This window comes from Betta splendens, chromosome 12 (assembly GCF_900634795.4).
Source record: "Betta splendens chromosome 12, fBetSpl5.4, whole genome shotgun sequence".
NCBI lineage: Eukaryota > Metazoa > Chordata > Actinopteri > Anabantiformes > Osphronemidae > Betta > Betta splendens.
The window spans coordinates 12,448,947-12,688,308 of record NC_040892.2 but is presented as its reverse complement, the minus strand read 5'-3'; the positions used below and the strand labels follow the sequence as shown (position 1 = coordinate 12,688,308).

The window sequence follows — 239,362 nt, the reverse complement described above, 5'->3', positions numbered from 1 at the left end:
TGTTTGAATTAAAACATTGTTTCTAAGTTGTTTAGAAGCTTTTTATTTTGAATCAAAGCAGACAGTTGTTAGAAAGACACAGATTCTTCATTTAGCCACAACCCTCTGCTTTTCCTCATCTGCTGTTAGTGGCTGGAAAAACAAGACGGTTGTCCCTTTTTTTAGTGTGTGAGTGACGATACGTGACCGGCCGATATTATCTATCAAAGGATTAAATTATTTATTGAATTAGTATTAGAGTTGCTGCCACTCAAGCTAATGCACAGCCCATTAGTAATAGAAGCTAGCGCTATACCTAACGGTCCAAAACTTGACAAGCAGTAGCTCATAACTTTACTTTACTTTAAAATCGCAAGTTAAAACAATAAAAGGTCGGATATATTACTTACTTAGTGCATCCTGAAGCTAGTTTCCAGCTCCTCTGAATATATGTAACCCAAAAGTGATCACAACAAATACACACAGTCAGCAGTAGAATCCGCATCTTCATCCAAGAGAAACCGCTAGCAGTAGATTCATTGCAGCACTGGGATATTCAGTTGTGCTCCTATCGGCGCAGAGACGCAATGCCGATCTGGCGCTCGGCTGTATGTGTTGCCGGATGCCGACTCTGGGCTCTCTACTGCGGGTGCCGGTTCCTCACGAGCAGCCTCGTCCTCCTCCAAACGGAGGAGGTCTGATTGATTAACAACAAAAACACAACAGTTGAACAATTTCCAATAAACTTAGATAAAACTAATGTTTTGTGTTTCTCTTCAGGAAACTGAGAGAATGTTCCAGATCAGGTTTAGTGGAACAAGCCTGTACACGAACAGGCGACTCCACGAGAATGACATACAGCTTTGAGGCAGCGTTGCTTTGCTCTGATCAATTTATTATTTCACATACATACATATACATCCAGTATTTAAGGATTCCAACGTGACAAAGAGAGGAAATCCTCATGGTCACTTACAATTAAGTCTGTTTGATTAAAAATCAAATCCAGTAAAATTACTCTAGTTAAGTGTCTTCAGTTTATTATATTAAAAGCTATAATAATTAGTCTTAGATTTTTTTGTCTTAGATATTTCTGTTTAACTGAAATTAATAAAGAGACATGCTTTAAACAGGTTCTTTGCTGTTTAAGGGATGATTTAAATTGTGTTTTTGTATAGTGTTTCTCAGTCCTGGCTGAAAGTCTGGTGGTAGTGATGTATTGTTGTGACCTTTGTGATAACTAATCGGAGCAGCTCAGTCATGTGTAGATTGTCTCCTCGGGTCTGTCTGTTCAGTCCGGTTTCAGCTCTTTGTTTATACTCTGATTGTTGTTTCTATTTTCTCCTCCTCGTCTCCAGATATTGTCTGTTTAGTTTGCATGTTTTATCTATTTGGGTTATTGTTCCTGTGGTTTTCTGTACTGATAACTTTCTGTACTGTCTGGTAATTTGTTCTGTGGGTGCACAGAACTAATCATTTACATCCATTTAATTAGTTTCTGGAACAAGTTACAGAAGGATTATGTGAACATGTTAAAGACTGGTAAAGCCACTACAGCATTAGGTGGTAGAGAGGTGGTGATATGCACTCTGATGTTATCAGATGTAGACTAAATAAGTGAAGGTCAATATTAAAGGCACAGTATGAGCAGTTCCTGTATAATATGATCACAGTTCACATGCTGACTGTGTAAAATGAGGGTGTATCTTTACTAGCACTCCTGGACTTTTCTGCTTCTAACTTACACAACTAGTTGGGTCGAAAGACTCTGTTTGCTCTGGCTAACATCCGAAATCATCTGTGAACAGTTACACAAACAGGGCCATCACTTGCTCACCACAGGAGGGAGGCACGCTGAACCTGTGCCTCACTATGCCATCTTATGGAGACACATTTCTTTTAATAAAACATTTTTCTTCATAAAAAAACTATCCAAACAACATTTTACACATATGCAAAGAATAAAAGGGATGTGACAGTTTCTTCAGGCTTCCTTGATTTCTTATATATATCAAATGAAACACTTTCAGATCCTCCTTTCTCTCACAGACTGCATGCTCTCACTTGTGAGTTGTGGTTTTATTTTTAAAAAATTATAGTATTTGTTACTGGGAAATACAAAATGAAATATATAACTCATTTTATTGTTATTTTTTCACTAGCTCATATTATATTATGACCACTGGCACACACCAAGTTTTTCACTACATAAAGTCAGAACTCTATTTTTTTCACTACATAAATTCAGAAGTCAATTTTTTTACTACATAAAATCAGAACTCAAAAATGCCCCGTTTTGAAGGAAGGTGGTATCTGTATCCATAACAACGGTATCCATAACAGAATGGGCTGGGGCACTGCCACATGTGATTTATGGTGTTACTGTATGTGTAAAACGTCTCTAAAACAATTGTTGAAATACAATCGAAAGTAACAAATTTTCTGTGTGTGTCATGGATCAAAGGAATGAGTTGTGACGCATTTCTAGAATGAGGGATGCGGCTTTTCCCCACGGGCCTAGGTGTGTAAGTTAAAAAGAGTCAAAAGACACCTTGTAGGTGTGCTAGTGTTAACACCTGGTGGCAGAAACAATTACAACTACAGCTTCCCTATCCTCCGACCATCTCTTTATTCTTACATCATCCATGTAATGTACGGGTTGGGCACCGCACCTTCAGTCGAATTATGAGTTTGTGCAGGACTAAACATGATGCAATGCTGGTAAATGCCAACCTCCAGAGCAGCACATTAATATTCAGCTCGCAGTCAGTCCATCACCAATAAATGTTTGCAGAAAAAGCCTGTATGAAGAATTCCACTCGCTTAAGTTTAAATTAGATTTTATTTTGCACATTTCCCACATCAAGTTGATTTTAAGTCACATCTTAATTAATATTTCTTGCTAACTCATTGCAGCTAAAGAAAGGAGGACCACATACTGTAACGATGATAAAACGTCCTGCTGCTACATGTACGTGTTGATTACAGGCTGCCCAGTGTCAGCTTCCATGCCGTTGGGGTCCCTGACACCAGCTGATGGCCACGCCAATGTCATCTGTCACAAACTTTGAAGACGGGGACAAACACTTAAATTAGGGCATAAATAATCAATAAGAACAGACTATAAAATAGAGAATATTGCTTTGAAATTACTTTGATATTCATATCAAATCCCTTCAGGGTCCATCCTTCACCTCTTGCCATAAAATCTATGTACATGCATTTCTATGTACAGTACATACATATACACAGATACAGGTAGACCCTTACAGAGAGAGAATGAGTTGTACAGGCTGATGGCACCAGTAGGAAGGATCTCCTGTGTCGTTGTGTGGAGCACCTAATACTGATGAGCCTCTGGCTGAAGGTGCTCCTCTGTCCAGCCACTCACAGTGTAGGGGGTTGAGGTGTCGTCTATAGAGAGGAGTTGGACCAGCATCCTCCTCTCAGCTACAACATGTAGGGGGTCCAGCTCCACCCCCAGAACAGAACCAGCCCTCCTGATCACTTTGTCCAGTCTGTTACTGTCTGCTCCATTCATGCTGCTAGCCCACAGACCACAGCCTAAAACATTGGCCACCACAGACTCATAGAACATCCTCAGCACGGAGCTGTAGATGTTAAAGGACCTGAGCCTCCTCAGGAAGTACATCCTGCTCTGAGCCTTCCTGTTCACAGCTGAGGAGTTCTTTTTCCAGTCCAGTTTATTGTCCAAGTCCACTCCCAGGTATTTGTACTCGGTCACCACCTCCACCTCTTCATTTTTAATAGTGAGAGGGGTGACAGCACTCCCAGATTTCCTGTAATCTATCACCAGCTGCTTTTACTCGTTTTGCTGATGTTCAGTTGGAGGTGGTTCTGTCCACAAAGTCTAGAAACCTGTCCACCACTCCCTGATACTCTGTGACATCACCACCCTGGATACGTCCTACAACTGCAGAGTCATCAGAGAACATCTGGAGATGACAGGACTCTGAGTTGTACCTGAACTCTGAGGTGCACAGGGTGAAGAGGAAGGAGACAGGACTGGCCCTGTGGAGCTCCTGTGCAGCCGCCCTGATCTGTATCAGGGCGGCTCAACCTGCATTTCTACCAGTTTCTCTCCCAGCAGCGCAGGCCAGATGGTGTTGAAGGCACTGGAGAAATCAAAGAACCTGATCGTCACTAAGTGGTTGTACAGTAGGTGCGATCCACTCCCAGATGGGGTCGATTTGCAAACTGGAGGGAGTTTAGGGTTTGACCACAGAACAGAGAGAATTATATATAACCAAGTTTCCTTATAGAATGACCTCGGAGGTGAAACCAGTGGCCAGAGGGAAATGTTTCTTATTGTCCCCTTCCACATTTAATAAGGGATTTTAATTTGATTTACCAGACAGTCTCATGTGTTATCTGTAGTAAAACTCTGTGGCCTTCACTGACCACCGCATGAGATGCCGCAATCATTTGAAGTGGGTGAGCCATCAGTGCACCACCAGTGGCTGTTGATCAGAAAGACGCCATAGTCGGCGGAGCCGTCAGTGTTGTAGTTGATGGCTTTAGTGTTGAAGCTCAGATAAAACCCTAGTACTCTAAATGTAAGACGACTAATCTAATCATAGTTGCTCACAGTTGGCCAGGCTGTAACCATAGTAACCATCCATCCCATGCTCCCTCAGAATCTGAGCCCACTCACAGCGCTCGACCACTTTGGCGCTGGCCACAGCCACCAGCAGCAGAAGCGCCAGACACCTCATGATGGACCCTGCTTGATCAAATGTGGCCTCTGCTGCTCAAACGTGTCTTTTTATAGACTCAACTCGTTTTCATGTCATGTTTTATTTGAATCTGTTCCACTTTCAACAAAGCTTTAATTAGCAGGATGTGGGTCCGATTTCACACCAAAGTTAATTTGTTTGATTGGCTGTTATCAGACTGAGTGTGTTTTTAGGTTGGTGATACAGAGTGGACGTGGAGCTCTGGCATTAACTCTACAGTGAATTAAAAAGACACAGATATAAAATTAAACATGTTTGACGCCAACTGTTTGGTCTAAGATCCAACCTGCCTGACTCAGTGTGTCCCTCTGGAGGTTCCACTCATCACATCACCTATGAATGCACGGTTTGCATGATGACTTAAAAATCTATAATAAATTGTGATCTGCTACTGTATGTGGCCTAATGTATATAGTTTCATGTTCACACTAGTTTGAATTATGTAGAAAATGTCTAAGCAGCACTAGGCAACAGTTGCCCTCCTTTAACATGATGAAGCTGAAGCAGAAACGGGCTCAGAAAGGAGAACATCTCCAATTCATTGTTATGTACTGTAACAGAAACAAGGTCGAGGTTACAGCACGTTAATACACTTAATACACTCAGCTGTTGTAAGTTTAAACTAAACCACAGTCTTCCTGAAGCTTTAACCAACATGGTTTTACTCAACCTCACATTCTGGAGTCGACCTCGTAATAATATGTCTTAAGTCATGGACGGCGCCTCAACTTCTGGTTTCAGCCTGCTGCTGTAAAAGGCTCATTTCCTGTTGCTCCCTGTTCCATCGACTCTGGTTGGACTCACTTCCCTTTGGTTGTTTTCACCTCTTGTTTCTTCTCTTTGCATCTACACCCACTCACATCTCGCCTGCTGACGTTCGCCACACATCAGCCACTGCCCAGGATTACAGATTAAGCCATGTTCCAGGTGTCTTTGAACCTACGGTAGACATAGGTTTTGACATATTGTGTTGATTTGAACCACAAATCTTTGAGATTCATGATACCAGGAACCATAAAAAGGACTTTTATTAGTTTTAGACCAAAGAAATAACAGAAGGATGTTCTGTTTAAAATACACTGTATTGATCTGCTGCCGTGAACACATTAAGGTTTATACTGCACCTCAGTGACCACAGACCATGATAACCACAGTTTGGTTGTTGTTTTGTGTTATTAAAAGAGCACATGGAGGATGTGTTCGTTCTCATGATGCTGCTCACTTCCTGATGTAATGAGTCAAGTTGTTCCCTCCAGCTTTTCTGTTTGTGTTCAGACCCTTGTCTGCTGGAGATTCTGTTTCCATGAGTTTTCTCTTCATGAGGAAATGGATTTGGACTAAACCACCTGTAGAGTTTCGTTACCACTTCATAAATGTTCTGGAACCTGCGACTCTCCACTGACCATGGGAGTCAGACTGTGCTCTGCTCTGTGTGGTACCGTGTGCACAATGGAGGGAACCATTGGTCAGGGTCCATCCTTCACCTCCTGCCATAAAAACGCATCTCTCCTCTGGTCCATGCTCATGCTAGGCTGGTCGCTAACACCTGGTCCTGATTAACACTTTGTTGTTGTCTGCCTAGATCATACCTCCGGCAGCAGCCACATCTGCAGGTTAATTTAACATGCAGTTCACTGTTATGTGAGACTCTTTGCCGCCATTGAGAGAGACGCCTTAGTGTATACATACATATAACATAATAGGTTATAATTATTAAATGTGCAGAGTTTGGTGTTGTGGCAGCAGGTGCACAGCAGCTGTATTTGCCCCCCCCTCTGAGAATGGACATGTGTAAGATACTGAGAGTGGAAAGTAGATAAGTACAGAACCTTTAGCAGAAACATCAGTCCTAAACGCTGCAGCTGCTTTGTGTTTGTTCAAGGCGTCCACGTGAGTGCTGCGCTGCACTGCATTGACAATGCGGGTCACACTGTGCCTGTGTGGTGGTGAAAGAAACAGGAGAGTAGAGAAAGTGAAAGCAAAGCAGATGGTGACAGATTTAATATTTTACCTGCACCTTAAAAAGTTAACGTTTTCTTGTTTAAATGCGATATTTAAAAATGATCTGATGAACAATGAAAGCAGCTTCTGTTTAACTTGCTGAACACCATATGTTGGTTTTATTGTTCCACTCTTGCTGTTGTTATCAATAACAATAACAGGGTGAAACACCTTCAAGCATTAAAATAATAATGATTCCTCATACGTAGAGACCTACCACAACCAGATGAGTCACACCTTAAGCAATGCAAAGTAGGGATGAATGCATATATTTGCACTAACAAACAGGCAGAGAAGAACCATTGAGTCTATTTGTGGGTTAATAATGTAGTTGACATTTATTAACAGCATTAATGTAATGACAGGAGGAGGTTTCTACACTTAAAATGTGATTTTGTAGATTTTGGGCTTTGGTCTAAACAGAAAAAAAACTTGTTATTTTGGGTTTTTGCTTGACATAAAGCAACTAAATAAGATTAAATAGGACAGAAATACAATAAATCAGCATTAGCTGGAGAGGAGTGATGAAGTCTTGGCAGAGTCATGGAGGCTTTTAGAAATTCTCTGCTGTGTTTAGCACCTGTTTCCTGCTCCATCATTGTTTCTGTCGCTCCTCTGACGCTGATGGATCTTCTCTCGTCTTTTCTCTCTATGTGCAGATTAATTGATTCGCCTGCCTTCACTCGGGACGGCTGATTAATTGCGTTCTCTCGCTGTGTTTCGGCTTCGAGACGAGACAGCGCGAGAGGAGAGTGAATGAGGGCATTTTGATGAAGAAGAGTCTAAAAAACAGAACAGCAAGAGGGTGACGAACACTGGTGCAGTAAATGGAGTTCAGGAACTCCATTATGGCTGTGATTACAGCTCTGCATGATTAAATGTCCTGAATGGACCCAGTCTGACGGGCAGCTCCTCTCTCTTCAGCTGAACTTTGTAACATGTTGATTAGCATTAGCTGCTGAAAGCAGCAAATGTACAGTATGAATTCTTAAGCTCTGAAACCGTGCCTTTGTTTTGTTCTTCCTTTCTTTCTTTCTCATTTACTGTAGAGGCAGGTTGAAGTCGAGCCATAGGGGGAGAAGCTTGTCTTGAAGGATGAGTTGAGATCAAGCATGGGCAAACTACGGCCCGCGGGGGAGAGCAGCGAGGTTTGGACTTAACGGGAAACCAGGCGCATTTTCTGAGCCGAACTAAAAAAATCCAACCGACTTTATTCTCCAAACGTCAAAAGTGTCTTTTGCTCCTTTTCCCAAATTATGTGCCTCGAAATGCACACAAATGGAAGGTTTTCACAGAGAATCTGCCGTCGGTTCTCTGATTTAGTTCGCCATCAGTCTCTTGAACTGAATGATTCAACCCTGGTGCTGACGTCGTTGGGCTCGACCTACATACTGTATGTGAGCAAACATTCAGCGTCATGAACATCGACAAATCTGATTCATCCTGAGAGCTGCCACAACAAAAGTGACTCCAGACTTATGCAAAAAACTGAACGGGTTCTTTACTGCGTTATGAATTTAACCCTTTCACTGCAGAGGTGATTATATTGAAGTAGTAAATTCTTTTGATGGCTTCATCTGCTGTAAGATTTTGGTGCAAATACATGGATTTGTTAATAGAAGCCTCGGCTCTTTGCCCCAGTGGTTGTCTCGGTTGTGGGTTCAATCCCCTCAGAGAGGGGTTGTGTCAGGAAGGGCAACAGGCAAGTAAAAATTAGCAAAATCATTTACTGTGGCGACCTTGATGGGATGAAGCTGAAAGGAGTTGCCTTTTTACATGGATTTGTTATTAGAACACATAGTGTTTTCTGTATATGATAGAATAGATTATAAGGCTCCTACTTTAGGAGCTTTATGGGGGGACCGGTCCCAGCGGGGGCTGATCCTGGGTCCTCATGTCCTCCTTCCACCCACTAGATCTCTTCATAGAACTGCTACAGCATAAGAGACTGTGACTACAAACATATTTGACGAAAGCTATAAGAATATTGAGCCTTGTTTTGATATGATTTTAATTAAACCTGCACTTGCGTTGCTTTGTCTTGTATGTAGAGTTAACTTATCTTTCAGGCACTGAAATGTCTCTGGATGAAACAGCTGCACAGGTTCCACAACGTCCCCCAGGTGTTATGGACAGAAATAAGCATTCAGATGGTTGATACACTTGATATGCACACAATATACAGCTGTTAGTAAAAATCATCATGTAACAAAGAAAAGAAAGAGAAAAAAGAGAGACATCGTCCAACAGAAAGTCATTCATGGATACAGGGTCGCACACAAAGGAGAAGGAATGGAAAAAGAAAATCACTGTATAAGTTTATTTGTTGCATCATATTTGAGTCTAGTTAGAATGTTTGCATCAAAATATGCACACGAAGACCTTGATTTGCAGGTCCCCTCAGTGACATCAGTACTTATTATAAGGGGAATCTGAGGGGAAGCTAAGAAACATGCAGAAGCAGCACACAGGTGGAGGTGAACACAGGCAGCTCAGCAGCTGCTCATGGAAACAAACAGATCCAAGTCAGACGATAGAAAGGTCCAGAGAAACAGTTAATCACATTCAACACAATGAGGCGTGTTGGTGGATTGAAGGAGAGAAGGTGAAGAAAGAGGAGTTCAGTCCATGAACTTCAACATTCAGGGTTTAACCATTAACACAAGAGTAACCATTACGTTATTAAAGGTCAAGAGCTGCGATTATTTTCCGTGTTTTAGGTTTTAGATTAAGCATGTTCAAACAGTAAATACTGGTTCAGGGTAGAAAACAAAGAAACTAAAATGCTGTCTTTTTATTTGTTTTCTCAGGAATCTGCATTTTTTTTTTGCCTGTTTCTTATAGAAACCCAGTAAGGGATCAGGATGGAGGATGAGGTGGAGGGGTGGAGGACGGCTGCTCATTTCAGGCCTGGTATCTGGGAGCCAGCATTTTATTCTGAAATATTGCTGCTTCTGACTTTGAGGCTGCATCTCGATTCATAATCTGATTATGTCTGTAACAACAAAGTATAAGGGATAAAACATATTCACACAGTGTGAAATATAATGTACCTGAAAATACCATTAATCGTTAGTATAACAGAAAAACTAACACCGTAACATTAACAAGTTGTTTCTATTGGAAAAAAAATATGAAGACCATAAGCAGGTTTACTAAACCTTAGCATTTTTAAACTGCAATAGCTTGTTAAATGTAGATAAACACATGGTTGCAGCTTCAGTTAAGTTAGGAAAAAAATCACACGTCATTTTGAAAGTGAGGTTTAAGTGCTTGAGGCAGGTTTTTAATCCATCCATACTGATTATCTTCTGGGGTCATATCCAATCTCATACTGGTGATCCATGGTTTGAGGGTCCCATTGTTGTCATCATTGTAACTTTCACTAACAGGAACCTGCTATGACGTCACACAGCACAATGTCTTCCAACACTCAGGAGAGTTATTTAACAGGTAGAAAATACATTTATTAGCTCTCCTGCAGAGAATTATATCAGTTAAATGTTTTAAGGTACCACTTAGAGTCAGGATTTTAAGCAGCCCTGCAGGTCCTGATGAGTTGGGAGGCTGTGGAGACCGTCAGTGCAACACAGGTCAACACCACAGAAAACCACAGGCTCTAAAATGATCCTAAAGCTGATTGACACCTGTCAAAACATGTCACACACTTTCTGTCCCCAGACGCACGAAGAAGAGTAAACCGCACCAAAATACTCCACTGTGCAACACAGCGGGGCCTCTGGCCTAAAGCGCACCATGCAGCGTGTGGACCTGCTGGACACGCGGAGGAGTAGAAGTAGAAGAAGAGCATCAACATTCGTCTTAATGGAAGGCTTAATCAAAAATGTAAAAAACGCTTTTAAAGAAGTTTGTATCCAAGACAGTACCAATATTCCATCCATCCATCCATTTTCATCCGCTTATCCGGGGCCGGGTCGCGGGGGCAGCAGTCTAAGCAGAGAGTTCCAGACTTCCCTCTCCCCGGACACTTCCTCCAGCTCTTCCGGTGGGACCCCAAGACGTTCCCAGGCCAGCCGAGAGACGTAGTCTCTCCAGCGAGTCCTAGGTCTTCCTCGGGGCCTCCTACCGGTGGGACATGCCCGGAACACCTCCCCAGGGAGGCGTCCAGGAGGCATCCGAACTAGATGCCCGAGCCACCTCAGCTGGCTCCTCTCGATGTGGAGGAGCAGCGACTCTACTCCGAGCTCCTCCCGGGTGACAGAGCTCCTCACCTTATCTCTAAGGGAGCGCCCAGCCACCCTGCGGAGGAAGCTCATTTCAGCCGCTTGTATCCGTGACCTTGCCCTTTCGGTCATGACCCAAAGCTCATGACCATAGGTGAGGGTAGGAACGTAGATTGACCGGTAAATTGAGAGCTTTGCCTTTCGGCTCAGCTCCCTCTTCACCACGACGGACCGATACACCGACCGCATTACTGCAGCCGCCGCACCAATCCGTCTGTCAAACTCACGCTCCCTCCTTCCCTCACTCGTGAACAAGACCCCAAGATACTTAAACTCCTCCACTTGAGGCAGGAACTCTTCTCCAACCTGGAGAGAGCAAACCACCTTTTTCCGGTCGAGAACCATGGCCTCAGATTTGGAGGAACTGATTCTCATCCCAGCCGCTTCACACTCAGCTGCAAACCGCACCAGCGCACGCTGGAGGTCCTGGCCTGATGAAGCCAACAGGACAACATCATCTGCAAAAAGCAGAGATGCAATCCTGTGGTCCCCAAACCAGACCCCCTCCGGCCCCTGGCTGCGCCTAGAAATTCTGTCCATAAAAATAATGAACAGAACCGGTGACAAAGGGCAGCCCTGCCGAAGTCCAACATGCACCGGGAACAGGTCTGACTTATTGCTGGCAATGCGAACCAAGCTCCTGCTCCGGTTGTACAGAGACCGAACAGCCCTTAGCAAAGGGCCCTGGACTCCATACTCCCGGAGCACCCCCACAGGATGTCACGAGGGACACGGTCGAATGCCTTCTCCAGATCCACAAAGCACATGTAGACTGGTTGGGCAAACTCCCACAAACCCTCAAGCACCCTGCTGAGGGTATAAAGCTGGTCCAGCGTTCCACGACCAGGCCGAAAACCACATTGTTCCTCCTGTATCCGAGGTTCGACTATCGGCCGAATTCTCCTCTCCAGTACCCTGGCATAGACTTTCCCAGGGAGGCTGAGAAGTGTGATCCCCCTATAGTTGGAACACACTCTCCTGTCCCCCTTTTTGTAAAGAGGGACAACCACCCGGTTGTCCAGTCCAGAGGAACTGTCCCCCTCCTCCACGCGATGTTGCAGAGGCGTGTCACCCAAGACAGCCCCACAACATCCAGAGACTTGAGGTACTCAGGACGGATCTCATCCACCCCCGCTGCTCTGCCACCGAGGAGCTTTATAACTACCTCGGTGACCTCAGCCTGGGTGATGGGCGAGTCCGCCTCTGAGTCCCCTGCCTCTGCTTCCTCAGCAGAAGGCATGTCGGAGGGGTTGAGGAGATCCTCAAAGTACTCCTTCCACCGTCCGATAACATCCCCAGTTGAGGTCAACAGCTCCCCACCTCCACTGAAAACAGAGTTGGTAAAGAACTGCTTCCCCCTCCTGAGGCGCCGGACGGTTTGCCAGAATCTCTTTGAGGCCGAGCGATAGTCCTCCTCCATGGCCTCCCCGAACTCCTCCCAAGCCCGAGTTTTTGCCTCCGCAACGGCACGGGCTGCAGCACGCTTGGCCTGCCGGTACCCATCAGCTGCCTCAGGAGTCCTACAGGTCAACCATACCTGGTAGGACTCCTTCTTCAGCTTGATGGCGTCCCTTACCTCCGGCGTCCACCACCGGGTTCGGGGATTACCACCACGACAGGCACCGGAGACCCTGCGTCCACAGCTCCGAACGGCCGCGTTGACAATGGAGACGGAGAACATGGTCCACTCGGACTCTATGTCTCCCACCTCCCTCGGAATCTGGTCGAAGCTCTCCCGGAGGTGTGAGTTAAAGGTCCGTCTGACAGAGGGTTCAGCCAGGCGTTCCCAACAGACCCTCACAATACGTTTGGGCCTGCCAAGTCGTCCTCCCTGAACCGCCGCCTTACCGTGGTGGAGGAGTTTGTGTGCCCGAATGACCCCGGGAGCTATGTTGTCGGGGGCTAAATGCCCCTGGTAGGGTCTCCCAAGGCAAACAGGTCCTGGGCGACGGGCCAGACTAAGAGCGGTTCACAACCCCCCTATGAAAGATAAACCACCAAGGCCAGAGACGTCGCCCGGTATGGCGCAGCCGGGGCCCCACCCTGGAGCCAGGCCCGGGGTTGGGGCTCGTATGCGAGCGCCTGGTGGCCGGGCCTATTCCCACGGGGCCCGGCCGGGCACAGCCCGAAAGAGCGACGTGGGGCCGTCCTCAAGTGGACCCACCATCCGCGGGAGGAACCGTAGGGGGCCGGTGCAGAGTGGATTGGGCGGCAGTCGAAGGCGGGAGCCTGGGCGCCCCAATCCCTGGATAACCAATCTGGTTATTGGGACATGGAATGTCACGTCACTGGGGGGAAAGGAGCCTGAGCTTGTGCAGGAGGTCGAGCGGTACCGGCTAGAAATAGTCGGGCTCACCTCCACACACAGCCTGGGCTCTGGAACCCAACTCCTTGAGAGGGGCTGGACCCTTTTCTACTCTGGAGTTGCCTGCGGTGAGAGGCGGCGGGCTGGTGTGGGCTTGCTCATAGCTCCCCAGCTTAGTCGCCATGTGTTGGAGTTTTCCCCGGTGGACGAGAGGGTCGCTTCCCTGCGCCTTCGGGTGGGGGATAGGTCACTCACCGTCATTTGTGCTTACGGGCCGAATGGCAGTGTGGAGTACCCGGCCTTCTTGGGGTCCCTGGAGGGAGTGTTGGAAAGCGCTCCAACTGGGGACCCCATCGTTCTTCTGGGAGATTTCAATGCCCACGTAGGTAACGACAGTGATACCTGGAGAGGCGTGATTGGGAGGAACGGCCTCCCTGATCTGAACCCGAATGGTGTTATGTTATTGGACTTCTGTGCTAGGCACAGTTTGGCCATAACTAACACCATGTTCGAACATAAGGGTGTCCATCGGTGCACGTGGCACCAGGACACCCTAGGCCGGAGGTCGATGATAGACTTTGTAGTCGTTTCACCTGACCTTCGGCCATATGTTTTGGACACTCGGGTGAAGAGAGGGGCTGAGCTGTCAACTGATCACCACCTGGTGGTGAGTAGGATCCGCTGGCAGAGAAGGAGGCTGGAAGTACCAATATTTTAAAACTTAAAAAAATTGAAAATTTTTAAATTTCATTAAATTTAGATTGACTCAGATTAACCAGGTGAGCCCTGTTTCAGCGCTTTCAGGCTGTTCTTTCTGAGATGCTGCCTCCTCGCTGACCTGCAGCTCCTGAGCAGACACGAGGAGGTGCTCCTCGCTGCAGGTCTCGTCTGGTGCATTCACGCTGAAGGCGCTTTGATATCTTTTTATAGCCTCCTCCTGCTCTGTCTGCATCAATTACCTTCACTCTCATCCCTGTCAGTAGCGCTTCCCTCGGTCCTGGAGTCAAAACGCAGGGTTTGAAGTGTCAGAGAATGTGTCGAGCGCTTGACCTGCTGCTCTGCAGTGGTTTCTAATGACGCTCCTAATGTGCAGAGCAGCGAGCTGATGGCAGCCATCAAACAGAACCAAATATATAAAAAGAAATAAAAAAACACATCTGTTATTTATTAATATAATTTCTTCAGCCTCCATTTGGTTTTTAATTTTGGTTTTAATAAAAGTGTTGCTTTTTATAATAGAAGCACTCAAAGTGTATTTGCAAAGAGCAAGACCATTAGAAACGATATCAAGCTATCACTAATCTCAGTACTTTAACGTGGACCTGTCCGTGCTGTCATTGTGTTCATTTAGCATTCAGACAGTGATACTCATCTAAATAACTAGAAAAATAAATGTTTGGTTTCAAGGATTCAAGGATTTTGTTACTCACTCAGCAGCTGATGATGCTTCATCATCTGCTGTTCTGTTCCCAAGGTCTGAAGAGGATGGAACAGATGACAAAAATTGTCTTATAATATACACAGGAGTAAAGTAAATTGTGAACTTGTTGGGTCAGATTAATTGTGGAGTAGGTTCAGAGTTACAGTCAGTTCTAGAAAGTGAATGTGATCGTAGTTCAGTGTATTCTGTCTCAGCTGCAGGTCCAGCAACCATGTTCAACACATCCTTGTACTTCCATTGAAGTGAGGGCCTCCATTGACATAATGCCTTCCCTAGCCCCTAACCCTAACCATCACAGCTAAAGGCAGACGTGTAACCTTGGCTGTAATCTGAACCAAACCTCAATTCTAACCTCAGCCCTAAAATCACATCTTAACCCTCAAACAGGCCTTCAAGGAAGTGAGGACCAACCAAAATGTCCTCACTTTGTCAAAGTGTCCTCACACACACACACACGCACGCACCCACGCACGCACGCACACACACACACACACACACACACACACACACACTAATAAAACTCTTCATCTCGGTGGAACCTCGCTCTCTGTCAGAACAGTCAGTCGTGCGTTTGACTGACAGACTTAAGCAGAGGCAGTGTCCGGGTCTTGCAGGTGAAGGCAGTCAGAACAGGCGTAGACCGGCCCGGTCCAGACCCGTGCGAAGGCTGGGGTCGTGACGGCAGCTGTGCGAGGGGCCTGGTTGCTAAACCTCAGGTTCGAGGCAGAGAGCATGACAGCGTCTGCTTCACTCGCTGATGCGTTTGTGGACGAGCTCTTATTCCAGCAAAGGTGTGGAGTATAAATAACGACCACCAAAGCTCAGCTGTAATTATTTCATCCTATTCTACGGTGACCCCCTCCCCCAGCTGCTGTGAGGCTGTGGATCTGTGGCTCTTTGGCGCCAGCACTGTCGGCACACAGTCAAAGTCGTTCTTCTGCTTTTTACAAAGAGCCGTCTGCTTGTTAAGTTAATTAAAACATCAATTAGACGTCTGACCTTCATTTCCTGCTCTTCATCCTGCAGCTGAATGCGAGTCACTGTCACTCGGGGGAAACAATGGCTGAGGAGTCTATTTAAACCTTATTCAGACTAAGCAGTCATGTGGCTTCTGAAGAGAGGAAATCAAAGCTTCCAGGACCTTCAGGCTGCTGAACATCTCAGTTCGAATCCTTCTGTCTAAAGGTCTGCACACACACGTACATAAAAGCTGACATGTTTAAACATCTGCATTAAGTCAGTAGTGGTGAAGCCTTATTTAAATAGCTTGTTCTAACAAATTGCACCTTTACAGTGAATCCATCTGACTCTTTACCATGAAGAACTGGAGAAAAGCCAGACTACACAAAATTACACGGACCACAGAAACTGTAGAACGATGACAAAGGAGGTTAATCAAGGTCTAGCAGCTTGTCAGAAGTGACTGGTGTGGAGTTGGGCTCAGTGGTGTGAGAATTCCACCAGAAGGGGCCAGATCACACATTTCTCCTCACTGAGTTATGACCAATCTCGAAGTCTCCTTCCAGCTTCACCCCTCCCTGCTCCTGGTGCCTCCCCTCCTTTTATAAAAGTCAATAGGGACATTGGAGTCTTTTTTAAGTTTATTTTACCTTGGCCAATTTACAGGCAGGACAAGTGACCCCAGAGGTTTATATGTCTTCAACATCCGGGATAATAAGGAGAAGAGGAAAGGACAAGAACTGAGAGTCTGCACAATGTTCACATTTCAATCGTTTTTATACTTTATGTGAGTAAATGAATGCATTTCTCATATATGCTTGCCTTTAAATTATATCCTGGATGCTCCAGCACACTGTGCGTGATGCCAACGTTAGGGCTCTGCCAAAGGATGAATGAGCTCCCCGTGTTCACCTGTAAGAAACATTCAAGGATGTTTGCTGTCTGACCACTTTCTACATTCACATTCAAACAGCCCGAAATATCCAACCATCATATTGTACCAGGGAGTTCATGCTTCTGGGCCATTTAGTTGTTAGTGTTAGCATTATTATCACATCTAGGAAGAAGTGATTTGATTTATTTACCGGATGTGGATGATTAATGTATGTGTTTTGAAGCCTGGGGGACGATGCTGTTGAGAGTCCTGGTTCTGATGCCAGAAGGCAGCAGGGAGTCCAGGCCACAGTGAGTGGGTGGAGTCTCTGATGATAAGAGCTCCAGACAGACAGAAGGATGGCGGAGAGGCCCCAGTCATTCTCTGTGTCGTCAGACAGGTCATCGTTGTCCTAGATGAAGGTAATTCTGCTATGATGACGTGATCAGGAGGATATATTGTAAGATGCAGTTCAGTAGTTGCACAGGCGTGCTCTTATTCCCAGGGAGCTCAGTTTGCCCACCAGGTTCCACAGGGAGGATGAAAGCGGAGCTGAAGATCAACAAACAGCTTTTGAACGCGGTTGTTCTGATCTTCCAGATGTGCCGAGGTGGAAGAACGACATCCTCTGTGGAGCAGGGGGGCGTAGAGAGATGATGCGGTCTGTTACCAGCCCCGCAATGTGCTTCATCATTATGGGAGTTAAAGCAACTGGTCAGTAGCCACTGAAGCATGTGACGGTGAAAACAAACAGAAAAACACAAAAAAAAAAAACGCTCATGTGACGGCAGCAGATTCACTTCTGCTTGGGTTTCATATTATTTTGAAAAGGGTTGTTTCTGGTTTAGTTTCTCCCTCTTTTCTGTACAGTATGTGTGCTTATGATTTTTGTTCATGGTTTCTCATCCCCGTGAGCATTAGTACCAGGGCAGGCAGGAAGTAGGGCCCAAGAGCACAGATGACAATTAAACAGTAGTGCTCTCTTAGTAGTCAGACAGGTGGGGTTTGGTACACAGGTACACAGAACGTGACAGTACAGGCAGAGGTCGAGAGCACGGCAAACATGGTCCAGGTATCAGACAAGGCAGGGCCAAGAAACTGGATCAAGGTACGGTCCACAGGCAACACTCAATCAGAAGGCTGGAGAGTTGGCACGAGGCCTAACAATCTGGCAAGAGACTAGAGTGAATGCTGGTGCCTAATTAATTGATTGATTGATTGATGAATAACAGCTGGTAGATCACATGACGGGGTGTGAAGATGAACAGAACTAAAGCAACCAGGACCAGAACAGGAAATAACAGAATAAAACAGGAACTAAACAACACCAGGATCTGTGACATTAATACTCTCAGTTTTCAGGTGGTCATTTCCAGTTCTCACCGTTTTACTTACAATGTTTTCTTTGTGCTGACTAACTTTCTGAACAGTGTTACAGTATGTGAGGTTTGTTCCAAAGTCCATGTTTGAGCTAATATGGAGAGTTTGATGTCATCCATTGGGCCCCAAGTCAGAGCCGCAGAAAGTACAGTATGGATCAATAATTAAAGTCATTTTAATAAACAAAACCAGAAAATTACACAAACTAAAAACACCCCAGGAAAAATAAACAAAATAAACTCAAGAGGACAAAAAATCCTGAAAAGGCTGAACAAGGCTAGGCGTGGCATTGTTATGAGCCGCATCAGCATTTTCTGTCCTAAGTGTGTAAAAAAAGCTTTCAGCATTTATGCTTTTGTTTGACGTTTTTGTTTAGCTTCATTCTTTTTGCTACTGTAGCTCCAGAGTTTTGCGTGACTTGAATCAGAAATTCACAAGTACTTACTGCACAGTTTGCATGTTCCTTAGTTATTCATTGTTTTTGTGGTACAGTGTCCAAGGATCGCTGATTTGGAGGCTTCTTAGTGGAAGCCGGTTTTGAGAATCTTATGCATTCGGGGTTGGGGTTGTTTTTTCTCTGCACTTAACTCATTCAACCAGCTGGAGGCCACGTCAGTTACAGTGCTTCTGACTGGCGATTACTCTTGGATCGTAACGCCGCTGGGCCTCTATGGAGTCAAATTAGGGTCAGATTAGAGTAGTGCGTGCGTTAACCGTTAGCCACCTGTTAGCGACGGAGTAATCTGTGGATGAAGCGCCTAATGTTACCTACCTACCTGTTAGGGGGTTAGGTTTATGTAATGAAAGTGCACGCTAACAGGTAAGTAACGTAAACTGGTGTTTGATATGAAATAGTGACCATGTTAGTGGTTTGTCAGTTAGTCAGTCTGTAGAGTCACCAGTCAGTGGACTAGCTTGTTGCTGCTTGTGGACCGTTCAGGATCTGCTGTGTCACATCAAAGGACTGCGACGACCTCCTTGTTCATTAGCCAATCAGAGTGTGGAGGCAAATTAAGGTCACGTTATTTTACTTGTAGATTTAGCCAAGATTTGTGGGTAATTTTAACGCCCCAAATTATAAGTGTAAGCATGGTATAGCCCCACTAAGTCAAGTCAAGTACAAATCTGGTTACGCACGCACAGATCTGCCTACACATGCACAGATCTAATCTGACCCTAATTTGACTCCATAGCCTTCGCTTAAACCATTCACCGCAAACCAACTACATGACTGTCACCTGTTTCCATAACCTCGCTGACTCTGCTAACAATTAAACTCTGCTTCATTTCCCCATGCCAGCTACCTTGCGGAAATTAGAAAGTTCATTTTCTTATTATTCTTTACTTGTTGACTTATGCTATTCTCTTTGTGCTCGATTTATGAATAAAAGCTTGTTAAATTTTCCCGTCGGAAAGTCGGTTCTGCTGTCCATTCTTTGGACGTCCACTTACAGTATCAGCATGATACATAAATCGTAAAGGCATGAGCAAACATGGCTGATGAAGACAATGACCCAGCACACACTGATGGGCTGGGCAGGTACAAGTGGGGAAACAGGGAAAGGCACAGATGTGGGAAATTGACATGATTGCTGCTTGAACTCAGAGGGAAATAGAGGGAGTGTGGGTTCACCATATACTGTTCAGGCTGTTACTCTGCTGCTGCAACCACCTCTCCTGTCTCATCACCTGGACCAGACTCGCACCCAAACTCCCAACTTCATCTCATCCAGGTTAAACCTCAACCTGAGCTACTTCTCTATACTGTATGTGACTTCTGTATAATCATAACTCATCTTAACTAATGTTTCAAGGTGTTTCAAAATAAATCTTCACCAGCTGTAATTGCTCTGGACACTTTTCAGGTGATGTGTGACAAAAAGAACTTTTACTAAAGCTGTTTGTAACGTTACAATCTGTCAGTGTGGCTTAATCTGAGTATTGACACTCAACTGCTGAACTGATGCTCCAGGTTATGGGATGTAATCAGTTTAGAGGAATGAAGCTGAATTATTCCCTTTAACTTGCACACAGTCATCCGTCATCTCTCCAACTTATCGACAGCGTCCTTGTGACTGATGACTGAGTACAGCACATGAATAAACAATGACACAGGTCAGTCACCTCCAACTGAATAACGACTACATAGTTAAAATCTTAAAACTGGTGCGTTAGCATTTTGAGAATTACTAAAATTATACACAAAAGCAAAGGCTAATATAATATTAGTAATATAAATAATTACTGTAATGACATATTTCTAATCGAACTTTAAAATACCATTCATAAGTTCTTGCTCATCTTGAGGAGACAGACGCCTAAAACAGCGTTTTCCACCTGGGGGCTGGAAATACACACTTTGAGATGGGCAGTTTGGTTGAACAAGTCCAATATTCTTGAGCATGAAAAGCACTATAAGCAGTCACCTTTAACCAGGCCTACATCTATCAGTAAGTGTTGTAGGTGTAGGTTGTAGAGTGTTAGTATGTGCGTCCCAACGTGTGTGTCTAACATCTGTCCCTGTGCTGTAATTTGTCACATCATCTGTTCGTTAACCCGTAAGGCCTCGAGCTGCGAGGGCAACAACCTGAGACAAGACACTGCAATGAGTCACCTTCTGTCTGCTCTGCAGCAGCTGCACACAGCGGAATACCAAGTACCAAGGCTGCTGCTTCAAAGGGATGTAGGTCAAATCAGATTCATTAATAACCATTATTAATGCTGAGGGAAATATAGTCGGTTTCTAATTGATCAGCTAACTCACCCAAACTAATCAGCTGTATCACGTTAAGAGGGTGGATGATCATTGTCAGGAGAAGGTAATGAGAAGACAAATACATCCAGAAGGCCCCAGAAGGAGCCACTTAGGACACACAGCCTGGTGTTTGTGGAGCGGAGGGGAATTAGATTTGTCTCCATTAAAGTAAAGGAGGATGTGGAGACAGTCAGCATCTCAGAGCAGCAGGTCCACATTCTGGGGGTGTTTGTGTGTGTGTGTGGGTCACATGATGGTCTGTTGGGAAAAATCAATGGAGTACACACAGCAGTGACACTACAGTGATCCGCTTCTCTCCGTCTGTCTTCCCTCCTCCCTCTTTCTCTCTCTGTCTAATGCTCGGACGCCCTGACAGCACCCTATTAGTGTGACTGACACTGACAGAGCGGCAGTTTGCGTGTGTGTGTGTAGTGTAGATCTTGTTCTTGCTGTCAAACCCACCATCTGTGAGCCTCTGAATTTCACAAAGGGACCCCTCAAGTATGAGTTACACTCTGGAAAATGTTTGTTTTTAAAAAGCTGCCGCGTCTCATCCTGTTATTAACCTTTAATCTTCTAGACATCTTGAGGGAACGTACACATCGACACCGGAATATTACAGGAGGAACCCAACCACACACATCTAGGTGTATTTTTACTTGTGAAATGATGTTTTGTTCATGTCAGTAGAGTCTTTTTTCCTAATTCTAACTCTAATAAACAATTATAATGTGAATAAATAATGGTTAAAATATTTGTCTACCCAACTATAATTCTATATCACTACTACAGCAGTTAGCCACGATGTTTTCTTATACATTTTAGTCAAGCAGGAGATAATGTGCGTAAATAAGCACACGGTTTGTGTGTAATCAATCTGTAAGTTACTCTTAATGTAGCTGCTGGAAGCCGTCATGTTTAATTGATGGTTGGCAAACCAGCGGTTTAGCTCAGACACTGAACAAAGACAATAAGAGAAAGAAGCTGTGCGTGATTATAATGACATAATGTTATGAGCTGTGGCCTTAACAAATATTTATGTGCAAGTTGTTCCTGCACGAAGCCCAGTGTGAAGCTGTTTATTGGGATCCATAACCTTGATATAATCAATCTAAATAGAAAGTGGATGTTCACCTTCCAGATCGGGTGAAGCCAGAGCTCATTCATAGCGTCCGTCACCATGGAGCCTTTTTGAAAGCAGCTCTTACCTTTTTTCATTTCACTGCGTGTCCGTCGACTCCTCCTCCTCCTCTTCTCATTCCGCTTGTTGCTTATTATCTTCTCACTCTCTCTCCTCCCACCTCCTCCTCCTCGTCTCAGTAGGAGGTGAACCAGTGTTAACTACCTCTAAATTAATCATCTTCCCTCTATCATAATTGCCATTCTTATGATGATTAAAAGTAACTTAGCAGCTTCAAGGGAGGCGGCGCTCTTCCCTGGGGCGTACAGCCCGAGCGTGTGCTAATCTGTTAGAAGTTAGAAATGTAATTACAGGCTGGGAGTGTGAGGCTCCAGCTACCAGAGGTCAGAGCAGCTGCTGCCGAAACATTAAAGCAGCACTCAGCGATCTGACTGCTCACACGCTGACAGACACAGCGTTCATGCTGGGGTCACTTCATCTAAATTACAAATAATTATGAAAGAAACAAACAGAATTCTCTTTCCTTGTTATGAAGTTTCATTTTCATTGTGTGTGTGTGTGTGTGTGTGTGTGTGTGTGTGTGTTTAGTTGAACTGACCGTTTACGACCTCCAACTAAATCAACCCCCTGCTGAATTACTAATATACTCAAGAAATATACACAAAAGTCAGTCTGTCTGCTCAAAATGCATCTTCAGTGCCAAAAAGATGCTAATGATAAAAAACAGGATTTATTCATTTGAAAAGATTTAAAAATAAAATATCCTAAACACAAAACTTACTTCTTGTGTTTTCAGTTTTCCTCCAGATGCTTGTGCATTTTTATACTAAACATGTTACACTTCATGTGTCACCGCCTTAAAGTCCATACAGTCTTGTTGTAATTTACTGTATAACTTTACTATTTGTAGCTATGATGTAAACACAGTCTGACGTTAACAGCAGCCATGGATGAAGTTTTATTTTAGTGTAATTTAATGACTGTTTTGCGGCTGGTTGGACTGAGCTCATGTTCTCCAGCTCTGATTTAACAAACAGGTGAAGAACAAAACAGACACGTTTCTAATGACCTCATCATTTCTGATGTGTCTGAGTTGGTTGTTGTGGAGCCTACAGTCCTGTGCTACAGTCTGCTTTATATACTCTCATCTCTCATCTGCAAATCTGCAAAAACTCATTTCTTCAAGTGAAACCTAAGTGACACTTAAACACAATCCGGCAGATAAACAGCTGAGTGTTTCTCCGATACTGCTTTCATTGCGGTGTATTGATGCTTTTTACAAGACGCAGCCCTCACGTATTCAAGTCTGTACTCTCCAATCATTGGACAAGTGCCCTTGAAAGGGATCCTCTGCGTAATTTACTAATGTTTTCATCAGACTCTCAGTGCCTCTAAAAGGCTTATTTAGAGAAATATACACAGAGATAAAAAGACAAGCAGTTGAATTTATCTGCTCCTTGACAGAACAGGATAGATGTGATTAAAGCAGAGTTTTGAAACCCATATCTGTGATTAGTTCTTGAACAGTCTCATTTAAAAAAAGAGTCGATCATTCCACTATATATTAAAACTCAAACGTTTCAGACACAGCATTAATACAGTTTTTGATTCAGTGATTGAAAAACTAATGCAAGATCTACAAAGTGTTCTAGAAACAGAAATATTATTATTGGTAGAAACATTATTGTTGCTACTTTTCAGCATCACAAACCAATTACTGATTTTAGATTTGTATCAATTGTATGTTTTAGCAACAATTTTTAATGCTGAATTTCCCTCAGTGTGTGTGTGTGTGTGTGCACCTGCCCGTGTGCATGTGTGCAGATTGATCGCTCCTGTCATAGCAGAGTGGCTGCAGCCTGCTGAACACAGGCTGCTAATTGATAGAGCTCCTCTGGGCCTCGTTCGCTGCAACAACAGCGGAGAACGGAAGCTCTCCAGATTGAAGGAAAGATAGTAACAAGGGCCGTTTGAAAACCAATCTGCATGGACAGATGACGTGTCATTACTGTGGAAACCATCATTGTCATCATCATAAATGTCACTTCAGGTAAATGTTCTTCTGCCGAAGGAGGAGAAACATTTTCAGTGGAAATATTCTGTCAACACAAACATTGTTTCAGAGTCAGTGTTGAGCTTAAAGGCTTGAAAACCAGGAAAAACAAATGAAACAATGTACAACACAAATTAGCCTCATCCGGTTATAATATGTGAACATTTAATGACAACATTTAGAGCCACGTTCCATCTGTCACAGTTGTGTGGCATCTTTCTTTACAGGCCCTTCACGCCTCCAGGGGGCGCTCGTGTCATGTTTGGTTTTCTCTGGTGCCCTCTTTGTTTTGTTCTCGTTGTTCCCCGTTTGTGACATCACTTCCTGTTTGTACTGCCTTGTAATTAGTTAATTAGGTGCACCTGTTGGGCCCAGTATTTAAGTTCCCGTTTGTTAGAGTTCTGCCTTGGTTTGTTGAGTTATGTCAAGTCTTGAGCTGTGCTCCATGGTACTCGATCATTGTGTTACATGTTTAGCTTTTGTACTTGTTTGTTATTATTTATTTGTGGTATTTTGTGTTTACCTGTGCAGTGCTCACTACTTGTATTTTCTTACCAGCTTGTGTCTTTGAATTAAACCTTTCTATTATACTTTCTATCCTGTGGGTCGTGGCATTTTGTGACCTTACCTCCTTGTTATTGTTGGGCTTCGCTAATGGCTGGACACCAAACGCACGCCTCAGACAAGCACGAGTGAAAGAGGTGCTTAAATAACAGCTCCAACACGACGGACAGAATGATGGCTGGACAGACGAGGGTCAAAAACAGGTAATCCACAGTACAAGCAAGAGGCAGTGCAAACCAACAAGGCTCACTAGGAACACTGCTGGAACAGAGTGCAGGCAATCTGGCAACTGGGAGCAGCGTTAAATACAAGCGAGGGTTGCTAACGAGTTACAGCTGAGACGACTCGAAGCAGGAAGTAAAGGGCAATCGACAGACAGGAAATGAACCCTTCAAAATAAGTACTGGAGTGAGTGAGAACAGTCTCATAAATTTCAGATTCCTGATAGTTACAGTATGTTTGTGTGTCCTGTAGAATTTTTCCTATAGGAGGATCTGGTTAGTTGGTTGGTAACCGTGGACTGTAGTTTGATATTTGTTATTGTTTTAACATTCTGGAAATTCCTTGCAAATAAAAGTGTTGCTAACGACCCCTTGACTTTCCTGAAAGTCCAGCTCAGCTGTGAGACTTGAATGCAATAATAGAAATTAGTGATGTTCTCTTTCTGTTGGGAAAACGCTGAGGTCCATACAGTAAATGTCAAAGCTTCTCTCTGTATTGAGTGAATGAGGTAATGAGCCTCTGACCTTCGCATCGATCAGCTCCTTAGCAGGTTTGATGGTCCACGCGTCCAGCAGCATCACTTCACAGCGTGCTGTCCAAGTCCTCGGAGACTCCGCCTCCTGTTTGCCCCTCACTTTGTTAGATCACTCCATCCACACACACACACACACTGTCTTCTATGTCCTGACCTTTGCCGAAGTCTTAATGAGGCCTTTCTTTCTGCCTCTGCCTCTCTTGTATGTCTCCACTTATTCTCTACTTTGTTCCACCCACTAAGACAGAGGTGAATTCATGATCTCCAGAGGACAAATTGTGATCTTGGCAACTTTAGTTGAGTCAGCGTCCATATTGTAATAGTGTGTGTGCAAGTGCATAATGGAACATTTAATGTGTGATTTATAACGTGCATTATAATATGAAACGTGCCACAACTAATTCACTGCCTCCGCTGGTGCAGTAGCATAGTACAGGCTGCCAGAACAATCCAGTTTACCATTTCATCCCATCAGCAACATTGTATCGGCCGCATGCAGCCATGCTGTCTTTGAGGTGACAGGGCCCTGAGGTCCCAGAGTGTGTTTGGACATTATCAGGCTTAAAGTCCATCCATTTGCTACTGGCCTGTGTGAAAATGTTCCCTCTCAGACAGGTCTGTCTGACCACAGCGTTTACTTCAAGGCTGCTTTTTGTTCTAATCAACAGACTAGAACCATGTTGTTCTGAAACAGATGCTGATATATAACAGAACAGAGCGCACAGAACAAACAGATCCTTTCTGATGCAGCTACAGCATGTGTCCCAGATGTTTCGCCATCTGTCATAGATTAGATGATTTACACGGTTAAATTCAAAGATGGTTCTATCACAATTAATACAGATAATTAGATTGATGTCTGTACATATATAAAGTCAGGGAACAGTCACACACGGTGTATTGGTATAAGCTACTAGGCATCGGTAGAACTTTATGTACTGTAGCTTCTGATCCAACCCACTGTGGTTTAAGATTAACATCATACTGGTTTGGTCCCAGTATCATTCTCTCATGGGTCCCCTTTTAGTTTTACTCTGATTTCTAAAGACATTCTTCCAGTTTTTGATCATATTCACTGGCCCTAAGATTTTAAGCATTTTGTTTGTTTGGTTGTTTTTACACAAGGACACTAAATCAATGTTTTCTATGCTGATCCCAGATTCCATTTTGCATGTTGCTTTTTTACTTGTTGTCACTTCTAAAACCTCTATTAACAAATTAAATGAATAACTGAGTAAAGTCCGACCTTGTTTGCAGGTCAAGGTGTCCTGTTAACATTTTTACAGACGTGCTTTTATTCTGAACTACTGGCAAATTGTTTCTCATCCCTCTAGTGATTTTTCAATTGCTTAATGGTCAATGGTTCCTGTAATAACCAGACCCTGATCTGTGTTCCACTGGCAGAGACTGGCTGCTAGCATCCTGTTCATCCCAGTGAACATTGAAGACAAAAAACATCAGCAAGGCTTTTAAATAAATCAGAAATACAATAAATACATAAACGGTTAACAATGACTTTCTGGGCAAAAACCTTTAAAGCATTTAAACTTCGTACTACTTGAGTAGGTTGCAATAGATCTGTATGTGATACTAAACAAACTTTTCTTCACACTTAATTTGATTTTCAGTAGTTAGGCTGTAATTGCTCCCTAAATGAAGGAGCCTGTAAACATAAATCTTCATTCTCATCATGTTGGTTTTTTGCATTTTAAGCTCCTCAGCTCAAACGTCCTCTCCTCCCTTCAAGGTTCGATAAAAACAATGTTAATAAGTAAAACGAGCTTAGCTGAGACACTGAAGATGCACCAGTTCCATCATCAGCCTGTACTGCTTCTCTGCTGCTGGGGTTTCTTCTTACAAAATGTGTTTTTCCTGTTTTTTCTCACATTGTCTAACGTGTGTTCAGTCTGTCTTTTTCGGCCTTTTAAATGTTTACTTCAGCACTTGTCACATTAAACTCTTCTTTGATCTAATTGAGCCAAATTCTGCGTGGCTTTGCATTCATCCAACCTCATAATATAACATCACTCAGATCCTAATTGCTTCTCCTTCCATCTAATCACCCTGCCTGTGTTTCCAGGTGATCATTGCCCACGTAGTGTGTTTAGAAATGTGTGTGTGTTCCTGTGAGGTGAATCAGTGGCACCTGCAGGTTCTCTGTGCCATTAATAACACAAATGAAGGAGCCTCGTCTCCACGGAGACAGAAGAACACAAAGACATGATGACAGAGGAGTTATGTAAGCTGACACACACACACACACACACACACACACACACACACACACACACACACACACACACACACACACACACACACACACACACACACACACACACAGTTTTGTTTCACATCAACATGGGGACTCACCACTCACATACAGTAATGCCTTCCCTAGCCCCTTACCCTGACCCTAACCATCACCATGCTCTAATCTGATCCAAAACTCGTTTCTAACCTCAGCCCTAAAATTGTCTTAACCATCAAACAGCCCTTTAAAGGAGTGAGGACTGGACAAAATGTCCTCACTTTGGTAGAAAAATATCACCATGAAGGTGGACATGAAGTGAAGCATTTGGGCATCACAGATTGTTTGTACATTGATGAAATAAAAATATTCTAAGTTGACTAGTTGACTTATGTTTCATCCTGTGATGGTACTTTTATAGCGATGTGCCCAGTCGATGGGTCCGATTACATCAGACAGACCGGCTCTGGCTGCAAACTGTGCTTAAATGTTGCTCTGATCAACCGCTCCAAACAACTTTTATGATACACTGTATTTGGATGAGCAGCAAAAAAGTTCCAACCTACTGTAAAGGTCCGTGTGCGATGACTCCACATCCACAACGTACAGGTATGTGAGCCTGTGTCGGCCTTTATTTGGTATCTGACCTGACTGAACTACCGCTGTAGCCGTGTTGGTATGACCCAGGACGTTTAGCAGTGATGCAGCTGCTGAAAGGCTGGAATCTGTGTGTATGTATCTGTGTATGTTGCCATCTGGGACAAAACATCTATGTGGTTAGCACGGCTTCCCACACAGGTGTTCAAAGACTTTAAGTAATTTAAATTTGATTGTGGTCATATGACCCTTCCACTGATGGAGCCTTTGCATTTACAGCTGCATAAACACAAGGGAATGAGGAGAAACACACAGGAACCAAATGATCTAATTATCATTGTTTAAAATCATGAATCATGATTATTTGAACAGAAACGCACCAAACAATAACTGAGCACATACATGTAAACAACACATGTTGATTAACTGCAGTAAGTTTGTCAAAAACAAGATGAATAGAAAAGAATTGTCATGTGTCCATAATGCATACAGTATTATTTATTAATGTGCATATTCAACTGAATTAAATTGAATTGAATTTAACTGAATTGACGTTACACATGTACAAGTACTGTACTGTACATGGTAACAAGATTTGCCTCTGAATTTAAGGTAAGTTACTACTTCTCCAAAGCAGCAATGCTGCCTAAATTTCATTGTTTACTTGAAAAACTTCCTGTGGACAGTTGAGACTTAAGTAAATGTGTTTCAACTACAAGCAAAAGACAGATGTTTGGCCTTGTCACAGAACCACGTCATGTTTGGGTTTGGAAGATTTCATGTTATGCAAAGCTGGCAATGCCGAACAAATGAACTGTAAGTGCAGCAAAGAGACGTGAAACCACAGGACACATGCTGTTGTGTGGTACAGAACCTGCTGATGTGCTAGCAGGCAGGATTCCTTTTCGCTCTTCCACAGCGTCGCTACTGACATCATGTTAAGTGTTTTTCACCCTAGACACCATGTATTTCTTCGTGTGTGGCAGAAAACACTGATAACGTGAGATGTAACGTACCAGACACAGAGAGGACGTTGCTGCCGCCAGCAAAGCCTCGAACTGTTAAAAGACAGCTGGTGCAAACTATTCATTTTTACTGTAAATAATTCCGACTGTTAATTTTTGGGGATGTCAATATTAATATGTAAAACTTCTTTATAACAAAGTGATTTTAAGGAAATTGTAAATGAAAAGCATTTCAAAAAGGAGGTTCAGCTTATTAGAGAATTCAAACTACATTTACTCTGAAAAACTGATTTTCTGTTTGTACCTGACAGACAGCTGTAATTGTGTTTTCCTGTTTCCTGTTTTATTTTGTAGCCATTTCCGGTTTTCTGTTTCACCATGTTTAGATTGTTGTGAGTTCTCTCCTCTTTCCAGTGTTTTGTTGTTGTTTACCTAGTATCCGGCCACCGCCTGTTCTTTTACGTATGATTGCCTTGTACCTACACCGACTGCCTTCTCGTGTACTCTGCCTGTCTTTGGGAAATTGATTCTGAGCATTACCTACCTCCTGGCCTCTGAAGCTTTGCATGTGGGTCCACATGTGGGTCTACGTTAATCCGCCTGACAGAACAATCTGGCCAGTAATGGACCCAGCCAGCCCCAGAACTGCCCAGAGAATTGGACGCGCTAATCGCGCTCACCATTCAGACTGACCGTTGTTTGTGGAGCAGCACGAGGAGAGTTGTTGCGGGATCTGTCGGCGCGTGGGGAGGGAGCTTCAGCAGTGGCGCCCCACCTCGAATGGAGCCCCGAGCGAGTAGCACGGAGCCACCACCCACACTCGTTTCCGCCCCCAGGCTCCTGGCAAAACCGATGCAGTTGGGCCGCACACGGGGACCCTGGGGCTCTGCCTGTACTGTGACCAAACTGGCCACTTTGGCCGACCTTTCCCTTCCCACTGTCACCTTGCAGATCGGTTCCAACGCAATGCAACAAGCCGTGCTCATTAATTTGGGAGCAGACGCCAGTCTCATGGACGCTACGATAGTGGAAAGGCTGAGGGTTGCCATCTTGCTTCTGCCTTCGCCAAGGGAGACTACGGCGTTGGACGGCCGGCATCTCTGGAGGTTCACACACCACACCGATCCGATTTTTCTGATTCCCATATTGAGACTATTACCTTTCTTGTTGTTACAGCCTGTTACTACTTAGTGGTATTAGAACATACCTGGCTCCGACTGCATAATCTGCGGCTCAATTGGTAGAGCGATGAGATCGTGGAATGGGGACCAGGCTGTGCCAGCTCATGTTTTAAGTCGGACCACTCCCACAATCTGGCCTCGGTGGCGGCCCCGACAGGCGCGGGACCGGACCCAACACACTTGGACAGAGCTCCGCCAAATTACAGGGACCTGAAGCTAAGTATTTTACCAAGGTGGCCCTTCGTAATGCGAACCACCTGGTGCCGGTCAGAGAGGGGGATGAGTGGAAGAACGCCTTTAACACTGCCAATGGCCACTTGGGATACTTGGTCGTGCCGTTCTGGGTAACAACTGCTCTGGTTGTTCTTCAGGCCTTGGTTAATGATGTTCTCAGCGGTTTTTAGGATTTGCCAATTTCTCTCGAAGTTCATCTGCCCTTTTAGTTCCATTGCCTCTCCTCTACATGCTCTCACTTCTTCTAGTTCTAGAAGTTCTAGACATTGGCTGGAGGGCGCCGAGCAACCGTTTTTGGTGTATACTGACCATAAGAACCTCGACTATCTTACTGTAGGACAGCTGCTGACAACGGCTGAAATCTTGCCAGGTCCGTTGGTCTTTTTTGCCCGCTTTAACTTATACCTCTCTTATTGTCCTGGCTCTAGAAACACCAAATTTCGCCTGATCCCCTGTCCCGGCGTAGTGAGACAGAGCAAGATCCTGAGGAGCCAGCGCTCATTCTTCCAGCTGGTTGTGTGGTGGGAACAGTGACCTGGCCCATTGAGTCTCGGGTTAAGGACGCCGTCCAGGGCTTGCCGTTACCTCCCGCTTGCCCGCCTAACCACCTGTTTGTTCCCCCAGAGCGTCATAGGGTCTCGGCCACGGACATGTTGGACCCCAGTTTCATCGCGGACTTCCACCGTGCCCACTCGGACCTCCCAGGACCATTGGGATCATGAATTGGACTCCTGACTGTGACCACTGCCTGTATTTTGGAAATTGATTCTGAGCATTACTGATGCCTACCTCCTGGCCTCTGAAGCTGTGCATGTGGGTCCACTATGTTAATCCGCCTGAAAAATTGTCCTGAAAAATGAAGCGTTTTTATGTTTTTTGTTCTCTATGAGGCTTCATTTCTTCCCTACACAATAAATTTTAATTAGTTTACCAACAGTATTTCTGGCCAGTTAGTTATGATCATATTTTAAAATGCATATGTGATCCATTGCAACAGAGATGGTTGAAGTAGACATACAGGTTATGCCATTTTATTCGTATTATAGAGGGTGTGTGTACTTATTTTTATGTACAGGTCAAGTGTGTGTTTCCACTTTCTTTATTTGTATGAATGCTGCACACCTACACCTGCTGAACGCTGCGCTGGTCTAGATGAGAAGGATCCAGTTACATTTTGAGATGAAGGTCAATTTATCATTGAATCAGACCAGTTATTTTATTCTCTCTATGAGCAAAAAGAGCCTTTTTAACACGTCCGTGAACAACATGTGTGATTGCTAGGATTTCATTTGTCAGTGAGTCTGAGCTATTCAGGATATTTCTCCTCTTAGGGACTCATTGAAATTCAATGGGCACATTAGTTATCTGACTGAGAGCCTGTAGCAGCTCAGTGTGAAACTGCTGCTGCTTCCATTTCTTTTATCTGACTGGAAACAAGTTTGGTTTTTATTAAATTCTTTATCAACTGTTTACAGCATTGGACGTCGCAACGGTTGCGCTCAGATATGTGAGAACAGCAAAACGACGACGACTAATAATCTAATAATGTAAATGTGAACACATACAAACATATGCAGCCACTGTAGCCGTTGCATATAAACACCAGTAATTCAAGCCACTGTCAGATTAGTTTCAGGCAATATTACCGTTTACAGAATGAACCACTGAGATCCTAAACCTGAGTGGATACAATGGTTTCTACTCAGGTTCAATAATCAGAAAATCACTGAAAGTCATAATTACAGGGTTTAATCCCTTCAAATAATGATCAGAGGTCACCTGTGATTTACTGTGACATTCAGGTCACGAAACACAATGGAATATTAACCAGACTGACATGTAGAGAAGACAGATAGCATCAGGTGGACGTCAAAGCCGTTATAACAGAACCCAAACACGCTGAATGTGTTTACCTGCTGTTTGAATGCTGCTGTTGCCACCCAGGACGTCAACGGAACCAGAACAGATCAGATTTCCCCAATTAGCACAGGTTGGAATCGTTCCATCCCTCGTTTACACGAATAAAGTCAGGCGCTTGCTAACGATTCAGTTACATACGCTTTTATTTCTTATGCAGAGCAGTTGAACCAAGTGGAAGGTTAATGCTGCCGTACCTCATGTGTTGATGGGATCGAGAAGTATTTCTTCTACCCTTCGATAACAGTTGACAACAGATCCCGCTTACTGTAAACAACACTGGTGAAGAGCTGCTTTTACGTTCTCGGGCTGAAGCTCTGTGAGCCTGACTGACTCCAGGTGTCCATGGCTCCAACATCTGCCCATTCAGCCCAGCACCAGCCACCAGTATGACGATGGGTCCATCATGCTTTGGGGCTGTGCTGTACATCCAAGGCCGCCTGGCTCCAGCGTGGGGTCCCGGCCCTGTCAGGCTGGGTGGCGTCACTACCGCATACACAGAATGATTGAGACCCTCTCTCAAACCCAAACAATAAGCTGAAAGACGCTGCCTTCAGAGCCGACATCGAGGACTACGTCTCTCTGACACAGAATAGCTTCTTGGCTATTTCAGTATCTTTTAGATTTCCTCTCTGTCCTGCTTCCCTGAGTCACTCCATCAATGTCTCCCTCTCTTTCCCTCATTTCCCTCTATCCTCTCTCTACCCCTAGACCACGTAGCCTCAGGCTGTCCATTAAATCTTCATATTAGTGAGACGTCTCGCTGCCGTTGCTGTAATGACTGCAGGAATGCGACGTATCTCTTCATTTGCTTTCAGGTCGATTCTCCACGCTTTACGGCTCTCATTTTCCCCTCCATATGTTCCTAGCAGGATTTATTAGCTGTACTGTATCTCCGATGCAGCCAGGGGCTCATTTGAAGTGTTGGAGCTGCATGCTGTGGGAGCTAATCTGCCCACATGTAAAGACTTAATCCACGCTGATCTGCAGATGAACCCAGATCAAACGAGATTAGATAAGGCTTGTTCTCCAAACACAGCGCGCCACCCGGCTCCTCGCTTCGCATCTGGAAGATAAAAGCAAAGTATTGTCTCGCTGCTCCAACAGCACATGGACTTAAGAGTTGTGGAAAATGAATGAAACAAGCCAGTGATTAGTTTGCATTAGTCCAGGGGAGGTGGTCTGGGCTCAGAGGCAGCAGCATTAACTGTGCTTAAAGAACTAATGAGACAGAACAATCGGCCTGTGAGCCACTTCCTGTTTGATCTCAGCAGGAACCAAAGCACTTCTGGATCGCTCATATCTCGGTGTGTTGTTGGTTCGGTTAGGCGGGTTGTGGTTTGTGTGTGTAAAGATGAAAGACGAGAAGAAAATCAAAGAAAAGGCAGTTTCGCTTTTCAAACCGCCGCGATTCTGTTTCAGCTTTTCTATCCAGACCGATTTGATCAATAATGAATTGTTTCCTCTTTGTGAATAAACCAGTTCGCAGCCGGCTGTTCCCCACTCAATAATGAAACACGCAGTTGTTCTCTATGAACAGAAGCTCGTGGACAGAACGTAACGTAGCAACGAACTTTCTATCAACAATAAATGAACTCATTTGAAATATTTGCCTGATTCGATGACATGAGGTCGTCGCTGGGGGGAGGTTCACGGCTCCTGACTGTGTTCAAATATATTGCGGTGATAATTTGCTGTGATTCTCGGCGACCTCCTGTGAGTGGACAGTGAAGAGGCCGCAGCCCTGAGATCAAGCAGAGGATTTTCCATTATGGAACTGACCTGGAGGGTCGCGCACACAAACACTCATCGACTACAACTGTCTGACTCTGATTTATCGGCTCTCGCTACCTGTCTCTCTGTCGGGACGCAGTCGTTTACTTCCCGGTGACGCTGCCTTCTGTTGCAGTCGGAGTCTTTTACTGGTGGTTGAGCTGATTAATGGCGACGTTACAGGAGAGAGCATCCTAGTGCTTGTGTGCCACGTTTAGCTGAAGCTGAGACTGAATCATAAACTAAAATAAAACAATGTTAAATATATTGTTCCATCCTTTGTTTATCCAACTAATACACTATTACATATAAAAGCGTTCAGTCCCTGTTCTGCCCCAGACCTTGTTGTGGAGTCTGGGTCCGTCTGCATCTCCAGTGCAGACGACGGAGGATGCTTTTGGGTGTTTTGTCATAGGAAGCGCTGCCTGTTCACCTTCCATCGAGCTGAGATGTGGTGACCGTGAAGGTCCACATCATCCTGACGCTCATCAAGCCATTCAGTGACCCCTCCAGCCTCGCGGAGGGTCAGGACGCTTAGGAGCTCAGCTCTTCATGACAGGATAAAAGGCATTCTTCAGAGCCGCTCCGAATCGACAGGAGTGACCTCTTCGTCAGAGGGACAAGTGGAACCTGCCTGTACCGGCGAGATGCTGCACCGCAGGGTCACACATCGGAGGCGGCGCTTCGTCCTGTCGGTCGTCTCTGTAAGTCTGTGTTAGAGGAGCGTGAGCTGACGTCTAATTCTTCCCACCTCATATTAATATGGTAATGTTTAACCCTGATGAGGTGCACTGTAGGACATACTCAGCTCCATCCCGATCCTGAGGTCACGTGGAGCAGGAAGTGAACTAATCATCTGGGATGTGAGTCACCACTAGTTGTGATGTCTTCCATTTATGCATTGTGTCTCGCTAAAGCGGTGTGTTCGCTGTTGTTCCGGTCAAGCTGCCTGATTTCTTGACCTTTGCTCACGTCTGATGCTCGGCCTCCACTTCAATGCTTGTGACTGACTTCAGAGGGAAGACAGTCACAGCTTTAGGCTTCTTTAGCAGGTTCACGTGAAACGTCTCACAGCGTGCGTGTTCTGTGTTGGAGGATGTGTCCTACTGTATTCTAATAATTCATGCAAAAACAGGCTGTGACAAAAATCACTGCTGCTAAACAGCATCACAGAGTAACAAGCGCTGCCCAAGATCTGACAGAATCTCTTCATTCCATTTAACTTTAATCAGCGTCCAATCCGTGTTTCTGATTATTACTTATTACTGTAGTTACATGTTTAATACTGATAAGTGCTCTCACTTTCTTCTTGCCTTTATGCATGAGCCCATTTATCTTCACACTCGTGTGTGTGTGTGTGTGTGTGTGTGTGTGTGTGTGTGTGTGTGTGTGTGTGTGTGTGTGTGTGTGTGTGTGTGTGTGTGTGTGTGTGTGTGTGTGTGTGTCTGTTTCCCAGTCTTTCCATGTGCATCTCGTCTGCCAGCTGTTCGATGAGAACATTCAACTAAATGTCTGATCAATAGGTGCTGGCAGCGCTCCTGCTGCTGCTGCCGCCAGCATACTGAGCAGCAGCAGCAGCAGCAGCAGCAGGACGGGCCTGTGAACGCACCGCGCACACGTCCAGCATATGCACAGTCATATACAGCTCTGTTTGGGCGGCTTCTGTGGGCAGCGGCGCCGTGCGGCTGGCGATAAACGAGCCTGCGTTCCACTCGACTACAGTGGACTGTCTGCGGGTGTGAGGACGCGTTCGTCTGGAGGCTCCGCTTTGGTGCTGCTCTTCCACTGTTTGTTCTCAGAATCAACGTGTTGATGCACACGTTGTACCAGCACAAAGTGTTCAAGGCGCTCGGGCAGGAACCACCTGCAGAGTTTGCCTGATGCCACCGATGGTCTCCCCTCTGTGGAACCAGGAGGTTTGGTTTGTACATGTTCTTGTTTCGATTCATTATTTTAAGCATCAGAAAACAAAAGCACCAAAAATGAAAAAAAAAAAAAAAAAGTGTTTTAATATATATAGATCAATTTTAACTAGTACATGAAATTCTAGCTCTAACTGTTAACCTGCTAAAAGTGTAAATGCTGCATATTCACTAAAAGATTATATAAAGTACTGCAGTATTATATAACCTGTAATAAAATATTTTTCTGCTAAACCACAGTCTTACTTTTTATGCAGCGCTTCTTCTAATGACTCTGTTTCACTTTCCTGCTCTGACTTGTGATGCATTTGGTATTTAATTATACATGTATGTAAACATAGTTCACATTTTAATTATATTAGGAGGATTACTAATAACAGGGCGGCACGGTGGTGCGGTGGGTAGCACTGTCGCCTCACAGCAAGAAGGTTCTGGGTTCGATTCCCGGAGGCGGCCCTGGTGCCTTTCTGTGTGGAGTTTGCACGTTCTCCCCGTGTCTGCGTGGGTTCTCTCCGGGTTCTCCGGCTTCCTCCCACAGTCCAAAGACGTGCATTAGGTTAATTGGCTTCTCTCCATTGCCCGTAGGTGTGAGTGTGTGAGTGAATGGTTGTTTGTCTATGTGTTGCCCTGTGATGGACTGGCGACCCATCCAGGGTGTACCCTGCCTCTCGCCCGTAGCCAGCTGGGATAGGCTCCAGCACCACCCGTGACCCCGGGTGGTCACCACCCGTGACCACCCCCGTGGATCTTGTTACTAATAACAATACCCAAGACCAAATGACTGCAACGTGCAGGGAAGAACCAGACGTGAACTGACAAACCCAGAATAAAAACAAACTCCCAGGATTCACAGGAGGCAGAGAGGAAAAAGGGAAACAAGACGACCAGAATGAACTAACAGCGTGTGGAGAAACAAGCCACCGACTCACAAAGGTGGAAGTTGTGAGGAGTCATTCTAAATGTGTGTCAGTGTAAATAATGAGGGAGCGGGATCTGATGGTAAACAGTGAACAGGAGGAGATGAGGCCGTAACAGGCACCCGGGTCCTTGAAGGCTGCTGCCTTGCTCATCGTCACATTCATCCCCTTTACGCTCGTCTGCGGTTTGAATTGGATGAATACGCCCGATGCCGATGATCGGCGGGGCAGCGGAGCGCCCGTGGGACCCTGGGTTGCCTCCACTTTACAGTCAGCATTTTTAAAATCAATATCGCTCCCGAACGCGTTGATAAATTCCAAAGCAGCGGCAGCTTTATGCTTCCCGCAGCCGTGCTGTGGGAAGCCGGGACTCAGAGGCGGTGCTGTGATCAGACGTCTCCCTCCACTCCACACTCACACTGTGACTGTGGAGCCCGGCGTCTGCCGTCCGGCCTCCGTCTGTGTGTCTGTGCAGCGCCGCTCGCTCCAGCCCCGTCGCCGGCCGACGCGCATTGATTAAAGCCTCATATCCTCGCTCTCTGCTGCTCTTCGTTTTGCAGATATGATCCGACTGCCAGCCGACGGAAACAAACAGCACCTTGTTCAGTCCATTTAGCTGCTCTTTGGACTGAAGCGACATTAAACCTTATCAGGGCGCCCGCGCTGCTAATAAACTGATAACACCTGCGTACAGTACGCGTATTGATTCTAGCCTCAAACTGACCCATTTTACCCCCAACTCTGGCCAACACGATAACAATAATTGGTAGCGGTGACTGCTCTGAGCATTCAGAAGGATTTTGCATGTATGAACTCATGAACTACAAGGAACACACTGATGCCTTTGGCCAAACAGATCATTTAGAACCTGCAGTATCATCTCTGGTTCATCCGGCCTTTTCATCCTGACCTTTGTGATGAAACCTCATCTAAGATCTCCTTTTAAAATCTGTGTCAGTTGGATCCCACATGAAGGTTTTGCCTTTTCTCTGACCTGCCTTAAAGCAGTTCACATCTAATATTAAATGAGTTGTTGTTTGTTCTTGTTTCTAGTTTGGAGTCAATGCAAACACACCTTTAGACAGTCCATTATTTTAAAAGAAACTCATTACTTGTTTGCTGTATGAATATTTATTCGTCTTCATATATTGACAAATTGTGTATTTACGTATATGCATTATCCCAGGGGCAGCTAAACTTTTGCATACAACTGTAACACTTGTGAAATCATATTTGGATCAAAAAGACAAACTCAAAATGTAAGAAGAAGGCATGAAACAACATAAAAGTTTGAACGAATGACTGAAGTGCCACTGGTTTGTATTTTGTACACAGTGTATTAGATGACACTTCCTGTTGGGAGCTTCTGTATCCTGACATGAAAGTAACTGTCCAGTAATGATGATGAAGGACCTCAGTGCTTCGGTGAATCCGTGGAGCCAGCGAAGGTTTTCCAGTCTGCTCTTTGTGTGGAGGTGTTTCCAGTATGACAGCTTGACTGAGCAATATTTTCCAGCAAATGAGTTTAAATTCCCAAATGAGACGTCATTAAATGCATATATCTAAAGAATCATCCACATCCGATACGATGAGAAGCAATTGAGAGTCATCGGAAGCACTAAACTGACTAAAATAATCATGTACCGCCTGAAATGTAATTTAATGAGTAACATTTAATTAAACCAAAAGCTTCGGCTTTAAAATTAAAACTTAATAAATCCATCAATTACATAATGATTAGAAAAGTTTGAGGAGAACGCTCTTAGTTTTTACTCCTCCCTCCCTGCAACAGATTAAAAAAAGTTAATTAAAATAATTTTTTTTTTGCTAACACTAAAAGAAATTAACTTGATTTTGTGCAGTGTGAGCTCAAAGACTTAACTTATCCAATGAATTATCCTCACGACTTTCAGCTCTTTCTGTTTGTCAAACTGTGGTGATGAGGACACACACAGTTACATTTAGATTGTGAATGAGACGGGAAACCACTTGCACTGCTGGTACCGACCCAGTCTACGTGTCATCAAGGTTTGATTGCTGGGGTTTGATTGTACCCATCATTTATAGCCCATGTAATAAATTAATACGAACAAAGTTTCAGCCTAAAAAACAAAGGCAGTGGGATAAAAGAATCCATGTGACTGGTTCTGTCTTCACTGACTCTACAATCATCAGGAGGGCAATTTCTGTGCAATTCCCTCTAGCAAATCCTTATTGGATGCCAGCAGTTCTATTAGAGACGAGTCTGAGATTTGGCTGCACATTCACTGGTCTCTGATTCCAGAAATGAAACAAGAGACAGGTCTGCGGCTCCTGTGACAAAGAGGTCTTCAGGGAGCAAGTAGTTAAATGGCGGTTTCTGGATGTGCTGTTCTCAGTCAGAGCAGATAACAAGGAGACGACGCGCTGTTTGACGGAGGGACCAGTGTTTCCATCTCCAGGGAAACGCTGGGAGCCAGTGGGCTGAGCTGCCGTCGTGTTATCTGTAGTGGATGTAAGTGGTGGAGCTGGTGTCTGGGTGATGACCTCGTCGCGGCCGTATGAACTTTGAATCCCAGGGGCCTTTTGCGAACAGGAGCAAACCTGCTGCTGGTAATGAATGCGGAGGAGAGGGAGCGGGTAGAGGGAGGGGAGGGTGTGGCTCTGTTCCATCACCTGAGCCGGTTGAGACTGATGCTCACCTGACATTCTGGAACCTCAAAGACAAATAAAATGCTCTTAAATAAGTGGAGAGTTTAAACTAGACACTTGTAAAAGTTAATTACTACTAATCTACTAACTTCTTCATGTACTACAGTCAGTGTTAAGTGTTCATGTGCTGTTGTGGGGTCAGAAGGATCCAGGCTGTGACCTTTGGGAGTCATTAACTGTGACCCAACACTAACTGGGCTCAACAACAGACACTTTGTTGTGAATATAATAATTAGTATATACAATCTGGTGATTTGGTTATTTTCAATCTAAATATCAATTTCAATAGTCATAAGTAAAAGAAAGTAAATAAAATATATGTATTTGCTAAATTCCCAGTAAGTTGTTATGTGAGTGATGTATGTGAGCTCACACCAGCGTTTCTACTGTTTCTACCATAGAACCAAGAGCTCCAGTCGCTCATGCAGAGGCAGGCGCACAATCTTCAACATCTGGCTTTTCATTTCCTCTTTGATATTAATATCCGCTAGCTGATGAACACACACACACACACACACACACACACACACACACACACACACACACACACACACACACACACACACACACACACACACACACACACACACACACACACACACACACACACACACACACTCTGTGGGGTTTCATTGTCTTTCACTGATGCTGGTACAGTAGATCTGTGCAGCTAATCTTGATGATGAAGATGCAGAAAGAGAAGGTAAAGAAAGGCTCAGAGGAGAGACCGGAACCGTTTGATTCCAACAAATGGAAATGTTCCCAGCGCCTGGAAAACTGCACGTTTGTATTGTTGATACAGGACAGATCTACTGCTTTTGTTGCATGAAGCTAATACATGAACATCTGACATTGAGCCACATTCATGTCACAGAACATGCTGATGATTAACACCAGATCGCTGGGGAGGGGGTGACTTCACGCTCCTGGCTGTAGCTCTAGTTAAATGCTGTGTGTGAGCTCAGTTTATGCATCATTGCTTCTTTTGGACCAATCCTCCACTACCACCTACACTAGGACTCACTGAGTAAATACTGGTGTTCGTTACATTTTGTATTCTTCTCTTTGCTTCAGTTAAACTATTGTCTGGTCTATGCAGAGGATTCTAGGTTTTTAGTTACAGTAGTCTATCTGAGCGGTAAATTAAAGCATATTCCAAAGTTTAAGTGTGACAGTTGTCTTCAGTGTTTGAACAGGGGTCAAAATATTTCATTTTTTGCTCAAAGTCACTGAGATTCCTCAAAACCCATATTTGAGTGAAATCTAGAACTGTTACTCTCCAAAATGAATGTTATTCAGAAGCACTTACCATGACTGGCTGAGAATGTAGCCTCTATTCAGAGCTGCTGTACCTAAATGCATATTATATATATAAAATACATAACATTTCTTTTTAACAGTCATCTCTACTGTAGATCTAAACTCTAAAATCATCTGTAAACTGTTCCCACTTGAGATGGTGGAAAATGTAGTGAATAGAACCAGTAGAATACGAGCCTTATAGAACAAAAGTATTCAACACCAATCATATCCAAAATAACCCAAGTGCTAGTGTGACAGAACAGAGACATCTATGAAGCCAGTAAATGTCTCTGTTGGGTCTGAAAAAGCAAGAATGTTTATATTTAAGGACAGTGCTCATCTGCACTTACACTCACAGTATAAACACATGCTGGAGAATACGTCAGATGAATACTGGGACCTAAAACAGCCCCGGCTCCACACCACAGTGTCTGCAGCCCTTGCTGTCTAGTTATGCAGCTGAATGCAATGTCTCTGCTGGTGTTTACATTTTTTTCGGTTGAGAACGTATCTCACAGGGTCCACACCTTCAGCCACAGCAGTCCTTCATTTTCAATGCACAGTCCTGCATCTTACAAAGCAGGACCATCAACTCCCCAGGTGTTGGGGGCGCTCGCCAACTTTGATGGAGGAGAGGAAGAAGCGGGTCCAGGCACTGATGGGTGACGCAGTGTTTAGCAGAGGCTCAGGTTTGTGGTGAGAACAGATCTGGCTTCTGGCAAACGCTGCTGTTGTGGAGTGATACACTTCAGTCAATCTCCAGCAACACAATGACGGGTCGCACACGGCGTTTATCTGAGCTAAGGTTTGATGTCTCAGGTGTGTGACCAACAACATGTGGCGTATTTGGTTCCACCGGTTTCAAAGAGGATCTGGGACCAGCTGCTGTTTGGCAGTGGAGGATGAAGAGTCTGTGATTAGTGTATTGAACTTCTGCTTCTGTTTGCTGAGTCATTTTGCATCTGCTGGAGAAAAGGAGGAAAGTGCTCGTGCACAAATCAACAAAATCCATCAGGTTGGAGCATTTCTCATTGGAGGCTCCTGTTTAAGTGGAAATAAAACTTATCATTTCTGATACAATAAGTTGGTGGGACATTCAAATACACTAAATTCTCAACGTGTACGTGTACGTGTACGTGTACGTGTACGTGTACGTGTACGTGTACGTGTACGTGTGTGTTTGTGTGTGTACTTGTATTTGCTTTGAAGTGAGAACCAAAAATTGTATTTTCCTACCAAAGTAAGGACATTTTGACAACGTGAGGACATTTTGGTCGGTCCTCACTTCTTTGAAGGCCTGTTTGAGGCTTAAGATGTGATTTTAGGAATAAGGTTAGAGTTGAGTTTTGGTTCTGATTAGAGCAAAGCTTAGACGTCTGCCTTTAGTTGTGATAGTTAAGATTAGGGTTAGGGGTGTGTGCGTGTGCGTGTGTGTGTGTGTGTGTGTGTGTGTGTGTGTGTGTGTGTGTGTGTGTGTGTGTGTGTGTGTGTGTGTGTGTGTGTGTGTGTGTGTGTGCGTGTGTGTGTGTGTGTGTGTAGAGGCTGCAGGTCTTCCTGCCAACACCCACTGTGAATAAACCAGCAGATTGTCACTGACCACTACTCCCAATTTCACCAGTTCCCCTGATTTCTACCACCTGATAGACTGCCCCTCTGTGAAATACATATGGAGGTGACCCGACAACACTCAAAGTTTAGTAAGGTAATGACTGGTGATCTCTGCATGTGGAGGAAACACTCATGTGGGTTGAAAGGGTCAGAGAAGTTCCTAATCTGCCAAAATAAGAACTGGAGACGATTACTCAGTATGTGGCATACAGTAAATAAAATGATTAAATTTCTATGCAGACAGTATGCATCATTGGTGTAAATTAATATTATTTTTAACACATTTAAACCAGACTGGGACAAGTCACTGGCAAAGTTCATTTACTCATTATGTATTTTTCACACTTTGCATAAAAGCTGGCATTAAAATGTAATGATAGGACATATTATAATTGTAACTCAAATGTTTTATTATTCCTCCTTTTCCCATAGAATCCCAGAATTATTTTACCATCTTTAACCTTTTGCCTTCTTTTCATGTTGTAAAAACGAGTTTGCATGAATCCGATTATACAGAAGGCCAGCATTGAGCCTATGGAGCTCCATCCATAACACATGCACAGCATGCGACGATCAATAGAATCTCCAGATGTAGCTCAAGTGTCTCCTGGTGATGAGAACTTCCCGCTGTGACCAGAGGGGGCAGCAGAGCTCAGCTAATCTCAGCTGCTCCGTCTCCGGAGCGGACTCCAGCTGCGGCTCCAGCTCCGGGCTTTACCTCCAGCCTCTTTAGATCAATGGCTCCGTATCCCACCAGTGTCTCTCTACCTCAGCCCCCTCTCTCTCTCTCTCTCCAGATGTACAGACCGAGCTCGAGAAGAGAGGGAGCGCACACTCGTCTCCCCCTCCTCTTACAACCCTCTCCATCCGTCCTCTCCGACAGTCGGAGCCGACCTCCGCGAAGCCACTGTGGATTTTACCCCTACTTACATCTGTGTGAATGGGAATGAGCCGCACGGCGCAGAAGTGATGGAGACTCTGCCTTCATAGTTACTGGAACTTATTCCACAAGGAGGAAACTAATCGCGCGTGTCCGTCCGGATTTTGCCTTTCTGTTTTTTTTTCTGGCCGCCGAACCCGCCCGGGCATCGGGGTGATATCTGGCGTCCGTTCATTCTCCCACACCCCACGGCTCCGCTCCTTCATGTGTCCGTGCCTTTATTGACAGTTGGATTTTCCGCTGTTCAAGAACAAGAATCCACGCGAAGCAGGATTGCGGGTGTCTCCCGACTGGTTTCCTCGAGCTCACCGGGACCGGAGCGCGGCAGCATGGAGCTGCTGTCGGGCGGATGTACCGGTGCCGGGCAGGTGCTGGTGCCGATGAGGATAAGAGGACTCTACCTGCTGCTGCTCTGCTGGCTGCTGACTGCTCGCTCCACAGCGCACGGTGAGTCTCGGTGTGTGTGTGGGGGGCGGGCGTTGGTGTGCGTGCACGCGCGTGCGTGCGTGTCATTACCGGTTGCTCAGGTCGCCGCGGAACCGAACGGGAGGCGACGCCGTTGCTGTCCCGACGCGTGGGTTTCACTGGGCCTCCTGCGGGAGGCTGCTGGTGTAAACGGGTCCCACTGGGCTCGGCTGCTGGGTCCAGTCATAAGTCCAGCGGTGCTGACCCAGGTTTGACCGTCTTTCTTCTGCTGCTACAGTGTCACGGTCTTAACGGGCTTCAACAGATTCCAGGGGCTTCATCCGTCGGGTCAGACGCTGAACGGGTTGAGTTGAACACGACACATCGTGATCTGCTTCTGATGCTGTTTGGGTGGAACCTGCTCAGCTTCCTGCTCGTCAGCAGGTTCTGCTGGGTCTGATCCCGTGGAGGCTTTGGTCAAACAGGATTGTGTTTGCGGTTTCTCCCAGGACGACTGGGCCTGTGGCTCTGATCGGTCTGGACTGCTGGGTTCGTGGTTGTGGATCCTCCCTGGGCTTCAGCAGGGTTCTGTAACCGGGCCCTCGTCCTCGTGTGCCCGGCTGCAGGCATTAGCAAACCCGTCAGGGTTTCCTGCTGCCTTTAATTGGTCCCACGGTGTTGCATTTTTCATTTCTGACTGACTTGTGCTTTACAGGATGTAGAAGGATTGATCACGTGTTTCATAGTATCCACCACCAGGCTCCATTAAATGCTTTGACCAGAGTGGAATGAATCGTAATGCATCAGAGCTGTTGTTGAACCTCTCGGTCCGGTCCGGCTTCAATAATGTGCATTATTATATTTTTACTGAGCAAATAGCTGCACTGACTCTCCCTCTCTGTTGATGTGTCTCACGCTGAACTAATTAAACTATTTCAGCCTCTGCTGAATATTTAACTCAAAGACAAGCTCCAAAACATGGCTAACGCTTGTGTCTTCTGCTTTTCCTGAAGCCCACACAGACACACACACACACACACACACACACACACACACACACACACACACACACACACACACACACACACACACACACACACACACACGTGATACAGACGCTAACCTCTCCTTTCTCAGATACCTGAGCCTGCGAGGCCACAGTCTGTGGTCCTGCCGCCATCTCAGCAGGTTATTTCACAGATGAGTTCCTCTAACCCCACCTGAAGGGGAGCTGATCACCAGCTTCAGTGTTTGTGCCCTTTAGAGGAGGCCTCGCATTTTTTCAATTTATTGTCCCAAATAATCAGAAATTCCAGACGTCCTTCATGCATGTGCACTTATGCCGCACAGCTGTATGGATGTTTATTAAAGGAGAGGTTCATGGGTAATGCTTCTGTAGGTGGTCCTTTGTGTGTGTGCATTCTAGTAATTACAACAAAGTTCACCAAAGTCTTGACCTGCACATTTGCAGCATTGATCAGTGCCACAGTAAAGTCTTTTGGCAGCGCTGACCTTTGACCTTTCAGAATACGGACCATCCTAAAAGGAGCATTCAGAGGTTGCCAGTTTTGCTCCCACTCCCGTCTGTCAGGGCTCAGCATTAGCTGCTTCTGAGGCTGGTTTATGATCAGGTTTGACTCAAACGCAGAAAAGCAGAGTGGTGCCGTTAATACAGTGCACGCAACGAGCTCTGAAACCATCAAACAGGTTTGCATTCAAACAATCAGGTGTTTCCCGTGTTATTGGCTGTCGTACAATCCCAGTTGGAACAGTTGGAAAGTGCTGTTATTTTCTCCCAGAACGTACCGTTGGAGGCCAAATAGCTCAATTTAGTCTGTTTACAGGACACATTTCATGGGGGAACGGTTCCTGCTCGTCTTGTTCTAGTTCTTAGACTGTTGTGATGAAGTGATGAAGTGTGACGTACCCACAGCTTGGACCTTCCTGCAGGTCCTTCCAGCTCAGGAGACACAGTTCACAGTAGGACTACTACTTCTTAATGACATTTTGAACAGGTGAAGGTGCAGCAGATGCTATTTTCTTGGCTGAATACTGAAGGACTTTTCAATGAACAAGAGCAAGTCATGACTGGGTGTAAAAAATGTCCTTTGCACTGAATGTGATATGAATGGAAAAGCTCTTAAAAGACCTGGAAGAGCTAATAGTTCAAATGGGCTCAATCAATCATCTTTGCCTAAGTTTTATTAAATTATTCCCAATGAGGTGGAACCTCCATGATTCGTTATTAACACTGTCATGAGTCCAGTGAACCCCACAACGCAGACGAGAGCAGAAAACTACCCACCTCCCTTTTTCTTTGATTTCATCCAGAGGGCGATGGAACCAACAACCATAATATGATCAGCTGATGGGCAGGGAGGGTTAGTCGTCCGTGATTACCTGTAATATTCAATACAAATGTCCTGGTGCAAAGCCTCCACAGGACCGCGCACGCTGCTGCTACATGCATATGGTCGTGCACCACAATGATCCCCCGGGATTAACCAGCCTAAGTGGGGTTTATCCTCTGAGACTATGAATATCTGCACGTAATAATAATCCAATTTCCAACAGTTGTTTGCTCAGTTTGGACTAAAGTGTTGTAGTGGGAGGTTTTAGCGGCTGTAAAGCGGCGCCGTGTTCTCCCCAGGCTGCTGCTCATTCTTTACAGCACGTTATTGTGAGGGTGGTTGATGGCGCACTTTCATGGAGCCTCAGGTGCTCAGAGGTCTCATTGTACCTTCACCAAACCAGCAGCTGGAATAAAAAGCCGTATTTAAAGGTGCAAAGTGAGTCCGCGCCGCGTTCCCAGTCCTCGACCACTTTTCCCGTTGTTTTCTGCCCTTGGCACACGTCTTCTCACCCCCTCCCCCCCCCTCCACCGCTGGATCTGAGGATTACCAGACCCAGTTTACAGAGTTTTATTCTCTCTGTCATAAGCTCCTCAACAAGACTGTGTGTGTGTGTGTGTGTGGTCATTCATTCAAACAATGCTCCACGAGTCGGAACTGTGTTAGTATTAAGACAGGGCAGATTTATTTTTCAAGCTTTGTCTTTATCCAGAGGAGGATTTGCTTGCACTGACCACGTAACACAAGTTGCTGCTCACTTGTGTTCCACAGTCGTGCAGCTCTTCACTGTTTGGAGTTGAGTTACTGTTTCAGCTGATATTTCAAATATTCACGCATCGCATTCCTACCTGATTTGTGCTGCATAATTCCCAACCCCTCTGCATTAATGATTTGTCTTTGCTTCAAATGAAATAAATGAAAAGTCCTGTTTGATCAATACGTCCACAAGAGCCTAATAAATTACAAATCAGCTGATGACAAGTCCGATAATCATAAAAGGACACTGCTGCTTGAATAATTCCCATCTGCTGATATCAGGGTATTGATTATGAGTTGGGCTGCTCAGACAGCATCTTCCCTTCATCAGTCTACCGGCACAATAAATTATAAAAGCCTATCTTCAGTTCCATTCCACTTCCTGTTTTGGGCTTTTGCCTTTTTTTCTGTGTCCTCAGGCAAAGCTTGGGGGCCGGATGGGCAGGAATGAAGCACTGTGGGTCTGGGCAATACAGCCCTACATTTATAACAACAATAGCACCCTTTTCTTTCATAGATGAACAATTTTAATGCTTATAACAGAATTTCAAGGATTCTTTGCTATTTAAAGCTACAGTTTGCATCTATTGCTTGTCCTGTCAGTTTGTATATTCCTCCCTCTGATGCTCCACCTGCTTCAACCAGCACCTCAGTGGTCAAGATATTACAGTGCAATAACTACGAAGTATTGGTTTTATACCTAAAGGCTCACACATCCCAGTTTGCAGCAGCTCCCAGTTCCACAAATGGCCTTAAAATGAACAGGGCGCTTTTTCTTTCTTGTTGGGAAGGTTCATGTGTAGAGTGTGTGTGTGGGGAATACAACACAAATATACAGTGGGTTAGATTCAAGGTGAAAGGCCAGATGTTATTTCTTCCTCATTCTCAGGGTTTTCAACAACTAGAGTCCTAAAGCTACTGAAAAAAGCAGAAACAATGAGAGGAGGTAAATTTAAGTGTAATCAAGAATCACATTAAAGCCAAACACTCAAAGCTGTAAAACCTTTTCTTTAATAAGCAAAGCTGAACAATGATGATCCATTAGAGCCACAGCAGGCTTTTAACACCAAGGAGATATTCATTTACACCACCATCCATTTATATATTAATAATGTACTAAGGACAAAACACTATCATATGTAATGAGAGCTTGAGTTTTGATGGGACTCATGTATGTTTCCTCTACAGCACTAAAACAATTCTCCTGTTACTAGATTAAAAACAACTCGCACACTGTGAAATGAGGCCAATCAATTTAAAAACCACATCTGGTGACTGAACTTGGACCTGGGGGACACAAAGGGTCAAAGGTCAGATAGTAATGCAGGTGCTTCATTGGTGCAAACTCACACATGGAGCCAGCTGAGCATGTCCTGACTGAGCTCAGCTTCTGGCTTTAACTGTCAGGTGACACTTCTTCCTGTTTCTACTGATGGTTGTACCTGTTGATCCGCTGGCCGTCGAGGATGAATTGGTCCGTTTCAGTTTGGGACCAGCTGACTGACTTTGAGACGTGCCGAGTTCCATTTCAAACGGGCTGGATTTTGACGCGCTCGTGGACACTTCCGCCGTCTTGTGTCGCATGTTAATCTGCAGCTTTGGACTTGGCAGCGCTGCTGTAACAGATGAAGTGTGGTCGCTGAGGCCTGGGAGGTTGATTGCGCTGCCAAAACAAAGAGACTCTCTGCGTGTAATCACAGCCAGGAGCAGCAGATTTATAAAGGGGAGGAGTGAAAGCCCAGCTCAGTTTAATTTGCTCTTTCACTCCTGCAGTGGACAGAAAGTCATTTACTAATCTGAGATTGCAATTCATAAAGTAGCATGTGGAGCTTTGAACAGCAGAACTACATCATTCTCTGACCTGAAGCGAAACACAACTGGGTGAGAAACAATTACACTTATGGCTAGTTTGATATTTCTTACAGTTGAATGAAGGACCTGTAGACATATTGCACATACTTATATTGTATTTGTTGTCCCTTTATCAAATATAATCTAAATATAACTACATAAAACATTATGAATATATCACAGCAATATTGATTATATTCTAACGTCAAATACTACATTTGAAAAGCTGGAAAAGTGTGTTTCCACCGTAAAACACGCAGTGCTTTGTTCTGATAACGAAGCGTTTTGCTGCCATCGGCCCCAAGTTTACACCACAACATCCCTCACGTCCAATAATCCAACACAGTATCAGGAAATACGCGGCTTCTCGCTGTAGGGGTCAGAGCAGTTGCCTTTGTGTGCAGCAGTGTAAGTAACGTGTAGCATGAGCTGTCGATCAGCTGCTGCTCTGTTTGGAGGCCGGCGTCGCTGGAGCTCATCCATATTGATGAGCCACACAGGGGACAGCAGAATAGGTCAGCTATCAAAAAACCTCAAGGTCTGAGCAGCACCAGGGATTTGGATCCTGGCGGCACCTCATCAACTATCCTCCACACACTACACTGTATGTTGCATCATTTAGATGCATGTGTTCTCAGGAATAGCGAATACTATCAAAAAATTTTCCACACAGCTTATCAGTAACAACTTTAGCATTCATTTATTTCATAATTGTTCAGAAAAATATCTGATAGTGCTGGGTTCAACTTTGATGCACTAGAGTTTTATGGCTTCATCTCTCACATGTTGTTCCTAGTGATGTGAATTCCTGTGGTTTCCTGGATGATGCGGCCTGTTTGTTTCCATAAACTTAACATCCAAGAGAAGAAGCTGTGAAGCTGAAAATCTAATTAAAGCTTTTCAGCGCTGAACCTGACGGAGGCTTCGCCAAACTGCGTTTGTAGCCTGAAAAGCCACGTGTGTGTGTTTAATTAAGTCTGAGGATGTATTTTCTGTCTTTGCATAATGCAGGAGGTTGGATATAAAAAAAACAACAAAAAAACACATGCCTGTGAGTAATTTACAGGAAGATAATTTGCCTCGGCTCTGAAAATTAGCGCTTCATTTATGTCTTGAGCTCTTAGCTGTCTATATTTAACATCAGCTGCTCTGCTCTGACATTCATGCATTATTCATGTAGGAGCCCTGCATTACCTGCCTGAGAGGCTCTAGAGCTCCCTCACCTTTAAATCCTCCTCATTAATACCTCTGCAGGGTGTTTGTAAAATATTTCTTCTTTGCTGCTGTTGTTTTTTCTCCTCGTCTCTTAGAAACAAGTGCTTCCAGGTCTGCTTTCTCTAAATTCCTTTCACTCTTCTAGTGCATCATTTGAAAACACAAGCACGGATCTTGGTAGATGTGGACACTTTGTTTTCCAAATCTGCAAGTTGTTGGGATTTCAGCTACAGTTCGATCAGTTTTTGTGGGATCATCCAGTGGGGGTCAGTTGTTGGACGTTATATGCGATTGGAAGGTGATGGCATTAATATGTTTAGGAGCCTGTAGCAGGAGAAGTCGTGTATCTGCAGTGGTCTGGGTGCAACAGAGCAGCTCAAAACGGTGAAACATCCAGCTACAAAAAGCACCAAAATACAAATACACAACTCAGCACGCATGTGACCCGTCAGCTGTCCAGTTGCAGCCGAGCTCAGAACCCAGAACAGCAGCTTCATCAAAGCCCAGCTGGTACCAGCTGTAATGAAACCTAAAGCTAATTCTTACATCTCCAGCCTGCTGTTTCCTCCACCGGAGCATCTTTTCTAAATTGAGCCGCTGTGTCTCTCCAGTGTTTGGCATCAGTGTGTTGACTACAGGGGTCCTGCACATCCACTACCCACTGGTTGTGTGTGTGTAAAACCCTGAGCTGCAGAAAGAGCTGAGAAATCACACCGAACGGATTCCCAGCAGCGATAGTGTCTGAGCGCAAGTGCATGTGTCTGCGGGTGGAGCCCGTGTCCAGGACGGAGGCGGTCCGTTTGTGCTGTGGTGGGTTTTTAATTCACTCCTTCCCGCTGTAAACAAAGCTGCTGAGGTCGGCAGGTGCCGAACGGACTCGGCCGCGTTTGGCCGCGCTCCAGAAACATCCAGAAGCGCGTGAGACACGGTGGCTTCCTGTGCAGCTCTCACCAGATGAGATGAATGGCTCCAACTGCAGCAGTTTGATCTTCTAAATATTCATAGGCCGAGGCGTGGTGTCATGCGAAGGAGAAAGTGTGTGGCCCACACACACACACACACACACACACACACACACACACACACACACACACACACACACACACACACACACGCGCGCTGGCCAGCGCTGCAGTGCAGTGCGGCCGGCTGGATTTATAGCCACTTATAAAGATTAGCGATGCGTCCTGCATGCAGCACCAAACCTGCCACTGTTATCAGGCAAAGTACTTGTTTTGAATTCTCCGAAACTGTAGAATTTACCATGAAATGAGAATCTAAGTGAGGCATTTGACTTGACGGCTTTCACGCCGTCACCTCCATTTTATACTTCTGTTATGCTAATGTTCTAAAAGCAATCGCTTCCATCTGCTACCACCGTCCTTTGGCTTTCAGATAAAGATGCAGAATGAAAGTCAGCCAAAGACCTGCTGCACATCTGAATACAATGAGAGCTACAGTACCATAAAAGTAATTACTCCAGAAAGTCGCTTTGACTTGCAGATCCATAGTAAACACAAAGAGTAACACGCTCATTTCACAACTACAGGCAATTACACGTTGCATCTAAATGCGTGTGTTGAAACTGTGGCAGAGAACCAGAGGAAGCTCCAACATGGGGCCAACAAGGAGACGGGAGACAGGAACCTCCTGAACCCGGGACCTTGAGCAAGCGGTTCTGACCCGCCACACATCCAGCCATTCGCTCGTAAACGTTCACCTGGGGGCAACTTGGGGTTCAGTGTGTTGCCCAAGGACACTTCAGCCAGGAGTTGAACCTCTGCTCCTATGATTAGAGGGCGACGGCTGCTTTTAGTTCACGGGTAATAGTTGATATAAATGGACGTGACCCACACTGGGGCTCTGAACCTGCCCTGAAAATGACAGCTTCCCCGTCCCCGCGGTGTCACTTACCTCCGACTCTGCCGGCCTCCATCACCACGCGCCACAAAGGTCACGACCTTCACAGGAGCCCGTGTTTAAACTCTGAGCATCTTCACCGACCCAGAAAACTTTCCCTCATCGCAGTTTGCTCCAGCACAGGCGGACTTCAGAGACGTGTCACATCCGCTTAAGCAGCCGCGCTCACACGCGGGGGACGCGCGGCGCAGGCGGCGCTGGCGCCCGCGGCCGCAACCATGATTCTCCAACCCGCGGCCGCGACGTCAAACCGCATCTGCGGCAGGAAGCGACATCGCGGCTGCGGGACGACGACCTGCTGCTGACATCACACCGCCCTCCGTTAATATCACTGATGGTGTGATTCCCATGACCGCTGGAGTTGAGAAAGCGCTTTCCATCGGGTTCTGTTGATCCCACTGAGTCGCAGACAGCAGGAAGCAGAAATGTCACCAACGCTTCTCATCACTGTCCTCAGCCTAAAATATAGAGCAGCCTTATTTCAGAGGCTGCAATAACAAACGACCTTAGGAGTTAATGATCCTGTCACAAACATAGTAACAATTAAAATATATGGATGTACTACTCCATTTTACAGGTTACTTGGCTCCACAGTGGAGCTTTTTACTGCATTGGAAGAATGAGAAGACAAACGCTTTAGTCGGTAAACACCAGCTATTTGATCAAAATGCAGGCTGGACAATGAGGCGTGATTTGCTGTGGGCAGGTTGTTTAAGCAGCCATTAATGCAGCGTGTGCTCTGTCTGTGTCTGGACGTGATGCAGATCCTGTTCCAGTCGCTGCTGGTCCTTTTAGGCTCCAGACCCGTTCTTCTGCATTGACCTGCACATCCACAGTGATTATGCAGCTTTGAGCACTGTCAAAACATGGACGTAATGAGACCGTATAGTGCTGTATTCGTATTGTTGCCATGGTTACTATACAAGATAACAGATGTGACATTTTGTTGAAGGGCTTTAGCTTTAGAGTCTGGATGTGGCCGGTGATTGTTCACAATGTGTTTTAATTCAGCAAAGTGATGTGAAGTATGGGGTTGATGACTCCAGGCTTTAGAAGCTTTTACAGCTGGACACATGTATTGTCTTTGGACACGACACTCCAGTGGTACAGTAATGTCAAAGGCAGCCATCCCCGTGGGATCAGTCAGTTCCATCCTTTATTATTCTTCTTACTGTAGGTGTGGAGCTTCTCCGACTGCTTCTGGTCGTCGCTCCTTAATTTTTGGGGATTAAACAGACGTTTTTCACGTCTGACTTGGTTCTAAGTGTAGCTGAGCTGAAAGCCTTCCGCTTTATTCATATTTAACACACCTTCGTCCGTGCGACTCGTTTGATTTTCCACCCAGACTTTAAATGCAGAATCACGTTCAAGTTTTTTTCGCCCCCTAAAGTACAGAAACCGGCTGGTGAAGGTGACAGAAGGCGTCTCAGAGACCAGTCAGTGGTAGAAAGAAGGAAATGATCCAAAATCAAAGCTCAGCACGTTGGTTTGTTTACGTTCAAATTTATTCTCTAAATTCAAGGTAATTAGAGGTCCGCGTTGCTCGCTGCTCCGTCTCCCGGTCTCCGGGTTCTTCTGACAGATTGGACCGTCTAACGAGGTTTTCGATGCAGACTTGGCGTCTGAGCTCACTATGACAGCTGATTGGCCACAGTCCAGCCTCTGTCTCATCCAGCCGCTCCTTTCATGGTTCTGCTTGAGAGACACTCGCAGCAGGTGACAGAGGCGCTGCCAGAGCTGATTTGTGCCATCAAGTATTAAATATTAAGTGGGAGCTGCCAATCACAAGTCAGAAAGTCAGCGAGCGTTGGTCAAACGGTTAAACCTTTGATTCCTTCCACAGATTTATATCCAAACCAATAATTATCAGGTGATGTAGCTCAGAAAGTCTGTCAATAATAGCTTCTAGATTTCATATTTAGAAATGTGAAATTCATTTTTAGCTATTCAAACTGTCTGAATAGAGTTAACGTGGTGCCCATCAAGTAAAGAACAACTCCGGTCAGTGAAATAAACTTACAGTACAAAAGTGAAAATGTACTAATGACAAAGAGACATTGGATTTGAATTATGGTTTATGACCAAAAGTGTTTTTTTACGTCTACTGTTCAAAACTTCCTTCACCTGGAAGTCGTGTATTTCCTACCTGTAGCTACAGCCTGAGGGTGGAGGGAGGACAGTGTGTGTTTGGGGGCGGGTGGAGCCATGATGGTGACTGATGGTCGCTGCTGTCGTACTGTAGATAACCTGCAGAGAGAACAATGGAGTCCTGCCTCAGACGTGGCGCACGGTGATGGAGCTGCTCAGGATCCAGTCACCAGTGAATCTGTAGACGAGGATCTTTGGTGACAGTTTGGTTCAATATGAACTAATGTTATTGCCAAGTTATTCCCATGTCTGTATGAATTTCTGTTAAAGAACCAAATGTTCCTTGGAGCTGTTTGAATTAAACATGTCAGATAAAACTCACTGTAGAGACGTTCCTCTGTGGGCATTTTGCACCCGTATACATCTGTTAAATCTTTGTCTTCGGAGTGTGTCCCTGATGAGTCGCAGCTCATTCTGTATGTAGAGTCTGTGACGGTTCCCACTGATGAGTGAGACCCCTCTGATTAGCTGCTCAGCTCAGCAAATCACAGCCAACAGACCAGGGAGTGATGGTGCCAGAAGCCGTTCAATCAGTTTGGACTGGATGGAGCTCCAGACAGTTTATGGACCACACACACACACACACACACACACACACACACACACACACACACACACACACACACACACACACACACACACACACACACACACACACACACTGTGGGTGCACTATGTGTAACTTCACAACTACACAACCATTTGTTTTCCAGACAGACTCACATTGGATAAAATCTTGGCAGCATCATCCATTTGTAGAAACAGGAAAAGAAAGAACAGAAAGTATTATAATACAAACATTGTAAACTTTGGCTGAGGTTAAAAAGTTAGTGAGGTTACTGTCATCTACCACATTTAGACAATAAAGAGTAACAGCTGTATATTTAGTAACTGTTCACCCACCGTAGTCTTTGTTTTTGTGACCCACCTCCATCATCATTTTACTCAAACAAAGACCACAGCATGCGCATCTATCAGTAGAAACGGTTCCTTCACTTCTACTTTGTGTCTTATATTGTGTAGAGAAAAGGTGAAAGTGTGTGTAGAGATTAAATCAGGAAGGATTACATCGACAGGCTGAATAAAGACCTGTGTGTGTGTGTGTGTGTGTGTGTGTGTGTGTGTGTGTGTGTGTGTGTGTGTGTGTGTGTGTGTGTGTGTGTGTGTGTGTGTGTGTGTGTGTGTGTGTGTGTGTGTGTGGACCTAAGGGTGGATGAGGGCAGCCTCATCTCCATGACAATCAACACTCATCGCCCCATCTGTCCGACACACACAGACACTTAGGGACTTCATACAGTGCTGTTAGTCACACACAGTCGGGGGGTCACGACAGATGCTTTGGGATAAAGAAAGAAGTGGAGGAGGTCACTGGCTTTTTGACTCATACAACACACACACACACACACACACACACACACACACTGGGAGCAGATGGGCAACTTAAAACAAAGGCGCCGCTGCTGCATGGATTCAGCACATTACTGCTGCTCCTAGAAGGCAGTCAGTTTATTTGGACGAATAAAGATGCTAATGTGTGAATAGACGTGTGATGATGTTACTGTGCACACAACTAAATGCACATGCATTAATTTAATATAGGAGCAAAATAACCTGCTCCGTGCATTTATGAGTTTAGTAATGAAGGCAGATTTTTGTTAAGGTGTTAATCCGGCATTAGAACAGCAACCACACAGTGTTTGACTGGATGCAGCTGAATGCCTGTAATTTCATGCGATTTGAAAGCATCATTACCTCCCTTTGGCTACTTTCAGCCGGGATCCTTTGATTCCACACTTTCAAGTGTGTGTGTGTGTGTGTGTGTGTGTGTGTGTGTGTGTGTGTGTGTGTGTGTGTGTGTGTGTGTGTGTGTGTGTGTGTGTGTGTGTGTGTGTTGTTTAATGCACAGCTCTTTTTCAGTGTAAGTATTGCACATCATTGTGTTTGGTGGTTGAATCACATACTGTACTGTACGACATATAATTAATATGCAAATATTGAGCAGATTCTGGCAACGACCAGACCCACATGCAACAATCAGAAGATCCCTCTGGGTAGAAATATGTTTAACAGACCAGCGCGCCGCTGGATCCAAAAACATTCATCCTGAGACACTACTCAGTTTAGAGACAGCAAAATGACTTAAAGTACATTTACCTTAAGGAATAAATCTCATTTTTCCACACTTTTCTCTGAACTTTGAGTATCCGGCAGTGGGTCTCTGTTCCCATGGAAACGGTTAAGTTGAACTTTTAGGACAATTTAGTTCTGCTTCATTATAACTGGAAACAGAGGAAACGGTTCTACACGGCCTCTGAATAAACTCACCGGATCTAACACCTTGTGTGCAGCAGAGCCGTGGAGACGTGACCTCATACAAACCCTGGCCATGACCCACATTTACCCCCACAATCGATCTGCCCATTCTCACCTCCTTCTACTTCAAATGGGGAGTAACAGACAACACGTCGTCAAATTGACCCTCACAAAGACACAACGCACCAAAAACGGACAGCTGGACACTTGACATCTGTTCAATTTATTGCATATGTCTCTCTCTTCAGTGTGTGTGTGTGTGTGTGTGTGTGTGTGTGTGTGTGTGTGTGTGTGTGTGTGTGTGTGTGTGTGTGTGTGTGTAAAGGATTAAATGTTCACTTTGTTGTCTGTGTGCTCGCTAGCGTGTGCGGAAGGATTAGTTTCCTACAGCATGTGTGTATGGGTTACCGTGTGTGTGTGTGTGTGTGTGTGTGTGTGTGTGTGTGTGTGTGTGTGTGTGTGTGTGTGTGTGTGTGTGTGCTGGACAGATTGTGTATGTGTGTGTGTGTGTGTGTGTGTGTGTGTGTGTGGGTCGATGGCTGTTACAATAATAGGAGCCTGGGTGGCAGCTCTCAAAAATGTCCTTAAATCCTGTTGAATGTTCATAAGACTTTAATCTCATGTAAATTATAATTTAATTAGCGAATTTAAATAAGGAAGCGCCTGAAATACAGTGTGTGTGTGTGTGTGTGTGTGTGTATGTGTGTGTGTGTGTGTGTGTGTGTGTGTGTGTGTGTGTGTGTGTGTGTGTGTGTGTGTGTGTGTGTGTGTGTGTGTGTGTGTGTGTGTGTCTCCAGGGACAGCGGCGAGGATTGGTGATTTACAAAGCCCAGCAGAGCAGCAGGTTCCTGGGCACTGAGCAGAGCCTTCCCATGAAGCCTCTGGAGGTTCTCGAACCATCTGCACACTTTATTCCAGCTCCGTGTTACTGACGAGTAACACGGAGCTCTCTGTCCAATAAATCAAAGCTAGAATTTGGCTCTAACAAACTGCTTCAGGTGAAAGTCCGTCGTGTCCACAGGATAAACTACAGCTACTGAGCTTGTGGGGCTCATTTTATGCTATAACAAGCAAACTATATACTTCATATAGAAAATGATCAAGCTGAGCCTCATCTTCATGACTATATATATTTATTGGGTGTTGACTGTTTGCACGTTATTGTTCGTTTGTTTGAAGTTTTGACGATTATCAGATCTCATAATTTTATTATTGTGGAAAACCGGGGACCAAATCTTCCTGCCACTGTTTGTTTTCCCCATCCAGTGTGTGTGTGTGTGTGTGTGTGTGTGTGTTGGTGGCGCTCCAGACACAGCGGGGGGTCTGTCTGTGCTCTAACGCCCAGCAGGGCTGCAGGTTCCTGGGCGCGCTCACCATGCAGATCCCTCTTAACCCGCTGGACGCTCTCCAACCCTGAAGCTCCACCCTCACAGACAATTCATCACGTTCTGCGTTAAATTATATCGTCCCACTAAAAGCAAATATGCTTCACACTCATCTGTAAATAAGGACAATTATTATCAGGCTCTCAAACTTTTAGTGGCTAGTGTTCAGAGTCAGTGGTTTCTTTGGGCTGGTGATTAATAAATAAAGGGAGCTGCTTCACTAAGCGTTCTCTCCTCCTGCTCAGGACAGCGGTGAGGAGAACGACCAGGCTGCGTTTGTGTGGGAGCAGCAGGAGCCCCGGGCTACAGCAGACTGTTTGTTTCATTCATTCTGTTGATTTAATAGTCGATCCTGTAGCGAGACAGAACAAGAGATGGGAGAAAGGCGAGCAGGGAAGAGGAATGATCCTCGCTTTTAGATTTATTTTCCGCCTCTTACGCAGAATCGAAGGAGTTTCCAGTTTCTGTGGATGCTCTAATACGCTTTCCCACTGAAAACTATTTAAGCCTCTATTGAACTGTATGTAACTAATATAAATGATTTTTATCTGAAAGTCGTCTTTATTAAAACTGGCCTTAACGCACCATCTGGAGGAGGTGATTGAGGCTGAGGCTCTGTGGGTGCGTGTATCAGGTGCTCACCCAGCTTTTCCTTTGTTCTCTAGATCTTTTCACTCTCTTTCCAACAAAGGCTTTTAATGAACTGTGGTTCGGTGCTTGTGCAGGATCAGCCTCGGGGAAAGATTACAGCGAGCCCTTGTTTCATACACACACCACGCTCATGCACTGGAAAGCTCTAAAATAAATACTGATTCCAACCTCTGATGTGTATTTGAATAAGTTAGTCAGTAAAAGTTGAGAAAAAGAAGAGAAAACTGTTTCCACTGGAACAAGGCTGCTGTTGGTAACTTTAAATCTAAAAGTCAGCAGTTCCACCACTGCTTCCTAGAAACTGCACAAGGAAAGGTCACGGGGCCATTTCGTGCCAGAGTCTCACTTCAGACTCGTCTGTGCTCCCTCAGCGCTGGAATGAATTACCGAACTCCATTCAGTCAGCAGAATCCTCATCTTTCTTCACATGCTCGACTCAAGTGTTCCTGCAGTACGTCCCCACTCATTATGATCTTCGACTCTGTCTCTCGATACTGTGGCTTCTTCATTATTATCGTTCATACGCTCTCATTCGTGCTGCTGCAGACTTGTTGAAGGATGACATGTCGAACTATCTAGCAACACTGGTGGTGAGAACCTGATCCCAGGGAATCTAAATGGGGACCCACAGACTGGATTTAACGTCTGAGACTTTGATAGTTAGTTTTGACTAAAGGTCAGACTGGGATGTGCGTTTAGTTTGTCACATGGGACGGCCCACAGTGCTGCTGAAAGACTGAGCATCAGTCGATACAGCTGCATCCAGGAAAAAGTCCCAGAAGAGTAAAAGCAAAAAAACAGTAAAGCAGAGCATGAAGTTTCTGTTCTACCAGGAGATTTGTGTGGTTTGTTCCCTAAAGAACAGCAAAAAATCTGCTTCTACCGTCTGCACACGTACAGTGCAGTCTTAGAGCTTTAGTGAGTGTTTGCTAGTGGTGGGTTAATAATCACAGTGACTCTGCCGTTCCACTAAGCCAACAACCACCAAGCTACCTACAACTAACCCACAAACCCACCAACCATTAACCCAACCACTAACCCACCAACCACTAACCCACCAACCACTAACCCACCAACCACTAACCCACCAACCATTAACCCACCAACCATTAACCCACACACCATTAACCCAACAACTAACCCACCAACCACTAACCCAGCTTAGCTCAGGGACAGTTAACCCACATCCTGGACCCTCTGCAGCTCCTTCTGAAGCTGAAGTATTGCTATGATTGGGGCAGTTTGCAATATGGAGACTGCAACACAACAGTTGTTTCATCATTTGCTCTGTGAACAGTTTCAAATGAGATAGTTTTGCTATTTGAATGTGGCCTCAGAGATACTTGACAGTCAGACACAGAGGATGAGAGCCTGAAAGGTAAAAAGCTGCTGTTGAGAGTTTAATCACAGGGAAATTTGACTAATGATCATTTTAAAATGGAGAGAAATATGCTGTTAGCCTCCTGACAATGTGGCCACTTCACATGTAGTCCTGCTGCAGTGTAGCAGGCCTTTTTTAGTCGTGACAGACAGAAACACTGTACACTAGGTGTTTGAATGAGTTGTTGACTCAGACTTCACAATAAAACTGTGTGGGTCCAGTTGCATGTGTTTCTGTAGCATTTGGCTGTTGGTGTTTATTATGAGGAACAGAAGATCCAAGCGTTGGCACAATTAAACGAAAAAGACCAGTCAAGCAGAGTGAACATTGAAATTCAGAACACACACACACACACACACACACACACACACACACACACACACACACACACACACACACACACACACACTCGTCCTGTAGCTCATTCGCTTTCTCCACACATCAGTGGCAGCAACCAATGAAGATTGAATATACAGAGAGGGAGTGTGAGAGAGAGTAAGATTAAATGGAGATATGTGTCTGTGTGTGTGTGTGTGTGTGTGTGTGTGTGTGTGTGTGTGTGTGTGTGTGTGTGTGTGTGTGTGTGTGTGTGTGTCTTCTGATTAGAGGGAGTTGTAAATAAATAAATAACCGTACAGTGCAATCAGAACTGCTGATTCGTCTGCTGCTCTGCTTAATTATGCATGTTTATGTCTCAGTACGAGTGTTGATGAGATGGTAATGGATATCACAGATTGAGCTTAATGGATTCCAGAGAGACTAAGAATTAAACCAGCCTGTCTATTAAAGGGCTCAGAGGTGAAGGAACCTCGTCGATAACCCCGCCTCCTCTTTTCTGGCAGCCATTTTGGAAGCTAATGTCTTTGTGTCGTCGGGAGCAGTCAACAGTCAGGACTGATCTGTGATTCTGATCCTTTCATTACGGATGCAATTGTCCTGTAAAAATTAACGTTTTATTATTGTTTGTTTTTTGAACATTTTGAAATATTTCAGATTTGTTTTGTTTTTGATGTGAATTTTAAATATTTCTGAAGAGTTCAAATATGTGTGTTTCAGGGTTTAAAGGCCGTTCAGCAGCATGTGATGCTGCTTTGTTTGGTTTTTGGTGGCTAAAGATACTTTAAGTACTCTAACAGAAATTTTAAACGTGTCTGGGTGTTTTAGGACTTCCAGGTAAATTCTGTGAACCTTTTTAGGGCTCTTTCATGCTATGCTAGCTCAGGATGAGTGTCCTATAATAAAGAATCTGATGACACATCAAGTAGATTTTAAGGAGATTTTAGGGTTTTTGGAGAAGTTTCAAATGAGTTTCAAGTAAAGATTTCAGAGATATGAACCAGGAATATTTCCAGAACACTTTTCCATTTGAGGAATAGTTTATTGGTGTCAGAAACTTACTTGAGGTTCTTTTGGTGGGTGTGTTTGTGCACATTCATCTTTTTGTATTTACGTTTGGTCTTCCTCTCGATTTGATCAATACACCTTGTCAAGCAGTGGTTGATAGATTATTGATTGTAATCAGCCTGCCTCCTGTGTGCACACAGCCTCTAATGCTTCTGTCAATCAACCCAATCACACACACACACACACACACACACACACACACACACACACTGCCTGCTGAGATGCTGAACGGCAAATTCGGTTTCAGCAAATTCACCAATTCTCTTGAAGGCAACTTGTTCAACATTCAGACTGCAGCTTCTAATTACTGTCACTAAACCCAAACATGTTCGTAACCGCTGCTGCAAATAGGGCTCTGCTGCATTAGATAGTGTCAGATCAATAATGCAGAAAAAATGAGATCTGCTATCATATTAGCATTCTATTAGCGAGCTGAGCGAGAGCAGCAAACATGTGGATTTTAGAGCTGAAAAGCTCAGAACGAGCGTCTGATGGACGTGTGACCTTGACTCAGGGACAGTGAGTGATTCCATTCAGGAGAAGTCCAGCGTTAGTCAGTGTTATTGTTTTATTGATTTACGTACCTCTACTTTTTGCTGCTGTTATTTCGTCACCACAGCTGAATACATCAATAGTCAAGTCCACAGTTCATAGTCTGTTTAGCTTTTGAGACATAGATGATCCAGTTGAACACGCTGTTGGTCCCTGAATGCAGCAGCAGACAGCTCATGCTGTGTGTTTGTCCTGACACGCTGTTCATAAATCACATTTCTGGGATTTTTTAAAGACACATGGAACTAATAATATCAGTAATATACCAGGAATTCACAAAACTACATTAGCGTTAATTGATTTCCTCTCACACGCTCCACTCAGGCTCAGACAATAGTTTTTGCTGGAAAACACACATTCGGTAATCACACACAAAAGCATATGGTTGGTGTGTGGCTGCGTGTGAAGGTCATTAGTTCCTGTCTCGTCTCTGCAGGCTCTGAGCCTCATTGGCACAACTTCTGCCAGATCTGACCAAATTACCCTCAACGTCGCAGCCGCAGCCAACACGCAAAGCACACACTCATTCACCATATGTTGTGTGTGCAGACTCACACAGGACAAATAATAAGACATTGTTTTATTCTCCAATGATGTGTAACTGACATTTAGAAAACTGTGGAAAATGGACAAGACAGAAACAAAACATGAATAAGTCATTAAATACAGAATCCCAGGAAGACTGAGGATATATTATTATTATTATTATGTAGACAAGAAACAATAATGAAAACAGATTCAAAAGTCAAAAAACACTCATTTGAAGCTGCAGAAGAAGACAAAGTATCCCAACGTTTTATTTTGGCGGGCTTCTCCCTCTGGAGCAACTCCAGCTCTTCCTGCTGTGTTTCCGTCCTCGTCCCTGACTCACAAGCAGCCCCTCCATATGCTGACAGGACACGGTGAGCCTGCTGGTTGAGCCGCCGCGCCAGAAGCAACAGCTCCAAGGTCAGGGGGGTGTGACGGCGTCGAAGACTGTGGAAGGGAGAGCGGCGAGGGCCAGGAAAGAGCTGGAGTCAAACGCCACAGTTCAAACAGAGGAGCTAAAGGTAAAAATCAGCAGGAAAAATGAATCAATTAATCATCCAAAACTAAAAATAAGAGCTAAAATCCAAAGCCTGCTCCAAGAAAAGAGTGTGAACACTCTAATCCAGAGGTAGCTGAGATCAGAGACATGCAGAACACAAGGACCCGACTCAGAGCCGAGTGGAGAGGTCAGAGGTCACACGCTGAACAGGCTCCTGGGATGTAAGCAGATAAGCAGCAGTGAGGAAACGACAGGAGGAACCACCATTTGCTCTTCCTCTCTTTTTGGACGTTTGTGCTTTGCATTTTTACCCAGAACCAGGTTTTAAACCCGCTTCACGATCATATACCTCACTACCTGCACCGCGTATCCTTCACACTCTCTCTTCCACTCGCCTTCCACACAGCAGAACATCCTTCCTCCCCCTCTCTCCTCCGCCCAGTCTCGCTTTTCCTTTTTCTTTCTTCTCATTATTAATTCCTTCTCACCCGTTTCCTTCTCCTCCTTCCTCACTCCCACCCAGCTTCTCCTCCTCATCCTCACCCTCATCCGGAGACAGTAGCGTCCTCCTCCTCCTCCTCCACTTCCTCCTCTCTCTCTTCTATTTTCCCTCTCCTCCTCAGCCTTGCAGTGAAATAAAAGATTACAGGCAGACGAGTCATTATTTTCGGTGATGGCAGCCATACATCACTGAGGCTGCACCGGAGAGGGGGAGAGAGGCTACCAGACAGTGGGAAGGAGAGAAAGGGGCTGGTGGCTCTGGACTAGAGCGGAATGAAGCCCAGGATAAACTGAAAACCTCCAACTCTCATTTTGTCCCTTTCCCGTTCTCTGAGCTGTCTGAGCCACGCTGTGTGAAATTAATGGCTGCTACACTGACCACAGATCACAGTCACCGCACGGAAAGGAGCCAGACACGAGGTCTGTGGAGACCTAATGTGATTTATTAATGATTTACAGTAGCTAACTGACAGATTTATGATGTGGAGGAATCAACAAAAACATATTAACTGTTGGCTGCATCTCTAAGTCTTGGATTAGATTAAGTGGTGTCCAACTGTAATGACTTTCAGAAACCTTGAATTGTAGACTTTTGTTTAAGGTTTGAGATGAACTTAGTGTCCATGAACCCGTCACATTAGTGATGACCAGGCACTTACTGCACCCAGAGAACCTGTTGACAGCTCCCACAGCTCCCAGCACATATTTAAAATATCACACAAGTACCAGATTTAGGGACATTATTATTTTTTATTCATTTCCAGGTTATAGGAATGATACTGTGTCGCTCTCAGCTCGGCTTTTACATATATAAAGAGCCTCAGCATGCTCCTGTTGCTCCATCTCTGTGAATGTAGGTTTACTCATATTTCACATTTTCATAGCAGTCGGGGAAGAAAAGGCGACGGTGGAATCGTCGTCCCACTAAAGCAAGTAGAGAAAATAGTTTCAGGCAGAGCCACCAGGAGTTTTACAATCAGTGCTTTGTGCACCTTCATGTTCTTTCTTTGACGTTACCCACTGAGATAAATTTGTTTGATTGTTTGATGCTGTGTAAAACTGCACTTTTTCCTTGGGGCGAACACAAGAGAATCGGTATGAAGCTAGAAATGCGTTCCGCAGGGATGTGTGTTCAAGGATTTACTGAAGTCCCACTGAGGCTCTGCAAACACGAAGTATAAGGAAAGCAGCCGAGGAGACGACATATGTTTGGACTCGTAATATTTACTTGAAAGCATTTTCATTGGGAAGCGGAAGAGAAATAGCTGAACAATGGCTTGTTTCCCTCTGATCTGACATCGTGCTGCTCTGACGTCTGTCATCACCAGCTTCCTCTTCTGTGCTTTTAAACTCAAATTATCTTAAGATCCGACAGAATCCAACAATGGCTGCCCAGCACTTTGCTTTTACTTTGTTTGTTTCGGTTTCTCCAGCAGCAGAGGCCTGTTAATTGGTTTGAGGCTCCACGTCAACGACAGGGAAGAAACTGTGAAAAGGAACAAAGCCTCATTGTTGAAAACCTGGGTTTCAGCCTGACGACATCGGCTTCATTATAAAACATAATTCAAGGTAAAATTATCCTGGAACTGATCCAGAAGCAGCGACTGTCAAGCGCAACCTTCACCTCTGAGATGAAGTTTCGTGGAACCAGTGGGACGTTAACCTCCAGCTCCTGCAGGAAAAACCAACCTGGCAACCAGTGATGTTTAAGCTCATCCAGTCTCACATGCCGTCCTGCAGCCTGAAGCTCAGTTGGTGCTTTGATTATTATTACGCACTGTTAAACTGTGCTGTTGATTTGAGGACTGCGAGTTATTGCTCCCTGATAATGAGTCTGCGCAGAAGGCGCGGAAACGACCTTGAGGTCTTTCACCACCAACAGATGACTTTGAGCTGAGGACTGTAATTACCTGGGATTCAGCGCGCTCACAGCGGCCTCCTCCTCTGAGGAACACAACAAACAGCATCGCGGCGTTGTTTACATGTTCGCCTCCTCCTCCTCCGCGTCCTTGTCACGCACTTCCTCCTGTTGTTAGAAATTAATAGTGCATGCGTGTGCAATTCATGGACAAGGAGCCGGTGAGGCTTCTGCTGCAGCTGGGTTCGGTTTGAGTCTCTGCTGCACTGGACGCTTTCCGTTTCCCCCCATTTACCTTCTGGTCTGACCCACTTTCCATCCAAGGCAGTGTTTTACTTTAGTAAGCACCACTTCACTTCTGGTTAGATCACGAATTAGCAGTGCCACCATATTTCTGTGGCACGGTTTGGATGTCTAACATGGGGGGAACCACCAGCAGTAGGTGGTCTGTGGTCTGCGGTCTGTGGTCTGGGGTCTGTGGTCTGGGGTCTGTGGTCTGGGGTCTGCGGTCTGTGGTCTTTGGTCTGGGTTCTGGGCTCTGGGCTCTGTGGTCTGTGGTCTTTGGTCTTTGGTCTTTGGTCTGTGGTCTTTGGTCTTTGGTCTGTGGTCTTTGGTCTTTGGTCTTTGGTCTTTGGTCTTTGGTCTTTGGTCTGGGCTTTGGGCTCTGGGCTCTGGCTCTGAGTCTGTGGTCTTGGTCTGGGTCTTTGGTCTGGGCTCCGGGGTCTGGGAGCTGACTCAGAGTCAGGCCAAGGGAGAGGAGCTGAGCTACAGTCGTGTTCACATCAGCATGAGTTGCACCAGTGTCGTGTTCCATGTCACCATGTTAGAGGGACGCCATCGCCGGCTGGGGCTCAGAGGGTTCAGAGGTCACGGGGTCACGTGCTGCCTGCAGCATCGGGGCTCTGCTGGGTCTCACGTCCTCACGTCGCAGCAGTGGTTCCGCAGACAGGCTCCCTGTTAGTCAGCTGTTCCGTGTTCAGACAGGGGTTACCTTGATGTGAGCGCGCAGCGGTAGCAGCTAGCCTCGGCCCCGTGTCTCTGTCATGTCACATCATTTTCCCCGTCCTGTTCCTTCTCCAGCTCCCGTTTTCCCGTGCTGAACTGTTGACTCCGTGACTGTGGGCTCAGCGCTGACAGGTTGCTCGTGTTACCGTCCCATCTGTTTGGCCCCGGGGCCCCTCAGCTGCACAGGTCAGCCCTGCATTAATCGGACTAATTAGCCTAATGAGCCTGTTTCTTGGTGGAGCCGACAAACGAGCAGACGGCTTCGCTCGGCACAAACGCTGTTTCCTCTGACCTACATACGCCTCAAACGCGTGAGCAGACACACACGCATGGAACCAACGTGATGACACACACTTTACTACTGCAGGTAACAATATATGATCAGGTCTAAATGCACTGACTGAGAATCTGGGTTCTGTCAGGTCCAAAACTCTGAATGAAGCACTTTTTGTTTTGACCAAATGAAGAATCATTTATCCACTTACTGTAACCTGGAGAAAAAAGTTTAAAGCAATGATGGATCAGTTACAAACGCTCTGAGTCACATTAATGTGACGACACCTCATCCTGCACTCAACTGTCATTCAAACACACAAGACATGACCCTGAGATCTGCTCCCAGTGCTCCCTGTGCTGCCAGTGCTCCCATTGGTCCCACTGCTCCCAGTGCTCCCAGTACTCCCTGTGCTGCCAGTGCTCCCAGTGCTCCCAGTGCTCCCATCGCTCCCATCGCTCCCTGTGCTCCCAGTGCTCCCTGTGCTCCCAGTGCTCCCTGTGCTCCCTGTGCTCTCTGTACTCCCAGTGCTCCCAGCACTCCCTGTACACTATGTACTCCCAGTGCTCCCAGTGCTCCTAGTGCTCCCTGTGCTCCCAGTGCTCCCATTGCTCCCATCGCTCCCAGTGCTCCCTGTGCTCCCTGTGCTCCCAGTGCTCCCAGTGCTCCTAGTGCTCTCAGTGCTCTTAGTGCTCCCTGTGCTCCCAGTGCTCCCATCGCTCCCATCGCTCCCAGTGCTCCCAGTGCTCCCAGTGCTTCCTGTTGTTCTGTGTGTGATGGAGGCTCAGGAGCCTCTGGTGCTCCACTCCACCTGCCACCATGTGCTGTAATCGCTGGTTGGTCATGACTCACTCATGGTCCACTGATCCATTTCTAGAAGCAAACGTCTGAGACGCCGTCTTTTTATGAGAATGACCAGGTTAGCAGAGCGTCGGTGGGCCGATCATTCGACCTTTGGTCTGATTCTGTGGACGTACCCGGCACTTTGTCTCCTCCTGATCCTGATTGGCCGCACCGACGCAGCGGTTCTGATTCGCATCAGCGTAATCGCTCTCCCCTCCCACTCCTGATGAACTCGCCCACTAATTCACTGTCATTGAAGTGAATTTCCATTTTGGCTGAACACAGAGTCCTTGTTCCCGAGGTCACGCCGCTTCATTATTATTATCATCAGGAGCGTTATCATCGGTAGTTACACCCAGACATCATCAGTACGTTATTATCGGCGCCGTCTCCAGAGACCTTTTACATCCTGCAGACGCAAGTGGTTTTACAGCAATGCTCGCATGAGCACAGCTCAGTCTCAGCTGAGCCCAGTGTTGGAAAACTGTTTGTAATGTCTAACCACGGCAGGGTTTTATGCTTCCTGTGCGGCCTGATGCTGGATGCCGCGGTGCCGCCTCACAGAGGAGAGCGAGGCACGGCCGGTAAATGGGCCGGAGCGCGTTAACGGCACCCTTCAGGGCCGCTGAGCTCCTCGCTCCCCAACAGTGACTTTACTGTTCTGTCTTCATCACGCGCCACAGCTCCTTCCTCACCGCTGCCGTGAGCTCATGCTGTTACGCTTTACTTTAAAAGTTATCATGAAACAGTTAGTGTAAACAGGTCAAAGATCATTTGAAGCATCTGGAACGGGGATAAAAAACGTTTGTTTGATGTTATTAGGTCAAAAAACAGCGACTTTACTCGGAAAGTTCCTGTCTCTCGTTCATACATGCAAATGTAATAGAGTAAAGTGGGACATAAATCCCACGCTGACGTTTCTTCTCTGAGTGCTGTTAATTCCCTTTCTGTTTCTCCTGTGCTGCCCGTTATCTGACTGCACCTCATGACCTCATCGTGGCTTCACTGTGTGTGCAGTCAATGAGAGTTGCTCCATGCAGGTTCTGCTTGTCTCACCACTGAACCTGAGCCGGACCCGCGGTCCAAACGCCTCCGGCCAAAAACGCACATCTGGAGGAGGAGGTCTGAGCCCGAACCGCTGCCGCCTGGCGCCAGCGCAGCCTCTGTCTGTCCCGGGTTCGGACCTCCGGCAAACACAAGCCTGAAATCAGAGTGTGCTGCAGTTTGCCTGATGGAGCTCAAGCTTGATAACAAATCTGATTAACTTACTGTACTGTATCTCCTCTTGTTGTCAAAGACCTGATTAGTTGCTGAAGAGTTTTCAGATGACAGAGGAAGCTCCTTTCTTTCACAGCCAGATTCCTCTTAGACCTTTTTTAACGATCTTTGACAGCTGGGTTCCAGGTCACTCTGAGCCGAGGACGAGCAGTTCAGGTGAGGGAATGTTTGGATGGAGGGAACTTTGGCTCCATCGTGGTTGTGTGAAACGGGTAACGCATCATCATGCATCTCTTGGTGGAGGACTTGTGTTACAGACTGTACGTTATATGGGGCATCCAACACATGGTGGCGTTTCATGTTTCTTTCCTGAGTTCATGGTGAGCAGCTTCTGGTGCATTAACAAACCACTTACTTGAATCCTAAATGAAGCAGTTTTTGTTCCCTATGACACGGTCACAGTGTGAAATGGATTTATTTCTGGTTTGGAAGTCGCACAAAAATTATATTATGAAATGCCTTGTCTTAGAAGCCAAACAAGTCATTTGTCATGGAATTTTTAACAAAAGGTTGTGATACTTGCTGAATATAAATTTGAATTTGTACAAAGTGATGGTTTTAATTGAATTCCTCAGAGCAACATGGGTCAAGGTTCTGCCTAAGTATGAACATGAGTTTCAGTGTGGTTGGTTCCAAACTGACACTGACTTCGCTTTAAAACTTTCTTAACTTTTACAGTGACCTGAACTACTATTGTGTGTCCTTTGGGATACAGTAGGAATACAAATATTCAGTTTGCTCCACATTCACATTCACATCACAATCTGACTGAACATAACAAAAAATATGTAAAAACATTTTTATGACATATATTCATTACGTGGACGTCCGTTCGCTTTGTTGCATCATATTTTCTGCTGAAAATCTGAGACAGAGGTGGATGGTCTCTCTCTCTCACACACACACACACATACACACACACACACACACACACACACACACACACACACACACACACACACACACACACACACACACACACACACACACACACACACAGAGACTCTCTCTCTCTCTCTCTCTCTCCCTCTCTCTCTCTAGGGACATGATAAGGCTTGAAGGACAACCTCACACGTATAAAACTCCAGAGAGGTTTTGTGTTTGTGTGAAAGACAGAGAGACTGACAGTGAGGCCCTCACCCCCTTCGCCACTTTGCTGACAGCTACTGCTCATCTTACCCATAATCCCCTGCAGGACTGTGACCGGCGTTGGCGTGCTGACCCCTGAACATGGGCTGTGGGGTACATGTGTTAGTATGAGTGTATTAATATTCAGTTTGCTGGGAGGAAGAGACAGGATGGAGTAACATTAGCGTCTAAGTTTATAGAAGTGTAAGTTTAGTGAGGTCAAACAAACACAGTCTGTCTGGTTCAACAAGGTGACGGCACAAGTACATGTTGAAAACATCAACAACTCAATTATTTTCTGTTTTGTCTTTTTGAATGAATGAAATGGCCCGATACATTTTAAGCCTACAGTATATGTATATTTTGTTTTATTTTTACAAATCAAGTATTTAAAAGTAAGTCATAAAAACATCTAACAAAACTGTAAATAAAGAGACGAAAGAGGGAACATCCTTCAACCCCACGGCAACGCCCCTCCTCCATCTTCATGGTCCACGCGCTGAGTCTGACTGACAGCCACCAACCCCCATCCTGACACACACACACACACACACACACACACACACACACACACACACACACACACACACACACACACACACACACACACACACACACTATGACTAAACATAAACCACAATCCTCTGGGTGTTTGTTGAAGGGTTTCATGGGGGATGTTTTCTGTACTGGGAATAAAATTAGATTTAATTCTGACACTTAATTATATTGAAAAGAAAAAAATGAAATATCATTTATGATGATATCTGCTATCATCTACGTCTGAGGATTTGGATGTTTCCAGACAAATACTTGCCTGAGCGCTGCTGCCAAAGTTTCACATAATTCATTTCCAATATTTGTAACAAATTGCTCCAAAGCGCGTTGGATGAAATCACATCCACTGAGCTGAGGCAGGCGGCTTCAATTCACGGTTTGATCGATAATAGCAACCTGTCAAGTCAAAGACCACAGTGTAAGGAGCTACAGCAGCTACGAGTCTGACAGAGCCTCCAGTTATTTTTACTCAGCGCTGGGCTGTTCAGTTCATTCATTCACATTAAGCTGCTAATCTGCACCTCCTGTGATCAACTACCGGGAGCACAGTATGATGCAGCATCAGAGTGTCTATGAGGAAAGAGGAGATAGAAGCTTTTTAACAACTCTGATAAAAGCTTTTTAACAACTCTGAAACTCATTTCAGGCGGTTTTCTGAGAATCAGAACAATCAGCCCCAGTTGTGTTATTTGGAATTAGAATCTTCTCCTCAGTCTACAGTAAATCTTTCATTGGTTCTAAAGGTGGTGGACAAGCTGATGTACAAACATGAGTTCAACTAACGAAAGAGACGCTGATTCAGGAGCAGCTAATGGTTTAGAGTAAAACATCATGTCTCGAAGTGCTGATTAGTTTTTTGCTGCTGTTAAATATTGAGGATCTCCTGTATCTGTATCGGTTTCTAGATGAACCTGGTGATGTGCTGTGATATGATGTGATGTAACGTGTGTGTTCATCATGAACCCTGAGCCATTATTTAACCAACGTGGCCTAATGCTGGGATGCATTATGTACTAGTCCTACAGGCTTCACACCTACCGACACACTTTTAGATAATGTCTACAGCAAAATGGCTCCGGACTCGTTCTGCATAATTTAATTTAGATTTACTGTTTCTATTAACTGCTTAACAAGTGCTGGACCCCGTGCTAGAGGTGTTCACAGCTCATACGCTGTACATGTATGTCTGCATACAGACTTAGGCAGTGTTTTAAAAAAAAACAACAGAAGCGTTTCTCAGCTGTTTACCTCTCACAAAGGGCTGAGCCATGATTAGTATGTCTGAACGTCAGTGTTCTGCTTTGAACCCATTAGGGAACACGCTCAATCGGACGCGATAACAGACCAAGATCTGATTTCGGGCCATTAACATGTTCCCTTCCTTGTTAGAAGCGTCTGGTCTCTCCAGACACTGTGCCACGTTTGATTTCGGGCTCTTTCAGGTGCTGACCTCCTTCTTCACCACGAGTCAACACGCCGTTGACCTTTGACCTTGAATCGCACCGCTTTCATTTCCTTTTTACTCACACTCAGACATTCAGGCTTTGTTTTGGGGTCACGCTATTGACCTGCATCTGCCAGTGGCTCCCTGTTTGTTTCCTGCTTTAATACACAACTACCCACACACAGACGCCCGGGTGTTGTAAGGAGGGGTCTGATGGCAATGACTGATGATGGTGGAGAAAGAGGCTCCCTCTGTCTGTTAACACCCATAAAGTACCAATCTGTCAGCTTTACACCTAGTGTGTGTGTGTGTGTGTGTGTGTGTGTGTGTGTGTGTGTGTGTGTGTGTGTGTGTGTGTGTGTGTGAGATATATTGTCCGGCCACTGCTCTGTCTCAGGGGACAGCAGTTGGAAAGCCTGTGGCTTGTGTCTTGATTGGTCATGGATGTCTCTCTCACGTGAGTCTCATGTGAGTCTTCAGCGTTTGTCAGAAGCAATAAAAGTCCTGATCTCCAGCCAAATAAACAATAAACAGTGAACACACGTCATCTGACTCTCGCTTTACTCTCAAACGCTCCACACTGCTTAAAGGCACTGGTCACGACTGAAGCCGCGTTGTCAAAAGCGTGACGCTTTACACAGTGAGTAAAGCAGAGATACATGTGGAGAAACCTGAGTCACCTTCGATTTCACTCTAAACGCATCCTTTCTCCGTCAGAGACGTCCTCCAACCACAGATTTCACATCTGAACACTATTGTTGAATTATTTCCATCAGTGAATCAGTGAAGTTGTATACATTCATGTGTGTCCAGATTTATGTTTCTGCCAAATGTGTGTGAGAGACATACATTAGGTCACAGTGGCTTTGACATTTCACCAGCAAAATCAAACCAGTTCCTTCTTTAACCCACAAATTTTTTTCCAGCTTTAAAGCAGTCTCTGTTTCCGGGTTGTTTGCTTCATACTGTACAAACAGGACGGGCGCGACCTGGACGCTGCAGGATGAACACGGGCCTACGAGAGCACAGAGGCACAGATGAGTGGGAGACAGTCTGGAAGTCAGGTCACAGTGACCTTGACCTTTAACCCCCCAAGTCTGTTCATTGTGTCCAGGCGTCGTGTCAGTCTGCAGTAAAGCTACTGCTGTTTGAGTGGATCCGAACCTTCGATGAATTACGCTTGCTTCCTCTAAACGCCTCCCAGGGCTCCCATACACACAGAACCAGCTGCTCGTGCTTCTGCAGTGTGTAGTTATGCTGTTATTAATGTAATATAAAATAAATAACAGGCCCTAAGTGAGCGACTAGAAGATGGGAGAAGGATCTGTTGATGTTTGACACATGGTTTAGAGCCGTCAGGGAGCTGCAGTTCAGGGGGTGTCTGAGGTGACAGGAGGCAGCATATCTGTCTTTGGTCTTATTTCATCATCAGCAGCTGCTTCTCAGGCTCGTCCACATGCAGAAACCACATGTGCGGCCATCTCCACGGAAACAGCAACAGCCTCCGTGGCGGTCGCAGCTGCTGTGACTGTAGCGTTGGTTCAGCAGAGAAACGCTCTGAGCTCCGTTCAGCAGTTCAACCGCTTCACACCTGAAAATCATAAATGAATCAAATCACAGCAATTCTCTGTTCGTGTGGATGCTTTAGACCAAAGCATCCACACGAACAGAGAATTGTTGAGAATTGTCATTCAAAATCCAAATTTCCCATAATCTGTGGTTTTATTAGAAACCTCTGCCACTTAAACACTTTCCGTTCTGTACGTGATTCAAAGACGATTTTAATCGGTGGCCTTTTATTAAACTCATACTTAAATTTCATGCGTGCTACAGGATGTTAATCAGCTCCAAGATCGGCCGAACGTGCCCACAGGTAGTAAATGCACGGGCAGACATCATTAATGGTAGTTCGTGTGTAATGGCCCTTGGCTGAAGTTGAGCCACGTTGTCATTTTATTTACCTCCAATTTACAGCTTTAAAATTTAATACACGTAATCGCAGAGGCACCGTGTCAAGATCTCACAGACAGTGTAATAAGGTGTCAGTCGATAGATATCCTCATCTGTCTGCACATCCCCCACCCTGTCACACACACACGCACACTATCACAGTATTATACTTTCAGATCAGGGGGATGAAAAGAGATGTTTCCCCCGAGACAGGGAGTGAAAAATTGTGAAGGAAGGATTGATGCAGGGAAAGCTGGCGTTCAGGGAGGGGCGGGCTCAGCGGCGCCCCCTGTAGGTGGGCCCGTTTTCTGCGTTACGGCTGAAGCGTCACACAGGGCTCTGGGATGAATCTGCGCTGTCACCTGAACAGCTTTTACAGCTGCTCTGTAAATAGCAAAGACGTCGAGTGTGTGACCTGCATCACGCTTTGAAGCTCTTAAACGCCAGCTACGTGTAGTGAGGGGAAAACTCAGCACGGTTAACAAACAGATTTAGTGGTGAGGAAACAGTGAAACACAGACTTAGTGGAAGAATGGAAGGAGAATTAAACAGGTTGACTGGATGATCAGAGGTGCTTTAACGTGTTTAATAAGCCTCGGCGCTCAGCTTAAGAACTTTTAATTCTGCCTAAATCCCCCCAAGGACTATATCTAATCACCATGTTTGTGTTTCTTGTTCTAGTGTAATTACAGACTAAAGTTCCTGGTCAGTGCATTTAAACGTAATAAGATGAAAAACCCAGAGGCTGCTTTTCCTTTCTCATAGGGGTCATGAGTCGCTGGAGCATGAAAAAAAAAACACGGGGCCGACTCAGAAAGGAGCGGAGCAGCTTTCCTCCATCGCCACCAGCGGCGACGGCAAGAACCCACTTCACAGAATAGACTGAGAATGAATAAGTATTTTAACTTCCATTAAAATGCCTGTTGGCTGATTCACAGCTGGGTCTGCTTGTATGTTAATACAGTAATATGGAAACATCGATGGAGGATGGAAGAGTTTTGTTTGATTATATCAATTTCTGGTTAAACTGTTTACTTATTGTACGTAATAATGAGGCAGTCAAAGCCTCCAGATGATCAACATTTGATTGATTCTGGCCAAAAGCACTTTTCCTGTAGTTCAGCCCGAGACCCAGAACTTAAACCAAAGTCCAAAGCCCTCATTCTGAGCTCGGCTCCACGGAGCCCACGTCCCCAGTGACGGATAGCAGCGCTACACTGACACCTAATGTAACTAATGCAGCAATTATTTTGTCCACGACGCATTCGGTGAAACAAATGAGGCTCTAAATGTATTTATAGGCGTCGGGGTGAGGATTTTCATGTCCTGGTGTTGAAATGATGATGCTATCTGTGGAGCAGGACGCCTGGAAGCCCATGTGGCGCTAACATGTTATAACTCACTGCTCTGATTAAACAAGCAGCTGACTGGCAGCCTGCGTTAATGCGCTGAGTGCTGAGTGATTTATTTGCCTCCATTAAGAGTCTAAAAACACTCACAGGTGTGAGCTGGGCGCCGCTCTCCCAGCAGCCAGACGAGTGTGTGCGTGATGAGCGTTGTCCTCAGAAACTAACAGCAGTTGTGCCATAAGAGCGAGAGAGAGAGATTTACATAAATCATTTATGCAGGAACCACAGACAACACACACTCATTTACATTTCATTTTGCTGTGTGTGTGTGTGTGTGTGTGTGTGTGTGTGTGTGTGTGTGTGTGTGTGTGTGTGTGTGTGTGTGTGTGTGTGTGTGTGTGTGTTTGTTATGGTAATAAGGTCAAACTTTACCATTTTACATTTATTCTCGTTATATTCAAACAGGTCAATGCAAACACTGAACTAGATTAAATCAATATGCAAACAAACATTTACAGCATTTACACATGTGTTAATACACACACACACGCACACACACACGCACACAAACACGGCGCTACTTAGACTGAGACCTAGATTCCTGATCAATAGTATAGATCTGCGCTGGCCTTGAAATGCTGAATGCCGACGTCGCGAGGTAATCAGGGACGTAGCCACACGAAGAAATGGGGAGAAAGACACAAAGAAATGGAAGCAAGAAAGAAGAAGGAGGAGAAGGAGAAGATCAGACGATGGAGCAGGAAAGAAGGAAGGACAGAAGCAGGTCCTGGTTGGAGTCTCAGCACATTACTGTAGTTACTGTATCCTTGAGTCTTTTACAGCAGATCCACGTCTGGGACTCAAAGGACACTGCTTTTATTGCTTTTCATGCTTAAGAATATTGGATTCAGTGTCTCAATAAGTCTGTGGGTTCTCATTCCGTGAAGCCCTGTAGATGCAGGCAGTCGGTCTCTACTGTATGTGTGCATTTCCAGCCCCCTGGTGGAGAACGCTGTTTTATGAGTCTGATGATCGCCACACCTCTTTGTGGAACTACGCCAGAAATCCTGCTTAGACGGAGCGGCTGAAGGGGCAGAAGGTGAAATAGGTAGAGTGCTCGTCTGACACACGCAGAGTGTGTTAACATGAACCACAGGGTCATGGGAATGTACCAGGATGCCCAAAGATTAAGGTCAGTTTAGTCTAATTTTAGGCCTGATGCTTCGTCTTGGTCCAATCTACACACGCCTATGTGTGTATTCATATAGTATAGTGACAAAGCATAGCAGAGACAGTCTATAGACTGTCTAGTACTTGCAGTTTAGCTTTAGGTCTTTTAGTTTTTATTTTTCTATTTTAAATCCTTATTCGTTCACTCCTTCAGATTTCCATCTTCAGCTTCTGCTACTGGATCTTCTTTTAGCTCTTTTCAGATTCTGGCCTACAAGCGACTGTACAGTAAGTTGAGGTCTGTTGAAACAGTGGGTCAGAACTAACTGGAAACGGAGCTTGGAGCAGAAGGCTTCATGATCTCGCTGTATTAACCTTTTTCCCCGGACTCCGGAGGTTTGTGGCAGCGTTCAGCTGGACACAGATTGGTAGACGATCACGCTGGGCTGCAGCGGTGACCCTCGACCTCTGGAAATGGTTTCCAGCTGAAGGACGTTTTCTCAACAACATGGAATCAATTTCAGTTTTTTCCTGCTCAATTTGACCGTCTGCACGTCTGCAGACATGCAGCTAGCAAAGAAAATAAAAAAGCCAGAAAATGCACAAAACAAGAACATTTTTCAATTCTTAGTATTTAGTTCTAGTTCTACTGTGAGTGGGAAACAGAAGCCATGATACTAAATATAAAATATCTAAACAGTAAATATTTTAAGAAACAAAAGCTGAGAAAAGAAGATGTAAAGAGAAAATGATTCTAAGATTAAAGGAAACGTGAACCCTGAGAAAAGAGGAATTAATGCTTTAAATAAAGAGCCCAGAACGTGGTCCTCCTCCTCCCTCACATTTCTTTTCATCCTGATCTTCCCTTTCATCCAGCAGCTTTTAGCTGCACTGTTTTATTTCTCGACTCTCGGGGTTTTCAGGAAGTGAATTTGTGATCAAAGACCAATAGAATTGCTCTGACTCGTTTTCACTTCTCACTGCAGATTTTATCTGTGATATTATCCTGCAGTGAAAAACCGGAGACTCTGCTTCAATATCATGATCTTGTTCGACTTTCTTTAATCAGGCAGCTTGTATCGATAACGTGTGATCATCAGCCCTGTTGCTGTTGTCCTGCAACATTCAGGTCACTTAGTTTTAATTAGATGCGTTGGCAGAAACAACTAATTCAAGATATCAAAATGGTTTAACATTGTTATTATTATATAATTACAGCAATAAAATGCATTTTTGACATTTTTTAAACTATCAAACTAGTCAAGTACAAAAGCTTACTTGTCTTAAAGTATGACTTAGAAGTAGGAGCTGTGAGTTCTACAGTTCTACTGGCACAAGCTTCAATCGTGAGTTGATTTTATATACGTGGCCATAAAATTAATGTATTGTAGTAAAAGTACTGTACAATTAACTGTACTAAGCACTAAGTACTGTACACATTCACTGCACAAATTACTTTCCTACTACAAATATGTTATATAAATCATAGAAGGTTAACTTATTTCAGTGGAAGTGTTTTGAAAACAGTTAACTGTAACATTTAATGAATTATAGATTTGGTGCTGATTTTTGCTTTTGCTGCAAGTCAAATTAAATATATAAATTTATATTGAAGATGTACTGTATATTAATGTTATGGCAGCTGTCTTTATTTGTGTGTGTGTGTGTGTGTGTGTGTGTGTGTGTGTGTGTGTGTGTGTGTGTGTGTGTGTGTGTGTGTGTGTGTGTGTGTGTGTGTGTGTTATAGTCTTCCTTTGACCACTTGGTAATTGAGTCAGACAGGAGTAAAGGTCTCTGCTAAGTACGTGAGGACCCAACGCTTATTGGGATTTTATTCTTTTCTCACACACACACACACACACGCATGCACACACACACACGCACACAAATTCATGCTTTCTATTTTCTCCTTGTCAAATGGTGACATTATTCCCCTTGAGACAACATGATCCTGTGTGTGTGTGTGTGTGTGTGTGTGTGTGTGTGTGTGTGTGTGTGTGTGCGTGCGTGTGTGTGTGTGTGTGTGTGTGTGTGTGTGTGTGTGTGTGTGTGTGTGTGTGTGTGTGTGTGTGTGTGTGTGTGTGTGTGTGATTTACATCCGTGTCACGGTAGCTTTGCAGTCCTAAACACAAAGATCTAAATACATATTTAGATCACAAAATGGGTAAAATACCAACATTTGTATGAATATGAGTAAATATATTTACTGTAGTAATTTGATGGGCTTCAATAGGATCAGCTTGGTGTAAGTGAGCCCTACATGGAGCCACATACAAAGCAAATGCAATCAAACATCTGCTGCTGTTAATTTAATTTAGAAAACACAAACAAACATGCTGGGATTGATGCTGGTCACACACACACACACACACACACACACACACACACACACACACACACACACACACACACACACACACACACACACACACACACACACACACACAGAGTAATTAACAAGGAACACAGAGGTTCAGTGAGACTCAGCTAATTAAGAGCAATTGGTGTTAATATCAGTGGGAGCAATACAGTATGTGTGTGTGTGTGTGTGTGTGTGTGTGTGTGTGTGTGTGTGTGTGTGTGTGTGTGTGTGTGTGTGTGTGTGTGTGTGTGTGTGTGTTACGTTAACGGGAGACAAGAAGCCAAGTGGAGAGGTGTGAAGCCACCAAGTACAGAAAGACTCATTTTCATTTTAAACTCATTACGCACAGTTAAATAAATTAACAGAATGAGTAAGTGAAACAAACGTGTCCGTGACATTAGTGGAGAGAAGTATATAAAGATGTAAAAATACTTCTAGTTAGTTAGTTACTATTCACTTTTTGATCAATAATACAGACACAATATTATAATGAGAATTCAGAACAAATAACACCTAAAGAACCTTTTTTACATTGATTTTTACATTGGTAATTAGTAAATTATATTCAAGTTTTCAACTTTTATTATACGTTGTGAAAGAGAAATGATGAATTTGATGACTTGACGTGGATAAGTACAGTAGCATCTACCAGCTGATCCTTAGTCTGGACCTGTCAGACATCTCTGTGCACACGCATGGAGCTCAGCTGTGAGACGCTGAGAGGGATTATGGGAGTTATAGTTCAGTGAGACTCGTTAATGAGGCCTTAATTCTAGACACACAGAGACAAACACACTGGTGTCGTCCAGCTGGGAGTCAGAGCTCACCGCAGATGGGACCTTTACCCTGTGTGTGTGTGTGTGTGTGTGTGTGTGTGTGTGTGTGTGTGTGTGTGTGTGTGTGTGTGTGTGTGTGTGTTCCAGCTACAGATTATGTTCACCATACAGTAGACTCAGATCTAAATAAATCCAATGTACTTTTTGTTTTAACTGTAACAGTAAAGCTCTTCCTCAATCGCATCAATCGCTCGTATCGGTCATCAGTAACAACATGGTTACAATAAATACAAAAACACTCATCAATGGCCTGAAATTAAAGTTGTGATTCAATGTGATGTTCAGCTGATCAACGACTGCGTAGTGACCTTTTCCAACTTGTTCCTCTTCCCGCTCACTTAGCACTTCATCCTCTTTTTATTCCCTTTCAACACTTCCTTCCTCCGGCCGTTCTGACTTTTAAAGCCCATGAAGCAGAAATGTTTCGCTATGGGCAAACACGCAGGGCCAAAATACTTTCTAGTTCACCTTTCCTGCTTTTTCTTTTTCATTCTTCTTCCTTTTCATCATCTAATTATTTTCTTTTTCCTCTACTGTATTTCTTATTTTCATTGTTGAATTCATTCATGAACCAACTTGTGCAGGTACTAAGCGTAGTAGATGCACAGTATGAGTCCAGGATTCCTCAGTGATGTCAGCGTGTTGCTGAAGTGATGATTCTTGCAGCATTTGAAAAAAAATGATTCCTATCTTTTATATAATAGTTTCTTATGGCTTCTTTTCCTTCCTGCTTCTCTCTTCTCTCAAGATGGTTCTCTGCTGGCAGGCAGCAGCTGGCACAGGGCTTAAGCACACACACACACACACACACACACACACACACACACACACACACACACACACACACACACACACAGAGCCTAATTTCTGTGTGTGTGTGTGTGTGTGTGTGTGTGTGTGTGTGTGTGTGTGTGTGTGTGTGTGTGTGTGTGTGTGTGTGTGTGTGTGTGTGTGTGTGTGCTGGCTCTTGTCCACCCCGCTGTCACCAGCTCTCATCTGCTTGTTAAACTGCTGGATGGCTCTATATCCTCCTCCTTAGTGGGACCCAGAGTTCTTCGGTTCTTACCTGTGACCGACTCACCTGACGGTGCAGAAAGTGCCTCGCTGTTGAATCTCCTCAGGCCTCAGTTCTGACCTTGAGTCCAAGTTGGACCAGTTCCAAGTGATCTGCTGTTTAATCAGGTCTTGTAGGGCCCATTGTTCTTCTCCACTAATTGGTGGAGCATAATGCAGCAGCCTGCAGTGGTCTCCTTCTGCGTGAGTCTGCTTGGGTCAGCGCAGTGTGAATCATGTGTTTTCATCTGTTTCTATGCTTGTGTCCCTTTGTTTTAAGCTGTAAATATACAGTAGATCTAAACAAACAGGAAGTTGCTGGATAAGCAACTGGACAATGCAGCACTCGATAAGACACAAGTTCTAGACAGATGCTAGACAAACTAGACAGGATGTGGGTTGTGGTACTAGACTGTAGGCAAGTCTGACATAACACAACCCAGCTGTTTGTGACCTAATTTAACACTGAGGTTCTGAATTAGACTATTTAGCACTGATTGTTGATATATTGCAAAGAAAATCATCACCTGGAAGAATGGCTGTTGAATCTGACATGATGGAACCTTTAGAATGAAGGTCAGATAATGCTCATCAGCTCAACACAAACAAGAATCACCATCAAAATACTCAAGTCTGAAATTTCTCTGATTTCATCTCATGTGAAATCGCGGGCCAATAAAAAAAGAGATGACGGTGGACACGGGCTGAGCGATAGCATCAGACTGCAGGACAATGAAGACAAGGACACACTGATGAACTGACTGTGTGTGAGTGTGGAAGCAGTGGGAGTGAGTACAGATAGAGCTGTCAAGATAGTGATTTACTGATAGAGAGACACAAAGAGAGGGGGTGCCATGACTGCTGAAGGAGAATCAATAGGACCTGGTAGGAGAGGGAGAGAGGGGGAACCAGGAAGGAAGCGTAGAGGGATATTGGTACAGAGAGGGATGAAATATGAGGCTACGGCAGGAAGACGTCAGTGTCATCGCACCACGGACTTTAAGTGGCGAGAAATCATACAAACGAGCTTATAGAACAAACCATGAATGGGAAATGATTCATTCAGTTTAACGGCGTCGTCTACGCGAACCACCTGCTACTGTAACGGAGCTGGACCTGTTACAGCAGCAACAAAGGCCGAGCGATGGCGGCGGGTGTTGAAAGGCAGCGTCAGTTCAACCCTCCGCGCCTCCGTCGGAGCGTTCCAGGAAACGCGCGCGGCCGCCGAGCACCAGCTCTGACCGTCAAACTGCTTCTGTGATCTGGGTGATAGCTTTCTATTTCAGCGGCGCCGGCATCAAAGGCGGGAGGAGACGCCGCCGCTCGCTGAACGTCAGAGTCTGTTGCAAGATTAAACGAGCTCTAAAATGATAAAAGCGAAGACGAGCGCCGGTAGATGTGGCTTTGATAAGCTCAGCTACAGGCTGCAGATGAAAGACGGCGATGGAGACTAATACAAACAGCGCATTAAGAAAGTCTAGAGCAGGTAAACATGAGCACTGGGCTGTTTAGTTAATCACAGTGAACAGGGTGTAAACGTCAGGTCTGACATCATCCTCCTATTAAACACATCAGTTTTCATCTTCAGTGAGTGTTGGAGGAAACAACACGAATGCCTCTTAAGCTGCTTCGTTTCTCAGATCGTTCTTTTAGACCTTGAAGCAGCAGCAGGACAATGATGGGACGATGCGTTGATGGGTCATGAACACACGTTTACAGTATGTGGTTGCGGGCGGGATCACAGTCAGATGGGTCTGATGTGATTGGATAACTCTGAGGAACTGACTGAAAATTCTTCAAATTAGTTATTACTCAGTGAAGCAGGGAGTTTGAGGCCTTGGTTCAGGAAAAACACAGGGCCGTGAAGCTTGTGCATGCATGTTTTGTCCCAGCTTTGTTACATTGTATGTTAACGGTCCCTCCTCTCTCTTCTCCCTCAGCCTCCGAGGCCTTCTCCTCCTCCTCTTCCTCCTCCTCCTCCTCCTCGTACAGCCCCGGAGGGTTCGTGGACTTCACCTTCACCCGGGAGCCCGAGGACACGGTGACGGTGCGCGGGGGCACGCTCCAGCTGGACTGCCAGGCGCAGGCCGACGCCGCGGGGGCGGCTCTCAGCATCACGTGGCGCAAGGACGGCGTGCTGCTGAGCACGGTGGTGGACGAGCGGCGCCGGCAGCTGGCCAACGGATCGCTGCTGGTGCAGAACGTCATGCACTCCCGGCACCACCGGCCCGACGAGGGCGAGTACCAGTGCCTGGCCACCCTGGAAGGACTGGGGAGCATCGTGAGCAGGACGGCCCGGGTCACGGTGGCTGGTGAGAGAGTTTGTCCTTCCCAGTTCTGCAGGCGCTGGTCTTTAGCTTGTTAACAGCAATGTGTGGAAGTGGCCACATTTTAACTGATGTATTGGAAACGTCCTATGATCAGGGTTCAGGCGTAGTGTTATTGAATATCTATGTGTGGACGTGGGTTCAGGTATTTTACTTTAACGGCTTCATTTTCACACAGGATGCTCTAAAGATCAGGAAAACAGCAGGTCTGCCTAAAAGGCTTCAGGCTGTTTTATCTTCAAAAATCATCCATAAAAATATACACAAGAACACAAAAATGGGAAATAGATGATAATTCTGTGTCTGACTTTCCCAGACACTGTGATGACATCTCTGTCTTCATGGGTTATAATCAAGTTCACATATTTTAATTGCTATGTCAAATAAATGTTCAGTTCAGCTTTAATGGTACTTACAGTATGTTGTGAATGAAATATTTACTGTATGTAGAGACATAAAGCACTTTGAGAGAGTTTTCATATTAATTACATCCAACTCCTGGAATATTAATAAATATAAATAAGCTGGAAATGATCTGTGAAGTTATATCGTCCCTGACTAAGTGATCAAATAACAGCACAAGTCATGTTTATTTACAGATAATGTGTGCTCTAATAAGTTTAACAATATTTACACATTTATGGACTCACTCCAGAATATAGGCCTGTCTTTGCTTCCACACTTCTACAGATTTCAGATCCCCCAAATCTGTTTATATGTTGGTAAAGAAGCAATAAACAACATTAGGTGGTGCTAACAGTTACACAAAGTATAAAACACCAGTTAGGAGCTTTAGGCAGTGCAGCATGAGGCAGATGTGGGCTCGTGGAGCAGCTGGTCAGTTCTAGGTTCTAGTTCTAGTTAGAACCACTTTAGTGACTTTATGATTCCACAAAGCTCTGGAGCTGAAATGCACCAAACTGTGTGAAGCACTGAAGGTGCTCAGACTCGTCTCCTGTGCCCTGCTGCCTTGATCAGCTTGGGTGTAACCCACAGAGTGAAAGAAACAGACAGACACAGCTAATTTCAGTAAATACAGATAAACTACATTATGCATGTTGTTTTGTGTTGACGTACAGGACATCACCAGTGTTTCCTCATCCAGGCCCCGGCTCCAAACATCACTCAGATTTGTCATAGAAAACATTGTTTCATATAAAATTCTTTCACCTTGACTTGCCTTTGGCAGTTTTGCTGGACACACACACACACACACACACACACACACACACACACACACACACACACACACACACACACACACACACACACACACACACACACACACACACTCCGTTCATTTTACTGTCCGCTGTCCACAGTGATTTAATAGAAGCAACATAATTCACCTATAATGTAATTTAGTAAGTGGTGTGTGGTTTAGGATCAATACAGTAATGAAAGACATTAACAGACGCAGCGGCACAGAGGCTTTAAGTGCGTCATCACCACCAGAACTGAACTGCACCGTGACGTTCTACAGTACACTGCTACAGCTGATGTACGGTGACATCAGGTCAGACGAGCTGGAAAAACTAGATTCATTTGAAAGGAGAAACTGGGAATGCTGGGTTTCCTCTTTCTTACTGTTACTGTAGTTTACACAATTCTGAACACAAACACAGTTACAGACAAATCAGCAAAATCCATCAGGTTGGAGCATTTGTCATTGGAGGCTCCTCACAGCCCGCTCATCATTTCTGATACAATAAGTTGGTGGGACATTCAAACACACTAAACTCTCAGCGTGTACGTGTGTGTGAACAACAAAGGCTTAAAAATTCAATTAGCATCGTGTGTGTGTGTGTGTGTGTGTGTGTGTGTGTGTGTGTGTGTGTGTGTGTGTGTGTGTGTGTGTGTGTGTGTGTGTGTGTGTGTGTGTGTGTGTCAGCTGGTCACTGCTTTAGCTCAGTCAGCGCTTTATGTTTAAGTGTTTTGGTTCAATCCAATCAATTAAAGCCATTAGAGAGACAGGACACAAACAGCTGCACTTCACAGCCAGGTGTGTGTGTGTGTGTGTGTGTGTGTGTGTGTGTGTGTGTGTGTGTGTGTGTGTGTGTGATTACAGTTTTTGTTTCATGTATAACTAATGAAATTCTACCTCTACTATTAATATTATTATTATTACTATTATTATTTCAGGGTTTATACAACTAAACATTCAAGCATTCAAATCCTGAAAGAGGCTATATTTATTCAGGGGATCAATACAGTGCTTTTGAAACAGTACTAGGATTAGGAATCGTTTAGCATCCCACCATCATGTACCGAACAGCTCAGGCAGTAACTTCAGCTGCTGCTTCATCATCCTTTCTCTTAACTTGACCTGAGGCAGAAGCAAAAACATATATGAACCAGCACTGCACACACACACACACACACACACACACACACACACACACACACACACACACACACACACACACACACACACACACACACACACACACACACACACACACACACAGGTGGCACACTGCACATTAAAAGGCCAAATGCTAATGAACAACAAAGGCTTAAAAATTCAATTAGCATTGTGTGTGTGTGTGTGTGTGTGTGTGTGTGTGTGTGTGTGTGTGTGTGTGTGTGTGTGTGTGTGTGTGTGTGTGTGTGTGTGTGTGTGTCTTTAGAGATGAGTGTAAACTGGGAATTAATTAGAAACGCGTTGTCCCAGATAGAGGGAGAGTGAATGAAGACTGAGACACGAGGGAGACGACAGGAATAAAGACAGAAGGTGAGCAGTCTGAGTGAAAACCAAAGTCTGTTAAAAATGAGGGGAGAAAATGATTAACAACACAAAGACTGTAGTGAAAGGACGAGAAAGAGAGAGAGAGAGAGAGAGAGAGAGAGAGAGAGAGGGAGATGATTAGGAAACAGAATACTGCACAAGATGAACACACAGTACTACAAAGTGGAAAAAAGAAGTGCAGCAGATGTGTAGAGGCAGTTCCACAATAAATAAGAGACACAATGTTGGGGCGAGAACCAGGTTCAACCAACCAGCTGTGTTTGGTTGGGTCGGTCCATGGACCCCGACTCAAAATACGGTATCCTTGTGTCTTCTCCTGTTCCCTCCTCAGATGGTCTAGTTCCTGTTCTTGTTCTTGTTTTTGTTCTACATCATGTTCTTGTGTTACATCATGTTTTCTCCAATATGCCCCAATTTAGAACATGGACTTTCAGATGAAGGAGGAATTAATTCTAAGTCTGTCTTGTATACGACTGAAAAAAGACATGAAGATTTCTGATTTTCATTTTTAAACATATCTAGAGAATATAATACATTCAGCAGATGGCGAATTTAAGCAGCCACAAGGACTAAACAATCCCCCTCCAGTCAAGCAGGAGTTGAGGATGGAGTCTGACCTTTAGTTAAGGACGTGCCTCAACTCCTGAGATCATTCACAAGGAACCAGTGATGACACATTTCTTTGGTGCATGGTCAGGGTCTGCTGTAGTATTGCACACATAGGTTTGTAGTTTGTCCCATAAGTCAGAATATGTTATAATTGTGTTGATTTATTTTTCTAGTACAGTTTCAGGTTGAACTATTTGGTTTGTGGAAGGTCAAAATGTTGAGCCTGCTTGAAGGTTGAAACGAGCCACACAAGGAGCTTCTGTTAGATAAAAGTATTAAAGGACATTTAGTGTTTAGAAGAATGAGACGTGTGCTGGTATCATCTACTGCTAATGGTATCCATCGCTGCTCATCTCAAGCTTAGAGAGCTCATACATCCCAGCCCTCAGTCCACTGTCCCCAATTAGCCACGGACTCTCTGAGGAGTTGGGCAAATACCAATTAGATGACGGCGAAGAGGAACCGGGTTCGACCCATAGAAGCAGATAATAATCGTTCCCAAGGTGAGGATTTAGAGCAGGAGCGTCCCCAGATCCCTCCGCTGAGCCTGATGTTGGTCTAATGAGCATGAACACAAGGAGGAAACAACAGTTGCTTTTACCGCCAAGTAAACAATGTTTGTTTGTCTCCAGCAGAGAATATAGAGGTTGCTGGTTTGATTTCCTGGTAGCATTTGAAGCACCCAGGGTTAAATGCGTTGTCTACTGCTATCTCCTTAGCTCCTTTCCTTGCCTTCTTTGCTTTCCTTCCATCCTCTCTCCTGGTTTGTTGAACCTTTATCTTGTTGTTTCTCTTTTTCAATCAATACATTATCAAAAGATTTGCAGCTGAATCTTGCTACAAAGATAAGATTAAAATCATGAGATCCCTGGTCTTCAGCTGTTCTTTGCATCTTTAAGACTGTTATTGTTGGACTTTATGAGACATGCATTTGTTCACCTTATCAGGACTTACAACATGTAAACCAATGTATGTATAGGATGCAGACAAAGCTTTAATTTGTTTGCCCCCAGAACAGTGGTTTTGTGGTTTGTAATCAGGCAGGTTGCCGTTATAATTAGGTGGTTGACCTAAGCCTGCAGAGATGTAATTTAATTTAACACGGTGTCCGTGCAGATGATGTGTGTGCAGCGTGTCTCTGCTGCTGCAGGCAGCTGTGTGACCAGCACAGGAACAGACAGCGGCAGAGGTTATATAAGAAACACATCCAGATTCACATCAGCATTCCTGTCACCGCCGATCTGTGTTTAGTCACACCCGCTCACGTCCTGCCACCGTAAACATCCTGCATCCCAGACTGAAGCTTTAGAATATTACAGCAACACAAAATTTGTTGGTTTCAGAGCTGGAGTTTCTGCACTGTTTACTTTAATGTAAAGAGGAAAGAGAATGAGATCTGTTCATGACTTCTCTCTGTGCTGAGGCTGAGAATTCGCTTGGGATTTGGAAACTTGTTCAAAATGATATTTTAAATTTTACCAGATGTGTAACAATGAGAACGTAAGCATTATTTGTCTTTTAAAAAGTTTGCTGTGCTTCCGCAAACATGTGACAGCACAAAACCAAAACACCAGAACTACTACTGTCCTGAGAACTGTTTCTATTCTATTTGACCCTGATTTTACAGGTCAGATACTGAATTTTGGTGATCAAAACTCCACCTTCTGGTTGGACCCTGGAGTTGCATCGTTGGTGTTCAAAATGGGAGGGTCCACATTTGGATTTCTCACACCTGTCCCCACAGCACAATTGGGGGGGGGGGGTCTCATAATGACTGATGCAGAATGAAATGAGGTGAATAATATGCGACTGATCAGCGCCTGAAGGTCGACTGGCAGTTGACTGAAATCAGCAAAAATGAGCTGCTACATCTGTAGAGTTGAACAGCTAAATCAAAACTTATGTAAAGGTCAGTGAGTTTTTATACAGGAGCAGTTTGATTAAGCGTGACTGAACTAGAAATGACCACATGAATGACAACACACAGAAAACAAGGAGCGTAATCTAAATACTGAGTAGTGAGAGTAGAGTGACGACTGGTCTGTCCTGTACATAAGCAATTTGGCATTAGCTTTAGCTTCGCAGGGTTATTTAGAAAAAATATTTGAATTACAAGAGCAGTTTTGTAAAATGGGATCATCCTCCCTGTGAAAGTGAGATGAGAAGATCAATATCAATCTCATGCCTCTGTGCTAAAGGTGCCCCGCGGAGTCTTCTAGTAAACAAACAAAAGTTTTGTCTACATTCATTTTATTTTCAAGGCTCATCAACCCTGAACATCTTTGGGATTTAAGATATTTATATTTGTATTTTGAAAACAAATGAAAAAAACAAACAAACCAACTAAAACAGTAATAGCTCCTTTAAGCGAGGTTGTCAGTTACCCAGAGGTTTGCCTCTATTGTGTGGAAGAACACTACTATAGTACAACCACAGATTAATAGTCTGTGTGTGTGTGTGTGTGTGTGTGTGTGTGTGTGTGTGTGTGTGTGTGTGTGTGTGTGTGTGTGTGTGTGTGTGTGTGGCTGTTTGTCTATTACTGTTATAATCTGAAGAAAAGGAGAATGAGGCTGGACGTGATCTATCTCACGTGTTTTCAGTAAGGGTCAGGCAGCGGGGACCTGGTGTGCTGTTAAATCCGATCAGACTGCAGCCGCATGGTTCCTTGCTCACAGCAGGCTGGACGCTGCCGTCCACCCTGTCCCCGTCTCTGCCTGTGTGACTTTCATGTGTCGTCCTGCTGTCCAGAGGCAACTCTGCCTCTCACACATCCACACCTGCTGGGTCTCACTCCTCTTCCTGCTCCGTTGTTGCTAGTCGCTCCCTCGTCTTGCTGACCTGAAAACCCTTTACTGTCAGCTCAGCTCTTCTCATCTGCTGCTACTGCTGCTGTGACTTTGTCTCTACTGCAGAAGCAGCATCAGTAGTAGCAGCGGCACTGCTGGTGCCGTAGCAGTGCTACTGTAGCTGACTGTATCAGTAACTCTTGGCAGAACAGTAGTTTTCTCACCACATTTTTATGTGGCAACAGCTGAAAACACTGGACAACAACTTCATGGATGTTATGTTGTTGTAGCCCAATAAGTCTAGTTATAACTCGTTTTATATTATTAGGATAGTTCCCTGGTAGGTGTTGTAGTAACAGGGAGGCTTTGATTAATGAGACACAGTAAAAAAAAGTGGTACTACAGTAAATTAGCTTTTAACTTGAGCATCTATTAAATAATATATTCATATAATATTTTCTTTTGTCTTTTATTTGTTTACATATTTTGCATATTAAACACTGTGCATCCTTCCTGTTTGTCTCGGTGCTGGCTCCTTCCAGGTCCACTGAAGGTGGTGGTTCCTACCGAGTCGGTCTCCTCGTACCTCGGCGACACAGCGCTGCTGCGCTGCGAGGTGTCCGGTGAGCCCACCCCTGTCATCCGCTGGCAGAAGAACCGCGAGGACGTCCCGATGACCTTTGACCCCGACTCTCGCCTGGCCGTGCTGCCGTCTGGGTCCCTGCAGGTCAGCCGCGTGCAGCCGCCAGACTCGGCCACGTACCGCTGCCTGGCCGACAACCCCGGCAGCACGAGGACGGGGACAGACGCTGAGCTCCGGGTGCTCCCAGGTAACGTGATGGAAACACGAAGCACGCGGCGCCCGCACCCACGTAATCCAATCAGCTCATCTCAGTCCCTGTCTGACACACAGTACATCACTGGGAAGGTTTGATGTGTGCTTGCTTGTTTTACCAACCTTCAAGAGGCAGATGACTTCAGGTTGCATTCTTGCTATAGTGAAGTGCTAAACCAGCGTTTTATTCAATAGTGACTTCTACTTTTCCCACAGTCATCACTTTGTCAGGTAGTAATTTTTGTTCATTTCCTCCCAGAACCACATGTCTCATTCTGAAATGAAATGTGATGTAATGAATATATAGAGTGTATGATGTTATTTTAATAATGTGTCTGAGAGGAAGCGGCTTCTTCTCAGTCTGCAGGGAGTCTGTCAGCAGCTGATTTCCAATACGCTCCACACTGTCCAATTATGTGGGTCCATACAGAATCCACTTCATCACTGAGATTACAGCTCAGGTCGGCTCCCTCTCTTCCTGGCTAAACACTGCTCTGAGCTGGAATCACCAAGTGTTCGGAGCTCATTCTCAGCAGGGCGTTGTTTCAAATGAGGCATCGACCTTCAGCAGAATAATCACATGTATTTAGAATTTCATACACCTCTTCAGTTTTCATCACGGACACCCAATATTCACAGAACAACCAGCTAAATATTACCAGAAACAAGGTGATTAATGGTGATCTGGCCATGAGGCTCAGGGCGAAATATAGAAAAAGAAAGAGAAAAAAAAAATTCAAAACCTAATAATTTATTTTATGTTGTCTGTTTAAACATTTATAGTATACAACATTATATTATGCATAATTCTCCAGCCATTCAATAATAGAAACAAATGTAAACATTAGATAAAATCTTTTAAAACACAACCATATATCAAACATCTGATAGAAAGTTGTACATGTAACTTTACTTGTGCATAATTGTTACAGTTTGCAGGCAGTGGTCTGACTCACTGATATGCAGTAGCAGGGTCACTCACAACAATGTGGCAACCAGTGCAAGAACTGATGATAGGCTCTCTCTGTTTTTTCAAAATCTAATTGTCATATACATCATACATATAGAAGCATTGTTTGCACTGATACTTGCTTTGCACTGATACCAGAAATGAAGGTACATGTCACAGTGCAGAATTGGCAGCATGCAGTATTTCAGGTTGAGGGTGTGTGTAAGTGCCACGGGGCGAGTTGATGTAACACACTGTCTGTTGGAGGAAATCACCTCTTCCTTCTTTAAGGGACGTCCAGGCCTCAGGTGAAACCTCTGGGCAAAAACAACGTGACCAACTGCACAGGGCGTGAACGTACGTGCGAGATCGGTGGGAATCTTAGACTTTGAAATAATAAAGGCTCACCTGGTGTCAGCTTTCTCAAAAATCTTAAATGTTTTCCCTCAGTTGCTTGTGTCAGTAGATTACTGTTATTCCACAGCAGTTTTGTCATTTCCGTGCTCCCAAAAGAAAACGTCGCTTTGATTGACGCGAAGACCCAAACGTCACAACAGCCTGCTCCTACCAGAACAGCTCTGCCCTGATTGGCTGGTGCTCGCTGTCAATCATATCGGTACGGCGTGCAGCTATGCCGCTACAGAATGACTAGGAGGGAACCACTATTAAAAGCACCACTATTAAAATGAATGTCGACGTTCAGTCCATCCTGTTGCCATATTTCAACTTGTTTTAGCGCATTTGATTGTTTGGGTCCAAATACGGTGATTGCAAAGCGACAGTGTGATATTTATTGATTTACCATCTGGTGTAAACACACTCAACAGCAGGTCTGGCCGTAAGCCCCGCCTGCTCCCCGGAGGTTATAAATAGAGCCGAACGCGCGCGGGCTACGGTTGGTTGTAGTTGGATGGCGGTGAGCGTAGAGACGACGTTATGGGCTTTTTAATGTAGAGACCACTAAAAACAGCAAGATTTTAAAATGTTTTTGTCGCCGTTGGTTTCAGGTGACAGACGGGCCCCACATTCTTCAATCAAATTAACGTCAGTTACTGAACGGTGAATATGTGTGCGACATCTCAACTAGCTTACTAACAATAATGCTAGTTAGCCACCGCCCTCTCTTCTAGATAGAAACGTACACAAGTCAACTGTAACGAGTGACCTGTGGCTATAAACTACATTAGACAACTGTATGAATCAAAACTTAACAAGACGTAAGCTTTGGAAGTGTGTGTGTATTTTTTAAATATCCAGGCTCCTCAGTCGAGCTTTGTTTGCTGCGTTGGGTGTCAGATAATCTCTGTTCTCTCGCTGTCCTACAGCCACACACTGAGACTCATGCTCCATTCTGTGGATATCGTCCAATATTTCTGTGTATTTGTTGTGAGGAGTGTTCACAGTGGACCATCTGGTATCAAAAGCAGAGTCTGGTCGTGTTGAATCTGTACCATGGTGTAAAAAAACCCTCCAGTCTTACAGAGAAACCTACTTGTTTTGTTGCTACTGTCGCAGCCAATCAAGGCCAGTTACAACAAGGTACCTTCAGCCTTCATTAACCTGCTGCTTCTCTTTGTGTTTGTATATTTATATTTACACGTAAATGTACTGATTAGCTTTTCACCTCTGTCTTCAGAACCATGGACAGCGACTACATTGAACATCTTCACCAGACTCACATGAATACGCCTCAACATTATCTATCTACAAAACGCATGGTTATCAGTAGCCCCGTGCCAATTAAAGTTGTGTGTGTATTGACTGACCTCCCTCTGTTGCTGTACATGTCCATATTGTAGATAGTAAAACTTTAATTTGAATGACGTACAGTAGCGATCGCTTGAGGTTATTGGACTGGAGACTGGAATCTGGCTCATGCATTTTGTTCCAACATGACTGACCTGAATAGCACAAGGTCAAGTTCACTGGCGTCTAACTAGCCCTGACCATGTTGGGTCAGTCAGGTTTTATAGTCTATTATTAGCATTTGAGCTCAACAATTCTTTAGTGATTGTATAGAAGCAGATTTTTGCAATCAGTTTCAACAGTCAAAAAGGCAATATTCATCATTTACAGCAACAGAATTATGGTTTATGATTTTAAAATCATGTCTATCCAAACATAGACATGATTGCAATTATCAGATGTAATTTTTATATATTTTGGGATATCAACCACGATTCAGCTTTTCACTCCCTCCCACTTGTCTCTGTCTCTTTTTCAGAACCTGGCGTTAGCAGGACCCTTCAGTTCCTCCAACGTCCAACCAGAGTAACTGCTCTACTGGGAACTGATGCTGTGCTGGAATGTTCAGCCTCTGGATACCCAACACCAAGCATCCAGTGGAGGAGAGGAGAGGAACTCATCCAGAGCTGGTGGGTCACTTTGGCTTCTCATACAGACTGGATTTATATCATACAGTATCTTGATGTAGGAGCCATACATGTTCCACCATGATCCAGTCATATAAATCTGCTCATTTTTTGTATCTGAATAGATACACATACTGTATAGGCTAGCAATCAGTGTATTCAACTATTGCATTATTTTTCCATTGATTTAAAAAGCACAGGAGTGAGGCCAGGGACGACCGGTGGCATTGGCAGTATAGCCAAATTATCATTTTTATACGATAATTTTGGTCTCTGTACGATCTCCGATATTGCAGAGCCAATATATGATAGTTTTGACACTGCTGTTCATAATGTTTTCGTGTTGTTTTGATTGACGTGCACATGATTGGTTCAATTGTCCAATACAAAGCTATTACGGTTCTTATGAGTATACACTAGCAGTAAAATTTACTACGATATAACAGGGTGCCACCTGAAATCTTGCCTAGGTTGCCAAATTGGTGAGAGGTAGCGTACACCCTGAGGAGGTCGCTACTCTATCACAGATTTGATATATAGTGGAAAAATATTCAGAAAATGAATATCAGTCACTTATTTGTATACCAAACGTAATCCAAACATCTAACTCTTTTTTTCTGTAGGAATAAGAAGTACTCTTTGCTGGCGGGCAGTAATCTGATCATCAGGAGTGTCACTGACGATGACTCAGGCAGTTACAGCTGTACAGCTGCCAATAAGAACCACAACATCACTGCACACACAGAGCTGGGTGTACTGGGTGAGTAAAACAGCTTTTTAGTTTAAGCATTTTTGCTATTGTTCCAGTGAATGTTGTGAAAAGATGATAATGGGGGAAGCTCCCACATATACTGCACTCTACATACTACAAAGGTAAATCCTAAAACACTACCAACCTACAGTACCGCTAACAAATCTCACACAGGTCCTCACACGGGTGACGCCGGAACACCTGCACACACACCTTCAGTTCTTAGTGTGCAGGAAATAAAAGAATGTGTCAGTCCTTAAACCTCCCAAGGGATGGAATAAAAAAAATGTTTCTGACTGAAAGCTGTTAACAGTCTGACAGCCCCAGAACAATAAAAATAAATAAAATGGAATAAAAAATGGTCCACATGCTTCCGTCGACAGCAAGCCTGTCTGCAGACACTCCCAGGGACAGGACATCACATGCAGAATCAAATGCAGGCATGAAATATAAAATCACAGCGGTCTGCTTTCTTGGGGAGGTTTAGATAAATAAAATATGTTTGTATTTATTGTCTGGCGGCTCCTCAGCTGCTGGTGGAACCACACTGAAGCGGCTCATGTATTCAAGTGAATTCCAACACCTGCACAACAGCTGATTGCTGCTGTGGGTCAAAGCAAACACCGTGAAATATATTTTTGCTGTGCTCTTATTGCATTTAGATAACAACAAACAGGATATGGTAAGTGTAAAATGTAGAGTATGTTACCTTAACTGTAGAGGTGTATAAGTGAGATCACCTGGGTTAGGTTTCTTGTCCCTGATGCTGCCCTAATATTGTTTTACATTCTTATTTTCATGCCATGCTTTTCAACCCATGTGTGAAAGGAGTTTGTAGAAATATCTGTTGGTGGGCTATGGCAGTAGAATGATAATTTAGCAGGACTGTAAAGCAAAGATAATAAACGCCTCCCCTCAGCTCCTCTTTTGACATTTTACTATAGTGTGCTGTATGCTCATGACCTCGACTGGAGCTAATTCGGTAAGAGCAAATGGTTTTTGGACAAGGCTGATTAGATGTTCGTTCTAACAACGGCAAAGCTCTGATGCTCGTATAGTGTTGGGTGTAGTTGTTTTTACAGCAGTGGACTAGATTTTTGTTTGAGTTGGATCTCATTGGTAAGGAGTCAGGTGTCCGCTATCACTTTCCCAACATCACTTTGTTATTCCTTAGCATCTAAAGGTTTGACATACGGGACTGTATGAATGTGCAGTGTTGCCACAGTAACATATTTTCTGTAGCAGTGGCATTCATGCTACAATATGGCAGTGTGGTATGTGATGGAAGGTATGTGTACCTTCTGAGGTTTATATGGGTTCACAGTGGGTGGGGTGGTCGACTGGCCTCATTTAAAAAAGAAACAGAAAAACGTCTGGATCTCACTGTATGGGCTCAACCATAAACCAGTAAGACTTTTCTAAGGATCATTAAGCCTATTCAGGTCTTTAGTAATACACTTGCAGGATGAGCATTGGTTTGTATTGCTGGCTGAAACAAAAATCCTGTGGAAAGGGATTTTGTTTTGTTACATTATCACGAAGAAAATCTGTTTCAGACTTTTGGCTTCACACATTGATTTGGTTCTGATTAATATATGCATTTCTATGAAAATTATAGGACGTTTTTTATTAATCTCTTTAGTTTATGGACTGTAGATGATTTTGAATGAATAGACTTTCATCAGCAAACTGCATCCATTTGTTTTTTTTCTGTACTGTTGGATTATAGATTGCACCTTTAATGAGACAGAGACAGATTTTTCTGTGAGCAGAGACTTGAACTCATACAAACAGAAGCAGCTGTTGTTTGTTCTTCTCTCAGGAGAAAGTCTGCAAATTAACCTTCGGGTGTCTTTAGTCTCTTTCCAGCTGGGCCTCTCCGCTTGCTGCCGTCCTTTAATGTCTTTGTCTCAGCAATCTCTCACTGTCTCTGTGTTCACATCGTGTTGGTATTCTGTTTACACTCTGCTCTCAGCAGTCATTGCATGTTATATTTGTAGTAAACAGGAGCAGCCCCAATCTTCAGTTAGTTATATCTGGAATGTGATCATAAAGAATTGATTCTGCTCTGACATTGCCATGGTTTGCAAAACCATTTGGAACCTAAAAACCTGGTGCAGTACATTACTGTGTAGTTGCTTAAAATGCAAAATATCACAACGTAGATTTAAAGTTCTTAATGAATTGTACAGTTATTTGTTGCAATTCTAGTATGAACGCCATCCTTTTTCTTATCGTGTCAGGTCATGGGCCTGAATGAAAGCAATTATACAAGTCCTTCCATACTATTGTGATCCTAAACTAAAACTTGCATCCAACAGTGGTTAACGTTTATGCTTTAAATATTATTTACACACCTGTTTTCTTAAAAGAATCGACTAGTTGCTACTTTTTTTGCTTCGTTCTCTATTATTGTTGCATCACCTAATGATGTTGACTGTGATTATAAATTAATAAGTTATAAATTTTAAATATAAGGATGAACATGGGTTTGATTTACATGTTGACCCAACTTAACTGCTTATTGAATTTTATTGTCTGGAAAAAAATCCCTTGCATGAACACGATCCAACACAGACATACTGTATTTGCAACAGTACTTGTTAAGGAGAACATGCTCCGCGTCCAAATATTATATCAAATAATTATTAAACGTTACATCATACAAACTCAAGAAGAAAGAGAAGAAAGGAATAAATTACATTGTAAAGACACAACAGGATCAGAATAATCTGAGTAATTTCAGCGGTTATGATAAATGCATTCTTGTGTATTTGAATCTGCTTTTTCTGTCACTTCATTGATAAAAGATTTTAGAGCAGTAGATGTGGATTTAAACTGAGGGTTTTCTTATCACGACAAGCCTGCGGCTCTGAGAATTCTTTTCTTCATCCCTCCATCTGTTTACCTGTTATCTTCCTTCCTCAAACCTAAAATACGTTCTAGCTGAATTGTGTACATGCTACATTCCCACTCGTTCGCTGCATGCTTGAAGGCTTTTTGCAGGAATAAGATACCGAAAACTGGATAAAATGTTCAAGACACTTACTCTAGCTATCATCAACTGGCTGGTTTTAGCACAGATAGTTTTAGCTTTTATCAACAATTCCCAGTTCCTTCCTATTTAGTCAGCTACTATCAATTAAACACATCACTTTGCACAGTTTGTGCAAAAATAGAAAAGAGTGAACTAAGTGAGTGTTTAAAAAGCTAATTTACTGCATGACGCTGCCAGATTGGAATCGACCATGCAGTGTGAGATCAGTTCTGAAAAATAAACTATATTAACTTCATTTAAGTAACAAAGTGAGTGTCTAAAGTTGCAGTGGGCATTTTGTATATACCTAGAATTCCTTCTATACTTACATTTAATGGTTTTACTAATATCTTATTTGTTCATAAACTTGTTTTTATTTTCTCAGTAGTTCAAAGGATTTTGCAAATAAATCTCACTGTTAATGTTAATGTCTTAAATATTTTCCATTTCTTAGAGCAAAGGTTGAGCAACATTTTAGTACTAAACATAAAATTCCATAAAAGCACTAAAGGTAAAATAAAAAATGATCCTAATGGAAAAGTTGGCTGGCCATGTGACTATTTGGGTCCTCTAGTCTCTTTCTTGCATTTATATTAAACTAATAAAGAAGAAATATGTTTTGCTAATATGCCCCATTACGCTTAGTTTTTCCAAATGGATGCAGTTAGAAGCTGATAAATATACGCATCATGGTGATATATGGAGATGCATATGATCTGACTCCACAGGGCAGCGCCCATGATTAGAGGATTAGGATAACGAATGTGTGTGTTGTTTTCCATAATAATGATTGCAGCCTGGCTCGTTAGCTGCTTCCTGTTAGCAGCTTAATGAAAGAAGTGACAAACAGACCCTGCAGCTATCAGTCATACTCACTGCTGATATTAGCACAGGATGCTGGATATAGTGTTTTTATAGTGTAGCATTGCAGCCCTGTTACTGAGCTGGTGAAGCCTGTACTGGACTCAAACCAATACAGCTACTTGAGTATTGCCATTATTAAACCTATCGACGCCTTTTCAACCTGCAACATCTCAAAGTGTCAGCGTATCAAAGCATTAGCTGCCATGACCTGCTGTCTGTGATGGTTTAGCGTTTATGGCAGTGAGACTACTGTAGCTCAACATGAAAGTATGTTGAACCTCCGCAACTGCTGTTCAAGAAACTCTAATCCCTCCAGCAAAAGCATCTGTTTTTAACATATCTTAACATACTAGTATAAACTTTCCTTTGTTCTCTGTTCAGTTCATCCCAAGTGTCCTCCAGTGTTGAATTCTTAAATTCTAAAATGTTACAGTATTACACTCATATTAAGCTAGAAACCTCTTTTAGGGTAGTTCAAAGATCTGACAAAGGGGATGGGGGTGAATATGAGGAGGAGCGACTTTACAAATGCTTGGTGCAACACAAGAGATATCCTGTAGTGTAGAATGATCAGCAGTTCATGGGAGGCTTTATTACTGTTTTTAACAGTTAACAGTTTTAGTCTCTTGTGGCAGAAAACATAAAACAACGTATATTTCGTGCTCTGGTATTTGAAACATTGCTAATGGAGCTGAATTTTTACTGCACTTGATCACACACTAATTCATAGCAGTAAAACCCAGATTGGTTCAGTGATCATCTCGCTCTCTCAGAAGGCACTACACACACACACACACACACACACACACACACACACACACACACACACACACACACACACACACACACACACACACACACACACACACACTCCTTGTTGGAGCTTGTGGGGCCCCCCTTCTGATTAATTACAGGCTCTGTGAATTACTGTGGGGGTTTTTAGAAAACATTTAGCAAGCAGCCAAACTCCCCCGCTGAGCCACTAACCAAATCCTACAGTATAGGTTATGGGATATTAATAATATCTTTATTAGTCTAGACCAGGACTAATTTTCTCTCAGTCAGAATTATTAAAACCTCTCACTCAGATATTTTGAGAAGAGATAAAAACACATTGAGCAGGAAATAATAAAAAAATAACCCCCGTTAATGTAAATAACCATCAAGGAAATTAGAAAATGGATAAATAAAAATACATATTAATGTATTTAAAGTAATGAATAGCAAAACTAATGGTTGTAGCTGGATGTGTTTAGCCTACACTGTATTTGAATCCACAAGTGCCAGGAGGACATAGTGTTATTAACTGCTTAGTGTTTAAGGTCCACATTTAATAATAAACCATCCTTTGTACACATAACTTGACATGAGACAGGAAGTGACATTGTCATTAGGAGGAATCTATTTTGCATGCTTTTGATAGTTATGATTTTTAATGATTTATAAAAAAGGCTGATTACATTTAATATTACAGCACTGGGGACCAGACAAGCTGACAAGCACTTTAAACACTGAGAAAACAACAGATAAGATGGCCACGAAAAGTGATTTCTTGGCTGCTGTTCAGACTGTTGTTGGACAAGCTTCTATGACACATTAACGGATAATCTTGGCATCCAGAGGCATCTGCCACGTCCTGAGTCAGATTCCTTGTCTCTGAATCAAGAAACCTAAGAAACTTGTCATCGGATTTCAACAGGTCTTTCAGTTCACTATTTGCACATTGACAAAGCAACACTTTCAACAGATTCATGTTGTAGCTGTCAGCGAACGGCAATGAACGGACCCACATGCACAGCGATGAGACGATAGACAAGGCGATGCGGTCAAACTAATATTTAATCCAAACCTCAGGTCACAACGGTAACATACAAACACTAGAGCGAGGAAACACAAACGACGATCTGGCGGGGAACCGAGGACAAAGGTGGTGGTTAAATACAAAGTGAACTAATAGCCGATGAAGTGCAGGTGTGGATAATGCGGACCGGTACTAACAGGGAACAGCTGTGAGAAGAACAAAAACCGGAAGTAAAGCTCAAACCAAAAACAGAGACCGGGAGATTACCAAAATAAAACCGGAAACAACTAGACACCAAACCCAGATCGTGACAGTACCCCCCCCCCCAAGGGCGGATGCCAGACGACCAAACAAAAAACAACAAACCCGAGCAGGGCGGGCGGAGGGAGGACCGGCGGAGGGACAGAACCAAAAACAACCCGCACAGAACACCGACAGGGCGGGCGGAGGGCGGACTGGGGGAGGGAAAAACGGGAACCCCCATCAAAACCAAAACTCACGCCCAAACACGACAACCCAGAGGACCCAACAGAAAAACAAAACAAGACCGAGTCCCAAAATCAAGAAGACAACACGAATGTCCGTGAACCAAGAACAGAGTCCATGGGAGATGTCCAGGGTGCATGAATAACAGAAAAGTCCCGCTGCTCCTTCTTAAGGCGGGTGGAGACGCGGCGTGAGCCTGCCCAGCCGCCGCTGAGGCAGGGAACCCCACCCAGTGCCCTTGGGCTGGGCCAGCGTCCACGGGGATCCCCCCGAACGGCGATGTCCTCCTGGCGGACGCTGATCCAGGCGGTTGAGGAGTCGAGGCGGACGGCGCCGCAGGAGGCAGCGCCATCCAAGCAGCGGGAGGTACCGAGGGCGAGGCCACCCGACCGGCGGCGGAGCCAGAGACGAGGCAGGAACCGATGCAGGTGCGGCCGGAGCCGAGCCGCCAGGAACCGATGCAGGTGCGGCCGGAGCCGAGCCGCCAGGAACCGATGCAGGTGCGGCCGGGGCCGAGCCGCCAGGAACCGATGCAGGTGCGGCCGGGGCCGAGCCGCCAGGAACCGATGCAGGTGCGGCCGGGGCCGAGCCGCCAGGAACCGATGCAGGTGCGGCCGGGGCCGAGCCGCCAGGAACCGATGCAGGTGCGGCCGGGCCGCCAGGAACCGATGCAGGTGCGGCCGGGCCGCCAGGAACCGATGCAGGTGCGGCCGGGCCGCCAGGAACCGATGCAGGTGCGGCCGGGCCGCCAGGAACCGATGCAGGTGCGGCCGGGCCGCCAGGAACCGATGCAGGTGCGGCCGGGCCGCCAGGAACCGATGCAGGTGCGGCCGGGCCGCCAGGAACCGATGCAGGTGCGGCCGGGCCGCCAGGAACCGATGCAGGTGCGGCCGGGCCGCCAGGAACCGATGCAGGTGCGGCCGGGCCGCCAGGAACAACACCCTCCTGGAGGAGGGCAGGAACTATGACGGGCGCGACCCCCTCCTGGAGGTCCGCCGGGACTGCGACGGGGCGCGTAACTGGAGGTCCGCCGGGACTGCGACGGGCGCGAATGGAGGGCCGGGAGGAGAAGGGAGCGACCCCCTCCTGGAGGTCCGCCGGGAATGAGAAGGGCGAGACCCTCCTTGGAGGTCCGGGGACTGCGACGGGCGCGACCCCCTCCTGGAGGTCCGCCGGGACTGCGACGGGCGCGACCCCCTCCTGGAGGTCCGCCGGGACTGCGACGGGCGCGACCCCCTCCTGGAGGTCCGCCGGAACTGCGACGGGCGCGACCCCCTCCTGGAGGTGCGCGGGAACTGCAGCAGGCGCGACCTCCTCCTGGAGGTGCGCAGGGACTGCAGCAGGCGCGGCCTCCTCCTGGAGGTGCGCAGGGACTGCAGCAGGCGCGGCCTCCTCCTGGAGGTGCGCAGGGACTGCAGCAGGCGCGGCCTCCTCCTGGAGGTGCGCAGAGAGTGCCGCTGGCGCGACCTCCTCCTGGAGGTGCGCAGAGAGTGCAGCTGGCGCCACCTCCTCCTGGAGGTGCGCAGAGAGTGCAGCTGGCGCCACCTCCTCCTGGAGGTGCGCAGAGAGTGCAGCTGGCGCCACCTCCTCCTGGAGGTGCGCAGAGAGTGCAGCTGGCGCCACCTCCTCCTGGAGGTGCGCAGAGAGTGCACTGCGCCACCTCCTCCTGGAGGTGCGCAGAGAGTGCAGCTGGCGCCACCTCCTCCTGGAGGTGCGCAGGAGCTGCGGCTCCGAGGGTGACAGGAACTGGAACGGCCGCAACATGGCCGACAGGGACTGGGACAGGAACTGGAACGGCCGCAACATGGCCGACAGGGACTGGGACAGGAACTGGAACGGCCGCAACATGGCCGACAGGGACAAGAACGGCGTCTACTTGGCCGACAGGGACAGGAACGGCGTCTACTTGGCCGACAAGGACAGGAACGGCGTCTACTTGGCCGACAAGGACAGGAACGGCGTCTACTTGGCCGACAAGGACAGGAACGGCGTCTACTTGGCCGACAGGAACGGCGTCTACTTGGCCGACAGGAACGGCGTCTACTTGGCCGACAGGAACGGCATCTACTTGGCCGACAGGAACGGCATCTACTTGGCCGACAGGAACGGCATCTACTTGGCCGACAGGAACGGCATCTACTTGGCCGACAGGAACGGCATCTACTTGGCCGACAGGAACGGCATCTACTTGGCCGACAGGAACGGCATCTACTTGGCCGACAGGAACGGCATCTACTTGGCCGACAGGAACGGCATCTACTTGGCCGACAGGAACGGCATCTACTTGGCCGACAGGAACGGCATCTACTTGGCCGACAGGAACGGCATCTACTTGGCCGACAGGAACGGCATCTACTTGGCCGACAGGAACGGCATCTACTTGGCCGACAGGAACGGCATCTACTTGGCCGACAGGAACGGCATCTACTTGGCCGACAGGAACGGCATCTACTTGGCCGACAGGGACAGGAACAGGAACTAGAACGGCCTCAACATGGCCGACAGGAACGGCCGTGACATGGCCGACAGGAACTGGAACGGCATCTACTCTGGAGCTGGCATGGCTACTTGCCGCTGCCAAGCTCGACGGAGCAGACGTCGGGCCTGATCGGGTGTGCATAGCACCTGTACGACAGGTGGTGCCCCCTGGTTGGGACACGACCTGCGCGTGACTGAACTGAACTGGGACAGGAACGTGACTGGACTGTACTGGAACCTGGACAGGAACGTGACTCGACTGTACTGGGGCCGGAACAGGAACGTGACTCGACTGAACTGGGGCCGGAACAGGAACGTGACTCGACTGAACTGGGGCCGGAACAGGAACGTGACTCGACTGACCTGGGGCCGGAACAGGACTCGACTGAACTGGGGCCGGAACAGGACTCGACTGAACTGGGGCCGGAACAGGACTCGACTGAACTGGGCTCGACTGAACTGGGCTCGACTGAACTGGGCTCGACTGAACTGGGCTCGACTGGACTGGGCTCGACTGGACTGGGCTCGACTGGACTGGGCTCGACTGGACTGGGCTCGACTGGACTGGAGACTGAACTGGGCTCGACTGGACTGGAGACTGAACTGGGCTCGACTGGACTGGAGACTGGACTGGGCTCGACTGGACTGGAGACTGGACTGGGCTCGACTGGACTGGAGACTGGACTGGGCTCGACTGGACTGGAGACTGGACTGGGCTCGACTGGACTGGAGACTGGACTGGGCTCGACTGGACTGGAGACTGGACTGGGCTCGGCTGGCCTGGAGACTGAACAGCGCGCGGCTGGCCGGGAGACTGAACAGCGCGCGGCTGGCCGGGAGACTGAACAGCGCGCGGCTGGCCGGGAGACTGAACAGCGCGCGGCTGGCCGGGAGACTGAACAGCGCGCGGCTGGCCGGGAGACTGAACAGCGCGCGGCTGGACTGGAGACTGAACAGCGCGCGGCTGGACTGGAGACTGAACAGCGCGCGGCTGGACTGGAGACTGAACAGCGCGCGGCTGGACTGGAGACTGAACAGAACGTGACTGGGCGGAGACCTGAGCATGGCAAGGCTGAGCTGGAACCTGAACGAGGGGCGACTGAACTACGACTGGAGTCTGAACAGGACATGGCTGCACTAGGGCTGGAGACTGAGCGTGGCTTGACTGACCTGACTGAGAGGTGGGACATGAAGCGGCTGCTGGCTGCAGGCCCGGGAGTTGCAGGACCTCTCGCAGGACAGGTTCCCTCAGGACGAGAGCGGCTGCTTCCTCGAACAGTTGTTCTCTCGTGCCCTGGTCTGCTGCCGAATCGGCGGTGTTCAGGAGGTGGGCAAAGAGGAACGTAACCGGAGGAGAACAGTGGAGGTGGATACGTTGAGTGACGCTAGCGGGGATGCCTGCAATCGACACAACACAGTCAGAGGGAGAGCCGAGGGGAACCCCCGCGGTAGAGGAGAGCTGCTCGGGCACTGCGACCGAGGTCTCTGGGCCCTGAACCTCAGACCCGTGCCCTCGCCGACGTCGTCTGGGGCGCCTGCGGCTGACCGTCGCCTGAGGCGCTGAGAGCGGCAGGGGCTGGGTCTCTGTAGTGGGGTCCGTGTGGCGAACCAAACCGGCGGCGTCTAGAGCTTGGGTTGTAGCCGCAGGCGCGGCGACAGGAACGGGAACCGCCGGCGCGGCGACAGGAACGGGAACCGCCGGCGCGGCGACAGGAACGGAAACCGCCGGAGCGGCGTCAGGAACGAGAACCGCCGGAGCGGCGTCAGGAACGGGAACCGTCGGAGCGGCGACAGGAACGGGAACCGTCGGAGCGGCGACGGAGGCGCGGCCAGGCGATACGCGCAGAGCGCGTGTCAAGTCCCTCCGCGTTAGTCGGAGCCCCTCGAAATACGCTTGCACCCCGGGGTACTCACGCCACCAGTATTCGTCCTCCAGTATCTCGATGGCTAGTTCTACCACGGAGAGCCGAACCTGGGGGCTGGGTGCTTCTGCATATTTCCTGGCTAAGCCCTGGAGATCGCCACGGATGTCCTCCGGTAGACTTAGGAAAACGAAATCCATTGCTCCGGTGAGCGACTTGTACACGGAGCCAAACAGAGAGGGGAAAAAAAGAAGAGACGGCGGCGGCTGACCGGGGTGAAGGCTGGGCGCTGGCTGGGTCCAAGTCTGGCCAGATCGTTCTGTCAGCGAACGGCAATGAACGGACCCACATGCACAGCGATGAGACGATAGACAAGGCGATGCGGTCAAACTAATATTTAATCCAAACCTCAGGTCACAACGGTAACATACAAACACTAGAGCGAGGAAACACAAACGACGATCTGGCGGGGAACCGAGGACAAAGGTGGTGGTTAAATACAAAGTGAACTAATAGCCGATGAAGTGCAGGTGTGGATAATGCGGACCGGTACTAACAGGGAACAGCTGTGAGAAGAACAAAAACCGGAAGTAAAGCTCAAACCAAAAACAGAGACCGGGAGATTACCAAAATAAAACCGGAAACAACTAGACACCAAACCCAGATCGTGACAGTAGCAGGACAGTATTTTGCACATACAACAGCTGTTTTCTACTGGGTTCACAAATCCCAGCTGAAGCACAAACTACTACTACTACTCATACATTAACGGTCTCAGCAGGCCTGTAGATAGCCTGACAGTGAAAGCAGAGCACACACCTGTTCCACAGACAACAAAAACAGGGATAAGTTTAATCAGTTCAGAGCATGCAAATGTGTATTTCCAGTCTCACCTTGTTACTAATTCCTGTTTACCAAACATAACTAGTAACGACAAACTGAATATACTTAATCCAATGCCGCTGTCAATTTACAAATGATTAATTCAAATGTTCCTTATTTTTCTTCTATCCTCCTCCTGCGTTCCAATCAGTCTTTCTTCATCCTCAATTAATGAGCATTTCCTTATGAACTGCCAGGGGTTACAGATTAAAGCACCACCAGGCTTTTGGTCACGTACTGTATGTCAGACTATGTAATCCGTCTCAGCCTGTTCAGTGTGTGGCAGCTGCTGCTGCTCATTTCTTTCTGCCTGATCGCAGGTTTTAATACACCCGCTGAGTTGACCCCACAGACGAATCAAATCAAGCTGACCTGTCCTTTGTCTCGTAAGCTCTGTAATCCAGGATTTGAACTCAATCAAGTCACGGAACAGGAAACAGGAAAAGGACTTAACATGACTTTTCAGTGACGTGACGCCAGCAGGACTAACCTGCTCAATGTTTACTGTCATCATGTGAGACCTTTGGGGCGGCGGGGTTAACATGGTCCTCGTCTGCTTGTGCTGCAAAGACCTGCCACATGATTTGAAAAATAGGAGGCAGTATTATTGGCACATCTGTTTATATTCACCCTCTATTCATTTCTTTTGTCAGTGTTTATTGATTTGATGGTGTGGATGAATTTTGCAGGCTGTGACAATTTTTGCCTTTTCCAAGTCCAAACCAAATTTCTACCTGTTTCATTCTCAGGTGTCACCTTCATTCCTGCCATCTGTGTAATTCACCTAGAGTCGATGTGAGCACGTCATTCTGGTTCCATCTGAAATTGCAATTCCTCTTTTTTGTGCTTTTTTTCTAAACCTGAACCATAAAGCAGCGACGTGACCTTTGACTTTGCACTGCTTCGCTCCCTTGGTTTAAACTCAGTTTGCGATCATCCCCCTTATCCCTCTTGCTTGCATGTCTACAGTAATTCCATTCACGCCTGCTTCACCTGTTCGTCCAGGCAGACGGCTCCAGCAGAGCTGGACAGGTGAGGGCAGCCCCGGGTTTCGCAGTCCGGCTGCTGCTCTCAGCAGGCCCACAGCTGTACTGATCTGACAGGATTTGGGTCATAGCTGACGGACACCAAGAGGCCAGCTGTGCTAATTAGACATTGTTAATGTCCACGGTGTCATCCCGCCACTTTGGCTTGCTTAGCTGTCTGTTAAACTGCTGCTAGTGCAACCAGCTGGAAGTCGGATTTTCTGCTGTGAGCTGCAACAGACGAGGGAATACCCCAAAAGCACAGCTATCCTTCATTTCTGTCTCTAAGCAGCAGAGAACCGTCAGTCAGAGAACAGGGGTGATAGTAGTAAATGTAATTATTAAATACTGGAAAAAAACATGAAAACAATACACCACAGTAAATTTATTGTTGAAACTGCATTGGACCAAGTAGTAAGAAACCCTTAATAAGCAATCTACCCCAGCCATGTCTGAGCTACAACATTGTGGCTTCCAGGTTATAGCCATGTTTACTGGCAGCTGGATTACCAGTCACATTGGTTGTTTGCTCACTCTTTCAGAAATGTTTTGCATGTAAGAACAAAAATATTCAGCTCTCAGTCTCAAGATTTGACCTTTGATGCCTGTTTTCTGATTGTGAAAGAGTAAATGTCTTGAGTCTGACACATGAAGGTGAATGTTTGATGTTCATTTAGTAATTTTTGGACAATTCTGTGTCTAGCAGCCAGCTGCTACACTTGGCTAATGGTAATGTTGCACTGCACTCTATTTTAAACAGCTTGTTCTGTGTGTGTGTGTGTGTGTGTGTGTGTGTGTGTGTGTGTGTGTGTGTGTGTGTGTGTGTGTGTGTGTGTGTGTGTGTGGTGAGTAAAGTGTCCATGTAAATATTAATGACAGATAATTGGTGATTAAGTGCAAATAGTGAGAGGTTGCTTACCAAATTGTGTCCACATGAAGAGAGGAGGAGTATAAGTGTAAGTGTGTGTGTGAGTGTGAATGTCCTTCAGCGGGTGCTATCATCACATGCAGCAGATGTTCATTGAAATGAATGATGGACCTGATTTCCATGTGAATGCTGAGTGGAAGTTATTATGTAGCTATAGAAAAGGCAGCATCATGTGTGTGTGTGTGTGCGTGTGCGTGTGTGAGGCACACTGACACACAGCACATTCTTCCCCATTGTCTTGAACCTGTGTTTGTCTTATCTGATGGCATTGACATTTTTATTATTATATCACAGAAAGCTTTAAAGCTAATGCCAGTCATGGTGTCAACACGGTGACAATTCCAGAGTGAGAGGAGCAGGATGGAGTCAGACTTGTTGTGTCTGCTGGAGGTCAGCTAGTTGTTGTGGTACATTTCCATATCAATGGTCTGTTTTATCCGTTTGCAGCACCAAATAGAAACATATTAACAGGAGAGAATGAATCCACCACAAACACTATTGTAGGCAGGCCTCCTCAGATGACCAGGTAATCATTGGGAAGTTTGCAGGGGGAAAATCCAATCAGTGGATGCTCAGGGAATTCCCCAAACACAGAAGCCTAATCAGCTGGTTAGCAGCCGCCGTCCATTATAATGAAGAACACGCCACCAGCTACAAATAACTTTTTTTCTCTCTTCCAACTTAAACAGACAACAAGATGCAAAAGTATCATTTTAAAAACTGTATCAAGATAATTATTAAAATAGTTTGATTTATTATGTATTACCACAGACAATTAGTCGAGTCAGAGCAACGTGCTTACCAGATGAGACCACTGGGAAACTTATGAATAGTAAGTAATCAGAGAGAAGGATCTGCTGAGTGTTTATCTTCCATTATTTACTGCAGGTGGTAAAAACTATACGTAGGCCTTTCATAATTATAACAACACATTTATTTGTTTGTATGTGACCACATAATTTAATTTGAATACTTCTAATAAAAAATAAATGTTGACTTCTTCTACATATGGCGGGTACGCGAAGGCAGTCCTCCTATATGATCATGATACATGCGTTAAATACTCTTTTCTCGTGTTTCATGTGCAGCGGCTGCTGATGGGTTTGGATACGTCCTCTGGTGTTCAGTGTCTCTCACTAATTCCTGGACACATGTACTGGTTTGTGTTTTCCGCGTATCATGTGGAGCCGTTGCATTGGTGCGGCTGCTGCAGATTAAAGGAAATCGTTAGCTCTTAATTAGAGCATTACTGCTGTGATAAAGTTACACCTCCACATAATGATCCATCGATAAGAGACACACACAGCCCTCCTCCTCCACTAACATATTCTCCATTTCCTGTCTTTTTATAATAGTTTCTCTTTCTATTTCTCTCCTTCAAATCTTGTCCCCCAGTTCTCTTTCTTACTGCACACTCACACACACGTTTTGATTTCATCTTAGCTGATCTTTGTTTTTGTTTTCTTGCTCTTATCGTGTATATTTTCTTGTTTGCCTTAGCTTTATTTTCTTTCTTGCACTTTCAGCTTTTCCATCTTTCTCTATTTGATACTTTGCCAAATGACTTCACCCTCTTTCAGATAAGTTCACAAACTGATGTATTCTTAATTTGTGCTCAGGAAGGTGTGTCCTGGATGTGTGTTTGCCTGTTTGTGCGTCACCACACTGCTCAGTGCTATGTCAGATGGTTCAGGCTCCCTCCTCGTGCCTGTTCAGTCTCGGAATGCCTTCCGTCCCACATCGTTACTCTCACAGTTGTCAGACAATTTCATTACAAATGTTATAGATTCCTGCTGTAACATCGATGCTTAACTGTCTAAATCCTCCCAGTATCTTAAACATTTGGCCCTGATAAGACTGAATCAGAATTGACAGAATTGGGTAAAATAACTAAGCACAAATACAGAGATGCTGACAAATGGAAGTCACATGACTGCATCCATGGCAAAAGGTGCAAGAGGTGCTCATGATGATGTTACGTGGCTGGTGTTGTGGCGTTCGACAGTCATGAGGGAACAAAGTGCAGTTGGCAGCATGTTTCAGCTGAGCTCCGAGCGTTCGGTTGTACATGGAGCTCGTAAATGCAAAGTAAATGCCTGCTGACTCAATTTGCCTTGATTCAAACACGTTGTAGCAGTAAATGCAGGTAAAGCAGACAAATGGAACCATGGGAATAGATACCAGTACGTAGCCCAGAGAGCTGGAGCAGTATTGGTTTGGACTGCTTCTACTTTGTTGTCTCGTTTATTTGTTTGTCATGTGTTTAAACCTCCCTAAGTTGTTTGTTTGTTACCTTACCTTGTTGTGGGGCTCCATTCCTGATTCGTTTGTGCCTTGTCCTGCTATTCTCCTGATCCCCGACCTCTGGTTCGTCAGCCACAGCAGGTAGCAGTCAGTGCTTGTTAGTGTTTTCCAGTTAATGTAGGTTTGCTTGTTTTTTGGTTCAATTTGTTACTGCAGCTCCTGCATTGAGCATTGATTTTGAGTTTATTAGACAAGGTTTGTTTTGTTTCAATTGTCAGTTCCTGCTATGCAGTGATTTTGTGTTGCAGTATTTGCCAGACTGTAGTTTATAGTTTGTGCTCATGCAGAATTTCCTGTTTTAGTTAATTAATACTTGATAATTTTTACATTTTGCAGTTCCAGCCTAGACCTGTGCTTCTTATTTATTAAAATGTATTCCCCGCTGAACCACACTCAGCTTCCAGCATGTTTGCTTTTGGGTCCAACCATTTGTCAGTTTGCTACCAGAGAACCCAAAGGCAGTAATGTAAAACAAAGACTTACTGTACTTAGAATAACAGCCTCAGCGGTCCCACCACACTTTACAGTATACCACTGTATCATCATCACACACATAACAGAAACAACACTTTAATTTGACAGGAACCTCCATGTTCATATAGCATCTTTTAATATTCGCTACATTTGATACATTAAATGTAAATGTTTAATAGCATGTCAGTAGGTTAATATATTTATTTAACATACGGTATATACTGTAATATTAACATGCTCAACTATTACAACATTATCGTTTGACTTTCTCACTTTATAATGTGAGGACATGTATTTAACTGTATACTAAATGTAATTTACAAATAGATCTGAGTCATGCTGTACAGTATTTGGTAGCCCACCATTTCATAGTTATATAGTTATAGCCAGTATTGGCTTCCGGAGAAAAACATGTGGCTTAGCAGGTGAGTCTATCTTGGGCTTTTATATATTGATGGCGTTGTATAGCAGGTTGCATCTGGGTAGAGGTAACAAACTTAGCAATAACCCACAGACTGATTTAGGGATTCAGCTTGTTACTGTGGTAATTGGTCTGAAAGTGATTAAGGTAATTGTGGAAACTTGCTCCTGCAGCTCATAATGCACAGTCCTGCAGGAATGGACCGAGCTGCTGAATGACTCCTGGCAACAAACACAGGATGTTCTTGTTCTGATTAGTTATGGTTTTGTTTTCTGTTCTCCCACAGTGCCCCCTCAGTTCCTGAACTACCCAACCAACATGTACGCCTACGAGTCCACTGACATTGAGCTGGAGTGTGCAGTGACAGGAAACCCACCGCCAACAGTTCGCTGGATAAAGAACGGAGAGGAAGTCATCCCCAGTGATTATTTCCAGATAGTGGTGAGATAAATACAAGAAACAAAAATAATCTCTTACAGATATAAGACATTCTATGTGAATAGTGAATATGAACTTATGAGCATATGTACAGTAGTAACTATAGTATGTTAGATTATTAGTAACATGACGTCCACATGCTGTAGATGAAAATCACTGACCTCTTTTTATTAGCGTGGATACAGAAAATGACATTTCTATGTCAGCCCCCCTCTCCTGTATTATCTCTCCTCCAGTGGCTCGTCTGTGAAAATGTTTGATTGTGTGTTAGACTCATCAAAACGTTATTGGTGCAGGGTTTTAGTAAATCACTGACACTGTGAACTCGTCAAGCTGAGCTGTCTTTGTGTCATTCTCTTTAGCTTTTCGTTCAGTTACAATAAAGACAATCCTTAAATTCCCTTATTATCTTTTGCTAATATATAGTTAATGAGGATATATGTTAAACTTTGCTTAAGCTTGTAAGCCACACACTGAATGTCGCCCTGCATTAGTGGCTGATGGTATTGTAGAACCCATCAGGACGCAAAACAATTGCTAATTTATTTTTCAGTAACCAGATCACAGTTATGACAGAGGACTCAGCTGGTTAAAGCCACGTTCTTGTTTGTTGGTTGTGGTGGTTGGTTGATGCCACTCGTGGTCTAAAGGTGTAATAATGCCCCTGCTCTCAGTTTCTCTTTTAAACACAGAAACCACTTTTATTCACTTCATTCAGTATTTAGGCTTTTCTACTTTGCAGATTTCTTCTGATCGCTCTTAAGCTGAAGTTCAGGTGCAGACACAGATGTTTCGCATTAAAGGCTTAGTGGTAGCTCAGGAGTGTAACTCCTCTCTACCTGGCTGGGCCTTTTAATGAACGATAAGGGATAAGCTGCATAGCTAATTATTATATAATTATTTTAATAATGTTAATATTACATTTCACCTGTTCATTCATATGCAAATGTAACAGTGTTGCTCCTTTTCCTATGCAGTTTTTTTAATCGTTTAGAATCAGCTGTTACAGCATATACAAAGTATAACCCATGTTTGTTTTGGTCAAAGAACATGTCAGTCATGCATAATCTGAATCAGAATCACAAACGCCCCTGACTGAGTGTGTACATACAGCACTGTAGCCTATTTACTTAGTTCAGAGGTTAATGCTTCTTTCTGTCTGTCAGAATCTAAGGCCAACCTACTGGAGAAAAGCTGTTTGTTTATTTTTCCAGAGAATGGCAGCAGGATGCTTACATTGTATTGAGCAATTATAAAATACTCTCTTCACTTTTGGGTTCAGTATATAAAAAACAAATCCAAAATCAAACAGAGGAGCTAAATTGCCTTATGAAGATTAGGTGCTTATCTAACGTATTAATTGCAAGATTGTCAATTACTGCTGTTCTTTTGGCAGTTGACTCTTCCAGGTTGTGTCCTTGAGCAAAAATCTGCTTTGCATAAAACCATTAAAATGAAAAGACTAAAGAATAATGATGTTAAATATTTGCAAGAAGTATAAAATTGTTAAAATAATTTGCCAGTTATTGTGTTGATGATTATGTTCCTCTGTATAATTTTGTAAATGAAACATTTTATTGTTTTTGGTGACATGATTGTATGTGTGTGTTGTTGTTGTTGTACAGGACGGTAGCAACCTACAGATTCTGGGTTTGGTGAAGTCGGATGAAGGATTTTATCAGTGCGTCGCAGAAAACTTAGCTGGCAGCTCACAGGCAATGGCTCAGCTGTTCCTCAGAGAACCAGGTAGGAGCGAATACACACACACACACACACACACACACACACACACACACACACACACACACACACACACACACACACACTGAGTGACACATGTTGCTTATCAATAATCACAAGCAGCTGTTATTAATTTTTGCCATAATGTCCAGGTCCTTTTGTGATTTTGCTATAATTTCTCTTCCATCACTTTGTTTCCACTTGTGTGTTGAATTTTCTTTGCTTTTTGCTTGAGTTAAACCACGGATGTAATAATAATGCCTGTATCTATTAATAGAGTATATTTCCAAATTTGAAACAGGGTCGGAGTACTATAAATTTTACGTAAACATCAGCTGTGTGTCACTTACTGTATTCTAAAAGAAACACCACCACCAAATACTGGAGTTGCGCTGATTAGCGACACACTTACATAATATATGAATGACCCTTTTGAGTAACCAGATCACAGTATGATAAAGGACCCAGCTGCCTGTGGCTGCGTCCTTGTTTGTTGTGTTGTTGGGTGTTGATGGTAGAATGCTGTTACTCATGTGGTCTGACAGCAGGTACTGCCATCTGACACACACACACAAATATGAAGATGTGAAGAGCTCAGCTAGTCTGCAAAGCGTGTGAGTCAGCACATCTTCAGCTAAATGGATAGTGTGTGAGAAACGCATTCAGAGCATTGACTACAGTTCTGTTCACACTGTCCCGCATATCACTGTGGCTGTGAATGTGTGCATGTGAAGCCTGGATAATCCTGTTATAGAAATATTGAATATGTAGTGGGATAATGGTGAGAGAATCTGGCATGTATGTAAACAGCCGAGGCATGTTCCAGATCACTGTCAATTGGAGTCACCTTATGTGACAGACCTGCTAAAAAATGTTGACAGCTGCAAAAAGCCACAGATTCACAGAAAAGGGCTCACAGCTTTGTTTACTGCAACAATACAACGGATGATCAGAGACAGGCTGCTTTCCTTTTAACGCAAACTCACATACATCATTAGCTTAACATTAAAAGCCTCCCAGCTGTTGTGGCAGCAGAATGGCTTCCCCTCTCTGAGAGGAAATGCAGCAGGATACTGAAGATGAGCAGGAAGTAAACTATTTCCTAATGAATCAAGCAGCAGGTCACTTTCGTTTCAATGCTTTATTCAGAGCGGAGTCGGATATGACGACTTGTTTTTACTACGTCAAGCACCCTGGGGCTGGTAAACAGCGGTCATCTGTGGGTAAAAGTGGGGATCAGGAGAAATGGATGTACCAGAGACCCTGACACCTGGACATTAGTGCTGCTGTTTTTAAATCCAGACTGACAGAAACATGAACATTTGACCAGTGTGACACTAACTGTGTGAATGGCTGTATTATACAGTAGTTTACTGAAGTACAGTAGTACTGAACAGTCCTACCTACTGTAGCCTCCGTTCCTTCCTTCCTTTCTTTGTTTCTGCTTTAATCATTGTTCAGTGTGTTGCTGCTCCCCTGAGCCAGCGGCACAGATGGCAACACACACACACACACACACACACACACACACACACACACACACACACACACACAGAAGCATTAAGAGGGTCAGATGGTTGGCGTTATCGCTTGGTTACTATCACCACGGGAACTGAGCATCCCAGCAGGCTCACAGCGGCCAATCAAACATTCCCATGAGAATCGCAGTGGGTCTGCGCATGTTGTCTATGATTGTGAGCATACCACCTTGTTACTCTTGACGATGTCAGGCCTCTTGATCCCTCAAGTGACTCTTACACACACGCACAAACACACACGGCTCATGAATTTATTCCTTTTCTCTCCAGATAAAATACAACACACACAAAAACACTGTCGCTCACACTTCAGATTATGTCCCTATGACCACACGTACTGGACAAACTCTTCAGTCGACCAGTATATTTATAATGTGACCTATTGCCTCACATCATAACTCATTAGAATCACGTTCTAGTCGTGGCTTATTGTGGGGAGCTATGCAATCTAGACGTCTACATATTTGCTTTTAAAAGCTGAGAGAAGGTTTTTCTTTATGTGGGAAATGAAAGTTCCTAGAAGCTGTAGGACCATATCAGCACAGAGACAGAACATATTCTCATGCATTTCTTATTAAACAAGTGAGATGCAAAGAGGTGTTTGGGGTGGATTTGGCTAGACTGGAATCTTTAGAACATTTTCACCGTTAGAGCTTTAGTTGAGGGAGCAAAAAAGTTATAATTAGACTATGTATCTACTATGTATCAGTAATATGTTCGGTGTTATTGTTTTGACATGTCATATAAATAAAATACTCCCTTTGTTAGGAGATAACGTAATCTGGCTGCAATTCTGTTTTTTTTTTTTACTTGCAAAAGCAGGTTAGATGCAGAAGTGAAGTTAATTGGTTGTGTTTAGGCTGGAGCTGAGTGTTAACATGTACACATGTGACCTCTCTGAACACCAAACACGTTCTCAGTTTCACAGTCCTCTCAGTCCTCTCATTCTCTGCAGTGCAGTCTCTGCTAAATCCTGGTCTGGATCTTCAGGCCGGATCGTGATTTAAACCTCCTATTTCTAATTCCAGCCATGAGACTCATTCGTCCTTCCTGCCTATTTGGTGTATCTATTTGTGCTGGTCCTCTCATATTGTTTGTTTGGTGACTAATTGTTCTTCCGACTTTCATTTTTCTTTCCATCCTGTCCTTTGTCTGGTCTTTTTTTTTTTTTAACCCTGTCGCTTTTTCTGTCTCTCCTCGTATCTTTTTAGTCACTTTCTCCTCTTCTCAGGTTTACCTCTTGCTTTTTGTTTCTTTCTGTCCTTGGTCATGTTCCCTCCCCCCTGGTTACTTAATTTTATTTTGTTTATTCTTTTTCTATGATCACAACACCTTTTTTTGGGACCAGCTTTCTTTTTTCATTTGTGTCATTTACGTATTTTTCAGGCTGCTAGTTTTTGTGGTTTATTGTTATTCTTTTCCACTGAGAAAAGCTGCAGAAAACATTAGTATGACAGTGGTTCCAGGGAGCCAAAGCCAGCCAGCATGTCCTCTTAACACTTGTTATTACAGTACAGTGCCTGCAGTAATGCTTATGGATTTATGGTGGACGGATGGAGGATCACAGACAGGAGTTTAAAGGAGAAGACATCACTAAGACACGATATTGCAGCTTTATTTATCCTCTAAATGAAGGCACCCATGTTAAGCCTACCCTTGTTGTTTTGTGCCTACAGTTGTTGGACTACTGACTTTGTAAGTCCACATTTTGTCTTGTATCCACTAATCCGCTAATGTAAGAACTAAACGTATTCAGGGTGTTTTTTTACTCATTTTTTGTCTCTCCCACGACGCTCTTCCTCTGCCGTACAGTGTCCATTAGATTTATATGCAAATTGATACTTATGCAAATTTGGTGATGGCATCGTTTAGCATCTTTAAGGGCAGTAGCTCTCCTTACTGAGGACATGGCAACAACCCAAACAGTCTAAAACAGTAACTCCATCGCAGCTTCCTTAGTTTAAAGTCCCATACGATGCTATTGGTCCCGGATGATGGAAATGCATCACTGCAATGTGTGTTGGAGTACAACCACATCTTTTTGAACCTGATTCACCTAGCTGGGTCATTTAGAATCTATCACACTCGGATGAGCTTTTTGTGAGTGAGTGAACAGCAATACTGGAAATCCATTTTTGGGGTTTAGAGTTAGGGTTGTGTGATGATGGACGAGGTGAATAACTGGTGTGTTAGGACTGGTGTGTCTGGGAAAGGATCGGACTAATTATAAAACGTGACAACAAAGAGGGAGTTCAATTCCAACACAGTGTGTATGTATCTACATGCAGCTTAGAGCAGTACAGAAAAGTACAAGTGGACTTAGCGTAGTAGTGGACATTAGGGGTAGAACTAACTACATCATTATACATCATCATGTGATGAGTGAGTGATTGTTGGGCAGTCAAAGCTAATTTATCACCTCATGACAGACTGTGCACATAATTACTCTAGTACAGTCGTGACAGTTAAAAGGCCAACACACCTTAGGAAACCCATCACACACACACACGCAAGTGTGCACTGGACACTTCTCATACGCAGAGAAATGCTTTTACACTGTCACCTCTTCTCTTTCTTTAAGCACGCACGCACGCACACTTTTTGCTTAGTGTTTAGACAAAGTTCACGTTCCTTCAATAAAAATGGATTTTATAGAAATAATGTTTTATGAGGAATATAAACACAAGCCAAGTGTGGGTCACTTTAGGAAAAGCCCTTACTGCCTGTTTTACTAGCACTGTAAAATTTGACTACCTTCAAATGAAAAATGATTGATTAAAGGGTAAAATCTTTACATGAAATCAACAAGTGGCAATTTTTGAAAACAGAACATACAGTATATGTGTATATTAAGACTGAAATCAATTGTATGGGCTGTGTCTGTGTCTGCATTTAGTATGTCTCCATAGCATACGCTGTCTTTTATTTGCCGAGCACGTGGCACAGTTTGACAGTGTAGCTGTCCTTGCTTTTGAGCATCAGCATTTGTTTGTTCAGTTGAATAGATGCAATTATCCAAACAATGACTTTAAAGTTCTACTTGTTACTGCTTTGTGTTTCTAATGTGGAATAGAAAAGAAACGCTTGTTACTAAAGCCACTTTTGAGAAAGTGTCAGTCAAAGTATTTTAAAGCTTATATTTTAACATTTTGGCTTAAACAAAGTTATGGCACCACGTTCTGCAGTTAAGCTGCAGTTTATTCTGTGATTAGCAAATAGGTGGGCATTTTTATGCCATTAAAGCTGAACTACAATGTCTCCACAATGAATGTTTAAGTTGAACTGAATCTAAAAATGTGTGCGTAGTGTGGGAGCTTAGACTGGACGCAGCTCCAAGGCTCAGGTTTGACACGAGAGGCACTTTGGTTCTGAGGGTTTTAAAGTGGCATCATTGGCTCCCTGAGCGGAGTGTCCCGCCCACTAATGACTGTGTTAATAAGCAGACAAATTAACAGGTGGTCTCTGTCAGGTTCCTGTTGTCTGCACAATATCAACACACCTCACACTTTTATTTGCTTCTCAGTGTTTAACAGTCACCAAGAGCTAAAGTACTTCCACACTGAGTGAAATACAGTTGCCATATACAAAATAACCGAAAATATATATAAAACACGCATTAAATAGAATTAAAGATGAATCCTTCTAGGAATGCAAACAATTCTCAGTCTCTAAGGACTGGATTAAATGTGAGTATTTGACGCCCTGTGATTAAAGCAAAAAGGTAAAGAGAGCGCTAGTTTTCTGAAATCGTACCGCATCAGAAGAGATGGAGGGATAGTCAGAAAGAGAAACAGGGAAGAGGTGAAGAGGATGAAGAGGAAAAATCAGCCACCCAGTGGGTGGATGGATGAATGAGTGGATGGATAGATGGAGGAAGAGATATGGAAGAAGAGAAAAGAGACTAAGCGACAGGTGGGTCAAGCAAAGGGCAGGACGAGCGAGAGACTTATGTGGAGAGAGAGAGAGGAAGTGTGTCAGCCATGACAGATTTGTATTCCACAGTGAGCGTCTGACCTTAGCAAACCCATCACACACACACGCACACACATACACACACACGCACGTGTGCACACACTTTATCTCTCATACGCAGAGAAATGCTTTTACACTGCCGCCTCCTCTCTTTCTTTATAGACACACACACACACACACACACACACACACACACACACACACACACACACACACACACACACGTTTTCTACCACCACTTTCAACAACAAGTGTGTGTGTGTGTGTGTGTGTGTGTGTGTGTGTGTGTGTGTGTGTGTGTGTGTGTGTGTGTGTGTGCGAGTGTAAGAGTTGGATACGGGGTGAGCAGTGCGGGGGTCTGTGTCTGTTGCCATGGTGATGATAGCCTACTCCTCTCTTCCATCCTCCACCCTGTGACGACCAAATGAGTGTGTATGTGAGACAGGTAGAGATACATATTAAGTGTTAAGTGTGACAGTGAAAACAGGAGGGTGGGTATGTGGATGTATGTCTGTAAAATTGAGTCACATTTTCACCTACTTTGTTGAAAGTCCAAAATGATCCATAGTGTAATAAAAAAGATGACACTGTCACATCTGAACTGTTGTGGAACCTTTATTAGTTGATGCTATTTACTGTAGCATGAGAAAGTTTAATGATTTGACTGATTTAAATGATCTTGTCTGCATATTAGTATATTTGAAAGTCGACATTCGTATTAACGAGCTGATCATCATGTCAGTGTCAGATATGCTAAATATACATAATGATTAAAGATTCCATTTCTACACATCTAAAGTGAAACCTTGATTATTATTCACAGGGTTGATTATTCACTCACAGGGTCGATCACTGTTAGTGCAGATCCCTGTCACACTAGCTTCTAGGTGGAGAGCTGTGGAAGTGAACCAGGACAGTAACACATCAGATGGACATCCACCGTCATTGAAAACCTGCAGCTTTTTCCTTTGGGTTTATAGCTGTCAGTCATTCAAACCATTGTGATGCAAACATTCATGCACACTTACATTAGTAGTAGTAAATAGTAAATAAACATAGTTACTTGACAAATTTTTGAGCCTTTTTTTCCCTTTACTTCTTCTCCCTGTCCTCCACCTCTTTACCTCGTTTGTATCTGCCTTTCCCCAACTCCAATGACAGACAAGTGTTGCTCTGACTCGCTCCCTCGACTACAAAACACAACAAAACAGAGGACCAAATCGAGACACATCACCGTTCTGTGCTCAAGTGTCATTTCAATCTGAGCAAGTGGCGGGTGGTGACCCAGCGAAGCCCCAAAATGGCTTCAAAGCACCTGGAGAGGAGGATTTAATGAAATTCAATTCAAAGCACCTGCTCCAAATGGAACGAGAGGGAGCGGCTTTAAATGTGTACACATTTATATATAAAACTAATATCGGATGCAAATGTTTTATGCATTAAACAAAATTACAAGATTCCACTTCATTTAGAATAATTTTATATTTGCACATTAAAATTGAGTTCTCAAAGTGTTAGTTTGGCTTGTTTCTGTCCAGACAAAGACTGGTCCAATTACTGCAGCCTGTCTGTTTATTACCTCACACTGTAAATGATCTAGAGACAAGCTGAAAATGAATGAGTGAATGAATGAGCTGAATTTGTTGAGCTGAGGCTTCAGTCAGCAGGGCACACTGGTCTGTTTTACTGCTCTAATGTACAATTCAGAAAACCAGGGCAAACTCTAAATGGACATTAACCTTGTGTAAATTTAGCAGTGTTGATTTGTGTTGTCTCTGTGCTCGCACTCACTCAGACAACTCGGCCACTTTTGACCTACCCACACCTTTAATTATTTAAAGTAGTGTTTATTTATTCATTCTGAGTAGCATTTTCCCCTGTTCCCTTCTCCTAGAAGAGAAGGTCTTTTTTAGTAAAATTTTATTAAAACAACAGAAAATGAAATAGAACCTTTTAGAGTAATTATGAAACGAATTAGGTAATTATATTTTGATGAATAATAAATAAGGACACGGGGTTCAGGGGGAAGGATAAGGGACGAAGCTGAGTCTTGGGATCCCAACCCTGCTTTGGTTGTATAACTGGAATAAAACCGTTCCACTGTCTCCCTCTTTTGCTTCTTGGAACCTCTTTTGGAGAACGTGCCTAATAGGACATTACAGGGGACGGAGAAGGCTTTTAGCACAATGTATGAGAGAGAGAGAGTGGAGTCAAATGTGAGCTGGTGTGGTCATTTTCATCAAGCAGCTTGTCACTAATAAATTACTAAATAACTCATAATCTTGCTCAATGCTTTAGTTTGGCTTTTGAGCAGCTGCCTTCCCTTAAATGATCCTTTTTCTCCAGCGCTGTTTTGGTCCTGCGTTAGATCAATCTTCTCGCCACCATTAGAATCCCATCACTCTTGCTTTGCATAAAAATTGCCACAAAGAAGAGAAGGAGAGATGGAAGAAGGGAGGAAAAAATATTTGTCTTCCCCTCTGGCTCAGTGCTGATGTCGCTGTGATGTGGACTGTTATCGATCAGAGAAAGAGGAAGGTCACAGTGTGGAAGTCTGTGCGTGCGGATGCCTATTGATCGGTTAGAGGTTGGAGGTTTGTACCTCACCACCTACACCTAAAAGTGTCACCATGCTGTGTGTACGTTGGTGTGTGCTTCTGTGTGTGTGTGTGTGTGTGTGTGTGTTGCTCTTGTCACATTGATCCCCTTTGTGATGAAACACCTTCCCATCAGCCCCTTCATAATCACTCAGCAGGAGCGTGAAAGAGGCGCGTGTGTGAGCGAACCGACTCTTTGTGTGTCTTTGCTTTCTGCTGCATGAACCCTGCTGTGAACAGCAGTAATCTTTTTAAAATGTATTTTACAGTATTTAGGGTTTTGACCCAAAAGAAATCCACAAGTTGGGTTTTGGAATGTAGTGTAGTTAATGGGACATTTGTTTCTTCAGTGCAACTTTAGTTGTACAATCTTATATTGCCACAGTATTATTTAATTCTTGGACAACTGCAGCCTGCTCATCTATACAGGGCACTAGATAATTACTGGACACCGATGGATAATTACTGGACACCTGCAGCCAGAGCTTGAGAAGAGTGCAAACCTTAAATGGCTGCCTCTCACTTGATAAATGCTGCACAAGTGCAGCTCGGGGGTTTTCAGGGATGTGGATAATCCCTGAATGGATGCAGCTTGTGCTCATTTGTGTACAACAATAGCTAATTCCTGGATTGCTGCAGCTCGAGCTCATTCATACAGAGTAATTGGAAATTCCTGGGCAGTTGCTGCTTGTGCTCATTATATACGTGGCAGTGGACCCCTACCAATCAGGCTGGTTAACGGAGGGCAGTGGATAATTTCTGGCAACTGCAGCGATTGCTCATTTAAACAGAACAGTGGATACTTCCTGGATGGCTTGTGCTTAGTGTAATTCCTTGATAACTGTGTCAGTGGACTTTTACTGGATGGCAGCAGTTTGTGGGGAAACTCCGCAATAACTGGGATGACATGATTTATCGTACTGTAACTTAATAAATCCTGAAGTTCCACAGCTTTACTGCTTTACACTGCAAACATGGAAACCCTAACACTTACAGTGTGTAGGAGCGCCAGATATTCAGCAAATATAAGAACCAAAGATCCAGAACAAGAATTATTGAAATGTTGTAATCGACACTGCAAATACTTTCTAAAGAAGGTGTAAAACTTATTTACAGAGCACATTTTATCCAAAGTTTTACCTACTGTACAGGACGTCTACTTAGTTAATTTATTTTTAATAAATGTACAGAGTATTTTTATTACTACTACTTTTACTACCTCTACATACTGTATTACTTTAACACTGATGATATTACCTACAGTATCTGGGACAGAGCACGATTTATTGTAGTCTGAAAACACTGATGTGACATCTAGACCTTCAAGACCAATGTTAGAAACTGGAGAATTACTGAATTACTGTTGTCATTGAATGTTTCTCTTTGTTCACTTAAACTTATGCGACACCACTGAACAAAGGTGTGAATTTAGGAGACACATTGATGACATTCTTTTCCATAACGTGGTTCAGATTACTCCTGGCGTTTCTCCACCTGTAATGAATGTTACATTACATTACAAACCCCAACGGGACTGAAATGCCCACATTTGATGTAAGGTGTTAAACCTTGAGGCGACTTTTGCTGTGACTTGGAACCATATAAATACACCAAATTGACTGGAATTGTGCGTTTTGGGATATGTCAGTGGTGCCTGTGACATCCACTGTGATACCCCTGCCTTCGCATCCTTCTTTTTTTATGCAGCCTTACTTTACCAGCACCTTTTACTCTGACATGTTGTTTTTCTGCTACCTGGTGCATCTACCATGATGCATCTGATGCTGTCATGACTATGATCATGCTGTGCGTTACAGAATGTGTAAGTTTGAGTGTGTGGTTATGATGCATGGCGTGCCTTTACTCTGAGCTACAGTCTATTACAGTTTGATTAGGTTGTTATGTCTGCTGAACAAGGTCACCTCAGTGTGCGTCTGTCTCTGACTGTCTCAAAGTTTGGTGTGTGACCTGCATTCCCTGCTTTCACAGTAATAACAGGGAACACCACATTGCACAACACATAAATACTTGGAATTACTGCACTTTAAGACTGAGCTTTTACAGGAAATTACACATGCACGCACGCAACGGCATGCAACACACATGGCTTTCAGGGGGAATTAATGTACACACAGCTTTCACAGTAAATTACTGCAAACACAGACACACTGAGCTTTCATAACAAATTACACCACACAGAGCCTCTGTTACAGTGAAGGCATGATTCCTGCATTTAACTGAATCCTTTCTTCCCTCGAGTTACAATAAAGGACAGTGTCTATCCAGCTACAATAGGATTTGTTTAGCCTGGTTCACCACAGGCGGCTGGAACCTGTTAGCATACTGTAGCTGCAGTATGTCCAAAATCCATTCATTTTCAATTTTACCCATATTATAATTATGAAACTTGTTGTCAAAGGGACGTTTTCAAACATGGAGTTTGTGACTAAGAAAGCATTACGGGGCAGCTGGTGATTGGAGGTGGGGGGTTTGATTGGCCTTTGTAGGACTCAGTCAGAAACATTCAGGAATTTAGATGATTAATTTCAAAGAAGCTGTTGAATAGACAAGGTAGTTCTCTGGAGTGCTCTTGGCTGTAGTTTCAAGAAGGTTGTACAAGGTGAGAAAGGTGCTGTAGACATAAAACAACAACAAAATATTTGGTACCCAAAACTAAACCTGAATAAACTCTTTAATGACTCTATAAAGACAAAATGGCCTTTATGGAGTTTGAATAGTCTCTAATAGACTCTAATAGTCGTCAGAAAGAGAAATTTAAAACATTCATACAATCAAAAAGCATGTGGCAGTGTGGATACATGGTAAGACTCCTGGTTCATGACGTCATTTACAGGTTTTCTGAATTCCAACAAGTTCTCCTCTTGAGTAAAACAAGTTCATGCAGTTAGTCCAGAATCTGTAGGCAAACGTGACAGAATACATGATAACAAAGCACGGACATCAGAGAGAGGTTGGATGTAGGTGAGAATTTGCTGGTAAAAGACTTGGAGAGGTTAAAGAGAGAAAGCCCAAGTCATGTCTAGACCTCATGTTTCTCTGGGTTTCTGTTATTTTCTTAGACCAATTGCCATTTGAAAAATTAAGAAATTACAACTTAAGTTGAATAAAACAACGCTGAGGCAACCTCATACTGTACATACATAACATACTTCAAACGTACATACTGTAGAGTACATAATACAGACCAAGTGCTAGTTTCACTCAGTCTTCCTATTATGGAATGTACTGTACTGTATATAAACAGGTGATCGGCTTATGTAAATGGGGAAAAGAGTGAATTTGAAATTGACTAGTTTAAATAATAGATCTTTTTTTAATGGGAACAGAATTCTCATCCAGTCACAGTGTGGTCTCTTTGGTCTGTTGCTCCCTGTGCCTGTATTCAACTTTCATCCTTTAAAGGCAGTTTTCTACTTTTCGGTTACCTGGGTCACACACACACACACACACACACACACACACACACACACACACACACAGCTTTATATTCCTCTAAAAAGGATATTTATTCCTATATATCTGGAATTCTGTGTGTGTGTGTGTGTGTGTATGTGCGTGTGTGTGTGTGTGTGTGTGTGTGTGTGTGTGTGTGTGTGTGTGTGTGTGTGTGTGTGTGTGTGTGTGTGTGTGTGTGTCCGCAGCTTTTAACAGCAGCTGGCTGAAATGAGCCCTGAAATTGAGTGCGGAGAGGAAAAGGGGGTGCAGTATCTGAAGGAAGTGAAAGCATAGCAGTCTTCTTCTGCATAAATAGAGGTTAAAGAAGAAGAGAGGCGCAAGGTGGGGGGCAGAGAGGGATATGGAGAATATTTATAGGCATAATGATAAGGAGAGTGACATTCAGTCATCTGTTGTACATACTGTAAGAGGTAATCCATTATGGCATTTATGCCTCTAAACCACTGCACCACTTAGTTGTGTACAGTATTTTCAGAGTTTGTCAAAGACAACATCCAAGGTTCTGGGAGCACGTAGAGGCAACGATGAATTAGTTGGGTCGGAGGAGTTCATCGTTGCTGGTTGCTTAGGGTGGTCCTGTGTTAGAGCATCATTCAGACACATGGCATGAACTGACTTCTGGGAAAGCATGACTCAGCTTTGAAGTTCTTGGTTATAGTAAGAAAAAACAAGCCTTGTGCAACCTATTTGTCAAATCAGCAATCAACAGAAAATGTAAGCTTACCTTACTTCCTTACCTTCTCTAGTCCCTGATCCCAAGTATCGAAAACTAACATTCTGTTGTTCACACTTACATACGTAGAACAATAGAATGCAAATGTCAAGTTTATGTGTTTTGTTTTAAATAACATACATAAAATCCGTTTTTTTGCTTGTAGAAACCAGTGAGCTGACACCAAACACCCCTAAAAATCATTCAGGCAGCAGAAACAATATAAATGCAGAGCAGCTTGTTGAAGATGGAAGCAGCGCTGTGTGTGCATGGGTGTGTGCAGGTATCATCTGTCATTGGGCAGAGCCCAGTGTAATTCTCAGCTCTCATTCAGATTGGTTTTGAGCTCTTCTTCTCTAGTGTCTCACTTTGCCTGTGAGCATCTCTTTACTGCTCAGAGCCACCGCAGCCTTTTTAGCCGGGTCACCAAGCAAGAACGAATCCACCCATCACACCCCAGAATCTCATTTCACAGAGATGGGAGGAGGTGTGTTAACGCTCTTCTGTTTCCATTTACTCCACCTTTTCTCCCCATCTCTGCGTCCTTCCCTCTCTACTTCAACATTGTCCTATTGTTGTCTGTCAGTCTTGTCCTCTCTCCTTTTTTCATGTTTGTTTACTCCGATCCGACTAGCTCATCTTCCTCTGTCTTTTATCAAGGTGATATTTTTATATATCCATGTATTTTTTTATGTAAAATACTGATGACAAGTTATTTATTTATTTAAGTTATTATATTTAGGGTACTTATAACCTTGATATTTGCCCTACATTATTATCACTCCATTATAAGCTGTGAAATGAAGTTGTTGACTTTCTCATCCCTCTCGTTTTCCCGCGTCCTTTCTTACTTACACTCTCCATTTCTACCTTCTTGACTCATCCTTCCCATCATCTTGTTCTCATCACATTTTAAGGTGTGTGGTCTGTCTGCTCAGTGAAGTCTCTTATTGACATGTACTGACAGAGGCGTTTAAAGAGTCTGCAGACAGTTCTGACCTTTGACCCTGGGAATAAATTGGATTTCTCTCGACTTACAATGGTGCAGATGAGGAGCAGTGAATGACTGTTTGGTCTTAAATGATTAGAATTCTCTGAGTCTTTATTTTATTTCATATACTGTAATTCCCCCCCCCCCCCCCCCCCCCCCCCAACCCCCCCCCCCCCCCCCCCACCCCCCCCCCCCCCCCCCCCCAACCACACACACACACGATCATACCACAGCCGATGAGTTTTCCTCATTTCATACTGAAGTGACATTTGTGGGTGGGGGGTGGTGCACTTTTGCATTAATATTTCCATTCTGGACATGGGATTGTTACGTACTATACTGTACTTAGAGTATGCTGACTCAGTTGTTTTGTTCATTTTGTTTCATTATCATTGCTTTATTTGCGTCTGTGTTTCAAGTTCCAGAACAAGTCAACATACTGATAACTCAGATGGTTCCTGTTCTGTGAAGTAGGGTTGGGTCCTGACAGTTTGGTCCCACAGCAAAAACAACATTTCACTTCTGCTTATCGGCTCCTAAAACACAGAGCTGCTGCTGCACATATCAAATGCGTTACAAGCTTACAGTGTTGCGTGAAGGATGGAGCCCAGGAAAGAGTCAAAGGAAAACGACAGGCTAGTTAGCTGCACATCAGATCTGAGCAAAGGAGCACAGAACTAAAGCAAGAGCTTCTCAGTGTTTGACGTTTAACTGCTACTACGAGAGAGATGAAAACTCTAGAGCTGTAGCAGCATCTGTGGTCTCAGCTGTCACTGCTCCATCAATTAGGGAACGTTAGACAGGACAGTGTGTAGGGAAAAAAATGATAGTTGGCTGTTTATAGTCAAAGATTATCTCACATAATGTTGTCAGTGTGTGGCTCCAGGTCCCTGCGAGAGCTTCACACAGTGGATGTTGTGGTTTTACGCCAGGTCAAGAAGTGGGAATCAGACCTGAAGTCAATCAGCAGAATTGAAACTGCTAGAAGTCAAAGGATACCCAACCCTAATGAGCAGAAAGCTTTGGTGCATGGCCTTTTAACCACTGTGTTGTTGAGCTAAAAGCCAAACTAATGACTGTCCATCACGAATAAGTGAAAGGAAACATCCACAGATCCTCCCACAGCCTGTCCTCAACAACACAGCAGCACCTGTGGCTCCCCTGAGCGAGCTGCAGCAGCTGTTGCCCGTGTTCTTCACCAGTCCAAGCGCATGGGCAAAAAGCTCCTATCAATCCCCAGTTTGCCTGAAGGCCTGTGGGAAAATCTGACTGTAGGTCAGCTGGAAAAATCTGACCTGAGGCCGTGGCTGGTTAAGAATCCGGTGATACTAGTTGATTTCAAGTTCTGTGTCTTTTTCTGAATATAAAATAAATCAGAGGAATTCTGAGCTGTAATTTAGCACTTTTAGATGTTTATCTGTTGATTGCTAACTAAAGGCTCAGATGCTCTGCTGCTTTTCCTTCTTGCCTGTGATCTTCTTTACCACTCTTCTTCCTCCTTTTCTTCCTTCTTGTCTCTTCCACGTCTTTTCTGTTTTCTGCTTATTTCATCTGGCATTTCCTCTCTCCGTTTTTACTTTGCACCGCCTCCGTTGTTTCCCTGCTGCACCCTGTCTCTGTCATCCTTCGTCCTCGTCCCCCGCTTCTCCCACTTCCCTCCCCCTCCCCGGAATGAACTCTTAACAGAGGCCACGTCGGCTCAGTACAGACCTGCCCACACACCAGCTCCTTCTCCTCGCCCTCCTTCTGTTCCTTCTGGCATCCCTTTGACTTACTCCTCCTCCTCTGATCCCCCACCAGTGTCCCCCAGCCCAGGCGTTGCCCTCCCCTCTGCCCCTCGCGACCTGGTCCCTGTCCTAGTGTCCAGCCGATTTGTTCGTCTCAGCTGGCGCCCCCCAGAACAGACCCGAGGAGCCGTGCAGACCTACGGTATCTACTACTCCCAGGATGGAGTCGAGCGGTAAGACCAGGTTTTCTTTTCCTTGTAAGTATTGCTCCCTAACTGTTGGTTCCTACTGTTTAAAATGACAAAATGGCTGGAGACCACCTTCCTGCTGTGATACAGACATGGTTTTGATTTCTGGGTTGATGCTCCTGTAGACTGAACCGATGCTGGGGGTCATTTCAAATCAGGCAGGCACTCGTGTAATCCTGCATTTTAATCTGTTAAAGTAGGTTTCACATATTTAATCAAACTTCTATTATTTATTGTTCAGGCAGCAGCACATATAAATAACTGAAATAAACACACTGAAATAACTGTCTCTTCCTTATGAGTCTCATGGACTGAATTATTTGAATATATATGTACTGTATGTATTTTCTTGTAAAACATTCACATCCAACTAAACTGTAAATATCTCTCACAAATTATTTTTATATAAAAAATAAACTGATTGTTGTAAAAAAATTTAAATACAAACAGAAGCAATCTGAAAAGCAACGTCGGCAGGTGGAGGTTGAATCCAGTTTCTGCCTCTTTTCCAGTACTAAGCATTCAACATTATAATTATAACATTCATATATTTTTGGATTGTAACCTGTGTCTATGACAACAGTGAAACGAGAGCAGTGCATGATCTGTAAAATGTTTAAGTTCTGGGCAAATCACAGACTGTGAACAGCACAACACCCCCACCCCCAGTCGGCCCATATGCTAATTATATTCTTACTGCTGGCAATTGGTCTTTGATGCAGCATATTTTAGCTTGCGCTGCAGCACAATGAACTGAATGCAGCCAGTTTGTGCTGTTCTATGGCTTAAAATTAATATTTGGACAATGAGTGCAGCTAAAATAAATTTTAAATGTAGCCATCCTAAATAGATCATGGAATGAAATATGGTTGGTTGTGGTTTCTGGATGAATTAAACTTTTATAAAGGTATTCATCCTCAAAATAAAATGATATATATAAAATATATATAAAATAATAAAGAAAATCCATAAATTAGTCAAGTGTCATGCCCAGTACAAACAGAATAATAAGAAAGGTTTGATATAGTAACTAAATTGCGATCTACAGTGTTAACCAATGTTTGATGAAGTATAAACAGGATTATGTCAGCATACCATATATGTGCAGTGTGTATAAATTGGTTAATCGACACACAGTTATCACACACAGGATACTGTGAGCATAGTGGCTTTGGTTTGCTGGTGTCTTAGTGTCCATGTGTCGTAGTAGAGCTATGCATTGCTCAAAGAACTACGGAAGTAACCTCAGAACCTACAAACATTGTTTGTGACACGCTGTGTACGATGACAAGCATGTGCAGCACTTGTGGCAAGCAAACGCCGTTGAGACCAATCGGGTTTAGTGCTACAGTATGCTGACATCTAAAGATACAAACTGTATTGATGTGTCCATTGTGACAAAATGCCACAGTTTCACTTTTCAAAGGAAGCTTTTTGTAGAAAGAATGAAGGCTGCTGGTGTAGACAGCAGCGGCCTTTGATCATAGCTCTGCTACACACTGCACTTCTGAATGTTTTGTAGAAGAAAGTCTGCTTGACATATTGGTGAGTCCCTCGCTGATGTTAAATGTTTAACCTCTGACAGTTGGGGCTTCAGCTGAAGGTTTTCACATCCAGGCTTTTTAGCTTTCTTACCTCAGGGACAAACCGGCCTGTAGCGCTTTATAGCTTTGAACGGTACACTGGGCAAAAGAGCTGCTGAGGCTCTGTCACGGAATGATGCGACGGGAACATACAGTCGGCCCTAACGACTTGGAGGGAACAGAGGGAGACACGCTGTCACTTCTAATGACTTGGGCCAAAATACACAGATGAGCTTTGTCAGGAGTAATAAAATGAGAAAATAGAAAATCAACAAAGTGAACAGAAAGACGTTGAAGGACAGACATGGAACATTAGAAGAGAAAGGAAGACGCCACAAAGGAGGCTTCTGGATGTGATAATAACTTCTAGGAAATATGTGACAGTAACATTGTTTTAAAGAAAGAAGAGAAACAACTGTATGTTGTTGTTTTCTTTAAATGTGTCATGACATGTTATAGCTCTGCCACAAATATGACTCCCATCCTCAGTAATAGTAGTAAAGGGAAACTGTGCTGACACATCTAATGTGCAGGCTTCATGTTGACTGCTGTACAGTAAATCGTACCAGATAATGATAGAGTTTAACTAAATATTAGTCTACTTGAATTATGATCATTTTCTAACACACATTAACCTGATGAGTTTTTAGAAATGTTAATAAAATGGGTTAGTGCGGTTTTGATGAGGATACAATACATTAACAGAACCTGCTTCGATAGAGGTGTCAGATTTAAGCCCCTGTCATTCTTCCTTACGAAATGATCTTTACATTTTTGTTACTCTTTATTAGATTAGATTAGATTAGATTAGATTAGATTAGATTAGATTAGATTAGATTAGATTAGATTAGATTAGATTAGATTAGATTATTAGTGTAGCTATACAGTAAGGGATTCCTGTCACCATAATGTATGTAACTCTGAAACTGAAAAAATATGGTCATTATAAATGTATAAGACATTTTTCTATAATATACAAAATTTAAAAATGCAATTTATAAATTTGAATTGGATCTATCGGCTAACGACAGGAAAGTCGTACAGTTTGTCTGTAGAAGTCTGACTAATTCCTTTTTAAAGGACAGAGTTCATTCTGTGTGGCAGGGTCGACCCGCTGGTTACAGTAGCTCGACATCCAGCCAGGCCTCGCTGCCTTTCAGCAGAGCAAAATATGGATTCATAAAGGCTGTGAATGAAGCTTTTCTTTCTGATTTTCCTTTTCACCTGACTCTGTCCTGCTGCTGCTGCTGCTGCTGCTGCTGCTGCTGCTGATGGTGATGGTAATGACGGTTTTGGTTGATTTGTTGGTAATATGGCTACTCTTGGTCAAATAGTCCTGGACACCAACAAGCATCTAATATGCACTCTAAATATTGTCTTTAAGGGAAGAACACAATTATGAGTATGTTTTTTTTTTCTTGCAAAAGTACGATGTAAGTGTCCAACGTGATTAAATTATTTGTATTTTTGAGTACCTTTACATTAGATGGAGGTAAAAATCCATGATTAGTACTTCAGCCCAATGTCAAGGGTGGTGCTTTTGTCCTCTGTTATTGAAGGCTTGTCTCCTGGTTAACATTAACACTCACCTGTACACACAGCAATATGTGCAATTTTATCTGTCAGTTGGTGATTGAAGATAGAATCTCTAATTTAGCATCCTGACTTCAGGTGTATTATTAGCACACAGACATTAATTTCATATTTACAGGCAGAAGCAAAGGTTACGTCGCCCTTTCACTTCCTGCATGTTACTTGGTATTTCTTACTTGGTATTTTTGGTTTTGTCAGCAAAACTACTGCAGTTTCTAAAGTTAAACATACTGTAATATTTAACATTAAATTCATCAAACATTCAAATGTTTTTTATATATATTTAAACTTGTACTGTATGCTCTCATTCAACCTAAACTGCTTGTTTCCTCAAATGTCAGACCAAGTCATTATCAGTTGTTTTGTGTCGGCCTTTGTGCCTTGAAATGTCAAAGATCCTCTTCAACAGTAATTGCAATTACTGTAGCTTCCCTTTTACTGATTGTTACTGTAAGTGCTCTCTTTCACTTCCTGTTACCAACATTTTCCAGCCAGACTCTAGATTTTCTGCACTATTTGATGTACATTTCTATAGTTTTTCTGGCAACAAATGTAAAACTTGTTGAAAAATTAATGATTGATTTGAATTAATATTTTCACTGTCAATTTCACTGTAAGCAGAGAAATGAGCAAGAGTTTGTTTAATAGTGTTTTAGAAACAAGTTGTAACTGGTACGGCTTGAGTTTTTTGGCGGGTTGTTAAGTAGTGAGAGGCTGCAGAGGTGCTGTAATCTGAGGATTAGTGGCAGTCACTGAGGGATTACACAGATTAAAAGTGATTACCGTTCAGATAATCTACACTATTAAAAAGGTTTATCTTCTAAATGGAGTGGTATTTGAAAGTATCATCTTAAAGTTTTCGATGAAAATATGATGAAAGTAAGTTACAGTACCTTAAAAGAAAAAAAGTGCCATGATGCTCATGTAACAAAAGAACTGACGCCTCCAGAGTTAAGTGACTGGTTTTGTTTGTTTGTGTGGCAGAGAGCGGTCAGTGAACGTCTCAGAGCCGGAGTCGCTGGAGCTGACCGTCTCAAACCTGAAGCCCGAGGAAAGCTACAGCTTCAGAGTCGTGGCCTACAACGACATAGGACAAGGGGCGAGCTCCACCCCCCTGAGGATTACCACCAAGCCTGACCGTGAGACGCCGTGGTGTTCATAGAGTAGAAGTTAATGGAGAGTTAGGCTGATTTTAAATGTAGTATTATTTACTGTATATGGGCTCTAAGTTGTTGTAAATATCTCCTTACGCTTTTTCTACCCCTGCATTCGGCAAAGTATCTTTTAAAGATAAGGAACCTATGATTAAACCATTTCTGTTGGAGAAAGTAATACAAGATACCATCGGTCCAAAGAGCAAAGAGGCCTTTTTCCCTAAAGCCCCTTCACTTGGCACATGAATAGTTTTTCTGGAAGCACAATATAATTCTTTCCCCTGTTTATCCATCACACACAGACACACTCTTGCCAGGCTGAAAATGGTTTGAGTGATTTTCTGATTTTCGGATGCTTGCAGCATTTTTCACACTCAGACTTTTTATGACGTTTTATGAGGAAGTTGAACAAATGACTTTGTCCTTGGTCTGTTCCAGCAGATGCTAGAGACATCTAGAGACACCCTGGGCTCATTTGTACTCTGTGGGAATCTATTTCAACTGGCAGTAAAACCACTGAGGAGAAAGGATTCAAATATTTACTCATGTATAAGTAGGTGTAGAGTGAAGTTTTTACACGTTGGAAAGTCATAATTTCCATTCAAGCCCGCGAAATAAAAATGGAATCTATTGATTCTGGCAAGATGTTTACAGGAGGATGAAAAAAATAAGAAAAAAGAAAAAGACAAGTCACTGTAGCAATAACGCAACTGACAAGAATTTCCCCTTGGGGACAAAAAAGTATAATGTACAGTAAGTATATGTGCTGTGTGTGTTCCTCTACAGTCCAGGTTCCCAGCAGGGTGGAGGCCCTACATGCTGAGGCTCTGTCCCCCACCTCCATCCAGGTCGGCTGGGAGCCTCCCAGCCAGCCAAACGGCCCTATCCTCGGTTACAGGCTGCTCTGGACCGAGAGCCCATCTGGCAAGGAGCAGGTCAGCCGCTGGGAACACAGCCCACTCGTTCTATAATGTCATATAAATATTTTCGTCTGACTCTGAGTTGTGACCTCTGCTGCATGCTTGTGTTTAGAGTGTGGAGGTGAGTGGACTCAACTATAAGATGGAGGGACTCAATAAGTTCACAGAGTACACAGTTCGGGTCTTGGGCATCAACCGCTACGGACCAGGCACCACCTCAGAGACCATCAGTGTAACCACCCATTCAGACGGTAGGCTTTTGTTTTCTCTGGGTCAGAATTTGATGTGAAATTGCCTTAGCATCATCTCGATTTTATACTAGTTTGAAAAGTTACTGCATGTTTTACCAGGTTAGTGGGGTTTACACCCATTACTCCACAAATATAAAGTCTGAGTCAACAACAGGTTGCGCGTCTGCAACTGTTTAATACCAAGGCCATGGTTGGTGCAGTAATCGCGGCTGTGGCTGCTTTGAGTTTCAATCAACCTTTGGAATTTTTACAAGCTGGTGTCTACAGAATGTTGAATGTAACGGTTCTTGCTCCAACCAAATAAGTTAAAATTATACAAACCAAGGCGAGTTAGACGTATTTAGAAGCAACTGATGTTTTGGCCATGCCTTCTCCAGATGATGGAAGCATAATGGTCGTGTCTCTGATGCTGGTAGTTCAACTGGTTGGAACCTTCCCACTTGGAATCTCTTCAGTCGTTAACTACTGCACCAGGTGTAGGGTGTGTGTGTGTGTGTGTGTTTGTGCGTGCGTGCGTGTGTGCATGCGTGTCTCCGGCTGGCAATAGTTTCATTAGAGGACTCTGAGGTCTTTAATTAAGCAAGGAGATGAAACCTGCATCATTTTAGCTCGGCTTGACACAGTAATAGAGTCTATGCACGCACGCACGCACACACACACACACAGACGGCATCTTACGCTGTGGTTGTGAGGGGGTGGCTCAGTGGTAGTTAGCTCTGTGTTTTCACATCTAGAGTAGAATTTGCACGTCCTCTGCATGTCTGTGTGGGTTCTATACAGGAACTCTGACTGTCTCCCTCCATCCACAGACATGAACTTTAATTGGAGACTATGAATTGCTTCGAGTGTGAATTGTTGTCTGTCTCCATGTGGCCCTGTGACAGCCAGGTTTAGCCCCAGGAGCACTGCAAGCCTTACAAGGATAATGAACGACTTGAGCTTAACTCAATCCCAAACATTGTTTGGAATAGACTAAAAAAACTGCTCTGCTAAACTCTAACGATCCCCTCAAATACTGCTTTAAGTCTCTTTATGCAGCATATACAGTATACAGTAGCTGCAAGCTCAAAACCAGAGTTGTCTAGTTGAAGTTGAAGCGAGAAACAGCAAACAAACACTGATCAGAGGTCAAAGAGCTGCTCAATAACTGAGGTTAAAGCAGTCTAGTCTGAGACAACATGGTCCTAACTGTGGAAATATTCCACAAAATTGTAGTAGTTGTAGGAACGACTTCTACATACTGTAATGGCCCAGAATCATTGCCTGATCAAATACAACAGCAAAGTTTTGGTCAGGGGGTGCAATATGAGAGTAGACCAGACCCTTAACATTTACATAACCTACAAGAAGAGGGGATGTAATGGTGAGCAGCGATGATGCAGGTCTGATTGCCATATTGTGAATTTCTAGGTTAAAGACCTGCTGCAGCCGGCTCCATCTTGTGAGGCACTGGTTGGAGATCCATCAGTGTATTATGGTCTGTGTGGAAAAATAGATCTTTAGGATAAATACAGTCCAGTCTGGTTTGTTTGGCCTGACACATGTTAACAAAACCTTTTCAGGCAAGACTCATCCATCCAACTACATGGATGTTAAAGTTGCCAACAATAAACAAGACAGGTAATTCAAAACTGTTGTAGGCAAGACGTGACTGGATTAGTTAAGAGCTGTTTGGATGGTAAATTGAAGTACCTCAAAGACTGAAAGAGAAGCAAAGACCTGCATCACAGTGATTCAATCCAACACCTCTGGCTCTGGGCAACTGGAGCAAAGCAGGAGTCCAGCCCCTCTTCAGGAACTTGGTACCAGTACCAGGATAATGATGAACATAAAGGAGAGCCCAATTATAAGTTGGAACAGCTGTACATGTACCTGCTGCACCAACTCTGGCCTTTTAGGATGGTTGTAGTACAACTGGTCCTGTTGCGCAGTGTGCTGTCCACTGTTACTACTGGTGTTGTTCTACAAACCTGTGAGTTTCATGTTGGGTAGTTTGTTTTACCAGTGGACTATACCTTGGTTTATGTTACCATAATGCTTTGGGCCTTTCACACCCCCCCCCCCTAAAGGTAGCTGACTGGTGCACATAAGGGAACTCTGTTGTTAATAAACATGCACAGACAGTGAGAGAGAATGTAGGCGTGAGTCCAGCTGCAATCAAAGCACGTGCGCGCGCACACACACACACACACACACACACACACACACACACACACACACACACACACACACACACACACACACACGCACACACACACACACACACACACACACACACAGGCTGTATTGTGAATTTCCCGGCTGCATCTCAATGATAACAATGACTTGTGGCTAATTGAATCCACAATCCACACACATGCGCGCACACACACACGTTGAGCAGCTGAATCAATAGATTAGCTGCTGACAATTAATCAGGCGTCTGCTTGGACAGACGTAGAGTTCATTCAAATGAAAACACGTCTCCGTTTGAACGTCTCCGTTTGCTTCTGACTGATGGGACAGAACGTGCTCGTCTGCTGCTGTTGCTCAGTCTTCGTCGTCCTCTTTCACCTGCCCTGCTGTGATTTCAGTTTTCTATCATCACAACTTTTCTAGGGGGGATTGTTTGTGCATGTCCAGGATGGAAGGCTCCCTGGATGTGGATGAGGTTGTTAGCAGTTTCCAACATGCTTTCTTTTCTTCTGCTCTGGGGGCTACACATACTGTATATGTCTGGTGTTGAAGAGTTCACCATCAGTGAGTGCATACAGTCAATCCCAACTCTAACCACAATGAGGACACGAGCTGCTTAAATAAACGCTGATTGATCCGCCTGAAGCAGCATTTCCTCTGTTTTAGTTTTTTAAACTTTAGTGGCCGAAAGCTGCAATCTTTAGAAGAAGCAGACAGTTTTATTAGGAGCCCTTGGGGCCTCCCAGCCCACATTTTGCATACAAAATAGCACAACCTGAAAAGTTGCATTAATTTAAATCAGCATTTAAATAATTTAAAAAGGCCTTTTAGGACTATAATCTGACTTGTGCTTATGTGATGTAATACATTTAAACAGTTTGTCTTCGGTTTTCTCTGCAGTGCCCAGCGCAGCACCACAGAACATCACCTTGGAGGTTGTCCTGTCCCGGGTAGGTTTAGATGTTTATATTATACTTTATGCATGCCTGGATGTACAGTATGTCCAACCTTTCTCTACACTTCAACACGAAGGTCAAGTGTTCCATGTGATAGAAACAAATAAACCTCAAAGACCTTTAAAAGTTTAAAAACATTAACTGTGCACTTACCGAACATAAACCATTTAACATTGATGCTTCTGGAGCTTCTTCTACTCTTAAAGTGACTATTTATTCTGACACACTATTAAACTGTGACAGGCCCATCAGTCAGGAGCTGCTTGCTCTTTTGTGATGTGGCCTCATTTTAATAATAGTTGTGAGTCAATCCCAAAGGAGAAAGAAGCAGCGGTTTTGAGGAAAATGGCTTAAAACATGCTTTAATCATCAGATGGTGTTAAATACTTCTTTTTCTTGTTTCACCTAGAAAACAATTATTGTGTTGTACTGTAGTAGTTGCTGCAGTCATGTAAAATCAGAGTCCATTTAAATGTGCACAGCATCACTCTGACCACTATGAAAAAGTCCCTGATTTTATTTTGATCCAGACAAAATGTAATGTTAACATTAAAATCGGTTGCAAATAATCTCACTGTCCTCATCTAGAAACAGCCCAAATGTGCACAGATAATTAGTTATTGATTTGGATTATGCTATTGTATAGTACATATAGAGCATTGTATTGAATTGAAGATGAAGATGACTTCATGTACTGTACAAATTAGAGTCTGCAGATGCAGCTAATGTAAAACTGCAACCATTATACATTCGAACAGCTGCGAGTGATTATTGTGTAAGACTGCATCATCTTTCATTTTTCCAACATAATAAATCCTGCGCAGCTGGTTTTCACAGAAGATCTTAGGAAAGTAAAATGATAATCCCATTGAGCTATTGAAACGGTCTAATGTGTAGGGCTCTGTGAAAGCATTTCACGGACAGGTGAGGCCAAGGTCACCGCATACATGAAAAACAAAGAGACAGGAGGAATCTGGGGCAAACCCACTCATTTCCATTATCTTATTAATGTGAGTGTGAGTGGTGAAGTGTTAAAGACTGGGCTCAGATGTGTCATGGGCTCAGATGAGACTGGTGCTTAACAGCTTCTCACACAATGCTTCAAAATGCACATGGACGGACTCGTCTTCTGTAGCCCGACTATTTTGTTAGATATTTATTAATATCGTGGGTAACATCATATGTTTCATTAGGCGTTTGTGTCATGAGAATTTTACATTTTGCACAGAAAGCAGCGGCTGATGCAATGTTAATGACGGATGTTTTTAGAGATGCTCATCATTTATGTCCGTAGAGGAGGTTAGAAGTGTCTGTGGAGAGCTGACCTCATTTCAGTTCTGCCCGTTTATTTTCCTGCATGTGATTGATATTTCTCTGCTGATTGGTTCTCGGGTCAGAGCTGATCGATCGCTGGTGCCAGAGCTGCTTGACAATCTGAAGTCCCGGGAGATGCATTTCAAAGCCGTTTATATTTTTGAAGTAGATGACAGTGGCATGACAACGGTTTTGTAGAAGATACAGAAGCTTATCAATGCTGAGAGCAGGAATCTAACCCAGTATATCCACACACCCAGTTTGGAGGTAAAGCCTGTGATAAGAAGTGCCAAAAGGCTGATTCCTTACTGAAATTACTGCTGACATCCAAACCGTTGAAGCCCTGCAGCATGATGCTTTCTGCTTATTGCCACACAATCAGTTTCTCTGGAGCTTCTACTGGAGGAGAACATGTTCTTTCTACTTTTGTCAAGTGTCTGCTGTCAAACCAACTTTTCAGACAAATTTGACATTTCCCCAACTTTCCTCCAGTCGGTGGAGCTTCACTGCCTGGAGCGTGTTGTTGAATGCTCTGTTGAACACAGTCCTAGTTTACAGTATGTCAGTCCTCGGGCTCCGACTGGAATTCTCTACAGTCCAGTTGGGGTCGTCGTCGCTGTGGCTGTCAGAGTCTGGATCAAGAATTTGTGGGAACATCAACTTTTTGGTAGGGCTCGTGCTGAGGAGGTTAATCCTCCCTGTGGTTCTCTGCAGGAATTGGATGTGTTCGTCTGTAGAAGCTGGAGACTCGTCTAAACATTAATCAAAAGACCCAGCGGTTCAGGATCCAGCTGAGCTAGTTTGACTTCAGTGAGCATAAAATGAGTGTTGCCACAGGTTATGAAAACAGTCAGTTAAAGAAAGCCTCCTCTCAGTGAGGGAATGTGTGAGCCATCACTTACTCTGCTTGTTTCACACCTTTTAATTTAAACAGCCTCTGGGCCATTTATACTTATATAGTGATATACTGTAAAACACTGAGTGAGGTCCAGCTAAACTATTATACATAACTTATGAAGCGTTGGATGTGACTGGTTTGATGGTTTAGTGACAGGACTTAAAGTTTTGGTTTTAAAAACTTGTTGAGCCATGTTTCCACCTCTGCGATTTTATAGTCTTTCACTTATTGATGCATTCAGTTATACATCCAGTAATAAATTATTTATTTCCTTCAGTCCTTGTTGATTCAACCAGTTATTGTTATTTTATCATCCATTGATTGATTGAATTATTCATTCATTACATTGGACTTACTGTATCAAAGGTGCTTTCTTTCACTCATTCATTCTGTTGAACCTCTGTGTATTTATGATGTCATTGAACAGGAATAATCACCATCATCACAGTCCCTCTTTCTGCTGTTTTGCGCTGACTCGTCGTGGTAACACGATGATTACAGCCTCTGAAACAGAATCATAATCATCAGCTCGCTTGCCCTGTTTCACCCTCAGATTATCTTCTTTTGTCCGCCCACCTCATCAGCATCACAACCGCTAACTAGCCATAGCAGTAAACAGCTAAGCAGCTGATTGAATCAAGAACTGCCACAAAAAAACATGAATGAAAATGAAATTCTTAATTCTTGTGCCACAACCCACTTACAGACAATTTTACAAAGGTGCTGATTGTTTCATTTAAGTTTAGTAACTACAAGTTACTGCCAAAAAACCTAAAGGATGGATTCTTGCATGAGCATAATACCTAATTCTGAACAAATAATGGCAAAATAGTATTTTTCCTCTTAATTTGTTTGTATGAAAATGATCTAATATTTATGCAACAATCTTGTTACTGTCATATGCAGCCCTTGTTCTTCACAACTATGAATAATATGCGCAGAGCTTTATACAGTACCTTTCATTAGTGCTCGTCCTTTTCCATATTTTATAGTGTTTTGCAATAATAAATATGTTTTAAAGATAATGTTGTACTCATAATGGGAAATTGCTCTAATGGCTCAAAGCTGTGGAAAATACTTTTAGTTTAATGACCTGTGACCAAAAGATGTTTGTGTCTTTGTGAATGGAGCATGAAATATAAAAAAATACTCATCTAAACTTTGACACAACACAATAACCCACATTTTATGAATTAATTTTCCACTGATGAACAAACTCTCCAATATTAAAATCTTTTCAAATATTTTGTGTACACAGATGCACCTGCTTCAACGCACCTTCATGTGTGTTTTAATATATTGTTCTAACACCCAGCAGCTGTTTATTTTATGATTATACACTTGCATAGACACTCTGCATGATGCTGCACGGAGCTGCATGTTGTATTGCAAAGCAAATAGAGACAGTCTGCCTTCTGTGTGATTGCTTCTTTTACCCAGAGGACATTAACACGCACGCACGCACACACACAGTCGATGTGATTGCAACTCTCACCCAGAGGACGTGGACAAACAATCACAGATTGAATTCAGGGAGTGTTTACTCACCTGACTTTGTGTGTGTGTGTAGGTCACAGGGTGGATGAGGTGGTCTGTATGCAGCCCTCACTCTGCAGCTCCGCATACAGAAACGGGGGAAAGCCACTGAATTAATTCCAGCTTGAGTTTAGAGTTTTGTTCTTCTTCAAAGCGTTTTCATCCAATCAATAAGACAAACTGCTCAGAAGTACAAAGAGTCAATGTGCAGCTGCAAATAGAATAATACTGACTGTACTTCTAAACCTAAAGCAACTGTAATATCACCTGTCCTGAGTCAGCAACACAAGAGTTTTTAAATAAGACTTTCTGGCAGAGCAGGACGATATTTATGTGAGGCTGCAAGCTTTAGGTATAAAAGCTTAATTCCCACCTTTTCTACGTTTTGAGGATTGTGTTATTCTCAATAAAAGACCCAAGTAATTTCATAGTAAAAGATTTCACAACGTACCCCAGACCCACATGACAGCATCCCTCATCCCTCACTGCTGGAGCAGCAGTGCTGTGTTAATGAAGGTGTGTCGTTTCAGACACTGATCAGATTTTTTTACTTTACTACTACAAGTGTCAGATCATATGAAGTTGTCTGTATTGTAATTAAGCTCCATATACTGTATGTGGATGTGTCTGTGGCACAGCTGAAAATTCCACATATACAATATTAAATGTGACAAAATATTTATTTATTAATGCAATTAATAGTGAACTATATACAAAGCATGTATTTGTGATATTTCTCAACTAAGGTAAATACAGGACCATTAAAATATTTTGGCTTGTTCATGTATTAGCATTTCTTACCAAACATTAAATAATGTATACAGTCTCTGTTCACAACCCATGCAAACTACATGTCACATGCACCTACTGTATTTTAGGTATGTGCAGACATGTTGGTTTGATCATTACTTCACATCTCTACTCATAATCAGTGTTCAGTGTTATTTGTCCTAATCAGTTTTCTGCAGACCTCCCTGAGCTTTGTTTGTTTCCTCTGAGGGAAAATGAAAACAGACGTTGGTTGCCGGAGTCTTTGAAGGCGCTGAATAAGGCCACGGCTTCTCTCACCCTGCTGCTTCACACTGTCAACTACATGTGAATACAAAGCAGCTACAGTAGAGAAAAGAAAGACAGAGAAATGGCTCAATGTGTAGCCGGAGGCCACTTCACCTCTAATTTACACATGGAGGAGAAATACATCTGATACCGACTTAATTGATCCATGGAGCCCATTTAGTTCAGTCGGCACCATGAAAGAGACGGAACTCAACAACTTAATGACTTATAGAGTGGTTCAGCTGTTTCAGTAGCAGCAGGTGGAGAGTGGATAATGAGTAAAGCACAAAGAAGCTCTGGTCTGAGGCACTGAGAGGATCCGGCACAAAAACACATGAAGCCCTGAAACAAGTTTGGTTCGACACTAACCTAATATTAGGTTAGTAATGAATACACGCAGGAGCAAAGAGGAGCACTAATGGGACTGATGCCCACAGTTACAGTAGTAGGTCAATGCGCTTTAATCCAAGGTGACCTGCGTGAGATGTCAGAGCATCAGCAGTATTGGTGCTTGCACATCAGCAGTGGCAGTAATAAGACCCGGTGTCACAGCTGTCAATCTGCAGAAGCACAGGCCAATAGACCGTGGGCCATGTGTAATACAGAGACACAGCTAAGCATTCAGATTCACAATGGTTTCTCTGTCATGTGCAGGTTAACGCTCAGTCACCAATGCAACGAAATGCTTTAACATTAGTATTATTGAATCGCCATCAGCTTACAGTTCACTCTAGATCACCACAACTGCATCGCTGAGTCACCCATATGTTAGTATTGTGCTCTTAATAGTATTGAAATGCGTTTTCATCACGAGTTCCTTTTTTTCTCTAGTGTCTCCACACCTTAATACCAGCTGCCATTGAGCAGAGTGCACATGTCTTCAGATGCATCAAATACAGCACAGCTGCTGTAACGCCATCACTTTCACACACGTTGCATGTATTTGCATTTCCATCTCCCCTATATTTCACTAAAATACTTCACTTTGCACATGTATCAGACGAAGGTGCAGCATGTACACCGTGGCTCCTCGTTTCAGATTCAGCCTGTCCACTTGGCTTTTACCGGCTGCTGATCACGTTTGCACACATTTAGGATACGTTTGATAAATCAGGCCCTTGGTGTGATGGGGCTTTTCTTCTTCATGCATGAGTTCCCTCTTCATATGTGTGAGTTTTCCAATATGGGTTTAACTTGTGCATTGTTTCCATGGATACCTCACATCCAACTGTGTGCTGTCAAAGTGGCTAATTAGTTAATGAAGCACATGCTGATGCCCAACCAGAGAGACACAATATGGAGGACCTCGGCCGACACGCTCCTGTATTCAGCTTCCCTCTTTCCATTTCTCTGCTGCCATCCCTCTGCCTCTCCTCTCCTCCGTCTCAGTAATCAGTTCTGCTGTAATCAATTAGTAGGATGAGGAGCAGCAGAGAGAACAGGTGCAGCTAAATGTTAATGAATTCCTCTGTGGCCACTGTCACAGCAACACTGGCTGAATATCTAAACTGCTCATTGACATGATGACTTACCCCACAGCTGATAGAGGGAAACACACACTGTCGCCATCTGAGTGTGCGCGTGTGTTGAAGTTACATTAATAGCAGATGTGCGATACAATCTGTACATGTGTAAGTGGCCGTCTGGTTCAGAGCGATGCGTGATCTGAATGATTCACTGTCAGACGACAACGAAATAAAGTATTGCTTTCTAAATAAGAGAGAACCCCGTGGATCAAGGAGCAGAGCAGGTCGACCACTCATGACCAGCTTAATGGTGCAGTAGTGAGCTCCACCTGTTCACGTCATGTTCATGTGAAGCACCTAAAGCAGTACATCTACGCTTACAGTACATGAGCATATCCTGAATATACCCACATTCAGTTAACGACAATGGCTGCTCAGGTAGGAAGGTGTTGCTTAGGTGAAGCCTCTGTGGCTGTGTCAGAGCTTTGAATGTGACGCAGGCAGGAAGAAAATGCAGCAGGATGAGTGTGGGAGTTTGTGTTGTAGTAGCCATTCATCCAGTACAAAGGAAGAACTTAAAGCTTCTCACAAACTCATTTTCTAAATCACTTTTGTAGAATAATAATTTAAGGGTTGAAAATATATAAAAACTTGTTGAGTCGTCAAAGAAATTGTGATAGAGATTTTTTTTCATCTTCACCCATTAATCCCAACCTAACGCACACACAAACAGGGTCATAATGATTAGATTAATTAAAGGCAGCTGCCTCACAGACTGGAGCCGTGCAAACGTGTGTGTGTGTGTGTGTGTGTGTGTGTGTGTGTGTGTGTGTGTGTGTGTGTGTGTGTGTGTGTGTGTGTGTGTGTGTGTGCGTGTGTGCGTGCGTGCGTGCGTGCGTGCGTGCGTGCGTGCGTGCGTGCGTGCGTGCGTGCGTGCGTGCGTGCGTGCGTGCGTGCATCTCAAAGGTGGGTGGTTTACATGCAAATAAAGTAATTAAAATTCATTCAATCCACACCCAAGCCTGCACAAATGACTGCATGCTTAAATGAATGTAGAACATAGGTGGTACACACACAGACACACAGGGAAGTCTGTACTACACCAGTTTATTATGAAATGGTTTTATATACGTACAGTTAAAGGAAGTGCAAAGGTACCAGTTCCACATCAGACTCATATGAGTCTCAGATGACTCTACTGACAGCCAATCATGGTTTTACTCCAGACGTTGCTCAAATGAGAACACAAACAGTCAAATATGTCCGTTATGTCATATGTTTATGATACACAAAACAAGTAAAGAATGAAAGTAAATAATAAGAAACCAATCAAATGAAAAAGATACAAAGACATACAAAGAGATGTCAAAATAGCCACTGAGACATAAAACAACAAAAGAAATACAAAGAAAAACAAATAAGCACAGAGACATAAAATAACTACAAAGATACACAGAGCAACAAAGAGACATAACAACACCAACTGAAAACAACCACAAAGCAATGGAACACAGAGACATAACAAGAACCTGGGCCGAGAACAATCACAAAGAGACACCAGAATACTACAAAGAGCGCGTCTGAGGACCTTTTACCTGTCTGCCATAGTTAGTAGATAACAGCAGATGTTTTGCAGCACATTTGTTGACTTGTTTCCTGTGTGGGGTTTTTCAGAGCATCAAAGTATCGTGGCAGCCACCTCCACGGAGCACGCAGAACGGACTCATCACCGCATATAAAATCAAATACAGGAAGACCGGTCGCCGTGGAGACCAAGAGGCCATCGAACCCAACAACTTCTGGTACCTGTTCACAGGTGCGGCTCCGCAAGTGGAGTTCTTTATTATGAATAACAGGTCCTTGTGATTTACCTCAGTGATTAAAGGTTGCACAGATCTTACTTAAACAGTGCATTTGGTGGAAACTTCATCAAATACTGTACATTTGTGTCCTCAGTATATCTCAGCAGTTAAACTAAATGGTACAGACAACAGGTTGTTCGCTGTTGATTTGCTCTGTGCCTCAAAGGACTTTACTGTAGAATAGAAGCACATGTCCTGGTTTCCTACACATTCTGTCCTTTTGCCTTGAGCATAAATTCAGTAAAACTGCAGTCTTTTTATTTTATTTTTAATTATTCATTAACTTTGAAGAAAGGACTTGGATTTAAAGACTCCATTATTTTGAGGTCTCCTACCTGTGGAAATAATGGAGGAGGAGACGAGTGCAGTTACTGTGGCTGCTCCTGCATACACAAATACATTCACTAGACAAAAACACTGTGGACTCCCTGTTTCTTCTTCTTTGTAGGAGAATTTGCATTTGCATGAGTTTACATCTACATGTGTTTGTGCTTGCATTCAAACTGCCAGCAGCTATTATTTCAATTTGAGGTTTGCAGGATTTGAATGAAACTGAACTTCATTTTCATTATATTCCACTGATGGGTATCTCGGTCTGTCCGTCCGTGCAGGAATCCGCTCCCCCGTGGCAGGTGCTTCTGTTTGTGTGTGTTGAATCTGATATGCCTGCTGCGAGCCTTGCTGTCAGCAGTAATCACCCCCTCCTCTGCTGTTCCTTGGGAAAATACAGCCCACGTTTAATAAACAAAAACACACAAATCAGCTTCACCGGGAAGATTAGACTGCAAACCCTTTATTAACATGTTAATTCCACTACATAATGAAACATCTTCAGTTCAGTTCAGGCTTAATGGGTCCTTTACTGAAACATGTCTGGTAGAGTTAGCCCTGTTTGTCTTTGTTTATAGAAAGGAAGGTTGCCATTTTAAGCATATAATGAAATTGAATTGCTGTATGTGTTAGTCAGAAAGGTTGCGTACTTTGCTTTGTAATTTCTTTGATTTTTAGTTTCAACTCATTAGAAAATATCAACCAAACTTTGTGGAGATTGTTTTTTAGGAAGCAATTAAATTTTGAAAAGCTCTGGCTTTGTTAAGAATTTGGACACTAGTGTGCATAGGTATTCAATAATATCATTTTTATATGGATGAAAGCAATGAAGGAAGCTAAATGTCAGTTATAATGTGCTTTTATCCTCCTTTCTCTGCAGGTCTGGAGAAGGGCAGTCAGTACAGTTTTCAGGTAGCAGCCATGACGGTCAATGGAACCGGTCCAGCCAGTGAGTGGTACACTGCAGAGACACCGGAGAACGACCTGGATGGTAAGAATACAAAGAGCCATTAGTAAGTGTACATGTTTCTGTGTTAGTGTGCGTACATGTTTAGAAAGGTGTGTTTGTGTGTGTGTAGCAGCCATTTGTACAACAGAATGTAAATACTTCCCCTATCTTAACACAAACACATAAATATTTAACCAGTTCAGGGACTGAGGTGAATGGATGGACTGTAGATTTGCCTCAGGGGAGCGACGTGACGGGACGGGAAAACTGGAAGGAAATCGCTGAGGAAAACGATGCAAAGGGAAAAGGGGAGCGCAGATAAAGGAGAAGACATGAAAGCAGAAGAGGGCAGAGAAGGGCTAGTCTGTATTTAAGAAGGTTCAAAAAACGTAAAGGTGGATTTCAATGAGTCATTTTGTAACATAAGGCAACATTTGACATGAAGCCTCCTATTTATTAGATATTATTAGCAGCATATGAACAATTACAGTAATGAATGATGGTTTAGAGCAGCTTGATACACCTTCTGTTCTGTTTTGTATGTCACAGTTATGGTTACAAGGCAGATATGTATTCACTGTTAGAATGTGCATGAATAAAACATTTTCCAGTATCACTGGGTGTCAGTGATTTGGATTTTTAATAGCTAGAATTATTCCTCATTCAAAGCAGACTATTATGATGCAGGACTTACCTCCCAAGGGGCTGTGTTCAGTTGAGGCAGATTATTTATATCTAGGATACCTGGAGGTCGTGCGGTTGATACCAAGCAAACAACAAAAGAAAGCGCGAGCTGCCAACCCTGTGATTTCTGTCACCATATAATTTCCAGCAGGACAATCAAAAGAGCTGACTTCAGGCTAATGCTTGGAGGACGTTGTGCTGGTCAGCAGGAAGCGGCAGCGGTGGAAGACAAACACATCCATGCTAACTGTGTTCCCGGCCGGGGCAGAGGGAGACACAAATCTCGTTTCAATAGATTATCACTCAATAAAGTGATATGAAGCGCTTTCCCTGAGGACGGAGAGTACGCTAATCTGATCTAATCTGATGCCAAGGAATAACACCGAGTGTCAGGGCTTATTAGGGCTTCATACACATTTACCAGGGTTAATATTTGTTAGCTAAGTACCTACTGTAGCACTGAAGCTGTAACCACGCTTAGCTTTAGGTCTCCTCCTTTGTGATGATGTTTTCTCATTTCTGTCTTGGCAGAGAGTCAGGTACCGGCTCAGCCCAGCTCGCTGCACGTCAGGCCGCTGCCCAACAGCATCATCATGTCCTGGACTCCACCTCTAAGCCCCACCATTCTTGTCCGAGGTTACATCATCGGCTATGGCGTTGGAAGCCCCTACGCCGAGACAGTGAGGGTGGACAGCAAGCAGAGATACTACTCTATTGAGAACCTGGGTGAGAAACGCCTGATAGATGTTCAGCTTTAGCAAAGAGAGTAAGCAACGGGAGCGACGAGCTAATGTAAAATATTGACAGCACGTATTACAGCTTCATTCCATATTCATGAACTGCTTGGGCGAGACGAAGAATTTTACATGTAATAGTTGGTCATTTTTCAAAAAGGGCTTTGTCGAATGCTAACTAGGTAGGTTTAATAAATACGTACAGTAGGCAGAGCACAGTTATAACCAAAAGCATCTGGTGTCTTTATACTATGACATCCATGACATCCAAATACTGTATCAATACTAAAACACTGGATCCCCGAATGTAATTATAACTATTAGTTTGCTGGAACCCAGATCCTGTACCGACTGTGTGTGTTCAACTACAGCAGGGCTCCGTGTGTCTGTTTCCGTCACCATCAAGCAGGGCCTTCAGTGGAGGTTCGGGGTTTGTTGGAACAAAAAGCACTTGGCAGATGCTGTGTGTCCTGACACGTCTCAGAGAGGCCGTGCAGCAGGGCTGCAACTCGCTGTGAATTTAAAGCGCCGTCTATTTGCACAGAGCCTTGCTAAAGGGCAAACTGACAGTGATGTTGAATACCTCTAACATCACATCAGTACAGCAGACCCTAGAGCCAGAAACATCTGCATGGGGGTGGAGATCACATGGTTACTCGCAGATTAATCTCTCATACGTATATTTCATCACAGTCAAACTATTTTATCTGCTGTCAGCAGCAAAATAAGGGATAAAACACAAAAAAATTTTATTTTTAAAGAAAACTAGCTCGTTGCCAACCGCATGCCAATGTTTACACTGTACTATTTACAGCTTTCAATTCATTCATTATTATGATGAAATCCCTATTTAATTATAATCAATAATTTAAAGATATTTAATAAGAAAGCAGCTTGAGGTAGAAATCTAATTGTGAAAGGTTGAGAAAGAGAAAACATCCTCCCCAGCGGCTGCAACAAACAATTTGCATGCCAAAGAAGACAGTAACAAATTGGCTGGATTTTTATTTGCCGCTGAAAAATCCTTGCTCAGGTCTCATAATGGAGGAGTAATGAAAAAATAAAACCCTGTCAATGCGCTGCATGTACACGGGGGAGCGAGTGCACATATGTACAAAGCATTTATAATTCATAGAGATCATTAATTCATGCGGCGAGGCGTCTGGGGAGCGCAGAGGGCATTTGTTTAACTGATGTGAGGGTTGGACGCCACATGGAGAGAACATGCAGCATCATCACATGGAGCGCGCCGAGTGCTGCTGCATGACAGCCTGTCATCTCACTGCTGCAGTCATGCGACGTGACTCAAGCCTGCGCGAGAAGAAAAGTCACGTCGTTGAACCTGGAGGAAACTGCTAGTTGTCTCATAGAAGAGGAAGCAGTGGCAGCAAACCACAGTCTGTCACTGTAGATATTGACCGCCTAGTTTTTCTAAAATAATTTACCTGGTGGAAGAAAACTATTAGTGCAGGCGATACTTTATTAAGCAGCCAAACAGCAAGAAGACAATGATCTGTATTGTGCTTATTGCTGTTTTTATTGTGTTGATCCGGAGTCAGTCCACTGGGTTATTTCATGGATGTTCTAACAGATGTTCTAACTGCTGGAATGTTGCCAGTATTATGCAAATGAAGACTTTACACTGAAAAATGCCTTGAGCTGTTTTGTTTTAAAAAATACATTTAAATATATATTTTTTAGTGAAATAGGAAGAAAAAAAGTTAAGCAATGGTGCCTAAGCTGTTTTAAGACACCTGGGATCAAGTAGGTCTTCATACATCTCCCACATAAATTATAACTTTTGAATTAAATATATAATGTGAAAATGATAACCTCTGATAATTAAATGAATATAAATCAAAGCCTGCCCCCTGACTGTCAGTTCCCAGTCCTGACCACCCACGCCACCTCCTTGGTCCCTCAGTTTCATGCGTTGTTGCCCTGCCAGAACCTGATCGCTGCCTACAGGTCGTTAGGGTGTAACACATGCTGTGTCTCTGCGCAAATGCTGAACACTGTACCAGGGAACTGAAATCAGCTTGACTTTAATTAGAAATAAACTTAATTAAATTCCAGTGTTTTACATTTTTAGCTGAATTTACTTGACATTAACAAAACAAAGTTCATGTGAAGAGGTTGGTTGATTTCACTAAATGCATGCGTGATGTTAAAGGCATTGCTGCTGAAAATAATCTCATTGTGTGTCTCTCTGTTTCTCTCTCTCAGAGCCAAGTTCGCACTACGTGATTTCCCTGAAGGCGTTTAATAACGCTGGAGAGGGAGTTCCTCTGTACGAGAGCGCTGTCACTCGATCTCTGACAGGTAGATCACACACAAGTCACTCACAATAAGCACAAAAATCTAAAGATGCGTTCACATCTGGTACAATCCTGTAGATGCTCAGACCGTCTCATTCTGGTACCTGGGTATCTACATACTGATCTGTTACTGTGTCAGCCGTCAGTGTCAACCCAACTGCAAGGAGCCATGACACATTTAGACTAAGGAAGTTGTGTGTATGTGTGATACAAATTACCTTTAGGTATACGTGTGATAATATATGGTTGGTGTGAGTGTTTAGTGGCTAGGATGCGGTGCAGTGTGTGCACGACTCATTAGATGGCCCTACAGAGTACGGGCTGTAGAAGTGAGATAAATGAAAGACATCCAACTCTCAGCCAAGTTTCCTCTCATGAATTAAACAGCTGGCCCTGATCCGACATCACCCGGCAGCCTGTGGCTGACATAAATTCTTTATTACTCTCATAAAAACGTCACTTTTCGGATGTTTTTCAAGCCTCATGATGCCATGATAGTCACAGCAGTAGAGACCACTTACCCCAACACCTTTAAGGATAGTTAAACTAAACATATGTACAGTATATTCACAACATCAACAGGGCTGGAATTTAAATATTGGGAGTGCTGCAGAAATACAAACGCATCTAGAGATCTTCAGAGTGATAAGGTTCTATCCAAACACATCTGGAATACTGAAGAGGTTTGAAACCTACAGTACACCATACAGAGTTCACTGGAGGTGCAGGATGCACACACATCAGGTGAACATACTGTACATACGACAGACATATGGACACACACCTGGAAATTAGTAGGCACATGTTCATTGTTAATGAGATATGAATGCACATCTGTACAGTGTTACTCTAAAACTCTAAAATGCGTGTGCAAAATCATGCGGACCTGGTGGGGTTTGTGAATGTAGCATTCTGTGGACGTACGCAGCCTATTACAGCCATGTAGTGTGACTGACAGCAGTTGGTAAACTCAGACAAGGTCAGCAGCACACACACACACTTTGTGTCTAGTCATGCCACGACAAGCAGGAGTGTCTGTCACTACACACAGGCGAGTTTTTTTTAATTTTTATTTTCACGAGAGCTTTAAAAAAAAAAGTCTTGTTAACGGCAGGATCCTCGCTAATATACCGCCTCGTCCTCGCCTCGTCGCCCACACACTGCAGAAACAGAACTGATCCTCAGCCAACTGCCAAGTCGCCATTTAATCAATGATTCAAGGACCACAGAGGGAGGGGGAGGAGAAGAGATGGGGGGCAGGGGCTGATGGGGGAAGGGACACAGGCACTGAATGGATGAACGGATGGAGGAAGAGAGGTAGAGCTGCGAGAAGGTAAAGAGGGAAGACGCACAGGAAGAAGGATGGGGAGATGGAAAAGGAGATATTTAGGATGGAGGAGGGAGGATATAGCAAGAGTGGAAATAAAGGAGCAAAGAGAGGAGGGACGTATAGAGCGAGGAGTAAGGGAAGGAGGGAGGAGGCGTGTCCTGCATCCTCATCAGTATTCTGGCCTGACTGGATCTTATTGTGATGCTGGACCAGTTTAACCACGACGCCGCCTGCTGCAGCTCACCCCTCAGCTCTCCACACCTCCATCATCAATCTCCGTTTCCCTCTCTCTCATCAGCCCCCGCTCTCTGCCGGCCTGCAGCTGTACATCTCTCTTCAGCAGCAGCACATTAGATGTCAGTGCCGATTCTCTCAGCGGCCTCATTTACGCGACAGACACAACACGACAAACCTATTTTATCTCTCGCGACTGATTCAGCCTTCGCGTGAACTCATCAGGTTGAAGTTTCCTCGCCGAAACTCGGGGGCGCGGCGCGTTGGCACGTGTTCGTCTTCGTGAGCTGTGTGGGCCACACATAGTGACAGTGTGGAGCTCCAGCACCAGCCTTAAGCAGCAGCGCAGCGAGAGACACGAACGTACACATGCAACACGTTATTAACATTGAGCACAGCGAGGCGGGTGAACGTGCTATGCTGCTGGTGATGGTGTTTAAATGATCAAATTAGTGGAAGACCCCATCAAATCAAAGTTGGTGGTGTGGAATGTGGTTGGCTCTTCTTCTGTGGTAGTTAATCTGCTCACAGACCAAACCCGCCAGGTAGCAACACTATGAATCAAATGTCATACAATAATATATTTTGAATGCATACGTGTGTTTCTTGCAGTTATTTTGAACATCCTCAGCAGACAATGGCTCAGTTCATGGTTGAAATGATGCACGTTGTGTTCCACTAGTGTTGTAATTTAAAGCAATGCCACATTTATTTTCCACTTATGTCTGCAGGACGCTTCGGTTGAGTCTATTCAAGGACGATGGTATTAAATCTGTGTATGTAAAGGTAAAAATAGGGAAAATTTGCTGCTGTTAGACTTTAAACAGAGCATCAGAATCACTCTCCTGGATTTGCTCCTGGTTATACAACCAGCAGCAAACCTGCAGCCCTGCCCCCTCAGCCGCCCTGCAGGCTGCTTTACTTAAACATGTTACACCGCACCGAGGCACTTTGAACCTTGTTGGCGTTAAGTCTGCAGTAACACAGATGTCAAGGCTGTAAATGAGTGTTTATTTGAACCGTGTCACTAACTGTTCTAGTTTCAGTGGGCTGGGATGTCGGTAGCTCACAGGTCACAGAGCTGGAACTCTTTGATTCATTCCAGCTCTCTGTCAGCATCTGCTTCATCTTCTGCTGCCTTCAGGTGGTAATCACGTTTATTTATCCTGTGAGGCATTCAGGATGCATATCAGAAACTGTGTTAACTGTGGAGTAAGTCAATGGAAGTCCAATGTACAAATTATAAAACTGATGCCAAATTACAAAAATTAAAACCAGTACATACAATTATATCCCTAAGTCTAAGTTTTTCCCTAAAGATTCTCACATATAGTGTAAAGAACATGTGAAATCACCTGAAGGCAGCTTCTACAGTACTGTGTGATTGTCTGGAGCCACAGATCCACACAGATGGATGGACGGTTTAATTTGCTCAGCTAAGGCTGAAACGGCCTGATGGCAGGAAAACAGCTGCTGTGCTGAATGGAAGTTTGTGTCCAATGCTGCTTAACTTGTCTCTTCCATAAAGATCTGAGATGATAATGCTGAAATGGTATTTTCATACCAACCTATTTTTTAAAGTAGTTCAAACAATGATATCACCAAACGGCAACAGTGAGTTTTCCCTCTAATAATAGATTGATTCTTTGTTAGTTCCTACCATCCCGGTTACTGCTGACTTTAAACACACACCGTGAGCTAGTTGTTCTCCATGTGTGGACCAGTGGCTCCGTTCGTTTAGAGGGACTTTTGATCTTTTACTATCGTCTTATCGTTTTCTTCTCTCTCCTCTTCTATGTCCTGTCGTTTGTCACTTCACCGTCCACACACCTCTTCTCTCAACATGTTTGTCTGCTGCCCTACATATGATCACTTGAATGCATCTGCTGTTTACTCTACTAACATTCCTCTGCATATGTACATCTAACACACTTCTAATCTGGCTAAATGTTTTCATATTTAAACTTTCACAATCACACATTGATTACATTGTATGATTTTGGTGATAATGCTCACACACCACTACCACCACCACCATCAGACCCCATAGATCCATCTGAGGATGACCTCTTCCATCTCTTTGATAAATACCCCACTCCCATGCCAGACACCAGCACTCCCATGATCCCTCCAGTAGGGGTCCAGGCTGTTGCCCTGTCATCGGACTCGGTCCGTGTCTCCTGGGCTGACAATTCCATGACCAAGAATCAGAAGTCCTCTGAGGTCCGCTACTACTCAGTGAAGTGGAAGACGAGCTACTCGACTAGTGGAAAGTACAAGGTAGGCTTGAGGACATGTTGAGCTGGTGCCCTGCTGGTTGCTTGTGGGCCGTCAGGTCCAATTTAAGAATTGTTTTAACTTATGGCTCCTAATTTGGAACATGTTTGTCCTTTACATGTATATCTGTTGGAATGCTTTTGTTTGGTTGAAAATTAATTTGAAGCTAACAACTTCGGTAATGTCTTGGTTAGGATTTCTTAGGAGTTGTGGGTCAATTTGTGTCTTGACTTTGCATCTGACTTGACTCCAGACTTGTCTGGATTTACTGGTCCTGTTTCAAAAAACATCTTTGCAGAGCAGTTACTGTAGTTTGCACTACAACAACCTGAAATAATTCAACCTGGATTCCCTTTGCCTCTCACTAAGATAAAGACTGAAGTCTTATTTTACTCTTCAAACCAATCTTGGAACTCGAACAGAACTTTGACGTTAAATCAACTTCAGAAACAGTGGGAATAGGAAATCTATACCAGGGCAGACAGTCTGCTCACCTTAATAAAGCAGAGATCAGATGGAGGGAGACGGGCAGGGAAGGCATTTCATCCTACTTTCCAAAAGATTTTGAAAATAAGACCTTTTCTTGAAGGACAAACAGAAATGGACTTGAAGCGAGTTCATGCAGCCATTGGGGTTTGTTAATATTCATTGATGTCAACTCTTTAGATGGAAATAATCTTTAAAATACAAAGTCAAGGACAGACTGACTCTCCTCAGAATGGACAGGAAATAGAATGGAAGCACGTTCAGTGCTCTCTGAAAGTGAGGATTTATTCATAACCCTTTACTTCAGTTCTACTTTGAGCTCTTTTAATATTGTGTGTGTCCAGTCTGCAGACACCGCGGCGCTCAGCCACACTGTCACCAGCCTCAAACCAAACACCATGTATGAGTTTGCTGTCATGGTAACCAAGGGCCGCAAGTCCAGCACCTGGAGCATGACAGCGCATGCCACCACGTATGAATCAGGTAGGTCGCACCCACATTTATGCTTCTGTGCTGGTACGGACCCTGGGAGTGGTTCTGCTTAGACGCTGGGGTCAGTGGACCTCACCTGTGGGATAATCCAAAGACAGTGCTTGTATTATCACAACAACTGCTAAACCTGCTGCAAATCAGTGGAACAAATGACACACATGCGGTGTCATACAACATTTAGCAGCTTCTGTGTCTGGGAATCAGGCAGCATCCGCATGAATTATTGAGTAGTTTGTGTAAACTCCTGATTGTTGCTGCGAGTCTCTCGATGATTGATGATTTAGAAAACAATCTTTAGGAGGTGTCCCCGATGGGAGGCCTAGGAATATGACGGGCCTGACAGGAGGTGTGAGGTCCAGAACTTCACCATTGGGCTTTACTCACAAGCTCTCAGGTGTCAATAACATCCATGTGATTGTGTGTTGATGAGAATGTCTCAGTGCAAAAGATGAGTGAAGTTTAACAAAAGGCTGTCAAACCTGTCCAAATGTATTTAAACCATGTATGTTAATTACTAAACTCTGAAGGGTGCGACGATGCACACAAACTATGTTGGCTCAGTGAAGTGTCAGAAATTTGGCCCCACAGTAACACAACTGTGTGCAAAATAAAGTCCAAGCATGGACTTAAATCAAAATGTCAAGGTATCCTTTTCAGGATGTTTACAATCATGTTTGTGGGATTTGTCATCCAATTAAGTGTGAACAGCATTACCCCCGCCAAGTCTCCAGGCTCCTGGGAGCACGCTGACATTCAGAGCAAACAGACGGACGGAGCCCACTCAGTCCCCGCAGTGATTCGCCCGTTCTGGACTCGCAAGCACATCCTCACAACAAAACACTGGAAACCTGCACTGACTGAATAATAACACCTCTGCCTCACTGCTACACACAGTTACCCACTGAGTTAAAAGACACCAGCCGAGAGGCTTCATATTATTTTATTTTTCTATTAACCTGTCGCCAGTCTTGTGTTGTGAGCAAATTCAACAGTACAACCTTCAGCAGACTGACTTTGGTTTATGTAGTTATTATGTATTTTGACATCTCACCTTTTCATTCCCACGTGTTTTTAATGAACCCATTCCTACATTGATTGACTAATGTAAATAAAATGGGCGGGGCAGACTGCTCAGCCTTTACTCATCCTGTATGTCCAGTCAATGTGGGGCTTCACATACTGTTCAGCTGCACAATGTACGCATACATGTATACAGTATTTTAAATAGTGATATTATTATACGATTTCCTAGTAGAATCATCAAACAGATGATGATTTTTCCAGCAAATCTCCTAGAAAAATGCTCTAAATCTTGTTCTTTATTTGAGTAGTTTGCCTCTCAGTTTAACCATCCCCAGTTGCTGCATACATTTCACAAACAAACAAATCAGTTTTATAATTTAACAGTTTTCTTGGTTGTCTGAAATTTAGGTCATCTCATCTGGATGTTCTGTTTGTTATGCCGTCGTACAAGGTTTCATACTGTATGGTTCAGTGCTATAGTGTTCAGGTTCCTGGATAGAAATAATTCATTAAGGCTAGAAAAGGATTTCTTTGACTGAGATTCCTACCTACAGTAACTGGCAGTAAACTCACAATTCTTACAAGGAAAAAGCTGTTAGATAATTGTAGTATGTGCATATTTCCAGATGTGAACAGGTGCAAGGCAATAGAAACAAAAGAATATAAGGCATCAGCTGTTTGCATGGTTGGAGTGCTTTTGTCTTACAGGTACATCAGATTAGCTTTGTGTAAACTTTACTGTACATGCGAGCTTTGTGTTGTGTGGAGGCCTAGTTCAGTATTGAGCAGAAGAACTAAGGTGCCAAACAGCATCATGAGCAAAGAGCGGAAAGTCTGTAAAGCTTCTCATTCACCCAGATCATATTTATGCCAAAGGTCCTGTTTAGTGGCAAATGGGATTACAAGGAATATGTTTCACCTTCCATCCATCCGATGACTCGGATCAGTTCAGACCTGGAGCAGAAACTCTCAACTCCACTTGTATGATTCTATGATTTGATGTGTTGTATTGATTTGATGATATCTGAGACTGTCCACTCAGTCTGTCACTGGTCATAGACAATAGGGCTTCAAACAAGCGCCTCTGTGTCTCTGGCTCAGCGACCGCTGCATCTTTATTCTGAGCAAGGAACATCACACAGTCCACAGGGACAAACACACAGAGGAATCCTCAGGAATAAAACCGGGCCCTCCTGCTGTGATAATAATATATTATTTGCTTGATTAAGACCCAGAAGGATGAGTTATACTTTGCACACCCAACCCTTCTATTATATACTGTAGTATTGGAGATTGATTACTGTATTTGTATGGGCTTCATTGAAACCACTGGCTGTTAGTTGATGATGCAGACCGAGTCATCTACAGTCCTTGTTGTTCCAGTTGCATTGATGACAACCTGTCAGTTTTCAGAGCTGGATCACTACTTTTACCTGCAGGTGCACAGTATATTTTGTTGAGACTTTCTCTGTATTGATGAGCGCTACAGGTTGTCAGTGTCACTAACACACTCAGCAGGAACTTGTAATTTTTCCTGAGCGTGTCACGTCAGACTTAACAAGCGGTTTCATTAGCCAACGGTGAAGTGTGTGCCCTGAGGCCTGGTTTAGTGCCAGGCCTTAAAACTGGCTTTTAATCGTCAGCCTCTAACTGCACAACCATCACTCGCACAACGCCCTGATGGGCTGTCACTTTGTGTCCGCGCTGACAGTTAAGAAAAAATAGACTTGTCAAGAGCAGGAGCGGTAAAATAGAGGAGCACACAAGAAAGTCACACCAAACTCACACCAGCTGAACCTTAGTGAGATTATTATCAGCTCAGAAGCCACAGCTAAAGACCTTCACCTAAGAATTTGACACATAAAACCTTTTGAGAGCTTTGGGAAAAGAGGCTTGAAGCTGAACAAGTTCAAGGTGTAGTGGTACTAAAAATAGTGTTCATATTAATATAAAAAAGGCAATGTAATATTAAATCATCTGAAAAATTACCTTACTGACAAATCAAACACAGCTAATGAAATATTTAAGCATTGTAAAAATAAATTTAACACTGACTTTGACTTTGACTCTACGTGTTCAGCTTATCACCTTTCCTACTTGTCCTTCTGTTTATTCATATTTGACAGCTCCTAGCTCTGCCCCCAAAGATCTGACCGTAATCAGCCGTGAGGGGCGACCACGTGCCATTTTAATCAGCTGGCAGCCACCAATGGAAGCCAATGGACGGATCACAGGTGAGTAACGTGTCTGACGTCACAAACAATGGGCAGAGAATCCAAACAAAGACACAGGCAGGAAATGTTGTAAATAAGACAGGTGACTGGAAATAGAGCAATTGTATGGTTGGAAAAAAACGGGAAGACTAAAATAAACTGAAGACTCTAGCTGTAGCTCTCCGGAACTAAACTACACACTCAGCATTCATCAGACGTGATACAGTTGCTAAAACTGTCTGTAAAGCAGAATAATTGCCAAAAGTCCATTGAGCAAATTATTAGAAACAACAACAGCAGACATATTGTTCAAAAAAACAATGCAGTTGTTGTTCTGTGTGTTCATAGTATTTCCAGAACCACAACAGACGCACACACAAACACACACACTTACTCTCCCTCTCTTTCTTACATTGTTCTCCTTCTTCCTTTGGGCGATCAGGCCAACTGTAAATGTGTTTTAACGAGCTCTACTGCTCCTGTTGTGTCTCACAGGACAAATCAAACTATCCCTGCAGGGAAGACATGCATACACACAAAAGCACCCAACTGTGTGTAGTAAGGAATGTTCTATTGTATGAAGGGATTTTCTAGACAGAACCTTGATATATAAATACATATATATGTATATAATCCAATTAGTAGTCGCACATAAAGCATATGTTGCACCTTTCACCAAGTGTGTGACTGTGACTGACCCTGAAATTGTCTGAGCAGATAAGTCGTCACATGTTGACTCCCTAGCAACAACAGAGTTATTAAAAGAAGGCTCCAAGCAGAGAGTTGTAGAACTACAGTACACTCTGTCTCATTTTCTTCCTTTAACAATAAGGACAACTTTGATTGACAGTTTTTTTCTTGTCTTTATTTTGCGTGTGTATATTTTTTTTTCACACATTTGCAAGAAAAGGTGAGTTACGTGCAGTTTCTTATTTTTCTGCATACTAAAAATCACTCTTTATAATTTGATGAATCACAGTCAAGACACTTCTTGTCTTTATTAAACAAACTTAAACTTACAGAATGATGTTGGAAAGAGAAAATGAAACTGATTAAATGCCTACCTCAGAAAACATCACTGCCTGGAGCAAATCTAAACCTATTTATTTATATTCCACCATCACATTACAAGAAAAAGGTCAGCTCAAGGCACTATAACGTCCAAGGAATTTAACAGAATATATAAAATTATGTGAATTGAAGCCTAAACATCCCAGGTTAAGTAGCATTAGGACGCAGTGGAGAGGACATGCAACAAAAAAAACCTTGGTTCATGATAGGACCGTCTGCTGGGTCAAGGTACTAGTTACAATCTATGCACAGACTAAGAAATAGACAATGACTAATTTCAATTGTTTTTTCAACATGTTTCTTATAAACAGAACACACAACACAATCATTGATTCTTTTTTGTGTTTGTTTTTGTTTTTTGTATATTTTTTTGTTTTCTTTTGTTTCATTGTTGTTTTTTTTCTGACAGGTTACATCCTGTACTACACGCTGGATAAAAACATGCCAATCGATGACTGGGTGATGGAGGCGATCAGTGGCGACCGACTGACCCACCAGGTGGTCGACCTGAACCTGGACACAGTTTACTACTTCAGGATTCAGGCTAAGAACGCCAAAGGAGTGGGTCCGCTGTCTGACCCGGTCCCCTTCAGAACTGCTAAAGGTGTGGCGTAAGACCAACATCCAGTGTCTGGATTTACATTTGCCTCTTTCATATTTTAACTCTCTCTGGAATCTGTATTTTTTTTCTTTCAGTGGAGCATCCAGACAAGATGGCCAATGATCAAGGTAGGCCTGCTTCTACACTTTGTGTGTACGTCTTTTCTCATCCATCACCTGCCAGTATTATTCTAATTTTTTACATTTTCATGTATTTAACAAGTTTAAAATAAATTTTTTGACCTGTCAACTTTACATTGTCATCAAATCTATTTAGATATTTAGAGATTTTAATTCCATTATTTCTTCCAATAATCTCCATAAAAATCTACAAATGAAGAGTTCATATTTCTAAACTTATCGGGTTCACCTTCATCTGAAATTCCAGACATCTAGATCTATAAATATTTGCAAATATTAAAACAGAATCAAGTTAATCTTATCTGCCTGCTCTGGTTTTTGCATCATCTTTTATCTGTTTATGAACTTTTCATCCTTTCTTCCTTTCAAATCATTGATGTAATGTAAACGTGATGTGTTAACTTGAATTCTAATGTTGTTTAAAGCTGAGGAAAAGAAACAAGATAAAAAGATAAACAGGAAATTTGTAGACAACTCAAAGTCACAAGCCTCACAAGTTGTTCCCATCATGATTATAAGAGAGAATATTTTATTTCAGTTTTAATGTTTAGTTTTGTGTTTTAAGTGTGAATTTGACATTTGACAAAAATCCTGTAAGTGGGTGATGAACACAAATAACAAATACAACTCTACCTAAACTCACTTTATCTGGATAATAATAACGCAATAGGATCCCACTCCAGTCTAAAAGGGCAGAGTTGGTATATACTTGTGGAAAAGGGTCCTGTACTTCAGGTAGCAGCATAATAGCAGCAGTTTATTTAGGTAATGTTGTTGTTGTTAACCCTTAAGTAGTTCTGGAGAAAGGTCTATGGACCGCCGAGGTCGTAAACATACATCATCTAGGCACCGGGGATGTGTGTGTCATTCTGGAAATGGTAACATTTCTTGGCGTCAAAGTGAAATATTTGACGTGTGGGGCTCTGGAGTAATGGTCAGGAGGTGACCCACATGCTGACATACATTAGTCATTCAAGGCTCACTCTTCCTTTCCTCCTCCTTCTTTTATTAACTCATAACAAATTCATCATCACAAACCTCAAACCTCACCTTCAAAAGGACAACAGATAGAGTACTGTCCAGCAATGAGGTCTCCAAATCCAACAGAGCTCTATGAACCACAGCCAAGTCAAATGTCACCTGACCACTGCCAGTGCACATCTGGACTTTAGCTGAAACAATATATTTTATCTACTGCATATCTAAATGAAAATAAGCAATCCTCAAAAACCTGCATCATCCTTGACTTTTTGCTGACTTGGTCTCTGTTCTCCAAGCTTGATTTGCTTGTCGGTACTTTCACATACGCCTGAGTTTTCCAGGTTGGATTAAAATGAATCAGGAACTTTTGCCTGAGCAACATGTTATTATAAGACGTCCAGAGACGTCCATTGTGTCTTCAGTATAATCCAGAGAGGAAATATCGGCTCATTGGGGAAATTTTGGGCGCAGCTGGACTGAAGTGCAGTGAAGCGATTCAGTTTCTGGGACACTGAACCAGAGAGACTCCACGCTGGTGTCAGGATGTTAAATGGTGCTGTTTGTCACTGACAGATGTGCCAGCTGTGTGTGTGTGTGTGTGTGTGTGTGTGTGTGTGTGTGTGTGTGTGTGTGTGTGTGTGTGTGTGTGTGTGTGTGTGTGTGTGTGTGTGTGTGTGTGTGTGTGTGTGCTGTCTCTCCATATAAATCAGAAGTGATGTCAGAGGAGGGGAAAAGATTGATGCTCAGCCCTGTTACTGTGCACAATCTCTGAAAATTTGCACAACAACAGACTGTCACCAAAGTTCGACGGCTTTAATCATTACATTCTGTAGCTTCAATGTTTAAATAAGTTTCAGATTTGAAGGCTCTAAAATTCACCACAGCTGTTGCTGGATTGTGACAGAGGGGCAGGTTTTAAATGTGGGGAAATTATGTGTGGTGTATCTGACTTTAAGTGAAGCTGAGATGTGGTGCGTCAGTATCTGTGATGCCTCTATACAATATAATAGAACTAGAGGAAGATGGAAAAGTATTGTACCAAGCTGCTAATTTGGCTCTTTTACTCTCACTGGTTGTGTTTTGGTTGTTCTGGTGGTATTCAGTAGGTGGGTGGGTATATTTACAGTATACTCTACTTGGTGCTGAGGCACTTAATAAAAAGCTTCTCCACATTAGCTGAGATTTTACTCTTTGTTTCCCCTTTGGCTGTGATAAACCAAGGCTATCGTTGCTAAGGAGGAGTGGGTGAGGTGCTGTAGGCTGGGCCCTGTTCACCAGCCTCCATCTGCTCCCAGTATAGATTGCTTTCTCCACACCCATAAAGCACACACACACAGACAGTGCACGCGTGTATGGACCTGAAGCAATTTATTTCCTGATAAGGAACCGTCTCTATCTGAGCTTTTCTCTCTTCCCTTTCTCATTTGTTCCTAATGCTACAGTTTATTTCTTATTTTCCAGGTCGAGGTGGAGACCACACCTACTGGCCGTCTGATACCAACCTGATTGACAGGAGCATTGTTAATGGTACAGTAACACGCGCACGCACACACAAACTCTTGCTCAGCTACATCTCACAAAGTGCATTTAGGTTCATGAGATAATCACATGGAGGTTTATTTAGTTTCTTGTGTGTGATTTTCTGCAGCATCATCAGAATAACTCAGTTGTTCGCCTTCATTTCTCACTCAGGTTTAAACTTACAGTACCTTAATGGCTTGCGGCTTCCTGATGAGCAGGGGCTCCATGATTTACACGCCGACGGCAGTACTGCATGTTTCTGTAATACAACCACTGCAAGGGAAAATTATTCATTATCTCACCATCAATCAGTGTTTTTACAGACTGGCTGAAATAATAATTATTCAGGTTAAGTGAGTGTGATGACATGTACATCATCAAATGACAAAAGGAAGGATAGTAGCTGGGAAATATGAGTAAATGATTATTAACATCACTGTCAACTGTTGGTGTGTATTTATATTAGATCTCCAAATGTACTGTTCAGTTCCAGTTGAATTGTTGCACACAGCTTCTCCTTTAGTAATTTGGACTATGTTATACATTAAACCTCTGGTTCCCGGAGGTCAGCTGTTGTTTCGCCCTCCTCCTCAGCCGATCCAGCGGAGGATGATTACGTCTCCGCTTGTCCCCTCGTAGCATTCATCCCCGGATCCCCCCTTTGAATCCAGAGCCACCTGGAGGCTTTTCCTGCCGCCTCTGTGTTGTTGGCTGTGGCTTTCCTTTCCTCTCACCTGTAATACCTGTGCTTTACTGCCTCTACAGAGGCTGCCCTGCAAAGCCTCCGCCTCCTACCTCCACAGGCAGGCACCTTGCCTTCCAGCCTCGCCTGTGGCAGTCACTGTGGCTAGACTCTCATATCTCCTCCCTTCAAAGGCCTCCTCTGTTACCCACTCCTCAGTGAGCTCCAGCATGACAGCATTCTTTGTTTGCTTTGACACTAAAACAGTGTCAGGCCTCAGGGTGGTCTTGGCCATTTCTTCAGAAAGGTTATGTTGTCTGCACAGATCCACCATAAGCTAACACCAGGCCTTGTCCTTTGAAAATTTAAGGTGGGCACAAATTTGCTTCCTACTGTATATTGTTGCAGGCAGGTAATTTTTTGTGTGGTTTTCCAACCTTTTGTTTTTATCAGAGGATGTTTGAATAAAAGATGATATTTGATTGGCTGATGATGAGGCGGGAACAAAAACACATTGAAACCAGTTACTTGGTAAGTAAGCGAGCCAGGCCTGACGTTTCTGAATGCTAGGTTTTAGTGCACGTCATTTTAGACGTGTCATGGTCAGAAGACAAGGCCTGTAACTCATGTGTTCCCTCCCACCACTGTTTTTCCTCTCTCTGAAACCCGTGAGGCATTGAGCCATAGGCTTTGATCGACTAACAGATCCCTGTTGTCCGTGACCTCTCTAATGACCTGAGTGACCGTCCTGTATCTCCTGCACAGCCCAGTGACCACTGCGTCTCTATCCAAGCTTCTTGGTGAACCCAAACGGGATGACGACAGCTCTCTCTTACACATCACCGAGGCTGCTTTGCTCAGGATGAGCAGCTTCATGTGCATGTGTCAGAGCTTCACTCTCTGCTTTTTCAGGGCTTTGAGTTACTTGCTAATTTTCCTCTTGAAGGCCAAACCTTTTTGGGGGCCATGTTGCACATGTCGTGGTGGAGAAGCCTTCTCCTCACTACTCATTTAATTGTAAATACAAAAATGAAGATGTATCAATATCAATTTTAAAGCTACATGTAATAAAGCTTTACTGTCTCTATTGAAACACTGAATCCACTGCCCCACTAAGGCTAAACATGCTTTAGTAACAATACTGGTCATGTTCATTTCTCCTTTACCAGAGATAGTTCTGTAACCACCTCCCCCACGGAGAGGTCAAAGGTCAGGGTCTGTAACTGGCAGTGATTCAGTGCCTCGCAGGAGGATGTTAACCGGTGTGTGTGTGTGTCAGTGAGATTTTATCGGCCGGTCGGTGCTGCCGGAGGCGATCATAAATCTGTCCGCCGTGACCTCTGGCCTTCCTCTGGCTTTATGGCTGGTCGATGAGGGCCAAGCCTTGTTCATCAACTAAACAGTATTTCATAGTTAACGTGGTGTTGCGGAGCTTCCTCTCGCTTGATAAACAGCCTACTTGAAAAGATTCACCTCGGACGCCGTAGGTTGCTGCTACGACGCTCTGTGTTTACAGTCTGTCCTGGTCCGGTCCAGCGACAGTATCGGAGCTGGCTGAAGGTCTGCTTGTAGGACAGCTGTGGCTGCTGCTGTGCACGTAGTTAGCATTTTCTCCGGAGAAGCTTTTATTGGCTGTTGTTTAGGCTGAGTGCTTCACAGAGCACCAAGCAATTAAAGTTAAAAATATCTCAGCTCTAAGCAAAAGAATCTTCAGGTTCAGAGGAGTTTTAATGGAAGATATTAACATCTTGAACTCTCATATTCCCATGAAACTTCACTTAAGTAGCTTAAAGTCTAACCTCAGACGAAGCTTTACATAAACTAAAATAACACATTGCAAAATGTTCATGTATTTAATGGACGCGATACGTACAGTGGCTACTGTAAATCTGACTTAATGGCCACTCGCTGTCACCCTTGTGTCGGCTTGTGGACGCTGCTGTATGGCTGAGCTGCAGAGAGCTCTTTCTGGCCTTGCTCAAGGGCATCTCAGCAGAGCTTGTTAACGCTCCTGTTATCATGCGTAGCATGCATTTTGCTTGCAGGTCTGCTTTGACTTCCTGACTTGTCAGTTGCTGTTTCTGTCACTTACTGCAAAGTTACTGTAAGAACACACAATTTGTGCTGTGACAAAAAAGTGTTGAAGAAGTATAAATAGTTCGAATTAGTATAACAAATTTAGCATTTTCTTCATTATTATTTCCAAAATATAAAACTTTAATTAATTTTACTCATCCGTGAATAAATTTCAGCCTAAAAAATCTACAGATTTATTTCTGAAGCATTTGCAAGGTCATCATTGATATATAGATTAAAAAAAAATAGATAAACAAAAAAAACCTTGGCGATGCTCTAGTTCTGGGCTTTTCTTACTCCACTCATGTAATGTAACTAAAACTATTACAAGGCTGCATTCCTGCTCTCAGAGGCTGAATCTCTGAACTTCACCCCCCTTTCAACTAGATTTAGGTGAAAATGAATGCAAACGATAAAAAAGGAGAGTGGGTAAGTGAGAAAGGTGATGAAATCAAAAAGGAACGCGTCATATTGCTGCGTCTGTGCTGCAGCTAGAAGTTGTGATGGATTGTGGCTTTTATTGAGAGTGACGACCCAAACGCTGAGAGACTGAGGCTGTAGGAGGTAAAGTGGCTCCTGTTCGCCGTCTGATGTACTTTCTTTAATTTATCTTCCTTTCTCTTCTCCATTTGCTCTGTTTTCTTTTACCCCGTCTTCTTCTCAGCTCTCTGCTGTTTTTAACACGTTTCTCTTACTGCCCCATCCAGATGCTTTACTTTCTGTGTTATTTTCTCTCTCTCTCTGTTCCAAGGTCAAGTTAATGAATGACAGAGCGTGTCATCAATTCCCCTTTCTCCTTTTACACCTGTCATATACTCAGACACCACATACACGCACACATTATTCCTTCTGTATCTGTCTGGGTGCTCACATTTCCCTCCTGTCTCCTACCTTAAACCTTAACAATTACAACAGGAGGCTTAAAGCCAACATAATCTGACTGTACACACTGTCGTCACAATGCAAACGTCTGCTCACACAGACAGATTGAACTGATTGGTCCACACAAGCATGGAAACACACATACATACAGTACAACAGTGTTTTCTCTACTGTTTGTATTTCAAAAGTAAATCAAGATATTAATGAAGAGCAACTTGCACTTTTTCATTTACACAATAAAAAACATTGCATTTATGTTGTGCTCTTGTGTGTGTCTCAGAGTCTCCCATCAGTCAGATGCGTCCGCCTCATGGCAGTGCCACCCCTCAGAAGAACAGCAACCTCCTGGTCATCATCGTGGTCTCCGTAGGAGCCATCACTGTGGTGGTGATCGTCATCGTGGCGCTCATCTGCACGCGACGCTCCTCCGCCCAACAGAGGAAGTAAGATGTTAATCTGTCATTAATCTGTTTGATGGCGGTAAACAGATGTTGGAGAAATAAGCAGCTGGTGAATGATCTGCCCGTGTATTTGTTTCGAAGATACCGAGTCTCAGATGAGAGTCTCCCTTATCTAACATGAGAAATGGACTCTTTCGTTTTAATCCGGTAGTCAGTAGTATCAGATTCATGCTGCACACAACTGCAACAAAAAGCGAGTTACTGTACTGTCCTCAGTAGTTGTAGTTGAGGTTTGCAGCATTGTGTCTGCAGCTACTTTAATAAATTGCATTAAGTTTCATCTTTAATTACTCACAAAAACTATCTGCTGACAACAAATGCTAAATTGTCCTTTCTGAAAGATGATCAATAAAAGATACATTTATTTTCCTTTGGCTTCTTCACAATGAAGGCTTATAATCATCATCCTATAAATTATTTAATAATTCATTCATTTAATATTTTTTTAGAGTATAACATGTTTTTCTAGTGAATGTAGTTCAACTAATAGTCAGGTTTCTGTATAGCAACACATGTTTTGGGAAGTGTAATTAAACATATGTTAATATTCTCAATCTTTGACATATTCAATACATTTGCATAAAACATTATCTATGCAGATAAAGTTTATCAAGAAATGCAGCTTCTGTAACAGTTTCTTCCAACACTTTTTTTTCAAATTTAAACAAAACAAAACTTGCAGCAAAATGAGTCAGGAAAATGTATTTATGACAGACAGAGTCCTCTGGGATTCCATGTGTCGCCTGGTGGCATATCTTCATTTCCAGCCTGTGGTGCCATGTTCACTCACAGTCAATCTGTCCTCTTGTCACACTTGCCCACTAACTTTGTCACCTCTGTGTCCTCTGTTCTCTGTGCAGGAAGAGAGCGAGTCACAGCGCCAGTAAGAGGAAGGGCAGCCAGAAGGACCTGAGGCCCCCCGACCTCTGGATCCACCACGAGGAGATGGAGATGAAAAACATGGAGAAGGCCCCGAGCATCGCCCCCTCCGGACACGACTCACCCATCCAGCCGTGTCAGGACCTCCCCCAGGTCGCACACAGCCAATCAGAGAGCCAGATCGGCAGCAAGAGCAGCCACTCAGGTGCAGAATGTCTTCTTATTTATTTACAGTTATCAATTAGTGCTTTTTTAAATTTTATGTTAATGTGAGTTCATGTTTTGCCTGGAAATATATAAATGTCCACAGTGACTGATTATAAACACCATTAATCCTCTGACTGTTGCACATCTTTTTTTTTCCTTTTGCCTCTTGTTAACTGATTCATTTGTATCCATTATGAGTCCTGATTAAATTATCTGTATAATTAAGCCTTTTTCATTATGAAGAAAAAAGAAAAAATATATAAATAATGTTGTAATGTAAGTAGGACACAGTTAGTGGAGCTAATTTATTAGAATTTTCACTGCCGGACTTGACAGCCAGAACAAATGTGAAGTGCAAAATGCTCAACATGTCTTAGTTTCTGCGTGTTTGTTTTCGCTGCAGGGGCAGATGCTGATGAGGCTTCCAGCAGCATCTCCACTTTGGAACGCTCCCTGGCCGGCAGGAGGGGGACGCGAGGCAAAATGATGATTCCCATGGACTCACAACCAAGCAACACACGTAGGTCACACAGCTCCCTGGTTGAATGTGTGCACTTCCTGACTGATGGATTCCTTTTGTTGCTTTGAGTGAGCGATGACATAAATGTGTTCTTTCTTACTACAGTCTTGGATTGTGCTGATGGTTCTAGTCTGAGTGACAGCATGGCTTTATGCAGAACTTTGCGAGAGTCTGTGATGTGCACACATGCTAAGATGGAACGCGCTAACCTGGTCTACATTTAGCTTGTCATTTCAAAATAAGAGCGTTTCATTAATGTGTCTGTGCTCTTTAGCTGGATTAGATGAATCGGGTTTAAAGAAGAGGCGTCACCTTGTTTCAGACACCACCTCAGCTCAATCACACTCCCTCACCGACTGTCATGCTCATGTCATTTCCTTTGCTCTCTCTTTAAGATCACCTCACACCTGTCAGTTTTTAAAGCCTCTGTGAAACGTCACCTGCCCCTGCTGCACCATTTTTTCTACATCAGTTCCACCCTTTCCTTCATCAGTTATGCCCCACCTCCATCACTGCCTCCTGTCAGCTCTGTGGGTGGAGTTGCTTTGGCTGCTGTTGTCTTCAAACTGATTCATCTGTTCATTCTTTTCCATTCACATGCTAAATCACATGCGAGCCTATGTGTGTGTGTGTGTGCGTGTGTGCGTGTGCGTGTTTCTCTCCTTGTCTCTAAAGGTTTCTGTCCTGTGCAGTATTTCGTCCTCACTAGTGCTGGTTTTATTGTACATGGGCATTAGCAATCAGGTTACGGGACTATGGTTATTTCTGTGCTGAGTGATTCAGCGGGTGACAAATGTTTTTTCTAGCGTGTGACAAGCACTCATGTTTACATAGATATGTGTGTATGTGATATGTAGGTCACAGCAGAGCAGGAAAAGCCTTCAGCCTTTTCTCTGTCTTTGCCAACACACAGACCTGTCGTCTCTAGGACTGTAATTTTTTTTTTTGGCCAAGATTATTTTTTCTCCCCCTCGTTTTAGTTTTACTGCACCAGAGCTTTGAAGCTTTTAGCAAATTCAGAACCTATACTTTCATGCAGTACAATATCCTACAGAGAATAAATGCGTGGCTGTGTGTCTCATGTTACTGTATAGCCAAGTAAACAAGTAAATTAGTTATTTATTTTCATCCCTCCAAATTTTAGAAAGCACTTTTTCAATAAATCAATCACTATGTAATAGTATTTGTAACATCTTTGCATTTCCAAGTATTTAGCAGCTGATCTATGTGATGCATAATTGTCCATAATTGTGATAAATGCCACAGTCAGAAATCAGACAATCAGACAAGTATAGAAAATGAGTGTGATGACATTTAATGTTACACTCACATTTAGCTACTTCATCTTAGGACATGTGACATCTTAAAAAAGCACAAGTGCTGTATTTGCTGTCAGATTTTATGATTTGGAACAAAATGTGAAAATCTAGGTTCAGACATTTAATGGAAAACATCAGCAAGAGCTGAAAGGCCATTCAACGTTTATAATAGGTAGGTCCTCTTGATTAGATGCTTTTAAGGTTAGCAAAATAAAAGTGTTTTCTACAAGTAAGACAAAGAGCATTAACAGCCTACACAGTCCAGCCAGAAAAAGAATTACAAACAGCAAATGGTCACACAATCCAGAAACAGCATTTAGATGCTTTCATGCCTTTAAAGATTAAAAGTCAAGGCAGCTGCTAATAAGAAAACTTGGAGATGGATCAAAGTCTCATATAAAGGACAAAAACAGATGGTTAGATTGGGCCTGGTACAGGAGGTTTGTAAGAATTAATAACTTGCCTCAGTAATTTGGCACAACCAGTGAATGATGAATAGTGTGACGACGAGGAAACCTCCAGTAGTTTATGGATAGTGGAACCTTAACTAGGTGTGCATAAAATCTGTGAACCTGAGGGAAACACTTACTGTAGTCATTACTGCTCTCGTCCAGCTGAGGCATCACCTGAAGGGCAAGGGCTGATGGGAAACGGAGTCTCCGGTTACTTTCCCTCCAGGGCAAAATCTGACGGTTCCGTCATCTAATCAGAGAAACTGTTTTCGGTTTATCTTTTTGGTAAACAACTTAGAGAACATTTATTAGAGAACGACAGAAATTACACCTCCAACTGAAAGAGTTTCTTTAACTGGCCGCGGGAAGAGCTTGTGTCTGAGAACAAAGGCAGCTTCCTGTTAAACGGGAAGCCATTAGATGAAGGAAATTAGTCTCAGATGGCTGATATTGTGGCAGTCTAACGGTAAAAAATGGTTTAAATAGAGAACCAGGAGGGAGAGAGACTGAAAACAGGTGAAGGTACTGTAATTCCTGACGTCTTCAGGGACCATAGGATGGGAAACCTGTTCTGGATTCTGGGACAGAAATGAGCCTGAATGTAAGCTACCGATTATTACACAAATAATCATAATCCACTAAGCTACCGGGATGTTACACTAAACAGATGTACTGTATCTGTCGGCCTTTAACACTGGACGTGGTTTGGACCATTCTGTACAGTAAGTGGATCATCATTCTTTAAAGGACACTGGTCATACTCGTTAAGCAGCAAAATAAATGAGTTTTAAGATAGACTGTCAAATCAACTACTGCGTGGCTGTTCCATAGCCACATTATTCTTTGCTGATCGCTGGTGTTCTAAACACAGTTTCCAGCAGATCAACCCTATAAAGCAAAGGAATGCACCCCCCAAAGTTTTACTAACGCCTGGTTTTACTTTTAATTACTTTCAGTACTGACACTGACACACAAGGTCCTGAGTTTGAATCCCATGGTGCCTTTCTTCCTCTGTCTGCCCGGTCTCCTCTGGTTTCCTCCCACACTCCAGTGAAGTCAGGTTGATTGGAGGCTAAATTGCCAGTAGGTGTGAGTGTGAGGCTGAGTGATTGTCTGTCTCTGTATGTGGCCCTGCTGATGGACGGGCAGCCTGTCCAGGCTAGACCCGCCTATGGCCTGATTGACAGCTGGAATGAGCTACAGCATGTGGTGGTGGTAGAAAGTGAGTGAAAAAGCAGCATCACAAGCTTTGATTGTAAATAGTTTAGACCTGAATTTAGAAACACCATTAAGAGATATCCTTTTATCATTGTTATCTACGACAATGACAAATATTTGACCGCTTTTGTATTATATAAATGTTCTGTATCTTTATTGATCTCTCTGGTAATACTGTGATGTATGAAGCTAAAGGATTCTATTGATGGATTAACAGCTGACCCTGAGGCTTACAGAGAAATGCTGCAGTGTATTCTAATGCACTAGCTTTCTTTATTAGCCTGATTGCAGCCTCTTGTGTGGAATTACTTGAATGTGTTCATGCTTAAACGGCTGCAGGGTCTTCACTGTTTCTATTTTCGTTTGTCTGCTTCTCTTCATTTTCAGCTCAGCAGCTCGAGGCTTTCTCATTTTTTAATTTTGCTGCACATCTCCGCTTTGCAAAGTGAGGTGTACAGATTTCCTCAGTGTCTCCTGATTTCCATCTCTTTCTCTTTTCTTAGTTTGTTTCCATTTTTTTCTCCACAGCCTATTGTCTTTTTTTTCATTGACACCTTTTATCGAATGCGATTGGGGGAAATGTGGGGTCCACCCTGGACAAGTCACACATATAGACACATATACACAGAATATCAGATGTGTGTTCCCAAAGTAACACAATATTTGTGTCTCTGAATGCATGCCTTCAACTCTCTTTTGAATTTTCTCTTTTTTACATGCATAAAAAAATCTTCTATGTATTAACATGTTGCTCAAGGAGTCCCAGCTGTCATTATCCCCAGTCAGGGTTGACATCGATCTGACTTGCTCATCTCTTGTTATCTTGTTGCTGTAATCAAGCCTGCGTCTAGTTAACTGATTATAGGACAAATGCAGTAAAACACACTCACACACCTGCTAAAGCTGCCGATCACAGCGTGGTGCGTTCATATTATCAATACTTCCCGATCAATAACGTTATCGACTGGGTTTAATGCAATCAGTTTCCTGCTTCCAACAGAAGAGGAAGCAGACGGTGCAAGGAGCTTCCCCCCTGTCAGTCAATTAGACTAAGACTAAGCTTTATTGACATGTACTCAATGTAAAATATATTACAAACATCAAAACTGTGTTGTAACACAAAGTGATAGGTGAAGGTGGTATGAGAGAAAGGAAAGGAAACATGGTGAAGTGAATTTACAGACTTTTAACACATCAGACACATTTCAGTGGCCTCCTCTTGATGTTAAGCAATACTGTCTCCACCAGCTCGTCTATGATATGTGTGTACGCCGACGTGTAAAATATGTTTTTACACATCAGTGCCCTGGCTGAACACATCTGGGGCGACACTGTGAAAGAATTGATGGCGCTTGTCTCCACTGCACTCACAATAACAACAATATGAAGGGAAACATCTCCAGATGACCCGTGTAAGCAGCAGCTCATCGTGCAGTAATTGTGTGCGTGCGTGTGTGCGTGTGTTGTTCTTCTAGTTGTGTGTGTATTCGTCCGTCCGTCACACTTTGAATTTTGACTGCTTTGCTGATTATTTCTCTTCGTCTTTGTTTACAGTGTTGCTCTCCTCTAAGAGGAGAGAACAAGAGAACACCTGTGTTGGGAACGGAGGGATTTATTCAACATGATGGAAAAATCATTTCCTAGAACTTCCTCTTCTGTTTACATTTTTATTAAAGTGATACCAGTCTACTGCCAAGTTCAGATGAGCTGTACATCACAGCTTGTGATGAACAGACTCCTTAAATATTCTCAGATACATAATGATGTGTTGGAAGTTTTTTTTCTGATTATTACCTGGATTAGATGCTGTTGAGCTACTGTATATATTGGTTTGTTCCTGTTCTTATTGGAGCCGTAGTCTGGCAGATAATTGTGTTCCTACTGGCAGCTGTGGGCATTTCACCATATGAAAAGCAAACTGGAGCGGAGGGGACAGTTCCACCGGCTGCTTTGTTCCTCAGTCTCTAATGTGACTGCTTTGTGTCTCTGTTTCAGCCGTGGTCAGTGCCATCCCAGTTCCAGCTCTGGACTCGTCTCAGTATCCTGGGATCCTGCCTTCACCTTCATGCAGCTTTACACACAACAAGTTCAGCCTGAGACCGATGCCTTTCCCCAGCCTCACTGTGGACAGAGGATACACACCAGGTAGTGCAGCACATCCGGCTTCATCTGATGCTACTCTAGAGACACACATACCACCAGTATAAAAGAATGAATGAGAGCAGTATACACCATGTTAGATCTGGTCACAGTGGAGTATGTAACAAGTAATGGTCTGAGTTAATGGCAGAGTTCCTGTATAGGACTGAGTAAGACTGTTCGGCTCTACCTAATACGTTGAAGACAAAGATAAGTAGATGATAATGTGTTGCTTACACTGCAGCGTCTTAATCTCCAGCTCTTCCTCCACCGCTCCCCTCTCTCCATCTCCCAGTTCTATTTAAAGCAGCAGAGCTAAATGCTCAGCGACGTGACGGGTCCGTAATTGGCTAATTCCTAAACAGTTTGAATCAGTGGTTTTACCAACAGAAGAGAAACGAGGAAAAGCTTCAGACACAGAATTGAGCACACTCAGACGCGAGGGGGAGGGGGTGAAGCTAATGATAGTGAGAGGCTGATGCAAGGAAAGACAGATACAAGAACTATTAACGACGACTCCACAACAAGCTTCACTGACAAAAGATAAAAGATTGTTCACTTAAACTTAACTTCCAGGCTTTTGTCTTGGGATCTTTCTCAGCCTCTTGTCCATTTTGTAGTCAGTTGTTGGTGGATGGATTTTTGCCTCAGAAACCTTATTTATTCTGTACTTCTTCACATAATAACTACTGACCTCCATGCACTTCTTCTATCTATGGATCCATTAAAAACCCTCCACGCTGAATGTGCTCTTTTTTCAGCTTGCCAAACTCGTTCACTGCCTCCAGGCTTCATCTGCTTGTTTTCATTGTTCAACTGTTGGAAGAAGCGATTTGTCAGTTAACAAGAACCTCGTTTTCCTGTTGCTTGAGAAGATTGAGGATGCAGTGAGCAGACTCTTTTGCATAGTCAAATGTGTGATCAATAGTTGGGTAGAGGCTTTGAGGTTTATTTTGGGGCTCTGTCGACCCAGTCTCATCCAGTATCGACAGGACAGGATCTCTTCCTTGGATCATTTTTAGTGGTTGTTTGAAACCATTTCTTCAAAATACTTATCAACGGAACCAACTGCTGCTTTGTTTACTGTTCATATATCTTCAGTCCTAGTTCTTCCTCTATTTACAGTTATTTCTTTGTGTGAGACAACGCAGTAGTTGGTCTGAGTTTCCTTTTGAGCCCCTTAACTATGTACCTTCCTCTCCTCAGATTTTCCCCTATTTTCCTCCTTTGTGTCCTGCGTTAAACACAGAGGAGGAACACAGCGACTCCAGGGGAATTACTGTTTGTCCTCACTTCCTAATCTGACTCGCTGTGACAGGTCTGATCAGAGCATCTTTCAGGGCACATCAGAATACCTGTGTGGTGTTCAACAAGAATCACAGCGAGGGGAGTTTTACCACGGGGACAGTACTTTTATTAACATCCCAGACAGAAATGCGTATTCACTTGTTCAGCCTTCTTGCAGCAGTCATTTAAACAATAGTGGCCCATTTTCTCTTCAAAGCAAAAACTGAAAAAACACTGAAGCTCTTAAGGATTTTGTTACACGTTTGAAGTTTGTTTTTCTCCATATATTCAGTGCTCTTCTCCTGGTAAGTGGTTGCTCCTCATAAATGTGTCTGTGATGCCGACTAATTGGACGTTTTGTCCCCTCTTCATTCTGATTCTTAAATTTCACATCCTTATCGTGTCTCCTTTCATCCCAATAGTGTTGTTCACCCCCCTTTGCTCTGCTTTTACTCTCAGCGATGCCCTCAGATGCCTCCACCAATCCTCTCCTCCAGCAGCAGCCTCCACCGCAGCAGGCCCCCCCCCTCCTGCCCGGCTCCGCCGCGCCTCCTGTGGAGCACGTTCCCGGGGTCGGCCTGGTTCCAGGAGCCCCGGCTGCCGCCGCCTCCGTAGTGGAGGAGCCCCAGACAGGCAGCAGTCGGACCATCCCAACGGCCTGTGTGCGGCCCTCCCACCCGCTACGAAGCTTCACCAACCCGCTGCTGCCCCCGCCTATGGGGACCATCGATCCTAAGGTGTACACCTCCATGATGCCTCAGTCAAGTGAGTGCAGCTGTTTGTCACATTTCTTGTGACCTCTCTCCCACCCACAGGCTGAAAGGTGAACTCAGTGCCAAAGTGCTGGTTCCATTCCCTGTAGCTGCCACTGAGGCTCCACTCGATTGCTAATTGTTTTGTCACATTTCAGCAAAAACTTGTAAAACTCTATCTCCCTCCATTGAGCGCCTGCGCTTTGGTTAATATTTAATACACAGATGCTAAATGCGTTAGCCTCAGGCTGCTACATGGTTTGTGTGTGTGTGTTTACAAAGGATATGCTGTAACTGGCCTTGACAGTTGCCAGAGGGTTCAATCCGATCTGTTCTGACCTCTTCCTGTTCTCTCTCTATGTTACCTGTCTCTTTCTATGTTCACAGATGTGACTCTTTCCTATCTGTTATATATGATAAAAACAACCCTATTTTATATTTAGTCTTTTTCATGAATCTTGGTGGCAAACTTAAGCCATAGTACTCTCTAGTTAGAGGCCGACTTTGGGTTGAAATGTACCCCTCATTCTATTTCTCTGTATCAAGGCCTACATCGCTACAGGTATTGGAAGAAGCGTAGCTCAGTTATCTTTACCTACAATACACATAGTCACTGAGCCAAATAGTCCAGTTTATTGTACCTTTTATCTAAACAGCAAATAATCTTGAGATGCCAAGATGAAATAAGTAGCAGAGTATATCTGAATAAAACAACATGTAAATATACAATATAAAATATAAAAGGGGTTAACAATAGAAGGTAATTTGTCTATTTGAAAATAGCCCCTTATTCTTTCTGTCCTCTATCTCTTTAGAACTTCCTGTTGCATCTACAACAGCAACAGAGAACAAAACCATTGTGTGTGTGTGTGTGTGTGTGTGTGTGTGTGTGTGTGTGTGTGTGTGTGTGTGTGTGTGTGTGTGTGTGTGTGTGTGTGTGTGTGTGTGTGTGTGTGTGTGTGTGTGTTGTTCTTCTAGTTGTGTGCGTGGGGGGGGGGCTTAAATATACTTTCATTATGGTTCTGTTTACACGCCCAGGTGGCCTCAGATTAACATTGATTTTTGGCTTCTGGAAACCTTTCGCTCAGCAATTGTGAGCCTGTGGCAAAGCTCGGCTCAACTCCCAGAGACCTTCCACTCACCCTGTGACCCCCCACAACCCTCACCCCCTTATTTTCCTCAACACAAAGCCTCTGAGACACGCAGCACTACCTCCATCAACCCCCTCCAGCTCTCATTGAAGGACGGGAAAAGTAGTGAATGATGGTGTTTAAAGTCCGGGCTTTGTTTGCGTGGCTGACTCAGTGACTCCCTCAGTGAGATGGAAGCAGTGTTTTCATGATTTAATTGGACTGTTGTGGTGAGAGGAGAGGAAGACAGAGGGCAGAGTAATGAAGAGAGTGAAGCTTGTTAACTGATCATTTTTGTGAACTGTCTGACTGAGCCTGGAATGTTTGGTCTGGGCTCCATTTCTGGGTCTGGAGGTGGATGCCAGGCTGGAGTTATGCCTTTTCCAGTGTTGTATGAAATCATTTAAACATGCAGTAACATTGGATAAAGGCTGCATCATAAAGAACACGTTAGCTGTGTTTATTTTACACTGCCTAAAAAGTTTAGTTAGTCTGTGTAAGGACAGAATGCAGCAGAACAGCTTGTGGCTACAGTAGATTAATGGTAGGAGAGAGAGCCATAAAAAAGAGCTTTGTATGGAAATTATGTACATTTGAATCCTTTTAATACTTGTAGAGAAAAGGAGAAGAGGAGGCTATTACTTGTCTGAGTAAATACACAGTATATGAGACTACTCAACTTTTTCCTGTTAAAACACAGTAAAGTACAAGCAGCACATTATTTAGCTTTAATGTAGCTAAAATTTACATTATGGTGCTGTTTTTAGTAAATACAGTAAAAAGCTGTTATTGTTTACTGTGTATTGTGTGAACAGTAAAATAGTGGGCAATATTTTGCAGCATTTTCATCTTTCTAGATGATGTATATTTATATATTGATGCAATAACTAAGCCTCAAAATGTTTTTCATCATATAAGTGTCTGTCTGAAGTCTAAAACGTTAAAGTTATACACAAGTGTGTCACTGTATAACTACATAACTGAAGTGGCTGAGTGCATTACTAAAGGCAGGGTTGTCCACTCCTGCTCATCGATGGGCATCTTTCCCAGTTGTTTTTTCAACCATTCCTGCACTTACAGCTTTTGACTGGCAGCACAGCCCTAATCCAGGTGATCAGCAGTGGGCAGAGTTCAAAAAGAAGCAGCACAGTGACCTTTGAGGAGCAGGACTGGACACCACTGAATTAAGGTTTTACTTGAATGACCGAAGTAAGGCCTTGTGAAAAACAAACAAACAGCAAGTGACAGACTAAATGACATAAACCTGTAAATAAAAGGCTTAGTGTGAATCTGAATTAATGTTCAAAGAAGAACTCACAATCATAGCTAACATGAAAGAGTACAGATGTATTACTTATATAAAGTCCCGTTCAAAGTCCATTTGTTTCTTTAGTAGACTGGAGACATGAGGGTTTGTCTGAGATCATCTTTTTCTAAATGATCTTTCCTGTTCTTTCAGACAGGACCTTGCCTTGTGAAGCCTTGTTGCTCCTCTCAGGATTGATCCCGATGAACCCTCTGAAATACATCTGTATGTTAAGAGTTAAAGTTTATACAATTTTCTTGCACAGTGAGATACTGATAATGACATAAACCATTTACACAACACATTAATTTTAGCATTGACCATTTATTTCCTGTGGTATGTAACCTAATAGAATAGAGCAACCCCTTATTGCAAACACACAAATTGAAGGTGCAAAAAAGAAAAGTCAGCAGCATGCCCAGACACAAAACTAGCTGGAAGCTCTCACAAATGACATGCCCCTCAATACTGACCATCCAGCCATGAATACAGCTGGCTGGTGTTTTACCTGAAACCTAGGAAAAATAGTTTCAACAATAAATATTCATTTACAGATTAGCTCTAAATACTCACATTTATGTTAAATAAGCCCAGCAACCTACACAAACAGCTGTGTTCATTCAAGTTATGCAGGTACTAAAGGTTGAAGACAATGCAAATTTAAAAGCATCATGTAATTTGCACGATAACAATAAAAAGTCCAGTACCAGTTTGCAATGTCACTATTTTCTTTTAAGACAGAGAAGCTATTACCCTTCCTCCCTTTAGTGCTTTTGTCTTAATTTTGAAATTTAGACATCTCTGCCTAAAACTTACATCATTTAGCTGAGCATATGTATTACTGAATTACTGTTTTCACTCCTCAAAGTAAAATTATGCTGTAGAATGCCGTTAAAAGACATTTATTTTCAATGAAATTAATACAGCAATGTACTGCATTTGGCAATTACAGAAATATATTGTTGAACCTTTTAAGTAAGTTAAAAGTAGTAAACAGCAAAATCTAAGAGTGTAGAAGTGAAGGAAAACTAAATGTAAGCAGTAAAATAATGTTTTCTGATACTTTAAAAGGAGCTGGTCAAAACTAGAAACATGTAACCCTGAATAAATGACAGTCCAGTTAAAAACATGTATCATGTGAGACATACAAGGTTAACATCTGCCAGAAACGAAGTACAAATATACTGCTGCTAGAAAAACCCGAGTTGAAAAAAAATATTGTCAACAGCGTAAACATCTGCACTTGAATAAGAGAGGAGCGGGTTTGCTTCTTAATGGAGCCCAGAAACACCGTCCTGCCTTAGTTTGTATCAATTTTTAAAGAGAGACCTTCTTCACTTTTTAAATTGAGTCTCCAAAGCTCCATCCGCAGAGTAAAGCATGATGGAGGGCAGTTATTCATCTAAACTGGCCTAAATGTGTGGTTTAATGCTGGGAGCCGTAATGGGATTGTCTGACTCAACGTCTGATACTAATAAAAGACATTTCAGCTGCAGCTGGAGGCAGCTAGAGTCAGCTGTGATGGATATTTTTAAGTGTACGCCTTCATCTTGCCTTGGAGGACAAGCGTCATTACCAATGAAAAGCTTTAAGACAGTTTTAAAAGGTTATCTGTTGCATTTGGGCGACCACGTAGGACAAAGAGAGAAAGATTGAAACCTATGCTATTTTTTTTGTCCTTCTCAAATGGAGAGCTTCACATTTTATTATTTTCTAGAGGGCGCAGTGTTCGCTCTCCATGTTGCTCCAAACCTGCATTACTTTGTCACCAGAGGAAAGGTCAGAGGGTCAACAAAACCATTACAATCCACATTAATATAGAGTGGAACATGCTCCACACAAAGGACGTATGAACACAACCTTAAACCTGGACCACATCCAGGTGGATCTCACATATTTATGTGACCTGATAATTCCCACTCCACGTTTATCTCCCAGCTGCCAAGAAATCCAGCTGCAAAAGGTTTTGTGAGCACTTTGAGTCTTGATGCATGAAGCAAAGCTGGAACTGTGGAGGAGATTGGAGAACATTTGATCTTTAATCAGCAGTTTAATCAGACGCAGTGATCTTTGTAGAATGTGCGCCAAGGCCTTTGTGTATCAAAGGACCGCACAGGCGCCACACATAAAGCTCCATTCAAATCAGGAAGTTCATTTCTGCTGATCCCACATTTAGGACGCTAATAATGACAAAAAACAAAATATTAATAACGGAATACCCCCCAAAAAAAGATCATGAGAAGATACTTAAACTAGCATGTGACTCAGTCTGTTCTACATGGAAACTCTACTGCCACTTCAGTCTTACAGTAAACATCTTTCTTATCGAACAAAAATTTCCTGATTGGCTCAAAAATGGATAAGAGCAAACACAAGAGAGAGTAAATGACGTCAATTTTTGTGAAAATTTTCAACCAACGTGTGATATACAAAGTAAACCCTGACACGAAAGGCTGCTAAATGATTCCTGCACAAATAAACAGGCCCAGGCTGCCTTTCTGGAACATAGTGGGGGCTGTTTCCCAGAAGTTCACTAAACCTTTACCTCTTGGCCAGACTGCAGCCGTCAGAGCTACACGGCTGCACCGACGTGTAGACAGTCACAGAACAAACAGAGATAAAACGGGCAGACTGGAACGCACCTCAGCGCTGTGGAGAGCGGATAAGACGCCGGCCCGCTCCCCTCGGAGACGCAACATTTCCTCAAAGACGCTTTTCATCTTTTACTGTATTTACTTCAAACTGTCCTAAGGATCAATAACCCCGCCCCCTCCATCTTCACCTTCTATCGCTGTAAATCTCTCCATGTTTGCCTTCGACCCAGAAACAGACGGCTGTGAACCCCGTCAGGCATTTCACACCTCCACTCCAGCTTGTCTGGTAAATATATCCACCTCTGTGAGCAGATGAGCTGCCAGTCCCCCTCCACCCCTCCGCCCCCTCGTCTCACTGACAAACCCCCCGAGGGTGAGCCAGGCACCGTGAAACTCTCTTTTATGGCTTTCTCTACTGTGGATATGTAACCTTTGCTTCATCTCTGTTCTGCTGCAGCTCATTGTGTATTTCAACAAAGTTTTTTTTTTTGTTGTTTTTTTTTTTTGGAGCTATGTCAAGTTCAGATTCAGTCTGACAGCAGCGTGCTGAGAAGTCATACAAACACATTTGGTTGTGTCTCGCTTTGAAGTGAACCTGGCTTGGATTTCGTCACCACATTTACAAACAAACAGAAATTCACAGCCACACAAGGTCAATGTGAAAATAAAGTAGAGGAGTGGAAACATGGCAAACCAGCGTCTCCAGCCACTCGCCCGTTCGGGCCTATGATGTAGTTGGAGGGAAAGTGGTGAAGCAACTTACATATTCATAGATTCCTACAGCTCTTGGGGCAAAAGTGTAAATTATGTTCTGAGGGAAGAACCTCATTTATACAGTACATGCAATCAATCTGTGATCTGCCACAGAGTCGTTGTTTACACTGCAGTCAGATCTCAGATGGGTGTAAATAACTACACAGGCCGACCCCATTCAGATGAAAGGTTGCGTCGCTTAGCTGCTGCCTCCTCTAACATACATGTGTAAAAGTATTCCTGATACTCGCTGAGTTCTGGTGGTTCTAGCCTGGCCCAGTCTTCCCATATGTCCACCAGCAATGGCAGCAATCTGGCTTCTACGAGGCCTTTCTGTGATTTAACATAATCATTCAAAGAGTTTTAAATGTGTCTTTGTTCCACTATTCAGCTATAAAATAATACAAAGGTCAAATTACTAGACTCAAATATGCTAATAAAATTGCATAAATGAAGTAAGATGGTTCTTTGGGTTGAAAGTGATATTAAAACAAGCAGCTACATTTTGTAGCTTGTGACTGAAACAACTTTACACAAGAATTCAAATCAGCATAAAGCACAAACTGAACCATATACAGTAATTATGCTGATGTACAGGTTAACTACATTACAAGAAGTGTTGGTCTCCACAGGAGACGAGCTGTAATGGAGGCATTTGTACTTGACTTTATTGTTCCCAGCTGCTGTGGATTATTTAGTTTTTTTACAGGTCGTTTACAGCTCAGCAGAGAGCATCATTCAGCCGTTGGAAGGAGCTCTTTATACTCCGCAGGGGGCCATGAAGCACACGCTCCTGCTTCTTTCTTGGTTTGTAGAGCACAAAAGGAATCAAATTCTTATGCAACGCGGCCTTTTTTCTATTGGGTTTGAAGAGAGATTCCTCATCTGATCACGACCATGTTTTAGTTTCTAAAGGAACCAGTGGGGCTTTAAAAGGTTCACACTGTGTCACATAGTCTACATTTGTCTCATCTCATCTGTTTGACTCCAGTAAACAAAATCGCAGTTGTAAAAAAACTTCAAGCACAAGCTTGAAGAAATGTAGTAACTAAGCTGAGAAAGTAGAACAGAGAAAAAGATTTAAAAGTCCTGTTCAAGCAGGAAGAAGTCATGTATAGTTCTTAAAATGTAGTGTTTGTTGTACTTAAAGCTCTGTTAGGAGAAACTGAATAAAGTCTTCCTAACCATTTACAGGTGGTTCACAGGTTTGTAGTAGTAGTGTCACTTACAATCACGACGACGCCACACACACACACACACACACACACACACACACACACACTAAGGGGGATTAATCACTGCTACAGTATATGCTACCAAATGTACAGAGAAGAAACAACAGGTTACAGCCGCTGCACCTAAGAGTGTGTGTTACTACTGTGTTTATTGGCCACTTGCACTGCGCGTGGTTGCCATGTCTCCGACACACAGCACGTCACCTGATAATGTGAGTAGGTGAGTTCACAGCACATCGTCCTACTATGACGCATGTGCACTAACACACAGACCTGTGGTCTGAATTTAAGACAACGTTTATTTTGAGTCAGTGACATGTTCGAAAAGTAGCAGTTTAGTATTCAATAGCTTTATATAAAACGATCCAACAGTGTACTTCATTTATCTTCTCATCCCATGTCTTTGTTGACTGTAATACTGATTATTGTGTAATTTATTTTGAGGATGGAGCAGTGCTGCCTAAACAGCATTTGAGCTTTTAGCTGCACTGATGCTCATGTTGTTCATCCACTGGTGAATTGACTATTTAAACTTTGTTTGCCACACATTATCCAGTTTTACACTATTCCACCTGCTGTGTTCAGCTCAGCCCTCCCCTGCTCTGGGATCTGCCAGTATCAAACCTGATGCAGGTGTTTTGTTTCTGTTATTGATCCGGATGTGAAGATCGTCGGTAGCAGCAGCCTTGGGGTGTGTTCAGACATGAGGAGGCTCTTCAGCGAATCAGACGTGAAGATTAAAAAGCAGACATGTCTCTTTGTCTTCTGTGATTCCTCCTCCATCTCAGCTTTTCTTTAAATAAGAAGCCTTAAACTAGAAATGCTCAGGCATCCATCGTACGGAGGAAGGAACTGAGCTGATTCCTTCTTTTTGTTTAATGAGCTGTTTATTTCAGGACTCGAATGTTTGCTCTCTGTGACACCTGGTAAATTTGTTCCCTGCTTGATTTGTTTGTTTATCGAGTTACTTGTTTATGTTGTTGGACTGAAAGGTTCAGATCTGTTTACTGTTCAGTGGTTTCATTAGTCAACCACGCTCACATGAACATGAACAACAGCTCTGAAATGAATATGTGATGGGGACAGACCTGATGATCCAGGAATTAATGACACACAGTCAGAATGATTAATGACAGCACAACAAAACTATGAGCTTCTGAGTTCTTTGCTGTCCCAGGTCTGCTGCTTTCAGCCCTTTCGTGTGTTGCCCAGGTGCCAGCCTCCCGAAGCCCCAGGTGAAGACCGCGTCTCTGGGTCAGGCCGGCAAGGCTCGCTCACCTCTGCTGCCCGTCTCCGTCCCCACGGCGCCAGACTTACCAGACGACGGAGGAACAAAACCCGCCGAGGACTCGGCTGCCAACGTAAGTCCCAGAGGGGAAAAGCAGACAAACAAACAAGGAGGAAGAGGTGGCGTGTGGCATGTCTCATCCTATTGAAACTTTGGACCATTATTGGACATTTGAGGGTAAAATAGAAAAACAATCCTTTCTGGTCTTATTGTTGACTCTAAACAGCCATAAACATCTGCTTACTGACATTTCTATTCTGACATAGCTGGAGGAGTAAGACTTATATTAACATTGTTTTTAAATATTAGGAGAGGAAAAGGAGAAAAACAAGCAGAGAAGCACACACAAACAAACACACACACACAGTTTGTTAGTTTATTGCCACAAGTTACTGGTTAGGGTAAGTAGAGTAGAGATTAATAAAAGGAGGAAACAGGGTAGAAGAGAGAGGAGGTGAAAAAAGAAGAGGAGGAGAAGACAAAGAATTAGCGGATGAGGAGGAAGAATGAATTAGATTAGATTAGACTAAAGAGGGGGGGACCAGAAAAGGCAAAGCGGGGGATTACAAGGAGAGGAATAATGTAGACGGACAGTGGACATCAGGACTTGTTAAATATTCATATGTGACTCAATGACGATAGGACACGAGGAGGCATCACCATAGCAACGGGTAAAAAGGGACTCTTCACGAGGGACACAAGAGGAAGAGATGGAAGTGAGGAGGGACAAATTAGATGAGGAGAAAGGATGAGAGGAGAGCAACAAGGACAGGACAGGTGTGAGGACGGGGAAGCCCAAGGCATCGCCTTAGAGAAGAGAAGAGCATGAGGCAAAGAAGGAGAGGAAGGAAGCGAGGAAAGGAAGGGAGGAGGGGTGCCAGAGGGGAGGGGGGGTTAAATGTCACCAGGCCTCTCTTCATCTGCTGCTCTATCGCTGTAATTGATCTGGTCTTTTCCCATCATCCCTCTGGTCCATCACACACATTTACACACGTGCACAGCTGGCTAATGTGTAGCGACAGAGTGAGTAACTGATGGACGTCCACCACAGTGGAGCCTCTATGACGCCGAGATGCTGCATTTAAAGTGAGAGAACCGGGGAACAGTCTGATAGAAACACAGAGATCTGGACTCAGAGGATTCGTTTTCATTTGTTGCTCGGGTTTGTGTTTGGTGCAGCAGACGTGGCCCAGCTGCTTATTCCTCTACTCTGGTTTAATTGTGCGTCTAAATCAGCCAGTTGGCGTCTGTCCCCTAAGGCGTCAGCCTCGTGTGGTCTGAACAGCAGGTCCCCACATAGTCCTCCTTTAACCTCACACATCAGCAGCAGCAGAGCACGAAGTTTGTGATAGTTGCACTTTGTCTGAAAGCAGAGTTGTGCTGTTTCCTTCCTGACTTAAATTAACATACAGTATTTATAAAATAACCTATTTTTGAACGAACCCAAAGTGTAAAAGACAGATTTTACTTTTCTTCAGGACCCACGTCTTTTCCTCCTCGTGTCAGAGGAATCTTCTCAAACCACAGTTGAGCTGCTGTAACGCAGCAAGTCACCAATGTGGCCCCGGAGACGTAAATCATAAAAGTGAGCAGCTGAAGACATTTCTTACTTGTCCTGCAGATTTAAAGTCATTCTCCTGTAATTGTAAGATCTTAATCTATGCAGCCTGTGTGTGGTTTGTCTCTATTCTGTCCTTATGGATGACCCATTAGAGTGGTTGTTATGATTACCTTCACATTCAACAGGTACCTGTTACACCTGTAATCCCTTAGAAACCAACAGGGTAATGAATGACGGCAGCTCAACTTCTATCCTCATTCAGAATGAGCTTTTCTTAGCGACGTCATAAGAATCTGTATTTGTACTTTTGCACAATGCAGCAGAATGACGTTAAACGTCAACTGTGCATTCAGTTCACTCTAATACATCTGTACATCTCATGAACCAGAGGAGGTTTAACCGTTTAACCACCAGAACCATGTTGGTGCTGGTGGAGAATGTTCAGGCGGAAGACGGAAAAATGGGAAATAGAGCTTGAATCTGTAAAAGCAGACTTTTGGATGTGTGTCTGTGAAGCTGCGTTTAGAGGCTGCTCCGCTGCGCTGGGATGAATCTCTGATGGATTATTGAGGAGTGTGAATCCAGGTCAGCAGGCCGGCAGAGATAACAGCATGTAAGAGTGGAAGATGGAGCATCAACACACATTTTATCCCATCAATGAAACAGTTACTGACTCAGTGACGCGCCGCCGTTAGCAGTGGCTAAATGAGATCAGGGGGTCGTCGGGTTTCTCTGTGGCCGGCTTTCACACGTTTATGACTTTTGCAGGAGTCTTTGTCTGCGCTAAGTGGGAAGTATAATGGCAGCGGGCGGCTTCTAGATGAGCTTCCATGGTCTCATTCAGAGTGAAAGTGGAAGGTCAGAAGATGCAGAGATATAAGACAAACCGGCTGCTTTTGTTTGCCCTTTAACTTCCATACGGTAAAAGATTAAAATAAAATGGATGACTTTATTCATATATAAAGACCAGTAAGGGAGAAGTCTGGATGTTTGTGGACATCACTTCACTTACTGCTTTGAAAATTGGGGCTCGTTCAGCGCAGGATGCTTTTCTCTCCAGTGGACGAGATGCAGGTTTCCGCTTTGAAACGTTATTATGCTTCTTATTCTGTTGTTCAATGTGTCTGAGATATGTGGCCTGTGGAAAGAACCAGTAGTACGTCTAGTTTTCTTAATTAGTCTGTTTAAAGTCTTTAGTCAGACTTTGATCTAATTTTGATGTTACTCTGTGCACTATGAAGGTTTTCTTGAACAATGGCCTCAAAGCCATCAGTTAATAACTAGTTAGTTCAAGTACAATTGTTCTGGGCTTTCTAATGCAACGTGGAGTTTCCATCAGCATTGTGAAACGCCTGCAAATGCCTTTAATCAGAGGTGGGCAGTTCCAACAGTTTCAACAGCTGGAGAAGTACAGTAGCTGAGACACCTGATGACTGACTGTCAGTATGAAACGTATGAGCGTCTCAGGACGTCAGATACAGTTGAACAAATATTTTTAGAGCTGCTTCAAACCTCGGAGCTGTTAATGGGTATTTGCTTGTGAACGGACAAGCAGCTGCTGCCAGCTGATGGTAGCTTCTTGTGTAGCGGCGGATTTCATTTTAAATGGAGGCAATAAAAAAATCTATATACGACTGTTGTCCTGAGGCAGAAAGCAGTCAAAAGCAGGTCCCACGTGGCTCAGGCTGGTCACGCTAAAAGCTTTAACCCATTTTAAAGTCAGTCAATCAGAAATGGCATCATTAGATTCAGGCAAATAATCAAATAGTCAAAATCCTAATTTAAAGCGGTAAACGACTACTTTCATGCCTATAAAACATTTACAAATTTCTAATTTTACCTCTGAGTAAAACTAATTGCATCATTTAAGCCACACATCATGTCTAACTAGTTTAGGATCATCAGGGGGGATCTGGGTGTGAGGCTGCATGGAGTTCATTATCCAGACCTGTGTGGAGAAATGTCAGTTTACATGAAAGAAATTAGAGCCAAATAAAGTGCGTGGCAGCGCGGGGGGGGAGGCTTCCATTGGTCTCAACCATTCAGACACGCCAGCTGTGGTGCGTCTGTCCTGTGAGTGGACGCTGGCTGTTTGTCGGTACTGAAGGCGTCGGACCCTTGGTTCTGTCCTGTGGCTTCCGGGTCCTGATCCTCAGCCGGAACCTCCGTCGCCCGTGTTCGTCCCGTTTCCTGTTCAGTGCCACTGGAGCCTGAGGAGGATCACCTTCACATCTCCAGGGACCCACAGACATTAGAAAGAGGCTCCAACGAGGCTGAGCTGTCACTGCTCCTCACAGGCCATTTGCCTCGTGTCTGCTTCCGTCCTCACACGACGCCTTCACTGCATGACTGCAGAAATACAGAAAGACAAGAGGCCCCCCCTGAGCTTAATCACACAACTATTAAGACTCACTGTCCGTTACCTCTGATCCCTACAGCTCTTAACACAGAGCCCATGCATTCACACTAATGCATTTCAGCACCAGTCATTTTTTATTTCTCTCTGTACACACATAATTTATATGCATCATAATCAAGATCAGTAAATAATAGTTGATGATGGTGGGAGGAAGTGGAGCTCATTACCTCCTACCCCCTATTTACTCACAGTTCATCTTCATCTAGCTCCTTCCCAAGCCCAGCATAAAACAATTCTTCATAAATTAGCAAGACAATGCAGCCGTTCCCCATAATTACCACATCATTATCTTATCATGGCCCTAACTGGCTGTGGGAGAACGAAGCAGGCAGCATCTTACCATTATTAGTCAAAATATTTATCAGCATGTAAACTAGAAAATAAGTCTCAAACTGTTGTGGAAGAACATTTCACAGACCCACGTAGGGTCTGAATTGGTATTAATGCATTCATTCATTATTATGGATGCTGGACAACTGTATTTGTCACTAATGGATTATAGCTACGTGAAGGTCTTTTGCACTGACACAAATCTTTTGGATTAAGCGTGAGAAATATTTCCTCTGAGCGTTTATTGGTTTTCCACCGCACCGAGGACATTATTGAATTTTCTTCCTCTAACTGCAAAGGCCGACTCTGCATGAAGGCCATGCTTAATGTAACACACTGATGGAGTGGAAGGCAGTGATGCTCACTTGACTGTTACACGCGACCACGAGCGCAGACGGAGGCGAGCGAGCGACGGCCACGTGTGCTGCTACACAGATCCTGCGTCTGCCGGACGGAAGCACAGGCGTCAGAGGAACGCAGCAGCAGCGTCTCTGTCTGACGTGGCCGACTCCCAGGAAAACACCCGCCCGACCTGGATTTTCTCACCGGCTTTACACTTGATTTAGCCCATCTCCTGTGAATCATGCCAACTTTGAATTCCACTTGATTATTTTCCAGTCTTCTGTTTTGATTTCCTTCCCTCAGGCAGCCGCTGGTTTCTGTTCCGTCAACTTAAGACTCGAAAACTAGCTCCCCAGCAATAATCCATCACAGTCAGCATGAAGTCACCTTTTATTTTAATGATTTATAAGTTCAGAAAAGTCTGCGCTGCACCGGAAGACGATAGTAACCGAGCTCAGACAGACAAACAGATGTGACGTTCATTGTGATGGATTATCTTCCAGAAAAATGAACCAGCTATAGAACTGGGAGAAATGTTTGCATGAAGTATTATGTGCGTCCGTTCAGCAGTGGTTCGGTGCAGCCGCTTCGCTTTTTGCACGTAATGGATCCTAACAGCAGGCTCAACTGAGCCGACCTGTTATCAAAGCACCACAGATGGACAGCTGGGTCTGATGTGGACTGATGGAGCCAACAGTCGGCAGAGCACGACAGAGCAGGGCGAAGCCTTTTCATAACAGCGGAGTGAGCGTCTTTGGGGACAGAGGGACCACGATCGAGTCTTCTGAAGCTATAAGTAAAGCTTGTAAATAAAGCAGGAGGCGTTCGCCAAGTGTGCAGCTTATTTCTTTAGGACCCGAGCTTCAGCTAGTTCCACTTTGGTGGTAAACTGACGTAATGACACCTGTGGCTGATGGGAAACTCACGTTCTGCTTCCCTTTGGAAGAAACAGCTGATGTCACATCTTGTGTAATTTTTCACAGTCGCCCTGGACCGTGTTGTTGCTACGACCCACACAGAGAACAACCGTCCACCAACCACCAGGAAGTTGAACTGAGAATAAGAGAAGCAATGTGCTCTGTTACATTAGCGTTGGTTAAGAATCAGGACAAGAGGAGCAAGAAGATAAATAGTTTTACAGGAACAACTTCATGTGGTATTGAGATTGTTTTGGTTCTCAGGCGACCTTCTGAAATTAGTTACAGGGCCTTTAACTTGTAGCTGGTCTCAAACCTGTCTCCCTCTGTCAGGATGATGAATGGACGGCGGCCGCTGTCCCACATTCTGTACATGTGTGAAACCCCTGTTTTTCCGGCTTTGACTCTCAGAATGGAAATCAGAGCTGCGTCACTCTTCTGTTTGTTCTCAGCGTAGTTTAAATACCAAGCGTAAGATTTGAATCTGACTAGTCTGTGTAAAGGACAATTAAGCAGCCCTGCAGCGTAACGTGCCGTTTCCTTCCTTTCAGGTCTACGAGCAGGACGACCTGTCGGAGCAGATGGCGAGTCTAGAAGGACTGATGAAGCAGCTCAACGCCATCACCGGCTCTGCCTTCTAACCTCCGAGCCGCCGCCGCCCTCAGCCACGCGCCGCTCTCGGACCCGGCTTCGGGGCCCGGCGGTGTCTGTGGGCTTCGGCCGGCGGGTCCATGAGGGCCCGACCCCGCCTCCGTGGACCTTCTGTCTGCGCTGCCCTCAGTTTGTTGCTTTTCTCCTGGTCGCATCTAGTATCTGCTGTACTTGATGGGACCAGGATGGATTTAAACAGAGGATACACACTGGCAGCGCAGAACAAACTCCGAACACAGGACCAGGGCTTATTCTGTAAGAGCCCAGATCCTTTACCCTCAAACAGGAAACTGGTACATCTCATGCTGAGCGCCTCAACATTAAACAGGAAGAAGAAAAAAAAAGACAACGTTCTAAGATTCCTGCTTTGTCCTTGCTTTGGGTTTTCACTGAGTTGTCCAATACTCAGCTACTGTGACTGTACCTCACTCGTTTTGTCACGATGATCATCACTTTGGTTGTTCTTATTTGTGCAGTAACAGGATGTGCGTCTGGTTTAAAACACCATTGAACCTACAGTTAGAATTAAAACACTTCCTCAGCCGCTAAAGTGTAGCCACATCATGGATCCTGGACGGCCTGCTGGGGCGACATGAGGCGACCCCTTCATGTCACACCTCTGGGCTGAACACTGGATTTCTCCCATAACACACACAAACCTTCCACCTCTGGATACACAGCCTTCAAAAAGATAAAGGGATTAAATGGGATTTCGCCAGACAGAAAGAAGTGTGACATCCTCCGGCGCTGCACCAGTCGGACTCATCTGGACCTGAACCTACACTACACTGACCCCTCTGCAGACTCTCAGCCTGTTGCTGCTCCTGACTAAGCCTTTACTCTCCCTAACCCAGACTAACCCCAGTCTGAACCTACAAGGACTCGTGTTGTTGCCAAATCACATCTTGGAAAGTTTGTTTTGTCTTTGTTCATGTCTCATTACCAAATATGACCGGCGACAGATTCTGTTTTATGCGTGTTACACGTGGCTGCTGGACCTGCTTGTCTGTGCGTACCACAACCTCGACCCCCTCGCAACTTTAGAAGTTGTACATGAATATTAGTGCAGTTACTGAATGGGTGGAGAAGAGTTAAAAGATCACGGGGTTGTTTATGACACCTACTCCTCACATTGAGTCACTGAATCAGTCAAATAAACTCCACCACCAGGAAGTTGAGACATAAAGAAGTCCCCATCGAAGACAGAGGCAACTTATGCTGATAGATAATTAAGATTTAACGTCACTAAACACTGAGACATGAAGTCATGATGTTGGGACGCCACTGAAGGAACAGAGCAACAGGATATGAGATAATTATAGAAATAGTAGACAAGCAGTCAATGATGATTTCCACTGTTTTATCGCTTCATCTTCACCTTCTTTTCTATGAGATAGACACGCGTGTACCTCTGTCAGTCTTAACCGCCCACGTGGGGAAAAGCCGCTGCTTCACTGAGTTTACTTCAAGTGGTTCCATTTTTATAGGAAAACAAGAAAACAACATAAACAATTATCAACAAAGTATATTTTTACATTTGTTGTTCAGGGTTTTTTTAAAACACATTTCCACAGAGAACTACTTCACAGGTCGTAGTGATGGGCCGCCTCAATTAGAACCACAGTTGAACCTAATGCTACATGTTGCTATCGATGCTTGGGGGCTTCACACGTATCAAGATTAAAAAGGTGAAACGGCAGCGTCTGGTTTGATGCGTCAGCCTTTAAGGTCCTTAACGCTGACCTGTGATTTACTGAGAGCAGGAAGGAAAACGCGAAGCGAGGCAGAATCCGATGGGGAGACTCAAACTGGTGTTTTAACCAAAGTCCTTGAATGAAGAGACATTAATAAATAAGTAGAAAATATGATCCTAGAGAAACCAACCACCAAATGGTATGAAAATAGATTTTTCAGTGTGCAGAAAGGCAGAAGCTCATTGATCCACTGAGGGACGACCGTCATCAGGAGTCCACATAACCGACTGTGTCGCCACATTGTAGTTTACGGTGTTTATCTTTCACTAAGGGAGAGAAGGAGGAGCTGAGGCCCAGCGGCCGAATTGGTATTCTGTGTGTGTGTGTGTGTGTGTGTGTGTGTGTGTGTGTGTGTGTGTGTGTGTGTGTGTGTGTGTGTGTGTGTGTGTGTGTGTGTGTGTGTGTGTGTGTGTGTGTGGAGTGTGTGTGTGAGTGTGTGTGTGTGAGAGAGTGAGTGTGTGTGTGTGAGAGAGTGAGTGTGTGTGTGTGTGTGTGTGTGTGTGTGTGTGTGTGTGTGTGTGTGTGTGCGCCACAGAGGAACGAGGCCGGGAATTCATTATAACGCCGTTTCAAATATTATGATTCAAGCTCACGCTCGCTGGGCCGTTGCGGCGGCGGGGGAAAAGTCCCGGGGACGGAGGGAATGGGAAAGTAACGAGCGAGGATGAAAGGTGAACGAATGCGGGGGATCAAGCTTCTCATCCTGTTCCGAGGTTCACGTTCGATCCGAGCGTTCTCTTTTCAGTCGCTCTCCTGCTTTAGGGCGGAGGACGGACGATGAATGTGGGATTGGGTTTAGAGGAGTGTGCGAAGAGAAAAGAGCCCAATCTGATGGTGTTTCAATAGAAATGACATTATTTTTCACAAGCAGGTGTTTATTAACCCGTCCGTCAGACTGACTGATTTCCTGATTTCCAGTCCTGCCTGCGTTGAGAACAGGGAGGAACCGGAGCCGGTCCACAACGGGTCCAGTCACACAGCAGAAGCTCTTGTCAGGTGTCGTTGTTTCCTTTCACTCTGGCTTTAGTTCTAATTCGGAGCGATCGCGTTCAAGCCGGATCCAAATGAAATGAAATGAAGGCGTTAAACAGACTGGAACGCCAGCGTTCTGTCCTTTAGTCTCAGTGCTGACTCGTGGAACAGAGACATCTGACTGCAGCTTTGACCATGTCTGAAAGCCTTTTTCAGAGCAGTCACACTTGATTTGATCTATCAGACGATGGTGTTTCCCTGTGACCGACTCATTTTAAAGGTTCTGATTCAAGACGCCTGCCGGAAATGATGAGAACACACAGGCAGAACCTGCTAAGTCTTTGCCCTCAGCAGATAAACAGGACTTCCGCCCGCCTTTGCCTTTCTTTGGCTGCGTTTAGTGGCTTCGTGTGAAGTCTTAACAAGGTCTGTGTGATGTTAATTTGTTCCTTTGCACAGTCGACACCCAGGACGCGGATGAGATGGAGCGCTCCACTGAGGGCTTCTCCCACGAGCCCCGAGGCCCTTCAAAAGGCAGCGGGCTGTTCTCCTGCAGGTGCAGCGTTTAGCAGCTGTCTGGAAACAGACATGCAGTAAATCTGCTGATGACGGGGCTCGTCCTGCTCCTCCAGCATCACCCAGGCAAAGGATGGAAAGGCTGACCACACATTCAGTCTGACTTAACAAATGGCGCCGTTTGTTTCCAGTTATCGGCTGTGTCTGAACTGGCTCAAACAAACAGGAAGGAGGACGACAGATGTTGATTCAAGCTATTACTGCTCAGTTAGAGTTAAAGGGTCTGACATTTGACCACCTGGCTTCTTCCATTGGGTGCAACACGTGTATGTTATTGTTCTTTACTTTTTGTTCTGTTTCCAAGTGGAGTTTTAGGATCAAACGACGCCATCTAGATCAGTTGTATGAGCCAGACGATGTAATCGTCCTCCAGTTGAGGACGTACAATTAAAGGTCATGTTTAGGACCATGTACCTGAACGAGAGCAGGACTCTGTGTAAACACTATCTGTGCCACTGATCACACCAAAAACTACAGCAGACGACAGTGTTTGGACTGTTCACACTCATCGTGACAACGCGATTTGAAACGACCCCGGTTCTCAAACTGATCCTGCGTCAGAGGCAGAACAATCATAAATTCATGGGAAGCAAAAAGGGAACTTAAAGATAAGAGTATTTTGAATATGTGGTGTTTTTCCTTCTTTCCTTGTACCAAACGTCTCCGTCCTGATGCGACGGCTTCCCTTCAACCAGATGTGAATTTTACTGTGGAGAAAACGATGCAGCACAATTAAGAAAAGCTGCTTTTTTACAATGTACAGTTCCAATAGAGTAGTAGTAACTTTTTATAATCAAATTTAATTTATTAATATCATTATTATTATTAATGATACTTTATTTTCAGTGGTCTTTAAAACTCTTATTTATAACCATGTGATGATATTTCTGCAAATGTAAATTTAGATTAGCAAAGAACAACATGAAAAAGGAAACCGATTCTTTTTGTCTTTTACTTTATGCCTTAAAAGGTTTTAGTATTTTTTTAAATAATATTGTAGAAAATATTTATATTTCTTAACGAAACACTGAGGTCACATATGCATGGTTTGCCGCCATACTGGTCCCTCTGCAGACATGCCATCACCTCCACTGGTCACGTTGCGTTTCAGATCTGTAGATTGGTCTCATCTATGCAGTTATTCTTTCGAACTAGAACGTGTACATATGACACATATCTGTGGGTTCTGTAATGTTTCAAAGCTGCTGAGCTGGAGCTGCTTTAGCACAATCCATCACGCTTGGTTTCCTGTCAGTGCTGTTTTGCTGGAGCTGATGCAACAGTGACCGTGCTGGTGCGTTCGAGGTTGCTGCGACATCAGACGTCTGAGAAAATCTCCCCAAATTAAAAAGGTGGATATAAAACGTTGGTAGATTTATTGATATAACTTAATAATAATAATAATAATCCCTGAGCCAAATTCTGGAATTAACCTTCACAGAAACCTCTTCATCCTGTTTACAGCTGCACTGATGCGGTGGCAAAATATCACTGACAACAAATTGAGTTAGCCTGGAACTAAATGTCACAACAGGAAAGTTAATGGACTGAATACAGCAGGATGCTACTTTAAAACACTTTCAGCTGCCGGTACTGAGAAACCCGAGGAACCTGGGTCCAAGCTTAGTGAAAAAAGACCAGGACACAAACACAGTGAAGTAGAAACTAGGTTTGACTCCTGGCACCTTCTGCAGCAGTAGCTCTCTTCTGGACCTGGTTATTTATTTTATTTATTTATTTTGGGGACATTAAGTTAGTTTTCTTAGTTTGTTCTGAGTTAGAAATGGTGATAAAACTTTACTACATCTAGTTTGCAAATTAGCAGCAAACACGTGTCAGACTGAGATTCGATGGCCGGTAAAGAGTGATTTCCTGCTCTGAGACGCTTGATAAGGAGGGAGCTGGGGAGGCTCGGCTCCTGCATTTCAAAGAGAACTCGACTTCATTAACTTTTTTCTTTGGGCCATTCACTCCTGTGTGGGAACCACTGAGGATCAAAAAAGGGACAAATTATATGCTAAAAAAAGACGGGCAGGAAAAAAAAAAGTCCGAGTGAAGATGGAGAGGGATGTGCTGACTTTGAAAGCTCTGATGTTGGTGAGAAATCATCTCTGAAAGCAGCCGTTTCAGGCCGACAGCTCAGAAAAAGGAAAATAATTGTGCGGGAAAAAAAAACAAAAAATGGTTTGGGCCTCATCTCATCAGGGTGAAAGGGGCCAAATTAAAACGGGCCTTATCTCCTCACACAGACAATTACTTCATTTCCAGAACATTGTTCACCACAGGAGCCGACAGATGGACGGCGCCCAATGAATCTAGTTTTACTTCATCCTTTAAAAAAAAGCCCAAGCTTGGAGTCATTATAACCAAACTAGTTTAGTGGCTGCAATATTTAAGAGCGTTTTGTTCAACTGAGAAAAGATGATGATGATGATGATGATGATGATGATGATGATGATGATGATGAATCTCAGATGACGTGAAGCAAAGTTTCTATCCACAATGTTGTATACAATTGTTGGTTTTGTAATGCACTGTAGAACAGTCCCATGGTCCTTTTTATAGAAATGTTATTTCAATGGTGCATTCTTTTTGTTTGATAAATAAAGTTTTGATAGAAAACTGAAGCAACTGTTTGATCAGTAGTTTAGCGTCAGACTTTACTTTAGATGTGATTGGACGAGGGAACGTGTTGTGTTCAGTCAGCCCCAGTTGAAAAGCCGTGAACAGAAAATATAATGGGATATGAGTATATATATATATATATATATACCCATCCAGGGTGTACCCTGCCTCTCGCCCGTAGCCAGCTGGGATAGGCTCCAGCACCCCCGTGACCCCGCACTAGGGAGTAAGCGGTTAAGAAAATGGATGGATGGATGGATATATATATATATATATATATATATATATATATATATATATATATATATATATATATATATATAGTCCCACCTCAGTCCATCAGTCCAACCTCTGGTGTGTAAACTGAGCCCAAGCGCTGGCTGAGTCGTCTCCATAGTAACAGGCAGATCCGAACAGCAACATTTAGCTTTTACTCACAATGTGTTTTGTAGGAAGATTCTTCTGGTTAATGTGCATGTGCGCACTCGTCATCATGCAGACGTTTTCCATCCAACTGGTATCAGCCTGTAAGTCAGTGTCCACCAGAAACAGAACCTCCAGACCAGGCTGCTAATTTCTTCAGGGTGTCCCCTTCAAAATAAAAGTCTGCCTGAAGATTTTGTCTTCTCGTGGAGAAACTGAACTGAACATTAGGGGGAGATGGGTTCAGCTGTAACCTGGGCCTGACAAGCTGCCATCTGCAGGCTGATGAGGCGGATGAATGAGGCCTGGGCGACGCAGTTGTTAACGAAAATGAGGCTGAAAATAAAGTGTCTGACAGCTTGTCTCCATCCTCCACGTTGAGGCGTCAGCCTCCATCTGCTGCCTGCCAAGCCACCGACGCTGCAGACGAGAGGGAGCCGCACGTTTGCTAAGCTAGTAGAGAACGCAGTCTCCTCGTGAGACGCAGAATCAGGTACTGACCTTTCACCAGACTCACTGTTTAACCCATAGAATGTGCTTCACCCCCTGATCTAAACCGGAGCTGGCCCAGTGGTTCTGTCCACTGTATGCCTCGCATCCACACAATGTTCACCACACATACCCACAATAATCACCAAATTAGTATTAATCCACAGCCGATTAATACAGAGGCGCCATCAATCACAGCATCAGACCCTGAACCCAGGTCTTCAGGGTAAGTGCAAGATTTCCCAGTTAAACATCAGCATTATTCAAAAATAAAAGCAATGAGCATCCAATGAAACAAATCTTCTTTGCCTTGAGAAAAACAGCGGGGTGAGTTTTTACTGTTGTTTCATAAACCTCACTGATTGTGATCTTGAAGAAACCAGAGCAGGTGAAGTGTGGAAAAGATGTGATGTTTCATGGATGACAGTTATTTGAGTGATTATATGTTCAGCTCATGTTTGGTTCACATTACACAGACAACATCATTTTGTCTTTTAGGTTTGGAAAAGGAAAAGAGCTTCAGAGAAAGTGTTGTATTCACAGACAAACGTCAGAGCTGGCGTTTAAATGATGGAACGTACTGATGTTTCACCTTAAACAAAATGTCTCGTATTGAAATTTCTGATCAGGACAAAATGAGTTGACTTGCTATTAAGGCAGTCGACTGGAAAGATTAGAGAAGAACCTGCCAGAGTCTCCAAATACAAAACAACCCCTTTCTTTTCTAAAAGTTTTCTAAAGTAAAACCAGAATACAGCCATCGAACGCAGAGGCGTTTGGCCACTGAATGACTTTAACTTCCAGTCGGAATCATTTTTACTGCTTGATGAGAGGCTAAAGAAATGTGAAATCCCACAGCCAGTGAAGTGGGCTCGACAGCTTCTGGGTTGTGTTTTCCTGTTTCCAGCACGCAGGAGTCGCCCACACAGGCAGCTAAGAAATGTTGTACCCACCGAAAATGGAAATGAGGCCAACATTAAAGTGACTCTGAGTGAAAACACATTATCAGCTGCAGGTGGTTTCTGCTCGGAGTTGCCTGAGATGTTGTAATTGTAAATAAGGAAAACCAGGGAACGATTTGTGTAATTCGGCTACATTTTAATAATTGTGAGGTTAACTATTAAGTATTTCACATAAATAATTAGGCTGCTGCTCAGTAATGGCCCCATGGGGGGAGACAAAATGGATATGAAAGAGGACGAGCATGTAAATGAAGTCATTAACGTGATGAGATCCTGAGACAGTGCTCACAGTGTGTGAGTGTTGGAGGATCAAAGTCTGAATCCAGAGCGCTCGTAGCCTGAGCAGACGCCGTGTGTGTCTGTGTCTGTGGAGCCAGAGGATCCAGTAGATGATGATCCGCTCTGGAGCTTCACCTGCTCCTCGGAGAACTCTCCTCTCTTCGTTCCCTCTGGTCAGGATCATCTCCTGGACCTGTGTGAGAGGCAGCGAGGGCTCCAAAACTTAAAATGTTTTTGCATTAATCTTTTTTTTTGGCTTTTTCACGTTGTCGCTGTCTAACTTAGGGACATAAGAGAGTTTGAGTCCATGTGAAAACCTCTGGGTTCTGATTTATTAAAAGAAGAGAAACCTGGGAAAAGAGGTGAGAGAGAGAAAAAGAGCAGAATCATAATGGTTATTTCTACCTCTGCAGCGTGAATGAACACAGGTGCAGCAGCGACTGGTGGACGAAGCCGAGGACGATGCACGTGTGGAGACGCAGTGACACACGGAGGCAGTGAAGGCATCACGGGGACCGAGCGGCTGGTGGAGAATCCCACGGACGCGGAATTGTTGTGTTATTTTTTTTTAATTTGAGCTAAAACATAATCGCACCCTGAAGCTGGCTGAGCTTCGAGCTTCGTCTCCCGCCTGAGGTCAACGCTCCTATTTGTTTTGCATCATTATCTCGCTGCATAATCCAGGTTCATTTAAGCTTGAAGTCACAAACTAATGATGTTTGTCTGGTTCAGGTTCGTCTGTAGCTGCAGCCTTTAACCTCCACGCGTGAACAAAGGTCTGTTCAGTTTACAGCGCATCAATCACTTCCACCCAGAACGTTCTAACCACTGCTTCTCTCTCATACAGAACCGTCTACACACTTCCTGCTGAGCTGTCATTTCGCATTAACATCGTGTTTGTACATTTATTGACGGCTTGGACAGATTCAATGAATGAAATGTTTGAATTACATGGCAGGATTTCAGATCAATAACCCAGTTAAAGAGTCTCTGGTGACCGATGATGTTGTGTGTGTTCAGCTGCTCGATCCTCTTATTCACAGGCTCCATCCACTCGTTATTGTGCATCTGGGACCTCTGACTGTCTGTGAAGGCAACAAGCTCAGGAGTTATTAGTCGTACTAGAACTCCAGCTGCTGTCGCGTGACAGGCTGGAGCAAAGGGGACCCGGTTTCACCGCTTTGCTTTGCTCAAATGTGTTTCTGCAAGATGCAACAACTTCAAATTTAAAACAACCAATTAGTAGGAACAAAGATTCAGGAGGTCTGGGAGCAGAGTCTGTGCTGAATGTGACGTGTGTTTTTTTCGTTCTCCTGTTTTGTAATGTTTTTGCCTTAGGTTGCAGCGTCTCTGTGAATCTTATGATAATCAGCTGATGACGGATGATGATCCGTCCAGTTGAACTCATCCATATCCTCATGAACTGCTTTGAAGGCCATGCATTCGTCATCCCCACCTCCCTGGACCTTTTCCACATTGCTTATCAATCTGACCACACAATGTCCACCACCTTCACATGATACCTGCTGCATGTGGCAATTCTGCTCTCTGACTCTTACTCAGCATTAAGTACATTCATTAAGTTGAGAGGTGACACAACTGTGTTGGGCCTCAAAGATGTGACACATACAGGAGCGCGGTGCAGAGACAACGAACCCCCCCAACGGAGAAGAAGCTTGGATCATCAGAGGTGTGGAGGGGGTTTGTAGGACCAGGTTCTTAGGTGTGAACATCACAGAGGAGCTCACCTGGACTGTAAACACTCACCGCTGAACAGATCATAGTGTGTCTTACTTCTCACCAGGACACTTAAGGACACCAGGACACGTACACTTAATCGAGAGGATTGCAACGATTTGGGCAACCACAGCCAAGAAGAGACCACACCCACACCCACAGCCAAGAAGAGACCACACCCGCAGCCAGCATGAGACCACACCCACAGCCAAGAAGAGACCACACCCACAGCCAAGAAGAGACCACACCCGCAGCCAGCATGAGACCACACCCACAGCCAAGAAGAGACCACACCCACAGCCAGCATGAGACCACACCCACAGCCAAGAAGAGACCACACCCACAGCCAGGATGGGACTGCTTTACATGTCATAGCACCTAGAGACATGACATCGTAGCACAGTGATGGTTGTGGAGCGCATTGGCAGTGATTATACTTCTGACTGTACCTCAGGCCAAGGGACTGTGGAGCTTAATGAGATAAGCACAAACCTCTCTAGCTCATTGGCTGTGACGGTCCAGGTTTGTCAGGGAGGATCCTCCGTCTGCCTTCAGGGCTTGTACAGACATAATAAAAGGCTGAACTCAGATGATGATACAAAGGTTCTAGATGCTTAAACAAACCCTGCAGTCAAACCCCGTCCTGCTCTGTGTATCTTCCAGAGACTTTCCACGTGGTTGTCGGTTTCCCGCTGGTCCCCGTGTGCAGCTGCGGTGCAGCCCTGGAGGAATTGCTTCAGAATAGCAATGGAGTGTTTTCTCTTTTCCCGTCTTGGAAGTCATCAGCACCGGGCCTGTGTGAGTTTGTTTCAGATCTCAGCATTAAAGTTACCAGTTGAGAAGCGCAAAAGAGACAGAAACTCTCTGTTCTCTGGTCTTCGCTTGTGTTGCTGGATTCGCAGCTCAGCCAACAATCTCCTTGATCCACACTGCCCCCATGAAAGCGCCTCAACACCCCCACACTGACTTAGAATGAGGTCAACATTCACAGGACCTTGGATTGTGGCACAGGCCTCAGCATCCAGCCCACAACACGGTTGTTAAGAAAATGCACATTATCACTGGAACATCTGAAACTGTAGCAGATGGTATAAGTGGTTAGCGTAATTATTAATAGCGCCCTTGATGCTAAGTGTAAGTCAAACCTTTGAATTAGCAGTTTAGTTCAATAAAACATGACCTTTAAGGATGAAAGGACACGCTCTCCAACTAGACTGAAGCAGATACAGGAAAAATGCTGTGCTGCACCAGATAATTAGTTTAGAGAAATACCAAAATAAAAGTTATTGATTCTGTTTGCTGAGCCCACGTCTGCAATATTAAATCAGGCGAGAAGATGGTAAATATTTACTGTACGTTAGTAAATGAAAACAAATGAGACAAAAAGTGGCAAGAAACACATTTAACAGTTATTTTTGATCAGGATGCTTTCTGCAGTTACATTTATATATTTTGAGCCTGTGAGTTAAAAAAAGGAGAGTTTGTCTTTCACTTTAGTGTGGAGGTAAAGCAGATAGTAAGAGGAACAGCTGGTTTACTGTACTAAAAGGTTGACAGAGGTAAACAAAGAAACAAGAAAAAAAAGAGACAAATAATCTCATTTCAAAACACGTCGTTGTAGAACTGAAATCAATTAAGTCACACATAAAGTGACTGTTTACATGAGTCACTGTCTCCTGGCAACCAACGAGACCAGCCATCGCTAACGAGCTGCAAGTGAAGCAGCTGTGTGTGTGTGTGTGTGTGTGTGTGTGTGTGTGTGTGTGTGTGTGTGTGTGTGTGTGTGTGTGTGTGTGTGTGTGTTCTATTCCTACCTTTGTTTTTACAGTGTTTTTTGAACAGTTTTAAATTTTACAGTACTCTGGGTTCTATTTCCACAACCAACACTGTTTGCTCAATGTTTCTGCTGGTTGCTCGGCAACATCTCTTCGACATCGGTGCAGAGAGTCAGCTGTCAAACGGCCGTTTCAGCGCATCCAGCTTCTTTCCTGAGTTATGCAAAGCTGTGGTTTAGGTGTTCCCTTTGCCAGATTACACACAGAGGACACATTGTGCTTTAACCCTTTAAGAAGATTTAAGCTAACTGGCCGCATGTAGGGATTAATTATGATTTCCAAAACGATTATAAAACGAACATTAACAATTCCTTAGAATGTAAACGTGTACATCAACAAAACGTGTATGTCAACATGAGTAACCAGTGTAAACTGGGCTAGTTTCCCTTTACTGAAATATACTAGAAGAGCACATGGATTAAACGCCACCACTCCTAGTAACTGCTGCTCTGCCTGGTAGAGGTATAAATATATCTGATGTAGCTAATGAAAAAGGAATCATAACTTTCATTAGGTCGCTGGAAAAGCCAGTCCTGGGGTTGGACTGGGGCTCCAGTACCAGCATCTGGTGGCCCATTGTTCCCACGAATCCAGCGCCTGTTGACAAAGCTAAAGAAGGTATTTTTATTTTATTTTATTTTATTTTATTTTATTTTATTTTATTTTATTTTATTTTATTTTATTTTATTTTATTTTATTTTATTTTATTTTATTTTATTTTATTTTATTTTTACTAAATACAGCACTGCTGGCTAACGTGAGTGTGTTTTAGATCTGTTCTTTTAGACACCTACTTCCTTTGAGCTCTTCCAAGTCTATTTGAAGTAAAAATGCTCTGGAGACCTTTTTTTTTTAACAGCTCCCTTTGCTCATCTCATGAACCACGACTGAACAGATGTGGCAGGAGATGTCAGATTCTCTCCTGTTTCTCTCTCTTTGGTTTTAAGATCTTATATATTCTTTGAAAGTGAAAGTGTGTGTGGACGTGCAAAGGTGTACGTGAGTTTGAAAGTGGGTTCCTGACATTTGAGAATTGAGATCAGACTTAGTGTTTACTTGGGGTAAATCCCGGTGAGGATATGGATCCGGGTCATGGGACATTTTTGATTTATATCTTCCCACTCAAGTGGTTGAGGTGTGGATTGTGATGTGGATTGTGGATTTTAACAATGAAGAAACACATAAAGATGCACTCAAGGCGGACAGAAATGATTGCAGTGCTGCATTTCTTGAACGTGAGGAAATCCCTCATCTGCAGCCCAGCAGGAGTCTCTGATGCTCACACACACACACACACACACACACACACACACACACACACACACACACACACACACACACACACACACACACACACACACACACACACACCTATGCCACAGGAAACAGAGCAGGGACTTGTAGTTAATATAATAGGATCACTGATGATTGCTAACATGTAGCTAAGAATTTTAATTGTGCTCCAATTGTCCTAATACTGGTCCATGTGTGAAACTAATTACATTTGTGCCTCTTGTTTCCTATGTGGCATTATAATAAACATCCTTGTAGCTCATTTCATAAAACATTGTGCTGATTTTGACATCTTCATCGTTTTCTTTCTCTCAACCTCATACAAAAAGTTGATTCTTTATTTAAGACATTACGTTTCATACATTTCGTGTTGTGCTTTATGATTATGTTTTGTGATTACACTTTGGCTCCAGTTTAACTCCATAAGGGAATTCATGTGTGTGTGTGTGTGTGTGTTTGTGTGGGTGTGTGTGTGTGAGCGCACGGTTGCATATCTGGGTCCCAAGCTGTGACGTGACCTGCCACAAATTGCCTCAGTCCAGCCCTGAAGTTTGTCTGAGTTATCGGACACACACACACACACACACACACACACACACACACACACACACACACACACACACACACACACACACACACACACACACACAAACAAACATACACACACACACACACACACACACACAAACACACACACACACATCCTTCCCATGATGCCCTGCAGGGTGCCATCTCTGAACAGAAAATGAGCATGCAGTCAGGGCGCTGGGAAGCAGACGAGTCAATACTAAGACTTCTAGCATCAGATGTGAGTCCAAAAACAAGAACGGCAGCAATCTCACTCTTCAACACCAGAAAAGTCTTCATTTGAACCTTCTATTAATTCAGTTTTATTTATATTATCTCCATCTTGTTACAGAGTTAGACCTTACAGAGAAGCCAGCAGATCTGATGACATTCTTAATTCTCTGTCAACGCACTGTCTCTAACAGTCGTGGTCTCACCTGAACCTGCGTCTCAGCCAGTGTTGGGTTCCGCCTCCACCTCCTGTGGAGCTTCTTCTCACTCTGACTGAGCTTGAACTGAGCATTTGCTTCCTTTCACTGGTTGTGTTTTTTGGATTTATTAATTGCTCGTGTTTGTTTCATTCATATCAAAAGTGAAAAGAACTTTACTGGGACACTATGAAAAAGGAATGAATGAGAAGCAGCAATAGCTGGAGACGCACATGCTCTGAGCCTTTGACATATAACTGTGATGAACTACTGACTGGATTGAGGTAAATCAGGATCCAGACATTTGTTTATTTTATGATTTATGTGCAGTGTGCTATCAAAGATTGCTTTTTAAATGTACCAGTTTAAGCATTACTATTGTTCTAAACCAAGAACCAAGTTTCCTAAAAGACAGAAATATTTGCAGAACTAAAACATTCATATATACATTATCTGCATCTTCTGTTGCAAAGGTCAAAACAAGTCAAACATCTTTGACGGGTGGTTGATGTTTTTCATCTCATGTTGATGTGAGTTGTGGATATTGAGACTTTTGACCCAAAGTTAAATAAATATAGCTTCAATACTTAAGGCGTAAAGTGTCGGTGAAGCTCATTTCTTCTTGCTTCTTTGCTCACATTTATTTCTTTTTATTTCCAGAGTTACAGCCTGCGATTCTATGACTGTCGTGCATGTTTCATGTGTGACCATCACCAGCTCTTTGATGCTGTGAGCTGAGCTGTAATGTAAAATTCTGATTCTGTGTGTTCTATGAATGAGCAAATGGACTGAAGAAACCTTCAGATCCAGACAGAGGATTTGTCCTGGTTTAGGAAACGATCCAGCAGTTAATGAGGCCAGTATCACTTTAACCCAATAGCCCCATTCATGTAGCAGCAGCAGTGTTACCCACTCTGAGTGAAGTTGGACTGTGTCAGTTGTTTAAAACCAGTCCAGGTGAGAGAGACGGGGCGAACGAGCAGCAAGCTGGCATCAATGCAAAAGGACAGATTGGGGTGTGTGTGTGTGTGTGTGTGTGTGTGTGTGTGTGCGCACACGACATTAGAGAGAAAACTGATGAAAGTGTAGCTCAGGTCAGAGGAAGTCACAAAAAAAGTACAGAAACAAGCATCAAATATTAAAGATGGTGTAAACTTATTATCATCATCTCTTTACTGTTTTGATCCAAAAGCTGCTGAGAAGTGTGAAACAAGTAGGAGCCGTTAAAGTCTTAATGTCCTGCAGGACTGAGCTGCTCATTACAGCCTCGACATGAAGGCGTTGGACACAACACACCGTTCTGTTTATTCTTTTTAGCAGCAGGTGAAAAACACAGCATCAGACTAATGGCGTGTCACCGTCGATCTAATGGAGCCGCACGGTGTTCGGGCCCCGGCGTCCGCACGGCGCAGCTCTGCATCGTAAACAGGTGGAGGTGGACGCGGTTGGTGGTGGACGCACGATCTGGCAACCCTCGCGCCGCCGAATGATCTGAGCTTGGACTCCTCTGGAGCCGTGCTTTGTTTTTCCCGTCCTGTGGACAGCGCTGACGCAAAGGTCAGAGGTCACTGAGTCTGAAGGCTCCTCTGGGGCCGTGACAGCCCTGACAGCCTGACCTATAGCTGCTGAGGCATTTAGCTGTAGCCTTGAAGCTAACGCACCCGCGTCACGGGGCCCGTTCAACTCCCTCAAACTGGGAGATTAACCTTTAGTCTAATTGTCTGCTTTATTCAGGCTTAGACGTCACTAATGATCATTTGCAGCTTTATCTCCCATAATTACTTTCTCTCCTCCAACGACAGGGACTTCCAACCACAGAATTAGCCTCGTGTCCTAGAACGCTGACATTACAGCAGTAGGAACATTTAGTCATGGAGCTGACGGCTGTTGGATGATTCACTCACTTCATTATTCATGACAAATCCATTTGTATCTGTCAGTGGAGTTTCCTTAACAGCTCAACAACGCGAGGGCACCACTGTCGTCATGCGCCTCAAAACAGGCACATCTCCAGCTACAGGCTCCTATTAGCAGCGTCTCAGTCAGGGTCCTGTCTTTTTGAAGAATTATTAATGACGATCTGCTCCATTTACTTAACCTGTAACTCTAACAGTTCATTGACTCATACCAGACTCAAACATTCTCAGTTTTCCACAGCCTCTGTTTATTTTGCCAGAGTTGTTTCCAGTAGATAAAGGCGGTTTGATGCAGCTCTGTGACGGTGGTGTAGTAGTTAGCGCAGCAGGTGGCCGTGAACCTGCTCTGAGTCTGTGCCACTCTGTGACTGTGTGTGTGTGTGTGTGTGTGTGTGTGTGTGTGTGTGTGTGTGTGTGTGTGTGTGTGTGTGTGTGTGTGTGTGTGTGTGTGTGTGTCTTTACTCCGCTGGTGCCCAGAAAAGGTGTGAAATATCTATCGATCTGCAGAATACATATTCTAAGGAAACGGACTCTTAGTTTAGTGAACCGTATAAAGAACTTTAAAGAACTATAAAGAACAAAATACAGCGTCCATCTCAGGAGTCGCAGCCATGACGTAGCAGCCTGGTTTGGGATTGAGGGTCTGTTGGCTGCTTGTCCCTTGGGTCGACTTGGAGTAATGTTATACTGAACTAGACCCTGTATTGTGGTCAGTATCATATCATCCAGCTCATACATGGAGTGTGTGTCTATAGATGTGTGTGTTTGTGTGTGTGTGTGTGTGTGTGTGTGTGTGTGTGTGTGTGTGTGTGTGTGTGTGTGTGTGTGTGTGTGTGTGTGTGTGTGTGTTTGCATAGCATCCATAGTTTTGTCAGACACAAGCTGTGCTGTTGGAGGTCACAGGTTCATAATGAGCCATGAAACCAGTCTTTCATAGGGCATTAGAGGCGGCCATGGTGGTAATTGATTAGTACTAGTCCTCTGGGTCTGAGCGACAGTCTCTAACTTGGTGTGTGGTGACAGTGACAGATACTGTAACGTTTCATACAACAGACGCTGCTCTGTCAGCAGCAGGATTTAGATTGAACCGGTGGTGTAGTTGTGTTAAACTCTGCTTTATTGCAAGTCACACAGCTTTTAACATTTAGGTCTAAATTTGTTTATTCCCTTGAAGTTTATTGGGTTTTGTATTTTATTAGCCCGTTGAAAATCTGCCTCTGACAAATGCCTATTAAGAACAAAATGGCATAAAACAGGTCATTATTGCATTGCAGCTTTCTCTAAACCTTTGTGATAATTCTGTGGTTCTGTTGTTGCATTTATTTACATTCTAGCATCTTTTATATTGTTTGGTTCTATGTCTTCTGGTAGGAGCTCCACCTTCCTTCTCTGAGGCAGACTTCCATCACCCTGAGCCTGGTTCTGCTCTAGATTACCACGGAGACTGCTGACTAGTTGAAACTGAAGGAAGCTGTGGAAGCTTTTTCCTACTATAGTGTTTTACATTTTGTTTGGACTTTTCCTTTTCAGCAGATGAAATGAACACATAACATAACATAGTATAGCAGTGAAGTAACATGTAAAACACTTTACTTTAGGAAATACAACTGCATGTATTTGCTTCTGATTAATAGTGTATGTGTATGTTGTTGTTTTGTTGATATAATTGTGTTGCTATTGTGTTGCATTTTCAATTTAAAACAAAGACAGACAAAGCGAGATGAATAATTCATCCATCGCTCACGCGTGTGTGTGTTTGTGTTAATCCCTTCAGTTTTGCCTCTGATTTTCTTCGTCAAGCGTGAGAGAGTAATTAATCAGATCTGAAATGAGATTCTGGAATTAAAACCATAGTGTGTGTGTGTGTGTGTGTGTGTGTGTGTGTGTGTGTGTGTGTGTGTGTGTGTGTGTGTGTGTGTGTGTGTGTGTGTGTGTGTGTGTGTGTGACCAGTTTGGCCATAATGAATTCTGACAGGCAAATTATATGAGCTTCCTCCTCATCATCAGTTCTCCCCTCAGTGATTTGCCTCTTTCTGTTTCTTGCTCCAGTCTAAGTTGCTTGCTTGCTGTGTGTGTGTGTGTGTGTGTGTGTGTGTGTGTGTGTGTGTGTGTGTGTGTGTGTGTGTGTGTGTGTGTGTGTGTGTGTGTGTGTGTGTGTGTGTGTGTGTGTGTGTGTGTGCAACCTGTTTGCCAAAGACAGCTGGGGTTAGCTTCAACAACCCTGAGAGAATAGCAGTTGCGATGGACAGATGGATGAAAGGATAGATGGATGGATGGATAAACAGACTGGTGGATGGATGGATGGATGGATGGATGGATGGATGGATGGATGGATGGATGGATGGATGGATGGATGGATGGATGGATGGATGGATGGATGGATGGATGGCTGAACTCCACCAATGAGACGATTCTTACCCAGAAACCAGAGAACCACATTATTCTTCATTTAACTGAGGACAATAAAAACAAATGAAGGCTTTTTTCAGCAGTATCATAGTTGTGTGGAGACTTGTGTCCATTTAAATGTCAGCAGCAGATTTTATGAATTTATTCATCACCATCAGTAAAGAGGTGCTCAGGCTCAAATCAACGCGGGTGTTCAGCAGCTTCAGCTTTGCTGGTACGACCTCCACTCGCTCTGCTTTTCTCCCATAGATCATATGGAGCTAACACATAGCTCCTCATTAAACCATAAACAGGTCAACACCCAGTGAAAGGCATTTTAGCTTTAATCAACACGTCCATGTCGGATCAGACCAAGCTGTCGGTGCTACAGGCTCCATCCACCGGCTTCAGGCGTGTTCTAGTCCAACCTTAATTAAAAACACCTGCACTTGACCCGGGAGCTCCAGATAATTACAGGCCGACGTCCAGTCTGCCCTTTATCGCCTCAGTCCTTGAAGACACAGTAACATAATTATGTGACCACGGGCACAAGAATCATGTGTATGAAGACTCACTAACGTCTCTCAGCTTCAGACAAACAGACAACACTCGATTAGATCTTATGCTGCATGGACCATAATATCAGGATTAACAGACGTTCAGCTGGTGAGTCACAGGTTTTAATGCCTGATCCTGGTACAGAATAAAATACATTTCCATTAAGCAGATGGATACCCAATTATCAGAAACAATGAAACAATGAAGCACATGCAGCCAAACTTTACACATCTGGTCTGGACGTCATGTAACATGACACAGGCTGTAGGTCAACAGTGTTAATGAGCCTAAAACGTTCACATCGTCGTGAATAAAGAAAAAAACTGGGTTAAACAAACACACACAGTTTGTTGGATTCTGGCTTCAGCTCAGATTCCAGTTTATTATAAACATGCCGACGTTTTCAGACCTGCTGCAGACGCCTCCTTCACCCCCGTTATCAGCTGCGTGAGGTGATGACATGCACAAACACACAGTCGGTGCCTTTGTTAGATCAGAGTAGTGAGCTGTGAAATGACTTTTTATTGCTCTTTTATGAGTCGAGCAAACATTTAAATGTCAGTGTCCTCATGGCAACAACTGAAAAGGAAGAACTAAGACAATCAGACGGACTTCATGCCCACGTTCAAGCTGATCTGAAGTCAGTTATATTAAATGTTTAACTGTCAGACTTGAAATTAATCAAATGAAATGATAAACCGTAGATTCTGACATGCAATGTTTAGATTTGAGAATTCATTGTGACTTTGCGAGTGTTTAGAAACACTAATAACTCCGAGCTCTAAATCGGCTTCTTGCTGCAGCGCAATTAGAAGGAGAATGAAAGGGAGCGTTGCTAAAGTGGCAGGGAGACATGTCACAGCCATTCATAATCCAAGAACAGTGTGTTTAATTTTGGTGGTGAAAGTGGGCTAATTGTCTGTCAGTTAGCAAATAGAAGGTTGTCACATCCACTCCCTGCTCATTTCAGGAGAATTAGCCACACCAGGCTCAGACTGGAGCAAGGCAGCAACAGCTGATGCTCTGATCCTGAATGAGCTGCGACGGTTCAGGGAAATGCGGAGGAAATATTGATTTCAGCATTAGAATAGTGGTCACACTCCTTATTATTTACTGGAGATACATTTAGAGAAATTAAAAAGACAAGTCAGAGAAATAAAAATGCAGTAAAGCAAAAACGTGGGTTTGATTTGACAAATGAAAATACATAAAATCTTTGTGTCTGCATACGTTACTAAACACAGTGAGTGCATGAAACACAGATGCAGAATAAATTCAGGTCACAGAACAACAACAGCAACAGTTCCAGGAACTGAAAAGCAGCTCGCAGCAGATGGAGCTGAAGGAAGCGAGTGCAGCCACACTCAGGTTAACAACGGGCGGAGGGGAAGTGGAAAATGAGATATTCATTGATTTAACAGATTCGTCTGATTGGCTCAAACAGGACATGATGGGAGCTAATGTGTGACAGGCACGACATTCTGCCAGGAAGCTTCACGTCAGACAGAGGAGCTCCGGCAGAAGAAACGCTGACCCCCAAACTCTGGAAAAGTGGTTGCACCTCATTTCCATTTAAATGATAGAATCACCCACGGACGCCGCGGCTTCGCCGGTTCTGGGTAAATGCAAGGTGAGGGATTACCTGCACGCGAGCTGGGGGGAAATAGCAGTGGCTGGAGTGGGAGGAGCCACGGGAGGAAATCACACCCAGCCAAGATCGCTCATAGGAAACACAGCAGCAACCTGTTCTTTCCTGCTGCCTTGTATAACATGTGTTATAACATGTTATACCATGTGTTATAACATGTTAAAACATGTGTTATAACATGTTATAACATGTGTTATAACATGTTCGGCTGGTTTTTACATCCTCTGTGTTATAACATGTTATAACACAGGCGGCTCCACGTCGTAAAACAAAAGATGGGTCCGCTCCCAGGACGCCTGGCGGGAGATGAGCTCCCCAACACGGCCCTGATCCCAAACACTGGGAATCAAGCGAACAGCTGCTCGGCTTGGTTCATTAAAAGCCGCCTGGCCGTCGTCCACCAACGAGCGCGGTGTCAGTGACGCCGTGAACGCTGGACAGGGCGTCACATTCATTTCCTGCTTGATAAAAGAAAAATGCTAATTAGGTGCCAGGCAGACAGCGGAGCGCTCTCTGTTTGTCAACCCGCAGCTGCAGAATAATGAGCATCTGAGCTGCAGTTGTTGGGTTCGGTCCCACAACAGGTGATGAAGAGCGGCGCCTCATTAATAAGTCCTCAGTTAAACGTCCGTGTGGTTGTTCGTGACTGAGACCCATCAGCTGTGTGTTTGTCAGCGTCTGCTGATACAGGGAATGTTACAGCGTCTTTATTATGGTTCATTGTAGTATATTCAGGACACAAAGTCTGAATAGAAGCTACAATGAAAATGCTGATTCATGCCCTGGTTCCATTTTCTCAGCTGGTACGTATGAATGAATTATTTAGGTGTCTCAGCTGATTGTTATTAATAGTAATAGAAAAATGCCAGATAACAGCAGCAGCGTCATGACCGTTCCTTCACCTTCTAGTGTGGTTTGTGTGGACTGTGAATGTTGACAATAGAACACGGAAATCATCAATAAACAATGAGGAAGTGTTTCTATAAGTGATGTGAGCATTTTATGACCTTTACACTGCAACGGTGTTCAAGGATCAAGGCTATAACTCAAGGTGTACAGCAAATCTTTACTGTCACTACAGCAAAGGCATCACTTTTCCCTGATGACGGTAGTCGTCATGACGATGGGACAGGTTGAGTCAGAGGCACGCACGCTCCTTTACAGATGTGGGAAAGTCATGGTTTGGTGAGTTTTACACACAAAGACCAAAAAAACTTACAATATCATTATTTAAACCAGTCTGTGTCCTGATAGAAATGCTGTGTGTTGTTGCTCCACCCAGACACACTGTCCTCCTCCTGCTCCTTCACAGACGTTCTATAAAGTCTCCATATCCTAATCTATGTATTGATGCTGAACACATCCCATCGAGTGTCTGACTGTGACTGGTCTGTAGCTCTTGTTCAGATTCTAAGCACTGGCAGCGGAATTTGGCGGACGCCGGGTCACTGCTGAGCACTTGAAGTTTACTGTGTGAACAGCTTCCATAATGAGCTACTGGGAGGTTCAGTCCTGCAATAACGCAGAACAAACAGTGTCATCATGGAGGGGAGTCTGTCTGATACACTCAGCATTTAGACAGATTACAGCGGACAAAGTGAAGGACCGCTGGCTGAGGTCTCAGCAGCGCTTCGTGGCGCACTGCTGCCCCCTGCCGGCCAACACACACACTGCAGCTGCTGCTGATTCTTTGCCTACGGACACAGCTTTTCAGGTAGAACCTTTAGTCACTGTGATGCATTCTTTAAACATATAATCAATGAGATCATACCTGAGATGCTTGTGATGTGAATTTTAGTGCTGCCTGTGTGCATGATGCTCATGCATTTATGAGGTAAACATGGATGTGATTAAAAGAACCAGTATGTACTGAAAGACTGTGAACCAGCTTGGCTCGGGCAAGGTAAAAATGTGATCTTTACTTTTTTAAAACAGAGACAGGACGCTGCTGCTCAAAAGAGTTGCAGTAGGTGACATTACGCTGTGTGATGGGCCTTGGAGGCAGGTTCACGCTTGGATTTACTCAGGTTTGATACACACGCATGAACATAATTTCATTGGACTCCTCAATAGATGCTCTAACCTTTGAACAGTTGCCATAGTGAAGCAGAGAACTGAAATTCCTCTTCCACACGTAGATAAACACTTACTTTGCAGAGTTCATAGTGAGCTTCAGTGTCTCCAGGGCTCTCTGCCTGCAGGACCCCATCATCACTACTGTCATCATCATTACCTGTAATCACACAACATCTCACTCTGTCGTCTGCCCCGCGCTTTTACCGTCACCGCTGTGACTCAGGCTGTTCTCTGCATCCACAGCGAGGTCAGGGTATATTTAGCAGGTCCTGTCTGGCCCCATCTAGTCACCAAGTCCTTTAAAACCCGGTAGCTTCCATGGAACAGAGTGTCACTGCACGCTATGAGGTTTCTGCAGCGGCAGGAAATAGCTCGTCGGTTGATCTGGACAACACTGAACACAGCGGAGTATAGAAATGAACACACGATGCACAGAATAATGCTGTTCCTCGTGTTGTCTGACTGAGAGATGCCGCCCTCTGCTGGTAAAAAAAAGAACAGCAACCTGCTTCGTCCGTGTAATTCGTGCAATCAGCACCTTTGTTGTCATTTTATTCTGTCGTTCTCTCATGAGAAGGAACGTTTGGATTTGCAGCAGGTCTGAAGTCACAGTCTAGAGATGCTTCACTCTCTCAGTGGTCCGATTGACTCATACCAGCATTAAATAGATTTTGAGCCATTATACACTGAGATGTCAAGCATTTACATTAATGACTGACTGAATGAATAATGGACCTTCAACAGAGGAGTTATATAAGTAGTTGTATTGTGTTCATCCATTAGATATCACACTGAACTGTTAAGCTTGAGCAGGCCATCACTAATCCTCATGCAAAGATCTTCTCGCTTCAGTCTGTTGTTGCATGAGATCAGATGTAGGATGTCAGCATTGAGCTGGTCAGATATTTATGTGTAGCTCGTCTCCTGAAACAGCCTTTATAAGAGCAGCTGTTCATTTATTAACTCACTTCCAGCCATGACTCTTCCTGTTGCGGATTTATTTATCGGCATCCTAGTGATGAGGTCCAACCTCAGTTAAATACGATGATTAATATCCCTGAAGCTAAAACTGGCCGACATTTACATGGATTTACCTACAGGCTAAATGTGTTGGAAACATTGTTTATGGCAGGTTCTGGTGTGAACTCAGTACAGACAGCTACTTTCACAAACATTAAGCGCATGTTTCTTGGCAGTGGCATCAGACCGGTTACCAGCTACGAGCCAGAGAGTGGTTGGACTCATCGTCAGGTCTGGGTGAAGCTACGCTGACGGCTAAAAGACGTGTTGGCAGCAACGGATTGTTGATAATCACATTCACATGATGTGTCGGTATCCATCACAAACAGATGATCACAGGCACACACACACCAAACACACACACACACACACACACACACACACACACACACACACACACTGGGGGTAACCTTATGACAGTACCAACAGGAGGGCAGTAAAGGAATAACCTCAAACTTCTGTTTTCAGAGCTGCTTGTTGGACCTTTGCACATTTTACTGTACACCTCAGTGGAGGCTCGTTGCCGTGGAGCTGATTGGGCTGATGTGCTGGCTGCAGGCTGAGGTGAGCTTCCCGGGGCTCTGCAGCTGAGCTTTCTGAGCCCGTCTGAGCCTCTCCTCCAAGAAACTCAGTTGGTGCTGATTCCTCGTATTCAGCCTGACCACCCACTGATCCCTCAGTCTGCAGACAGAGATGAGACTGTGTTAAAGCTGAAGACACACCCCACGCTGGTGCTTTAAGGTCACTCATCATTATGCTTTTACAAACAGAAAAAAGTCAGTTGAACTCACACGTATCCATACATGTATTATGCTGCACCCATTGGACGTCAGTTGGTTTGACAGTGAAATGAATTGCATTGAATCAGTGGAATGGGATTAACTGAAGACTGACACTAGCAAACACTGCTTTTAACACTGAATAATAATACAGCATCTACACAATAAGGCTAATTTAAACGTCCTAGTGCACTAACGTTCTCTTAGCGTACACTAATGTAGTGTAATACAAACGTATTACATGTGAGTCACATTTGTTGTTTGGAGTCAGAGATGGATTAATCAGAATATCAGCATATCATTGTTTACCCTCATGTCAAATCTCCTGGGCTCAAATGAATCGTGCAGACATCCAGTGAAATCTGATCTGCGCGTGTGTGTGTGTGTGTGTGTGTGTGTGTGTGTGTGTGTGTGTGTGTGTGTGTGTGTGTGTGTGTGTGTGTGTGTATGTGTGTGTGTGTGTGTGTGTGTGTGTGTGTGTGTGCGTGCGTGCGTGCGTGTGTGCGTGTGTGTGTTAGTGTGTGTGTGTGTGTGTGTGTGTGCGTGTGTGCGTGTGTGCGTGTGTGCGTGTGTGTGTGTGTGTGTGTGTGTGTGACAGGATTAATGTTGTTGCGTCTGTCTTAGCAAACCTTTGTCTGTCAGCACGGTTTGTCATGTGCCTGTTAATCTACAACTGATCCAGGATTCAAACTTGAGGCCGAGCTGCCTCCAATCAACATTCTCAGGCTACTATGTGATGACAGACGGACGAGTTGTAAACATAAGTGAGGTATTTTCTAAAATAATCAACTCCAGACACAGTGGGAGGTGTGAGACTGGGGACCAATACTTCATCCATCTTCATCCAAGCTTGTGACCACCTTCAGTCAGAGCGGAACCACAGTTCAGCTTCTTACATCATGTTTATTGTTTGAATTGGAAAGGAAATGTAATATTTTGAACAGTCAGACTGTTTGGAGACTCTACAAAGGCTGGAGCGATGCACATCACACGTCTCTTCCTTTACACATGACCGACCATTAACCGGAAAATAATGCAGCCGTGCTTATAATTAAGCTTCACACATTTCATGCATATCCCACGTTTGAATCGTGGCAGCTGAAAACAGTGTTCACAGTGGGTTTGGTTCAACACTTAGCAGATGTAAGAACACAGCATGACATAATGTGACTGAGGCTGTAATAAATCCCACAGCTCCCAGTAGCGCTGGGCTGAGGGTTTGAGCTGGGCTGACCGTGGCAGAGCGCTGCTCCGGCTGCGCTGCTCCTCTTCCTCCGTGTGTCGGCTCTGCTCAATGATCCACCGCTCCCAGAACGACGTCACCCTCTGTTTGTCGTGGATCCGAGCTGCATTCATGGCCTGAGGAGAGACGACAGCGCGCGTCTTCCTGTCAGCGGCTGAAGCACCTGCATCCGCTGGGAACAGTGTTAAAGCTACTCACCGCTGCTCTCTGGGTCTGACTTCCTCCTGCGTTCAGTCCCTCGCCTCCTCGGACCTTCCTCTTTATCTCCTCTCCTAACTCCTCCCCTCCTCTGCCCTTTTCCTGCCCTGTCCTGTTGCTCATCTCTGTCTCTTTGTCGCCATCTCGCCTGTCACTCGTCTCATTTCAGTCTTTGTTTTCATGAACTCTTTACTTGAACGTGCATAAAGGAGCAAACAGAGGGAAGCAGAAACGTGTGTACGTGTGTGTACGTGTGTGTGTGTGTGTGTGTGTGTATGTGTGTGTGTGTGTGTGTGTGTGTGTGTGTGTGTGTGTGTGTGTGTGTGTGTGTGTGTGTGTGTGTGTGTGTGTGTGCGTGTGCGTGTGCGTGTGTGTGTGGCCCATGTGAGCAGCCCAGTGGCATCAGGTGTCTCATCTTTTGTCACCATCACAGTTTTATTATCACCCGTTTTTTATTATCACCCGTTTTTTATTATCACCCGTTTTACTTTCACCAGAAATGTGGATAAACAGAAATTAGTTTGTCACAAGTCAATTTGGAAATAGTCACAACATACTCACAACACTTGATGCTAATACACAACGTGGCGGCTTCTGTTATGGGGGGTTGCCACAAGGAGGCTGCAGAGGGTTAGGTTGTGGATGGATCCTTTAATTAATATATGTATCTTTATTATAAGGTCTTCCTTCTACAAGCTTGCGTCCTCCACCAGAGGCCTGGGAGTGTGAGGGTCCTGCACAGTATTAGCTGTTCCTATGACTGCACTCTTCTGGACAGAAATGGATCTGTTGGAGCCACTCTCCCAGTTTGGGAGTTACAGCCTCCAGTGTTTCTATCACCATGACACTTCCTTGGTTATGACGTTCCATGTGCCCTGTGTATGAGCTCAATTTTTAATGTGCAACTAACTTCTTGGGGCTGTTGACAAAGGTTGTTGATGTCACGTCTCACACACACACACACACACACACACACACACACACACACACACACACACACACACACACACACACACACACACACACACACACACACACACACTAATCATCACAACTAAAGGCAGACGTGTAATCTAAACTCAATTCTAACCTCAGCCCTAAAATCACGTCTAAACCCTCAAACAAAGCCTTCAAAAGGGGTGAGGACCAAATAAATAAATAAATAAATAAAATAATTTTATTCAAGCAGCTGATCAGCATTGAAAAACAAACTACACCGGCAAAAGCCTGTAGATGTCACTGCAGATCCACTAACGGCTGCTCTACTGAGAAACGTCACTACACAACAGAGTGTAAACTCAAAATCCCAATGTATAGAAGTTAGAAATGAAGGAGCAATCAGAGGGAGGCAGAAACATGCTGTGTGTGTGTGTGTGTGTGTGTGTGTGTGTGTGTGTGTGTGTGTGTGTGTGTGTGTGTGTGTGTGTGTGTGTGTGTGTGTGTTCTGTTCTGATTGCTGTTATCAGCAATGAGGTTATTTGAGGAACCAAGGCAGATAAGAAGCGCATACATCGTTTCCTCTTCATTATATTTGGCTTAAATCTCTCTTTCACCTCAACGCTGAATCCAGACCTGAATGAATGGAGTTGGACTTAGTGGGACCTGGGCTCCCCCTGATGCTTGTCTCTCTATGTGTTGCTGAGAGGAAGTCAGATAGACTCATTGAACATTCTTTCTGTCATTCACTTCACGGTTAATCCCTTTAAATCTGCTGAAGCTGCTCCGTCTCCACCTGCAGCTCCGTAAATCTCCGCCAATCCCTTTAACTTCTTCGGGAGACACACAAGCAGCGTGTGCAGAGCCCGGCAGACATTATGATGCAGAGCGGTGACTTTAACTGATCTCCTCGCGAGCTTCGCCAAAAGGAACAGCAGGAAGTAGTTGGAGGTCTCCAATCAGAACCGCCAGTTCAAACAAGTTGTTAGCGCATGCAGAGCTAGTGGAATAACAAAGGAGATTATCGTCTGATTACCAAGGGCACAAACCAAGAGCCCCCTCTGCTCTCTAACAAAAGCCCTGATCTCCATCCAGCCTGCTCTTCATCTCCTCCTCAGCACTGCTATTCAACACTAATCCAACCAGGAAGGTATGTAGCATGTTTGAGTAATATTGATATATATAAGTATTATATAAATCTACTTTAGCATATTATAAAGGGAAATTATATTAAGGAAAATATGTTTCCTTATAAAAAGATTCATTTTGAGGTTTGTCCATCGTTTCACTGCTGATTGACCTGATTTTACTCATATCACAATCTAGATTGACCCTATTCTTTTCTACTTGGTAATTATGAAGCTGAGAGCTGTAGCGGTTAGCGGCTGACAGACTGCAGATCAACAGTTGATGTGTTTGTTTAAGATAAGGCAGCAGCTGATAATCAATTCAAGCCTCATCAATAAACTTCAGAGATAAGAGACATGACCAGAACAGCTCCCACTGCAAATACCTCCAGATAACAGAGTGTCTGTGGGCAAACGGCATAATGCGTCTTCATTATGGACAATAACAAGGTGTTCATTCAGACACAGTCATTTGTTCAGTTCACTTTTAATAAACACGTATTGCGCATGTTTATTTCCAAGGACATCAGGGAACAGTTTGTGCAAATAGACAGTTAAAAATCATCCACACATAAACTCGAAAAAATACAAAACAGTTGATGTTCAGCTACACAATCAAAAACTGCAAAGAACAAAACATATCTTTTATAAAAATCTTATGTACAGTCTCCACCACACAAGCGACAACACCGACACACTACCTTCCACTGGAAGGAACATGTTTAAGGGACGGAGAACGCTGACTTTGGATCAGGTGTTTAATGTCTAATGTGTCACAATAAATTTATTTTAAAGAGACTGGACATAAATCTGTAAAATTTCATTAATATGTTATTTTAGTTTATTTTTAAGGAAACGTACCTTTTTTAAAAAATGTATGCAATGAATTTATATTAAAATCAAGCAAAATGGTTGTAAACAACACGTCAAGATACATAACTAAAATTGTCCACTTCACTTCGTGTTCTTCTAAATATCACACATCGTAAGTCAGTTCAGCCTTTAGTGCTTTTATACATTCATCCCTAAAAAGTGAAGGAAGCCCCTGAACACCAGCAACTCCAGTTTGTTAAAAACACGTCCATAAATCACAACAAAGTTGACCTGCAAATTCATTTGAAGTCACTTTTTCAGGGTAATTATGAGCTGCATGTCTGATGTCCTGTTCTGTTCAGTTACTGTGAAATCTGAAATGTACACAATAAATATTTAAAACCGTTTTAAGCTCAGATCTGGTAAAAACCTCTGAGCATCTGGGACTTTAAAAGCATCAGAGGAAGAGGAGCAGCGAAAACAGCAGCGTCACAAACAGGAAGCAGTTGGTCTGAGCTGGTCCCACCGCTGATGAGCGATACCAGCGCACCTCCTCCGAGTCATCTGGAAAAAACACAGGACAGAGCCGTGAATGACTGAGTCACAACCCAGAAGGTCAGTGGGCTGCTGGGGCTGAGCTGAGCTGAGCGAGTGAGAGGGGGTTCACCCAGTGCATCACAGGCCACACACAGACACGCACTCACACCTACGGAGGCACCCGTTAACCCCACGGGGAGGAAACCGGAGAACCTGGAGAACACAGAAAACACCGGAGAACCCGGAGCTGGCTGCTCACCTGCACCACCCAGCTGCATTTAAATGCAAATGAATATGCAGAGTTCGCAGACGGTGGGTGTGTGCTGTGAACGCCTCCTTGTTCTGAGTAAAAAAGTGTGAATGGCTGGATTTAACTGTCTGACTGCATGTGAAGGAGGCTGCAGTTAGATCATCTGAACACCCAACGTAGCTGGTGAATGTACGTAAGAGTAACAGCTCACACAAAGGCAGACGCTGCTACCCAAACGTGTGTGTGTGTGTGTGTGTCTTACCACAGTCTTTATGGAAGACGTGGGGGAAGCAGTGCAGGATGCCGTACCCACAGCGACAGTAGGAGCATCCCTTCTGAACCCACTCACCGTGTGGAATCGCCCCGCAGGTCCTGCAGGGACATAAAGAAAATTAGTTTCTGACAGACAATATTAACTAGATTCAAATTAATAAAAATAAACAAAATACTTAATGCTTAATTCTAGGTTTAGTGTGTTTAAATTTGGTAAATGAATTACTTATTTATTTTTATTATATTTCTAGAGAGAAAAAACATCAGAAAGGAATTGGAAGCTAAATCCCCAGCACGTGACCCTGATTCCTCTCTACTCACCGGATGCGCTGGTCGTATTCACAGCTTCGGCCCGTGAAGAACGGAGGACATGCACAGAAACTGCCCAGGATGCACGTGCCTCCGTTCTTACAGCAGCTACGACTCTGCTCTGCGCCTGCAAAAACACACAGGGCTATTGGATCTGCAATAAACCCTCACCAGTTCACACGTAGGACCAGACAGAGACCGAGAACCTCATCAATGACTTTTCCCTTTCAACAACTGAACTGAAATCATCATTTGCGCAGTGTTTTCCATGGTTTTCAGATGTGCAAACTTCACTCTAACTTGTGAGTGAATCTACATTCATTCCTCATTCTAGTGTTTCTGGCTCAGGTGGAGCCTCTCCCTGTATCTCAGTGATTTAAACCAGCCTCCGTCTGGCAGCGCATTCCTTTCGTCCTCTGCTTCACATCAACAGACAAACACAGAGAGTCGAGGCAAACATGTGAAAATAACAGGACAACACGAAGTCACGCTGACAACGGCCTGAAACCTCCAGAGCCTCGACGTCGCTCTTCTTGACCCTTTCTTTACATTGATCACAGGCCGTTTGTTTTTTTGATGTCAAATGCCTTCATTGCGATCAACCTTTATTTGTTTTTAGCTACTAGAGGGACATGCAACTGATCCGTTGGCAGTGTGAAGGTGCACTTACTGCTGGTGAGGCCGATGAAGGGCAGGACGGCGCCGGCATCGCGGTGTTTGCGGTCGGCGCTGTTTGGAGCGCTCACCTGTGCAAACTGGTCCAGGAAGTCTTTGGACGGCTTCACCGAGGAGGAGGCAGATGTGGAGGAGGAGGAGGAAGAGGAGGTCTGGCCTCTGTTGCACTCTGCTCCTTCGCAGTCTGTGAAAAAGCAGCAGATTTCATTTAGAAAACCCACATTGTGAGACGTCACAGACTGAGAGTGTAGGTGGATGAGGGGGAGCTGTGGCTTCAGTTCCACAGAAAACGGCTTCCACTGTTCTATTTATAAGAAGAAGCTCTTTATGTAGTCACCCAGTGCATAAGGATCACAGGAATAAGTGAATATTATTAATATGATGCATTAAAATATAATATATATAAAATATTCACATCAAATTATGTGAATATGGAAAAAATAAGCATTTTATCCGTGAAACGCTATAAAACAAAGAATGTGTGATGAACTGACCTGTAGAAGGCAGAGCAGCAGTGACCTGCAGGCAGATGAACGCACAGAGCACGAGCCTGCAAACATCAGCACAATAAAAGGGATTAGGAGGAAAACACCAGGTCCAACATCATAAACGGTCCGTTTCAGCTACGAACTCTCACCTGATCAGCTGCGTCCAACTCATGTTCCGCACTGACTGAAAAACAATTAACGGGGAAAAGAAAAGCTCCTAATATTCCGCCAAGGGTCCAAATAAATCCAGTCGCCGCGTTCAGGCTGCACTCGGTCATCGATTGAAAAACTGACAATTCCTCAAGAAACCAGCGGCTCCTCATCCAGCGAGTCTCAGTCTGCGGCGGCGAGGGAAACGCCGCGTCTCCTCCAGGTGACTCTCACTCAGCGGGGGGAGGGGCTCCGGAGGCCACGCCCACCGCCCCTCCTACCGCTTCCGTCCGTCGGCACCGTTCAGGTGAACTCAACTCAACAGAGGAGGAGGCGCAACGAAGCGGCTGAGTTTAACCATGCTCTTGAGTTCTGCTATTTCTTTTGCTTAAGTCTAAGCAAACACTGTTAATGAATAAGTTTTACAGACGCGCGTCTTTCAGTAGAGCGTCTCCTCCTCCCTCCTGTTTCTGCCCCCCGCTCTCACTGCCCCCTCCCTGGTAATACACATGTAAATTCACCTCGCCCATCCAGCTCTAACTTCACATCTTAATCGCCTCCTCATCACTTTGCTCCTCTTTTTTCTTTTCTGCAGACAAGAAAAACGCGCGCTCTTTGTTCTTTTCTACTACACATCCACGTTTCATGCTCAAAGAACAGTCATTCATCCCGTGACAGAGCTCTTCCTTATGCTCTTCCCTTTAGCCCCTGTTGTAGATAAACGGACTTTCTAAGCACAACGTGGGAAAGTGTGTTCTAAAGTGTAGTCAAACACTGAGATCACTGTTGTATCATACTTCAGACTTGCTCAGTTTCTCGGTTCATTGTTTCATGTAAATTACAGTCGATCTGTGGGCAGGAGGTTCTAGTTTCCCCTGTGCTCTGCAGCCTCCTTGGCCCACACACATCTGATAACCAGTTTCTGCATTGACCACACAGGGACAATGAAAGGTGGAAATGGGTGCTTTGTAACCTGTAACCATCACAATGGGGCCTGGTCTCATGCGAATGCACAGCAGGGGGCTCGGCGGCAGGAGAGGAATCCTGATGTGAGCACATCAGCAAGTGAAAGCTGCAGGGCCCAGACAGGAAGAGGCAGATCGTGCATATGAAGGCTGAGCAGCAGCCTCAGTGCACACAAAGGTTCTGATGCATCAGACCTATGAGAGCAACTACCTCCAAATATAAATGCATGGTTTAAACAGGACACCCTGTCTCCCTCTGCTGTTCACTTCAGGTTAAAGGACTAGTTCTGCGTTTTTCTAACTGGATTTTATGTGAGGTGACGGACTCAACACTCATGTGACTCAGTTACTTCATGTAAAAACCGACCCTCCAGCCGGAGCAGTTCAGCCAGTTACTGCCAGTACCAGCTGTTCGGTGGGTCCAGTCCTCCATCAGCCAGTCGCAGTCAGGGTGACGTCCACATCTGTGGATCTGATCAGTTCAGCTATGAGTCTATAAGATTCTTTTCTGTTTTACCAGAGGAGCTGTAACACGTTTCTCGCTTTGTTTCATGCAACAAGGAGAGACATGGAACATTCACTGTGTGGTGGTGGTTAAATGATTCCACTCTATGAGGCCCTTCTGACAGTAATCCATGTTGTTCTATCAATAAAAGCTAAAACCACTGTAACACTGAGTCAAGACAAAGCATGTTTTCTTTATTGTGGAGCAGTTCTGCAACGTTGACAAGAAAGCAGCACGAGGAAGGTTTTGTTTTGTCCATGATGAAAAATAAAAAGCATTTGAAATAACACACGAGAACAACTAGAAACGTATTTACACTGAATCTGTCAGAACAGACAAACAAACAAAGCGCCTCAGGGATCCTGGGTTCTAGATTTCCCTTATGACTGATTCTTCTGACAGGAATCACTTTTTTGTCTTTAATCGATTTATCACTCAAACTTATGGCAAGTGACAAGAACAAATCTCAGTTTAGTCATTTAGGTGTTTGTTAAGGAACTAGAAGAAAAATCTGTAAACGTACTTTAATGGAAAATGTCCTTTCTCGTATTATTAGCATAGCTCTCTCTCTCTCTCTCTCTCTCTCTCTCTCTCTCTCCCTCTCTCTCTCTCTCTCTCTTCAGCCCCACTGTGTATTACTGTAGTGTGTCTCAGCCATTCAAGGAGAGAAAGGAGAAATAAAGTGGGACTGTAGCCACTCAGTAGCAGCGGTCGCTCATTTTTTCACACCTCTTATTCAGTAACTGCCTCTGAATGGACTCCAGCAGTGACTCGTCTCTCTCTCCCTCTGGGCTGAAGACTCGGCTCATGGTGCAGGCCTTCACCGGGCATGTTTACGTCTGTCACAGTAAACTTGTGTCCTCCTCCTCCTCCTCCACCCCCCCCCCCACGCCCGCCTGTATCTTCCAGCTGTCCGCCCACCCAGACCTCAGCACAGCGTCTGATGTGGGAGTCAGTCCCATGCGAGTCTGAGCCCAGTGCCTGCTGGAGAAACACACCACCTCGTCCTCGTCGGGCTTCTTCCAGCGACAAATGTGCCACGACTCCTTCCAGGCCCACCAGTCCCGCTGCTCCTCTTCATCGCCCTCTTCGCCTCCGTTGACTTGTCCTCCTCTGTGAGCTACCGCCACCATCCATGACTTCCTCCAGGAGGAGAAGGTGGCGTTCAGCTTGTGGAACTGCAGGTGGAGAGGAGTGTCTTTGACCCGACTCTGCTTGTCCTTCTCGTCCTGTCACTGGGGGGGGGAGGAGGGAGGGAGGGGAGGAGGGGAGGAGGAGGGAGGAGGAGGAGTGAGGGGAGGCGGAGGAGGAGGAGGGCAGGGGGAGGAGGAGGAGGAGGAGGGGGGAGGGGAGGAGGAGGAGGAGGAGGAGGAGGGGAGAAGGAGAAGGAGAAGGACAGCGAGAAGGGACGAGGAAGCGGAAAAGAAGAAGAAGAAGAAGAAGAAGAAGCACAGAATACGACTTCAGCAAGAAAAAGATCATAAGCATCCCAAAGGAGGAGATCGAATCCCCATCTAATCCTCCTCCTCCCCCTCCTTCTCCTCCTTCTCCTCCTCCTCCTCCTCCTCCTCCTCCAGGACTTCATGCCCTTCGTCCATCTTCTTGACATCTTCATCTTCATCTTGATCATGCTCCTCTCTGTCATCAGCATTGTTTTTCACTTCTACGTCTTTGTCTTCTCCCTCATCTGTCTCATCCACGTCTGATTGTTTGTCATCTTCCTCCTCCTCTTCCTCGCACCTTTCATTTCTGTTGTTTACTTTCTCCTCTGCTCCATTGTCTTCCCTCTCCTCCTCTTTGACTTTTCTCTCACTGTCATCCTCCTTGCCTTGATCGTCCCCCTCCTCCTCCTCCTCCTCTTCATCCTCCTCAGCTATGTCCTTCTCTTTGTCTTTTTGCTCACTGTCCTCCCCATCTTTCTTCTTCTCCTCTTCTACATTGGCATCCTCTTCCTTCTCAGATACTTCTTCCTCCTCACCTTCCTCCTCCTCGTCTACTCCTTCATCCTCTTCATCCTTATCTTCGTCATATTCCTTTTCCATTTCTAATTGTCTGATGTCTACATCTTCCCTTTTCTTTGGTAGTCCTTTCTTGTCTTCTTCATTTATAGCAACATATACCAGCACCTCATCCTCCTTCTCCTCTGCCTGCTCCACCCCTTCATTCTTCTCCTCTCCTTCTTCCTCCTCATCTACTCCTTCATCTTTCTCCTCCTCCTCATCATATGTTTCAATGTTCAGCACACTGTCTACTTCATCCTCATCCTCCTCTTGCTTCCTCTTAACTTCCACTTCCTTTTCTTCTTCTTCTTCTTCAACCTGCTGTCCTTCCGTTTCTATTTCAACACATCCTTTAGGAGTGATCCATGCTTCCATCCATTCCATGACGTCTGGGCTCTCGTCATCCAGCTGTGACACAAGGAAGAGGCTTGTGCCTTTTCGTCTCTGCGTCAACATCTTACTGTGCTGATGATGGGACTTCAGTGAAGCCTTGCGCCACCTGTAGAAAGAGTTGGAGCTGTTCAAGACGTTATATAAAGTCTTCAAACAAACACACGTCAAAACCCAGTAAAGGCCACAACAAGTGAAGGGCTGCGTTAAACCCTGGGATGCACAGCACCCACCTGATCTGCTGCCTGTAGCCCCAGCTGCAGAACCAGTTCTGCCGCCGCTCCTGATCCTCCTCCGGAGGAGCAGCAGCGAGCAGCCAGGAGCTGCTCCAGTCTGGCAGGAACACGTCTACCCTCACTGTCACTGTGCTGCTGGAGGAGGGTGCGTTCAAGCTTTCACTGGCTGTGATGGTTTCACATTCTAGTTCTGGTCCAGACAGCTTCCAGGAACACTCCCAGTCCGCGAGCTCATCCTGTTCATACGTAGATCACATTTACAGGGTTATAGAAGTCAGTAATATGCATATATCCAGCATATTGTCCGTTTTAGTCTAGTTCAATAGAGCAGATCTGGAGAAAGCGAAGGACCAGCTGATTCCCACCTGTGTCTCCAGATGCTGGAACCTTTCAGGCTTCTTGATAAAGTTTTCAGGCCAAATTCCATCCCATTTGTGTTTCTGTTGTCTGAAGGCAAAGTTCATAATCTTCCAGGTTCCAGCCCAGACAGGAAGAGAATACGTCCCTATCTCTGCCTCCCAAACCACCTCTCTTTCAAACAGAATCTCCCACTGGAACGAGCTTCCGTCATAAGGCTTCACCTGGGCCGGACTCTTCACCTGGAGGAGCAAAAGGGTCAAAAACCTGTTGTTAGTCATTTTAATAATCTGCTTGTCTGATGAGATCGTGAGTGACTCGGCTGGAGAATGATGCTGGAGGCTGCACAGGCAGCTTCTTCCGCACACAAAAGGTAGTAAACGTGACCGTCATTCATTCATGAAATAAGTCATTTATTTATTTATTAAGATGGCTTGTTTACTGCCAGTTAATTAACAGTGTAACCTGTTGTAATGTCATAGACCTGCTAATAACACATGGATGGCTGGTGTGTCTGTCCCTTAAAGCAAACTGGAATCCAGCTTGGTGGAAAACAAAGCATGATTTAATATGAGGCTAATAAGAGTCTTGTGTCTCATGTGTCATTGTCAAGCACCTGCGTCCAGGAGAGGATCCATTTCTCCCGAGGAGACGGCAGTTCGGCCTCTGAGCGGCACCGCTTTGCTTTGTACTTCCCTTCATCACTCAACTCTATGGCTGCGAATCCTGAGGTTGTGTTTCTCAGCTCTCTCGCCTTCAGGTAGAGATACTTGGGAGGCTTCAGGCTCATCCACGACTCCTTCCAGCACAGCCGAAACACGTCCACCTCCACTTTGCGTTTGGGCCTGCGAGGTTTAGGGGACGCTTTCCTCCGAGGAGGAGGCGGAGGAGGAGGAGGTTCCGGTTTGGGTTTCGGTGGCGGAGGAACAATTTTGAACTTAATTTTGGGCCTGTTATCGTCCTCCTCTTTCCTGCGGGTGAGCTTGCTGAAGTCAGACATGTCTCCGTTTGAACCAAGCGACCAGTGATAAGTCCACTTTGAGTACAGCCTATAAAATGAACAACAAGATGAATGAAAAAGGTCTGACATCAAGCGTGAAGCTGCACAGCCGACATAAAGAAGCTTCCCACCCTTTGAGGGCGCTCTTCTCTCTCCACTCAGCCTCCTGTTTGCACTGGTCTGCCATGCTCTGGGCTCTCTGCTCCCACCGGTCTCTCAGCGGCCCATTGCTGAACGACCTCTGAGCCTCTTTTTTTGACAGCATCCTGTTGACTAAGAACATTGAACAAACAATTAGCCAACGTGTCGTTCAGAGGCTTGTGACAGTGTACGGTTTTAAAGGTTGGATGTGGCTGTGATGTAACGTTTGTGACAGGAGTCAGGTGTCTCCAAGATGTTTTTTCATCCACCAGACAAATTACTGACACAGAAATTAGGTTTTATTTAATGTTAATTATCTACCAAACATGTGGTTAAGATGTACTGGTTATTTTATTAAGTTTAGAAAATGTTTTCCAAAGTAATCGAGAAAAACAGCAAACAGTCAAAAAAATAGAGTAAAAATGAGATGAGATGAAATGAGAATATTAAAACACTCGCTGGTATTAAAACATCAGCAACTAAAACCCTGACATCCAGCTCTTCATCAACTTCACATGAATATCTGACATCTCACTCGTCTTCATCCCTCTTCATCCTGACCTATGGTGGAGCCTATGGCAGCTATTATTCAGGCTTCACCCTGAACAGGAAGCCGGTCCATCACTTTCACCAACAGAATACCTCCACTTATACCTCCACAGCACTGACTGCACGTCTTTGGACTGTGGGAGGAAACTGAAGCCAAACAAATACCTCACAATACCTGAAATAAAAATAGAAATAGCACATTTGGAATTGAAGACAATAATGAACACCCCGGTTTCATTTTAATTCACTCGTCTATGCAGTGTCTTGTTTAAGTCTGACTCACAGGGTCAGGCTATAATTAAACCCTCAGCAACATGTTATAAAATCATCAGCACAAACAGCAACAAAACACCACAGCAACAACTGAAGATACTGAGTCTTTAATAGGAACGAATAAGAGAATGTTGACACACTAACATGCACATAAATATACTAAAACAATATTGTGTTTAGGTCTGAGACAAAGACAAGATTAGGAAAGAATGTAGTGACTGATGGGAGGAAATGAGACAAATAGTGATAGTGTTTTGGACAATGTTGGTAAAGAAAGCAGTGATTCCAGGAACAAAGAAAATATCAGGTATATAACAGTTATCTTTGATTTTATGTCTGTGTTTTTCGAAAAGCATCAGCTGTTGCGTGATTTGCATTGAGTTAAGTGTGAAAATGTGACCACACGGACTGTGACGAAGCTTTTCTCTAAATGTTTATGGAGGTTCATAAAGGTCTTAGCTCCTCCGTCTCCATCTGTTCCGTCTGTCCCTCTGTCTGGATGATGGACTGTTGGATTAGCACCGTCTGAGCTAATGAATGAGGCTGACTTATCCAAATGATGATGATTTATTATTAGGAGGTGAGCTCAGGCCTCCTCCATCTCCTCCTTGCAAATTTTAGACTCAAAGAAATCCCCAATGAAAACTGAGCCTGAAATAAGCTTAAATTTGACCACAGATACGCAACTCAAATTCTAAGAAACCAACTCAGACTCAACTAACTCACATAAAAAGTATCTCCAAGTAATTTTAATACAGTGTGATGTGTATATGTTCTGTTTTCTGTTGGCCACGCCCCTCATTACATCACACTTCCTGGTTCACCTTCTCAGGACAATGACTTACACCTGGACTGTGTTGCCACATTTTAAACTCCTGACCGTTACCATCATGTCAGCTGCCGTTTGTCGACCTCTCAGTCGATTGCTTGTTCTGGGGGTTTTGTTAGTTCAGACTGCTGTGCTAGATATATATTAATTTTTATTTTTGGTTTGGTAATATTTCAATATAACCCCTGCTCCTTAGTGGTCTTATGTTGCATTAAGAGATTTATTAAACACATTCTGAAATGAAATAATAACAGTAAAGTAGATTTTTATCCATCAATGAAGGGCGGTCAACAGCTGTGGGGAGATAGAGTACAGTATACGTCATGGTGAATAGACAGGATTTACTTTTAATCAGAAATAAATAACCATTCATTATTTTTATAGGTTGGTGGAATAGTTTTAGTTTGTGTATTTGTTTGTAGCATTAGACAGGTAGCGTCCAGTCTTTACACAGGCTCGAGTTTCTCCTCTATGTTTATTTCTTCCCGTTTCTTATTGAAGGTTCTGCTTTGTTTGTAAAACTGGAACATGTTTTGGAAAGAGGCTGGTAAAATTTAAATCTCATCTAGTTCTCACCGTTTAACACACAAAGTGTCACGTCAGCGCACATCTGTCACGTCACAACATTTAATGCCAGACCATGCAGATGTTTCAGGCCTAAATGACTTTTGGGCTACGTTTCATGAACCAAGCTCTTGAACATTTGTAGCACAAATATTTCATATTTCCAACACACGGTCGACCTGTAGCTCGGTTCTTCCTTACCTGACATCCCGCTGTGTGCAGTATCAGCATGCGCTGAGGTGCTCAGCAGCGTTTATCCACCGCGTCTTCACAGAAACTGCCTCTAATCGTCACAGTAGTTACAGCATTGACCCGCCTGCCTTCGTTTGTCTGTAGTCTGTGTCCGCAGCCTTTTACTACCTCACTTTGTCTGTCCTGTATCTGCGCCGTGGCGAAAAGCAACCCTCTCGCTATTTTGGTATTATACGTTAACAGATTCAGAGCTGCACCTCTATATTTAGCGTCAGAGTGAGGCAATGCCAAACACACGGAGAGCTGCCAGCAGAATGTAAATCTGCGTTCAAATTACGGCCCAGACGCAAAGGCTGCTTTCACACTAAAGGTCCTCGGCGGGCCGGGTTTTTCCTGCCGGTCGGCCGCAGTTCTGGACTAAACGGGACTTTGTGACAGGTGACGAATTTCACAACTGTCACACCATGAAACCAATCTTCCAGCAGTGAAACAAACACCAAGCAAACAGCCTGGAGCATGTGAGCGGAGGAGACTGAAACACAAGGGACGCGCTGCACTCGCGGCCCGACAGCTGCCTTCGTGTGGAAACACTGGGACGGTATGGAATGACGTGCATCCAGCACCGCAGCACCTAAGGTCACGTCATTATCCCATAAAACAGCATTTAAAGGCCGACTCGGCCACGGTGCAGGTGAATTAACACGTATGTACTAAAACAGCAACTAGTCTGTCACTATATGAATAGGATTCCCTTTATTTGACTGGATCGCAACACGGCCGTGGAGTCTTTAGTCTGACAAACACTGAAGACTAATGAAACTAATGAATGAGATCTCATTTAAGCATCTAAGCTCATAATATGAAACAAACAACCTGTTGTTTCGTCAGTCTGAATTAGTCTTCATTCATCAAAGTCGTATTCATCCCAAAGGTTCCGTCCAGTCTTCGATCCAAAGGGCGTCCTCTTCTCTGGTGAGTGTCTGTTAGCATTCAAACAGCCTTTGGGCGGCTGTTGGTCGACCCGACTTTGATGTTGGTCCCCTGATCTTAGGTGTGAACGACTGAAACGTCCTGGATGGTGATGTTGGAGAAAGACTGCGCTCTAAACCTCCTCGTCTGTTGAAACCTGACGTGGCGAGAACTGAAGAATCCTGGTAGAAGATCAAACGTCTTCACGTCCATCTGCATCCGAAAGACACCAAACACAGCAATGTTCGTATCACATAGACAGAGAAGACATTGGTTTAAATGAGGCCTCAGTCCGTCAGGGCAGGAAAATGTGCCACTGGCCGTCAGAAGTGTTAGAAGTGCCTGAATATATCCTTTATATGTTGTAGTAACTGCTACATGGTAACTATGGTAACAGCAGCGATCTCTTGAAGACGTGGCCACAGGAAACATCAGTGTCATGCATTAGTGCTACTAAGGCTCTTATTTTGGTGACCTACCAATCTATGTCCACCATGAATTTGCTACCTTGTTATTCACGTTTGTTTCATATCATCCACTGCAGTTTTTTTCCAGCGGTATATATATATATATATTGAGATATAACTGATTGTGTAATCTGTAAATGTGGCTGGTTTTCGGTTACCATGTGTTTATTTCTTCCGGTTTCCTGTCAGGTTGTTATCTGTTGTATTTATACTCACGTCTTGTGTTTAGTCACTGAAGAATGTCGTCTTAGTTTATTTTCTCCTGCATCGGAGAAAATGCATGCATTTCTATTATTTCTAACATCATGCTAGACATGAAGACACACGACTTAGCAGATTTTACTTTTCCTGTCAGTCCATGTTATGTTAAGAATGATTGAGTCATCTGGACTGGGAGGTTGAATCTGACCAGGTGTGAATGCGGCTTTTAGTGAAAGTCCCATATACTGTACGTGCAGTGCATACCTGCTGAATCATTAGAGCTGTTGCTGCTGCAGAGAGTCGTTTTTCTGTGAGGTCTCAGAGCAGCAGGAGCCTCCACCGGTAACAGGACACTCAGATCACCAGCAGCCAGACTCAGGGAGGAACCGGGCCGCTCTCCAGCGTTCACCATGTATATACAACGGACTGAGGGAAAATGCAGCTTACCACCCTGAGGTCATGTTCCTCAAGGTTTTATAAGTATAATAAAAATATGTTTGTTTTATCTTTGTTTCTTAGAAATAATTTGGTTTGTGAATTTCTGTAAACACTATGTTACTAATAAAATGAGAGTAATCAGAGTAGCAGCACCACATAAGCAGAATAAGAACATTGTACTGTCTGAGTCACCTGTCAACATAGTTTGACTCAAACTGATTCACAATCTTAACGTTAACTATGACCTTTAGCTTCTCTGTTATGAGTGCAGACATCATTAAACCGTTGTTTTTCTTCTTTATTTCTATCAAATGAATCTTTAGCGTATTATCATTTACTCACTGACAGCAGCAATGCTGCGTTTACGGCCACAATTCAGGAATAGGACTTTTGACTTCAATCTGAAAAGGTTTGACAACGGCCCTGTTGGATCTCAGACTGATGTGTCACTTGTATGAAATGATATATTCCTTCATAAATATGTTTTCATTACTTTTTTAAAGAAATGTGATAATTGAACTATGTTTGTTAGAGACCACAGTGAGTGGTGGAGTTTTATGGCAGTGCATTACACTATAAATTAGTTTGAAGTTTGAAGAAAAAAGGAAAGAAGCTGGACTTTATAAAAAGATGGAGCTGGATCTGCTTTAAATCTACAGCAGCAGAACTAAAAGATGCTTCGGAGGTATGCTTCATAATGCTTCATGCTGTTTCTGTACTATGATCTTTAGAAACCTTTATACAGGTTGTCTGTAATTAGCTAAAAGTCAGAGTCAAGGATAAATGAGAGTCTCACCACCTTCTCCACAGCTTTCTTCCTTTTCTGGACGCTTCTTTTCTGGTTTTGTTCTTCGCGTCCAAACGTCCTTTTATCATCTATCATCATTTTGTCTCCTACCGTCAGGCCTCCTCGTTTTCAGTGCAACCTTATGCGAATCCAAATGAGAGGAACGCTCTGTAATAAAGAACTGAAACAGAGAGCTGCGTGTTTTATCAATACTTCTGTTTCAAACAGCTGGTTCATCACAGAAACCTTCACATTACAAATGAGCTCCTTAACGTTATTGTGCAGTGTCTTTGCTTTTTTTGTTGCACAAAATGGCAGACGGTGTCAGAAGTGCTGAGGACTCAAGGAGACCAGTGGAAAGACTGTCAGTTAATCTTGTTTAATGATAAAAAGCATGTACAGTAACCAAACAAAAACACTCCTTCGACAGCAGCTGGTGAAGTTACGCCCTGGCAAACATGCAGATGGGTTGTGTTGCTAGAGACACGCGTGTGCTTTTGGTGTGTTTCTGTTAATCCAGCAAAATGCTTATGATGGGAAAGTCCTGGTGGCAAATCCTAGAAAATGATGAGTCAGGTCCACTATAGCTACAATATGGATGAAAGATGGCAAATATGAATGAGAGGCTTCTATAGACAATGGGTTACGGGGATACGTGTGTTACAGTTGTTTATGATGATACTTACTGTACAGTTCAGACACAACTGTCTAGAAGATAACACCACAATAATCAGGATGTGACTGACATGGAGGTTTACAGCTTTATTTGAAGAGGCTTCACAAACATGTTACATTTACCATCATGTCATACTAAAGCTGTGTAAAGTAACATCTAAAGTATGTAACTATTATCAACCTCATTATCTTCCTTTCCATTCCAACAACCATTTCCCTTCAACCATCAACCCTTCAACTTACAGTTACCTTCATACAACTTTCTCTTATTCCATTACATCATTAGCAGTTGCTTTAACTAAATAACATCCTTCCTGTCTTTTTTAATTTTAGTAGTTGTTGTATAGTATACATGTGTACATGTGGTATATAAACAGAGGTTCAACAGCTAAAACATCAGCTAACTCCTCTGTTCAAACACATGGTGGCCTTGGCTTCTATCTGGCTTTGGGGCTGTTTCCTGTCTGACGTGGAGGAAGGAGGAACTTCCAGGACTCATTCCAGCCTGACAGAGACTTACTGAGTGTATGTTTCTTCATGCCAGGCCGGACAAAACATCTCCATGAGTCTCCCCACTCCTCAAAAGAGTTGTTGGTTTCATTATCCATGCTGAGCTTCGGTACCGGTGCAGAGGTTTTCTTGGGGCGTGGCTGGGTTTTACCCAGAAGGTGACATCCTGCCCACTTTCTATCTGATTGACCCTTTTTAATGTAGGAGCACAAATGTTTCCTTGTGTTTATCTGCTTACGTATAATCACCCTAGGGTCCGTGGATTCCTTTGACTTATTGATCTGGGCACTATTCACAAACACATGTGAGTTTTGCCAAAGCCTTAAGGTTGCGAAGATCTGGACACAACTGGTGTTGATTTGGTTTCGAGTGATGTTTCTTCCTGCCGGCCAAACAACAGTATAGTGATGCGGGTTTGGAGTGGACTCTGCCCAGTGTTTTTCCATGTGGGGCATTGGAATGGCCAGTCGGAATGACATTCCCAACTCAGATCCACGCTCAGTGCCAGCGTCAGGAGTGCTGCGTACTCTTTGCGTACCAGAACATTCATTGAGACTCAGTTGAAGGTTCGGAAGTGAGCTAGCCTTCCATGAAGCACCCCAGTCTTCCATGGGGTAACTGCCCCTGAATGTCTGGTTGTCCATACACTGGCTCGTTTGTTTGGCCCTTTGAATGAAAATCTCTTTCATAGGCTGGATCTCCACGGCTTCATTCTCCCGTTCCTCTCTGGACATGTCTTCAGCCCAGTGCTGGATCTTCCCGGTGGACGACATCCAGGCTTCGCTCCACTGGCTAAGAGACGCATTGTCATGGTGGACATCACTTTCAGAGACCATCCAGTTCGCCTGCCAATCCGACACTGGCCTAATATACCTCATGGGAGTCTGTAAATCATTAGAATAGTGGGAACTTTCACTTTCATTCTTGTGTTTTAATTGTTCGTGTACTTTCTCTGAAGTCAACTGAAACTTCTTGTCATTTTCCTTCATCTTCAAAGACTCAAGGCTTTTTAGGACTTTCTCCATTTCTTCAGATGGTTTCAAGTTGTTTTTAACCACCTGCCAGGACTTGTTCCATTCAGTGAGAACCTCTAAGTCACTGCAGAGCTGCAGATGCAGATCTCGATGTCTCTGGTTACTGATGCGGTGAAGATGCGTCAGTCTCGTCTGGCTGCAGTCTTTGTCTTCATCATTGCCATCTCGCCTCAGAAGGGGAGTTGAAGGGGAGTTGTTGGAGGCCACTACTGCTGTTCTCCATGCGGCGGCCCACTCTGGGCTGTGACAATGGTTAACTTGGAGTAGCTCAGAATGGTTGCAGCCATGATGGTTAGAGAGTCTCCAACATATCTCCCACCTGGAGGTCACACCTGCATCTTGTTTTCCAGCTCCAACCTGATCCATCAAACCCTCACCTGGATCAGTGAAACTCTCTGAGTGCTGATTGGCTGCTTTGGTGGACTGCCAGGACTTAGTCCACTCTGCAGCGTTGTAGTGCTGGGTTTCCTCTAACAGCGCAAACAATCCAGTCTCTCCATTTCCAGGAGGCATGTCCTTCTTCTGGGTCGTGTCTGCTTTTTTCCAGGACGTCTGCCACTGCTCAGTGAGAGGACTCCATTCTATACCGCGTGAGTCCCTCGCTCTGCGGTCAGCTTGTTTCCAGAGGTGAAGGCTGTGAGGATCCAGTGAATTGGGCCCATTGGGCCAAGGCTTGCCTTCCTCAGTGTGGGGCTGCTGGGTAGCAAACATCCAGCACTGGCCCCAGTGTGATGCAGCGCTGCCCTCTGCTGGAGGCAGGGACTTGTTGTACTTCCATGACTTGCCCCAGACCATAGAGGAAGGTTGAGACTGGGCGATGAACGCGAGCAGCTGAAGCCTCTTCTTTTCGAGCTGTTTCTTGTCTTTGTGGTTTGGGGCTTGAGTGGCGACGCTTCTGTTCTGGCCTCCGGGTCTGAGTAGGCCTGAAGCTGCACCGCGAGGAGGAGGAGCTGGGACGGGGGCTTGCTTGTCCTTCCAGATGTTGTTGTTGTCGTTCTCAAAAGTACCTGGTTGTCTTTTCATTTCCACTCTTTTGTGGTTTCCCAGTTTGCCAGTAAAACGATTCGCCCAGTCTTGATTAATGCTGTAGAATCAAATGAAACAAAGTATAATATACAAGCTGTTTTTGCTGTTTTAGCATTTACCATTCAACTTTCCTCCACTTCCAAATGTCCTGCCTTAATTTTTCGAATAATAAAATGAAATACTTGAAATCAGATTTAGCTGTTCTTGTCCTTTCACTAAGTATGATTTATTTTGCTTCACTAGGTAAATGTGTGAGCATGAGTAGGCAGCGTTTTACTGACCTATTAGTGACACTAAGTATTGAGTAATGAAATGCAGTTGAATGACCAACTAATGAACAAAACTGTGGGTCTACTAATGGCTACTAATGTAGATGTAAAATAGTGATAGAAATCTGTGTTATATACTGTATTTTTGCTGCTGTTGTTAGTTACAGATGTTTGATCCTTTGCTGATTTTAAACATATTTATTTATAGTGTCTTGGCCACTATGTCTTTAATGATATTAACTATTTGCCTGGATGTTGTAATGGAAAAATTTTGCCTTGTGCTGTTTCTTATCCAACACACTCGTCATGTGCTGGTTAGGTGCAATACTGAACATTCTTACACAAACAAATAATCTCTTGTGCCCTGACGTACATCAAGTCTAAACATCTGATGCTCCATTTGACTGACTAATAATTTCTGATATATGTTTGTCTTTTACACCCGGACTCTGGCTCCATCCTATCTGACTCCCCACCAGACCCAAGGCTGTTAAAGCGAATGCATCTTGTCTTGGAAGCTCGGTGTTCCTTCCTTTGAATAACAAGACATGACGATGCAGAAGTGAGAAAGCAAACATTCTCACTCACAGCGAGATAAGGTGGCGCAAACAATTCCATTGCTGCAGAGAGACATTCCACCAGAGCCAGAGAAAGGGGTTAAAAGGCAGAAGCAACTTGAGGATCGTGGGCTCTTTGCATCACACCTTCGTGGTGTGTGCACTGATCTCCCCAGCTGGTTTTTGGTTTGTTGATGTGCACGATCAACATCCATGCTTTTTATTTGCTTTCCCCATTATTTTATTTTCTTTATTATTTCTTATTTATTATTATTTATTTCAATAAATCGCACAAATGAATCTTTAGCGTATTATCATTTACTCACTGACAGCAGCAATGCTGCGTTTACGGCCACAATTCAGGAATAGGACTTTTGACTTCAATCTGAAAAGGTTTGACAACGGCCCTGTTGGATCTCAGACTGATGTGTCACTTGTATGAAATGATATATTCCTTCATAAATATGTTTTCATTACTTTTTTAAAGAAATGTGATAATTGAACTATGTTTGTTAGAGACCACAGTGAGTGGTGGAGTTTTATGGCAGTGCATTACACTATAAATTAGTTTGAAGTTTGAAGAAAAAAGGAAAGAAGCTGGACTTTATAAAAAGATGGAGCTGGATCTGCTTTAAATCTACAGCAGCAGAACTAAAAGATGCTTCGGAGGTATGCTTCATAATGCTTCATGCTGTTTCTGTACTATGATCTTTAGAAACCTTTATACAGGTTGTCTGTAATTAGCTAAAAGTCAGAGTCAAGGATAAATGAGAGTCTCACCACCTTCTCCACAGCTTTCTTCCTTTTCTGGACGCTTCTTTTCTGGTTTTGTTCTTCGCTTCCAAACGTCCTTTTATCATCTATCATCATTTTGTCTCCTACCGTCAGGCCTCCTCGTTTTCAGTGCAACCTTATGCGAATCCAAATGAGAGGAACGCACTGTAATAAAGAACTGAAACAGAGAGCTGCGTGTTTTATCAATACTTCTGTTTCAAACAGCTGGTTCATCACAGAAACCTTCACATTACAAATGAGCTCCTTAACGTTATTGTACAGTGTCTTTGCTTTTTTTGTTGCACAAAATGGCAGACGGTGTCAGAAGTGCTGAGGACTCAAGGAGACCAGTGGAAAGACTGTCAGTTAATCTTGTTTAATGATAAAAAGCATGTACAGTAACCAAACAAAAACACTCCTTCGACAGCAGCTGGTGAAGTTAGGCCCTGGCAAACATGCAGATGGGTTGTGTTGCTAGAGACACGCGTGTGCTTTTGGTGTGTTTCTGTTAATCCAGCAAAATGCTTATGATGGGAAAGACCTGGTGGCAAATCCTAGAAAATGATGAGTCAGGTCCACTATAGCTACAATATGGATGAAAGATGGCAAATATGAATGAGAGGCTTCTATAGACAGTGTATGATACGTGTGTTACAGTTGTTTATGATGATACTTACTGTACAGTTCAGACACAACTGTCTAGAAGATAACACCACAATAATCAGGATGTGACTGACATGGAGGTTTACAGCTTTATTTGAAGAGGCTTCACAAACATGTTACATTTACCATCATGTCATACTAAAGCTGTGTAAAGTAACATCTAAAGTATGTAACTATTATCAACCTCATTATCTTCCTTTCCATTCCAACAACCATTTCCCTTCAACCATCAACCCTTCAACTTACAGTTACCTTCATACAACTTTCTCTTATTCCATTACATCATTAGCAGTTGCTTTAACTAAATAACATCCTTCCTGTCTTTTTTAATTTTAGTAGTTGTTGTATAGTATACATGTGTACATGTGGTATATAAACAGAGGTTCAACAGCTAAAACATCAGATAACTCCTCTGTTCAAACACATGGTGGCCTTGGCTTCTATCTGGCTTTGGGGCTGTTCCCTGTCTGACGTGGAGGAAGGAGGAACTTCCAGGACTCATTCCAGCCTGACAGAGACTTACTGAGTGTATGTTTCTTCATGCCAGGCCGGACAAAACATCTCCATGAGTCTCCCCACTCCTCAAAAGAGTTGTTGGTTTCATTATCCATGCTGAGCTTCGGTACCGGTGCAGAGGTTTTCTTGGGGCGTGGCTGGGTTTTACCCAGAAGGTGACATCCTGCCCACTTTCTATCTGATTGACCCTTTTTAATGTAGGAGCACAAATGTTTCCTTGTGTTTATCTGCTTACGTATAATCACCCTAGGGTCCGTGGATTCCTTTGACTTATTGATCTGGGCACTATTCACAAACACATGTGAGTTTTGCCAAAGCCTTAAGGTTGCGAAGATCTGGACACAACTGGTGTTGATTTGGTTTCGAGTGATGTTTCTTCCTGCCGGCCAAACAACAGTATAGTGATGCGGGTTTGGAGTGGACTCTGCCCAGTGCTTTTCCATGTGGGGCATTGGAATGGCCAGTCGGAATGACATTCCCAACTCAGATCCACGCTCAGTGCCAGCGTCAGGAGTGCTGCGTACTCTTTGCGTACCAGAACATTCATTGAGACTCAGTTGAAGGTTCGGAAGTGAGCTAGCCTTCCATGAAGCACCCCAGTCTTCCATGGGGTAACTGCCCCTGAATGTCTGGTTGTCCATACACTGGCTCGTTTGTTTGGCCCTTTGAATGAAAATCTCTTTCATAGGCTGGATCTCCACGGCTTCATTCTCCCGTTCCTCTCTGGACATGTCTTCAGCCCAGTGCTGGATCTTCCCGGTGGACGACATCCAGGCTTCGCTCCACTGGCTAAGAGACGCATTGTCATGGTGGACATCACTTTCAGAGACCATCCAGTTCGCCTGCCAATCCGACACTGGCCTAATATACCTCATGGGAGTCTGTAAATCATTAGAATAGTGGGAACTTTCACTTTCATTCTTGTGTTTTAATTGTTCGTGTACTTTCTCTGAAGTCAACTGAAACTTCTTGTCATTTTCCTTCATCTTCAAAGACTCAAGGCTTTTTAGGACTTTCTCCATTTCTTCAGATGGTTTCAAGTTGTTTTTAACCACCTGCCAGGACTTGTTCCATTCAGTGAGAACCTCTAAGTCACTGCAGAGCTGCAGATGCAGATCTCGATGTCTCTGGTTACTGATGCGGTGAAGATGCGTCAGTCTCGTCTGGCTGCAGTCTTTGTCTTCATCATTGCCATCTCGCCTCAGAAGGGGAGTTGAAGGGGAGTTGTTGGAGGCCACTACTGCTGTTCTCCATGCGGCGGCCCACTCTGGGCTGTGACAATGGTTAACTTGGAGTAGCTCAGAATGGTTGCAGCCATGATGGTTAGAGAGTCTCCAACATATCTCCCACCTGGAGGTCACACCTGCATCTTGTTTTCCAGCTCCAACCTGATCCATCAAACCCTCACCTGGATCAGTGAAACTCTCTGAGTGCTGATTGGCTGCTTTGGTGGACTGCCAGGACTTAGTCCACTCTGCAGCGTTGTAGTGCTGGGTTTCCTCTAACAGCGCAAACAATCCAGTCTCTCCATTTCCAGGAGGCATGTCCTTCTTCTGGGTCGTGTCTGCTTTTTTCCAGGACGTCTGCCACTGCTCAGTGAGAGGACTCCATTCTATACCGCGTGAGTCCCTCGCTCTGCGGTCAGCTTGTTTCCAGAGGTGAAGGCTGTGAGGATCCAGTGAATTGGGCCCATTGGGCCAAGGCTTGCCTTCCTCAGTGTGGGGCTGCTGGGTAGCAAACATCCAGCACTGG

At 44.0% G+C, this 239,362-nt stretch overlaps 4 protein-coding genes and 1 long non-coding RNA gene across 12 annotated transcripts in view; 2 read left to right on the top strand and 3 right to left on the bottom strand.

Annotated features, from left to right (window-relative positions):
• Window positions 1–4,393: 4,393 nt before the first annotated feature.
• On the bottom strand, window positions 4,394–4,715 carry LOC114867412 (lysozyme C-like). The gene is made up of 2 exons (XM_029170044.1): window positions 4,589–4,715; window positions 4,394–4,542 (listed from the first exon to the last, which is right to left on the bottom strand). The coding sequence occupies exons 1-2, from the start codon at window positions 4,713–4,715 to the stop codon at window positions 4,394–4,396; spliced, it is 276 nt and encodes a 91-aa protein (XP_029025877.1).
• Window positions 4,716–43,390: 38,675 nt separating this feature from the next.
• On the top strand, window positions 43,391–190,923 carry dcc (DCC netrin 1 receptor). Of its 8 annotated transcripts, none has more exons than XM_029169851.3 (29): window positions 43,392–43,953; window positions 82,412–82,783; window positions 89,485–89,772; window positions 92,951–93,101; window positions 93,722–93,858; window positions 110,698–110,852; window positions 112,475–112,595; window positions 127,563–127,836; window positions 132,012–132,166; window positions 132,968–133,116; window positions 133,214–133,352; window positions 136,428–136,477; window positions 144,428–144,569; window positions 145,826–145,936; window positions 147,110–147,304; window positions 149,539–149,634; window positions 153,236–153,474; window positions 154,302–154,440; window positions 157,599–157,706; window positions 159,166–159,360; window positions 159,453–159,485; window positions 161,940–162,005; window positions 165,920–166,082; window positions 166,961–167,184; window positions 167,590–167,706; window positions 172,691–172,840; window positions 174,581–174,886; window positions 183,104–183,252; window positions 189,300–189,531. In XM_029169851.3, exons 1-29 carry the CDS (start codon window positions 43,836–43,838, stop codon window positions 189,387–189,389), a joined length of 4,632 nt encoding a protein of 1,543 aa, XP_029025684.1. In that variant the 5' UTR covers window positions 43,392–43,835; the 3' UTR covers window positions 189,390–189,531. The 8 variants fall into 8 exon arrangements, with proteins under 8 accessions (XP_040929162.1, XP_040929161.1, XP_029025686.1 ...); XM_029169855.3 differs by having other exon boundaries at window positions 43,393–43,953; window positions 127,677–127,836; window positions 153,302–153,474; XM_029169854.3 differs by having other exon boundaries at window positions 43,393–43,953; window positions 127,677–127,836.
• A 26,773-nt stretch (window positions 190,924–217,696) lies between these two features.
• tdgf1 (teratocarcinoma-derived growth factor 1) lies at window positions 217,697–221,012 on the bottom strand. Its single transcript, XM_029169932.3, has 6 exons — window positions 220,723–221,012; window positions 220,580–220,635; window positions 220,081–220,269; window positions 219,423–219,537; window positions 219,091–219,200; window positions 217,697–218,605 (listed from the first exon to the last, which is right to left on the bottom strand). Exons 1-6 carry the CDS (start codon window positions 220,743–220,745, stop codon window positions 218,499–218,501), a joined length of 600 nt encoding a protein of 199 aa, XP_029025765.1. The 5' UTR covers window positions 220,746–221,012; the 3' UTR covers window positions 217,697–218,498.
• Window positions 221,013–229,180: 8,168 nt separating this feature from the next.
• Window positions 229,181–229,903, top strand: LOC129604956 (uncharacterized). The gene is made up of 3 exons (XR_008696353.1): window positions 229,181–229,322; window positions 229,656–229,696; window positions 229,776–229,903. It is a non-coding gene; the product is annotated as an uncharacterized LOC129604956 (long non-coding RNA).
• A 7,266-nt stretch (window positions 229,904–237,169) lies between these two features.
• Window positions 237,170–239,362, bottom strand: part of LOC114867291 (uncharacterized) — a 5,665-nt gene continuing 3,472 nt past the window's right edge. Inside the window, exon 3 of the mRNA XM_029169866.3 lies at window positions 237,170–239,362. This exon is cut by the window's right edge and continues 363 nt beyond it. Within this exon, the coding sequence (XP_029025699.1) occupies window positions 237,535–239,362 (1,828 nt within the window). The 3' untranslated portion in view covers window positions 237,170–237,534.

Coding starts and splice junctions, on each gene's coding strand:
- LOC114867412 (XM_029170044.1), bottom strand. CDS start 4,715: ATGAGGTGTCTGGCGCTTCTGCTGCTGGTGGCTGTGGCCAGCGCCAAA. Junction 4,543..4,588: donor TGGTTACAGCCTGGCCAACT/GTGAGCAACTAT, acceptor TTAGAGTACTAG/GGTTTTATCTGAGCTTCAAC.
- dcc (XM_041073227.2), top strand. CDS start 43,836: ATGGAGCTGCTGTCGGGCGGATGTACCGGTGCCGGGCAGGTGCTGGTG. Junction 153,475..154,301: donor CGACTAGTGGAAAGTACAAG/GTAGGCTTGAGG, acceptor GTGTGTGTCCAG/TCTGCAGACACCGCGGCGCT. Junction 159,486..161,939: donor CAAGATGGCCAATGATCAAG/GTAGGCCTGCTT, acceptor CTTATTTTCCAG/GTCGAGGTGGAGACCACACC.
- tdgf1 (XM_029169932.3), bottom strand. CDS start 220,745: ATGAGTTGGACGCAGCTGATCAG. Junction 220,636..220,722: donor AGTTGGACGCAGCTGATCAG/GTGAGAGTTCGT, acceptor TGATGTTTGCAG/GCTCGTGCTCTGTGCGTTCA. Junction 219,538..220,080: donor CTTCATCGGCCTCACCAGCA/GTAAGTGCACCT, acceptor GTGTTTTTGCAG/GCGCAGAGCAGAGTCGTAGC.